General features: G+C 27.2%; 12 protein-coding genes across 17 annotated transcripts; 7 read left to right on the top strand and 5 right to left on the bottom strand.

Moving 5' to 3' along the window:
• The first annotated feature begins 827 nt into the window (after positions 1–827).
• Positions 828–39,473, top strand: LOC122507414 (protein singed). The gene is made up of 8 exons (XM_043620114.1): positions 828–1,296; positions 14,268–14,464; positions 18,154–18,397; positions 21,194–21,327; positions 21,876–22,165; positions 24,937–25,097; positions 31,327–31,797; positions 37,793–39,473. The coding sequence occupies exons 2-8, from the start codon at positions 14,408–14,410 to the stop codon at positions 37,996–37,998; spliced, it is 1,563 nt and encodes a 520-aa protein (XP_043476049.1). The 5' UTR covers positions 828–1,296; positions 14,268–14,407; the 3' UTR covers positions 37,999–39,473.
• On the bottom strand, positions 29,050–31,031 carry LOC122507415. The gene is made up of 2 exons (XM_043620115.1): positions 30,117–31,031; positions 29,050–30,010 (listed from the first exon to the last, which is right to left on the bottom strand). The coding sequence occupies exons 1-2, from the start codon at positions 30,541–30,543 to the stop codon at positions 29,802–29,804; spliced, it is 636 nt and encodes a 211-aa protein (XP_043476050.1). The 5' UTR covers positions 30,544–31,031; the 3' UTR covers positions 29,050–29,801.
• Positions 39,474–41,285: 1,812 nt separating the features above from the next.
• On the bottom strand, positions 41,286–67,864 carry LOC122507369 (midasin). The gene is made up of 8 exons (XM_043620031.1): positions 67,605–67,864; positions 66,944–67,179; positions 64,624–64,857; positions 63,482–64,554; positions 53,649–60,775; positions 44,120–50,643; positions 41,890–42,130; positions 41,286–41,605 (listed from the first exon to the last, which is right to left on the bottom strand). Exons 1-8 carry the CDS (start codon positions 67,695–67,697, stop codon positions 41,423–41,425), a joined length of 15,711 nt encoding a protein of 5,236 aa, XP_043475966.1. The 5' UTR covers positions 67,698–67,864; the 3' UTR covers positions 41,286–41,422.
• A 2,562-nt stretch (positions 67,865–70,426) lies between these two features.
• LOC122507410 (retinoblastoma-like protein 1) lies at positions 70,427–85,807 on the top strand. Of its 2 annotated transcripts, none has more exons than XM_043620105.1 (8): positions 70,427–70,759; positions 75,908–76,436; positions 76,552–76,848; positions 76,998–77,095; positions 77,392–77,778; positions 77,877–78,310; positions 80,161–81,052; positions 83,956–85,807. In XM_043620105.1, the coding sequence occupies exons 1-8, from the start codon at positions 70,622–70,624 to the stop codon at positions 84,139–84,141; spliced, it is 2,961 nt and encodes a 986-aa protein (XP_043476040.1). In that variant the 5' UTR covers positions 70,427–70,621; the 3' UTR covers positions 84,142–85,807. The 2 variants fall into 2 exon arrangements, with proteins under 2 accessions (XP_043476040.1, XP_043476039.1); XM_043620104.1 differs by having other exon boundaries at positions 70,428–70,759; positions 77,389–77,778.
• A 2,380-nt stretch (positions 85,808–88,187) lies between these two features.
• Positions 88,188–94,430, top strand: LOC122507437. The gene is made up of 3 exons (XM_043620140.1): positions 88,188–88,479; positions 90,874–91,480; positions 94,044–94,430. Exons 1-3 carry the CDS (start codon positions 88,328–88,330, stop codon positions 94,413–94,415), a joined length of 1,131 nt encoding a protein of 376 aa, XP_043476075.1. The 5' UTR covers positions 88,188–88,327; the 3' UTR covers positions 94,416–94,430.
• Positions 94,431–94,437: 7 nt separating this feature from the next.
• Positions 94,438–109,072, bottom strand: LOC122507436 ((Lyso)-N-acylphosphatidylethanolamine lipase). Of its 2 annotated transcripts, none has more exons than XM_043620138.1 (7): positions 108,882–109,072; positions 108,168–108,253; positions 102,586–102,792; positions 98,897–99,226; positions 98,663–98,780; positions 98,384–98,570; positions 94,438–95,804 (listed from the first exon to the last, which is right to left on the bottom strand). In XM_043620138.1, the coding sequence occupies exons 1-7, from the start codon at positions 108,911–108,913 to the stop codon at positions 95,571–95,573; spliced, it is 1,194 nt and encodes a 397-aa protein (XP_043476073.1). In that variant the 5' UTR covers positions 108,914–109,072; the 3' UTR covers positions 94,438–95,570. The 2 variants fall into 2 exon arrangements, with proteins under 2 accessions (XP_043476073.1, XP_043476074.1); XM_043620139.1 differs by lacking the exon at positions 108,882–109,072 and adding an exon at positions 108,668–108,705.
• A 368-nt stretch (positions 109,073–109,440) lies between these two features.
• On the top strand, positions 109,441–117,346 carry LOC122507457 (caseinolytic peptidase B protein homolog). The gene is made up of 10 exons (XM_043620175.1): positions 109,441–110,025; positions 110,094–110,146; positions 114,470–114,659; positions 115,033–115,283; positions 115,378–115,468; positions 115,620–115,827; positions 116,018–116,150; positions 116,267–116,479; positions 116,554–116,851; positions 117,079–117,346. The coding sequence occupies exons 1-10, from the start codon at positions 109,674–109,676 to the stop codon at positions 117,210–117,212; spliced, it is 1,923 nt and encodes a 640-aa protein (XP_043476110.1). The 5' UTR covers positions 109,441–109,673; the 3' UTR covers positions 117,213–117,346.
• A 7,234-nt stretch (positions 117,347–124,580) lies between these two features.
• On the top strand, positions 124,581–151,518 carry LOC122507443. Of its 3 annotated transcripts, none has more exons than XM_043620154.1 (15): positions 124,581–124,767; positions 127,932–128,060; positions 128,733–128,850; positions 129,023–129,156; positions 132,450–132,821; positions 132,939–133,745; positions 133,835–134,051; positions 135,431–135,538; positions 136,482–136,576; positions 141,557–141,623; positions 141,730–142,058; positions 142,261–142,393; positions 142,541–142,822; positions 143,039–143,158; positions 149,105–151,518. In XM_043620154.1, the coding sequence occupies exons 2-15, from the start codon at positions 127,981–127,983 to the stop codon at positions 149,285–149,287; spliced, it is 3,045 nt and encodes a 1,014-aa protein (XP_043476089.1). In that variant the 5' UTR covers positions 124,581–124,767; positions 127,932–127,980; the 3' UTR covers positions 149,288–151,518. The 3 variants fall into 3 exon arrangements, with proteins under 3 accessions (XP_043476089.1, XP_043476086.1, XP_043476087.1); XM_043620151.1 differs by having other exon boundaries at positions 128,730–128,850; positions 149,105–151,517; XM_043620152.1 differs by lacking the exon at positions 124,581–124,767 and adding an exon at positions 125,000–125,043 and having other exon boundaries at positions 128,730–128,850; positions 149,105–151,517.
• A 22,931-nt stretch (positions 151,519–174,449) lies between these two features.
• On the top strand, positions 174,450–183,582 carry LOC122507449. Its single transcript, XM_043620162.1, has 2 exons — positions 174,450–174,569; positions 182,683–183,582. The coding sequence occupies exon 2, from the start codon at positions 182,746–182,748 to the stop codon at positions 183,439–183,441; it is 696 nt and encodes a 231-aa protein (XP_043476097.1). The 5' UTR covers positions 174,450–174,569; positions 182,683–182,745; the 3' UTR covers positions 183,442–183,582.
• A 401-nt stretch (positions 183,583–183,983) lies between these two features.
• On the bottom strand, positions 183,984–189,535 carry LOC122507450. Of its 2 annotated transcripts, none has more exons than XM_043620163.1 (5): positions 189,467–189,535; positions 188,601–188,688; positions 187,007–187,240; positions 186,312–186,444; positions 183,984–184,286 (listed from the first exon to the last, which is right to left on the bottom strand). In XM_043620163.1, exons 3-5 carry the CDS (start codon positions 187,212–187,214, stop codon positions 184,115–184,117), a joined length of 513 nt encoding a protein of 170 aa, XP_043476098.1. In that variant the 5' UTR covers positions 187,215–187,240; positions 188,601–188,688; positions 189,467–189,535; the 3' UTR covers positions 183,984–184,114. The 2 variants fall into 2 exon arrangements, with proteins under 2 accessions (XP_043476098.1, XP_043476099.1); XM_043620164.1 differs by lacking the exon at positions 189,467–189,535 and adding an exon at positions 189,354–189,406.
• An 18,717-nt stretch (positions 189,536–208,252) lies between these two features.
• On the bottom strand, positions 208,253–210,602 carry LOC122507458. Its single transcript, XM_043620176.1, has 8 exons — positions 210,520–210,602; positions 210,344–210,433; positions 210,156–210,218; positions 209,728–209,793; positions 209,429–209,470; positions 209,095–209,166; positions 208,839–208,952; positions 208,253–208,572 (listed from the first exon to the last, which is right to left on the bottom strand). Exons 3-8 carry the CDS (start codon positions 210,213–210,215, stop codon positions 208,420–208,422), a joined length of 507 nt encoding a protein of 168 aa, XP_043476111.1. The 5' UTR covers positions 210,216–210,218; positions 210,344–210,433; positions 210,520–210,602; the 3' UTR covers positions 208,253–208,419.
• A 5,537-nt stretch (positions 210,603–216,139) lies between these two features.
• Positions 216,140–225,762, top strand: LOC122507403. The gene is made up of 4 exons (XM_043620087.1): positions 216,140–216,283; positions 219,127–219,320; positions 224,786–224,987; positions 225,446–225,762. Exons 2-4 carry the CDS (start codon positions 219,137–219,139, stop codon positions 225,579–225,581), a joined length of 522 nt encoding a protein of 173 aa, XP_043476022.1. The 5' UTR covers positions 216,140–216,283; positions 219,127–219,136; the 3' UTR covers positions 225,582–225,762.
• Positions 225,763–240,693: the final 14,931 nt, after the last annotated feature.

A 240,693-nucleotide genomic window follows, 5' to 3' on the forward strand; every position in this document is an offset into this window, starting at 1 on the left:
CCCCCGAGTAACAAGTTTCAATTAAATTTGAGAAATTTTGAAAAAAATGTCCGCCACATTGGATCCGCCATTTTGAATTTTGAAAATCTGACTTCAGATTCGTAATCAACGGCTTCGAAAACTCCCGAGTAATGAGTTTCTACAAAATCGACTCGCGGGTTTTCCTGGGGGCACGAAAGGGTTAAAATGTCCGACTTTTTACTAAAAAAATATTTATCATCATATAGGATAAAACTTTTTAATTTTCTATTTATGAATAAGAGCGAGTATTTTACGATTTATATGTAATAAAATAATTTTTAACATAGGATCGGTCATTTTGTAGTAATTTGCAAGCTTATAGAATTTTTATTCACAAGTTTTTCTTTTAAAATTTCACGAGATGGGGCGGTCATAAAAGAATCATTTCCATCACCTTCAACATTGCTTATAGAGCGTAGTTGAATAGATTTCAAAGGGGAAAACATAATAGATGTTCCTCCCCAATCTATAATATGAATCTACAGTCAAAAGTCAAGTATCTTGGCCACTTTTTTCGTATAGTAAATAACAGTTTATGCTTTTCGTCAAAAGTTTACTTCTCAACGAATATTTACTTCCTGAAATTTAATATTTACTTCCTGAAAAAATAAAGCTATTGGAGTATAGTAAAAATAATTAATTTGTTTCATAGAGAAATAACAATGAAACAATGAAATTGCTAAGTAAGAGAGGGCGATTGAATAGTGTGTTGATCGTGTATAAGCGATTCGAGTCGACGCAGATGTAGAAAACAGAGATCTAACCTAACCGCTGCTCCTGCAGTTCGATGCATTCGAACTCCTCCCACTACTCCTGCGTTACCCTCCACCATCTTTACACATCCCATATTCCCACTGACGGCCGCCGGCAATCTAATTCAACTGTGTGCCCACCAACGCAAATTCGTATAATCTCGATACACTCCCATTGGATATAAACTTAATCGCATTGTCTCTATGTTATTACTGAGGTTCACGGTCTAGTCCTGCTGGCGATCCAAGCAAACTAAACTGAACCGCGTTGTAGTAAAGGTGCTGAGGCTGTGACTAACTTGGAGTGCGACTACAGCTGGGCACCTCTCAGTGTAGAGTGAGAGCGGCTGCTGGCAAGTGAGCCAAGTTCCTAAATTTCAGTAGTTTCAGTTCATGTTACTTATTTCAGTTTAGTTGTTCGGTGAGACTGAGAATCGACTTGTGAGAGTTTTCTGTTTATTCGTTCCGGTACGCCTTTGTGCATTGTAAAGTGGTGGTCAGTGACAGGATCTACCATTTTTCGGTAAGTAACACGAAAATACACTTCAAAATATTATCCATAAATCTTTTTTCTCCCCTCAACAAACAGTTTTTCGTATTCTCTCTCGAATCGAACTGACATTTCCGGCCGGCAAATTTTTCCTAACAATATTTACACAACAATGTTCATTCATAATTTCATAATAATAAATTTTTTAGTTTAACAATAGTTAAATTGAAAATTTATTATTACAGAGCTTTTCGATTGTTTTCTCCCAATTCAAAAAGTAAGGAATACTATTTTTAAATTTTCTACAGTAAATTTAATATAAAGGGGTTTCTCCAGGGTTGCCTGGCGATATGTATCTATATAGCTGTGTGACAAAGACCAATCTATATATATGTAAAGAGTATACTATATAGATTGGAAATCAATGTCATTGACTCGATATAAATATTTATTCCAAAGTGCTATAAAGATTATAATTTGTAAATTTAAAACAATAACAAATCTTTTCTGAAATTCTATAATAAAACAAATATCTGCAGTTTTGTCTCCGGAAATGTAAAATATTATCTTTAAAAATATCTTTTTAAAAGCAAAGTGTTTCTTCTTTTACTCGGGGAAAAATTATATTTGAATCAAATAGGTACTCTATTTTTTTGCATAAAACTAAATTTTGGGTTATCCACTGTAAAGTTTGTTTAACCCGAATTATTTATTTGAGTTAAATAAATATTCACTCTCTGAGTGTGAATTGGTGAAAATTGAGCCACTAATTCATAATGGAAAGAATTTTTATTAATTTTTAGTCATTTTTCACTGAAACTTTAGGTAGTTAAAATATCAGAATTACTAAAAATATAGAAATATTTTATTATAAAAAATAGAAATATTTTACTAAAACAAATAGTAATATTTTCTGGCTTTGCTCTCATCTACTAAAACCCACTATTTTTTTTTAATTTGAACAAATTCAATTATTTTTAAAACTATAATAAAATTTTTCACAGGAATTCAATAATATAAAAAAATTTAATAAAATTCGTTGCAAAAATTAAATTATTTTTTATAAATAATAAAATTCTTCTTAGGAATTCAATTATTTTCAATATAATTTTAATAATTTTAATAACTTTCTCGAAAAAAATCAATTTTTTTTAAATTCTTTAAAAGAATTGAATTATTTTCATAAATAATAAAATTCTTCTCACGAATGTAATTATTTTCAATTCAATTTTAATAACTTTAATAACTTTCGAGTCTAACTTTATCGAAAAAATCAATTTTAATAAAATTCTTTAAAAGAATTCATTTATACCCACAAAAAAAATTTGAATACAATTTTTAGTTACAATAATTAATGAACACTATCTATTATTTTAAGAAGTTGAGAGAAATTCTTCGAATAAAATATAAGTACACGTTTAAAATTTTCATTTAAAATTATTAGAAAAAACTACATTATTTTCAAAAGATTTAAAGAAATTAGTCAACAAAATTTAAATGTTTTCAAAAATTTTAATAAAATGCTTCACAAGTATTTTATTATTTTTATTATTTTTATTAAAACGAAAATTCTTATCCGGAATTCTTTTATTTCGTAAAAATTTTAATAAAATTTTTTATTTACCTATATTTATTAACAAAAACGATTATTTTAAATAATTGAGTGAAATTTTTTTTAAAAAATTTAATTAATTTCAAAACATAAATAAAAACTAAATTTTCAATTAAAATTGTTTTAAAAATTAGTTTATTTTAAAATAGTTAAAGAATTTAGTCGAACAAGTTTAATTATTTTCATAAAAAATCTGATAAAGTTCTTCAAAAGAATTCAATTTTTTAACAATATTTTAAAAGACTTTAATAATAAAATTATTAATTACAAATTTTTAACAAAATCGATTATTTAAAAAGAAATTCAAAGAAATTGTTCAAAACAATTCAAATACTTTCAAAACTTTTTAAGACAATGTTTGGAAATTTAATGTTTTTTTAAAAAATGTTGATAAAATTCTTATTCTTATATAAATTTTAAGAAATAATCAAATATTGTATTAAATATTTATTTTTGTATTTAAATAAGTGAATAAGTTAAAATATTATTTATTTTTAAGAATTATTTTTAAATACTTAATTGCATTTGATAAAAATTTAGAATTTAAGTTATTACCAGGATAAGAAAATATTAGTGGATATTTTTTATTAAAAAATTCACTTATTAAATAGAAAGTTAATTATTATTGTTTATTATTTTCAAAAAACATTTTTCGCAAAAATTAAATTATTTTATAAAATTTTTAATAAAATTTATTCTTGATAAGAATTATTAAGTTATTTTCAAAAATTTCAATAATACAATTCTTTGGAAAAATTTGATTCTTTTTTTTTGCGAAAATTCCATTATTTTTAATACAATTTTAATTAAATTTTCTCGATAAAGAAATCAATTATTTAAAAAAAATGTTTATAAAATCTTTCAAATGACTAATTATTTTTAAATTTTTGCTGAAAAGTTTAGAAGCAAAATTATTTGTGAATTTTAATTTCATTTATCATATTTTAGAAAAACTTCTAACCAAAAACTGAAAATATTTTACTATTGTAAATCAGTCAGCGACACTACACCTATTTCAATAAATCAGTAAGAGCGTTGATTAAGAAATTTCAAGCTATAATTATAGAAGCCAATCAAAGATAGAAATTGCTTTCTTTTTCTTTTGAAAAAAGCGAAAAAAATAAATTTTTGACTTAATTATATTCATTTTTAATTGACATTTTCACATTTAACACTAATAATGAAAATATATGTGAAACTCTTAGTTTTTAATTAAGGAAATCGAGGTCATTAATAGTGACTTAGATAAATTTATCTTGACGCACTTTCAAGTTGGACATCCCACTCGAAACTCATTTGCCATTAAAATTTATTAGCAAATCAAAGTGAAAACATATCATGAAAATTCATTTAAGTTAATTATAGATTAATTTAAATTTTACAAAAATAATTATTTTTAGACGAATTCGGAGTAAAATTAAAAATTATATAACAATAACATTTTTCTAAATGTGAAATAAAACGAATAGCTTGAAATGGTTATAAGTTTGGTTCAATTTTTTTCAATCTAAATCTGAAGGTATAAGTTTCATCTTTTAATTAACGTTGATTAATTAATATCCTTATAGAAATTCTATCTCAATTTTAAAAAAGTAAAAGTTTTAAGTTTTAAACTAAAAAAAATTAATAAATGAAATTTTAAATGCAAAAAAATGTACTTAACATAAATATCTAATGATCTACTTAATTAAATTTAAAACTAATAAACAATTATATCTTTCCTTTCCTGATGTCTCAAATTATAGTTAAAATATGTATCAATTTTTTCAATAATTTTTTATCATATTAATCAATATTTATAATTTTGTAATTATTTAATTAAATACAATAAAAAAAATTGAAATTATAAAAAAAATGTTTCTATTAAAGAAAACTTGTCAGGTTATAATCGTTATATGCACTCGTTTATTTGGGGTGCGTGACTTTTTTGTATTCTCATGATTCATAAACACTTTGCCAGTTGCACATACCAGTCATCCAGGTTTAAACCTCCAGCAAACCAATATCAGACTAGAGTTTCACCGTTTACCGTCTCTTTAAATAATGAAGCAATTAATTCGCGATTTCTTAAAATTTCTAAAGTATACATATTCAACTCTGCTATTTTGTTTAATTGCAAAAAATAAAAAATTATTATAGCTGATTTCGGATTTTCAAAATATTTAGTTACATATAATTTTTTAATGAAAGCTACATAAAATAAATTATCATAGAAAAGAATTATTTTATTACATTCATAATTCAAATTTTTTTATTATTTTGAGAATAGGTACACGAAGAGAAAAGGGGACGTTTTTCTGCAGAAATCACGCTAAAATAATCCCACCTCTCTAGGACCGGACGTGACGTAGTTTATGAACGACCCCAAATAAATGTTAAATTTTGTAAAAGTATTTTACAATTTGGGGATAAAATGCGACAAAGCGAAATTTTGAAATAAAAAATACTAAACTTCAAAAAAACTTATAATGCGAAATCTAGTACAGTTATATCAAATATTAAGAATATTAATTAAATTTTAATGTAACTTTACTAAATTTCATATAATTTCTTTCAAAGTTTAGTATTTTTTATTTTTCAAACTTTCACAACTCGTATTTAAAATTATTTATATTTCTAACAATAAATTGAAGAAAATCAACTACAATTCTTTGAAACAATTCCATTATTTTCAATACAATTTTAATTAAATTCGTCGAAAAAATTTGAAAGAGAAAAAAATTTCAGATCCTATAAAATAGTAAAAAATAAAATGTTAAATTAATATTACTAATATTATTAATATAGATTGAATTTCAAAAAGTTTAAAATTAAAATTTTAGAAAAGTTGAATTGTAATAAATTTTAATTACAAATTCTGAATAAATTAGTTTTTTGAAAAATTTTTTTTATATTACTTATATTTTCAAATAATTTAATTGAAAAACTTTCAAATTATTCGAAATTTCATGAAATTGTCTTGTAAACAGATTTTAGAAATATATTAGTTATAATTTCTAGATAATAATTAAATTAAATTTTTTAAAATAATTTTCTCGTTCTGAAAATTCAATTTCTTGTATTTGAATCGTAAAAATCTTAAGTTTTCAAGTTGAATTATATTTTCCATTGCATAATTTTAAAATTATAAAATGCATTTTAGAAACCCAAAAATGTTATTAAAATGTTTAAAATACTCGTTTAATTGTGAAAAATTCTGAACAAAACTACAATTTTAAATTCCTGTAATTTTCTCTATATTTTTTCGTCCACTTTAAAATAAGTGTAATGCTCTCCGAAGTACCTTAAAAACAAAAAGTTGTAGGTTATGTTTGTAATTTTTGTTATGAAATTACGCAAAGGAGTTTAACTCTTAATCTAAAAAACTAATATTAGAATCTTCATTACAACTAAAATAATTAATAAAAATTAAATTCGGTTTAACAAAATTAAACAAAAACTTTTAATTGAGGTAAGAATAACACAAACATAACCTTAAAGTGATTTGCTTCTAAGTTACCTTTCTTCGGAGCGCATATCACAAATAATCTCGCAAATTTTAATTATTTGTAATTAAAAATGAATAATTTACTTGAAGGATTTTATATTTTTTTGACGTAAGTAGCTAAACATTTATCAAAACAATTGTATTTTTGGGTCTGAAATTTTTTTAAAAATGGTCTGGAAAAGTCATGAAATTTTAAAATCAATGTTTTTTTCTGATATCAAATAGAATTTTATATTTGTGTAGATGTTTATTTGCAATAAACAAATACACCAACAAAGAAATTCGTATAAGTTTTTTCTGTATGAAGGACCTGTATTATGTTCTTTTAACAAGGAGTCAGAGTCAGTCTTTGGAAAGCCTCGTTAGAGAAAATGTCTTCTTTAAATTAATGCATATCTTATACCCAGTGTAGATTAAAATAAATATTTTTTATTTATGTTTCTGTCTCTCTTTTTAATAACTTCCCTCATAAGCCATGTTTATCTAAAAACTATAAAATTATTTACTAGGAAATAAAATTTGTTTAAAGTAAGTTAACCACAAAAGAGAATAAATAATTTCGCAATATTTCATACAATTTAAAGAGATTACTCTAGCGCTTCTTTTATATTATATAGAAAACAGTAGTATTCATGAAATAAGTAATATGAAAAACATAAAAAAAAAGATAAAAACTTCCGGGATATAACATTACAAGTAAATTATATACAATCACGATTTCCGTCAAACTTTTGTTTCGCATCTCAAATTGATGTATTGACCAAATAAAAATCAACTATACGTGTACAAAAAAGATTATTTTACAATCAATTTTGCAAACAATATCACAACCTCTGTAAAAAGAAACTAAGCCACGCAAATTAAAAAGAATTAATTGTTATTGACAAAATCCCCCTTTCTGACTCGTTAAAATTATAGAAACTAAATAAATTCATGTCCCTGATGTTACCGTCGATGCTTAGTATCGATTTATCGAAAACTATTTTTGGACTTTTCAAAATGAAAATGTCACTAATTTTACTTTTTTCATTCACCTCGGAAGTGAAAATTATGATCAAGCACTTTTTTAACCTGAAACCTTTAAAAAATTCGTTTTATTCTATTCATTTTTGAAGGCCCCTGAAGGGCTTTTATAACGTTTTGCGTTAAAAAGCGTTAAAAGCCCTTCAGGGGCCTATAAATTCTAAAATACAAAAATGGGTGTGAAATGCAAAATTTAATTCTTTTGATGCTACATTGGGTATATAAAGTTTCTGAGAATAAATAAGTGGTAGATCGGTTATAGCACAGAAATATGTATTAGATATTTGGAGTTCATAGATTTATCTATAGCAAATGTTAAAGTAATTGCTGTGTGGGTAGTAAAGTAGTCGTCAGGGTCAGGGTCGATCTGAAGTCGGTCGGTAACCTCTAGTTCATTAACCTGCGCAAAGACATAACACCCCGCACAGAACCAGGAATCTCCGGAACATTTTATATATATATAAAAAGGTGAAACCGTGAACTTTGAAATGTGGCATTGAAAAACTCAGGAAACATGTTTTTCATTGCAGACTCATTTACTGCAACGAACAATTGAACTTGAAATAATTTCAGAATTATTAGAGATATCATATTCTCTAAATCTGAATTAGTGAAATTTCACTAATTGACAGGGTATATAGACGCTAATAATTGGAATCTGTGGTATACTTATCGCTTTTTCATATTTAGAGAGTATAGAAGTCCAAATCTGAATCTCATGGAACATGTATATGGGTGAAATTTCAAAGAATAAATACTAATTTTAAAATAAAATTTTTAATAAAATTTGGCCTAGAGGCATGCGTGTTTTGTAAACTTAAAGATTAGAAACGTTTAAATTTTTAAAAAACATATGCAATCACAAATATAAATATAAAATATTATAAGATATTTAACCCTTTAAATACCACATGTGCTGATTTTTAACTTCGATTTAAAGATCTTAATATTAAAAGAAAAAAATTATTAAAAATTCTACAAGGACGTATCCTTTCATGTAAAGTATCAAAAACGTGTTCCCGATAGTTTTAGTTTAAAAATATGCTTTGCGTTTTAAGATTTTTGGTATTTTTTAATTCAAAATGGCGTCTGAAAGTAAAAAATTTTTCAAAATTTAACACAGGATGGATAAAATTTTTAAAAGTTGTTGAATTCGTTTGAAACTAATAAAGCTGAAAAGACCAAGTATTAAAGCAAATTAAGATAAATTAACTTTTCACGGAGAAAAAAGGATAATTAAACTCACCCTCAGGAGTGTGAAACTTGACATAAATTTTACACTTCTCCAGGGTGAGTTTAATTATATTTTATCCTTCTTTCTCCGTGTTGGTAAATTTATATTAATCCAGCTTTCAGATTTATGAAATCAGATTAAAATAATATATATATAATATATTGAAAAGAATTAATCATAGCAACACTGAATTCGTGTTGCTATATAAAAATAGAAGACAAAAGGAAAAGAAACTTAATCCTAGGGTGATCGAACCCCAAACGCATGACTAACCTATGACCTAATCGAAGCACTTTAACTACAGAGACTGCTATTATTATCTGCAGAGTTGCGCATTACTGCTGTTTGTTAAATATTTATTTATTATAATACCCTTTTCTCTTTAGCAATTTATGAAAAATCTTTTCTTAAATATCTTATAAAGAAAAAAAATTCTGCTTTAACAAATATATATATTTTAGTTTTTTCAGTACCATTTTAATTACTTTTGCTTCCTCAAAAGGAAGTCTTGTTTTAATGAAAATTTTCAATAATAAGAGCTGTAGCAAAAGTTTTTTTTATTAATTGAGGGTCCCTATCAAAGAACCGGTTATAAGTTTTTGAGACTCAAAATCATTGCCCTCCCAGTAATAAGGGGTGAATTAAAGTGGATTGGCACTTTTATGCTTTTAAATTCCAAACCAATTCCGTTTTTGTCCGCAATCTTAATGAATTCCTTTTCTATTGTTAAATTGATAATTTCTATCCAATTCAATTCTCTGTAACCGCACGTGACCAGAATTTGAATCCCCTTTAATGCCCTTTAAAGAATTCAATGTTAATTAAAAGGCATTAACTCCACAACAAATGATTCCTTTAAACGGCATTAAAGTAAATTCAGACTCTGGTCACGTGGTTACAGAGAATTGAATTGGATAGAAATTATCAATTTAACAATAGAAAAGGAATTTCAAGAAATTTAAATTTTTAATCCTTTTTTTATTTATAGAAGTCGAGAATTTTGAGTCTCAAAAACTTATAACCGGTTCTTTGATAGGGACCCTCAATTTGAGGTGTCTTTAGGAGCAACTTATGAAATAGTTTTAACAAAATATTTTATAAATATTTCTGTAGGGGAAAGGGTCCTAACAACCAAAATTTTTCCCAATAGTTATTTTTACCAAAGTGAAGAAATTACCAAAAATTCGAAATTTGATTAAAGTATATTTATTGTGGAATCAATAAATTTAATGAATTTAGAAGTGTACGTATAGTAACCAATACTTTTAAGATATTGTATAGCGTTTCATTATATTCAACATATTCCATATATTTTTGAACTATTGTAAGCAATTTTGTTTTTCGATTTTGACGCATAAATGACTTGTGCTTTTTTTGATTTTCCCATTTTAAATCCAAACTTATTAACTTTAACTATTTTAAAAAAAACTATACAAAACGAGTGTACTAATATACTAGACAATTTTGACACAACCACAATCTCCAAGATAAGTGACAATGTTGTTTAATATGAAGTCGGCGAAAAATAAAAAAAAACATTGAAAAAAAGGTTTCTTGAGAAAAAAATAACTTGGAAAAAGTGTTCGGCGGGAAAAAATAGTTTGGAAAAAATATACATTGGTAAAATAATAGGTTGGGAATTTCAACTGGTGGGAAAAATGTCCACCACCGCATTTGTGTTATTATATGTTCAAAAGGAAACTACAAGATCTTAAATATTTTTAAAGTTACGATAAAAAACGCAAAAGTGACATGCCACGGTCCTGACATGAGTGTCACAGTTAGAACACGTAAATAAATAAATAATCGAATAAATATTTTCTTTTCAATGTTCGCACTTCAAAATAATGCCAGTAAAAGTCATTTAAAAATAAAATTGAGTAATAAAATCACGATTTTGTTAACATGTGTAGGTACAAAGTAATTAACAATTTAAAACATGAAAAAAGTGCTCGTGTACGTAGAATATCATTATAATAAAAATATTTTTATATGTATAACATCTAGTTAGATTTGGCCTACAAAGTACTCAAAAGATAACCTCAATATTTGATCACGTAACATTTTCAGAACAAAATTTAAAAAAAAACGTATGCCACGGACCTGACAATACCCTATTTTCTTAATTTTAACTATGATAAGGATTAGTTAATGAACTGAATATTAAGTATCTTTAAGAAGAGACTTGCATTAAGTGATTGTCAAAAAAAATAATTTTATTAGTTATTTATCTATGGCGTCATGCAAATATGCCATTTATTTGAAAATCACCCATAAACAAACTTAATTATTTTCTATAAGGAAGCAAAGTGTTTATGAAATGATCACAAAGATAAAGCCATCATTAATGATAAAAATTGGCAGCGGTTTTTGCTTAATTTAGTAAATTTTAATTTAAAAATTTAAAATAAAAACTTTAGTTTTAAAACCAGAACCTAAGAATTTAAAATGTGTGATAAAAATAAAACGGTAACATTCTGACAAGTTGTTTTTAACACTTTAATGCAAAGATGTGCTACTTTTAAGTATGTATTTCAATCTTGCAGAATTATCAGAAAACTTTTAAAAAGCGATCAAAAAATCTAGTGATGCAAAAGCCAAATGTCCAGGAAGTTGATAACGAAAAGTTCAAAATTAAAAATAATAAAGTTTGTGCTCTATTTTTTGCCGCAAAAATATTTTTGTCATAATGCTTACTCTTAGGGACAAACAATAAGAAAAATCTGTTATAAGGCACAAAACCGAAATTTTATAATAATATTGTCGATTGGGGTACAAAAGTTCCAAAACGGAAGTTCCAATTGAAAAGTTCCAAGAAAAAAGTTCCAAAATGAAAAGATCCAAAATTTATTTTTCCAAAGTACAAAAGTTCCAAAGTCCAAAATGTCCAAAATATAAATTTACCAAAGTGTGAAATTTCAAAAAAAAATTTCCAAAATAAAAAGTGTTGAATTGTTAAATAAGTGAAAAGTATTGGAGTTGTTTGAAAAAATAAGGCATCTCCAATATTTCACATTATTTTTTCTATCTGAATGCTTGTAATACAGAAATCCTTCGATATGTAAATAATTTTTTTCCGACTTGTATTAATTCTACCATAATTAAAATTTACAATTTAATATAATTTCACTGTTCACTATTTTATAGTTTAAATAAAATTTTAAATTAAAATAAAATTTTTAATTTTACTAATTTACAATTTAATATAATTTCACTGTTTACTATTTTTAAATTTGAAAAAGAAATTTAATTTCACAACATAATTTTGGAATGAGCACACGTTGAATGAAATTTTTGATTTGAAATTTAAAAAATAAAAAAAACAATGTTTGGAAAAAACGACTATTGGAAAAATAATACTTTGGTAAAAATGGCCTTTGGAAAAATAATACTTTGGAAAAAATATCATTTGGGAAAATAATAATTTGGATCCTTCGGAATTGGAACTTCTGTTTTGGAACTTTTGACTCCATACCATATTGTCTGAAGTGGAAGTAGATGAAATATTTTCATCTGGGTCCGAGGGACCCAGCTAGCGGGCATGTGAGGGTTAAATACAATTTCTGTCAAATAATATTTCGAAGAAATAAAAATTCAGCTATAAGAATGAATTCTTTCTAATTTTTTTCTTTTTAATAAAATTTCATTTAAATGGTTATTTTGTTTAATAAAAATTCTAGTAAATGAAAATATCGATAAATTAAAAGTAAAAGTTGATCTAATGCAAAAATTCTGTCAAGAGAAAGTTCGATTAATTATAAATTTTTTGTTTGTTATGAAAATTCGTTAAAATCAAAAGCATGTAGTAAATAAAAATCAGCATCAAAAGAGTTTTTATTTTAAGAAATTCAATTTTTTAAAACTTCTAGGCCCAGATTTTATTATTAGAAGAAAAGAATCGATTATTTCAAAAAAAATATTAAGAATTTTTTAAAAGTGCTACATTCTGCTCTACCTACAGAAATTAACACAATTTTCCTTTTTTTGAAACTGCAGTCTTTATTTTTGTTTGGTCAAGAAGTTTGTACTCAATTTTTTTAGTAAATGTTTGATTTTTCAATAATTAGTTTGTTTTGTCTCGTATCATAAAAAAAGAAGAAACTATAAAATTCAATTGTTTTAGTTTTTATTTTGTCGAAATGATCTACTTTGTGGATTATTTATTTACCGAGAATTGCATGACGATCAACATTACTTCATATGATATAATAAAAAAAAATAAACACTATATTATGATTTTTTAATTGAAAATTGCTTAGATCGATATATTTTGCTTATTTTGTTAAATGTTGTTAAATTTTGTTTAAAAAGAAATAAATGGAATAGGATTTTATTTTATTTCTGCTCTGTACGTAAAATACCCTCCTACGGTTTTAATATTTTTTAATTTTGAAGGAAATAAATTTATAATTTTGTTAAAATTAATTTTAATTATTTAAGTTTTACTTCGATATAAAGATTTCTGATTATTTTTGAAAATATTCGGGTTAACTATAAACTAGTTTTTTTGAAACTATAAAAATGAAGAGAATTTTAATCGTTTTTGAGATTGACTTGGGAAAAACAGAATTTAATTAATTAGTGTCTGTAAATAGAACATTAGCGTTTGCATAAATAGTATTCGCTTTACTTGGATAAGCAAGGAAGTTGTTGGAGTATCTTATCATCGAGGCATGAGTCTTGTTATGTAGGAAGTCGGACACAGTTGTGACACGAGCATCTTACAGTTAACGGTCACTGTTTCTCTCTCTATTTAAAATTCGTAGTTAAACAGATTTATAAATCTGGAAACCAATTACGAAATTCCAACGGTACTCTATATTCATACCTTCTCTGCTACAATCGAAAGTGTAAAGGATATTGAAGAGTAGCAAATTAAATTTTTTAAAATTAAATATTCTTTGTAGAATTTTTAATTTATTTTTTATGACTTTATAGAATAATGTTCCAGAGCCAAAACAATTGTTTATTTATCAGTTTAAACACTCTCTTAAAATTGTTTTAATGTTCTTTATCGTTTACACGATTAAAGATAAACAAATTTTTGTTTTTTGCATTCAACTCAGGAAATGAGACACTTCGAATAAGTAATAAACATGTTAACAATGTTTTGATAATTAACAAAGTTATTTAAATTAAATAAGCTTACTTTTATCGTGATGGATCAATTAAATTGACTTTAAATTAAAAATCTTTCTAAGATAGCATTTTTTAATATAAAAAAATTAAATTAAAATTAAAATTCACTCAAAATTTAAATAATTTTATGCAACTCAGGCGTATTATGGTCTCCTTATAACCCAGCAATTAATAAAGTGCGCATTATCGCCCTAGGTCAATAAAGTACATATTATTACTCTAGGACACTTTATTGACCGCTGTTCACAGGTCAATAAAGTACTCATTATTACTCTAGAATTTTTATGTTAATATTACTAAAAATATTTAAATCTATAATAAGACTTGTTTATCAGATTAAGTAATAAATTAGACCTGGAAAATTTAGAGAATTTTGAAAATGAAATTTTGCAGCCACCCTGCAATATAACAATAAAAATATTAGTAAAATTTTCAAGGTCTACTGCAATATTATTTAGTGCAGAATAGACGCAGGGGATTAAGTCATTAATCGAGTTTTTTCCTTCCAGGAATTCATTCAGAGTGTTTATAAAAAGAGAAGCACGAGTTACCATTTTCTCGGTAAATATCATTGAAAGACAGTGGTATCAGTAATATCCCGTTTCTGAACTTTTCTAAAGAGGCCGGATTTTGTCACGGTTTCGGAACAATGCAAACCAACGGTTCGGAAAATATGGAGAATGGTGCTGATAAAACAGGATGGACGGTATGTTTATAAATATCATTGAATTTCTTTCAAAATAATTGTCTTTTGCCAAAATATAATCTTGTTCATTGAAAACTTGATTTTTTAGAATTAAAAAATATTATGATTAAAAGTAAAGCAATAATTGCATCAAAATTTAATGCTTAAATAGTAAATAAATATTCTATCATGTTATTGTATTGAATACGTGAATTTTATTTTTCTTTAAGTCTCTGTGTGAGTATATAAATGTTTATGATATATGGATTTTAGATGGATTAAAAACAAGGTATTAGAAAACAAGATATGACAAAACAGTACAATGCAGGAAGTACACTATTTTATTGTACCTTTACTGATAATACAAGGACGAAGATGTTTAAAAGTGTATTTCTTTATTTTCATTCAATTCTCATAAAATTCATAAAATTTCACAATTATTTCTATTTAAAACCAAGATTACAATAATTTGCAGGCCTTTTTTTTGACTTTTCTTACAAATATTGCAACTTATTTCAGTTTTTATATTAGTGTGAAAAATAACTAGATAGGTAGGTCATTCAAAAATTATTTTTGAACCATTTTTCTAATTAAATTTTCGAAATAAACAATTAACATATTTTCGAAAAATTATAATAAAGAATAATACTTAAAATTAATTTTTCAGAAATATCTATATTAATAATCGCTGTATTCTGGTAATCTGTTCGCAGATTGAAGTTAGTTGTTGTTTGCTTATTGTTTCCTAATTTTCTAATGAATTCTAGAATTAATGTATTGAAAATCATTTAATTCGTGCAAAGAATTTTATCAAAAAATTTGAAAATAAGTGAATTTCATTAAAAGTTTTGAAACTAATTGAATTATTTTGAAGAATTTCTTTGAATTTTTTTTAAATAATGGAGTTTTTTAATAATTTTAATTGAAAATTTTAATAATATTTGAATTTTATGAATAATTTCTTTGAAGTTTCTAAAATAATCGTGTTTTTTAATAATTGTAATTAAACATTTGATTATTTTATTGATATTTATTAAAAATTTTTTAAAATAATTAAATTCTTCTCAAAATTATATTACAATATTTTTAAATTAATTGAATTCCTCCGAAGAATTTTATTATTTATAAAAATAATTGCAATTGAAATTTTTGAAAATAACTGAAATAATTCAATTCCTGCGGAGAATTTTTATGTTTATAAGAATAATTGAATTCTTTTGAAGAATGTTACTATTTATGAAAATAATTGAATTTTTGCGAAGAATTTTATTAGAACTTTTAAAAATAATAGCTAAGACGTGAATTTTTTCAATTTTTAATCTAAAATTATTAAAAAATTGAAGTTTATATTTGAAAATTAAAATTTTTAAAAATTTTTGTAATAAAAATAAATTTAATAATGCGTTTCGCATGCTAGCGCGCGTAAAGTTTTCTAGTATTTAAATAATTTTTGAAAGATAATAGTTTTTCAATTATACAATTGAAAACTTTCCAAACAATTGAAATTTGGTTAAATCTTTTAAAAATAATCAAATTTTTGACAAATAGGTATAAAAAAATACTTAGATTTTTGAAGAATTTGAATTATAAACATCAGGACCATGATATCTCAAAAATTTTAATAAGTCCAAAAAGTAAATTTTCATTAATTTTAATTTATATTTACTTTATATTGTTCGAAGATAATTGAATCTTAAAAAGTTATTATAAAACAATTCTAAGAATTAGTTTCTTAAAAATATTGTAATGTCAGTTTTCGAAAATAATTGAATTTCTTAAAAGAATTTTTGTATATAAACTAATTAATTTTTTGATGAATTTTAATTACGAATTATGAACATGATTGTTTTCACAAAAATGTTGAAATGTTTTATTTTTAAATTTACACTTGAGGATTTTTCATTAAAATTTTGGAGAAATCAATTATTTTCAAAAATTGTAATTAAAATTCTTTGAAAAGTTGATTTTCAAAAATTGTAATAAAATACTTGAAAAAAATAAATTATTTTCAATTAAATTTTGAAAAATTTCAATTATTAAAAATCTTTTTAATAACCTGGAAAAAACATGAAAAGTTGCAATTATTATAAAAAAAAATGAATTTTTCTATTTAAATAATTGAATTCTCGAAGTACTTTCGGAAAATTATTTAAAATGATTGATTTCAAAATGAAGTTTAGTTAAAAATTATAGAAAATAATATAATTAATTATGAAAAAGTTAAAGTTGTGATTTTTGCAAACTATTAAATTTCAAGAGGTTGTAAATTGAATTTTTTAAATTTTATTTCCCTTGCGGAAAACATTGTTTTTTCACGGGTAATAAAATTAAAAGAATTGTTCAAGTTTTGAATATTATTTTTGCTAATAAAGGGACATTGTTAGTTACAAAATCAGTGTCTACATCAAATAAAAAGAGAAAATTATAAAAAAAAAAATTGGTAAAACTTGCATTGTGAAGTCAATGATTCTTTGGCTTTCTTCCAAAATCCGTTTAAAGTCACACATTTGACACTGTAGATACTAAAATAGATGGATTTTTTTTTCTTTTTTTGAAAGTTATTTTACTTTTCGACCTTGAACATTCTTCTGGCACAGAGGCTCATTCTTTTAGTAAGCCTTACGAATCTCAATTAAAAAGTTGTCTTTTTCTTGATTTGATGAAAAAGCTGATTATCCCATAAAACTCACTTGACAGAATTATCAGTCTCACAAAATTTGTTGCTTTCGAATTAAAATTTAACACAAAAGATTCAGTTTGAATGTCAATTTATTCGAATTTTCATCATTTAGAATTAGTATTTACATGAATATTTATAATAGAAAAGTTATAATTTATCTGAATTATTATTTGATTGAATTATGATTTCCAAATTAACCGAAGAATCTAAAAATACTGAATTTTAATTGTTACGAATGTCTATTAAATAGAAGGAAGGAATTATAATATATTAGGAAAAAAAATTTATTTGCAGAAATTTGTTTAATATTTTCATAAAAATTAAAATTTTCTTGTCTATTATTTTATCAACAATTTCCAAAAGTCTGTCGATTTTTCCAATACTCATAATTATTATGAACTCTAAAAGCGGATTTAATTCTTCATTTGTAAAAATTTTTACACTTCTTTTAAAATTATGACCTTTTTTGCTACATTAGCAAATAGTGCTGTAATATAACTTTTATAACCTAACAATTCTTCTAAATACCACTTGCGAGCAATAAAAATTTCTACTTAATAATTTCTTATTTCTTCTTTTCCGCTAAATTTCTGTTTAATAGAAATTCGTAATTTCGTAGTAATTAAAATTACAATATTTTTTACTTCTTTTGTTATAAGCTTATCAATTATAATTCAAACAAACAATAAACCAGATAAAATATAATTCGTCTATGTAAATATTCATGCAAATACTAATTCAAAGTGATGAAAATTGGAGTAAATTATAATTTGAAATAAATCTTTCCTGTTAAATATGAATTCGAGGTAAAAAATTTCGAAAGACTGATATAATTCTATCAAATGATTTCTACAGGACCAGGCACCCCGATCTGATATTAAATAAATTTGAAACAACAGGAGAAAATAAAATAAAAATTTATTTGATAGGAAGTGCAATAAATATTCTGCAACTGAGCAAAATTTCGGTTTAATATTTAATGAACTAAGATGACTGAAAATGAAATTTGAATAATCGTATTGTTTTGCAGATTGGCTTAATTAATGGGAAATTTAAATACCTAACAGCCGAGACTTTTGGTTTTAAAATCAATGCCAATGGAGCGAGTTTAAAAAAGAAACAACTTTGGACTTTAGAAGGAAGTGAGCATCAGGTTTATCTTCGTTCTCATCTTGATCGCTATTTGGCTGTTGATCAGTTCGGTAATGTCACGTGCGAGACTGAAGATGCTTCGGATCCAGGATGTCCCTTTCAAATAATGCTCGCAACAGATGGTAAGCTATTTTTATTTTAATTCTAGTGTTTAAAAAACTAAGTCAATTTTATCTATACTTAATACAATTTTCTAGCAATAAATTTCTCCCTATATCTCTATTAATTAAAATGCAAGTACTGACTTGAGAATAAAAATTTATCTGTAGGACGGAAAAAAATGTATTCCTAAAATATAACTGAATTTGATCCATAAGCGGTGGATATGATAAAAAGTTACTGAAAACGGAGATCTATCAGGGTTGCAATCTGGGAAATCAGGAAATTCAGGGAAAAGTCAGAGAAAGTAGAATTGGTTATAGAAATTTGGGGAAAATCAGGGATTTTTATTAAAAGTATTGGAAAAAATTCAAATTTTAGAATTTATAAGAAAATTCTGAATTTTTGTGTCTTTTTGTTTTCCTCATAAACTATAAAATTACCACGAATTCTAATAAAAACCTTCAATTTTTTCTATTTCTGACAATAATTTATTTTATTTTAAATAACTTAATTCTATTGAAAAACTGCCATAAAGTTATTACTTATAAATTATTTAATGAAGTATTTTTTTGAAAAATTTTAATTTCAATTCTGTTGAAATTAGTATCAATTTAAAAAATTTTAACACAATTTTTTGAAAGAATTCAACTATTTTAATAAATATTAAAATTCTTTTCAGAAATTCAATTATTTTCAAACATTAAAAAAGAATCTTGTCAATATTTCAGTTATTATCTTTATAAATAGCAAAATTCTTCGCCAAAATTCAATTATATTCAGGAATTATTGTAAAATTCAATTATTTTCAGAAATAACTATTCATCAGACGAATTCAATTGTTTTCAAAATTAATAAAAATGTTCGCAGAAATTCATTTATTTTAAAAAAATCTAAAAAAAATTGTTAACATTTCAATTATCTTTATAAATGAATAGCAAAATTCTTCAACAAAATTCAGTTATTTTCAGGATTTTTAATATAGGTAATTCATTGCAAAATTCAATTATTTTCATAAATAGTACTTAGTATTCATCACAAGAATTCAATTATTTTCAAAAATTTTAATAAAATTCATGTCAAAATTTCAATTATTTTCAATATTTTACTGTTTTAATAAAATCTCCTAAAAGATTCAATTATTAAACAAAAATTTTGATAATATTCTACACGAACATTCAATTATTTTCCAAAAATAAAAATTTCACAGGAATTCAATTCCTGAAATAGAATTTGCATAATTTAAAAAAAAATCAAATGTTTTAAAATTTGGCATTTAATTCTTTACAGTAATTCAATTATTTTCAAAAATTTTAATAAAATTCATTGCAAAATTTCAATTATATTCAAAAATTTTTCTTAATTCAATAATTTGTAAATATCTATTATTTGAATTAAATTTCCTAAAAGAATTCAATTATTTAAAATTTAAAAACAATTTTCACAAAGTTCTACATGAATCCTGTTCAATTATTTTCTAAAATAAAGAACATTTCAATGGAATTCAATTATTAAAAATTAGAATTTACATACATTTTTTCGAAAAAAATCAATTGTTTGAAACTTTTTTATAAAATTCTTCGCAATTATTAAATTATTTTCGTAAATAATAAAACTCATTGCAGAATTTCAATTATTTTTAATACAATTTTAATCGAATTCCTCGAACAATGTAATTATTCTTAAATTTTTTTTTAAATTTGTCAAAAGAATTTAATTATTTAAAAATTTGTTAATAAAATTATGTATAATTGAATTCTCGTAGAATTTTGTTATAAAAATTGCTTTAAAAATTAATGTCAGTTTAAGTTTTAGATAATATGTAATTGAATTTTGGAGAAGTTACTAATAATTGCAATTTTTAGAAACAATTGAATCTTGTAAAGGTTTCAAATTGAAATCTTTGAAATTTTGTATTTTTCATACTTTTAATTGAAAATTCTATGAAATTAATTTTTTTCAAGAAACTTAATCGAAATTTCGTAAAATTGAATTGTAAACAGAATTTGAAAGTTCTCAACAGAACTTTATAAAAAATTATTAAAAATAATTGACTTAAAGAAGAATTTTATTTAAAAATTGTAGTAATAATATTCTTATAATTATTAGATATATATATGTTTTGTATCCACAAAAAAATTGCCAAATGAAAAAGTTGATTTTTACTACATATTTTTTAAGCATTTTTTTTTTAAATCATTGTTTTTAGGTTGAAAATACTAAAAAATACCATTGTTATTTATTTTTTTATGTAGAAATTCATTTGTTTATTCTTTTAATTAATTCAAATCAGAATTTTTGCTTATATTTTTAAAAATTATGATTTGCAATAAATTAGAAAAATAAACAAATTAATTTCTAAATAAAAAAATGAATAACAATGGTTTTTTTCGTAGCATTTTCAACCCAAAAACAATGTTTTCTTTCAAAAAAAAAAAATTATTAAAAAATAGTGAAAATCAATTTTGTCCATTTATGACCATTGAATTTCTCTAAAAAAAACGGCTATAAAAATAATTTTTATAGAAGATTTAAGTCATTTTCTTGAATTTTGTCCTGACTCAGTGAAAGGAACCTTACGTGCAAAAGAATTAATTTTTAGTTGTTGATATCATTTTATCTAGATTTTTTCAATCGATAAAATTATAGTTAAAAAATGTAGACGACATCCCCCCTTAATAATAATATAAAAAATAATTGAATATTCAAAGAGTTGTAATGGAAATTTTTAGAAATAATTAAATACGTTTTGTTTTTTTTGTTTCCAAGCAAAACATTTTTGAAAATAAGGAAACTTTTCAAATTTTTGTTTTCCTTAGGAAGTGGAAGATGGGCCTTGAAAAACGTTCAGCGAGGTTATTTCCTGGGTTCGAGCCAAGATGAACTCAAATGTACTGCGAAAGCTCCAGGTGAAGCTGAATATTGGCTCGTTCATCTCGCTGCCAGACCGCAGGTAAACATTATCCAATGATCCGTTACTTTATATGATTGCTCCATTTTATACTAGAATTAGGTATTCATCAATTCCAAGTAGTTTACTCATCACTAGGTTTTCACCTGCCTACACGAGTTGAGAAATTATAATTGTCAAGTCAATTAAAAACAATTTTATTTTCGTAAATTTAATTATCTCTGTGACAGTCAAAACGACTGTTTAACCCATCAAAAATCATTGGAATATAAAAAATTTGTATAAATTAATCTCACGCTTGAAACCATGGGTCTAGCAAATGAAAGTTAGTCATGTGTAATGAAAGATGAAATTAAAAGAAACTAACGAAACAGCTATTTGCCTTTCGAGACTATTAAAAATTTGGGTAAAGGAACCAGTGAAAGAATGCTTCAGGAAACACATACTTTCAGTATTAATTGTTTTTAAATACAGTTCCGAAATGGTATTTACAATTAAATTTTTGATAGTTTTTCTATATAGAATACGAAGACTTAACATTTTACCGAATTTTGCAAACGTAAAATAAAATTTGAATGATTGTTTTAAAGGTTAACTTGAGGTCAGCTGGACGAAAGCGCTTCGCTCACTTGAGCGCAATGCAAGACGAAATCCACGTAGATGCACCTGTACCATGGGGAGAAGACACTCTTTTCACTCTGGAATTCCGCCCAACGGCTTCAGCTGATGCCGATGGCGACCGTGCTAAATCCGTAGGCGGACATTACGCTCTTCACACTTGCAACAACAAATATCTTGCTCGAGACGGAAAGTTGCTTGATACATGTACTCGCGACTGTCTTTATGCAGCAGAGTTTCACGCTGGTCTTCTTGCTCTTAGGTAACTAAACCCTGTTTGGTCGGAACTCTGTAATGTGAACCCTCTTTTCTAAGGGCCTCTCATGTGGCTGTTATTTTACGTCAACTATTTTTTAACCTACATTTTCTGAAAATTAAATTTCTGAAATTAAAAGCTACTTTTTTTTTAATTTGCACTACTTACGGTTGGGGTACAGTTTTTCTAATTTTTTATTTTCTAAAAACTTTTTTTCTTATAAAGGTGAATTTCTATAAAAAAAACTTTTTTCTAATGAAAATAATTTTCTAATTTTCTTTCTTCTAATGAAGGTCATTTTCTAAAAATTTCTTTTTCTAATAAATGTAATTTTCAACATTTTTTTCTAACAATATTGAATTTTTGTAATGACGATCAATATGTACATGATTAAAAAATAAATTTAGGAAAATTTTTTAATTCTTTAAAAAAATACTTGAGATTTCGTTAAAAAATTATAATAAAAAATAGAAGTTATGCAAATTTTTAAAATAATCTAATTAAAAATCGTAATTAACAAATAGAAATTATAGATTTTTTTCCTAAAGATATTTTAAATTTTCTAAAAAAATGTTTTATAAATAAATTAATTTTGGAAATTTTGGCATAAAAATAAAAATGATCCAAATTATTATTTTTTTTTCAAAGAAGAACAGAATTTTGTTAACAAATTGTGATAAGAAATAGTAATTTAATAAAATTTTGTTTACTTTTTCAAAAAGAAACTTATAATTTTGTAAACAAAATTATGATTGTGAAACAGAAATTATGCAAAATAGTTTCTATTTCTTAATCTTAATTTTTTAACAATTTTCTAACTTTTATCAAAATTATGGAATTTTATAAATTTTAGGAAAATTAATATTAGAAATCATAACTTTTTAGAAAAACTGTTTTTAGAAATCAAAACTTGTTAGAAAAACTTTTTTTAGAAAACAGATTTCATTAAAAATTGTTTTTTCTTAGAAAAAAAGGATCAGAGAATAGTTTTTAGAAAAAGCGACCACCCACCCTACTTACTTTAAATTTCGCTAATTTAAAATAATTTCCATAAAATTGTAAGGAGCAATTTAAGAAATCTTAATAATTCTTAGAAACAATTTAAAAAATTGTAATAAATAAAATTCATGAAACGATTCAAATATTTACAAAAAATTTTCCAAAATTCAATTATTTTCAATATCTACTATTTTAATAAAATTCCCCAAATAGTTCAATTATATAAAAAATTTTTTATAGAATTCTTTGCAAAAATTCAATTATTTACATAAACAATAAAACACATCGCAGGATTTTAATTAAATTTTGAATGAATTCCTCGAAAGCTACAATTATTCTTAAAAATTTTATTGAAACTCTCAGAAAGAATTAAATTATTTTACAAAATTTTGAAAAAATTATCCGATTTAAATTATAAGAAATATTAACAAATATTGAATTATTCAATAAATTATTTATTTTTGTATTTAAATAATTGATTTTTTTGTAGAACTTTCTATTAAAAATAAATAAAAATCTTTGATAATTTTAATTGTTGTAAAACTATAATAATATTTTTATTTTTATAAATTATTAATTAATTATTTTTTTAAAATATGATTAAAGTTTTGAATAATTTTATTTAAAAATTTCAACAAAAAATTAAATATATAAAAAATAATTGAAATATTTCACAAAATTATTTTTATGGTAATTTCCTGTAAGGAATTCAATGATCAGAAAATATTTTGACTCTTTTTTAAATCCACTTTTTTAATCCATAGAAAAATTGCCAAATAAAGAAATTGATTTTCATTATTTTTGAAGAATTTAAAAAAAATATTAGTTTTTAGGCTGAAAATACTATGAAATACCATTTTTATTCAATTTTTTTATTTGAAAATTCATTTGTTTATTTTTCTGACTAAATTTCAGATCATAAGTTTTTAATATTTTTTATATTTAAAAATTATGATCTGAAACTGATTAGAAAAAAAATAAATGAATTTTCATTTAAAAAATTTGAATAATAATGGTATTTTTTTAAACATTTTTAGCCTAAAAATAAAGAATTTTTTTTTGTTCAAAAAAATGCTTAAAAAATTATGAAAATCAATTTTTTATTTTTCTGTCAATTTTTTTTATGAAATAAAAAACATATCTTCTACAAAATTACGCATGGATTTCAAAACCTACCAATTTTTTAAAAAAATAAAAATTCAAAAAAGATCAAAATATTTTCTAACTCTTTTTATTTTACGGCCACTGAATTCCTCGCAAAAAATTATCTTAAAAATAATTTAGGTAGTGGAATATTTAATTTATTTTCTTGATATTTTCCAATTATTTGTAAATTTTGACAAAATTTAATTGAAATAAATTTTATTTTTTAAAGAATTTTATTTGTTTACTTTTAAAAGTTATTGTTTAGCATAATCATATTTTTGAAGAATTTTTAATTATAATAAATTTAGAAAATAATTGAATTTTGCAAAAATTTAGAATTGAAGTTATTAGCAGGATAAAAAGAAAGTAAATATTTTTGACAAAAATTAGGAAAAAGTCATGGAAATAAAATAGGTACAAAATCAAATTTTTGTGATTTTTCTAAATTGTCTAAAACGAGTTTTTTTAGTCGTCAAATTTTTTCTTAAATTAATTATCGAGTGCGAAGCCTGGAAATTTAGAAATGAATAATTTAGGATGAGACAGATTGAGGAACACTAATGTCTGAAGATGATTTTGATTTTGATAATTGACAATTAAATGAATTATGTAATGCAACTTTTTATTTCTAGGGATATTCATGGAGCGTATTTGGCACCAATTGGAAGCAAGGCTGTCCTCAAAACGCGCTCAACCACTGTGACGCGCGATGAACTTTTCTCTCTCGAAGAATCTTTGCCCCAAGCTTCATTCGTTGCGGCTCTCAATCAGCGCTACGTTTCAGTCAAACAAGGTGAGTCACTGATGGAATTATTTTATAGAAACATCGCCTTACAAAGATTTCATTTTTATGCATGTACCTGTGTCTATAGCTTTAAGCGGAAACAATTGTACTCGTACAGTCGTGACTGAATACAACTTAACAGCCATTCTAATTCATGAGATTCATTCTTCTCCACTGTGCCGTGCATTTTAATTACTGACACGTTCCTTTATTTCTCAAGCAGTGCGCTTACTTCATTTCAACACAAACGGTGGAAACATCTTCCGGTTCAATTTTTGGAAATTATTCTCTTTCCTCTAGTCACTGTATTTATATTTTTTATTATACATGCTATATTTAAATTAAATTAAATAATTTTAATTCATTCATTAAAAATCATCTTATGATTCAATTCAATTTTTAATAACATTTTTTGAATGAATTCAATTGTTTTCTAAAATTTCAATAAACTCTTCGAAACAATTTCAATTATTTTTATGAGTAGCAAAATTCTCTGCAAGAATTAAATTATTATTTTTATAAATAACAAAATTCTTTAGAAAAGAACAAATTCAGAATTATTTATTATTTCAGGCTTCGCACTCATCTACTAAAACGTACTATTTACCACTTTTTTTACGTTATGCTACTATTTGAGTACTTTTTTTTAAAGATTTCAGGTACTAAAAGCTACTATTTCTGTTTTTTTTTGCAATTTTCACTACTTTAAATTCGCTAATACTAGAAATAAAAAAACTATTTTAAAAAATGATAACCAATTTTATAAAACGATTCAATTATTTTCAAAAAATATTCGAAATTCAATTATTTTCAATATCTAGAATTTTCATCAAATTTAGCAAAAGAATGCAATAATTTGAAAAAAATTGATAAAATTCATCCAAAATTCAATTATTTTCATAAATAATAAAATTGCCACAGAAATTCAATTAATATAGAATAGCATTTTCAAGAAAATTTCGAAAAAATCAATTATTAACAAAATTTTTATACAATCCTTCACAATAATTTAATTACTTTCATTAATAATATTTTTCATGGAAATTAAATTTTTTAACAAAATTTTTGATAAAATTCTAAGCATTTTAAAAAAAATTCGAAAAAATCAATTGTAAGATTATAAATAAATAGATAGGCCTTCGGGCATAATTGGGAAAAGCAATTATGAGACGAGCGTCTTTCGTTAAAACATTAAAAACAGTTTATTTAACTCGAGTCACATTTTACATATAAAAGACTAACAGACGGACGGACGGATGGATCAAGACCGAGTACAACGACGACGACTCTACGACTGATTACTTCCCGCTATTTTACAAAATCACCCCCCTTCGTTATCAATCTTTGCCCGCCAAATCCCAAATTATATACCGCTAAATCATTGCCAATATAATAAACGACAATACTCTATTTTACATTTCTTACACAATTATTTATCAAAATTTTAATACAATTCTTCACAATAATTTAATTACTTTCACTAATAAAAACATTTTTTATGGAAATTCAATTATATAAAAAAATTTTTTTTATGAAATTCTAAGCAAGAATTCAATTATTTTCATAAATTATTGAAGAATTTTTATTATTTTTAATACTATTTTAAATTAATTAATCGAAAAATTCAATTATTTTCATAAATAAACTTTTTTACACGAATTCAATTATTTAAAATAAAATTTTCATAATGTTTATTACATTTCGAAAAAATTAATTATTTAAAACAATGTTAATAAAATTTTTATAAAGAATTCAATTATTTTCAAAAATAACAAAATTTTTCACAGAAATTCAATTCTTTTTAAAGATTTTAATATAAAATTTTTCGCAATAATTAAATTATTTTCATAAATAATAAAATTCTTCAATTTTACACTGAAAAAAAAGTGCTGTTGAATCAAATATCTCCATGCTATTGAATTCCCCGTCATTGATTCAATGACACATTTATTAATCGAAAAGTATATTGCTTAAAATGAAAAAATGAAACTGTTTAAATTAAAAGTACGGTACTGTAGAATTAATGATATTGTGCAAATTGTTTCTATAGTTCATCTATATATAGCAACAGAATAATTTATTGCTTCTTTGACATTATTCATTTGAAGCATCTAATAGGTAAATTTGAAGAAAATGCGTGTAAATTTAAATCAAATGAAAAATTGTTTGCTCCAAAGAAGGGCGCTCTGAAAACGAAAGCATATGCTTTCGTTTCAATGAGTGGTGCTATTGCGGACTGCCTATAGCATATGCTATAAAAATAAGAACACTATGTTTTGAGACATTGACAGGTACTAAATTTATTGAAATACTTACCCACATATATTTATATGTTTATTAAACCTGTCGTTTTTGAGATTCCAATATAAAAAAGTATTATTTAAATTCTTTTAATTAATTAATGACTAGTTAAATATAAATTCCCTATATAAATTCCCTTATATACGCGAAAAATCTCGAGCACGGTATTTAACCACAAAGTAAGTGCCCAACGTTGAGAAGCGGATGTATTACATTGCAGCGCGGCGGTTCTCGTCTATCACGGAAGTTAAGCGTCGTTGGTCGCGGTTACTAAATGGATGGGTGACCGCTTGGGAATAGCCGTATTTTTCTGACTAAAAAAGATAAGTGTGTTTGAATGTGTATGTGTGTGTGTGTTTAGCCGTTGGGAAAAATGAAAATAATAATAAAGATGTATATGTTAGTGTGAAAAATTGAAAAAAAGATGTGTATAAAAAGTGTTGTGTTAAAGGTGTGAGAATTAATTATAGTATATAAAAAACATGTGAACAAAAATTCCCTTTTTTCAATTTATCGTTGGTATATATTTAACCACATAAAAGAATTGAATTAACAGTATGGTGTTATTCAATCGATAGCAACAACTAAAAAAATTAAGAGTACAAATTTTTGAATCATAAAAATGATGCTTTTAAATTTAAAAGTTATAGTCATTGACTCAAAAGCATATACTGTTAAATTAAAAAATTTTGTTTATTCATTCAAAAGGATTCACCTTCGAATTAACATAGTATGCTGTCAATTTGAGAAATATGCTTTTGTTTCAAAGAAAGTGATACTATCGAATCATTAGAATCGGTGCTTTCAAAACAACAGCATATACGTTAGGCAGCCCGTTATGACACTATTCAATGAATCAAACCCATATGTCATTGATTCAACAGCATTTTTTTCTCCGTGTAGAAGAATTCAATTATTTTTGAAAATTTTAATCAAATTTTATGCAACTATTCAATTATTTTCATAAATAAAAGAATTTATTGCAGGATTTCAATTATTTTTAATACAATTTTACAGGAATTGCTCAAAAATGTAATTATTCTTAAAAAAATCATTTTCAACTCCTCGAAAAAATTAATTAGTTAAAAAAATGTTTTTTTAATATTATTTTGAAGAATTCAATTATTATTATTGTCAAAATTTTAATAGAATTCTTTGTAAAATTTAATTATTTTCAAAAACTTTTAGCAATTTAATGATTTTCAATATCTACTATTTTCATAAACTTTCCAAACAGAATTCAATTATTTAAAAACGTTTTTGTAAAAATCTTTGTAAGATTTCAATTCTTTTGATGAATAATAAAAATTTATCAAGAATTCAATTATTTAAATTAGAATTTGTATAAAATTGGTCGAAAAAAATCAATTAAGTTTTTTTAAAATTCTTGTCAGGAATTAAATTATTTTTCTAAATATTTAAATTCTTGCATGAATAATAAAATTCGTAGCAGGAATTAAATTTATTAGCAGGATAAGAAAGAAGTAAATATTTTTGATGAAAATTAGGAAAAAGTCAGGAAAATAAAATGTATAATGGAATTTTCGTCAGTTTTGTAAAGTTTCTAAAACGAGTTTTTTTGGTCGTCAAGTTTAATTTTTCGATTGTTACGTTTTCATTACTTTTTTAAAATTAATTATTATTAATTAATTTATTAAGATTATTATAAAAAATAAATGTTTTTTATTCAAAAAGCATGTTGGAAATCTTTTTCAGCTAAAATGATTTAAAAAGATTGATGGAAATCGCTTAAAATTTGTTTCTCAGTTTTTGAGTATGGAACCGAAATTAAAAACTTAAAAATGGCGGATCCAATATCAAATTCATAATTATCGACCAAGAAAACCGCCTTATAAACAGTTTTAAGCGAATTTAATTACTTATTCAAAAAAGTGTCCGCCGTATTGGATCCGCCATTTTAAATTTTCAAAAACTGACTTCAAATTCGTAATCAGAGACCTTCAAAATTCACGAGTAACGAGTTCCAAACGAATCCGATGATTAATAAAATCTGTCATTGAGTTATTGAATAATTAAAATGTACTATCTATCGCTGTACGATTTGGTAATTTTCTTTGTCAAAACCTAGTATCTCTTGAACAAATGGACCAAATTGAATGATCCTTGGATCAAAATAAAGCCTAATAAATGAAGAATAGAGGAAAATTATAGAGAATCCTTGATCTCATTTTCTGGGCTTTAAAAACTTCAGCAAAGTTAGTAATTTTTTTGAAAGATGGTAAATTGAAGTATATAGACCGGTAATTCGTAATGAATATTCTTAAGGATTGTTCTTTATTTATTTAAGTAGTGAACGGAATTTTTTTTCGAAAATTGTATAAACTAATTCATTCAAAATTTGTTGAAACTTTGTTCAATTACCAAATTATGAAAAATGTAAATATCTTTAGTCTATAACAAATATTTTTTAACCTCCTCAATATTCTCTAAAGTCAACTTCCTCTCCTTGGCAACTTCCATACTTTGCTGGGTTACTTGTTCTACAGCTGGAATCAAATATCTCTCGTGTCGTTTAAATGTGTCTTCACTCATTGATGGAATATTCATCACTGATAAAAATTTGGCCGTTTGAGAATGTCCTTTTCCGACATGTAAAGCACCTGTAATGTCAAACAAATACTTTCAATAGTTATAGTTTTAGTGAATTTATTATTTTTTAATAATTACAATATTTATCAGCAAAGTATAAATGCTATCGCTACTTACCTAGAACAGCTGTAGTATTTATTTTAAATACCGGGTAACCTTTGTCATTTTTATATTTTTCATTTGTTGTAACCTCATTTAGGATTAAACACTTATGGCAACGAATCGACAGTACTGAACCCAAGCCCTCTTTTCTTTCGCTTTCAATAAATTGAAATGAAAGATACTCTCCACATTCAGAAAATTTGCATTGCATTTCTTTCGCTATGTGAGGAATATTTATAATTCTATTCCCGTCAGGAATTCCTTCCTTTACATTTGAGGGATTGTTTTCCATAGAGTTAACATTGTTAACATCTACAGCTTTTCTGCCTTTGTTTCTTTTTCCAATTGCAGACTTGGCATGAATTTGATCCAAATTCTTTTTCTTAATAAATCGACCTTTGTAGCGATATTTCACTTGATTTTTATTTACTGGAACTTCCATGGTAGTGCAGAAGCCAGAAATTCAATATTTCTTCTTCTTAAAGTCTTCTTCTTCTTCTTAAAAATTCAATATTTCATTGTAGAAAAGAAATTTTGAGGTTAACTGACAAACGTGTTTACATTCATATATATACACACATGCAAAGAGCAGTCCTACCAACCTTGCATGAAGTGTACGAAGAACTTGCGACGTTGCCACAATTTGAACAACTTTTTTTCAAAACTTTTAAATTAATAAAATTTATTATATTTAAATTAAAAAAAGCTTTTAAATTATTGATACAAGTTTTTAAACGTAGGATTATCCTATTAATAATGTAAATGATTTTGATTGTCATTTTATATGTCCATCTAAAAAAAAATACTAAAATTTCGATTTAAGTGTCGATCGGGTTTACTACGGTTTCTGGAGACGCTGAATCCGAATTTGAAGTCAGATTTTAAAAAATCCAAAATGGCGACTACGAAAATTAAAAAATTTACCAGATACGTTTGAAACTCGTTACTCGGGGGTTTTTGGGGTCACTGATTACGAATATAGTGTTTTAAATTCTAAAATGATTTTTTTTTGGTCGTCAAGTGTAATTTTTCGACAGCTACTTTTTTACTACTTTTTTTTAGTTTGGAAGCTACTTTCTGCTACTTTTTCAAAAATTAATTATCGAGTGCGAAGTCTGAGTTCTAAAAAATTCAAATTATTTATTTAAAAAAAGGTAATGAGCGTGTGTGAGAACGACCCGTATGAATTTAATCTTGAATGAAACCCCTCATTCTATTGTTTCAGGTGTTGACGTAACAGCAAATCAAGATGAAATTTCTGGCCACGAAACTTTCCAACTTGAGTTTGATCGAGTGACAAAAAGATGGTACATTCGTACGATGCAAGATCGTTACTGGAGTTTGGAGGCTGGCAGTGGTATCCAAGCGTCCGATCACAAGCGCTCCTCGAACGCTCTCTTCGACTTAGTCTGGCAGCCTGAGGACGGAACGGTTGCACTCCGGGCCAACAATGGCAAGTTCCTGGCGACGAAGCGCTCTGGACACTTGTACGCCAATGCTGATTCCCTGAATAATGGCGACTCGGACGTTTGCAATTACTACTTCTACCTCATGAACAGACCCGTTTTGGTTCTTCGATGCGAGCAAGGCTTCGTTGGACCCAAAAGTACTGCTAGTCCAAAGTTAGAGTGCAATAAAGCTAGTTATGAAACTATTCGAGTTGAGCGCTGCGAACGTGGAGTCGTCAGATTTAAAGGTAAGAAATTAATCAATTAATCATTTATTAAAAAAATCCATCTTTCATTTTGTTTGTTAACTTCCTCTCTAAATTTAAATTAATGCAAATGATTACTAATTGTAATTAGTAACTGACTTTTCGCTTTTGAATTAGTTAAATTTTACTACAGGGTTGACACAGGTCAGGGAAATCAGGGAATTCAGGGATAGTCAGGGAAATCAGCGAAAATTCAGGGATTTTTATTAAAAGTACTGGAGAAAATTTCATTTTGCTTCCTCATAAAGGAAGCTTTGTATTAGCAAAATTTTGGATTGTCATTTTTTGACATATTTATAAATTTTTTTTTATTATGCCTAATACTTTAGTACTTTATATATGCACAAGAACTCCCCGTATAAATGTTCTAAATAAATAAAAAAAAATTTTGACGTATTTTGAACTCCGAAGTCCAAAAAACGGATTTTAAAAATTTGTCCCGACGTGTGTGTGTGTGTGTACTAACATTACATTTGCCTCAATATCTCAGAACAAGAAAGAGCAAAAGGTCCAAATTTTTTCTTAAATTGTAGGTCTCCCCGGGGGACATAAAATGAGAGTATTTTCAGCCCGATTCATGAAGTTAAACTATTTTTTTTTCATTTGGTAAAAAAACGTTTTTTGGACATAACTTAAAAAAATGTTAGGACACTTATAAATGTTTTTCTTTAGTTTTGTAGAGTTTTTTCACACGCATCTTTTGAGCCCTAATTGAATATTTTTCGTTCATATTAACCGGAAATATTAAACTTTAAAAAATCAAAAATTTTAGAAAATAAGACTTTTTTGAAAATGTTGTTGAAAAATGTAGAAGTTTAGTTTTGTTTTGTATTTAGTTTTGTAGAGTTTTTTCAGACGCATCTTTTGAGCCCTAATTGAACATTTTTCGTCCATATTAACCGGAGATATTAAACTTTTAAAAATCTAAAATTTTGAAAAATAAGACTTTTATAAAAATTTTTTTAAATTATGTAAAAGTAACTTCAAAAAATTATTACCAACTTGAAGAGCATTAAAAAACGCTTCGATTGACCTATTTTTTAACCTGATTCGGGCAGAAATTATGAAATTATTGGTATTTGAAAAATCAAGAATTGTGGAAAATATCATTTTTTCAACATTCTTGTTTATTAATTTATGTGTAATTATTAAACTATTATTACCATCTTATAGAATATATAAAAACACATTTTTTGGACCAAGATTTAATGATTTTTAACCCTTTTATAAAAAGTTATTCTTATATTTCAATTATTATTATTTCTATGAGGAACCAAAGTGTTCATGAAATGAACACCAAAATTATAAAAATGTACAACTTGGCAGCGGTTTTTAGAATTTATATGAAAATTCTGAATTTTTGATGTCTTTTTTGTTTGTCTCAAAAACTATGAAATTACCAAAAAATCCAATACAAAACCTTCAAAAAATTTTCTATTTCTGACAAGAATGAACTTTTTAATATTATTTAATTATTTCAAAAGTTTTAACGAAATTATCTTGATAAATTACAAAATTTTTCACAGAAATTCAATTACTTTTAGGAATTTTAATAATATTCTTTGCAAAATTCAATTATTTTCATAAATAAATTGTTATTTATTTCATTACAATAATTAAATTATTTTCACTAGTAAATAAAATTCTTCGATGAAATTCAATTATTTTCAAAAATTTTAATAAAATTCTTTGCAAAATTTCAATTATTTTCAAACGTTTTTCGCAATTCAATGATTTTCAATATTTAAGGTAAAAGTACCAATTATGGGACGCTGTTTAAGCTAAACTAAATTTATATGATAAATTTCTTGGAATCGGGAGTGTTAATATGAATAATTAGGGTATAGATTGAAAGATTGATATGTTATGAATAATATTTAGACCCTAAAATGGTTATTTTTCATGAAATAAAAATAATATTAATTAAATTATGAAACTCTGCACTGCACTAATTATGGGACTATGATTTCTGTATGTACGGATGTCCCATAATGAATGTTCCTATTATGAGACATTTATTTAATTCAATAAGTAATTAGAATTCTATATTGACTTATCCTAATAATTTAAATATTAATTATAAAGAATAAAATACAATAAACAAATTCTGGTTTAAAAAATAATTATAAAACTAATTTTTCTGGTAGAAAATTAATGCGAAAAAACTGAAAATATTTGAGGTTATGTTTGCTGTATATTTCCTGTGTGTCTCATAATAGGGATAGCAAATAATAAGTGCACCTAATGTAGGACGGTAGTCTGACGAAAAACTTGGCTTACCTTAATTTAAAAGCTAAAATGCAAATAAACATTTCTTATTAAATTAAATGCTATACACAAATAATTATTCTTTTAACGTGTAAAATTTTTTGAAATAAGTAGAAATTTCTTATGACCAATTTTAATTGCATTTATTTTATTTTTTGTAATACTGTCTCATAATAGGGACAAAATTGTAAATTGTCCCATAATTGGGACCTTTACCTTATTATTTTCATAAAATTATCAAAAAATTTAATTACTGAAAAAAATTTTTATAGAATTCTACGAAATCACTGAACTATATTTATAAATAATATAAAATTTTATTTATGAATTCAATTATTTTCATCGCGGAATTTCAAATATTTTTAATAGAATTTTAAATAAATTCCTCGAAAAATGAAATAATTATTCTTGAAAATTTTAATCAGGGTTCCTACAGAATCTGGAAATCATGGAAATGGTATGGAATTTTTAAAAGGCTTCTGGAAATCAGGAAAATCATGGAAAAGAACTGGAATTTTTAAAAGTTTCTAAATTTTTCCTGTTTTCCATTTTTTTACTTGAATAGAAATTCAAATAATAAAAAAGCTAAATGGCATAAAAGAGAAGAAAAAATGTTGAATTTTAAGAAATTCGGTTTTTTGAATTTTTGATAACTTTCGATAATTTTAGATTTTTTATACCAAAGAGTCGAGACTATTAAATAAGTAAAGTATTTTCCAAGAGCCCAAAAATAATGAAGCTAAATACCATAAAAAAGAAAGAAAAATGTTGAATTTTAAGAAATTCAGATTTTTGAATTTTTTCGAATTTTTGATAAATTTAGATTTTTTACCAAAAGTCGAGACTATTAAATAAGTAAAGTGTTTGTGAAGAGCCCAAAAATAATGAAGGTCAATCTAATAAAAGAGAGGAAAAAATGTTGAATTTTAAAAAAAATCTGTTTTTCGAATTTTTGATAAATTTTGATAATTTTAGAATTTTTATCAAAGAGTGGAGTTTATTAAATAAGTAAAGTGTTTTTAAATTTAGATTTAAAATTCCACTGGAATTTCGTAAAAATTTGACCTGGAAATCATGGAAAAGGTATGGAATTTTAAATTCGGATTTCTGTAGGAATCCTGTTTATTAAAACTTGACGAAGGAATTCAATTTTAAGAAATATTAAATTTTTCAATGAAATATTAAAATAGGTTACAATACTTCAATTATTTTCATAAATAGCTTTCAATTCGTTGCAGAAAATCAATTGTTTTCAAAAAATTTTAAGCAATTCTGCAAAAGAATTCAATTATCTTGATAAACAACAAAATTCTTCCCATAAAATCAATTATTTTGAAGAATTTTAATAAAATTTTTTCCCAAATTCATCACAAGAATTCAATTCTTTCAGTCTTCGCACACACCTACTAAAACCTACTATTTACTACTTTTTTACGTTACGTTACTATTTGGGTACTTTTTTAGATTTTAGCCACTAAAAGCTACTATTTCTGTACTTTTTTGAAAATTTCCACTACTTTAAATTTGCTGATATTAGATATCAAAAACTGTTCTCAAACATTATAATCAAATTATTTAAAACGATTCAATTATTTTCAAAAAATATCCAAAATTCAATTATTTTCAATACCTATAGTATTTTCCTGAAATTTTACAAAAGAATTCAATTATTTTTAAAAAATTTATAAATTTCATCCAAAATTCAATTATTTTTATTAATAATAAAATTTCCACAGGAATCTAATTAATTTAGAATAGCATTATGAAAAAAATTAAGAGAAAATCAATTATTTAAAATTTTTATACAATTCTTCACAATAATTTAATTACTTTCACTAGTAATAAACAGTTTTCATGGAAATTCAATTTTATAAAAAAATTCTTTGTAAAAATTTTAAGCAAGAATTCAATTATTTTCAAAAAAAAAAACTCATCGAAAAATTTAAATTATTTTTAATACTATTTTAAATTAATTAATCGAAAAATTCAATTTTTTTACAATTATAAAGTTTTTCACAAGAATTCAATTATTTAAAACAACATTTTAATAATATTTATTATATTTCGAAAAAAGTTAATTATTTAAAACAATGTTTATAAAATTCTTATGAAAAATTCAATTATTTTCGAAAATAACAGCATTTTTCACAAAAATTCAATTTTTTTAATAATTTAATAAAAATTTTCGCAATAATTTAATTATTTCCATAAATAATAAAATTCTTCACAGAAATTCAATTTTTTTTAAAACATTTTAATAAAAATTTTCGCAATAATTCAATTATTTTGCATACAATTTTACAGGAATTGTTAAAAAAATGTAATTATTCTTAAAATTTTAATCACAATTCCTCGAAAATAGTACATTGTACAACTAGTGGCGAAAGTGTGATTTTTCGAGAGTGAAGTTTGCTGCTCTCGCTACGCTCGAGCCGCAAACTTCACTCTCGAAAAATAATTCTTTCACCACGAGTTGTGCACTACGTTTTCTCCAACGCCTTGCAAGGAAAGGTTTCTTCGTGAGTTTCGTATAATTTTAATTTAAAATGTTCTTATGTTTAATATAATAAAAGACGAATGTTTTGAGTGGGGAAGAAGTTAGATACAAAATAAATCTCGGTCAAAGAACAAGAAAAAAGAATAAATTCATGATTTACTTTCGCCACGCTAAAAATTACTTTCGCCACGCTGAATTTACTTTCGCCACGCTAAATTTTACTTTCGCCACGCTCTTCAGAGCAGTTGAGAAAAGTTCTACTTTCGCCACACTTTGCTACCAAGAAAAGTACTCCTTTCAGAGCAAGTGTTGGAGAAAATCAATTATTTAAAAAAATGTTTTTTTAAAAAGCTTTGGAAGAATTGAATTATTCACAAAAATATTAGAATTTTTCACAGGAATTCAATTATTTTCAAATATTTTAATAAAATTGTTCGAATGAAATAAATTACTTTAAATACAATTTTAATTAAATTTTTTTGAAATAATTCAATTATTTTTTTTAAATTTTAATAAAATTCTTTCTAAGAATTCAATTATTTACATAAATAGTTCTTCGAAAGAATTCAATTATTAAAGATAAATAACAAAATTATTCCCGAAAATTCAATTATTTTGAGGCATTTCAATAAAATTCTTTGCAAAATTCAATTGTTTTCATAAATAATAAAATGCTTTTTAGAAATTCAATTATTTTCAAAAAAATTTTTAAAATACCACACAGAAATTGAATTATTGTAACAGATTTTAATAGAATTCTTTGTAAAATTTAACTATTTTTAAAAACTTTTCTCAATTCAATGATTTTCAATATCTACTATTTTCAAAAATGTGCAAATAGAATTCAATTATTTAAAAAAAATTTTGTAAAAAATTTTCATAAGAATTCACTTCTTTTCATAAATAATAAAAAGTTCTGAGTAATTCAATTATTTAAATTAGAATTTGCATAAAATTAATGGAAAGAAATGAATTATTTAAAAATTTTTATAAAATTCTTGGCAAGAATTAAATTATTTCTATAAATATTAAAATCCTTTCATTTCAAGTTTCGTGCTACTACTATTGCCAAAAAAATTAGAAACCATTTTTTTCTTTATAATTTTCATTAATAAGTGAATTTTTTATAATTTTAATAAACAACAGATTTGCTAAAAAAATGTTATAAAATTGTTTTAGATTACAATTGTCATTGTTTATTTTGCATTGCAGGTCAGAACGGCAAGTACTGGCACGCGGACAGTGAAGGCGTGACGGTGGATTCTGATATGCCGTCCGAAGGATTTTATTTGGAGTTGCGAGAGCCATCGCGTATATGTATAAAGTGTACAGATGGACGGTACTTAACAGCTGGAAAGAATGGAGCTCTGCGTCTTGGAGAGTCAGATTACGCGTCAGCAACAAAATGGGAATTTTAACATGTATCGCATTACATATTGCCACACACCTATTACCTCTTTTTATAAGTAACATCGCGCCCAGTAAAGGATACGACGCTGAAAATAAGTTCTGATAATGGCATTGGCAAATTGACATTTTTTTACCAAATCAACTCGAAATTTTGCTATTCATATATCTCGTGTGCAAAAAGAAAACGCCGATGTTTCCTAGGTTCCTATAAAATGCCTGTACGATTTCGATGGAGCTCGACATAAGACTACAATTCATTCCAATTTTTGATGCATTTTTACTATTTATGTATAGTAAGAAAAGCGTCATGTTAGTTTTTCATTAATCGCAATTTTACTGACTGACATGTAGCTTCATTTTTACTGTATACGCGCATTTTTGTACCAAATAGATGTTACGTAAATGTAAGGATAAGATATACGTTTTTATAAACAACGATTAAATTTATTATTTATCAGTCACCGATCAAAGTAGACTTCGATCACCAAAATATTTAATATTGCATTTTGTGACTGACGAAATTTGATACAATTTTTATATGATATTAATAACATGGTTTTATATGAGTCTCACTTAATATAATACATGTGCATATTGGGGCATTTTATATAATAATGTCCTGATATTAAAATATATAGGTCAAATCTATATTTTACCAAAATTTTCTGTCAATTTTTCAAAATCAAATTTTCATTCTAAACATGTGTCTGAACTTCGTATTTGTTGAAGAGCACCTAGAGGTCCTTATTTAAATAAATTAGAAGCGCCTAGAAATATTGTGAACCTAGTGCTTCCTTAAAAAAATAGTATTCTTAAGTGAGTTACTTATGAAGAGTACCACGTTTGTAAATTTTATTCCTTAATTTATTAGTTGAAAAATTATTATTAGTTGCTTAAATTTTTTTTAGTATTTAATTTAATTTAAAAATTCCTAAGTGTCGAATTACATGAAATTTTCCATTCTCCCAAACTTGACACTGACACTTTCTATTTATTTTTAAGCAACTTAGTGCTTTGATGTTTTCACAAAATTTCAAAAAAAAATTTGACGCCTCTCAATGACTGAAAAAAACAAAAATTTAGGCACACGTTTAAGTCGAGATAAGAAAATTAACTTTTGCTCTATGATTGAGAAAAATTGAACATAAAATTTTTGCTGAAATGTTGCAATATATATTTGATCCCACTTGATTTATTTTTAATGTTATGTCTGAAAAAAAACTTGGACTTGATTGATTTTAATTGTTTATTTTAAAAATATTCATATATAGCACTTTAATGGCATAAAATTAAATATTTTTTTTATTTTTTATTAGTGACAATATTCTATTTATAGTGTAATATTAAATGCAAACAATTGTTTATAATTGTTTCTATACGATATATGTAAACTTAGCTTTATTCACTATGACACTTCACTAATTGAAGAAACATAATCATCGTTGGCTCGCTTTCAAATAAACAAATTTCTGTCAAAAAAAAATGATTAATGTGTTAAACATATTTCTTTCTCCTTTTTGATCATTTCAATATTAATTTTCATAATTTTTCGAAACATAATTCTTCAAAAATACGATTATATTTCAAAATAATGAAGTTTAAAAGTAATAAAATCAAATTCTGTTATTAAAAAAATTCATTTCAATGAAATTTGACGAAATTTCTAATTGTTTCAATTTCTAAAACTATTTTCGGGAATTCTATTATTTTCAAAACAGTTTTAATTAGAATTTTTCCGAAATCTAATTTTTATTAGAATTTCTACATTAAATTATTCAAAAATATTTAAAAATAATTCTTTAAAGTGGAGAAAATAGAATTCTGTGAAATATAAAATTTATTTTAATGGAATTTGAGAACATTTTGTATTTTTTCATTCTTTTAAAATTATTTTCGCGAATTCAATTATTTTCAAAACATTTTAATTACTTGTCTTTGCAAACCTCATTTTTTCAGAATTATACTCAATTTAATTTTTTTTTAATTTTAATTTTTTTTTTTTTTTTTTAATTAATTTTTGTTTAAAAAATATTTGAATACTTATTGTTATTTATTTGTCCACCAAAAATGAATTTATGCAAAGAATTTTATCAAAAAATTTGAGAATAATTGAATTCCTATTCGAAGAATTTTATTATTTACGAAAATAATAGAATTCTCGCGAAGAATTTTTTTCAAATTTTTAAAAATCGTAATTAAATTTGAAGAATTTCTTTAAAATAATGGAATTTCTTTAATAATTCTAATTAAAAATTTTTCAAGTAATTAATAATATAATATAGTTTTTCGAATAATTTTAATTGAAAATGTTGAAAATAATTGAATTAAATAAAGAATTTTTTTGATCTTCTTAAAATAATATTATATGTAAAATAAAAAAAAAATTAAATTCTTTCATGAAATTTTACTTAATTAAATTTTATTAAAAATAATTGAATTTTTGCAAAGAATTTCACAATTTATAAAAGTACATAATTAATTAAGTATAAATAATTGAATAGTTTCGACGGATTTATTAAAATTGTAGAAAATAATTGAATTCTTTTGAAAAATGTTATAATGAATTAATACGAAAATTGAATTTTTTTGTAACATTTTATTGAAAATCATTGCATTTTTTGCAAAGATTTTACTATTTAAAAAAATAATTGAATTCTTTCGTGAAATTGTATTAAAATTTTGTTGAAAATAATTGAATTGTTGCAAAAAATTTTACTGTTTATAAAAATAATTGGATTTTTCCGAAGAATGTTATTGTTTATGAAAATAATTGAATTCTTGCAATTATTGAATATAAAAAATAATTGAAATAATTTGAATTCATAAGTGAATATTTTATATTTTGATTATGAAATTATTGAAAAATTTTGATTCATGAAAATAAATTTTGTAGTTTGCATAATAATAATAATAATAATAATAAATCGAATATAAAATTCTTAAAATTCAAGATGGCGAATCCAATATGGCGGAAGAATTTTCAAAAAATCGATTTTTGACAATTCAAGATGATGAATGTTGAGTATGAATTTGAATGTCAGTTTTTAGAACTTGGAAATAACAAACCCAAACTACTGAATTTTTTTATCTTATAGTAGATAATTGAGTTAAATCTTAGCAAAGGGAAATTTAAAACCGTAATTCAGAAGAAGGATTGTTTATAGAATTCGATAGGTTAATAATTATTCATAGGTATTATGAGTTTCCCTTTATGGAAAATCTTTTAGCAATTAAAATTAATGGCATTCATAAAATGAAATTCTTCTTGATGTAAATAGTAACAAAAAATACTGAATTTTGTGACAAAATAGTTTTTATTATAGTTTTAACTATACTATAATGTACATGACTTTGTTTATTATACATCATCTATACAATTTCTTATTATACATGTATCAAAAAGTAATGATTAATAATTCTCGGTGTAATTCTTCAATTATCCATATTTCCAATTAATTCAAACCACTGCCTTAGAGCGTCACTTAAAATATCAGGCAGTGCATTTATGTCTCTCAGTATCATGTAGAATGGGAATGGAAAGTGTTCCATGTAGGATTGGATAACTAGCGGTTGTCCAGGTTTTGCAATCGGCATCCGAATATCAAGAATGGATTCCTTCAAACAAATAAACAATTTATAAAATATTTTTGTGAAAATGATTTTCTATATTAAAGTATGAGACCATTCATAAATTACGTAACACATTTAGGGTGGGGGGTTGTTCAACTATTTCTTATGATCAACAAAAAAAAATGGTGCTAATAAACACTGTTGTGTTTAAATTTCCAAAAATGGTCTTACATTAACTATGAATTGCCCCTATGTTCTCAAATATTTGTAAATATAAACTAGAAAAGATGAACAAAAAAGATAGAAATTATTAGTTAAAAAATAGTTACCTTGTTCTTTTGGTTATCAATAACAACGAATACTGTGAAAACGCCTGCTAATCTCGCCCTACGTACTGCATAAGCCATTCTATTCTTTCCTTCGGAAAAGATCCCTCTACCATCCGACAATATAACAAGTAACTTTGCGTTTTCGACTGAATCATTTTGCATATTAAACATATCAATACTGTAATCCACCAACTGAGGTACTTTCGTTTTTGTCTGCTCAAATCTCATTTTCTGCATCAATCTGAAACATTCATTAAAATGGAAATATTAGCTATACTTTGAATTTGGATTTAATTTCAAACTGAAGCATAGTTTATTTTATAATGTACATGTTATGTAGGTTGCTCCTCTATGAAGTCAAAAATACCTTAGAATTTCAATTCAAAATTTTCTACAATTTTTAACTAAAATTATTCTTTAAATCAATGGTATTTTTAATAATTTTTGAAAAATTTCTTTGAGAATTTTCAAATCTATTTGTTTACAATTCAATTTTACGAAATTTCATCGATTATTCGGAAATTCTTCAATTTTATAGTAGAAAATAAAAACTTCGAATAACTTTTAAAACAAAATTTAATAAATTCTACAAAATTGTTGGTTAAAAGTATGAAAAATTTATATTTTCAAAGATTTTAATTTGAAGCCTTTTCAAAGTTCAATTATTTCTAAAAATTCATAATATGCTTTTAATATTCAATTATTATGTAAAATTTTAACTGAAATTCATGTTTAAATCAATTTTTATTAGAAAATTCTACGAGAATTCAATTATTTAAATATAAGAAAAAATAATTTATTCAATAATAATTGAATGTTTCTTAAAATTGAATTCTTTTAAAGAATTAAATCAAAACTTCAAATAATAATTGTTTTTTTCGAAGAATTTAGATAAAATTTTTAAGAATACCTAGTGGAATTTTTGGGAAATATTGCATTCCCGCGAAGAATTATATAAAATTTCTTTTAAATAATAATTGATTTTTTAAAAAAAAATTGAATAAAATTATATTTAAAATAATTAAATTTATCTAAAGTATTTTATGACTTATGAAAATATTTGAATTATTGAGTAGAAATTTATAAAAAAAATTGTAAATATTTGCATTTTGGCTAACTTTATTCAAATTTTTAGAAATAATTAAATTTTGAAGAATAATTTTATTATTTATAAAAATAATTGAAATTTTGAGGAGAATTTTATTACTTTTGAAAAAATTGAATTTTCTCAACTAATTTTAATAAAAAAAAAACTCTAAGAATAATTATAGTTTTTGAGGAATTCGATTAAAATTGTATTAAAAATAATTGGAATTCTGCGATGAGTTTTATTATTTATGAAAATAATTGAATTCCTAAAGAGAATTTTATTATTTATGGAAATATTTAAATTATTGCGAAGAAATTTATAAAAAATTTGTAAATAATCGAAATCTCGTAAATTTTTTATTATTTTTGAAAATCATTCAATAGAGGGAAATTTTTGAAACTTACTAAAATTTTTGAAAATAATTTAATTTCGAAAATGAATTTTTATTATTTATAAAGATAATTGAGATTTTGACTCTTCTAAAATTCAATTTTTTTTTATCATTTTCAACTAAAATTCTTCTATAAATCCATTATTCTTAATAACTAATTAAATACCTATACATTAATAAATTTAACTAATTTCAGAAGAATTTAAGTTATTAAAATTTTTTATGGTATTCTTATAAAAATCAACCAATATTATTCGATTAAAACTTCTTACTCAGGGGATTCCGAGGTTGCTGACAACGAATCTGAAGTCAGATTTTCAAAATTTTTTAAAAATTCAAAATGGTGGATATTTTTTTCAAATCTGCTCAAATTTGCTCAAAATCTGTTATTTGGGGGTTTTCGGTGTCACCATTTTGAATTTTTTTTAAATCTGACATCAGATTCGTAATCAGCGACCCCGAAAACCCCCGAGTAACAAGTTTTATGTAAATTTGAGCAACTTTGAAAAAAATGTCCGCCATATTGAATCCGCCATTTTGAATTTTCAAAATCTGACTTCAGATTCGTAATCAGTGACCCCAAAAACCCCTGAGTAACAAGTTTCGACAAAATCCAATCTCTGGGTTTCTGTGGCAACCCTGTATTTGTTTTGCTGAAAGTCATGAGTGGATTTGTCCCCATAAGTGTAAGAAATCCAAGAGTCGAGTGTATGTTATGTAATCAAGATGTTAAATAAAAAAAACCTTACCTCGCTCCGCTTTCTTGTGTAAAAGTTTCCCCAAGAGGATGAAGAACATTCACATCCTCTCCAAAGCTGATTACACCCAATTGTCCAGCTTCCAAGTACGTCAGCGCTTTGCTTATCAACGAAAGTGACTCAAACGCTATTTCCTTCGAATCATTGTCCACCATACTACTTGAATCATCAATTGCCAAAACGATTTGATAGTTTCTCTTCGACGGTTTGGTTCGTCTCAACCAAATTTTATCCTTTCTAAACTGACTCGCTATGTAGGGGATAATTTTCCGCATGTTGATCCTCTTTCCAGTCTTGTAGTCGCCTTTCAACCGTGAAGCCTGCGTTGGTTCCAGAACCAATCTGAGTTTCTCGGCAAGTTCCCTAGCTGCAGTGTCGGTAATTAGGCTTACAGCATTCCAGGTATTTATCGCTTCTTCAGTAGTTGGCTCCGTTCGCCAGTGAGCCAAAACTTGTTTCACTTCATTCCTCCTGTGCTCATAGTCTTTCGTCGCATTTTCCATTGATAGATTTTCCAGGTTTGTGAAGAAGGCCGAGTCCTTTCCTCTCTCAACTTTTTCCGTTTCTACTAATTGGGAAATTGAATCTGAATCGATTTCCATTTGTTCGCATTCGTTTTTAGCCTTTGAAGACTTTCCTTTGTTTTTATCCTCGAGGGTTGAAAATTGTTCCGGGTGAATTTGATCAGTAGGTTCCTGTTGCATTGGTTCGTCTTCGCAAAGCATGTTCACATCCTGTTCTTCGGTTCCTTCTTCTTCTTCTTTTTCTTTTTCTTCCATTGTAATTTTAGAGGCTTGTTCTTTTACCTGATCTGTTGTCGCCGCATCGACCGCGCATTGATTAGAAGATTCTTTACTGTCCACATGACGGAATCTTGTTTCTTTATCAGCGGTTTCATCAATTGTTTCCTTTTCCGAAATTTCTTTTTCGTTTCCCTTCTCCTGAATATCGGTTTTTGGCTTCTTCACAATTGGTTCGTTTTCCTCTAATAGAGTTTTATTTTCGTCCTTTAATTCTTTGGGGGTCTTTCGTTTCTTCTGGGTATTTTCGGTATTTCTTTCGTCCGAAGCTCCACCCTCGTCAATAGCAGATTCCGTTTTCCCGAAACCTTGGTTCGATTTACCGGTTCCGTAATCGTTCTGCGAGTCTTGGACATTTTCCTTTTTCGAAGCATCTTTTTCCGTTGGTTCTTGGTTTGGGTTATTTTCATTGCCTTCGGTTCCGTCGATCTGCATTGCGTTGTCTCCTCTTTTGTCAGTGTCATCAACGTTCAGAACGGTCTGCTGCTCTTCCGGGCTATTTTCTTCGTCAGGAACTTCGTCGGCACCTTCTTCAGTGGGTCCAGTTTCACTTTCGATCGGAGCGGCTTCAATATTCTCACCTTCCTCGTCACCGGATTCTACTTCCTTTTCTTCATTACTCTCAGAATTTTCCTTCGTTTCTTCCTGTCCTTCTTCATTCGGTTCTTCGCTTGCTTCTTCGTTCGGATCTTCCTTTGCTTCTTCATCAGGAGGTAACGTCGGTTCCTTCATATTATCGATGTCGAACACATCCTCTTCCTTGTTTTCCTGATCCATCGCGTCGTCTTCATCCAAATTGATATCATCGGGCAAATCGAGCGCTTCCGGTTCTACTTCCGGTTGTTGGTTACCATGATAAGGATCTATTTGATCGTCATTAATGTCCGGTTCGTTCAGGTCTGAGATGTCCTCCTTTTCTTTGTATTCCCCAGACTCCTTCGGTAGTGTTTCTTCATTATTTTTAGCACCCATAGTTTCGTCGTCAAGTTCTTCTCCTTTACCTGCATTCTCATCGTCCTTTAAATTCTCCTTATTTTCTTCCGTTTCCTCATCGTCTCCCCACAGTTCTTTATCCTGTTGATTCTCCCCTTCGTTCGTCTCATCCATTTCCTTATCCAAATCCCCATCGTCTTCATCACTATTTTCATTGTCTTCTTCTCCCTTCTCCATATTTTGTAAATTACTCTCAAAATCTTCCGACATGTCGATACCGTTCTCCTCCTCCGGACACGATTTCTCATCCTTTTCCTCCTCTTGACCCTTCTGTTTCGCTTCCTCCAACTGATCTTCGCTTTCGATTCGATCCGAAACGTCTTGGTCTCCTTCTTCATTACTCAGACCCATACCACCTTTTCCCGTATTTTCCTGAGAATTTTCCTCCCCGTTTGGATCGACATCAAGTTCTAAATTCTTCGGTATGCAAAAACCGTTAATAGCCAAATCGAGAAACACGTTCAATTGCAAGTGAAGCATTTTGCATGTTAATCGAAAACTAGCGACCTGCTCCGTTAGATAGAACTCCGAGAATAGTAGATATTGCTCTAACAAAGGTAGAAATTTACGTAGTTTTTCAAACCCTCCAAAGTGAAAGTTGATCAATTTCTCCAATTTTTTAGAAACAGTTTCTATCTCTAGCTTCGTTAGTTTGTTCCGTAGGGACTTGATGAGCATTTCGGTGATTGTATTCTTTTCCAATTGATCTTCTACTTCAAAACAAATTTCTTCTTTTTCTTCTTCGTCAATTTGGAGTGTAGTCACAGCAGTACGAAGTAGGTCCGTTAACGTATTTTCAAACTCCAGTAAATCTTCGTCGTACTCATATGTTTCCTCTCCCACTTGATTAAATTCCACTAAATGGAACAAATAATCTTCGATTATTTCCTTAACGTACACAATGCTTGTAATTAACGAATGATTCAAGTTCACTTCACCACCGAACGATTTTTCAATCTCGGTTAATTTCGTCCTCAAACCCTCCAGAGTTTCGTTACCTTTCTTCAAATACTCATAGTGTTCAGTCGTTAAAATAGGAACAGAGGAACGGAACAAGGAATTAAACCCAAGGGTCATAGTCCTGACCCGAAGGGAACAATCCCCGAAAAATGAGTTAACACTCCCAAACAATGGATCCTGTTTGGTTGTATAAAGAACCGTAAGCGGGAGTTCTTCCATATCGTAGATTTCATTTTCTTCAATGTCAGTTTTAGTGGGACAGGCGTCGAAGCAGAGTTGTAACTGATCTAAACTTGATTGTAAAGTAATTAACAGTTTCTTGAACTTTTTAGCAATTGTAAATAGATTCTCCTGTTTCGGAAGATTTGATTGTAGGTTCACACTCTTCAGACTGTAGATTTGGGAACGAACTGCGACAAAGTGTTTCATCTCCTCCGTTAGGGTTCTTTTCTGCTCGTTCGCCATCAGGAGCATGTGGGCCGAGTAACCTTTGAAGCGCTCAACATTCAGAGGGTTTAGATCCTTGTGGGCATTCGACAACATTTGGGTTAAAGCAATGAATTCGGCTACCGATTTCTGGTAATAATTTTCACAGTCGCGCCATTGGTCGAGCATTAATTTGTCCGCTTGCGAATCAAAGTTTCTCAGAGCATTGAGATCGAGGGGCGGTATCATTAGATCGATCACAGTGTTCTGTTTATTCTTCCAAGCTAAAATACCGATTCGATACGAAACTCCCAAGTGCGCTATAGTTTTGAAATAATCCGATAGTGCTTTCTTCTTCTGCTGCAATACACTCTTAGCGTGAGATATTTGTTTCGGCTTCGGTAAAGTGTTGTCAATTTCAATTTTCTTGAGGTTAGCGCTACGCTCCATGTAGTCCTCGACCAGATTCTCGAGGTTTGTTCTAATTTCCTCGAACCTTGATGCGGCGATTTTAGTCTTTAGGCTAGTCACCAATTGGTCTGGTATTAACTTCTCTTTGTCTATTTCAACTTTTTCGAAAGATTCCGAAGGGAGGAGAAAAATATCCGGATCTACTTTCTTCAAATTCTCCTTATGGTTCAGGTTATTTGTTGGTTTGACTACCAGACAGGCGGTTACGTTCTCCTTCAAGCCTTTCTCGTACTCCTTGACGAACTTGTGTAGAGTCTTGTGGGACTTGGCGATTGTTTCCTTCACCGCCCAGTAACTGATGTCATTCCACCGAGTGATCTTGACGAAATCTTTCAACTTCTTCTCGATCGGATTTCGTAGACCGTTAATTTTTGTATTCACCTCGTCGATGAATTGTTTGTAGTAGTTGTAGATATTCCAGGTAATAGCCAACACTTCATCCCGTTCTGGACTCGAGTTAAAGTAGAAGGCATGACAGTGGAAGGTTAACAGCAACTGCAATCGGGCCTCGAATTCCACTAGAGAGGACTTCGAGATGAAACAATGCAGAACTTCCACTAACTTTTCGGGGGAAATCTGTTCCTCTTTAGGAACAGTAACCTCTTGAACCTCTTCGAAACAATCATCTTCCGGATGAATTTTGTTAACGTAACTTTCGAGTAAAGTATACAACCAAAAGCACCACTTTGCGCTCTGATCTCGAAGTCTCAAAAAAGTGACGTTCAGACAGTCCTTCCAGGAAGCGAGTTCGAGTTTCCTCCAGGAAACAATCTGTTGGGTGAGGTTAGCCATGTGTTCGAAGAGACTTACCCCTTTGTGGGCGTTCTCCTCCCACTCTTTCATTTTCACTAGCAACAATTCCAAACCTGTTAGAAATCTCGCAATCGAAGAAGTTACGGGAAATTCTAGTATTCTTCGAATTACCACGCGAATAGCCCTTAGGGTCGGGTGCTCAGGCCACTCTTGTAGCAAAAGGGAAATCTTATCCAAAATGTTTCTCAATATTCCCAAACAGGAACTGACTTCAGAAATGTTACTGTCTTTGTAAAAATCAAATGTCTCCTGATTCTTTCCCGACAGTTTCTTCCCCTGACAGATGGACAGCGTCGCGGATGTTAAATAATTCAAACTCGAATACAATCTTTCGGAGATTTTCGAATCTAGTGACACTGTTACATTGTCTAGTAACATTCCGACCGTATTGCAACGCAAAAGTAGCGGATTGACGTAATCCGGTGATTTCTGCGATACGGTTCCCCGCAAGGATTCTTTTAGCCAATCAGAAGATCCACAAGTACTCGATATCAAAATACTCGAATAAACCCGATTGACTTCTTTAATATCTTCAAGTGAAAGCAGAACCGAACGACGCTCTTTTATTTTCGTTCTAACTTCCCCATTTTCCGTTCCCTGACATTGAGCATCAATTCCAAAATCGTTAAAATCCGTCTCCTTGTAAGTAGGAAAGAGATTCTCGATCTCTCGCTTTATTTCCTCTTCCTCAACAGTTTGAGAAGCATGTGTTCGAGTACTCTTGTACATACTTTCTTCATCGAGCTCCTGCTGGAGAATTTCCTTCTGCTGTTGTTTCCAAATCAAAATAACCTGGTGCATTATTTCACTCAATTTGCTCCACAATTTTTTGGAAAGTTTGCCGTTTAGTAAAATATAATTATGTAGTTCGTGTAGACCGGACAAGGTTATTTTAAACTGCTCTCTAAAGGAAGAAAATTGATTATCAACTCGAAGGTTTTTATTTATAACCTCCCTGGTTGAGTCAAGTGTACAGAAGTCGACCAAATCTAACAAACTTGACTGTCGTCGGTTAATCGTAGGAAATACGATCATTTTTTCGATTAAACCTTCTAGGTCCTGATTCGAACTTTTGGAAATCATCCCTTGAATATGAGTCGTCATGATATTAATTCCATGTTTCATGTCCGATATAGCGGCAAATGCTGGTAAAATAAGATCTGGATAGGAGGAGAGAAAACGATTTTCGACTCGATCGATAAATTGCTCCAAAGACTCTTGCCAAGTTTCGGTTCTGAGAACCACATTCTCCGCTCGCTTGATATCCGGATTTTTGCCGGCGAAATCGTCGAATACCTTCGAAAGTTCTAGAAGATGATTTTGAACAACTGAAAAACTACCCAATGTGTTACGGAAATTTTCAAACTCTTTGACGAGTATCAAAAAGTCCGAATTGGCCGGTCGGTATGCTCTCTTCGTTCGTAAAACTTCCCGGTCGGCGATAATATTTTTTACCATCGGTTCTATTTCCTTGAAACGAGAATTATCAATTTCTTTCTTCCCAAAAATACGACCTTCTAGAATTTTAACATAAAACGTACATTTCAGATCCTTAATGTCCTCTTCAGCATATTGGAGTTTTCGTTCAACTTTGTAGAGTGGATCGACGTATCCCAACGATGTGAATAGAGATGTTTGCAAATAACCAAACTTAGCCCAAGCCTTACCTTGTCTAAATATTCTATCCCTTTGGGGTGCACTTCTTAATTCCCAGAGAATTTCTTCAAATTCCAGCAAAAGATTCTTTTCAATGTCACATAGCTTCCACTGGTCTTCGAGCTGCAAATTCTTGTTCAATTCCAAAAAGTACTTTCCTTGTGTCTTCAGTATTTCGTAATCATTTAATAGGCAATCGAATTTTTTAGAATTAAAAGACGCATTATTTCTCCAGAGTAAAATGTTGAGTTTCTTAAGTTGACTTATGCGTGATTCATGTGCACCGAGAGAGGGCATTGCAAGTACGGAGGTGTCATTTTTCGTCTGGGTTTTATTCAGTAATAATTCCAGAATTAAATTCAATAGCGCTGGAGTAGATCGAGTCTTCTGTTCCACCTGAAAAAGAAAGTAAGTTATTATTGATTCTGTCATTAAAACATTTACTATTTGAATTTAAAAAATTGAAACTTTAGTTGAATGATCATTTATAAGGGGTATTAATGTAAATAATTATTTTTCACTCGGTCGTATTAATAAATAAAATTACTATATGTTGTTTCACGTTTCAAATTTTCCAAAAACTGTTTTTTGCAAATATTTTGGAAAAATGTAATTATGCAAATTTTTTACTTTTTTTTAATAATTTGGAATTTTGTTATAATTTTCAAATTTTTTTCCTAAATAAATTTAAAAAACTTGCAGAAATGCAATTTCTCAAAAAAAAAAAAAACAAAAGTTTTATTTTTTATAGAAAAACAAAATTAAAAAAAATTGGTATAATTTTGATTCGTCAATTATATTTTTTTTAAAACAGAAAAAAATTTTGCATAATTTCTCTTCCTCAATGACAATTTTTTTACAAAATAGCAAGTTTTCATTAAAAATAAAGAAAAAAGTTTGCTGAATTTCTATTTTATATAATATTATTCTATAAGAAATACTAAAACTTATGTAACCTAAAAATATGACTAAAACATCAAAATTATTATCTAACATATTTTTCCTTCATCTTATTAAAACCAGTTAATCTTCTTAGTTTTGTTCTAAATTAAAAATTATAATTGTAATTGAAAAATCGATTTTGTAAAAAAAGTTTTTTATTTAAAAAAAATAATAGAAATTTTATTAAAAAATTATGATTATGAAATAAAAATTAGGTATGCAAATTTTTTCATTGTGCTTTCTTTATAAATTACATTTTCGTTAAAAATTATGATTAAAAAAAAGAAATTATGGAAATATTTTTCCGAAAGAAACTAAAAATTTTATAACTATAAATATAATTGACATATTAAATTTATAAAAATTTTCTCAACTATTTTATAAAAATATTTTTAAATTCTCAGTTTTTCTTTTAGTTAAAAATTAAGATTAACGAATTAAATATAAAAAATATTTCTCTTCAATTCTAAAAAAAGACTTAGAATTTAAAAAAAAATTGTATTTAAGGAAAAAAAAGATGTAAATGTTAAAAAATTGTAATTAAGAAATATGAATGGTGTAAATTATTTTCTAAAAAAAACTGAGAATTTTCTACGAAAATTGTGATTAAGAAATAGGAATTATGCAAATTGTTTCATTAAATTTTTTAAAAAGTTTCTTTAATCATTTTAATTGAAAATTTAGAAAGTAATTGAATTTCATAAACAATTTATTTCGTATGTTTCTAAAATAATCGATTTTCTTTATTAATAATAATTTTATTCAAATTTTTAGAAAATAATAAAAAAATTTCTCAGAGCATTTTATTACAATTTTCTAAAATAATTTAATTCATTCAAGGAATTTTATTAAAATATAGAAAATAATTAAATTCTGTTGAAGAATAGATTCTAGGTATTAAAGGTTTTGACAATAATTGAATTCTTTCAAAAATTTTCTTTAACTTATTAAATATAATCGATTTTGTTAATAAATGTAATTAATAATTTTACTATTAAAATTTTATTAAAATTATTGATACAAAATTAAACTCTTTTAAACAATTTTATTAGAGTTTTTGTAAATAATTCAATTTTTTTGAAGAATTTCATTAAGTTTTTGTGAAAATAATGTAGTTTTTTGAATAATTTTAATTGGAAATTTTTAAAATAATTAAATTAAACAATTTTTTTTTTCAAATTTAAAAAATAAACATGTTTGTTAATAGTTAAATTGTTTAGAAGGATTTAATAAAAGTTTAGAAAATAATTAAATTCTTTCGAAAAATGTTATTTATTAAAAATTAAAAAAAAAACTGAATCGTTCAGAAGGATTTTTTAAAATTTTAGAAAATAATTCATTTTTTCCGAAAAATATTATTATAAATTAAAAAAAATTGAAGTTTTTCATGAAATTTTACTATATTAAATAAAAATAATTGAATTCTTTCGAAGGATTTATGAAATTTTTAGAAAATAATTGGATTTCTTTGAAAAATTTTATAATGAATTAAGAAAAAAATTGAATTCTTTCGTGAAATTTCATTAAAAACTCAAAAAAAAACATTTGAACTGTTTCTGAGGATTTATTAAAATTTTAGAAAATAATTTAATTTGTTCGAAAAATATTATTAAAAATAAAAAAAAATTAAATTCTTTCATGAAATTTTATTAAAAATAATTTAATTCTTTCGAAGGATTTATTAAATTTTTAAAAAATAATTGAATTCATTTGAAAAATTTTATTCTAACGAATTAAGAAAAAATTTGAATTCTTTCGTGAAATTTTTTTGAAATAATTTAATTATTGCAAAGACTCTACTATTTATAAAAATAATTGAATTTTTTCGAAGAATTTATTAAAATTTTAGGAAATAATTGAATTTCTTTGAAAAATTTTCTAACGAATTAAGAAAAAAATTGAATTCTTTCGTGAAATTTTATTAAAAACTCAAAAAAATTGAACTGTTTCGAAAGATTTATTAAAATTTTAAAAAATAATTTAATTTGTTCGAAAAATATTATTAAAAATTTTTAAAAATTGAATTTTTTCATGAAATTTTAAATTATATTAAAAATAATTTAATTCTTTCGAAGGATTTATTAAATTTTTAAAAAATAATTGAATTCCTTTGAAAAATTTTATTTTAACGAATTAGGAAAAAATTTGAATTCTTTCGTGAAATTTTATTGAAAATAATTTAATTTTTGCAAAGACTTTACTATTTAAAAAAAAATAATTAAATTGTTTCGAAGGATTTATTAAAGTTTTAGAAAATAATAGAATTCTTTTGGAAAATTAATTAATTTTTTCCTTTGCACTTCCATTATAAATTATTTGTAACACTTCATAAGTTTGACTTAAGCAAAGTAAAAACTTTGCTTTTTTTCGGAAAAATCCGAGTTTTTAAAAATTAAAACGTTTTAATTTTAGTAAAACATGTTAATAGAATATGTTTAGAAGTAAAAATATTAAAATACCTGTGAGTATGGAGTAAAAGCAGTGTTATCTTCCGTCGGTTGACAGGAAAATCCCTTCCAGTTGGATAATTTCTTAAAATTATTAAGAGCGTAGTTTCCCCTCGCGAATCGTTTCAGTAAATAAGACAAAGTTGGAATCAGTCTGCAAACCGTCTCTGGTTCCTGATTGAAAAGCAAAGCAGCGTTCGTTACCGCCAAAACATTTACCGGTATGCTTAGAACTTCGCTCCATTTTTGCCAAAGTTGTGTGACAATTTCCACCGATTGGCAATTTTCTGCTCCACCAAAAGCTGCAGCACAAATTTCCTGCTGAATTCTATTCGCAAATCGAAGAAACATATGTTCATAAAGCGGCCAAAGTTGAATATTCCCTGAAAGTGCTGCTTCCTCCGTTGGATTTAGTGAGCACTCTAAAGTTGATTCACCAGAATTTTCCACTTTCAAATTATTCTTTACACAAAAATCTTTAATTCCCAGAAGGTGTTCTTCAGTTCCACTAAAACAATTTGTTTTGAAAAAAGTGTACCAGTCCTCAAGTAATTGACGCCGAATCTCAATTCCCTTAGGTGACAATAATATCAAGAGATTTGAAAACATTTTTGCTTCATTGTCCACAATCATCGTCCAGAAGTTGAGACACCGTGAGACGTACATCAAGTGGGAGAACGAATCAGCAATTTGTTTGTCAGAATACGGGAGTGGGAGACTCATGACAGCTTTGAATTTCTTGGCAATCTTCAATATCGGATTGTACATGACGAATAGATCCCGATTTGTTTCGTCTATCATTTGGAACAAACTGTTAATCTCAGACTTGCAACTTTCACTCAAAAGATGATTGGACAGAAGGGAAGAAAACATTTTTAGAAACTTTATCAACCACTTGTAGTGCACCTTCAACAGTAAACTGATCTTATCAATGTTAATGAGCTTCGTTCGCTTTTTGTCAATTTCAAGAACTAGGTTTCCTAGCTCGTAGTATCTTTTATACCAATGAAGATTTAGCCTTATTTTCAAGTAATCTTGAGGCGTCAGTGGCAGAGATTTCTCTCGAAGTGTGATATCAATGGTCTTTCGTACCTGATTCGTAAAAGGTGAGAAGTTGTCGATCAACGGTTCATCCTTGCAAAAAGTGTTCATGGTTCCGTTCGTCACTTCCGTAGAATATCTTCTTACAGTTTCTTTCTTTGCTGATTGTTTCAATAGTAATTCGTTGTCCATATTATTCCAATAAAGAAGTAACGCCAATCTGTTCGAATCTTGGTTATTTTTTTCCTTCGCCTCGTTTGTAAGACCTCGTGGTAGAGCCGCATCCCAAGGTAGGGCATAATTCGGAAAACTAAATTCAAACGATAGAACTTCTTTCACTAACTTTTGGCTATTTTGTAAAATTTCGTTTTGTGTCGCATTCTTCTTCAGAAGCCACCGAGCTCGGAGTTCGACATCATCTATTGAAGATTTCTCAAAAAACTCCAGTAACACATAAGGAAAGATCTCGTCAATGAACATTTCTTTCAGATTTTCAAAGTTCCCGAGGTTTAAAAATTCCGCTATATCGACCAGCGGAATCCTCAAAGAATTAATGGATGAAGTAATTAAGTTCTGGGTGAAGTAACTAAGTAAGGCCCCCTGTTGTTCTATCCTCGCTAATTTCGAATTCTCCAAACAGTCTTCAACCTTCCAGGTTATTGTCTCTAAGTTAGGCGTAAAGTTCGTCTCCATGTCAACAGAAGAAAAAAGTTTACACGACTCTTGAATGAAAAGTTCAAGACGACTTTTTGTTTGCTGTACGCTAATCGCTCTTGCTTTTATGTAAACATCTTGACAACTTGTTTCAAAAGCGGATGTTAGGGAAAAACCCCTCGTGATTTGTTGCTTTATCAAAAAAGCCGACTTGAGAAGATGTGTGATATTCAACGCCTCTGTACTTGAAATATCCTGCGAAATTTTGTCATGAATTTCAAACAGAACATCTTGATGTAATTTAACAGTGAGACCGGAACTGAATAGAAGTGAACGGACATCGAGATCTTGGTTTACCGTTTTTCCCTGATCTAGTAAAAATATTTCCACGCCCCGATTTCTCATTGCCCGCGAAATCTCTCCGTACTTTGGATCCATTGTCAGGAAGAGTCTAAAATTTTCATGTGGTTTGATAGTTGTTATAGTGCCATCAATTGTTGTGCCACGTTCGCCGATTGTTAGCACTCCGTTTGGTTCTAGTAGACCATTGAGTCTGTCTAGTAAAGCAGGACTGCAGAAGTTCACCTGATCGACGAGTAACCAATGACCTTCTTTTAGACACTTGACTAGTAAACTGTCCACCCACTCGAATTTCCCTCCGGCGTTGAGACACATCTCCTGTTGAACGATTCGGGAAAGATTGTTTAATTTTTGTAAGATTTCGTTTAGTTCCTCAAGGTGACGGTCTAGATCCTTCATCATAGAAACTAACCGGTACAAGTCGTCTAGCTTCTGTAGGAAGAGTTCAATTCCCGTTTTCGATGTTTCTTCCAGAATATTTCGGACGTTTTCCAAAGACTCATGGTAATGTTTTATAACTTCGATGTTACTCTCACAGATCGTTATTTTTAGGCAATCAATCAGTAAATTTTCAGTGCGTTCGAAAAGTTCCTCCAGGTGACGATTATAATCGGTCTGCTCGAACCCGCCTAAAATTTCGTTTGTGTCCATCGCGGAATTAACGACGACTGTTTTTAATTTCTGCCCCGCTAGCTGACTGATTACGCGGACAACGCTGCTTTTTCCGCTAGCTGGTCCCCCGACGATTATAGACATCCACTTCATGTTGATGCACTGCGCGAGGCTCCTTAGCGTTTTCATTTGATCTCGCAACAGTAACAAATCTTCTTCATAATGCGACGAATTACTTCGAGTTAGAACCATATCCCCAAAGTACAATTTGTCATGAGTGACATGCAAAATTGGCTGACTGGAAGAAAGAGGACAATCCGGAAAGATCTCTCCGTATATTTTCAGCACCGTCTCCTTGTCGATTTTAGTTCTCATCCTATCGGCGTAGATCAGCTCCACGCAGCATCCGGGATTATAAGACAAGTCCCTTTCACTACACTGAGTTTTCGCTGAAGAAATAGTCGCCTCACACCATCGGATAACGTCCCGCAGATTCATTTCCCAGGGGGATCCGCTAAGACCCCACAGAATACCAGCTTCTGACGATATTCTACTATTGAAATCAACCATCCTTCTCACTAACTCCTCCGACAATTCCGGAAATTGCGAATAGCATATAAACTTAAGATCCTCCTCTGTCAGTGTACTGACGAAAACCTGGGTGAATCGATTCAGGAACGATTTCGGCAGTCCTCGTCTAGCACCTCCTTGTTTCATCGGATTTTGACAAGCGAAGAATTTAGTTCCTGATGTGACGTTAAAAGTCTTCCCCAACTCGGGAATGAAGAGTTCGCCCCGATGATCGAAGCAAGCGTTCAAACTCTCCAAAACAGCCTGCGAGGCTAAATTCAGCTCATCCAATAGTATCCAATGTCCAGCTCGTAAAGCGCGCAAAAATGGTCCGTCCCTCCAGGAAAATTCCCCGCCCTTACCACCCTCAACGGGCAAATCCGTTCCGAACAAATCGCAAACGTCCGTCTGATCGCTCAAGTTGATTCTGAATAAAGAATGCCCCGAGGCTCTCGCGACCGCAGAGACTAAACTCGTCTTCCCAACTCCCGGACTTCCTTCCAGTAAAATAGGCTTCTTGATCTGCATAGCCCTCAGTAGTTTCAAAGTATTCAGCTTTGTGGTCGAAGAAGAAAACGTAAATCTCTCCGTATTTGGGGAAAAATCATGACCCTTCGGAATAAAGAAAGGCTCGATCCCAAAGAAATCCTCAGTCGCGATTTTCAAATCCCTAACCGCTGTAAGTTTTTCCACAGAAGGCGCTATTCCTAATGATGAATACAACTCTTGTTGTAAATACCCCAACGCGTTGTCTTTAAAAACATCTAATTGCTTCGAACCGCCAGATCCAAGTCCATCAATATAAGTCAGACAAGCTCCCTGTAAAATAGCATCCACCACCGACAATAAACCATCTCCCGTAGAAATATTAATAAAGTCCACCCAACTCAGAAGATCCCGAGTACTAACAATAAAACTCTTTAGAGTATCACCCTTTTTCATCCAATCGAGAAAATTTAAAATACACTCCGAGATGTTTCCTTTCGCCACATCTTCCCGAAGATTATGCTCTATTATTATCTTCAAATCCCCCCTTTCCGTACAGGGATCGCACCAAATTTCCGTAAATCGATTACGTAAGGCAGGAGAAAGCTCCTTCTTTCCATAATCACCGCCTGGATTCATAGTACCGACGAAGAGGAAGTTTTCCTTAGCGACGATAATACTGCCTGTTTTATGCGCATTTGTTAAATCGATTCCCTTCTCTGCTAAAACGAGCGTACGTTCAGGCTCCAGGAGGGAATTTAACCTTTCAAGTACACTGTCATCAGCCAGAGAGATCTCGTCTGCAAGGAACAAGTCTCCGTTCCTCATGGCATGAATCAAGGGACCATCGACCCACTCGAAGAGTTTTTGATTTTCTTCCCTGTCCTGACTTCTGACAGGACGTAAATTTCCCAGAAAATCGGAAGATTCGGTGTGCATGTGACAATTGACGACGTGTAACTGTTGCTTTTGGATCGCAGCGACTAGTTGGCAATTGGTAGTTTTTCCACAACCCGTCTCGCCGACGAGTAAAACCGGTTCGTGAAATTGGCTCGATTTTTTGAGTAAAACAGCCATGCGTCGGAGATGATAGGTCCAGACGATGTGTTTGAATTCGGAGATATCTTCTCGGAGGATCTCTTCTAAAATGTGTTTGGTAACGGGCGAAGTTGTCTTAGATAAAGTGAACAGATCTTGGGGTACGACGTCCCGTTTTAGGTGCTTTTTGATTACTTGACGAATTTCAGCTTCTTCTTCCGGAAGACGAACTTTGGATGCTAGTACCAAGTAGCCTTCGTCTGCTAAATGCTGACTCCAGTCATACAGACCTTTAACGTCCGGTGCTAGGCGGAATCTCTCGCCCCATCGAAATAGATCTCTAAGGGTTATGAAACCTTTCTTTCCCGCGAAGGCAGCGGTCGTCTTGCGTCTAATCTGCAGATCTTTCATCACGTTGATTATTTGCTTACAGTACGACTCTGGCATACTGCACCGTTTCTGCATTATTTCCTGCAACTCGATTGGTGGGATTTCGTCGAAGTGAAACTCAACGAATCTGTTCCTGAAAGCTCGGGAAAGAACTTTTCTTCCTCCGTACAATCCAGGTGGATTCTGCGTCGCGAAGAGCATAAACTCGTTATGAGCCTTGACAACCTGTTGCGTCTCCGAAATGAAGAGTTCTCGATTGTCGTCCAGAACACGATTGAGAGCTTCTAGAACATCACTTGGCGCTAAGTTCAGCTCGTCGAGAATTATCCAGTAACCTTTCCGCATAGCTTCGACTAAGATACCTTCCCGAAAAACTAGTTTTCCGGTCTCGTCGGCTACGTAACTGCCGACATATTCCTGCAGGTCAGTGTGTTCGTGGTTGTTGATCCTAACGCAGACGTGGCCCGATGCTTTCGACAAATAGGTGATTAAACTCGTCTTTCCGACAGACGTGTCTCCTTGCAGCAAAATCGGCATTTTTCCTATCGACACAGCTCGAGCAATGTCCTTCAAGTTACGCCTCACGGACGACGTCAGAATGTAATTTTCCGGTGTGTTCGGAACCTCGGTTCCTTTCGTAATCCAATAGCCTTCGAAATTAATAAACTCCAAGTCACTCTTAGGTCTTGAAATGGGACTGGAAAGAATTCTTTTCGCTGTCTTCTCCTCCAACATCGATTTTCGGATCAGATTTTCAACAATCGGATATGATTTATGATCCAACTGGGTCAGAAAACTAAGACAGAATGCTTCGTACAAAGATCTTAACTCATATTCACAGGGATTAGCAGCAGTGATACTTAGAGCTCGACACAGTGTTCGTAAACTATAATGAGGTTTATTCATAGTCCCGTCAAATAAAATCAAATGCGCCTCTTTTCTCAAACTGATGTAGAAATTAACAATAGTCTCATGTTTACATTGCAGGTTCATCTGCTTCAGGTACGAGTCAACCAATATCTGCAAATCAATCTTTGACGTTAGTTCATCAACGAAAAATTCTGTAAATCTATTTCGAAAACCAATCGGTAATTCCTTTTTCCCAACATCCGTGGCTGGGTTCATACACGCAAAGAGAGTGAAATCCGGATGTCGTTTTATTAAATCTTCGTCACCTCGTTCCAAAAGTGACAGAGAACCTGAAGAACCTTCCAATAAACCGGACAAATACTCCAAAGTTTCGGCATTAGCCAAATTTATCTCATCGAGAAGAACCCAGTGTCCCTTCTGAATTGCTTTCACAAGGCTTCCCTCCACGAAAGCAAAACCCAAAGCCATATTACTCTTCACTTGCGACGAAAGTTTCTCTATTTTCAAAAGAAGCTTCTCCCATTTAACAGCCTTGAAGGAATCTTTCAATCTAGTTATTGCGCTCCTAGCACTGACAGTCATTGATTTTAGAAGACTGTCCCACTTCTCTTGTTTGTAGCACAAAGCTATGGCTTCCAAGTATTTCTTATTCGGCTCAATGGCAAAGAACGAGCGGAAAAGTAACTCGAATTCCTCTCTTATGGGTCTTATGAGAAATTTGATATCTACCGGTTTGTATCCTCCTAACAAATCAGCACTCTCGCTGAGCTGATTCATATTAATAACGATGAGAGTGTTTCCAGTACTCTTGGCAAGATATTGAATTGAACTGGTTTTTCCGGTTCCTGTCTCGCCGACGAGGAGAACGGGTTCCTTTTGAGCTACGCAACAAGCTATACGTTCTAGCAAGCAGGCGGATGGACGCGTGAAGGAAAATGTCACTTTTCTTTTATCGACACTCGCGTAAGAAACTGTTTTGCATGGTAACTTTGCACGACCAACTATAAAGTCCTTTTCACACGTTATCGATGGTTTGTATGTTTGAAATATATTTTCTGCATTCACTTTATTGATACCTAACTTGAGTCCAATTGCTACTACTGAAGATTGTCTCCTTCCTGAAATATACATAAAAAACAAAACATTTTGATAATTAAAACAATAGATGAGAATATATCAATCAATCCAAGTCAGGTTAATAATAAAAAACACACATGACTTGTTTTTACGTTTCGACAGTCACAGCCGTCGAAATTTTAATAATTTTAACAGGACTCGAAGTAGGTCCGTAAATCCTGAAAAAGTCCGTAACTTTGCTTCAAGTCTGTAAAAGTCCGTTTTTTTTAAAAAAAGGTCCGTAAAGTCCGTAATTTCATTCAAAAAGGATGAAAAGTTCGTAAATTGTAGGTACGATATAATTTTGAGAATTTTAGAGAAATTACAAATGATTGCAGGAAGACAATTATTTTTAAAAGTAATAAAATTCTTTGCAAAAATTCAATTATGTTCAAAATTTTTTTTTAAATTCTCGTCAAAATTTCAATTATCTTTAGAAATATTAAAATCCTTCTCCGAAATTCAATTATTTTCGAAAAATCTAAAAAGAGGTCAACATCTCAATTATCTTTATAAATAAATAGCAAAATTCTTCGACAAAATTAAAATTATTTTCGAAAATTTTAATAAAATTCATTAAAAAATTTCAATTATTTTCATAATTAACCATATTTATCACACGAATTCAATTATTTTCTAACGTAATAAAATTCAATTATTTTCAAAAATTTTTTAAAAATCCATTGCAAAATTCCAATTATTTTCAAAAGTAATAAAATTTTTCGCAGAAATTCAATTATTTTCAAAAATTTTAATAAAATTAATTTAAAAATTTCAATTATTTTCATAATTAACAATATTTATCACACGAATTCAATTATTTTTAAAAAAAAATAATATTCAATTATTTTCAAAAATTTTAATAGAATCCATTGCAAAGTTTCAATTATTTTCAAAAGTAATAAAATTCTTTGCAGAAATTCAATTATTTTCAAAAATTTTAATAAAATTCTTCCCAAGAATTCAATTATTTTCATAATTAACAATATTTATCACACGAATTCAATTATTTTTTAAAGTAATAATATTCAATTATTTTCAATAGAATTTTAATCGAATTTCTCGAAATAATTCTTAAAAATTTTTATTAAAATTCGTGCAAAGAATTTAATTATTTAAAAATTTGTTGATAAAATTTTTAATAGTAATTGAATTCCAAGAAACATTCAATTATTCAATAAATTATTTATTTTTTTATTTAAATAATTGAATTCTGGTAGAATTTTCTCATAAACATTGATTTAAAAATAGATTTCAGTTAAAATCTTAGATTATAATAATTGAATTCTTTCGAAGAATTTCATTAAAATTTTAAAAATAATTGAATTTTATCGAGACATTTTTTTAAAATTGTCTTAAAAATAATTAAATTTCTACCAAAAAAAGTTTTATCAAAACTTTTTAAAATGTTTAAATTTCTGCTAAAATTCTGATATTTTTGAAAATAATTGAATTCTTGCAAAGAAGTTTATTAAGACTTTTGAAAATAATTGAATCTCTGCAAAGCTTTTATTATTTTACGAAAATATTTAAATTCTTGCGAAAATTTTATTAAAATTTCTGAAAGTAATTGAAGATCTGCTAAGAATTTTGTTATTTTTAATTTATGACAAGAATTTTATTAAAATTTTAAAAATAATTGAATTCCTGTTAATTTTTTTACAAGAATTTAATTATTTTTGAAAATTTTAATAAAATTCTTCGCAAGAATTCAATTATTTTCATAAATAATAAAATTCAATGCAGAATTTCAATTACTTTTAATTTGAATTTCTCGAAAAATGTAATTATTCTTAAAAATTTTATTAAAATTCGTTGATAGAATTCAATTATTTGAAAATTTGTTGATAACAATTCTTTATGGGAATTGAATTTTAAGAAACGTTCAATTATTCAATAAATTATTTATTTGCATTTTATTTGTATTTAAATAATTGAATTCTAGTAGAATTTTCTAATAAAAATTGATTTAAAAATTAAAATTTTAGATAATAATTGAATTTTAAAAAATAATTGAATTTTGTAATTAATTTTTTTGAAAAAGTTTAATTGAGTTTCTTTTAATATTATTTTTAGTTTCTTTTTTCTAATATTTATTTAATTAAAGAATTTACGAATAATTGAAATTTTGTAAAATTGAATATTGTAAAGAAATGAATTTGGAAATTGTCAAAGAACTTTTTCGAAAATTATTAAAAATTATCGATAGAAAGAAGAATTTTAGATAAAAATTCTTAAAAATAATATAATTGAATTGATAATGATTTTAATTATTATAAATTATTTTTATTAATAATTAATAATTATTATTAATTATTATAAAACATGAAGAAATCGATGACTCTGAGTCTTCGACTCGGTGACTTCGATGACTTCGAGTTGAAGACTCGGAGTCATCGATTTCTTCATGTTTTATAGTTATGAAAAATTTAATTTCTAGTTTTAAGTAAAATGTTCGCTTATTTGATTCGGCCTGATTCTACAATTTTTGTCAGTTGGTTCGTAAATGGTCCGTAATTTTTAATTTTTGGTCCGTAAAGTCCGTATTTTTAAATACTTTCACTGCTTCGAGCCCTGTTTTAATAATTATTTCAAAAATATAATTAGATTTAACCCTCTGCCTACGCAACTGACCGTTATAGACAAAAACATTCAAAAGCGCTAGAGTGGGGATATGTCAGCGATTAAGAAATTAAACATTTACTAACCTTCGTCAGGTGTCGAACAACAAAAAATATCAATTGCATCTTCAAAAAGATTTTGCTTCTCCTCTTCACTCGTAGGATATTTATAATAAACATCAGCCCTCGAACACCATTTTATTAAATCTCTTGTAGACGTCAGTCTTCTAGGTCTAGAAGAAATATTTATCAACTCTTGATCACTTTCCTCACTTGATTGAAAAATCAAGAAGACGTCTACCATTTTTGAAGCCACTGTCCTCAATTTTGGAAATAATGTTTCTATAATAGTTATAAGCTCATCCCTTAAAAGTGGTTCCATGTTAACGCAAGTCCAATGTCTCGAGAGCAAATTCGAAGCATTCGAAACAGGTTTACGAAGTCCGGCGGAAGTAGAGAACAGTCTTTGCGTGACGAACAATTGAAAGCCACTGTTAACTTGAATCAAATCTCGATGTCCGGGGACGGACAATGTTCCCGTTTCGAGTAAATTACTCAGAGTACTTGATACATCCATGGTAGCACTATCAATATCTTCCAGAAGGAGCCACTTTCCATCAGTCACCGCTTTCGTTAAAATACCAGGCAGCCAGATGAATTCGCCGGGAATCTCAGTGCAACGATAGTTACCAAGCATTATCTTGGAATCGATTTGATCGCCCAATTGAACTCGAATAAAATCCGATTGACTCCGTCCAGTCTCTTTAGCTATGTACTCAATTATACTGGTCTTTCCACAACCAACCGTTCCTTGAACACAAACACATTTTCCCGTTGCTACTGCTAAAGCTAAACTGCGTAAGTTCTCTTTCATAGAAGGAACAGTCACTAAAGAACACTTCAATTTTTCCATCTTATTGTTTAAGATAGGAAGCAAAACACCAGAAACAGAAATAACAGAAGGTATCTTCTCTAAAAGAAGATCAATTTCTTTAGATGCTTCTTCAGATAAAATATTTTCAGAATGGAAATTTGTATTTTCCTTATCCAAATTCATTGTAAATTCGTCTATTATGGTTGAATCGATTAGCGATGTGACACATTTTAATCGTAACGATTCAGACATGTCTAAAACAATAGCAATGCAATTCCAAGCCATCCTGAAAATTAAATTACATTGACATACCATTTCTTTTACTTTTAAGAATCTTTTAAGAACTTGAACTTACCATTTGACTTTATTATCAGAATGAGTTAAAAATGTGTAAAATTCTGACCAATTCCATTTTCTTTTAAAATGATGTGGTTTCGCTTTTAAAATATTGTAAGAGGATGAAACAATATCACAGTCTGTTATTGTATCAATTAACATAGGTTCGTCAACCTCATTCATTTCGACAGTTCCATTTTCTTCTATCGAGGAAAACGGAGCTGGGAGTTTTTCAAAATAATGAAGAGCAAATCTATAACAAAAAAGTACTATATTATTCACGGAAGATTCCCTTGTTAGCAATGAGCGTCCATTTGTTTAAGTTCTTGAAAAGTAAATTTAGTGAAGGCTCTGTTGCTTGCTACATTTCTGCTTTTTAAATAATAATTAAACTTACCTCTGAATCATCTAACATTTATTAATTCTTATGATAATGTAATAATATGTGGCGACTTTAATTATGATTTGAGTAAAAATACTTCTGATTCCAACTATATTAGAATTTTCCTTGAATCTTTTAAAAATTCTATTATTCAAAAAAATGTTAACAAAATTCTTTAGAAGATTTAGTTAATAAAATTGCAATTTTAATAAGATTTTCCAATACAATTCAATTATTTTTAATATAACTCTTCTTAAGAATCCAATTATTGTAAAAAATTGAAATACAAGTTCTTCACAAGAAATCAATTATTTTCGTAGGTAAATAATAAAAATTTTCTCGAGAATTCAAATATTTTAAAAAATTTTGATAAAATGCTTTATATAAATTTGAAAAATTATAATAAAATTTATCATAGAATAAAATTATTTTCGTGAAATATAACATTCTTTCTAAGAATACAACTATTGTCAAAAATGTTTCTAAAAATCTTCGAAACAATTCAATTATTTTCGTAAAAAATAAAATTCTTCGAAGCAAATCAATTATTTAAGAAATTTAAAAAAATTCTTCCCAAGAATTCAATTCTTTTTAAAAATAACAATTTTCAAAGGAATGCATATAAAATACATACATTATATGAAAAAAATTTTTTTAATTCGTCAGATTTCAATTATTTTCAATTTTTTAATGAAATTTCTCAATAAAATTTAATTATTTTCAAAAAGTTTTAAAAAATTCTGAGAAATTGAATTCTTTAAAAAAGTTTTTAATAAAATTTGTTGCAAGAATTCAACTATTTTCTCATATAAATTTATTATAAAACATGAAGAAATCGATCAATTATTTAAATTAGAATTTGCATAAAATTAGTCGAAAGAAATCAATTATTTAAAAAATTTTATAAAATTCTTCTCAGGAAATTAAATTATTTTTATAAATATTTAAATTCTTTCATGAATAATAAAAATCCTTGCAGAAATTCAATATATTAGCAGGATAAGAAAAAAGTAAATATTATTTATTATCATTTTGAATATATAATTTTAAAAATAATATTCATAAGAATTTAGTAAATCTGAAGAATTTTGCTATTTATGGAAATAATTAATTTTATGGAAATAATTTCTCGAGAAGATTTTTTTTCCAGTTTCTAGAAATAATTGAATTCTTTCGATGAATTTTAATAAAATTTTTAAGAATAATTACATTTTTCGAGGAATTCGATTATTTTGGAAAAATTTAAGTAAAATTCTTTAAAAGAAGTTAATTATTTTTAATAGAATGTAAAGAAATTTATATTATTTCAAAAATTTTCAATTATTTGTTTAGTTTATAAAAATTCAATTATCTTGAAACAACAGATTTGAAAAATTTCAAAAATCTTATTTTTCAGAATTTTCAAAAAAACTTTGCAAAAATTCAATTTTATTAAAAAAATTTGAGTGTGTATCTTTTTTCAAATTAACTTAAAAATTTTAATTATTAATCTTCGCACAAAGAATCATGAATACATTAGAATGTGACTCATTATAAAATTCAATTATTTATGAATTATTAAATTAAAATACTTTGAAAATTCAATTTGTTAAAAAGTTTTTAATGAAATTCTTTAATAAATTTTATTATTTTCAGTTGAATTTCACAAAATTTCTATTAATTCAATAATTTTTTAAAAATTTATTTACATACTATTTATTTGAATCAGTGACTGATTTTTTAATATCAAATTAATTATTTTTAACTGATTTAAATTTAGAGCACAGTATAAATTTCTATTAAAATTGAAATAAAAAGCGATTTTTTAAAAACAAATTAAAATAATAAAACTTTTTTTAATTTGGTGAAAAAATTCCGGATTTTGCATAAAATTCCTGGCTCATTCCCGGTCAAATTAAATTCCTGGCTGTTTCCCGGTTAGTAGACACTCTGAATTAATATTTAAATATATTTTTACCCCAATACGTCAGGATAGCTTCCAATGAGTTTGCCAAGAATAAAACAATTCCTTCGATGGTTCAACTTCAACGTTTCCAAAGTATGGATGTTCTGATCATAAATCGGTATCACCGAAGTCAATAAAATTAAGAGAATAGGACGAAAGTGTTCTGCAATTTTCGTTGTATATCGTGCATCTTTTAATAAATTGCAAACTGTCTCCAGAACTGTACATCTTTGAATAGAATCGAGTTCCTGAAAAGAAGATTAAAATCATTATAAAAATAAATGTTATTTAATCCAAAACACAAATGATAATAAACAAATAACTCCTACTACAGGCGTTGGACAAAAAAAATGTTTTGTGCTAATCTTTGAGCTATAAATTATAGACTAGTAATAAATGTATTTAAGACTTTTTTAATGAGTTTACATATTTTGACTCCATTGCCTAAAATAGAGGCCCAAAGATCATTGAAATATATTAACTATACTCTAGAAATCCGTAAATCTAAAATTTAAGGTTAAAATTTTAATCGCATACTTGAAAATTAAACCAGTGGATAATTAAATCATAATCATACATACAGTTGCATACATAAATTATGCAAGTTTCTTCCACACCATCATAAATATTTTTAATATAATACGAAAGTTAAATAAAAAATTCTGTTAATTACCTTCAACTGTAAAACTGCGGCAAATATATTTTCACAACAACTATTTTCACTGCAGAAACTTGATAAACAATTGATAAGTAAATTGTCCGACATGATTGTTTAAAGAACACTGAATACAAGTATACAAAATATTACAAAATTATCAAAAATCTCATTATCAGACACTTTTTTCACTGATTTTAAAAAAAACTATTCAACTAAATAAACTTCGTTCTTAACCTGTTCAGTCTAAACGTGCTTACAACTGTATGTTACACCACGTGTTCTTCTTTATTATTTTTTTTTTGGCAAAATCGAAAGTAATCGAGAATCTCAAATGCGAAGTCGAATATCGATAACCTCGACTTTAACTTAAGGTTCTTCTGCAATATATAACCACGCTAATACATAAAGGTGCTTTCATACTAAAGGCCAACGTAGAATGAATCGGAACGGGAACGGAGCATGAGAAAGAAGAGGACACAAATATACATCTGTCCTTTTCTAACTCATGCTTAGCGTCCGCGAACGCAAAACATGAGTTAGAAAAGGACAGAGACATGTTTGTGTCCTTTTCTATCTCATGCATCTTGTTCGCGATGAAAATTGTCCAGAATGGAAAATCTTTATTGGAGTAAAAGAGACAGGCTGTGTGTCTGTCTCTCTTACTCCAATGTAGATTTTCCATTCTGGTCAATTTTTACCAAAGGTGTAAATGCTCCATAAAACCCATAAAACTTCGTCAAAACCGGAAGGACGCAAGCATCATGGAATGTTTACACCTTCTGTAAAAATTGTCCAGAAAGGAAAATTTGCATTGGAGTAAGAGAGTCAGATACACAGTCTGTCTCTCTTACTTCAATGAAAAATTTTCCGTTCGGAAAATTTTTACCGAAGGTGTGCTCCCTGACTGTTAAGGCGCTTGCACACTTCCAAAATTTTGGGCGAGCAGCGAATTTTCATGGCCTTGAAACTCACATTACTAAATATGATTGGCTCTACAAAAAGCTGCGAGAAAATGTACTTTTGTCAGAGCCAATCATATTTAGTAATGTGCATTTCAAGGTCGTGAAAATTCGCTGCTCGTCTAAAAATTTGGAAGTGTGCAAGCGCCTTTACATACCTTTTTGACAGCAAAAAATGAGGTGTAATCTTCATAATTATTTTTAGACTTTTCATTAAAACTTTATTAAAATAATGTACATTGCATCAGATAGTATAGTCGTGCTCAGGAATGTCTTCTCTTAGAGAAGGCACTAATTTGACGCCTTTTGTCCACTTTCTATATTCTTTATAGTTCGTGCCAATAATTTCAACGGAATTCTGCTTTTCCATTGGCTGATTTTCTAGACAATGTCAAAAATATAGAAGGTAGGAAAACTTCGTGAAATTAGTGCCTTCCCTGGCGAAAGGCATTCCTGAGCACGACTGTTCATGGTTTTATAAACTTTTAGCAACTTTGAAACTTAAAAAATATTAATATTTGTGCAAACTGTAGTTGTTTCTTTTTACCCTATTCATATTCATTATGTGTTAGCCTTAACAAAATATGACCAAGGGAGGGGGGAGGAGTTAAAAATTTTCCAAATTTGAGTGAAATAATTTGTGAAGCATCCCTAACTGCCTATGTTGTTTTCTTCCGGTTTGTCTTCTTTCCGGTTGCCTTTTTGTAAACCGCGTCATTTCTATTAGAATTTTTAGTTTGTTACAAAAAGTGGTAAATAAATTTACCACAAACTAATATAATAAATATATTATGTAATATAATTATAATATATTAAATATAATAGCAGAAATGCCACCGTTTTGCAATAATGTATGAAAACCGGAAGGACGCATGTAAACAGTACCTGCACTTCCGGTATAGTCAAGCGAATTGACTGAAAGAAATTTTACCATCGAATTGCTAAATTTCATTGGTTTTAGCTAATTTTTTACTATTTTCAGTTAAATCTAAAGTGAGAATGGAGATTTTCTCAAAGCCAATCAAATTTAGCCACAAGACCGTAAAAAGTTAATTCAGTCGATTCGCTTGACAAAAACAGAGAAATAAATTTTTTTATTGGCTACTGCAAAATAGGAAATACGAAAATAAAACAAAATACAAAGAAATTACATAGTTCTCCCTTTTTCTATTTTATCTTTTGCGTTGGCGAAAGTGTTTCCGTATTCTGCAATAGCCTTAACATTAGAAGTCAAAAAGTGGAAGGTGTGAAAGCTCCTTAATTTCCACTAGGCGCAATCGCCACACCTTTATATTTTCAGATACCAATAAAGTCAAAGTTAATAATAAATAACTATTAACCTATCTTAAAAAAATTCCAACGTTTATAAAATATCCCACTTTCTTATATTTATTTAATATATTCATACAATACGAATTATTAAAATGAAACACAATATTCCTTGCAAGCAAAGGTTCGGCCTATCAAACAAGACATGTGACTGAATATGGAAAGGGAAAATAGCGCGCTAAAAATACTAACTTTTAATTACCAACATTTATTAATTCATTGAAAATAATAATTTTTTTTTAAAATCTATTTAACTCGACGAATATTTGTAATAATTACATACTCATTGAATTTTCTAAAGAAAAATTTTTTCTTCCTGAAACTAACCTAGAATAATTCCAATATCCAATTGGTGGTTGAAATTTAAAGTTTCTAATTAAAAATTTAATGTAAATTTTAATAATTGTTGACTTTTTCAAGAAGGGGGGAAATATTTTTACTATTAATTAAATTGAAATCAAGTTTTGTAAAGGAGAGAGATAAGTAAATGAACCGGAATTTTCTTTTCCCGCCAAAGTGAAATCTGAAATATCAACAAGTTAAGATGGCCGCCGCAGTCGCGGGTATTTAACGTAAACAGTGCGCCCAAGATTTTCGCGCCAAAGTGGAGTGTATGAGCATTCAGTGAGCAAGCTGCAGTCGCATGTATTGGCATGTATGGCGCGCCCTTGTCATAAAAAGAGTTCGTTTTTGTAGTCATTTTCTTATTAGTTTACAATAATTTGAGTGTTAATTTTTTAAAAGATGGGGCAGTCGGACGATATTGATGATTCTACGTACAGTAGACATCAGGAATTATGTCAAAAGCTGAATATGGATGCAACATCAGCATCGGAGGCTTGGAGGTCCTACGAAACCATAAGACAGAATTATTCACTCGAGGTATTTATTTTCAACTATTTTCCACCAAGTGCCTATCAATTTTCATGGAAATTTTCCCTTCGAGGAAGGCTGAATTATTTCAAAATTGTGCTCCGCCTTTCCGTGAATTACGATGAAAAAAATTGTTGAAAAATCAATCTTAAAAAGTAATCGAAAACAAATTGTTTTATCTGTTCTCAGCGTATATTGTCGCAAGTAGGGTAACTTGTTTTATAAATATCTTGATTATTTTTTATATTTTTCATTCCTTTGTTTATCGAGAGGGAAATTTTCCTTTTTCATTTCTTACTGTGTTGGGAAAAAAATTGTTTTCATTTTTAGTGTCAATATTTCATACAAAATTTGGGAAATTTTACCAACTTTATAATTTAGTTTTTTGGTTTTAAAAATGCATAAAATAGTGAAAAATAAATAGGAATTTATTCTTTGGCTTTTATTTTTACCTTGTAGGAATAGTTGATAAAAATTTACTTGACCGTATTTGCTGACAAAATGTTTAAATGTAAAAAATGTTTAAGAGGTGTAAAAATGTTCGTCTGGGTTGTTTATTGATAGGAGGCGATCTATTTGTGTATTTGATAATTTTTTAAAATGTTTTTATTGTTTTTCTTTTCCAAATAAAATATTTATTTTCCTTTTTACAAAATGCATTTACAAAGACAAACAGCATAATTTTTGTTTAAACTTCTTATTGAAGGAAAACGAATTTTTCTACATTTTCGCTTTTCCTTTTTGAGAAATCCGATTATTATCTATATTATTTAGTAATTAATTCATTTACCAACATTTTTTAAATTTAAAGTTTAAAACATTTTTAAAATTATTTTTAAAAAGCATTTAAAATGAAAAAATATTCTCTAAACAAAAGTTTTTTTTGGATGAGTTCCAACTTAGTCTATACAATTTTCTAAGTTTTTTTTTGTCATCGATAAGTTGAAAATTTTTCAATTAAATATCTGATATTGAAAAATTTTACTAATTTTAAAAAAATTTGGTATACAATTTTTCAGAAAGAAAATAAAATCTCAATTTTTAATTAAAATTATTCAAAATTTTAATTCGAAGTCTTTAAAAATTCGATTATTTATAAAAAAAATTTTAAACGCAACTCTTTCAAAATTCAAATATTTTTGGATTTTTAAGTAAAATTATTCGTTAAATAATTTATACGTTTGATTTTTTTTTCTTAAAATTTGAAGCTTGCTAAACACCAAAAATTCAGAATTTTCATATAAATTCTGGAAATTTTATACTTTTTCCGTACTTTTGAATGAAATTCCTAGACAATAATGAATTTTACAGTAAAAAACCTGAAGGGTTTAACACCGATGTTTTTATTTATATATCAAGAAAATAATTTAAATCTTCCATGAAATTATTTTTATAGTAATTTTCTGAAAGAAATGCAATGGCCATAAAATAAAATCGGTCAGAAAATATTTTAACCCTTTTTGAATTTTTATTTGGTAGATTTTGAAATGCGTAATTTTGTAGAAAATATGTTTTTTGAACCCACCAAAAAATTGCCAAACGAAAAACTTTATTTTTACAATTTTTGAAATAATTTTTTAAAAAAAAACATTGTTTTTTAGCTGAATTGATAAAAAATACCATATTATTCAACTTTTTTATTTGAAAATTCATTTGATTATTTTTCTAACTGTTTGTAGATCATAATTTTTTTATATGTTTTATAAATAAAAATTATGACCTGAAATTATAGTTAAATAAATAACTGAATTATTAAATAAAAAATAAATTAATAATATTATTTTTTAGTATTTTCAGCAAAAAAAGCAAAGTTTTATTTAAAAAAGATATGCTTCAATAAAAATTGTAAAAATTATTTTTTAAATTTTGCATAATTATTTTCTTGTTACAATGAAAATTTTTTTAATTTTTGACATTTCTTGGACCAAATTAAAATGTTTTGATTCTATTTTAGGAGTAACTTTAATTTTATACGAAATATTGCACATATTTTGAAAAATATTTTAAAGATAATAATTTTCTTTAATTTTAGTGAAATACAAATGCCTTTTGCTTTAAGTTGTTCCTAATAATTTTGAAATTTGTTAGAATCACATTTTTCCAAAGTATCCCGCAGGGAATACATTAGTTTTGGGCCCCAGTCGATTCTCTTATAAATTTTGAATTTGTATTAAGTCTGAAGAAAACTATTAAATTCAAAAACTGTTTGGAAAATCGACTTGGAGCCAAAACTAATGTATTTCCTGCGGTGTCCTTTTTGAACCTTTTAGCGCAGTTTTTTTTAATTTTGTGCGAAAATATAAAACATTTTCGACTCATGTACGCATAATAAATTTTGAAATTGATTTAAATGAGTAAATGACGTGAAAATTATTTTCAAAATTTTACTGAAATTTTCTGGAAAATGACCTAGAAAATCAGGAAAAAGCGTTAAATTTTGAGTTAGGATTTTCGTAGGAATCCTGCGAAGGTTTTAGTTTACATTACTTTAATGCATAAGTATATAAATAACAACAATATGAAATAAGATATAAATAAAAATTAGAGTACCAAATAAGTTGGAGTGTAAGTTATTTTATTGGGTACCTCCAGCTATTAATAAGTAACAAAATTTTGGATAATTGTTTCATTATGAAGAGAATAATAGGAAATTTTTAATTTTTCAACGTAAAAGGATTTAAACAATTTTATTATTATAAATCTTTGAAATATAAAAATTTAGGCTTAAAAGCGTTAAGAGTAAAGACTTTAAAATCTTATTTTTGTCACTTGAAAGCTCTGAATTCAAATTTTTAATTCTAGAAATTATCCCTCTTTTTTATAATAGAGAAACTTCTTGAAATTTTTTCATCGGGATCAAGAAAAAAATAAAAATTTTCTCTAAAAATAAGAGAAACCCAAAATTATATTTTTGTGATGACTCTGTTGTAGGCGACAAATGCATTTTTCACAAGTGAAAAACTCCTGGATTGTTTCTTTGAAAGCACAACCACCATTTTAAAACCATTAACACACAATGGATTAAAAATGACCTATCTTTCATATTAAAATCTAATAAAGACGTTACACCTGCAGGAAAACAATATTATTTACAAGATTCCATGCATTGTCTGCAAGTCCATTGAATCAACCAAACGCTTGAAATAAAGAAGAAAATTTCAATGGGACTATAATTGAATATTGCCAAATTAAACAATTAGAGAAAGCGAATGTTACTTTAGAATGAAACATGTTGCTCATAATTCTAAAATTGTTTACACTCCTAGAGTTGTAGGTGTCTAAGTTTCATTCAAATAGTATAATTTAGTTAGAAAATGAAAAAAATAACAAATTTAGTAGTAATTAAGATTCCGAAAATTTTCTGCAAAAAAAAATCGAAAAAATCAACAAATTTCACGATTTTTAAATTTTCTATAGAAAAAAACAACGATTTTAAAATTTTCAAAATCGTTCAAAAACTAATTTTTTGCCTATGATTTAGTTGGAGAATGAAAAAATTTCATGAATTTAATAAAAATTCAAGGTTTTGAAATTTTCTGTAGAAAAAAAAACAAAAAAATCGACGAATTTTTTTTAAATTTTCAAAATCGTTTAAAAACTGAATTTTTCATATAATTTTGTTTGAAAATGAAAAAATAACAAACTCAGTCAAAAATTAAGATTCCAAAAATTTTCTGCAAAAAGAAATTTGGAAAAATCGACGAATTTCCAGATTTTGAAATTTTCTATAGACAAAAAACGACGATTTTTAAATTTTGTAAAATTTTCAAAATCGTTCAAAAATTGATTTTTTGTGTATGATTTAGTTGGAAAATTAAGAAATTTCATGAATTTAGTCCAAATTCAAGGTTTTGAAATTTTTTGTAGAAAAAAAAAACAAAAAAAAATCAACGAATTTTAGAGAAATTTTAATTTTTAAGAAATTTTAAAAATCGTTCAAAAACTAAATTTAGTCTAAATTTAAGACTTCGAAAATTTTCTGCAGAAAAAAAATTCGAAAAATCTACGAATTTTACGATTTTGAAATTTCCTATAGAAAAAAAACGAAAAAACGAGGATTTTAAAATTTTTAAATTAAAAAACTTAAAAAAGATTTTAAATAAAAAAAAGTTGCAATTTTGAGAATTAATTAAATTTCTAATAGTTTTGAACTAAATTTTTTGAATGAAATTCCTGTGAAGAAATGAATAATTATTTATTTTAAAAATTATTATTTTATTATATTATACTATTATAATTATTATTCTAAATTACAAATAATTTTATTTAAAGTTCTGAAAAAATTGGTTTCTTAAAAATTTTATTTAAATTTTTTAAATACTTGAATTTTTAATAAAATTTTATTAAATAATAGTCAAATTTATGGAAATTTCTTAGAAGAATTATCAAATTAATGAAAATTTTGTGAAATAAAATAAAAAATAATTAAATTTGTTAAAGAAATAGAGACTTTCAAAAAACTAATTTCCAAAGAATTTAAATTTATTAAATGAAAAATAATTGAATTTCACAAAGAGTCGCAATCGAATGTATTCATGTTTATTACAAATATTTTTTAGTGTAAAAAGCACAATTAAAGGATCCAAATTGCTTCTAAAATAATTTAATTTTTTAAAGATTTTCAATTAATATTTTTATTAATTAGTTAATTTTAAGAAAATTTTAATTTAAAATTCTGTTTTTAAAATTCAAACTATCGAAAAATTTATTTAAAATTCTAAAAGATTAGTTTTTTAAAAATATTTCAACTCTTTTTTTGGTTTCAGAAACTAGTAATTGAAATTTTTTCTAAAGTTTTATTAAAAATAATTTACATTGGTTTTTTTAAAGTGTTTTATTAAAATTTTTAAAAATAATGGAGGAAAGAGTAAATAATAATATAAAAGCTAGGAAATACAAAATCAAATTTTTGTATCAACCATGTTTTTGGGATAAAAGTATTTTTTAAAAAAGGCTAATTGCATTATTTAAAGACTTGGTATTACAAGTTTGTTGTGACATTGAATCTGAATTTTATGTAAAAATTCCAAAATAAAAACTTTAGTTTTTTTGTCACTTTGAAGGAAATTAGCTTCATAATAATAAATTACTGTATGAGAAGAAAATACATATTTTCTAAATATGTATTTCTAAAATTGATATTTACTGTTCCTTTAGGGCGAAGCAATTCACTGGATAGGGTGTGCTTTATATGTTGCTTGTCGCAAAACTCCTACTTCATCTTCAGGAAGGTCTTCGTCAAATGTCGAGACTAACAGGGTGTCATTAACTCGACTTTTACGACTTTGCAATTTACCTTTATTGGAATTCTTCTCAAAAAGCAAACAATGGGCAGATATGGCGAACATGCCACAGGATTTTCGTTTTAGAATTGAGAAACTCGAGCGAAACTTTGCCGTCTCTTTCAACATCTTCAAAAAATACCAACCAATTTTTGCAGACATTTTTCAAAATCCCGCAGAAACTTTGCAGCCAACAAGATCGCGAAGGCAAAAGAATATTCCATGCACCCCAGGAAGAGTATTTGAATTTTGCTGGAGTCTTTTTGTATGCATAAAGGGTACAATTCCAGCTATTTCCGATGACTTAGTCAACTCGTACCATTTACTTTTGGTATGCTGCGATCTTATGTACAAAAATGCTATTTTAAATGATAGACGTGATTTATTGAATCCCAATTTTCCTGGTGAGTAAACAAGAATCTTTTTTTCTTAAAAAGAATCTTTTTTTTTAAAGAATCTGTTTTTTTTTAAAGACAATTTGGTTAGTTTCTTTTTCACTAATTGTTATTTTAATTACAGGCCTACCGTCGAATTTCAATGAGGAAAGTTATATTCCGAGTAAAACGGCGAACTGCATTCTTGAATTGCTGTCGAATCGTCACGACGCCATCACGGTTGAAGCAATGATCATCAAGGAACATATTTTTAAAAATCTTTTGAATAAATTATTCGATGATCAAGTCCTTCAAGGAGAACGATCCAATTTTTCCGAGATCTTAGAAACTACAAATTTCGATGCTAATTTCAAGGCAGTTAATAAATTGTACGAACATCACGTGCTTTCCGTTGGTGATTTTGACGAAAGAATATTTTTGGGTAAGTTAATTATTTAAATTTTAGTAATTTAATTATAGAAATTATAGAAATTCAGTAATTATCTATTTATTTATTAATTAGTTAGTTTAATTATCTAAAAATTTATCTTGTTAATTAACAAGTATGGCTAATAAAAATCTATATTCTAGGGGAAAGTGCAAATGTCAATATTGGTTCACCTAGAAGAATAATAAATGTCGGAGATTTGCAAGAGCAATTTCAAGCGAGACGAGAGTCGGAAGGAGGAGTATGTATATTGTTTAAAGTCTCCTCTAAAGTATTCTAATCAGAGCTGTTATGATATAAATCAAAGACATGTTTCCATTTTAATCATGATTAAAATCAACTTTTTACTTTAAAATAGGTTTTTTTATTAAAAAATTAATTTTTTATTATCATTACTAAAAAAATCAAGTTACAGGAAAAATTTTATTTTTAAAATCAGATTTAAAAAATTGTATTTAAAAAAAATTATGATCTTTAACAGCTGTGATTTAAATTATAGAAACACTAATTTAATGGACTGTTTTGTCTTCGCAGCAGGTTCAAAATTCTGCGCCACCAACTCCATTGACCGGTCGAAAATATTTAAGACCCAGAGATACTTCAAGTGTTGCGCCAGTTTCCAATGCCACGCAAAGTGTCAATCGTCTATTTCACCTTTTGAACAGACGGCAAGGATCACCAAGTGAAGCTTTGCTCGAAATTTTCAACAGTTGTTCACGTGACGTTAAAACTATCGTTGAAACCAAAGTTAAAGAGATTGGAGATTTATTTTGTGCCAAGTACACACAAAACACGAATGGAACGGACAATTCCTCTTTGGATTTTGGAAAGAAAAGAGTTAATCTAGCCCAACCGCTATTTTACAAAATCTTAGAAATGATTCTCAAGGATGAGAAAAGCAAGAAACCTAATGTTGACATTACTGTAAGTTTATTCAAATATTTCTCTTTTTATTGTTTCAACGAATTTTTCCTTTTCTAATTAAAGAAATTTAAATTTAAATTAAATATTATTTTTTTCAGAACTTAATAACGAATGAAGTGTTCGTTCAGTGCCTTTTCGCTTGTTGTTTGGAAATAGTTATTTACTCGTATAAAAATGAGGACAGAACATTTCCCTGGATATTGAGCGCCTTAAACATAGAGGCATATTATTTTTATAAAGTTATTGAAATTACCGTGAAGGTAGAGGAACAATTATCAAGAGACGTAGTTAAACATTTAAATTGTATTGAGGAGAAGATTTTGGAGTCTTTAGCTTGGAAGAAAAATAGTCCACTGTGGCTGGCTATTGAATCAACCGAAGGTGGCGTTCCCAGCTGTGAAGATGTTTCGTTGCCAGGTTTTGCGGATTCAATTGAACAAAATATACCCGGACATCCTGGTTTGCGAAGAATTGCTCTCGATCGTGGTACACACTACGATATACAAAGTCCCATTTCTTCAGCATCCGAAAGGTACGTTCCCTGCACTAAAGAATTAAATTTACTACTCTCTAATGACCAAAAAAACGCGAATATAATTATATAGAAATATAATAATAAATTCAATTTCTGCAACGAATTTTATTATTCATTTCAATAATTATAAAAATAATTTAATTCTTGGGAAGAATTTTATAAAAATTTAAAAATAATTCATTTCTTCCCACTAATTTTATGCAAATTCTAATTTAAATAATTGAATTCCTTAGAAATTATTATTATTACTCATGAAAAGAATTTAATTTTTACGAAGATTTTTACAAAATTTTTTTTAAATAATTGAATTCTGTTTGGAAATTATATGAAAATAGTAGATATTGAAAATCATTGAATTGCTAAAAGTTTTCAAAAAAATAATTAAATTTTACAAAGAATTCTATTAAAATTTTTTAGAATGACTAAATGTCTGTGTGGTATTTTATTAAATTTTTTAGAAATTAATTGAATTCCTAAAAAGCATTTTATTATTTATGAAAATAATTGAATTCTTGCGAATGATTTTATTAGAATTTTTTTAAATAATTGAATTTCCAATAAGAAATTTATTACTTTTTACCAGAAATATTTGAATTCTTGTTATGAATATTGTTATTTATGAAAACAATTGAATTTTGCAAAGAATTTTATTAAAATGCCTCAAAATACTTGAATTTTCAAGAATAGTTTTGTTATTTATCTACATAATTGAATTCTTCCGAAGAATTATTTATGAAAATTATTGAATTCTTGGAAATAATTTTATTAAAATCTAAAAGAATGATTAAATTATTTCAAACAAATTTAATTCAAATTGTATTTAAAATAATTTATTTCTTTTGAACAATTTTATTAAAATATTTGAAAATAATTGAATTCCTGAAAAAAATTCTAAGATTTCTGTAAAGAATTGAATTCTTCCAAAGAAAATAATTAAAAAACATTTTTTTAAATAATTGATTTTTTCGAGGAATAGAAATTAAATTTTTAAGAATAATTTCATTTTTTGAGCAATTCCTGTAAGATTGTAATAAAAATAATTTAAATTCTGCGATTTATGAAAATAATTTAATTTTCGGGAATAATTTTGTTATTTATCGACATAATTGAATTCTTTCGAAGAATTATTTTTGTAAATAATTGAATTATTGCAAAAATATTTATTAAAATGTTCTAAAAGAATTTAATTTCTATGAAAACTTTTGTTTTTTTTAATAATTAAATTCATTGTTTTAAATAATTAATTTTTTCGAAATATAATTATAAAAATATTATTTTAAATAATTGAATTCTTATATACTTTTTATTATTCATGAAAAGAATTGAATTCTTACGAAGATTTTTTGCAAAAAATTTTTAAATAATTGAATTCTGTTTGGAAACAATTAAATTTTGCAAAGAATTTTATTAAAATGTTTCAAAATAATTGAATTTTCTGGAATATTTTTGATATTTATCGACATAATTGAATTTTTGGGAAGAATTTTATTAAAATCTAAAAGAATAATAATTGAAATCCTGCGAAGAATTTTATTATTTACGAAAATAATCGAATAGTTATTAAGGATTTTTTTATAATTTTCAAAATTAATTGAATTCCTAAAAAGAATTTTATTTATGAAAATTATTGAATAATTGCGAAAAATTTTATAAAAATTTTTTTTTTTTTTAATTAAATTTTCATGAAAAATGTTATTATTAGTGAAAGTAATTGAATTATTGTGAATTTTATCAATTTTCATTTAAATAATTGAATTTCGAAAATTTTTTGAAAGTATTTGAAACGTAGATGAGTGCAAAGCCTGATAATGTACACAGAATATTTATTTTCTGAATTTTGTTCGCAGATTCCAGTCGCCAATCTCCTCAACGGGTGTACCAAAAAAACAATTATTTGGCGACAGCAAATCCAGTGGTCACAGTTTGCTTCGAGTCGGTGGACAGAGTGTGTTGACCTCGAAAGTTTTCTACGTTTTGCCAGAACAAACGTCGACGCCAAAATCGACAGCTTCGAATTCTAGTTCTCAAAGTAGAGAAGCAACAAGATCAAAACGAACAGGCTCTGTGGCATTATTTTTCAGAAAATTCTACAATTTAGCCGCAGTTCGTATGCACGATTTGTGCCACAATCTATCGATTGATGATGAGGATTTAAAGAAGAAAATCTGGACAATATTCGAGTATTCAATAAAAGAGGCGACTTGCTTAATGCGAGACAGACATCTCGATCAAATTCTCATGTGCGCCGTGTACGTGATTTGCAAATTGGCGAAAATCGAAAAGAATTCATTCACTGAAATAATGAGATGCTACCGTCTTCAGCCGCAGGCGGAATCACACATTTACAGATCGGTGTTGATTCAAAATGAAAATGAAAATGATGTCTCAGGAGACAGTGAAAATGGATTGAATGCACAGGTGAATAATGTCGCGCCTCCAACTCCATCGAATATGGCAGGAACTTCGCAAAACTTTGGTTCAGAGATTCGTGGGGACCTTATAAAGTTTTACAATACAGTCTATGTTCCGCCCGTTAAAGAATTTGCGAATAGATTAGGCATAGGAAGAGCCAATCCCACAAATCTGACACTCAGTCCTCTGCCCCGAGGCAAATCAACCAAAAAGTCTCCCATCAAGCGCATCACGGGCTGTGTCACTACAAGAATAATGGACTCGAAGGCTATTTCCGCTACTCCAGCGCCAACACTCAGTTACTGTCTTGGTCGCAGTCCAGCAAAGGCAAATTATTTCAATTATTATTCAACATATTACCATAAAAGTTCGTGAATTAGAAAAACAAGACAAGTGACATTTTTCCTATTTTTCACAAAAGAAGTTTTATTTTACAATTTTTGTATTTCTAAATTCTAAAAAAAATTTATAATTCTAAAAAATTATAAAAAGTATACATAATAATTACTAAGTTAAATATAAAATTTTATTTATTTAAGTTTGGCCGAGTTTAATTTTTAAATTATTCAAAAAATGGAAATTCTCTACCTTAAAAATCTTTAACGTTGATCAATTCCAGGTGAAACTATCAAGTAAAAATTTCAATTTCCTCGAGATTGATTAGAACTCCGGTAAATTGTTGTTCTGTTTAAAAGTAATGGAATCCTAAAATATGAACTTTTTCAAAAAATTAATTCTGTAAATTATGAGGATTGCAATTATGTCGGTTTAAGCAAAATTGTTAATTTCCAATCAGTATAATTTTGATAAAACTTAGTTTTTAATTTTTTATAGTGAATTTTAAAACATTTTGTATCTACTTTTCAATTTCAAAACTCTTTTTTCAAAAAAAAAATTTATTAACCCCTCTTTTTTAAAAAATATACCTTATTTTTCAATTTTCAGAAAAACTAGCTTTTTTTCTAATTTTTTCATCATTTTCATTGAAAAAGTGAGATTTTTCTCAATAAATTTAAAAAGTATAACAATTGGACAACAATAAGTTTTCAAAACATTAAATGAAGACCAACTTTTTAAACACTTTTTGTTTATTTGATTGAAAACGCATTGTTGTCCCATTTTTAAACATTTCATAATTTATTGGAAAAAATCGCTATTTTCCAATGAAAATGATAAAAATAACAAAAAAATGGACTTTCTGTAAAAATTCAAAAATAAGGATTTTTTTTTAAAAAAAGAGGGATTAAATAATATTTTTTAAGAAAAGAGTTTCAGAATTGAAAAGTGCAGAAAAAATGCTTTAAAATTCAATATATAAAAATTGAAATCGCTTAATGTTTGTAAAAGTTAAGTCAATTTGAATATGACAATGTCCTTTAAAAAATATTTTTTTTTATTGGATTAGTTCACGTGGAATTGCTCAGTATAATTATTATCTTAAATAAATTAAATAATATTAAGTGGTAGGCCTCGGATTTTATGACTTTTCGACTATTTTCAAAAAATGCGCCTTTTTTAACAATTTTCAAAAAATACAACTTTTTCGACATTCCTTTCAAATATTGCAACAAAATACCACTTTTTTAGTATAAAATTCAACTTATTTCGATTTTTATAATTTAAAAAATAACCGTAGGCAAATCTTTCAAAAATTATTTTTCTCATTAAATTTTCGAAATTTACAATTAAACAGATTTTTAATAATTGTAATTTTGTAAAATTTAATTGAAAATAAATGATTTTTTCAAGTATTTTATTACAATCTTTGAAGGATTTTTATTGTAAATTTTGAAAATAATTAAATTCTCAAAAATTTTAATGAAAAATCTTCAAGAGTAAATTTAAAAATGAAAATGATTAAAAATTAGGTTCTAAAAATTATTAAAACATTTTTAAAAAAGTACTTCTTAGAATTTTTTAAAATTCAATTAAGTATTTTCAATTACATATTTCTGAAAATTTAAATACACACAAAATAGTAATAACATTAGAATTTCTTAGAATTATTTTACACATTTTTAGGAGAAAACAATGATCTTGAAAACTTTTAATTAAATTTCATAAAAAAAATTAATTATGTTTTTTTAAATTATACAAAAATTCTTTTAAGAAATTCAAGTATTTTCGAAAAATTACATTACAATATTTAAAAAAAACTAATATTCTAAAAATTTTTTTATCATATTTTTTACATTTCAATTACCATCTTCGAACAAAGTAAATTAAAATTTAAAAAAATTTATTTTTTAGACTTATTAAAATTTCAGAGAAATCATGTCATATTTTATAATTAAAATTCTTCAAAATTTTAATTATTTTTTATATTTTTCAAAAATTTTACCAAAGTTCAATTATTTTCGAAGGATTTTACCAAATTTCAATCGTTTAAAAATTTTTCAATTGTATATTATTTTTATATATCTCACAAAAATTATTTACAAATATTTTTAAAAAGATTAATTCTCAGAATTTATCATTTTTTGAAAATATTGTACCTTAACAACTTAAAAAAATAAAATACGGACAGTTACGGTTATTATAAAAGATTAAATTTTTGTATTTAAATAATTGACTTCTCGAAGAACTTTCGGAAAATTCTTAAAAATATGTGATTTAGAGTAGTTAAAAATTGTAGAAAATAATTGAATTTTTGAAGGATTATAGTTGTAATTTTTATAAATTATTAAATTTCAGAAGGTTTTAAATTGAATTTTTTTAAATTTTATTTTCCGTGGAAAAACAAACAATAAGTATTTAAATATTTATTTAACAAAGTTATCAAGTTTTAAATAATTGAATTTAGAAATCAGTGAAAAGTCAGGGAAATACAAAATAAAATTTTTGTGACAACACTGAATTAAATAAACGACCTTTTTGACTTTTTTTCTATTTTTAATCGACTAAAGCAACTTTTTATTCGTTTTTAAAGTCGATCCGAGGCCTGAAGTGGTGAATTATTTTTGAGAAAAAGAAATGAGAAGAAAAGTACTTAAAGAAGTTTGTAATATTTAAAGTAATGTTTAATTTTTTTGTTTATAAAAAAGACTTTACTTTAAGTTTTCTAGTTACAGTGTAAAAATTATTCAGAGATCTTAATTTGTTTTTACTTCAAATTTTCTTTAAAGTAAAATGAAAACTTTTTTCGTTGTCATTTGTTAGTTAAATAAGTTATAAGTTTTGATTTATTTTAATAAAACAAGCATTTTATTATAATCTCTCTTTAATTTCAGGACTTGGAAGCTATCAACAAAATGGTAATATCGGTAGATGCCAAGAAATCAGTTGGAAAGCGTTTGCTGTCGAACGAAGGGGAAGTTGAAATGTCACAAGAATCGAATAAAAAGTATATGACAACTGCTTTCGTTGCACGAAAGCTAGAGAATATATTGGACGATCGTCGCATACAAAATCAATAGACTCATGGCAATATTAAAAAAAAACTTTAAAGTAACATGTAAAAAAAGGTAATGTTTACATAAAATTTAAACAAATCAAGATAAAGAAAAATTCACATCATGAATTATACAAATCAAACTTTTAAAAAAGCTCACGTTAGTAAATGTAAATGTTCTTTTTTACTTATTTCAATGCTTTATATTATAAATTAAAAAATGTAGGTTTAATTAATGTTTGCATGAAATACTCTTATTTTTTTTTCTTTTACAAAGTATTTTCACGCCCAAAAAAAATTGCGTTCTTTGATAAACAGTTATTGTAACTGTAAATTTCTTTTTAATTATGACCATTTATTTCTGTTTATTATTTTTTTTGTTTAATTCAAACTTGTGTTTAACATAATTATGTTAAAAGAAACAATAGTTATTTCTAAACGCAAAGTAATTTTTTCCGGAAATTTTATTTGAAATAATGTTTAAAAACAGATTTATATGTGCGAAAATAATTTTTCATTTTCTGCATTAAAAAAAAATTCCAATATGGCGAAAAATTTGAACGGCGGGGCCGTTCTCATATTTTCAACATTTTTAAAGGAATTTGAAAAAAAACTTGTCGTAGATTAATTGTATTGTACGTACTTTAATTTTGACTGGCTTCTTTAAAGATTTTTTTTTTAAAGTAATGTAATATGTATTATCAGCAAAGAGTATCAGAGAATATATATTATACAAGTATGTTTTAAGTAGAAGTGAGTAACCTTCGAAACATTGATAGCTCATTATTTTTCCAAGCAAGTATTTTCTTTAATTCTTATTAGTGTGAAATAATTGACTAACTGATTTGTTTTACTAATCCACTTATTCAAATTATCCTGACAGAACGACAATGAATTTTCTGAAACAATAGTTTTTTAAAGTAGACGAGGCAGTCATTGTAAAAATACAATAATTTGAGAAAATTGTAGATTTTTTTTTCCTTATAATGAAATTTTTGTAAAATGAAAATCGAGAGCGATAATGTTTGAACTGTGAGAAACTTGAAATGAAAACCTGAATGTTTTGATTAATCTAAATATCACAATCATAAAAATAATGTGAATAAAATTTAACGTTGGTTCTCAAAACATACAAATGCGATTCGGGTGATATAGAATTACTATAAATTTTCGATCTAGGGATAGGTTGAAGAATATAAAATAATTAATCGTTATATTAATTTATAGCTAATAAAGAGAAGCCGTCAAAGTGCAAGACCTCTGTAAGAACTCGTCTTTAAAGATTGAAAAAAAATTATGCGTTTACATGAGCAATAAAAGGGCTTGAAGTATTACACGTTTTGATAATGATTAATTGAAAAGTGTCAAAATTATAATTGCTCAAGTCCGTTGATCTCATAATTATTCTTTTTTTTATTGCTAAGTGATTTGTGCATAAATGAAAATAAGAAAGTTTGTTATTCGAGGTATTGCATAATTTGTAATCGACTGCTTCTTGTGTGTATTTTTTAGATTTATCGTTTCGAATATTCGTTTAATTTGCGAATACCTATTTGTTATATTATTGTGATTCTATACTTGGTGTAGCAGACGCCTCTAAAGTTTTATCAGGATATATTGAGTTATTTTTTTGTAAATAGTACATATTAACTCTAACTACATTAGAAAATAAAGATAACTCTAAAAGTTTATATTTACAATTTATTTTTTAATTACACTTTTATATCATTGATTTATAATAAAACAAAAAGTGCTAATCATTTATTTTATCTTCAAAGAAATATTTTTATAACCAGAAAAAGCCACAAAAAAATACTATTTTTTTGAAAATTTAATTTAATTTTAATTCATTCGACAAAATTTAATTTTGTTTTTCCCTGATTTCCAGATAAAATTTTGATTTTTTCTCTGATCCAAAAGAAAATGTTCACCAGTTTTATTTAAAGTAAATATTTAATCGTTATTATTTTTCCATAGGAATTAAAATTCTTCAAAAGATTCAAATTCAAACATTTTTCAAATTCAACAACTTATAAGAATATTCTTAAAAAACATAACCGAGTGATAAAATCATTATTTTATATTATAAGAGATAAGAATATTGTTACTGTAACTTCTTAAAAATTAATTTCATCATTTCAATTCAATTATTATTTTCTAATACCATTCTTTACTCAAATTCTTCATTAAATAATTCTTGAAGAAGTTTTTTGATAATTTTCAAATCCACTTGTTTACAATTAAATTTTACAAAATTTCGATTATTTAGAAATTCTTCAATTAAATATATTAAGTAGAAAATAAAGACTTCAAATAATTTCGAGAAAAATTCAATTAAACTTTTTCAACAAAATTAATTCCACAGAATTGTCAATTAAAAGTAAGAAAAATCCAAATTTTCAAATATTTTAATTTGAAACCTTTTCAAAATTCAATTATTTTTAAAAATTCATGTTACAATGCTTTTAATATTCAATTATCTAAAATTTTAACTAAAATTCATTTTTAAATCAATTTTTATGAAAAAATTCTACAAGAATTCAATTATTTAAATACAAAAAGAAATAATTTATTGAATAATTGAATATTTCTTAAAAGTGAATTCTCATTAAGAATTTTATCAACAAAATTTTAGATAATTCAATTCTGTCGACGAATTTTCATAAAATTTTCAAGAATACGAAATTTATAAAAAATTTGTAAATAGATAATTGAATTCCTGTGAAATTTTTATTATATATGAAAATAAGTAAACGTTTGCGTAGAATTTTTTTTAATCATTGAATTCTTTTGGGAAAATTTATTAAAATAAAAAATATTGAAAGTCATTAATTTGAAAAAAATTTTTGAAAATAATTGAAATTTTATAAAAAAATTTTTTAAATAATTGAATTCTTTTGAAGAATGTTAATAAAATTGTTAAGATTAATCGCATTTTTCAATTTTATAACTTATGAAAATAATTAAATTCTTGTATTTGATTAAAATATTTTTTAAATAATTTAATTTTTTTGGTAAATTTGATTGAAATCATAAAAATTATTGAATTTTGACAAATTTTTTAAATTATTTGAATTTCTATGAAGTATTTTATTAAAATTTTTTGGAAATAATTGATTTCTTGTGACGAATTTCATTCAAATTTTAGAAAATAATTGAATTCTTTTGAAGAATTTAAAAAAAAATTTTAAGAATATTTATATTTTTTGTGGAATTTATTGAAAATTTTATTTAAAAATAATTGAAGTCCTGCGATTAGTTTTATTAAAAATAATTGAATCCTTGTAAAAGATTTTATTATTTATGAAAATAATTGAATTATTGCAAAAAAATTCATTAAAAAATTGTAAATAATTGAATTACTGTGGAATTTTTATTATTTATAAAAATAATTAAATGTTTGAGCAGAATTTTATTTAAATAATTGAATTCTTTTGGAAAAATTTATTAAAACAGTAGATATTAAAAATTATTAAATTCAGGAAAATTCTTGAAAATAATTGAAATTTTATAAAAAAAATTTTTGAAAATAATTGAATTCTTTTGAAGAATTTTTAAAAAAATTTATTGAAAATATGAATGTATTTTTTTGAATCATTTTAATAAAATTTCTAAAAATAATTGCGTTCTTCATGAAATTTATTCAAAATTTCATTAAAAATAATTGAAGTCCTGTGTTGAGTTTAATTAGTTATTAAAACTCAAAAAAATTGTATTATTTATGAAAAGAATTGAATTATTGCAAAAAAAATTTATAAAAAAAAGGTAAATAATTGAATTTCTGTGAAATTGAGATTCCACTGTTTTTTTAAAGAAAGTTTTTTAATTTATTTAATTAAAAATGAAAGAAATGAAATTTACAATTGTCATTAAATACGTGCGCCTTCCGTTTAAATCGTAAACTTTTTATGTGATAGAAAAGGATGGACGATACTTTTTTCTTTTTTTAGTTGTTGATTTGACTCTGTTTTGAACTGTAGACCGCTATTGGGAAAGCACCTTTAAGCAAAGAGCATTTAAAGGAGCTTCTACAATAGATGAAAATGTTAATTCGTTTATTGTAGAACCTCATTTAGGTTACACTGCATTGTTGATGTTCTAACCTTTTCCACATGTCTTAAAAGTAAATAAAAAGACTTCAGTGATATTAATGATTACTTCCGAAATGATCAAATGAAACAATAATATTTTAATATAATTCTGTTCATTTTATGCTGGAAAAAATGCAGTCATCAATTGTTCGGTTGAACAATTTGATTTTAACTCCTAATCTAAGTTTGTGTTTTTGTACTACCGGTGTACAATATACTCGGACAAGAGCAGGCAGATTTATAAACAAAATGATGGCTGAGGGTACAAAAAAGTATGTTATTCTATTTATTTACTTAAGAATATACCTTTAAAGTAGTACTTCAATTTAATCAGTAAATTTTTTAGGCTATAAAAAAGATTAGGCTGAAGTGACGTTAAAACATTAACGAAAATAACATTTTTGAATTTACATTTATTTTGACAATAACAAAACTTATGAGCATAGAAAAACAATGAATATCAAATCAAATACATTATGTTTAAAATTCAACTTAACGAAATTTCGATTATTCGGAAATTCTTTAATTAAATGTTTATTAAAGAATAAAAACTTCAAATAATTTCAAAACAAATTTAATTAAACTTTTTCAATAAAATAAATTCTATAGAATTGTTGGTTAAAAGTATTAAAATTCAGATTTTCAAAGATTTTAATTTGAAACCTTTTCAAAATTCAATTATTTCTAAAAATTCACGATATAATGCTTTAAATATTCAATTATTATCTAAAATTGTAACTGAAATTCATTTTTAAATCAATTTTAATCAAGAAATTCTACAAGAATATTTATTTTAAGACTAGGTATTTATAAATACAAAAACAAATAATTTATTGACTAATTGAATATTTCTTAAAATTGAATTCTCATAAAGAATTTTATCAACAAACTTTTTAATAATTCAATTCTTTCGACAAATGTTCCTAAAATTTTTAAGAGTATAATTACATTTTTTTAGAAATTCGATGAAAATTGCATAAAAAATAATTGAAATTCGGGGATGAGTTTTATTATTAATGAAAATAATTGAATACTTGTAAAAAATTTTTTTATTTTATTTTTATAAAATATTTGTAAATAGATAATTAAATTCCTGTGAAATTTTTATTATTTATAAAAATAATTAAATGTTTGTGAAGAATTTTTTTTAAATAATTGAATTCTTTTGAAAAAATTTATTAAAATAATAAATATTGAAAATCATTGAAATTTTATATTTAGTAAATTTGATTGAAATAATAAATATTAAAAATTATTGAATTTCGATAAATTTTTGAAATTAATTGAATTTCTACGAAGAATTTCTTTAAAATTTTTTGGAAATAATTGAATCGTAATTCATTCAAATTTTTAAAATTAATTGAATTCTTTTGAAGAATTGTAACAAAATTTTTAAGAATTATTGCATTTTTCGTGAAATTTATTAAAAATTTTATTAAAAATAATTAAAGTCCTGCGATGACTTTTTTTAATTATAAAAGTAATTGAATTTTTGTACAAAATTTTATTATTTATGAAAACAACTGAATTTTTGCGAAAAAATTTATAAAAAAAAAATTGTAAATAATTGAATTCCTTTGAAATTTTTATTATTTATGAAAATAATTAAATGTTTGCGTAGGATTTTATTAAAACTTTCTTTTAAAATAATCCAATTCTTTTGGAACTATTTAGGATTATAATAGTAGATATTAACTATCATTGAATTAAGAAAATTTTTTGAATAATTGAATTCTTCTGATGAATTTAAATAACATTATTAGGAATAATTATATTTTTCGAGTAGATGTTGAAAATTATTGCATTTCGAAAAATTTTTGAAATTAATTGAATTAATGAATTTCTACAAAAATTGTTATTCAAATTTTTTGAAAATAATTGAATTGTTATGAAGAATTTACTTTGAATTCTCGAAAATAATTGAATTCTTTTGAAGAATTATAATAACATTTTTAAGAATAATTGCATTTTATTATTTATAAAAATAATGAAATGTTTGAGTAGAATTTTATTAAAATTTTCTTTTAAGTGATTGAATTCTTTTGGAACAATTTATTAAAATGCTAGATATTGAAAATCATTATTTCAATTATTTGTAACTTCTCCAAAATTAAATTTTTTTTAGTATTTGTAACTAATTTATAAAATTTTAAATTAAAACCTTTTGAAGTCGATCTATTTAGGAAAATTGTAAACGCAACTCTTTTAAAATTGAATTAATTTTGGAATATTTAAGTAAAATTTTCATTAAATAATTTCTAATTAATAATTTTGTGATAGTTCTTGAAGAATTAAGTTTTTTAAAAAGAAATTATTGTCAGAAATAGAAAAAATTATGTTTTTTTTATTAGAATTTGTGGTGATTTAATAGTTTATGAGGCAAACAAAAAAGACACTAAAATTCAGAATTTTCTTATGACTATATCAACGGCACGGACCATGAGAAAGTCCCAGTCAGCGATAGGAAAGGGAAATTTTACCCCTTCCCCCTTGTGATTGTCCAATCGCTTTATGGGTCTTTCTCACGGGAAGTGCGTCTGATATACTAAAACAGTTTAAATTTTTGCGTCACAACAAAAGTGCTATTTTAGTGATCCTGTAAATTGAAATTTATAGAAATTTTAAACGATTATCGAATTTTGATATAATATTTATTATTATTTTAGAAAAGTATCGAATGCCTCAACGCGGCTTCCTTCTTTAAAAGGCGAAATCGACATACCAAAGCATAGGACCCGTAGAACTGAAGTTCTCAACAAGCTTTTTATGAAACACATAACGGACCTAATGGCAACAGGAGAAGTAGCTCCGGAACTTGTTGGCCGAGGAATTGATGTTTCTCAAGTTAATATCACAACTGATCTCCAATACGTCAATGTGTATTGGCACAGTAGATTTGACCCATCATTTAACGAGGCAACTGAAAAAATACTCCATTCCTCTGAGGGACTGTTACAACACAAATTGTCTCAGCTTCGAGTAATATCAATTGTTCCTCCTATTAGGTTTATCAAGGATAGAAGATTATTTTTCCTCAATGAAATCGATAGGAGGTTATCTGAAATTAATTTTGATGAAGATTTTGAACCAACAGACACAGTAAGCCGGAAGTGTGAGTCGGTTATATTCACTGAACTTTCACCCGAAGCAAAAAGTGAAATTGCTCAATTTAATGTTGCTAATGAAAATGAAGAGATTGATGATTGTTCTGTCGATTTACCGGAAATGCGTCATGATGTTCTTGGCTTAAATTGCTCTTCTATTATGAACAAGGTATTTATATTCATCATTTCATTCTTCTCAATTCAATTAATTCAATGAACAAATAAATTTATATAAGAGAAATTAAAAGGATTTTTTTAATATTCAGGCCTTGGATATTGTGACTTTTTTGACTTTTTTCGACTACATTCAAAAAATGCGACTTTTTCGACTCATTTTCAAAAATTGCAACTTTTTCAACTTTTCTTCCAAATATTGCAATAAAATACCATATTTTTAGTATAAAATGCAACTTCTTTCGATTTTTATAGTAGTGTGAAAAATAACGAAACCAATCTTTGAAAAATTATTTTTCAATATTTTTAAATTTTATTTATTTTTTATTTTTTTTATTTTTCGAGATATACCTACAATTAAAAAGATAATGAATAATTGGAATTTTGTCAAATTTAATTGAAAATAGTTCATTTTTTCAAGTATTTTATTTCAATTTTTTTGGAAAATCAACTTTTGAAGAATTTTAATTCAAAAATTTTAAAGTAATTATTGAATTCCCAAAAAAATGGTAATGGAAAATCTTTAGAGATTTTTTAATTGTATATAATTAAAAAACAAATTCCTATCTTTTAAAAATTACATATTTTAATATAATTACAGAAAACTAATTTTCAATTTTGAATGAATTTAATTAGAAATTTCAAAGAATATAGATTTTTGATAACTTTTAATAATTTAAATTCTTCTTAATTTAGTTCAATTTTTTAATAAACATTTAATTAATTATTAAAAAATAATAAATTTATGGAAAAATTTTAGTTAAAAATATTTTAGAATATTGAATTTTAGAGAAGTTACAAATGATTGCAGACATTTCAATTATTTTCAAAATTAATAAAATTCTTTGCAGAAATTCAATTATTATGTTCAAAAATTTTTTTAAATTATCGTCAAAAGTCCAATTATCTTTATAGATAATAAAATTATTCTTCGAAATTAAATTATTTTAAATAATTTCCTCAATTTATTGATTTTCAATATCTACTATTTTAATACATTTTTCCTAAAGAATTCAATTATTTAAAAGAAAATTTAAATAAAATTCTTAATAAATTCCACGAAAAATGCAATTCTTAAAAATTATATTAAAATAATTCTTCAAAAGAATTCAATTATTTTCAAAAATTTGAAAGAAATTCATCGTAGCAATTCAATTAATTTGAAAAATTTATCGAAATTCAATCATTTTGAATATCTACAATTTCAATAAAATTTACCAAAAGAATTCAAGTATTTAAATAATATTTTAATCAAATTTGTCACAAAAATTCAATTATTTTTATAAGTTATAAAATTGTTCGAAAAATGCAATTAATTTAAAAAATTTTATTAAAATTCTTCGAAAGAATTCAATTATTTAAAATAAATTTTTATAAAATTTCAATTATTTTCATAAATTTTTCTCAATTCAATGATTTTTAATAACTATTATTTTAATAAATTTTTCCAAAAGAATTCAATTATTTAAAAAGCAATTCTACGCAAACATTTACTTATTTTCATAAATAATAAAAATTTCATATGAATTCAATGATCTATTTACAAATTTTTTATAGATTTCTTCGCAATAATTCAATTATTTTCAAAAATAACAAAATTTTTTACAAAGATTCAACAATTTTCATAAATAATAAAACTTATCGCAAAATTTCAATTATTTTTTATACAATTTTAATCGAATTCCTCGACAAATTTAATTATTCTTAAAAATTTTATTAAAATTCATGGAAAGAATTGAAATTATTTAAAAATTTATTGATAAAATTCCTTATGAGAATTTAATTTTAAGAAACATTGAATGATTCAATAAATTATTTGTTTTTGTATTTAAATAATTGAATTCTTGTAGAATTTTCTGATAAAAATTGATTTAAAAATTAATTTGACTCAAGATTTTGGTTAATAATTGATTATTAAAAGCATTATAGCGTAAATTTTTAGAAATAATTGATTTTTTGAAAAGCTTCCAAATTAAAATCTTTGAAAATCTGGATTTTTCATACTTTTAAGCAATAAATCTGTTGAATTAATTTTTTTCAAAAAGATGAACTAAATTTTTTTTTAAATTATTTGAAGTTTTTATTTTGTAATATATAGGTATATTTAATTGAAGAATTTTCGAATAATCGAAATTTCGTAAAATTGAATTGTAAACAAATGGATTTGAAAATTAATTTAAAAATCAAAGAACTTTTTCAAAAATTATTAAAAATAATTAACTTAGAGGTGACGTTTAGTTAAAAATTGTGGAAAAGAAATAATTGAATTTTGGAGGGGTTATAAAAGTTGTAATTTTCAGAAATTATTAAATTTTCCGTAGAAAAACAAATAAGACGTATTTAAATAATTATTTAACAAAATTATTGAAATTTTGCATAATTGAATTTAAAAATCATTGAAAGAGAACAATTAGAAAAATAGAAAATAAAATTTTTGTCACCGAATTAAATAATCGAATAAAGCGACTTTTTTTTACCGCTTTAAAGTTGATCCGAGACCTGAATAATTTTTTTGTTTCTCACTAAATAATTTTTTCTCACTGAATTTTTCTTTTTAGATTAAAATCTCTTTAGAAAAAGTTCAACCAAAACAAATTATGTCTACGCCTGTCAGTAAATTTCCCGAAAATTTGACCGCCGAACAATTCTTGTCAAATAATGAGAGACGAACATTATTTGACAGTTTTTTGAAACAACAAGAAATTAAAGCCAGATTGAAAAGAAAGTCTGCGAACTATGAAGGAGATTTTGAAAACAATTATATTTATGATGATAATGATGATATTGAGGATGATGATTATTTTAACAATGAAGATGATTATGATGATTACCAGGAAAATTATGATAATGATATCGATGATATTCATAACGAAAGCTATAACGAAACACCAGATAATGAAGACTATATTCTAGAGAATAAAGATAGATAATTGTAAATAAATACAAATAAGATTATTAACAAACAAAACATTTTATTTACATCCAATGTATGCAAACTTATATTCACTTCAAATAATGCAACAGAGTAATTAACAAAATTTAAATTTACAAAGATATGATATTTACCAACATATGAATTTTACTTAATAATAAATTTTTCACTGCTTTTTAAAAGAAAAGTTATGTTTATATAAATTAAATTAGAAATTTTTCATTGCTTTTTAAAAGGAAAATTATGTCTGTATAAATTAAATATATTAATCTTTATTAAAATATATACTAAAAAGTAGACGCCATCTAATAAATAAGTTTTTTTTTAAATTGTTGTTTCGGTATTCAAAGCAATAATTAAGTGTTCTATGTGTTCATATTAATTATTATCATCACGTGAAATTTTGATGCCCTAAAATTTAAAAACTGGGGTAAGTGACATTGTTCCTTTGGTCGCAGTTTCTTTTTTGTAAACATAAAAAAAATAGCAAATTACCGCAGTTTTTCTATTGTGGGACAGTTTAATTATAGCTACACAGAAAGAAAGATTACAATTACTCGTAAGTAATAGTTTGCTTTCTTTTACAAATACTAATTTTTAATTAAATTAGATCAAAGTGTTCTATAAGTTTCTCAATATAAGTAGGAAAACCTATCGCTTTCCTTTATAGGCACTCTAGGTACTCTACATTGATAAAAATATTCTATTAAATCAAAAACTTTGGCCAATTTAATTCTTGATTCAATAGAATATATTTGTCAGTGTGTGAATAGAAAAATAATGCAACTAATTGCACGTGTCTTTTAATCTTAATTAGTATTTACCCCATTTTATAAATTGCTATTTGAAAAAAGACTTGAACACAGTTCACAAAACTGTATAAGCCTTTATACAGCTTCGTTAAGATAAAAATAGAAATTGAAATATTAATTGTATTTAACGTTGATCGAAATTTGTCCTTTCTTTAATTATAAAAACGAGTCGACTCAAAAATGACTCATTATCTTAAAACTTGAGTGTAAAAAACTTTAGTGTAACTTTAGGCAATAGCAAGTGATGATTTGGGGTAAATAAAATTGATGAACTTAAAACGGTTCTATAGAGAAGCAGATTGGAGAATATTACGTACAAATAAATAATGTATAGTTAATTTTCAACTATTAGTCCTTGGTTGATATGCATCTGATTCTTTGCTGTCTATCCTATTGACATTTTGAATTTTTAATTTGCTAGATTGTTGATCATTATCATTTTTTAACTCTATTTTGATGTTCGAAGGTGAAATCGAATTTGGAATGCTATCACTAAGATCACATGCTTCTAATACATGTTTATTGAATATCTCACTCTTGTCGGCATAAACGTGATGCCCTGCTCCAGATATGACCTGTAATATAATTAAAAATTTGTTACAGTAATTTGCAAAATAAATTCTAATCGTAGATGCTATTAAATCCAAATTTTTCTAATTTTTGAAGTTCAGTCACAATCCTTGATATCAATGGCCCTAATTCTAATTCAAAGTTGCCACAGGTCAGGGAAAAGTTAGGAAAAGTAGAATTGTTCAGGGAAATAAGAGGAAAGTCAGGGATTTTTATTAAAAGTACCTGGAAAAAATAAAATTTTTAGAATTCATAAGAAAATTCTGAATTTTTGTGTCTTTTCTGTTTGTCTAATAAACTATGAAATTATCAAGAATTCTAAAGAAAAAAACATTCAATTTTTTCTATTTTTGACAATAATTTCTTTTTAAACTATTATATTCTTTTAACTATTACAAAATTATTACTTCAAATTATTTAATGAATAATTTTACTTAAATAATTCAAAATTGATTGAATTTTAAAAGAGTAGCGTTTACAATTTTCATAAATAGATCAACTTCAGAAGGTATCCATTTGAAATTTTATAAAATTTCAATTCTGAATTATTTTCAAAAATAATAAAATTCTTCACAGAAATTCAATTATGTTCCAGAATTTAAAAAAATTCTCATCAAGATGTCAATTTTATCTTTAAAAATAAAATTATTCTCCGAAATTTAATTATTTTCAAAATTTTTCCACAATTTAATGATTTTCAATATCTACTATATTTTAATAAATTGTCCCAAAAGAATTCAATTATTTAAAAGAAAATTTTAATAAAATTCTACGCAAACATTTAATTATTTTCATAAATAATAAAAATTTCAAAAGAATTCAAATATTTACCATTTTTTAAATAAATTTTTTCGCAATAATTCAATTATATTCATAAATAATAAAATTTTTTCCAAGAATACAATTACTTTTGAAAGTTTTAATACAATTCGTTGCAAAAATTCAATTATTTTTATAACTATTATAAAACTCATTGCAGGACTTCAATTATTTTTAGTAAAATTTTGAATAAATTCCACGAAAATGCAATTATCCAAGTTTTATAAAAATCTTCAAAAGAGTTCAATTATTTTCAAAAATCTGAATGAAATTCTTCGTAACAAATTTAATTATTTACAAAAAATTTTAAAGAAATTTTTCGTAGAAATTCAATTAATTTCAAAAATTTTTCGAAATTCAATAATTTTTAATATTTATTATTTAAATCAAATTTAACAAAAGAATTCAAGTATTTAAAAAATATTTTTTTCAAATTCGTCACAAAAATTCAATTATTTTCATAAGTTCTTTATAAAATTTTTCAAAAAATGCAATTAATATTAAAAATTTTATTTAAATTCTTCGACAAAATTCAATTACTTAAAAAAATTTTTTATATAAAATTTCAATTATTCTCAAAAATTTTCCTCAATTTAATGATTTTTAATATCTAAAATTTTAGTAAATTTTCCCATAAAAATTTAATTTTTTAAAAAAACATTTAATTATTTTCATAAATTATAAACATTTCACTGGAATTCAATTATCTATATACAAATTTTTTATAAATTTCTTTGCAATAATTCAATTATTTTCATAATTATAACAAAATTTTTCATGAGAATTTAATTTTTAAGAATAATTATTGAATAAATTATTCATTTTTGTATTTAAATATAATTGAATTCTCGAAGAATTTCCTAATAAAAATTGATTTAAAAATGATTTTTAGTTAAAATTTTAAATAATAATTGAATTTTGGAGAAGTTACTAATAATTGCAATTTTTAGAAATAATTGAATTTTTAAAAGGTTTCTAATTAAAATCTTTCAAAATCCGAATTTTCTATGCTTTTAACTAACAATTCTGTAGAACTAATTTTTTTGAAAAATTTTAATTTTAATTCTTTTGAAATTATTTGATATGTTTTTATTTTCTAAAATATATTTAATTGAAGAATTTTCGAATAATAGAAATTTTGTAAAATTGATTTGTAAATAAATGGATTTAAAAATACTCAAAGAACTTTTTCAAAAATTATTAAAAATAATTGATTTAAAGAAAAATTTTAGATAAAAATTCTAGAAAATAATAATTGAATTGAAATAATGAAAATAATTTTGAAGAGCATACAGTAACAACATTTTTTTATAATATAAAATAATGATTTTATCACTCGGTCATCTTTACTTATTATAAAACACGAAGAAATTGATAACTTTGAATCGAAGACTCGGAGTTATCAATTTCTTCATGTTTTATAATAAATATTCTTATAAGTTGTTTAATTTCAAAAAGGTTTGAATTTAAAATTTTTGATAATTTTAATTCCTATGGAAAAATATAAAGATTAAATATTTATTTAAAAATAGAAGTTATTGATGTTTTCGAATAATTTTACAATTAAAGAAATTCGAAAATAAATGTAATAGAACTTTTTTTTGAGTATCTAATTATTTTTAGAGTGAATCAGAATATTCTTTAAGGTCAAGGAAAAAGTCCAAATTTTGTCTGGAAATCAGGGAAAAACGAAATTAAATTTTTCTGGCAACCCTGAAATTGCAATTTCACTATTATTTTGATATAAATTCATGATAATAATTACCTGAACATTGACATAAGACTGTTCTCGACTTTGCTTAATTGTTTCTCCTGAGGAATTGTCAACCCAAGATCTGCTGCCATAAATAAGTGTCATTGGAATTTCAGCGTCTAATTTATCCATACGTTTAATAATTGGATTTTTCGCCCAACCGAATCCATGCATCATTGCATGAAAAGCACTTTCTCCACTAGATTTTAAATAAATTGAATATTAAAAAAACATAAAGTTTCTGAACTCAATTATCAATTATCAAGAAAAAAGAAATAAAAATTCCCTTACGTGGGACTTTGTGCATTGCATTGATGAATATACTGCGAAATGACACTTATATCCTCCTTCAAAAGTGGTGCGAATTTTTTAACTATATCCGGTCTAGTTGTTTCGATAAGCCACTGACCTGAAACATTGTATTCAAAATTATGATCTTAAAGGAAAAAATTTAGTTTTGTTTTTATAAAATACAAGTTCGCTTATTTAATATCAATTTACTATTTTAAAAAGATGTAAGTTTACCAAAAGGACCAGCTACTCGCACGGCCCAAAGAGGATTCAGAGGCTGCACAACATAAGCTATTGCTTTAATCCACAGTGGCACGTGTGCCCTATTTCCTAAATCTTCGGGCTTTTCTGGAAATCCCCAAGGATCGGCAAGAATCAGATGCTTCACTCTTTGAGGATACTGAAGAGCATAGGAAGCTGCGAGGAAGCCTCCCATTGAATGTCCTAGTAGTACAAATTCATCCAATTGCATTTCTCGTCTCCATTCTTCTACCGAACGAATCAACTGTTCCTCCACTTCATGGGCTTGATTGCTAAAAACTGGTCGACTACTTCTACCGAATCCTGTAATATTATATCTCTTTATCACCAAATACTGATAGTGAAACAAAAAAAAATTTAACTTTCCTTTAATATGGGACATTTTACATTTAGCCGCCAACCATATTTTACATTTTTAAATTTATATTCTCAGGGTGACCGCTTTTTGCCTAACAAATGACTTCGCACTCGATAATTAATTTTCACAAAGTGGCAAAAAGTAGCTTTCAAACTAAAAAAAAGTAGTAAAAAAGAAGCTATCGAAAAATTAAACTTGACGACCAAATAAACTCGTTTTAGACACTTCACAAAACTGAAAAAAATTACATTCTGTATTTTATTTTCATGATTTTTTCCTAATTTTCATCAAAAATATTTACTTCTTTCGTATCCTGCTAATAACTTGAATTCTTCCAACGAATTTTATTATTCATCAATGAATTTAAATATTTATAAAAATAATTTAATTCTTGCCAAGAATTTTATGAAATTTGTAAATAATTGATTTCTTTCGATTAATTGTATGTGAATTCTAATTTAAATAATTGAATTCCTGAGAATTTTTTATTATTCATGAAAAAAAATGAATTCTTACGAAGATTTTTACAAAATTTTTTTTAAATAATTCATTTCTGTTTGAAAATTTTATGAAAATAGTAGATATTGAAAATCATTGAATTCCGAAAAGTTTTTAAAAATAATTATATTTTACAAAGAATACTATTAAAATTTTTGACAATAATTGAATGCCTGTGTGGTATTTTATTAAATATTTTTGAAAATAATTGAATTCCTAAAAGCATTTTATTATTTATGAAAATAATTGAATTTATGCGAACGATTTTATTGGAATTTTTAAAAATAATTGAATTTTTAAAAAGAAATTTATTACTTTTAATAATAATTAAATCCTTATGATGAATATTGATTTTTATGAAAATAATTGAATTTTGCAAAGTATTTTATTAAAATGGCTCAAAATAATTGAATTTTCGGGAATAATTTTGTTATTTATCTTTAATAATTGAATTCTTCAGAAGAATTTTATTAAAATCTAAAAAAATAATTGAATTTTTTCAAAAAAGTTTAAATAAAATTGTATTTAAAATAATTGACTTCTTTTGAATAATTTTATGAAAATAATTGAAAATAATTGAATTCCTGTAAAAAATTCTAATACCTACTTTTGTAAAAATTGAATTCTTCTAAATAATTAAAAAAAAACATTTTTTTAAATAATTGATTTTTTCGAGGCATTGAAATTGAGGCCTTGGATCCAATAACTCGCCCGACGCTCGGAGGAACGCGCAACTGCCAGTCAGTGAGCAGTGAGCGCCTCTGGGCCACTCACTGCTACCCGACTGGTATTAGAGCGTGCCTTCGAGCGTCGGGCGAGTTATTGGATCCAAGGCCTCAATTAAATTTTTAAGAATAATTACATTTTTCGAGCTATTCCTGTAAAATTTTATTAATTAAATAATTGAAATCCTGTGATAAATTTTATTATTTAACAAAATAATTGAATAGTTGATAAGAATTTTGTTAAAATTTTCAAAAATAATTGAATTCCTGAGAAGAGTTTTATTATTAATGGAAATAACTGAATTCTTGTGAACGATTTTATTGGAATTTCTTAAAATAATTGAATTTTTAAAAAGAAATTTATTAATTTTAATAATAATTGAATTCTTGTGTTGAATAATGTTATTTGTGAAAATAATGCAATTTTGCAAAGAATTTTATTAAAATGCCTCAAAATAATTGAATTTCCTATAATAATTTTGTTATTTATCTTTAATAATTGAATTCTTTCGATGAATTATTTATGTAAATAATTGAATTCTTGGACAGAATTTTATTAAAATCTAAAAGAATAATTGAATTATTTAAACAAAATTTAATTAAAACTGTATTTAAAATAATTTAATTCTTTCGAATAATTTTATTAAAATATTTGAAAACAATTGAAATCCTGTGAAAAATTCTAATATTTTTGTAAATAATTGAATTCCTAAAAAGCATTTTATTACTTTTAAAAATAATTGAATTCTTGTAATGAATATTTTTATTTATGCTAATAATTGAATTTTTGAAAATAATTTTGTTGTTATTTTTTAAAATAATTGAATTATAAGAATTTTATAAACATTGTTTTAAATAATTAATTTTTTCTAAATATAATAAACATTAGGATGGAAATTTTATTTTAATTGAATTCTTGTGGAAAACTTTATTTGTGAAAATAATTTAATTTTTCGATTAATTAATTTAAAATAGTACTAAAAATAATTGAAATTCTTCTATGAGTTTTATTATTTATGAAAATAATTGAATTCTTTCTTAGAATTTTATCAAAAATTTGTTTAAAAAATTGAATTATTTTTTATATTTTTTAGAAAGTTCCTTAAAAAAATGGAAATCAAATATACTTATTCAGAATATTTTTAATTAAAATTGTTTTAAATTTCAGTTTTCTAAAACTTTAATTTAAAACTTTTTGAAGTTCATTCTATATTAATAATATTAGTATAATACTAAATCAACATTCTAAAATATATAAATAGTTACTTAAAAATTATTGAAGAAAAACGAATTTAAAATTTATGAAAAATAAGGGTTTTTAAAACATTATTTATTAATTTTTATATTACTTTTTGTAACTTTTGTAATTTTTTATAATTTTGAATATGAAATAATTTAATTTTTGCTCTGAATTTTATGAAATAATAAAATTCTTTGTATAGGAATTCAAATAAAATTGTATTGTAAATAATTAAATTCTTATACATTTTATTAAAATTAATTAAAAATAATTTAATTCTTTGAGAAGTTTCATTAAAATTGTATTAAAAATAATTGAATCCCGTGCGAAGAATTTTATTAATATGTATTTTAAATATTGTTTACAAAATAAAACGTTTTCTATTTTTTACACACAAAATAACCAGTGTTTTTATTAAAAAAAAACTACTTATTCATAAAAAATTTCAAAATTACTGGTCAAGAAAAAAATTTCCCTGTTTCCCGGTTTTCCCGGTCCAACGGTCACCCTGAATTATATTCAGTAGTCATGAACTCTTTTTCATGTAAAGAATTTTTTAATATGAAAAATTTTACAGTTTAAGAAAGCTATATTTTTTATTTTGTGAAATTAATCTTTTTGAAATTGAAAATTAAAGCCAATGACTAAAAAATTGTTGAAATTTCGCTGTTAAATAATACCTTCTGATTTATGATAAAAATGTAAAAGCGCCGTTATTTGTTTTCTGTTAAGCGTTTTGAAAACGATTCGTGTTGTCGGGCAGACCTGAAATGCCCCATATAATAGTAACGATTAATGATTTAAAAGCATCATTCAAAAGCAGTAGTTATAAAATGTTTACCTAATACATCAATGGCATAAACGGGCCTGTGAGTGGCAAAAGTGTCGAGATTGAGACACCAAAGTGCAACTCCTGCTCCTAAACCGTGTAATAATACTATTGGGGTTTTCGGTGACTCTTCATTTAGTGAAATCGTCCATATTTTATCTGCCGGTCCCACAACTGGACCAATATCGACGTACCAACCACGATATGCTGTTTTCAGACCTAAATTCAATCACAAAGTTCAGTTTAGATAATAAAGGGGATAATTTGTATTATTTCTTTAGAATTTAACTAACATATTTTTTATATTTAGAAATAAAAAGCTTTTAAGCAATTTTAATAGATTTTAGTAACACATTGCATATTTTGAAAACGAATAAAATCATAAATGCAGATTTTCGCACTCATCTACTAAAAACTGATATTTACTACTTTTTTTTACACTTTCTGGTACTATTTGGATCCTTTTTTCAGATTTCTGACACTAAAAACTACTTTTTTCTTTTTTTTTAAAGTTTAAATCCGCTAATAATTGAAATAAAAAAAGTATTCTCAAAAATTTTAGTAGAATTCATAGAAGCATTCTAAAAATTTTAAATAAAGTTCTTTAAAACAATTCAATTATTTTCATAAATTTTAAGAACATTTTTCTCGCAAAAATTCAATTATTTTTCCAAATTATAAAATTCTTCGCTGAAATTCAATTATTTTTATTATCTTCAATTTTAATAAAATTTCACCAAATTTCATTATTTAAAAAAAATGTTAATAAAATTATTTCCAAAAACTTCAATTATTTTCATAAATAATAAAATTTTTACAGATTTACAATTACATTTAAAATTCAATTTTCATAAAATTTAAAAAAAAAATTTTAATATATTCGTCAAAGAATGGAATTATTCTTAAAAGTTTTATTCAAATTCTTGGAAAAGATGCAATTATTTCTTTTTTCAAATTTTGATATTTTATTAATTATTTAAAAATTTGGTGATCAAATTCTTCATAAGATTTCAGTTTTAAGAAACTTTTAATTATTCAAAATATTATTTATTTTTGTATTTAAATAATTGAATTCTCATATAATTTTCTAATAAAAATTGATTAAAAAATGAATTTCATTTTAAGCTTTATAATTTATATTATGAATTTTGAAAAGGCTTTAAATATTGAAATTCAAATATTTGAATTTAATAATATTATTTTATTCAAATTCTTTGAAAGAATTCAATTTTTTTTTAAATTTGAGTAAAATATATACAATTATAAAAGTTCAATTTTAAGAAATAATCAATTATTCAATCCATTATTTATTTTTGTATTTAAATAATTGAATTCTCGTAGAACTTTTAAAACAAGAATTAATTAAAAAATTAATTTCAAATAAAATTGTAGATAACAATTAAATATTAAAAGCGTTAAAATATAAATTTTTCGAAATAATTAAATTTTAAAAGAATTTTAAATTGACTGGTCTTTGAAAATTTTAATTGTTGTAAAACTGTAATAATATTTAAATATTTATCATAAAAAATTAATGATTTATCAGTTTTCAAAAGAATTATAAAGTTTTGAATTATTTTATTTAAAAATCCCCAAAAAATAATTAAATTTGGTTATTATAATTATTTAAATTATTTAAAATATTAACTCCTGTAGAAAAATAAATGTTTAAATATAAATAGACAAAATTTTTTCAATTTTTGAATGATTTAATTTAGAAGTTTTGATAAAAATTTGGCTTTTGAAAAATTTTAGTTAACATTTTTTGAAGTTAGTTAAATTCTTGTAAATAATTTAAGAATATTAAATTAAATTTGCAATTTTGAAGATTTTGTAAAGTTTAATTGAAATAAATTTTATATTGTAAAGAATTTTATTTTCTCACTTTTAAAAATTATTTTTAAATATAATCGAATTTTTTGAAGAATTCTATTAAAAAATTTGTTAAATAGTTGAAGTTTAGAAATATTAATAATTAAAGTTTTTTAGCAGGATAAGAAAAGAAAGTAAATATTTTTAATAGAAATCAGGAAAAAAGCCAGGGAAATACTAAATCAAATTTTTGTGAATCGACTGAAACAAATTTTTTTTAGTCAAATTTAATTTTTCGATAACTACTTTTTTCTCAGTTTTAAAGCTACTTTTTGCTACTATTTTAAAAGTAATTATCGAGTGCGAAGCCTGTAAATGGTAGAGAAGTGCATAAATTATTATAAATTGAAAATTTGCAATCTTTTTCTATTATACTCAGAATTTATGCAAAAATTAATGTTCCTCATCTACAAAAAAAAAAAAGAATTCTAGGTATTAGAGAATGAAAAGACTTGTTAAGTAAAAATTCCGTTCCTTCTAATTTATAAAATACCTCGGATATATTTGAAACTTAGAATTTCTATACACTTTGAGATTTTGCTGTCTAAAGGTTACTTTCAAAAGTCTGATAATTTCTTTTAAAAAATTTCATTCAATTTGCAAAAAGACTGTGAAATCTTTTAGTCTATTGATGTTAGAAAGAAATATCAGAATTCTAGGAAAATGATTGAAATTCTGTATACAGTCATAAATGAGAAAGAAAAAATTATTACTTTTTAATTGTGATTTAATGAGTTTTTAATGATGTTGCAAATTAAACTCTTAACAATAAACTGGTAGATTAGGGCCATTGAGTATTGCATCTTTTACTTGTTCCATGCACTGAATATACTTTACCCTCTTGTATGGTGCCAAAATGGATAATAATATTCACGTCAAATGGTAATTTAATTATTTTTCAGAAAAGTATGCGAATACAAAAAAATAAGTACCGAAAAAACATTTTTGATTTTTTCGAAAATTTGGAGGGGGTAGAGAGGGGTCAATTTTATGTTTGTTAAACACCGTATACTTTTTTAATTTTTTCTGTACATACATGTAATGAGAAAAATTCTATCCAATATGTTTCTGAAAGTTTCTTTTTTTCTCTATTCAATGGTGAATTTTATTTTTTAATATTTTAAAATTTGACCCTAATTTTTGATAATTAATATTTAATTTGCTATTTTCACAAAAATCGGTCCATTTCATTTGAAATAATACTATATATATATACTCAGTACTTTTTCATATTTTTTTAAATAATCTACAATTTTATGAATTTTTTACACTTGCAAAAAGCAAAAATTTACCAAAGTTTCATATCAATTTTGAATTTCTTAAATGTATATATAGAAAAAAAATTTCTCTATAATTTCCATATTGGTAAATATTACAATAAAAAATAACTCTACAAAGTTTCATAATTTTTTAAATAAAAATTCTGGAGTTATTTAAATAGGAAAATAAAAGTGCCATTTTTCTGGAATTTAGTACTTCTGACATGAAACAAGTTTCTTAAATTAGATTATGTTATCTAAATTAATTTTTTACAGACTGAAAATTGTAATTTGTATTCAAATGATACTTTTAATTTATTTAAAATGTTACTTCAAAATTAAATTTTCTTACATCAGAATAAATTTAGAATTTAGAATTTTGTAAACAAAAATTGTAACTGACAAATCAGAATCATGCAGTTTGAAAAAATCGAAATTATATTTTCTTTTATTTATTTCTAAAAAAATTTGAAAATTATTTAACAAAATTAAATGTTAAATATTGTTAAAAAGAAGGTAAAAACATTGTCTGACAAATCGAGATTATATATTTTCTTTTATTTATTTCTAAAAAAAAAATTTGAAAATTATTTAACAAAATGTTAAATATTGTTAAAAAGAAGGTAAAAAAATTGCATAATGTTTTGTAATGCTATGTTTAAACTGACATAAATCTGATTTTATTCATAAAAATTAAAAAAAAATTTTTTTTTAATAACTTAATTCTTTAAGAACTATTATAAAATTATTAATTACAAATTCTTTGATGAACAATTTTACAAAATTTCAATTTTAAATGAATTTAATTAGAAATTTTAAAGAACTCAGATTTTTGAAAAATTTTAAATTCAAATTCTTCTGAAATTAGTTAAATTTTTTAATATATTTACTTAATTATTATATAAAATAATGCATTTATAGCAAAATTTTAGTTTAAAATACTAAAAATACGAACATTTAATTATTGTCATAAATAATAAAAATTTCACAGGAATTCAATTATTTACAAATTTTTTATAAATTTCTTCGCAATAAAATACTTTAGATAATTTCAATTATTTTAAATATAATTTTAATAAAATAATATAAGATAAAAAATTCAATTATTTTTAATGCAATTTAAAATTTCTTGAAAGAATTCAATTAATTTTTAAAAATTTTAATTAAAAAAAATTTAGAGAAATTCAATTATTCTCATTAATAATAAAATTCTTTGCGCTTCAATTATTTTAATAAATAATAAAATACTTTAGATAACTTAAATTATTTTTATACAATTTTTATTACTTAAAATACGATTTTCTTAACATTTTTTCCGAAAAAATGCAACTATTCTTAAAAATCTTATTAAAATTTCCGAAAAAAAACAATTATTTTAAGAAAATTTGATTTCATTCTTTATAAGAATTCAATTTTAAGAAACATTCAATTATTCAATAAATTATTTATTTGCATTTTATTTGCATTTAAATAATTGAATTCTCATAGAATTTCCTAATAAAAATTGATTTAAAAATTAATTTCAGTTAAAATTTTAGATAATAATTGAATATTGAAAAGGTTTTAAATTAAAATTTTTGAAAATCTGAATTTTCATATTTTTAACCAACAATTCTGTGGAATTATTTTTTTTGAAAAAGTTTATAATAATTGAATTTTTTTTAAAATTATATCAAGTTTTTATTTTCTACTATATAATTAAAGAATTTCTGAATAATCGATGATATTTCGAAAAAATTAAATTGTATAGAAAAGAAATGGATTTGAAAATTCTCAAAGAACTTTTTTGAAAATTATTAAAAATAATTGATTTAGAGAAGAATTTTTGTTAAAAATGGTAGGAAAAAAAATTGAATTGAAATTATGAAAATAATATGAAATAATGATTTTATCACTCGGTCATCTTTAATTCTTACAAATTAAGAATTAAATATTAATTTAGAAAAAAGTTATTTTTGTTTTCTAATAATTTTCCAATTAAAGAAATTAGTAAATAAATGTAATAGAAATTTTTTTTTGAGTATCTAATCATTTTTAGAGTGAATCAGAATATTCTTCAGGGTCAGGGAAAAATGAAAACTTTGTCTGGAAATCAGGGAAAAACAAAATTAAATTTTTGTAGCAACTCTATGATTCTATTGTATTCGAGCTTCAATAAGTGACTAAGAATGTGCACGCGCGCTTTGACACGTGTATCTAATAGTAAAAAAATATTTAGTTTGATATTGTTAAAAGCTTTTATATGACAATTTTAATTTATCTAAAGTATAATTATTAAATACGTGTTATCTATGTAGATATATATTTTTTTAATCAGCAGGCATATTAGGTAATGCAATTCACGGAAACTTGAACAAGGCTATTATACTGCATGGCAAAAAATATTATTGTCAGTAGATGATTACAACATAGTTGAGCGACAAATTGAACAATGCAACTGAAATGTATGACAAATAAACTTACAAGATAAAATTTTCTTCTCAACTGTTCTCAACATGGTTGCAGAAGAACCAGACCAACTAAATCCATTGAACCATCCCCAAAGCCAACTGCAATTATTTCAAAATAAATTGATTCAATACATTTGAAGAAGTTAATCTAATTAAAGACAATAAGTTCCTATTTTTCTCATTATTCATAAATATAAAAATATAATTTATTTTTGGAAACTTATTTAACTTCGATTTCACATAGTTATTTATATAATTTATTCAAGGAGCATTAAAATCAAATATTGTAAAAAACGATTCCTAAGTAGTTGACCCTGAGTTACATGCTAATTTTACGCGATTATTTTCTACTCACAACAAATTATATTTATATAATTATACATTGTAATAAGCAATATTTAACTTTATGTAATACATATTTCATAAAAATTATTCTTATAAATGAATTTTTGTTACAAGAGATTAGAGAATAAATATTAGTGGAATGTTTCATAACGTTTGATAATAATTTACCATAGACGTTTAGAAGATTCTCGGTGTATGATAAAAAAAATGTACTTGTATGATTCACTGGATTAATAAATTTCTCAGAATGCAATTATTAAAATTTTCACTACGTAATAGCTTGACAAGTGAACAATGATGTGAAATACTGATTATTTATAAATAGACAAATTATAGATATAAGATGTAAATGTAATGCTTATAAAGAATTGCAAAAATTTACCCATTTGATTTGGCAATTTCATTATCTGCCATGAGGTCTTTCAATAATAATTTCTTACAATTGATTACTAATTACAAATGTGAATAAAGAAACAATTTTTAAAAAGACGATACTCTTCTTTTACACATAACTTTTGCTTTTGGAGTTGAAAAATGTTTATCATCATGTTTATAAATGTAAACACTATTGAAAATTACACCAGATGGCATTATAATATAGAAGAGCATCTGAAATACGACAAGATTTCTTCTTTTAAGGCATTCTACAATGATTTTCTTTTCGTTCGTTAAATCGTACGTACGAAAATCATTTCGAAAATAAAGTTGTGAAAGCGCCTTAAAGCGGAAAGCCTCCTTTCCGCTTTAAGATGCTTTCACCACTTTATTTTTTTCTTTAAAAGGATAAAAAATATGAGTGAAGTTGTCGTCACGTTCTATACATTCTTTGTGGACAGACCCTAATAGGGCTTCCGTGAATATTACTAGATTTTTTTCCACTAGATACTTCTATGGATGCAGAGTGTTCCATCCCTGTTACATCTAATAAGTTTCTCATCTGTTCTCATCCCTGTGTTGTTTTTCACGTGTTATGTATTGTTATTGACAGATGATGAAATTGTTATTTAAATGCCCCCATTCAAATAATTCAAGAAATGATGCGTTTGTTTCTAGTGTGGAAATATATTTATTTGTTATTGGGATAAAAGTTTAAATCATTCAGTAAATATAGCAATTTTCTAACCTAATGAATTAATACTGTCTGTCACATTGTTTGTTTTGAAATAACCTAAAAATGTATCTTGAATGTTTGAAAACTTGCATTAATAGCAATAAAAAGAAAAGTTTAAAACTATTTTTAAATATTTTAAAGTCAGAAAGGTGTCTTGAGCCTAAAGTATTAAATAAAACATATACGCTTGTTCGTGAAAAAAATATTTTTCCTTTATATAAAACTGTTGACAGTATACCTTTTCTTTCAAAAAATTATTTTTCTCGACTGATATCGTCTTTGCGAATAAACGACTATAAATATAATAGAGAGGAATACTCGTATTCATATAACAGAAGTTCGAAAAAATTAGTGTACATTTTTAGCGGCCTCAGTGCAGCAATACTTTTAGGTGATGGTTCTAATGTTAACAAAGGTAAATATTTTCTAATTTTCTTGATATATTTAAAAACGTCATTTTAACTGTCTATTTTACTTTTGTAGAGAGACGATTCTTCAGAGCAGCACAGTATGGACACATTCAAGATCTTAAAAGGGTATTTAATAATACGAATGGTTATTAATATTTTCCTCATTTTAGAATCTATAAATCTTTTTATTTTATTATTTTTTTACTGAAAATTTTCCACTTCGATTTATTCACATTTCTTTACGTTCTTTACATTTCTTTAAGAATTTAAAAATCACATTTTTGATAAATGCCATTCCATGTGTGCGTATGAATTTTCATAAATATTTCGAGATCTCTAAGAGCTTGTGGGATGAATTTTGTGAAAATTTAACCAATCTAAATTTTTGTTGTTTATGGGTCGTCAATTTTTGCTGCCAATTTTGAGTATTTATAATTTTATAATAAATATTTTTTAAAATAAATAAGTTGCCCAGATGTCAGTAAAGACAGTGCCACAATTTTTAGTAAAAAAAGTGCAACTTATTTCGATATTTATAGTTCGAAAAATAACTACAAACAAATATTTCAAAAATTATTTTAGAATCATTTTTTAAGATAATTTAATTTTTCAAATATATTTATAATAAAAATCTTTTTGAATAATTGAAAATATTGAAAATAATTGAATTATCAAAAATATGAATGAAAAATCTTTCAATGTAAATTTAAAAATGAAAATTAACGAAAATTAACTTCTAATTTTTTAACATTCAACATTTTTAGTATTTTCAATTACATATTTCCGAAAATTCAAATACATGCAAAAAATAAATTTAATATAGGGGAGACTGGGGCGAAAAGTTAAACTGACAAAACCGTTAAAATTCATTATCTTTCGAACGGGAATAGTTAGAGCATTGCAATTTTAAGTATAGAAGGGTGTTATCACCCTAAATACATGTGCGGAGTTATGTGCAATTCTGTTAATTTTTGTGGTGTCTATATTGAATGTTTTTTTTCAACCTACTTTTGAAAATTTTTTCGAAAAAGAAAATATCAACTTTTAAGTATATTTTTTGCATTTATCCTCACCGCGATTTTTTTACTTCATTATTTAGGTCCCCTGAAGAGATACCTGAAGGTATTTGCTAAATATCTTTAGTCAGATTTTTTATATTTGTTTTTAAAGCCAAAAACGCACCCTGGGGCGAAAAGTTAAATAATGGGTGGGGCGAAAAGTTAAATGTATTTTTACATGTTATTAAAAAATTTTTTTTTATTTTTCGTTTTTTTGGGTTTATTTATTTAAAAATTATTTATTTAACATTGGGCAAGTACTCTGTCAAAAAACAAGACCGTTCACATGAAATAAACCAAAAAATTTTTTTTTTTTTGAAATTTCAATTTTTTAACTTTACAACTATTCTAAAGCTTTTGTCAAATAAACAAAGATCTTTTATTTACTAAATTACTTGTTTACGTATACTTTAACTTATCTACTACTTATCACCTATCAGAAAATAGTTTTAGTAGGCTAAAAATAGAATTTAACTTTTCGCCCCAGGGTGGGGCGAAAAGTTAAAAAAAACAAAATTTTCAAAAAAGGACAAAACATGTATTTTTTGCGAAAATATCAGGAACTTTTTTATTGAAAGTTGTAGGGGACAAATTGCCCTACAATATTGATATACAAATATTTGCATCTAAGCGGATTATATTGTCAAAAAAAAATCATTTATGCAAAATTTAACTTTTCGCCCCAGTCTCCCCTAATTTATATATTTTTATAATTCAATAAATTTTTGAATTTTTTTTAACATTTTGGAAAAAAATCATGTTTAAAATTTTTTATTAAAATGCATTAAAAATTGATTAGTTTTAAATTATACAAATTTTTTTTTAAGAAATTCAAATATTTTCGAAAAATTATATCAAAATATTTTTAAAAACTAATTCTTAGAATTGTTTTATGTATCATAATTTTTAAACATTCAATTATCTTCGAACAAAGTAGACAAAAATTTATAAAAATATACTTTTTTGACTTATTAAAATTTCAGAGAAATCATGGTTATATTTATAATGAAAATTCTTTGAAAATTTTATTATTTTTATTTATATTTTTCAAAAATTCAATTATTTTTAAAAGATTTTACTAAATTTCAATTGTCTGGACATTTTTCAATTGTATATAATTAAAAAACTGTTATTTAAAAAATGTTTTTTAAAAATATTTTTCAAAATTAATTGTAAGAATTTTTTTATTAAAATCTTTTGAAAATATTTATTATACCTTAATATTAAGAAAAAATCATGGATAGTTACAAATTATTAAAAAATTGAGTTTTTTGTATTTAAATAATTTAATTCTAGAAGAACTTTCTGAAAATTATTTAAAATAATTGATTTAGAGATGAAGTTTAGTTGAAAATTGTAGAAAATAAGTGAATCACATTTTTGGATTCTTATTATTTTGGAGATGATTCAATGGAGTGTTGTATTTATGTCTTTCTGCATTGGATTTCCCACATTTTATGAAATTATTTTACAACCTTGGTAGAATTTACTGAGCCTTCTGTCTCCTAATACGTAAAGCTGCTATGCCGGTGGCCCATTAAAATCGCCATATGAACCTGATTCTAAGGGATAAATGCAATTGTTGGATTTACTCCCGTTGTGTTTTTGTAATGAGATTTTTACATTAAAATTAGAAGATAATGAGGAGAGTCTAGTAAATTATTTATTATCAAACAACATCTGGATTATACAAATTTACAATTTGTAAAAAGAATTCAAGAATTAGGGCCTAAATTCATGTTACTACGTTCCTGTCTATTTTTTGATGTTTTGAGTTTGTTGAAGACATAGAAAAATGAAGATTCGTGTCTTATTTATTCTTTCGTTGTTCTTTCGTCGCCAACCTCCGAAACGAATAGTTTATTTTAATTCAGTTAAATTTCAATTTTATAATAATTCTCTTTTGATTTATAATTTTTTTATAATAATTCTCTTTTGATATTTATAATAATTCTCTTTTGGAATTCTGTGACAAATGAATATTTAAATTGTTTCTTTTTAATGTTAATTTTATAGGCTAATTCTATATCTTCTTCTTATATAACTTGTGGCCTTGCCGAGTGTCAAAACTAATAACATGAGAAGAACAAGAAATGTATTAAAATTAACTGTTGTTAGGTGAAATCCCGTGAGTAGAATATAATTATGTAGATGGATCTCTCCAGCCAGCAAGCGGTGGGAACCATATTTATACGTAAAACTGGTTCCAGTAAGTTGATGGGAGGATTGGACAATTGTCTAGACTGTAAATTAGATAAAATGGTGATTGAATGTAAAAAATTTTCCTAACTCTCTGACCACTTGCTCATTGGGCGAGAATACTAACTCGTCAATGCCTGCCGTGTTGGGGACTGAATTGGGAAATTTGTTGTGCCAGAATCTTAAAAAATCATGTCTTGCTGGTGCGAAACTTGGACAATCATTTAATAAGTGAGTAAGGGAACGACGTTCTTCGCCACAATCGCAGCGTGCCGCTCCAATTCAATTAATTCTCAAAAAATTTTCACTCGTTAGAGTGTGGCCTGTTCTTAGTCGAGTGACGATGTTTATCCAACTCCTCGGGTGGTTGAGATCCAGAAACCAGGGCCTGGCCGCTTTAGGGGATACTCTTGAGAAGTATCTGTGCTCCGTTAGGTCTCGCTCTGAGTAAGGCCAGAGATGAGAAAGCCAAGCTTTCCTGTCCAAAGCAAAGACACTCATTCTCAAGTCATCGCGAGGGAGTTAAAAATACATTCTATTGTTGTTATTTGAGATATTGATTTCGTAGCAAATTACAACAATGTATTTGTTACCCAGAATGCCATTATGTGATGGGATCCAGAGAAATTTAAAGTAAGGTGGGGTGCCAGGATCGGAATTTGTGTATAGTAATTCTAGAATTTTATATATGAAATATGGATTGTCTTAATGTAGTAGACAATTCTTGAGTCTTTAGACGGAGGACAACGAGTCTGTGACTATAAGTGTACGTGTTTTATCGTGTTCTATTGCGTATGTGATCGCTGAGTAGATGGCGTAGAGTTCAGTCGTTAAAACCGTAATGTGCGGTTGGAGAGGAGTACATTGGGTGTAGTTGGATATTTCGTCAAAGAAAGCCGCTGTAGCCATTCCATTCGCAGGGTTTGAGGAAGCATCTGTGTATATAGTTTAAAATAAAAACTATCATTTATGTCATAAATTAATATTTTAAGTCAAATCCATGAGTTTATGGTGGTTTGAAACAAAAGCGCCCCAACTAGAATTAGCTACATTCAAAATTCGTCCCACTTGACCTGAAAAACAGATTTGCGAATTTTCAACCGTATGGCACTGAATAACTTTTTTAGTTCAAAGTCCATGAACTGCATTGAATCTTTTTTCTCAGAAATGATTCATGTGAAATAAATTTCAGGCTTTATCCGATGGTGTTGATGTGAATTTGAGGCATCCCCTAGGATGGAATGCTTTACATGTAGCTGCTATAAATGGTCAAGCTGAAGTCATTAAATTCTTAATATCTAAAGGAGTTGATGTAAATTTAGGGGACGAATTTAGTAGTATTTATAAAACAGCTGTGGAGAAAGGATTGCATCCAACTGATGGTAAATTACTTCAATAATTTTTATAAGAATAATACCATAGGTTGTTTTTGGCGTTTACTAGGTTCTCACTTCACATTAAAACTGATTTAGCATCACTGTTGATAATGTGTATTAACACCGAGTAAACGTCAAAAATAAAAGTAAATGTTAAGCATCAAGCAACGTGTCTCTAAAATAAACAGAAGGTGCTTAAAATAAAAAAATGAAATATACAAAAGGTAAGTATTAAAATATTAAATTAAGTTCTATATTTAAGGTAAGTCCATTTAGATTCCGGTTATAGATACCATCAATTAAAGCTAATTTGTGTATTTGTACACAAATGTCTTCTATTTCAATACCTATATGAACATGTGCAAATTTTTTTATTTAGTTGCTGTGAAACGTGAAGAGGAGTTTTCTGATCATTTGAATAACAGAGCCAGTTTTAGAGGCTTTACAGCTTTGCACTATGCAACATTATCAAACTCTAAGGAAAGTGTTCAAGCCTTGTTGGATGCAGGAGCAAATCCTGCACTTGAAAATGAACAAGGTTATCGTGCTGTTGACTACGCGAGAGAAGGAGAGATTAAGGAATTGCTTGTAAAATATAATCTTAAATATGCTGAAGCAATGAAAGAAAGGGTAATTATGCGTTATTGCTACAGTTTAATGTTGTATTTATAAATTAAAGTTTTACTTAAAAAGGATCTTTTAATATTGTGATAACTTTACTTAGGAAGCGGAAGAAAGGCGCAGATTTCCTTTGGAGCAAAGACTAAAGCAGTACATTGTCGGTCAAGAGGGTGCAATTTCTATTGTAGCTTCCAGTAAGTTTTATTTTTTGCGATTTATTCGTTCTCAAAGAAAAAAAATGTTCATTTAAGAAGATTTCTCTTTTAAAATCGAGAGAATCAAAAATCTTTTATGTGTATGAAAGTTTCACCTTTTGTAGAAAGATTTATAAGATGTAAATTTCAGCTATACGAAGGAAGGAAAATGGTTGGATAGATGAAAATCATCCATTAGTCTTCTTATTTCTTGGTTCCTCAGGAATTGGAAAAACGGAATTGGCCAAACAATTGGCTGCCTATATTCATAAAAATAAACGCGAAAGCTTCATAAGACTTGATATGTCCGAGTATCAAGAAAAACATGAAGTTGCAAAACTTATTGGAGCTCCTCCTGGGTAAAAATAAAAATTGATTTTATATAATCATTTGATAGATAATAGATAATAATTTAGATAGATTATCATTATCATTTGATAGAATTAAAATCAACTAGAGTTGATTTTAATTAAATATCTATCAAATGATGAAGAAATAATATCAACAATAATTAATTTATACAAAATAATGATTGAAAAATTTTAACAGATATGTAGGTCATGATGATGGTGGTCAGTTAACTAAACAGTTGAAAAAATTTCCTAATGCTGTTGTATTGTTTGATGAAGTAGACAAAGCGCACCCAGACGTATTAACTGTCCTTTTACAACTTTTTGATGAGGTATTGTATTTTCTATAATATACTATAGTGTATTTTTGTAATTAATTATTAATTAAATTAATTATTTTTGTAATTATGGTCTTTTAATTTGAAATTATCTTTGGAATATTTATTAGGGTAGATTGACTGATGGAAAAGGTAAAACCATTGACTGTAAAAGCGCGATATTTATTATGACATCCAATTTAGCCAGTGAAGAAATAGCTGAACATGGTATGCAATTAAGGGAGGAAGCTGAACGTATAATTTCGCAACGACTAGAAAAAAAAGAAAATAAAGACGAAGAATTAGAACACATTGAAATCTCACGAAACTTTAAAGATGAAGTGGTAAGTTATATATATATATATATATATATATATTTTATTTTGACGATTTTACTGTAATTTATTTTGTTTTCTAGGTTCGACCGATTTTGAAGTCTCACTTTCGAAGGGATGAATTTTTAGGAAGAATCAATGAAATAGTTTATTTTTTACCATTTTCTCGAGCAGAGCTTATTCAATTAGTTTCACGAGAACTTGAATCTTGGTCGATACGTGCTAAAGAAAGACATGGAATAGAATTGAAATGGGACAGAGAAGTTTCGTCCGCCTTGGCTGATGGATATGATCCACATTATGGCGCTCGCTCTATTAAATACGAAGTTGAGAGAAGAGTCATAAATCAATTAGCTTCAGCTCATGAACGAGGTCTAGTGAGTAAGTACTTCTTTTTATTTATTATAATTAATTATTTGATAATAATTAAAAATATTCAATATTATTAATTTATATTTTTTTGAAGGGAAAGGACTCATGTAAACTGTTGAATCATATTTCTAGAGTTAAAAATAAAGAATTGAAATTATTTTGTTTTCATGAGTTTTTTCTTTCTATTCTGAGGTCATAGAAACTGTAAAACTAAAATATAATTTGTAAATTAACAGGTAAAGGATGTTCGGTGCTGCTAAAATCCAAATGGCAGGAGAATGGTATTAGTATTTATTTATCTGTCAAGTCTGCAGGTGGAAAGAAATTCAAAGATATTATAGTTACCGATAGTTTATTTACTCAAAAATAAAAAGAAATTTTATGTATTGCTCAAAGAGAATGATATTTTTCTAAGAATCAGCACATTGTAGATAAATGTTTTACTGTATTAAATCTGTTAAAATATTTACATAAATATAAAGTCCTTATGTCCTTATTTTTTAACATCTGTCCTGCCTTTTTTACTAATGTCCTACTTTCTCATGAATTTGAATATTTGCTGGTAATATTCGAATAGCAACACAGCTTTTATGGCTAATATATAAGAAGTATATTAGCAAAAAGTATATTAATATACAATAAGTATATTATTATATATAATGACTTAGTAAAAATAATTTCAAGTTCAGAAAAGTATTTGAAAACCCAGAAACTATGTTACACTGACTTAGATGAGACTTCTGTGATACTTTTTGATATTTAGTTAAATTTTTTGTATTTACAATTTTAAGTACCTATTATGGCAAATTATTCTTTAAGAATTATAAAGTATATTCAGAAATAAAATATTTCAAACTATTTAAAACTTGTCAATTGTGCAACAATTAAAATTTTTATTAACGACAAGAAGAAGAGAGGAAAAAAGTGTGGATCAGTCCCCTTAACATTTCATATAAAAAATTGTAATTTGTAGTATGATATAGTAATCAATATAATGAATATTGAAAGTTTCGTATTGCGATGTCTGCGTTAGTAGAATTGAAAAAAATAAAACACTTGGGAAAAAATTTTATTTTTCAATATTTTTGTTGTTATTTCTAGTCCCTCGTTTTCGTGTCACGGTCTAATCATCATTTTGTAAAACTGAATAATTTATATAAAAAATAAAATTGAAACATCACTTAACATTAGTAAAAAGCATTAGTTAACTCATCTAAGTGAATTACTAAGAAAGAAATTAATTTAAAAACTTATATGTTTCTTAATTTGAAAACAATTTTAATATTAGTAATATCCAAATTGAGCGCTACGCGGAGAATCATCCTTATTCATTATTATTCTTAATCGTAGAAATAAAATTTAAAGTGCTTTTTATTTTAATAAAAGAAATGAAAAGTTAAGTGGAATAAAAATAATTTATTTGATTACTTATCAAGAACCATTCTATTTTATAAACCTCCATCAAAAGAAGGAAGTTATTTTAATAAAAGGTCTAAATAATTTTATTGCAACTCCTCGTAGTTGTCATTCGATTTCTGTCGATCAAAAGCAGTGGTTGTGCAACCATGAAATTTAAAGACTTATTTTTTGTCAGCTTAATTTTGTGGAAAGAAATTCTGGTAGTGTCTTCGGCAAGTAATTACTATGATGGATTGATAAAGTATTTGAAAAGTGATTCAAGATTGCGTCAGATAGTGTACCTTCTTGACGATGAATTAGTCCATTCGGACCCATTGATGGATTCTCTCATGTCAGCAGTGAATTCGCATTTTCCATCGTTTACGGTCAAGTACAGTGATATAAATTCTACTCTTACTAAACAACGTTTACAGACACTATTGCGACCTAAAATTACTGGACTGTTCGTTTTGCAGTGGACAAAGAACACAACATTCGATAAATTCAAGGAATTTTTTACTGACGACAGAAATGATTTATTAAAGGGGCCATCAAAACCAAAATGTTTAATAGTGCCGTCTTATCCTATATTTCATATAAATATCAGCGGAATATTGTCATTTGTTAGAGATTACAATTTCATGGAATTTAGTGTTTTGATAAATATGAATGAACGGACTCTAAAAATTGAACAAAACCATAACAAATTAATTCTTATTATTGAAAAGACTTTAAGTTTCCCAGAATATTGGTATGCAGGATTATATATCCCAGAGTTTGATTCTGCAGAATTATCACCAAAAAGTCAGTGGTTTTCGAAGCATATTTTATCTACTAATAATTCATATGTGTACGAATACTTTATGGCTATAAATTTTTTACGAATTTTGACTCGACAAATTTATATTGAACTGGAAACACTACCTCTTGTACTACTGAATTCTGAAATGATTTTTTATGTATATAATCACATATGGTCAAAACTATCACATTTCGAATACGAAGCAAAAGATTTGTACCCTAATGAGAATATAAATTATGAATTTTATGTTCGGAATGGGGATGTGGGTTTGATTAATATACTACTTCAACCAATGTATCCTGTTAAAGCTGTTATTCCACAAATGTCAAAAAATTCAAAGGAAATAATTGTTTCAACAGAATTTTGGTACATGATCATTGTGACAGTTTGTACGATTTCTGTCATCCGATTAGTAGCATTTTTGATAAAATTCAACAACAGTACATGGCAAACTTTAAACATTAGCCAAATTATAATGGGAATGTCTGCGAATCGCGAACCTCGGAATTTAGCAGAAAGAACAGTTTTTGGATCATTGATTATTACATGCATTGTATTTACTGGTTATTTTTATTCGATAATCCTCGACATCAGTTTTCGACCATCGCCAGAAATTTCAACTCTCACAGATCTTCTCAATTCGAATTTAACACCACTTATGACTGCTGACGTACATTTTGCCTTATCATATTATGGAGAATCTGAACTCGCTAACAATGGAAAAATAGAAAATATTGGAAGACAATTAGCAAAAAAAGGACAAAAATTGAAACGTATATCTGAAAAAGTTAGAATATTTGAAGAAGATAGTATTATTGATGACGATATGACGTTTGAAGAATATAGTATAATTGAAGAAGATGGGACATATGATGAAAATAGTATATTAGAAGGAGATTGTTTGCTAAAGTATATTGATTACAAGAATATTTCCTGTCTTATAAATAATTCTCCACATCATGTTAAAAATTATTTGTCAAAAAACGGCAGAACAAATGTTAAAATATTGGAAGAAACTGTTTCGCATTCTTACCAACCATTTCTCACAGAGTCTTTTACACCATATCTTGACGATTTTATTAAAAGAATCTTAAACGTTTTAGAATTTGGATTATCGAGAGAGATTTACAGAACGAATGTCAATTTACCCCAAACAAATAATAAGTCGGAATTGCAAATGATTTCGAAGGAACAAATTTTTGTTGCCCTGTTTTATGTAGGAACAATTGGATACTCCCTGGCTACCATGGCTTTTATACTTGAAGTAATTACAGCAAAGATAAGAAGCAAATTTTTTCCTCAAACTAAAATTTCGATTTGTAAATTAACCCGATGCACTGGTGTTGTATGAAATTAAATATAGCATGACTTCGCCTTGTATTGACAAATTGTCTTAGGAGGAGTTAATGAAAGAGGGAAAACTATTCTAATCGTCCATCCTAATTGTATGGCAATGTAAGCGTTTGATTTTCTTCACTTCAAATCATATTATAGATTCGAATAGTAAATAGTTGGATAATTTCTGTACGTCGCACTTTTCTATATGCCACGTGGAGGAGATATTACAATAATTAAATCCCAATAAATTTTAGTTAAAAAATAAAATATAATTTATTTCGATGTTGATTTAATAGTTCGGATTTAAAGCCAGTCCGATATCACTGTTTTCAATTGTTAATAATCTTTTAATACTTCTATAATTGTGTATAAGGTAAAAGCACCAGTACCTGGACATAATACAAACGAAATATAAAAAGTTTGGCAAGTAAAACTATACTATTTTTTTAAAAATCGTTGCTAAATTTGCTTCTATCTTAAAAGTTTCCAAGTATTGGTGCTTTTACCTTAGGTAATCCTTATTATAAAATCGATTAAAAGGCAAGAAAAAGATACTCTTATGTTATGTTTCTTGGATAGAGAGAGTATGAAAAGTACCAGATTGATCAAAGATACAATTATAGTAATGTTTATTGAGTAGGGAGAGTATACGAAAAGCGTTCAGTTTTTTCTAAATTAAGCTTTAGATTTAACAAAGATACAATTGTAGTAAGAGAGTTTTGAATTATTTTTAACCATGTCTTATTTTAGCCAAATAAAAGCTAATACCTAAAGCTGCACTAAGTATGATTTTAGAAACATACATTAAAAGTTAGGGTAAGTCCAAAGTAAATGGCTAAATGAAATATTTTACAGAATTTGTAAAAAAGAATATCACTTATTATTATTATGGATTATTCTTCAACCTTTAGTTACTAATAATAAATGTAAACAACAAATAGTTGAAAAAAAAATGAAAATGTAAGTTCAATCTTTTTTTATTTTTTTCTTGCATGGGTCTAAAATAATTTGAAAACTTCAGATTTCTCATTGCTATATTGTTATTTTTTAACATAATTATTAATTTCATATTTTATTGAGTCAGTATAATAACTTTTATTTTATTTATGTCAAAATGCGACCAGAAAAAAGAGAAAAGTAATGTTAATGATTAAAAATTCCAAAAATTATAAGTACCTATTGGTCATCTCTCCCACATATATATTTATCGATTGGAGGACAGTTTTTCTAAAACGCATTTTCTATTTTTTTATTTTATGGTTTATTATTCTATTCAGAATAATTCAAAATTCTCGTTTTCAAGCAAATTTTCAGGAAATTTAATTATTCTCTATTCCACCCTTCTTACCGGGATGGTTTCTGCAAAAAAACATATGGGCTATTCTATATATGTAATTTATAGTGTTTCTCTTTCTTTATAGAAAAAAATTAAATACGTATTTTTTATTTTTGTTTCTCTATATTATAAGGTATAAATAAATTAAAAATAAAAAAAATCGGGCACAAAGTTAAAAAAAAAATTAATTTGTTTATAAAAACATTTTTTTTAAATAAAAAATTGAAACATTTTTTTTACATTTCTTCAAAGTCAAAAGAAAACTAAATTTTTTTATTGTCAACTTTTTTCTAAACTTAATATTTTTAGACTTATAAGCTACTGAAAATAGATTTACATTCACAAATCCAAAAAAATATGGAATAGCCCATATGTTTTTTTCGTGACTATAATTAATTTCTCGTATTTTTCAGTCTTTTCACAACAATTTTTAAAATAATCATTTTTGGAAAAAGAGTTGTAAATAAAAAAGTTAGTTGACTCAATTCTTAAAAATTGTGCTTTTAAAAAGAAGAACTTTTAATAAAATGTGTTAAGAAATGATTAAATCTTGGTTATTCAATCAATGTATTTTAAATTATTCTATAAGATGTTTATAATAATATAATAGTTTAATAGTTTTGGAAAAGTTTTTAAATAAAAAAATTCAAAAATGATATTTTCGATCATTTTTGCCTTTTAAAATACCTATAATTTCGTAATTTCTGATCAAATTAGGTTGCACCAAAAATAGGTCAATCAAGGCGTTTTTTAATGCTTTACAAATTGAGACTTTCAAAATTACTTGTACATTATTTTTTAACACAATTTTCAAAAGGCTTTTTTCAAAATTTTAGATTTTTGAAAGTTTAATCCACTAACGACCGACAGGACGAAAAATTTACCCTGACTTTGGAGCTATTGTTTTATATATGAAAAAAAATTGAAAAATAAAGCATAGCACATTTCTGTCTTAAAAATATTTTTTAACACAAAAAATAGAGATATGAATTATTTTCACTTCTGCTGTGCCTACGGAAGCTTTTGGGGTCGCTGATCACGATTCCAATAATAGTTTTTGAAAATTCAAAATGGTGGATCCAATATGGCGGATGATTTTAAAAAAAAATTTATCGGATTCACTTCAAATTTGTTACTTAGGGTTTTTTGAATTAAATTTGCAGGAATTCAATCGCAGTACTTTTTTTAATTATAATAGATGAAAGGATAAATTATTTTTCAAAAAAGGTTCTAAAACATTTTTGGTAGAACAAATTAACTTTAAAGTACTCTTACTTTTTGTGGACTCTTTTTATTTTTTTTTTTTTGTGGACTCTAAACTTTCTATATTATACTCTTACTTTAAAACAAAAAAATTAAATTAGTTCTCTCTGACTAGATTTTTAACTATTTTATAATAGGGGAGAGGGCCCTAAGGTGGTCACCCATCTTTTGAACGACTGTAGATTTCAAATGGAATTATATATAAAGGACAATAATACGGCGTTTGAAACTTTATCTTATCACCTAACTTCCTATCATAAAGTTTTTTTCATTTCATTAATAAAAAAAAAGTTATGGCACTTTTTAAAAAAAGTTGAAAATTCGACTTTTAAAAAAGTGGCCCCAAGGTGGTCACCATACAAAAATTCGCTAAAAAAGTTTTAAAAAAATGTAAAAAACGTACTATTAAGTTGTTTATTTAATATTAATTGTTTTTCAGGATCACAGAAACATATTACATAATATTTTTTTTGCACTTTGTCCTTTCGTCAAAAATGATACTTTTTGTGTATGTATTAGACAGGTAAAATTTTGAAAATAATTCTATTTCATTATTATTCATCATAAAACTTAAAAATTGATAAAATTCACATTCACAGTGATAAATCTTGATAAATCTGGCGTATAAACACATTTTCATAAAAAATCAAAAGTGACCACCTTGTGGCCAAAAGAGTGTCCACCTTAGGGCCAAGACACAATTTTTTAAACGTTAATGAAAAAATTTTTTAAAGCACAATATTAATTATATTCATTTGGAATATTATTGTACGATATATAAAGATAATTTTAACGATTTTTACTAATTTAAAATGGTTAATTTCGATGATTTTAACACCCTGAGAAAAAAATTTCTCGATCATTTAAAAACAGAAATTTTACGACGTTCACGTTACAAAGAGACTCATACGACTATTTACCTGAAAACTTTACTTAAACTTTTGTCTTCTCAAATAATAACAATAACAAAAAACATTTGAAGATACTAACTAATATACAAAAATTTTCTTAGGGTGACCACCTTAGGGCCCTGACCACCTTGGGGCCCTCTCCCCTACATATTCCTGTATTGTAACTTTAGCTTACTGAAGTTTTTTATCAATATGTAAATTTTCATTAGTTTAAAATTTGAAAAGTTTATAAAATTTGATTATAGGTTAGATATAATTTTATCGAAAAAGTTAAATTCAGTAATAAGAATTAAAAACTTTGATATTTATGATTATTGAGAATAAAATTTTAATTTCAGCGATTATCGAATTTAAAGTATTGTAAATTCTCGAAAAAAAATTAAGTAGGTTTATAGGGCACAAAACTTAAAAATGTATCGAAATAGTAGCAAAGCGCAAAAATGTAGTAAATATATAGTAACTTTTAGTATAGATGAGGGTGAGGTCTGATTTATGCAATACAGGAAGCTCGTTATAATAAAAAATGATATGAGGTCAAGATTCACTATCGTTTTTCGTTACACGTTTGGCGCCTTACCCTATATAAACATAATTAGAGTACATATTATAGATATACGGGGTGTTCGGAGCTTTTAGCGCCACCTGTCGGAGTCAGAACCACCCCCTAGTCCAGGCTCAGTTGTGTAAAGAGCGAGGGTCACTGAAGCTCTCGCGAGCATTTTCCTTGCGGGAATCGGAGTTTTAAAAACAATGACTTTAACCGTAAAGCTATTTTCGCTTTTAGTCTCGCGATTTAGTGAGAAGATAAGGGAAGAGTGTTTGAGATAACTTTCATTGACTGTCCACCTGGACTTATTACTTTAAGGAATTCTATCAGGTAGAGTTACATACCCCAACATATCTATATACATATATATAACATATTTTGTTTTTGTCATTATTGTCAGTATTTTAAGACAGTTCGATTAAAATGATGATTTTGCTAATAATTATTTCATCGCTTTGCGTTTAAAAGTATTTTGTTAGTCCATTAAAATGTAGAGAAATTGCGATGAACCTGGAAAGTCGACCAACTGATTAGGCTCGAGAAAGCACGGGTGGGATCGATAATTACGAAAAACGTGCTCAATGATTCTCTGTGCCAGCTGAACAGGTCAGATAATGCCGCATTGTCAGAATTGTTATAGACTTTTGTTTAAATATCGGATTGTTTTCTCATGCATCATATGCATTTACATCTTCAACTAAATATATTTTTTTATTTATTCACGCATTTAAATGAGATTTAAGTTGTATAATGTTCTTGAACTACTTTTTATGTTTTTATATATAAGCTGAATAAAGTAATTGACTAACAACATTGTTACTCTACTTTAGTCATCAATAATTGTCATTTCTATTTTCTTTATTTCTTCACACTTAATATTTAATGCAAAATTTTAAAAGTAGTATAATACTATTGTTTGACACAGATCATACTTATTAATATTAACAAAATCAATAATGTTGATACATTTGTAATTAGTAAACAGAATATTGAATAATTATAGCAATATAGTAAATTCAAATTAATAATTGTATATATGTAGGCATATTATTCGATTTTTTATCTGCATTTGTGTAGCATTTACTCAAAATATAAAAGTGATCCCATATAAATAAAATAAAACATCTATCTGTAGGATTGCTTAAATAAATCTTAAAAATTTTAACATAATTAATATTAATAATCATCAACGATTCAAAACATGACCAAAGAAAATTTCGGATATTCTAAATTTCTAAATTTTAGGATTAAACAAAATTTTAATAACAGAAGAAATCACTCTTTTCGGAAAAATTTAAAAAATTAAAAAAAAAATTTCTATATATAAGGCGTACCACGTCAAACGAATCAAAGCTCTGTTCAAAATTGTATGCAATATAAAAATCATGAAAATATTCGTACATATATTTTTAAAAAAGTGTTTCAAAATTAAAATTTTTTATTTTTGTATTTTCTGAAGTGGTTTAATACTTTGAAGCATACATTTTTCTAGTCAAGGAATTTAATAACCAAGTACTCTTTAGGGGGTTTTCAGGGTCTCTGATTAAGAATCTGAGGTCGGATTTTTCATATTTTCAAAATTCAAAATGGCGGATCCAATATGGCGGACTTATTTTTTAAAATTGATCAAATTCACTTGAAACTTGTTACTCGGAGGTTTTTTGGGTCGCTGATTACAAATATAAAGTCACATTTTTAAAATTCAAAATAGCGGCTCCAATATGGCGGACATTTTTTAAATAATTATTTGAAATCGCTTGAAACTTGTTATTTAGGGGTTTTTGGGGTCGTTGATTACGAATATGAAGTTAGATTTTCAAAATTTCAAGTGGAATTGAGCAATTTAAAAAAATAAGTCAGTTTTGCAAAATACAGAATGGCGGATCAATTTTTCAAAAATCGTAGATGCTTGAAAGTTGTTACTCAGAGATTTTTGGGATATAAATTTAATATTTAAAGTATTTTGCTTATAATATTTACTACTTAGGGGTTTCTTCGGTCGCTGATTACGAATATGAATTTTTTTATGCTCCACGACTGCTTTAAAGCGCGACGTACAAGCATTAATTTAAACCCTGTTTTGATTTTTTTCGTTTATATTAAAAATGGACAGACGGGGGTATAGCTTGGTCTCTAAATACTTCTGAACTCCACCTATGTATTTATATGAATTAATTTTTTAAAAAGGTAATTAAATACTTTTTAATAAGAAACGAAATAAACGAAGATGTTTAGACAAAGATTCCTCTTCAGGAAGTCAAATTAATAATAGTTTGACATAAAAGAAAATAAATTTTCGCATCAAAAAAATTCGTCAGAAAGTAAAATAAAAACGAAAATAACACCCACACATTAGAGCCGTACAGAATTAAAAACAAATTTAATTTGTAAAGAGACAAATGGTATAATTAGCCCAGGTGGTAATAACTCGTACGATTTTCGCTCGGAATTTCAATCAGAATTCATGCGGATTTTGCACGAAATGTGTATCGGATTTCGTATCCTGAAACGTTTTTTCGTTCGTAAATTAGAATGGATATTCGCATGATATTCGTACGAGAAATCAGTTGCGTATGCTGTCTAATGGAAATATTTAGAAAATCTCTCTGCATTTTTAAGTGCATTAATTGCATTCATATAACACAATAATTCCTGCAATATTTCAAAGTCAGCATATGCCTCGTCTACGAAATGTATAGGATGTCAAAGTTGACCATTTCCAATAACGAATTATAGTTATGTTGTTATAATCCAAACAACAAAAGTAAGATAACCCAATCAACAAATATAAGATTCTATAAGCCAGTCAACAAAAAAATGTAATAATCGAATTACTAAAGATGAGATGTAATAATCCAACCAACAAAGGCAATATGTAATCGACAACACAGTTAATAAAGATAAGAGGTAATAAATGATGTGTTAGAACTAAGATTATTTGAAGAGTGTCTTGTTTTCTATGTAGGACCAAAATAGTTATAATATAGTAACAGAAAAGGTTTAACAATTTTTTAATGTCAGTCCATCGTTAAATTTCGGTTCGGCGATCTCAAAAACCCCTAAACAACTACTTTCAAATAAATCAGATCAATTTTGATAAATCTCGTCCGCCATATTGGATCCACCATTTTGAACTTTTGAAATCTGACTTTAAATTCGTAATTAACTGCTAAAAATCTTAAAGGAACTATTATTATTAATCTTAATGTATGAAAACATAAAATTAATTTTGATCCAGGGGCGAGGATCTATGTTGGGAGCAATCGGGGCGATCGCCCCACAAGAGTTTTTCGTAAGTAATGTAGATATTCCATAAGGTGTTCAATATTAATTCTAGGAGGGAAGATAAGATTAATACAACCGCCCAACTAGAAATTATTTTCTGGATCCGCCCCTGTTTGTATTCTTTTCAATCAAGAACTAATGCGTTCCTTCATAATCCTTAGAATTTTAATTCTTTCAACTGACCCACATATTTTAATGTTTTGTTTCAGAATTAACAAATAATTTTATATTTCTCAACGGAATCAAAATTCGAAAATAATGGGCTGGGTTCTTACAAGTTTAGGAGCTGGTTTAGCTATTATTCTTATTGCCGGTGTAGCGCTTGTGCTCTGTAAAAAGTAAGTTTTTGATGTTTTGTAATAAAAATGTAACAGGGTTCATTTTTTATTTAAAAATTCCTAAAGACTCATATACCAAGCTCCTGAGATGATTAGGTTTTATAAAAATGAATGTAAAAGCAGTAAGTTTAAAGATAACTCAATAGTCGGTCATTACGTCTCTATTCCCTTGAAATTAATTTTTTGAAATTAGTTCGAATTTTTAAGAAACGTGCCCATCAGATTGTCTATAAGGTTTTTATAAAGGTGGACTACCATCTTGTTCTTATTTGTTTACTGCACATTTTTTTAAGGAATAAAACTTTTTTTACGGTTTGTTCTGTTTGGTCGAAGGTTTTGTATGATCGAAAAGAATTTTATATTTATAATTTTTAGAGAGCTATTTATAGAGTCCAACTTACAGCTATAAAAAAGGAAATATAAAATCATCTCATTAGAAAATTAGCTATATTTCTTTATTTACATATAAAAATGATTGTTGTGTATAATTATATGTAAGCTCTTTAGCATTTAAACGAGACCTTAAACTAGTTACCTTCATCTCATGTGTTTGGAGTGCTATATAGATAGTACGCAGTTTTGCATAAATTTTTATGAAGCTTACCTGTGAATACATTTAGATGAATAACTCAATATGTTCGTACTTAAAAACTTTTTTCTTAACTCCAGCAGGACACTTGACATAAATAGATACTTCATTAGTTGGCAATGTGGAATTAGAAGCATTTGGAGTATTTGTGAAGAATGGAGGCAAAGATTATCATGGTTGTGGGCTCCACGGGAAGAAAAGGTAATATTGCAATATTTATTATATTTAAGTACCTTAAAAAAATTAGCATATGTACGAAATGAAAATCTGTAACGGTTTAATGAAAATGCATTTACCATTACATATTTTCCTGTAAGCTTAGAGAAAAAAATCTATTAACTGTATATAAATAAAAATTATTGTGTTTTATAAGGTTGGCTTAGTAAAAGCGCAGCATCCCACTGCTCAAGCTGTGCCAGGTATATACCGCAAAAATGGAAGTACATCGCAATATTTATTGCACAGTGATAGTGACCTCACACTTGATGCTCAAGGATCGTTTACACGGTAATTTTTAAAATAAATGTTTGTTATAATTTTGGAAGCTAATAGGACGTACCTACACGGAGAAAAATTTTCTGTTAATGATTACAATAGTCGAACAGTACTGCTCGGATATGTGACCACTTTTCGTAATGCCTAAAGTAGCTTCGTTGTAACAATTCTGTAAGTCGAACGTACTTATTTAAAATAAATACGAACTAAATATGAGTTAGCACAAAGTCTATGTGACTGATTACAATAGTCTACGTTAAAAGGAAATCTTGGATTCTATCCACATTTGCAGCAATCTAAGGGAATCAGTGATACAATCTGTAGTAGTCTTTACAACAGGACTATTGTAAAATAAGGTGACCGCGGCTGCCATGCCTTCTTATTTTACTATAGTTCTTCGTAAAGACTACACTGAAAAAAATTCTTAGTAGATTTGACTACTTTTTAACTACTTTCCTTAGTTCAATAAGTCCCCAAAGATAATTTTGAACTTACATTAATTATCAGATATGTAGTTGAATGAAGTGATAATACAGTTGCATTAACTACTTTCGTTAGTTAAATAGGAACCAATGACAGTTTTGCAGTAGAATTAACTGCTGATATGTAGTTAAAGTTACTAAGATAACTCAGTAATAAAGTAACTACTGAAAATGGTAAAATAAAATTATTTATAATTTATTATAAATATTATCGAGTTGTATTTTTTTATATTTCCCCCTACCCACTTTTGTTTACCTATACCTTATTTATTTAATGTCTATATACCTAACGGAGAAAAATCTCTAAACGTCGGGAGTTGAACGCTCGACCCTAACATTCGTAAACCGATAACCCAACCACCTAACCACGCTCGCCCGCTTCGATGAGTTGCTTAATACTTAAAGGCATTCCTGACACAGTTCAACTGATAACTGTAGTTAATTTTACTACTTAAAGTAGTTGCATTTACAACTTTTCACAGTTGATAATCTTCTATAAAAATCTATAACATAAATTACATGGAAAATAATTCAACTCCTAGAAGAAGTAAAAACTACTACAAAATTAGTCTATCGAACTACTTTAAGTAGTAGAATCTACTACTTTCTGTAGTCATTTCTGTAACATACCTGCAGTTACAAAGTTAACTATAAAATTACATTAATTTAATTAATAATTTTTAACTACATAAAACAGTTAAAATAAGTATCAAAAGTAGCCAGACTAATTAAAAAAGTAGTTCGTTTTATTACTTTTTACTCTACTAAGGGGATGTAGTTGAAAATGTCTCATGTATTTTTTTTTTCAGTGTACTATTGCTATATTTCTGATTACAAATGACTGTTGTAAAGTTAAAAAAGAAAATTTTCGACTAAAATAAAATTTTTTTGTAATTCATGACTTCTAAATCATGTATTGCACATCAATTTCACTCTTCCAAGACTACCCACTTCAAGATTAATTATATTATTAAACTAGACAATTTCACTAAACCCTAAGTACATAAATCTAACTTAAATACTAAACGCATAACATAATAACGATCGCTATTTACACATATTTATACATGACTTAAACTTCCTTATATACTAACTGCTAAGAAAGTTCACCGCTTGCGAGAAAGACTTATACACTTTAAATGTAAAAAAATCACTTCGTTCTCAATAATTAATACAATTATTGTTCATTGTTAGTCTTTAATATTGTAAGGTCTATTTTTTATTACATTTCCATAGTGAAAATTTTTTTTTTCTAACACACGCACCGAAGGTACAAGATTTCTTGCCTGTATAAATTGTTATATAATTTACACAACTTACGCAAGTTACGTAAATAACAAAAGTAAGTTATATAAATAAATAAGTTAACTTACGTAAATTACGTAAAAATATAAGTTACGTAAATAACGTAAGTTGCAATTTCGTAAATGACTTAGGTTACGTAATGGACGAATTATTGTAAATTGCACTAATTAGGTAACTTACGTACTTTACGCAAGTCATTAATTACAAAAAAAAATTATTTTAGTTGAAAATTTTCTTTTTTTACTTTACAACAGTCATTTGTAATCAGAAATATAGCAATAGTAGTCTTAACGAAGAACTATAGTTAAATAAGAAGGCAAGGCAGCCGCGGTCACCTTATTTTACAATAGTCCTGTTGTAAAGGCTACTACAGTCTGTATCACTGATTTCCTTAGACCGCTACAAATGTGAACAGAATCCAAGATTTCCTTTTAACGTAGACTATTGTAATTACATATAACAAGCCTCTGCGTGAATGCCTACAGTACCCTTTCTGAACCTGTACATCTAAACTATTAATGATTCAAAAAAATAAATTTCAACACGATTAATACAGTGTTTGGATTCATTAAAGTAACTATAGTAATCGCTCCTACTAAATTCTTAATAAATTACATAGTTTTCGCAATCATTACAAAAAGTGGTCACATATCCGAGCTGTAATATAGACTATTGTAATCATTATTAAAGAAATTTTCTCCGTGTATTAGCAGTCAAACTTCTTTAATCAAACTTAGAAAGTTACAGTATTAATAAGACCAATATTTAAGAATTAAAAATTCTTTTAAAAATAATAAATACACGGAAAAAATTCCGGGACATTAGATGCGCCGAGGACAGTGTCAACAACAGTACATTTCATTTTGCACGTCTGAGGTGCCATTTCGAGATATCAGACGTACTTAATGCACGTCAGATACGCCAAACATCCTTCCTGTGAAATAAAATTAAAATTTACTGATATAAGAATACAATTTCCTTCCAACTGAAATAAAATTAAAATCCCATGAAGTCTTTTTTTTCTTTTTCTAAATTGAAGATTTTGACTATAAGAGTTAAAGATATCAATGATCAAATTAACATATTCTTTTTTAACAGATAAGGATGTGTCATCCACATACCTAAAATAGAACATGGGGACACAATTATACTTTTCTCTTAATTCTTTTAAACATTCAGTTTCCAGATTAACTATTGTTAATGTGTGACCGAGATAAAATAATTCAATTTTTTAAAGAATTATACAGTATTTTAGCAAGAAAATGAGAAAAACTATTTATGAAGAAAATAATAGGGTGGAGTGGGACATTTTCTTTATGTATTTTTGGCAGTCTATAAGCCTTAGCTAAAACAGTGTCGGTCAAGGTCAATTGATTCGGGTGATAATTTTTATCAAGGACTCCAAGTTTTTGACAGACGAAACGTCGCTTTACTGACGATACACATTGGACTTTTATTCAATTTTCCACCTTTCCATGATCATTTAGTTAATAATATCAAATAACTATTTTTTTGCAGTTTTGAAGCAGTCGATAGAGATCTTCATCCACCTTTGGGAACAGGAAATACGATACCTCCGCAACCATTGAGACCAGCTCCTCAATCAAGACCAATTTCTCGTCCCAGACCTTCCCCTCTTCATGCACCAAATGCAATAGATTGTTTCAGACTTCAGGATTCAAGTCATTGTCCATTAACTCCACCTCCATTTCTATCAAACATGCCTCCCTCACATCCTACAGAGCCTTCCGTTTTTCTCTTCCAAAGTCAAGACGTTAATGGTTACGAAGAACAAATGAGATCGAAATTTGAAAGTTACTCTCCTTTCAAACCTGATATGTATGCAGTTCAAAATCAGCCTGATATGAGGCCACCGAATTTTGATCGCAGGTAATTTTATTTTTTTTATAAAAGCGTATGAATAAAATACAAAATTTAACTTTATACAAGAAAATTCTACTTCTTCATCTAGGGCGGAAAATGGTTGATTTTCAACTACTGTTACAGGTATAACATTGGAGTTCATAAAGACCGGGAGAAGGACCTATCAACTATTGGAAATAGTACCTACAGACAATATAACCACGTTGATGAACCCACAAAGATTAGATACAGTGTTCAAGGTGCACCAATTACAGAGCACGAATTGAATTTGGAATATGATGATCATGATCATTTTTGTCGAGGACCACAACCGTATGGTAGTTACGATATAGTACAAAGAAATAATACAGTTCGGCAACATATTAAAAATAATTCTAGAGTGTTAAGCAGTGATTATGGGTTAGAAAATTGTCCTAATAATAAGACACAGCTAATAATGGAATCGATGTACAGGTCACAAAATGTTTCAAGGATGTTACAGAATGCTCAGGACCTATCCGATAATATGATTCCCAAAGTGAACAACTTGCAAAACATTGAAATGATTCCCTTTCGAAATAGTAAAAGTGCAGAAAAGAATTCGATGGAAAATTATAGTCTACATAGTAGTCCTTCGAAGCTACAAGGTTTACAACGAGTGTCTCAGTACATTCAAAGTCTACCTGATCGATCTACTTACGAAATATCACAAAATGATCTTTTTCATCATGATCACAATGAACTTTTCTTACATATTGACTCGATGCCTTCACCAAATGAGGTCGCAGATAGCGCTTCTAGTCCAGTGCCGCCGCCACCACCTGCTCCACCTGACCCATCAGATTCTGAATCAAGACTAAGAAAGAGAAGTCCAACCACTGGAGAAAGAATATTCAATGCTTTGAGATCGGTTACTTCGCAAAGTTACATTGACGCTTCTGAGTTCTACAAGTAAGTTAATTAATACCTGGTTCATATTTACAAATTCATGTACAAGATCCTGTTCCTGAAAGTGGACATAAACATTTTTTACATTTCAGGTCCGTTTTATCTACATCACAACAAGTGCAAAATTTTCCATTTACATTTGGAGGCCATGACCAAGCTGTAAATGATGAAACCCTTTGTTCTTTGGGAAACATGCAAAACGTGTTAATTGATAGACAAAGTGATACAAATAGTAGTGATAATTTAAAGCAAGGGTCTGACCTCTACAGTCTTGAACTTAATTTAACAGCTCAAAGAACCGCAGAAGAGGTAATCTTAAACAATAGAAAGTCTTTAATATATATTTACATATTATTCACTGTCACTCCTCTCACTATTGATTTTTACCTCCTGTCTTACAATAACCTCCATTTTTCTATCCTCTTCCTTCTTATCTATTATATTTTTTCCAATTCATCCACTCTTTCTCTCATAGCTTCTAACTCACTCGTCCACCTTTTCCTGCATCCTTTTCATTTCTTCATCTAATTCATCAATCTCTTTACCCCTCTCATCACCTGCTTCGCAAACAGTTACAACATTCTTTTTCACTCTCACGAAACGCTCTTCCATTGGATCATTTAACATTTCCACTAACTCCATCAAATCCATGCAATCTTCACACGTCATAATCTTTCCATTCTTTCCTATTCCTCTTTTAAGTATTCGGGTCTTTTTCTCACTCTCGCGAACACTACTTAAGTCAGACTCAGCCATTCCAGAAATCTAACTTATCACTCAATAAATGTAAAAATGAGTAGTAAGGGGAGTAAAAGTAAATATTTTGAACAGAAAGTGAATGAGTTGGAAAGAAGAGTGGAATGTATGGAAAAGGATAAAAGAAAAAGGAATATAGTGATAAGAGGTATGAATGCAGGATTAACTGTGGGAAAAAAGGAGGTGGGGAGACTGGCTGAAACGATAGGGATTGTGATAAATTGGACATTAATACTGACTTTTAAATATAGAGGTCTCTTGGTATTTTTTGGGTGGGTTTTATATGAAAATGAGATCAGTATGGCCTTGACCTATGTACAGATTACTTATTCTTGGTAGTAAATATTTTATATGTAAAACTGTATTACTATACTACAGGGGTGAAAGTTAATATTAGACAAATGAAAGCGATGAGTATGGATGCGAATGGGATTCCGAATATATGGTTAGTAGAACTGGAAAGTGAGGAGGAGAAAGAGGAAGTTATGAGGTTGAAAGGATGTGTTGAGAGAATAGATGAGGATAGAACGTGGAGAGAGAGAGAAGAATAAGATGGTTACTGGGAGAGAAGGCATGGATCGAAAGAAGGAATGGAAGTGAGGTGAGAATGGATAGGGAATGTGTGTGATTGGATGGGGTAAAATGGTGTGTGAAAGAATGTTATGGACAAGTGTTTGAGGTTGTAATGAATGATGGGGTGAATGGGAGAAAAATGAAGAAGGATAGTTTGATAGTAAGACTGTTGGGAATATGGTAGTGAAAGGTTAGGACAAAATCGTAAGAAGGAATGGTTAGAGAATCACAATTGAGGTTAAGGATTTAAGTAATTAAAAGGGTTGGGGCGTTAATGGGGAGTCCATACACACTCCCTCCACACATTGTGTAATGTTACACTGTTGTAATGTCAAATGATACATAATTTAATTTTGTAGGTTTACAACAGCTTACAAGATCCTTCGTCATCTCCACTGTTTCATAGAGACTTGAATCAAGAACAACATTCCTACCTAACAGATCCAAGTTTTACGAGAACATCAGAGGTTTATATATTATATAATAAAATTTTTACTAAAGGGTGTTTTAAATCGCAATTTAAATTTTGACCTAAAAATTATATTATTACTGACAATTAATATTATTAGATTTTATTTTAGAATATAATGAAAATTTTCTTATCTAAAATTGGTTCAGTTTTTTAGAGTTTCTTTTATTGTTGAAAACCAAACTGTAAAGTGTGCCAAGTTAACTTATGTGTTTATGATAAATTTGTTTTGATGAAAAGGACTTATAATCTTATTTTCAATTTGTAATTAACTTGAAAATTAATTGTAAATGTTTATTTTAAACACTTTTTTTCTATAAATTAGGTTTTTGGTATTAATAATTTCAAATCTCTATATTTTTGAAAATTTTTCATCTAGAGCGTTCTATGACCTCTTAATGTATCTGAAATATCAAAAATATGTTAATGTAGATAAGTCCAATAGTTCTAAAGTGGGACATTCTTATACAGATGTAGACATATTATTAATAAGTAATCCAAAACCCCCTTAAGAGTGTTATTCATGACCTCAGCTTAACATTTGATTGCCACTTTGGATCCAGAAGTTTGATTTTACAAAAATATCTGTTTCACAATCGGTTGGTGACCCCAACAAATCTCGAGTAAAAGTTTTTAAGAGATTTGGTAACCTTTGCAAATTTGTTTTCTTTAACAAATATCTTGAATGAAACATTTGATTTTTAAAATATCATCTCCCATCATTATATATGATTAAACGTTTTAACCTTTTGAAAGTGGTATTGTAACATTAGTAGAGTTAAATTAAAAAACTTTATAAATAATAATTGTGCTATTAAAATATTTCGATATAATAAAACATCCTTTAGTAAGAGTATAATTACAAATATGAACGTAGAAATGAATGTATTTATTTTAATATAAAATGTATATGTTTAAAACTATTCTCATTTAATTTTTAGGATATTTTTAATAGTTTTGAACAACGGAGAAAAAGCATGGAAAAGTTAAATGGTGTGCAGGAATTTATTGAACTACAAACAAATGAACTATCAAGGTAAAGACAGAAATTAAGATATATTTTTAAAACTTTGCAACAGTAATAATAATTCGTAGTCACTTTACACTAAAACTCTATAGTAATAATTATATTTAAAACTAAAATAGGGCCTTTCAGGTAAAAGGTACTAATAATTTAGTAATTTTTCCTATTTATTTTAAAATCCTTACTATGAAACGAGTATAGTAGTAGAGCAAATTAGGTAAAGTAAAAAATTCTTATAATGAATTTGTTGGATAGGGTAAGAAGTAAATAGCGTTACCTGGATAAAGACAAACTTATATTAGTTTCATTGGAAAAAGAAAATAGCAATAGCGTCACCTGAAAAGAGAACAACCTATATTATTTGTTAAGAATAGAGAAAGACAGTAAAGCGTTACTTCGACCAAGTTATTTTTGTCACTTCATTAAAACAAAGGGTGACTAATTTTACTCACGGAATATAAAGTTAAGTACGAAATATATCGCTTGATGGCACCATATGTTCAATTTTTACAAATTTAAACTAGATATTTGATTCAAAATACACAGTGCAACATTTCTGAGGTCATCAAATGTGTACTAAGTTTTGACATCAGTTTCTAAAAGTACTTATCAAAATTATCAAAAACCGATTTGGGTTTTGCTAGATTAGCTTGGATTCAAATTTTATCGAAACATGAATATTTCTATAACATGATTTTTAGCCATTTTTTAATTAAAGTAAACTTCTTCTCACAGCTGTATCTCTTAAACTGAATCGAATTTTATGTTCCGGTATTTAGCATAATTATATAGGTAAAGACGCTGAATCCGAATGTGGCAACGAAAACCTGCTATCACGTCAGAATTTTAAGAAAAGTGGGGGTAAAAATCCCAAAAATCACATTTAAAATTTTTCGAAAACTAAAATTGGAATTTCTTTTACAGAGTTATATTTTAATTGACCTATAGAAGATGCAAATAATAAGAGGTTTAAAAAGAGAGGGTCTAAATTTTGACTTGGTCAGTTTTTGAAAATTTCTGTATTTTCGAACAGAATTCTTACAAATTTTATATACGAATAAACGTTTCAAAACGCGATATGAATTTCAATCGAAATTTAATACAAATTCTGAACGAATACGAATAATTTTCATCTGAAATATTGCATCTATTCTTAGACGCCTCGAAAACGTGTATTGATCAATTTTTGATCCATTACGTCTTTTTTAAATTTAAACTATTTTTAAAAATATTGCTTTACACCTTTATTATATTGAATATTTATTTTCTATAATTCACATTGTAAAACTTTTAGAGTTGTTAAAAATTGTTCCCGTTACAATTGTTGGTGTTAGTATATTACTTCGTAGCTGAGTTTCTACTTTACCGCGCGGTTTTGTTAAGCTGGTTTGACGATATCACAACAGATATCGTGACGATACACATTATCACACCAAATCATGGGTCTATGAAATTCAAGATTCCTTTGTTCAGAGATGGGAAGTATATAATTTTATCCACTCTTAATTGATTTTAAGCAAAAATTTATTTATTATCTTAAATATTGAAATTTGCAATTTTATGATTAATATTGGCACTAAATGTTATTTCTTGCAATTTTATATTGTTCTAAAATATAACAAAAATAAATGTTGTTAATTTATTTGAGGGGATGGGTTAGTGATGTAGAATTTTTTTGGTTCATTTTTTGAAAGAAGTGTAAAAATTGAAATTCAATATTTCATGGATAATTCTAAATATTCGAACCTGGATAATTCTTTGTTTGAGATGTAATGTTCTTGAGATCATTGATTATCAATTATTAAATAAAATTTCTAAATTCTAAATGATTTAACCCTTTAACGACGAAATTTGCTGCTTCTCAACGTTCCCGGTTACTTTCCCGAATCAATTTTACCGAAATGCCATTAAACCGAATGCTTTTTAACCGAATGCTATTAATCCCGAAAAAATTTTATTAAATGTACCTATTACCGAAATTTTGAATTTTTAAATTTAAAGTTATGCCCAATTGTTTTTTTCTAATAATTTCTGCCGTTTTATAAACGTATAATTCTTAATTTTATTTCAAAAAATGCATATAGCAATTGAAAAATTTTCAATTCAGTAACGATATTTATTTCAGTAAAAAAGCATACGGTAAAAATATTTTCGGTATAATATAATTCGGTAACAAATTTTTCGGGAAAATTGATTCGGGGAAAGTTCCTTCGGTATAAAAGCATTCGATAAAAAAATTTTCGCGAAATTTGACATTCATAGTAAATTTGTTATTTGATAAAATTGATTCGGGTAAATGACCGGGAATCGTTTCTCAACATGAATTTCAAACTCTTACAATTTTGAATTTAAAATAACGCTTGACAGCCAAAAAAATTTCCTAATTTTACGTAAGATGACAAACTTTTTTAAAACTGCCCGAATCTGATTAAAATTTATTAGTAAAATTGAAAAATTTAATCCAACGGATGGTAGATAAAATAACAACAATTCATGTCATTGTTTCATTTATTAAATATAGACGATGCGATGCTTCGATGACATGGGCTTGTCATCCTCTTCAGGTTAACTGAGACTGATCATGAGTTTAATTTTTTAGTTATAGGAAAATAAATACGATTTAAATACAGAATATAATTTTTCTTATTAATAGTAGTTAATATTTATATGTAGCATTTTAAAAAACAGCGTTTTTTATAATCAGGTTCACGATCAAGAATGGAGATATTTAACCAATCAAACTCATGACCAAACTTAAACTGAGGTGCCCTCACTACAGATGTGTCAGATTTATTATTTTTGTGTTCTTCAATTCGTGTTTTTAATGTGCGGTTCGTTTCACCAATAGATCAAGCTTTTCAATTCTTACAATTAAACTTAAAAACTACATTAGTTTCAGAAAATTTATCTGCTTTGTCATTACCTAATTTTATAAGCGATTTAAAATTTTTAACAATCGGAATGGATAGAATATTTTAAGATTTTAAAATGTGAGACAAACCACTGAAGTCGGGATAATTTTTAATAATTTAAAGAAACAATAATCAATTATGTCTTTTTGTAAATGATAAAATTGTAATTTGTCACTTTATTTTTTCTTAAAGATGCATTTTTATTGTTTATGAAATCCATTGTTAATGAAAATGATTGTATATAAAAAGAATTTGAAAAATTGATGCGTACCTACATTTATGCTTACAAATAGAGGATGGGACAGGTCAATAACACATAGTGAAAGAGAGGGAGAGAGAGAGAACAGATCGATAATATCACAGTCACACAAAAAGAAGTATCCTGGTTGGTAGTTCAGATGTATGTATTTTCCTACGTATTTTGATGCGTTGAAGCAGGGATTGTTAGAAAAATTTGTTCCATCACGTCAATATTATTACATAAACTAAAAAAATGTCCATTGCACTTTCTGAGAAAATGTTTTTAAGGAAATTAATTTCTTCTTTTTATCTATGAATGTTTAAACAGTACGCCGAAACAGCATTATGAGACAATTTTTCCAGGATGTAATTGCATCAAATTTAATTGAATAATTTAATTTTCCGACTACCTTCTGCAACGAAGGCACGGGGTTTAACTCGACGACTAAAAGATAAATGACACATATTACACTTAATGGGAATACACCAGTTGTTGCCTTTTTCAAGAATTTTTTCCGATAAATGATCAATTTTAAAAAAATATTATTTATTATCTAAACTTACATGTTTAAAGCTTTCATTAAGAAGAAAAACATTTTGTTATCAAAAACTATTAGTTATGACGCCTTCCACTTGCTTTTTTGCCCATTATCCTTTATTGAAAAACTGTTAATATAAGTTCAAATTTTTTATCTGTACAATGCTCTAACTTCTTAAAGCATCGAAAAGTTCCACACAGCTATTATAAGTATTTAATTTTTCTTTCAGTATTTCCATTTCTTTTTTCAGAAATAATAAAATCTAACAATAAATCTCGTTTATTGAAATAATATCTTGCTCTTTTAACGCTTGTTGTAAATTCTTGTTCTCCACAGTCATCTGGTCCTGTTATTATCTTAATGGTTCTAATTATATCTTTTGCAGCAATTCCTTCTGAACCATGATTTTTATGTTCTATTATTTATTCTATCAGTTGAAGTTTGAACGTCGTTTCGCGTTTTATTATCACTGCATTAACTTTCATTATTGGATGCATTTTCAAGTTCGTTATCTTATTCTTCCGTAGGATTTAACTCTAATTTTCTTTCCAATGTTCCTATCTCATTTTTCTTGTTATATAATTTGCGCGAACTATCGCGTAAGTTCTACATTTAATCTTGAAAGTTTCTCAACTACAATTAAAATCTGTTTAATTTTTGTTGGCATTGACATTCCAGATGCATTACGGTTTCGTTATTCAGTTGTTATGTCTTAGAGTAAAACTAAACTTAACTAACATTTTTTGTATATTTAAATTGCCCGGCATCGGTGATTTAAACCTGATTTATTCACAAAGCGGAAGGCTCTGATATTAAGGGACAGTTTTCAAGAAAGAGTAACTGTTAAATTGAAGTTAAATTATTAAAGTTTATTTGAATCCTTTACAATTAGAATCAGAGAGAAAGAGTAGATCCAAATGTCTTCAGGGATACTGAAACAAAATTAGAACTTTGTGGAATCAATCGAGAATTTAAATAGGGAGATAATTTAAAGGTATTAGTAACTTACCTTTTAAAATTATTCTTAGAGTCGTAGACCCAACAAGCTTCAGTGTGAGGTCGAAGAAAATATGACGTCTATCGGAAACAGAATATGCAGTAGATCTTCTTCGAATTGTTTTTGGGCCGGCCAAAGTGAAAGGTCCGGAGTCCAATAGGGGAATAAATTATTTGCTTACAATGTGATTGTTAACATTTAAGAAGTGTATGTTTGAACTTGGAAAACATTAATATTTTCAATCTTTCTGTATCATTTTTTTAAAGAGTATTAATAGAACATAATCATATAATTTATTTTTCAGAAGAAAAAGTAGTCATGATCTTTATGCAGCTTTGGAAGAAGTGCAAATGAAACGTCGATTGTCTCAGGTATATTACATTTTAATCTTAAAACATATTTACCTAACGCAAAGCATTTCAGAAAAAGTTAAATAAATAATTGTTTTATAAATTCGATTAAATTAATTTTTGACAGAGTCTAGACGAATCATATTTGGGGTATAATGTAGGCGAGTTTATGGAATTGGGACTTGGCATTCGACGTAGTTCCTTACCTGAACCAGAACCTCCTCCTGATCCAGCCACTCTGCAACGAGCAGTTAGTTTCGAAAGTGTATGTTCTGATACGAGTGTAACTTTAGGAGATTTAAATGAAGCCCCAGTTGTTGGACACGTTTGTGTTGGATTGGAACATGAAAGATGGAGTGGTCGTGGTGAAGGAGAAGGTGATCTGATTGTAAGTGTTTTAGAAGCGAGAGACTTAGTCACAGCTGAAGCACAACCTGCGCAGGATACGTTTGCTCGGTAAGAAAATAATTGAGAGTAAATTAAGAAACAGTCATGGAAATTAAATTTGCTTTGGTTTAAATATTCACACAAAACTAAAATTAGTTTCGTTACTTGTATTGGAATACAAGTAACAAAACTAATTTTAGTTTTTTATCGGTGACAGTCCTGTTTTACTTGTATCTCGAAAAGTACTGATCGAATGAAAATAATTTTTTAGGGTATGTTTATTACCGAATAGACAAACACATTGTCAAACAAGACTCTACCGAAGTTCTTCATCACCTAGTTACCAAGAGAAGTTTATATTTTCTTTAGAAGGTGGGCCTGTGAGAAGAACCCTTCTGATAGAGGTATGTGAAACTACTTCCTCTGTTAATTGAAAAACTTGTTGACTTTAAATGCAATATTCTGTTATGGAAAATTTTGTACATATGCTGTAGAAATTCTGAGTAATTTGATCTCTTCACAACTCGTTGTAAAGTGTTTCTTATTTTCAGATTTTTACATTAGAAATGAGACTTGCAGGTGAAGCATACCTTTTAGGAGAAGCAACTTTAAGATTAGATCCGTGTCCTAGACCACCAGCTACTACGTGGTTGCCTCTTATAAGTCCTGCATTACCTGTCCCTCAATTAGGAGAACTTATGTTCTCATTAAGCTACCTTCCAACTGCTGAACGATTAACACTTGTCGTTGTGAAAGCCAGAAATCTTCGAGGTACAAGGAGTTTTGACGTGAAAAAATCTGGTGATGTAATACCCGGTGACTTTTTTGTAAAGGTAAGAAATAATTATTGTAATACTAAAATAATAAATATATTTAAAAAACAAATCATTCATATAATAAACCATTGAAGAAAATGATCATTCTGAGTTAAGATTGGAATTACTTATCTTTCTCTGTTGCTCTTGCTTTTATAAATTTGTTATTATTCATATAAAAATAGAGTGATAGAATCATATTAAAAAATATATTCAAAAAATAAATTTTTATAGGTATATTTATTGCAAGAAGGAAAAAAAGTACACAAAAAAAGAACATCAATCAAAAAAGGAGAGAAAAGCCCTATTTTCAATGAGGCTATTATTTTCAGCGTTCCAGCACATGCTTTACAGGTAAGTGTATACATCATGTCCATAGAAATCAACAAATTACTGTGCTTAATTCTTCATAAGTCGAACTGATACTCTTATAATAATTCACAAACGTAAAACACAAATTAATTGCTAATAATATACAGATAACAAAATGTTTGCAAAATTGCAATCATTGTGCATTCCTTATATGAAGCACATGAAGCTAACTTTACGTGCGTGACCATCATATGTTAAGCATTATAATGGGTGTTTTATTTATTTTTGTTAATTGTTAATATTTGAGAATTTATTAATTTTACTAACCAACATGAAATTATTTTATTCAAGAATTTAATTTTATCTAATTTAAAATCAATAAATTACGCAAAACACACGTTATTTTTGTAGAAAGAATTTATTGGCCGAAAGCCAGAGATATTTTATGGAAAAATATTCAAACCGATTAAATAATTAAAATTACGCTAGCTCAATCTTTTCAAGGAGAGCGCGGGGTAAGAGAAATCAACATTTAGTTTAAATTTTGTCTTTAATAATAATCAAGAGAATTACAGGTCCTTGAGGGACCTGTGCAAAGTATACAATTCATCGTAAAACAAAGCCAAATGAAACCCATTTTATTTTGATCAATAATCGTTAGGAGACAACACATTCAAATATTATGAGACTCACCGGAGATACGCCGACGTCCCCGCGTCGTTCCCCGACTCATCTCGGCAGAAGAAGCACAATTACTTTTGTTTTTAAAGAATTAAACTTTATCAAATTGTTATAACCTGTCACTTTAAGTAACGCCAAATTGAGAATGATTAAATGGCCGACGGGGACGCCGAAGCAGACGCGCATCTCGGCTTCGTGGTGAGTCTCACGCGCACTCGTTACAAAGATTTTCCGATGGTATCAATGCGCGATGGTCAAATAAGTAGTTAATTTACCGACCGCCAAAAGAGTTCACAGATTAAAGTTTCTTTATTCTCCGCAAAGAGCGCTGACGACGTCTGGTCCGCAAGATGGCTGCGGCGAGTGTTTTGATAGTTGATGTCCTCGTCGATGGATATTCGTATTCCTGTCACTTAGTATGACCGGTATTAATTTCCAGTAATAAATACAAGGAAGCACATCCCTTGTTGGACAAATACGCAGTAATATCTCGGCAGTGATTCCCCTATTGAAAATCCCCATATGGGAAACCACATGGGAAACCACATGGGATCCTATGTCAAAAACCATGTAAAACCCTACTTCCATGAAGGAAACCACGTGGTTTACCATGTGGTTTCCCATGTCAAACCATATGGGAAATTGAGACAGGATTTTAGTTAGGAATAGACATGGGGAATTTGAACAGTTCATCTATGCATAAAACCATATCAAATCCCACATGTTTTTCCCAGTCAAATCCTAAACCGAATCCCATGTGAAAAACAGTATCATTTATTTATAATTATTTTCCCAAGTCAATCCCCAAGTGAAAAACAGTATCATTTATTTATAATGATTTTCCCATGTCAAATCCTAAACCAAATCCCATGTGAAAAACATTATCTGCCTTATTGAATATCCCTACATGGGAATCCACTTGGAATTTTACAAGGGATTTCACATAGGATTTTATATGGGAATTGACATAGGATTTCATGCAAGATTTCACCTAGGATTTAATGAGATTCCTAAGTAAAATCCCATGTAAATCCCCACGTAGGAAACCACATGGAATCCTACGTGGTATTCCACATGGTTTCCTTAGTAATGTTAAAGATTACTGTCGCTCCTATACTTTCACCGCTAGGTGGCGAAAGTGACTTCTCTCGCTGTTGAGACGATTCTGGAAGTATATAAAAGCTGAGAACCTGTAGCAGAGAGGACGTGTTTCAAATGATCGTTTTTTTACTTTTTTGATGACTTGTAACACTAATACGATTTATTATTTAATTTTTTATTAAATAATTTTTAATCCTTTGAAAATTTCTTCATTGGATCTTTAATAAAATACTATGTGATATCTCATTAAATCCTAGGTGAAATCTTGCATGAAATCCTATGTCAATTCCCATATAAAATCCTATGTGAAATCCCTTGTAAAATTCCAAGTGGATTCCCATGTAGGGATATTCAATAAGGCGGATAATGTTTTTCACATGGGATTTGGTTTAGGATTTGACATGGGAAAATCATTATAAATAAATGATACTGTTCTTCACTTGGGGATTGACTTGGGAAAATAATTATAAATAAATGATACTGTTTTTCACATGGGATTCGGTTTAGGATTTGACTGGGAAAAACATGTGGGATTTGATATGGTTTTATGCATAGATGAACTGTTCAAATTTCCCATGTCTATTCCTAACTAAAATCCTGTCTCAATTTCCCATATGGTTTGACATGGGAAACCACATGGTAAACCACGTGGTTTCCTTCATGGAAGTAGGGTTTTACATGGTTTTTGACATAGGATCCCATGTGGTTTCCCATGTGGTTTCCCATATGGGGATTTTCAATAGGGTCGGAAGTTAGGAAATCAGGAACTCGCGGTGTTAATTTTTACATGAAATGATAAATCGAAGTATCAGTTTTTCTTATAATTAATTAGTAGCTTTGACCAGCGATCTGACGGTTCGCAAAAATTACAACCCAGTGAGAAATTTCTCACCGGTCCAATATCGGTCCAATATTGGGAGCCAAGAGACCGATCATCGGTCCAATAAAGGCTCCCAATATTGGACCAATATGGGCTGATGCTTGGGATGTAACGGCATCGCCAATCATCGGTTGTCAATATTGGTCCAATATTGGCCGAATATTGGCAACCAAGAGAAAAAAATTTTTTTAAATAAATTTTGTTTAATTAAATAATAATAATAAAAAATTAATGTTTATAATTTTTGTTTAATATATTTATTTGTTTAATTATTTATTTTTAATAATTCATGTAAATAATAAATAACTTATTATTTATAAATTATAATTATTTAAAAATGCAGCAGCTATTAGAAAATAGCATTCTGCAAAAAAATTCTATCATTGAAAAATCAATGATAGGCGAGAGAAATCCGCGTCTTTAAATAGATTCGCAGATGATAGACAAGAGATATCCGCGTCATTAAACGGATTCGCAGATATACTCTGGTCTCGCGACGAATCTCTCGATACTTATATATACTGGAGTCGCCGTGTCAGTTGCGAGAACGGTTACAGCGTCCCTCTTTCGGCGGAGATAAGAATTGTCACGTAAACTGCGGGTATAATAAGGCGGTCGGTAAAGCGATTTAGCAGTTTACGTGACAATTCTTATCTCTGCCGCAAGAGGGACGCTGTAACCGTTCTCGCAACTGACACGGCGACTCCAGTGTATATAAGTATCGAGAGATTCGTCGCGAGACCAGAGTATATCTGCGAATCCGTTTAATGACGCGGATATCTCTTGTCTATCATCTGCGAATCTATTTAAAGACGCGGATTTCTCTCGCCTATCATTGATTTTTCAATGATAGAATTTTTTTGCAGAATGCTATTTTCTAATAGCTGCTGCATTTTTAAATAATTATAATTTATAAATAATAAATTATTTATTATTTACATGAATTATTAAAAATAAATAATTAAACAAATAAATATATTAAACAAAAATTATAAACATTAATTTTTTATTATTATCATTTAATTAAAAAAAATTTATTTAAAAAAATTTTTTTCTCTTGGTTGCCAATATTCGGCCAATATTGGACCAATATTGACAACCGATGATTGGCGATGCCGTTACATCCCAAGCATCAGCCCATATTGGTCCAATATTGGGAGTCAATCGGCGCCCAGCACGGCAACCAATATTGGACCGATATTGGACCGATTAAAGTCTATTGGCAATTTCTCACTGGGAAGATTCAATAAAATAATTTAATAAAAGAAAATTTACAAAAGTGGATAAATAAAAGAAGTATTTCTCGATAGGAAAAAATAATCGGTGATTCCCGTTTTGGCGTGATTAATATAGAAATTTACAGTTTATTATTGACAAAAAAAGTTAATTTGTACGCGGCCAACAAAATGCCGCGTTACAGCATATGGGCATTCTTTCTCAACTTTACCACCAAGCTGCCTATCTTCAGTTTGATCGAAAATCATTGAAATACCACTTAAAATTTTCAGAAGAATGTCAACTTTTGAATGGTGAGTGGCAAAATTCTCCATTTTAAACGGTTCACTCTGAATCTGTCAATAAACGGAAAAAAGTCAAAAAAATAATTTGTTATTTAACTATAATGTTTGTTTAATTGGCCATAATATTTTTTTATAATCACTTTAGAGTCCCCTCTTCATGTCTACATTGTCATATGAGGCTAAATTAAATTTGAGATTATAATATGGCCGTCAAAAGTGACTTAAATTAACTAATTGCGATGTTTTTTCTGTGCATCATTATTTCCAATAGCAAATAAACTTTCAAGGGTTTCTGGTCTTACCCATTACGTATATAACGCTATATGTTCAAAATTCAAAATGGCGGATGCAATATGGCGGACATGGATTTTGAAAAATAATTGTATTTGGTTGAAATTTATTAATCGGGGGTTTTCGAGATCGCTGATTACGATCCTGAAGTTTGTTTTCAAAAATTCAAAATGGCGGATCCAATATGGCGGAGGATAAATTGAAAATTCATTAGATTCGTCTAAAAATTGTTACTCGAGGGTTTTTGGGGACGATTATTACGAATCCGATGTCAGTTTTCAAAAATTCAAAATGGTGGATCTAATACGGCGGACATAAATTTTTAAAAACGGTTTGAATTGCTTGGAATTTAATTTACGGGGATTTTTCAAGTGGCTGATTACGAATATAGTGCTAGTTTTTTAAAATTCGAAACAACAGATACAATACGACTGATATTTTTTATTATTCAGCTTTTATTATTCACTGCTTCATACCAGTCAACAAAAAACTGGTTATTAAAAGATTTTCGTAAGCCAGTACTTCTTCAGTTCTTTCATATAAAGATTTGAAAAAGTAGTTGGTAAAATCCCAGTTTAAATTAAAATCCAAGCACAAAGTTAGAAAAAAAATTTCATTAGCTTGTCAAAATCAAAATTTTTAGTTAAATCTGCTGAATAATAAAAAATATCAGTCGTATTGGATCCGCCATTTTGAATTTTTGAAAACTGACATCGGATTCGTAATAAGCGACCCCAAAAACCCTCGAGTAACAATTTTTAGACGAATCTAATGAATTTTCAATTTATCCTCCGCCATATTGGATCCGCCATTTTGAATTTTTGAAAACAAACTTCAGGATCGTAATCAGCGATCTCGAAAACCCCCGATTAATAAATTTCAACCAAATACAATTATTTTTCAAAATCCATGTCCGCCATATTGCATCCGCCATTTTGAATTTTGAACATATAGCGTTATATACGTAATGGGTAAGACCAGAAACCCTTGAAAGTTTATTTGCTATTGGAAATAATGATGCACAGAAAAAACATCGCAATTAGTTAATTTAAGTCACTTTTGACGGCCATATTATAACCTCAAATTTAATTTAGCCTCATATGACAATGTAGACATGAAGAGGGGACTCTAAAGTGATTATAAAAAAATATTATGGCCAATTAAACAAACATTATAGTTAAATAACAAATTATTTTTTTGACTTTTTTCCGTTTATTGACAGATTCAGAGTGAACCGTTTAAAATGGACAATTTTGCCACTCACCATTCAAAAGTTGACATTCTTCTGAAAATTTTAAGTGGTATTTCAATGATTTTCGTTCAAACTGAAGATGGGCAGCATGGTGGTAAAGTTAAGAAAGAATGCCCCATATGCATGCGTCTTTAGTGCGCAAGGTTAATTCATGAAAAGGTTTTTTAAGAACTTAGAGAATGAGACTTAATACTTGTTAATTCTTTTTTTTAAAGAATTAAAAAAAATAAGTCAATTAATCAAATGCATTAAAAATTGTTTAGGCAGTTCAGTTAAGGCTGACCGTAGCAGAAGTAACAGGAGACCAAAGCACAAATGGCACGTTTTCTGTGGGTCATGTTATCGTAGGGTCAACAACAGCAGGAAGAGCATTGGCACACTGGCGGCAAATGTTAGCAGCTTTAAGACGTCCAGTTGCCATGTGGCATCCTCTCAGAAAATATTAATAAATTTATTACAATAGTGAAAAACTAGTTGCAACATTTTTGAGAATTTGTCATATTGTTATCAAGAACAGAATATTATTTTTTAAAACTTTCAGTTTTAGAAATTATTTTATTAGTCAGAAGTAGATAAAATTATTTTACTTAAAGCTAATTTAAAAAAATAACGTATTAGAGTTAAAAGTTGATATGTGAATTTTATTTATTATATTAGATAATTATAATATAGTTACATTATTTTGAAAAGAATTGATCTAATTGAAAGACTGGTACAATATTAACATCGTTTTTCTCTAATATACATATATATATATATACGTGTTTTTCACATATTTAATTTTTCACAAATAACGATATACATTTGCATATAACACGATTACTTAAAAAAATTTCTATTGCAAGCCACAAGTTTCGATGTTTACAATCATAGACTGAAAATTCATTAATTTGAATTGCACACAAAAAATTATGAATTAGTGGCGTAAAGAATGGTTAATTAAAGGTGAAAAGTATAATTACAAATACTTATTGAAAGGAATCAAAAAGTACATATTTTAAAAATACAAGTTGATTGAAATTTAGAAAGGCTTAAGAAATCTAAATTCTTACAATTTAATAATAAAGTCCGATTGGCTTGCATATGGCTAGTATATAATCAAAGTGCAAAATTCCAATTTTGTGTTGAATCGTTTTTTTTTAATTTCTATACATTATTATTTATTTACAATGTAAGTAATACAATCATTAGCTATTTTTAATGAATGTAATGTAAATAACTGATAACATGAATAATGTTAAATTTTTTGATCCCCTGATGTCACTGATTCTGCCTTATATTCCTGATATACTGTAACTTACAACTAATTCATGTAGGCAACTCTTATCATATTTCTTACCACTAAATGATTTAAAATACTTTACTACTATCGCATTAAGATAGGATTAAAAAGTTTTAACAGGATAATGTCATATATAAAATTCAATGCAATAATTGTAAAAGTGTCTAGTTTAAAAATGATAAAAATCTCTAGGTAAAAGAGTTTATGGACATATAATTATTCAGATATTTGTAAATAAACAAGAGATGCTACTTGATTTTTAGATTTTTTGCTTTTCTTTGATTAAATTTAAATAACTTTGACCAAAGTAAAGTAAAAATTCTTTACACTAAATATTTCTTCATAGACTAAATATTTTAGAAATCTTTCATATTGTTAAAGTCAGAAGTTCTGTTAACTTCAGAATTGACAAGGAAAACCTATCGATAATGCACATTGACATTATCAACACTTTAAATAATTTTTCAGGAAGTAAGTTATTTATATCTTTTGTTTTTACCTGATATATTTATTAAGTTAAATATGTATTTCTGTTTTTTTTTAAAAAGCTAACTTTTTTATTCAAAAGGCACTTACAAATTTTTGTGCAACAAATTTTATAATAAAGGTGTACATATTACTTAACCTTTTTTATCTTTATTCATTTTATAAAGCACTGTCCAGGATGCGTTTTTTATTAAAGACGTAAATATGAACGCAATCATAAGATTGAGTTAGAGAAGGAAGTACATATATATATTTGACCGCGTCTGAGAAAAAGGACCTTATGACCAAAAAATTTTTTTAACCCGGGACTAATTGCATTTCATTTTAAGGACCTTAAAGTGTAAAAAATGGCTAAGTCTAAAAATCGATTTTTTTTGTCATAAAGTTCCTTTTCTCAGACGTGGTCACATATATGTGCTTCTTTAACTCATTCTTGAAATAAAATATTTTCTGAACAGTTCTTTAACAAATATTGCTTCTATGACTTTCTAGTTCAAAGATGTTTATTTATTTAATTTTTTATGATTCTTCTGAAAGCAATAACCAATATTTTAAAAAAGTACACCTGTATTAACCCCATGATAGAGTATCTATGAATATTTTTCAGAATTGACATATATTTTTGATTTTTAGTTTAAAAATACTATTAAGAGCAATTCGAAGTCGTAGTGCAATTAAAACTTTTTTCGTGAAAATATGAAAATATTTTCGTATTTTAAAGTATGAAAATCGCAACGACTTTGATATGCCCTTAATAATAGTAGCAATATAATATATTATATTTATACTTTTTACAGTAAATTATGATTGTTGACTATTCTTTACGTAAAAGAAATAAAAACCAACGTTTATATATTGTAATCCTGATGAGCCATGTTCTATGTCAAAAATGCATTCGCGTAATGTAAATTTGTTGAATAAATATATTTTTCAAAAAATATTTAAATTGTTCTTAATGCAACTTTAAGACACAATTCGCACATCTATTTATGACATTTTTTTTATTATAAATATAAGGAACAACAAAATCAACAAAGGTTAGTACTTTTTCCTGACTTATCTTAAGATTTTAGAAATGAAAAATATACTAAAATAGTCAATTTTATGAAGCTCTTTCCCCAGCTAAAAAAGTTCTATAGAATTTCATTAGAATCATTCTAAAAAATTTATACACGAATTTTACTAAATTTGAGTGATTTTTAATTAAAAAGAATTTAAATTCGTGAAATAATATTTTTCAACTTTATATTATTGTGTAATTAAATTTTACATTTGATTTCTATGACAAATTTCAGGCAAAAATTGTTTATATCATTTAAATATAATTAAATTAAATTTTTTCATAACTATAAAACATGAAGATATCGATCACTCCGAGTCTTCGACTCGGAGTGATTGATTTCTTCATGTTTTATAATAATTAAAGATGTCAAATTGATAAAATCATTATTTTATATTATAAGAATATTGTTCTTCTTCAAAATTATTTTCATCATTTCAATTCAATTATTATTTTTAAGAATTTTTCACTAAAATTTTTTTTTTAAATCAATTAATTTTCGAAAAAGTTTTTCGACAATTTTCAATTTTACAAATTTCAATTATTCGTAAATGCTTCAATTAAATATATATTAAAAAATAAAAACTTCAAATATAAATAAAATCAATTAAACTTTTAAAAAAAATTAATTTTAAAATTCAATTAGGTATTTAAATACACGGAGAAAAAAATGCTGTTGAATCAATGACATATGGGTTTGATTCATTGAATAGTGTCATAACGGGCTGCCTAACGTATATGCTGTTGTTTTGAAAGCACCGATTCTAATGATTCGATAGTATCACTTTCTTTGAAAGAAAAGCATATTTCTCAAATTGACAGTATACTATGTTAATTCGAAGGTGAATCCTTTTGAATCAATAAACAAAATTTTTTAATTTAACAGTATATGCTTTTGAGTCAATGACTATAACTTTTAAATTTAAAAGCATCATTTTTATGATTCAAGAATTTGTACTCTTAATTCTTTTAGTTGTTGCTATCGATTGAATAACACCATACTGTTAATTCAATTCTTTTATGTGGTTAAATATATACCAACGATAAATTGAAAAAAGGGAATTTTTGTTCACATGTTTTTTATATACTATAATTAATTCTCACACCTTTAACACAACACTTTTTATACACATCTTTTTTTCAATTTTTCACACTAACATATACATTTTTATTATTTTTTTCATTTTTTCCAACGGCTAAACACACACACATACACATTCAAACACACTTATCTTTTTTAGTCAGAAAAATACGGCTATTCCCAAGCAGTCACCCATCCATTTAGTAACCGCGACCAACGACGCTTAACTTCCGTGATAGACGAGAACCGCCGCGCTGCAATGTAATACATCCGCTTCTCAACGTTGGGCACTTACTTTGTGGTTAAATACCGTGCTCGAGATTTTTCGCGTATATAAGGAAATTTATATAGGGAATTTATATTTAACAAGTCATTAATTAATTAAAAGAATTTAAATAATACTTTTTTATATTGGAATCTCAAAAACGACAGATTTAATAAACATATAAATATATGTGGGTTAGTATTTCAATAAATTTAGTACCTGTCAATGTCTCAAATACATAGTGTTCTTATTTTTATAGCATATGCTATAGGCAGTCCGCAATAGCACCACTCATTGAAACGAAAGCATATGCTTTCGTTTTCAGAGCGCGCTTCTTTGGAGCAAACAATTTTTCATTTGATTTAAATTTACACGCATTTTCTTCAAATTTATCTATTAGATGCTTTAAATGAATAATGTCAAAGAAGCAATAAATTATTCTGTTTCTATATATAGATGAACTATAGAAACAATTTGCACAATATCATTAATTCTACAGTACCGTACTTTTAATTTAAACAGTTTCATTTTTTCGTTTTAAGCAATATACTTTTCGATTAAAAAATGTGTCATTAAATCAATGACGGGAAATTCAATAGCATGGAGCTATTTGATTCAACAGCACTTTTTTTTCAGTGTACAAAAATAAATAATTTATTGAATAATTGAATGTTTCTTAACCCTTTCGTGCCCCCGGGAAACACAGCCAGTGGATTTTATTAAAACTTATTACTCGGAGGGTTTTTGGGGTCCCTGGTTACGAATCTTAAGTCAGATTTGAAAAATTCAAAATGGCGGATCCAACATGGCTGACATTTTTTCAAAATTTCTCAAATTTGCATAAAATTTGTTACTTGGGGCTTTTCAGGGCAGTTGGTTACGAATCTAAAGTCTGATTTTGGAAATTTAAAATGGCAATCCTGAAAAATCCCGAGTAAAAAGTTTCAAGCGAATATGAGCAATTTTGAAAATTTTTTTAATCTGACTTTAGATTCGTAATCAGTGACCCCGAAAACCCTTAAGTAAGAAGATTAAAGCAAAATTAAGCAAATTTTTCTATTTTTTAACAATATTCTATCTTTTGTTTATAATAATTAATAATATTAGGTACTATGTAATTTTGAATTTAAGAGTTTTATTAAATTTTGTAAGTGTTACATATATGTACCGGAGGCGCAAAAAGGTCAAAATTAAAAAAATTTTTTTAAAATTTTTTGTATTTAAATACAAAAATAAATAATTTATTGAACAATTGAATGTTTCTTAAAATTCAATTTTCATAAAAAATTTTATCATCATAGGTATTTTTTAATAAATTGAATTCTTTCGACGATTTTTAATAAAATTTTTAAGAATAATTACATTTTGCAAGAAATTCGATTAAAATTGTATTAAAAAATAATTGAAATTCTGCGTTGAGTTATATTATTTCTGAAAATAATGGAATTCCTAAGAAGAATTTTACTATTTTTAAATATACTTAAATTTCTGCGAATTTTTTTATTACTCTTGAAAACTATTGAATTTTGCAAAGAAATTTATAAAAAATTTGTAAATAATTGAAAATTTTTATTATTTTATGAAAATAATTAAATGTTTGCGTAGAATTTTATTAAAATTTTTTTAAATAATTAAATTCTTTTGAAAAATTTTTATAAAACAATAGATGTATTGAAAATCATTATAAATTGAGAAAAATTTTTTAAAATAATTAAAATTTTTATAAGAATTTTATTAAAATTTTTGAATGTACATGAATTTTGGAGAAGAATTTTATTATTTATAAAGATAATTGAAATTTTGACGAGAATTTAAAAAAGATTTTGAACATATAATTGAATTTCTGCGTAGAATTTTATTACTTTTGAAAATAATTGAATTTGTGCAATCATTTGTAATTTCTCTAAAATTCTATAAATTATATTGTATACAATTTACGAAATTCTCGTTCTTTTTTAATCAATAATTACGGACTTTACGGACCTTTTTTTTTTAAAAAAAACTGAATTTTACGTATTTGAAGCAAATTTACGGACCTATAGTTAGAGTTATCTAGTAACCATACACTAATATAATGTTAAAAAAATTATTTCACGTAATTTATATTATTTCCAATTAAAAATCACTAAAATTTAGTAGAATTTATATAGAAATTCTATAGAATCGTTCTAGTAAAATTCTATAAAATATTCATTATAATTTATATAGAATGATTCTATATGATTCATATAGAATGATTTCACTTTCGTATTAATCATAAGTTAAAATGAGGGGAGAAATTTTATTACCTTAATATTCCCTTTAGATGTATAAAATGCTACCAGTTTTGAGATGCATCTATAAAGTAACCGTGTCACACACAAGAGTGGATAATCTCAAACCGTAATTACAATTCTACGATATGTCCCACTGACAATGAGTATGTTCCTATACTGACATTCGTATTCATGAACAAGAAGATAGGTGCTTGTACATATTCAACTAAATATTGACTTGGATCTCATTGGGTGTCCGCTGTTTCGAAATTCTAGTTTCTGGATAAACGTACGTACTGTCGTAATGCGCTGATAATTCAAACGTGCAAGTATTAGTCTTCACCTATTAGTTACTGGCATAGTCGGATCAGAATACGTACATAACATCAAAGGCATAGTTGTACCCTAGAGACGTGCTATGACGTATCTAAAGCCCCAGGTCATGGTCGATAGTTTTGGATATCTGTCTAGAGGAGCCAATAATATATTTCATCTAATGAAAATTAAGGAATATGGTAATTTTCTACATCATAATAAAATTTTTATTATGACTCACTGTCAAACTTAGTGACATGTAAAGAAAACTACTTTATATCAATCTTTAATTTATTGTACCCTCTACAAAGCAATGAAGATAAAGTTTTAAAAGCAAACTTATAACTGACATTGGTTATATTTTCTTGGCACTAAGGGGTATACATATAAAACTTCTAATTTAAAAATATATATCAAATGTTTTCTCCTTTGGAAGTACAAATATAAGTTCGAGGCGTGGTTTCATTACCGCTTGAATGAAATGCAGTGCAATAAAAGATATCAATTCGAGCAATGGTGAAATTTCATAAAGAAAATGCAGCAGCACTGCTTTCCATTTCCAAATACACGGAAATGTGACTACCAAGAGTGTCACATATATTTTGCTTTATGTTTCATTTATACGCTTTTGTGTTACACATAAATATGAAAGAAAACTGCGGTATTTGGAAAAGAATTTCATCTAAGTAGAAATAGGTGCTTAACCATATACCGATGTACGTACAATTACGTTAAAATTTGAAGTGAGTAAATGCCGAGTACAAGGAATACTGTACTAAAACTGCCTTATAAAAAGTTTTAAACTTTAATGTGAATTTAAAAATGTTTTATATTAAAATCAGGGTTGCCACGCAACCTGAAAACCTGGAACACTTGGAAATGTCTGGGAATTATATATAAATCTTGAAAAAACCTGGAAAAGTCAGGGAATTTTGATCGAAATCCTGGAAAATTGTTGTTTTTTAAAGTTATTGTGCTTATTTTTGAAATCTAATTTTACTTAAATATTTCAAAATTAATTAAATTTTAAAAGTTGCGTTTACAATTTTCATGAGTAAATCGACTTCAAAAGATTTTAATTTGAAATTTTAGAAAATTTGATTTTTTAATGAACTTAATTAGAAATCTTAAAGAACTTCGATTTTTGAAAAATTTTAATAATTCAAATTCTTCTGAAATTGGTTAAATTTCTTGACATATAAATATTTAATTAATTATTTATTAAAAATAATGGATTCATAGAAGAATGCTAGTTAAAAACAATAAAAGAAATTGAATTTTGAAGCAATTACAAATAATTGCAGAAGTTCAATATTATTTTCAAAAAATTTAATAAAATTCTTGACAAAATTTAAATTATTTTCAAAATCTTTTCTCAATTCAATGATTTTTAGTAGGTATCTATACTACTTTAATAAAATTGACCAAAAGAATTAAATTATTTTTAAACAAATTTTAATAAAATTCTATACAAATGTTTAATTATTATTTTCATAAATAATAAAAAATTCACAGACATTCAATTGTTTACAAATTATTTTCATATTATTATTCAATTATCTTCAAAAATACTAAAACTCATCGCAGATTTTCAATTATTTTTATTAGAATTTTAATAGAATTTCTCGAAAAATGTAATTCTTTTGAATAATTTTATTGAAATTAATTAAAGAAATTCAATTATTTTAAAAGCTTTGCTATAATTCATTTATTAGAATTTAATAATGATTGTCAATACATTTTTAATTTAATTTTTTGAAAGATTTAAGTTATTTTCACAAATTTCTTGTAACAATTCAATTTTTTCAAAATTTCAATAAAAATCTTCGTAAAATTTTAATAATATTCAAAAAATTGCCTCAATTCAATGATGTTTAATTACTTTAAGAAAATTTCCCAAAAGAATTTAATTATTTAAACAAAATTTTAATAAAATTCTATTCAAACGTTTAATTATTTTCATAAATACTAAAAGTTTCACAGGCATTAAATTATTTTTAAAAACTTAATTATAAAATTCTTTGGAGAAATTAAATTATTTTTAATACATTTTTAATCAAATTTCTCGAAAAATACAAATTAAAAATTTTATTAAAATTTGTCAAGAGAATTATTAACTATTTAAAAATTTGTTGATAAAATTCTTTATGAAAATTAAATTTTGAGAAACAATCAATTATTTAATAAAATATTTATTTTTTTTATTTAAATAATTCCATTCTCGTAGACTTTTTTTAATGAATTTTGATTTAAAAATGAATTTCAGTTAAAATTTTAGATTATTATTGAATATTAAAAGTATTATAGCGTGAATTTTTAGAAATAATTGAATTTTGAGAAGGTTTTAAATAAAAATCTTTGAAAATTCGAATTTTTCAAATTTTTGAATTTCATATTTTTAATTAATAATTTTGTAGAATAAATTTTTGTCAAAAAGTTTAATTGAATTTGTTTTGAAATATTTGAAGTTCTTATTTTCTAATATATATTTAATTGATGAATTTCCGAATAATCGAAATTTCGTAAAATTGAATTTTATTGTAAACAAAAGGATTTGAAAATTCTTAAAGCACTTTTTCAAAAATTATTTTTAAAAAATTGAATTGAAGATGAATTTTAGTTAGAAATTTTAGAAATGAATAATTGAATTGAAATGATGAAAATCATTTTTGAAAAAGTTAAAGTAACAATATTCTTATAATATAAAATAATGATTTTAGTAAGTTTTAATTATTGTAAAACATGAAGAAAGCGATCACTCCGAATCGAAGACTCGGAGTGATCGATATCTTTATGTTTTATAACAAATATTCTTGTATGTTATTGAATTTCAAATTTTTGAAAATCTTAATTTTTATGAAAAAGAATAATGATTAAATATTTATTTAAAAATGAAGTTATTGATGTTTTTAAATAATTTAACTTTTGAAGAAATTTGTAAATAAATTATTTTTAAAAAAACATGACATTGTCATATTGTACGTTTTTGGGGTCACTGAACCAAAATCCATGGTCGAAACTTAAAAATTCAAAATGGCGACCAAAAAAAATTTTAAAGTCAACGAATTCCTTAACTTTAAAATTTTTATAATTGCTATTTTGAAGCCGCCATTTTGAATTTTCGATAACGGATTTGAACATACAGGGCACGACATTTTTGTGGCTCTATAGAGGTCAGTGACAGTGAAGGGGTTAAAAGCAAAAAATACCTAATAATGAATACATTGAAACCCTAAACATTCATTTTTTTCCTTTCAGAAAATATTGGTCTGAATGTAAAAATATTTTTACCGCGAATTACTATCTGTTAGTGGTACAAACTCCTAATGTTTTGAGGAAACATTGAATAGATTTTCACCACGATTACTTCATATAGAATCAATGACATACGGAATTTAATTTAATATAATTAATACAAGACGAGGAAATTAAAATTGAGCTTGAATAGGAAAATTGATAGAACGCAATCGTTCTTGTGGAAACCACTCAAATTAATATCAAGTCACAGCATATTCTTCAACTTGACGGCTACCAATCGTCAGGATCGTCGCGACTGGCATCCAATCAGACCGGGCACCCTATTTGTCGTAACAGGAGCAGAGAACTACCACGATTCTATTTCTATGTTGTATTTTGTTGACAGTACAATGGCCTTTCCTTATGGCTGGTTGATGCTTGAGTGACAGAACCCCTGGACCAGCAACACTTGCAAACGTGACTGCACTCCACCCTTCACGCTTAACGCGAAATGCAATCGAAACAAACACCAGTGTGTCGCGTTACGCTTCGAAATCGTGTTATATGTCGGCGAATGACAGCACATTCAGAAGAACAAGTGCCATTGTTAAATCGTTTTAGATTCTATTTGAAATCAGATGATTCAGAGGAGGGAGATTTAACATGAACGGTACATCACGAAAAAATACTCTACCTTCTATTTCCTGTCTTTTAATTTCTTACAAAGCATTAGTTGAACCGTAAGAGAAATTCTCCTGCCCTACGAATCAAATCAAAAAAAGTTCTGTCCATTTAAAATCTATTTGACAGCCAACACACAATGACTTATCTTTTCACTTGGAGGGTAATCGTTTAATCAATTTTTCCTTTTTAACACCATTTTCCTTTATATAGGATAAATAGCTATGTTTAGTAATAAAGTTAAATGAAACTTTTATAAAATCCTTATTTAGAAACGAGTAGATATGCAAATTAGGTAAAGAAAGAAATTCTTATGAATTTTCATTGGAAAGAGAAATAAATTCATGGTTAAATTTGAAGAGAGATAGTCTTATGTATAAAAACATTTTTAATTCACTGGTAAATTCACTTACTGAATGTAAGTGAATATAAAGTTAAATAAGTGAAAATGTTCCTTATAGTGCACAGATTATTTCTATCAAAGAATTTTACTATTCAATTTAATTAATTTCTTGAAAGTTAAATGTAGTAATTCTTGACAATCTTCATGAGCAAAGCAAGACTTTTTGTCCTTTACCTTCAGGAAGATTAATTCCAAAAAATATGTTTTATTTAGGTTTATATTCAACGAATTACAGGCACACTTTTTTGGTTTGAAAAATGTTTAAACAATTTACCCAAATTGTTGCGATGCAACTTCTTGACATAGAGTTAAAGATCATAATTTAAAAACATAAAAAAACTGTGCTTTGTTGGTAATAAAATTGCATAAAATTTCAGCTAAAAAAACGATTATGGCCAAAGTGTATCCAATGGTCAGCACGTAGAAGAGAACCAATAGCAATTTTTCTTTTTCAATTATTTCTGGAGTTAAGTTTAAATAATTTTGCATTATTTTTAAGTTAATTTGCTTGATCTCCTGCAAGTTTGTCTAAAGTTTCATTACATATTCATTTTTGTAAAAAATGTTATAAACCAAACTTTGATGCTATAAAGTAACTTTTTACAATTTTTTGTTATTACTCCTTGAAAAATAGTTGAAAAAATATAGGCATTGTTTCAGGTGCAGAAGGTTGTATATTTTTTACTATTGATTACTGAAAAATCAATTAATATTGATTTCATAATTACTTCAGCTACATAATTTTTTTATTTTAATGCGAACCAAACATACTCCTTTATAAACACAAAAACTAAAGAATTTTTTTTTGAGAATTTGTGTTTTCAAATTTATTATAATTCTCGAAAAAAATTATGTTCTATTAAAATATAGCTTTTATCAATATTTACTTAAATTAATATTTTCTCATGTTATTTAAGGTAGGGGAGACTGGGGTAAACCCGCTCACTTTTTTTCAGATCGGTAAAAATCTAGGAAATTATTCTCTAAATCCAAGTTAATTTATATCATTTGAAAGCTTATGATTTCTACTAAAAAATAAAAAAGAGTTTTTGATTTACCTTTTTTAGTTTTACTTAGAGAAACTTTTTAATACACATGTACCAAATTTCGAAATCACAATTTTGCAGGGTAAACCCGCTCACTTTATCTTTTCAAGACGGAACAGTTTTATTTTTTAAATATTAAAGTTCGTCTTATTTCCGTCTTAAGTATGATTTATTATTGACAAACTATGAGTTCTATAAACAATTCTAAACAACAAATTGGTTTAATAAATCATGAATGTAGGTTTCATGAATTACAACCATGGATTTAAATAATGTTATATTTTATTAAGAGAAAGTGAAATGTAGTTACAATACGTAAAATTATTTTATTCTAAATTTTAAATTTAAAACTAAGTGAGCGGCTTTACCCCGAGTGTATTCCTCACATTTCAGAATAAATATAAGTTGAATGTTAAGTACTATTCACAGTACCAATATCTCCATCTTAAGTTGAGTTCATAGCGTCAAATCGCTAGTGAGCGGGTTTACCCGAGTCTCCCCTATATTTTAACCATACAACTATTACTGCAGAATTTAATTAAATGAACAAAAAATACCCTTTGTGGAATAACCAGAATTCCGGTTTTGAACTAGAATGTCGTGTTAAATATGCCCTAACCAGAACTTTTTCAGTGTTCTAATCAATAAATAATAGTGAATTATAGTTCGGAACAGCGTATCTCATAATAGGACCCTTTACCTTATTAAAATCACAAAATCCTTATTAATAATAGTGCTTTACTATTATTATCTATAAACATATTTTTATCAAATAAACAGATAAAAAATTTCATAAAAAATAATCATAGAAATAATAATAAAAGGAATTTAAAAATATGGGAACTTAAAAGTCAATAAATTTTTAAGATAATTGAAGAATAGGATTTTGTTTAATTAAGTTATATATAGACTTTATTTGATAAATAATCGATTATTATACACATATATTTATTGATGTCATAAAATTCAATCCTACAAACGTGTAACATTAATGCATAATAATTATAATTTATAACAAATTCTATTATTTATAGAACGAAAAAAATCTTTACATAAAGAAGCTTCAGATTTCACTATATTAGTGAAGTTTTTAGAATAAAGTTTTATTTAAAATCAAAACCAAGTTAACGATTTGTCAAAGAAAATCAAAGTGAATATAACTCTAAGATTTACTATGGTAAAAGTGAGTCTAAGTTCTTAGTCCAAGTCAAAGGCATAGACTAAGACTCAGACTAAGGCTTTGACTAAGACATTGACTATGACTTTTACTAAGACTAAGATTAGCTTTGACTTTCTTTGACAAATCGTTAGCTTGGTTTTAATTGGAAGTCAAATTTCATTCATTGTAAAAAATAACACCAAAATGGATTATTTTAATCTTTTTTGGTGTTAATTTAATCTGTAACGCTTTTTAATACCTCCCAATTTACTTATGTAAATGTGTTTCTTGCTAAAACAGATGGCCATCAAACATTTCATCAACTTTTTACTTTGACAACTCTGAAAAACCAAATCTTCGTTTATGATAACATTTTAACAATGTTACCATAATTCTTTTAACTTCCTGCAAATTAAGTTGATTACAATTTCTGCTACAAAGACGATTACAGCCAAAGTGTACCCTATCTTCAGCACATAGAAGAGAATCACTAGCAACTTTTTCTTTTCAATTATTTCTGGCATTGAAATATCATACTTTTTTGGATGGTAATTGCCGAAAACCAATTTTTGTAGCAAACCATGATCAAAGGCTTTCAAAATTATTTCATTAAAACGATCTAAATATGGAGAACCTTCCCTTGCAATCCACGACGATGGAAAAGACACGATAGACTCCTGCAGTACTTTGAATTGAAAATCTTGAATTTTATTCTTGAATGTTGTTACTGCATTTTCAGCATCATACAGTATACAGGAAACGTTTCTGTTCTTGATCAAGTAATGTAGACAATCAGAATTTATTCCATTACCAAGTATGATAACCGATTTGAGTGCTAGTTTTCGAACATGAACCAGAGGACTGTTTAACATTGACTCATATATGAAAGGACGGGTCATTGTCGTCAATGACGAATTTACCAGTTCTTCGAGCGTTGAAATTTGAGGTGCTTCTCGGAAATTGATGTCCAAAATCACTGAGAACAAGTAACCGGAGTAGACCATGGAGCTCAACATGTAGGCACCAAAAACTATTCTCTCTGCTAATTTTCTTGGTTCGTTGACAACAGACATTCCTATTATGATCTGACTGATGTTGAACAAATTCCAAGTGCTTCTATCAAATCGTAGCAACAAAGCTGCAATTCTAATGGCAGCGATGGCAACAGTTGTTGTAACTATCATGTAAATGAATTCCTCCGAAACATCAAAAATTGAAGTTTTACTTTCTACATTTACAATGATTGCCTTTACTGTTTCGAATTTCAAGATACGTATTAAATTGCTTTTAATAGTATTATTTCCGAATTGTAATACTAAACTACTCATCGACATTTCTGCTCCTATCTGACTAAGCATAGACATTTGTATGAAACTTTGATTGGAGATTTGAATTGTAATTCTGCAACCCATTGATGTCATAATATAGTCTCTGAATCTGTTCATTTCAATCAAGAATCTCTTTGAAATTCTTACTTTAGGCATTATAAATCTCATTCGTTGTTCGTGGAGGTTTAATAGTTTATTTGGAAACCATTTTGTTTTCGGCTTAACCCTCTGATTTGCATATTTGTTTGCAAAAGGATTGATGCGGTGAATAGTGATGAAATTCTCCGTTTGCCATGTTCGATTTTCAGCCTTATTTTGCAGTATTGAAATATCCAGGAAGTCTTGGCGCCACAGTGATTTTAGCAAAGTTTCGAACGTATAAGCCTTTTTTGGATTCAACAGGTTAATTAGACACTTTGGATATGAATGCCCATAAGACAAATATCGTAGTTTGTTTAATGCAACCTTTAATTGTGTAAAACTTTCATTTCCAGATTCATTGAGAATGAAAATAAACAGTGTCGTTCTTCTAGGAATTTGCAGATGTAATGAAAAGTATTTTTCCAGATTAGCTACTGCTTCATGTGAACTTATTTCCAATGATGGAAAGTGTTTTGAAACATCACGAATGAGTTGTGAGTTAGCATTGGATTCTGCATTTGCAAGAAATTGATCATCAATTATAAACATTACCTGGTGGAGTTTGGATTTTTCTTTCAGGTATCTTATTAATCCAAAAGTGTAATTGCTCTTTCCTGACGCACCAAGAAAAATTTCACTAAAGAGTACAAGACCAAACGTCATTCTTAAGAACTTCATAATTTTTATATTCTTTCTTGAAAAATTGACCGTTCCGTTTGTGAGAGGAATCAACTATTCCTGTAGTCTTACAAAAAAGGTGTTGTAAGTTTGCTATTTTCTTGTTGTTTGACATTGTTGAAGGGTAAACTAGTCTATTTAAGTTTGCACATACTTGTACAGGGCCTACAATACTCACAATTATTAGTCATTTGATGCTAAAAGATAATAAAAATTGTTTTTTTTTAAAATTATTTTTACAGTATTTCCCATAATGTATGAAAATTCACAATTGTTTATCATTCACAATCAGACAAGTTTATTATATTTCATCATAATCGTTTTCTACGATCGTGTATTATTGAAAGTTTTAAAAAATAGACAAGCATCTTTTACCTTATCCAAAAGCAATCTGCGTTTTTTTACAATTAAAGTTGACATTTTTCTTTTATTTCTTAAGTGTACATAGTATCGTTCTGAAAGTAAAATAATAAAAGTAGGAAAATTTTTAAGTTCGCAATTATATCTATAGAAATTGTGTCATCACTAGGACAACGCTAAAAACAACAAAACAAAAATTATTTCTTAAAATATTTTAAAATTCTTTTATCCTTTAATGCAAATCCAAATGTTTCGTTTATGAGAAAAATCATCACTCTTCCTCTATTTTTAGACATTTGTTTTTAAAAGTTGACAGTAGTAATTTCATGTGCAAAACATGCGATTTTTTGACATATTTACTTTAAGAAAAGTCAATTTCGTAAAATATTCTTGCACATCAATTTTAGACAACCTTTTTTCTAAAAAATTTTTAAATTATTTGCGCAAAATTGTTTATTATTGCTGAAAATAAAATTGCGTAAAATATGTACTAAAAGAGGGATTTAAGCCGATGTGTATTCAATTGTCAGTAATTACGGTCAAAAGTTGCTTTAAATTACTTTAATCTTGATGGCGGTAGTAGTATGAAGCATTTTTAGTCAGACACATTAATGACATCTAAAACCGTTTGTCTGACTAAAAATAATGATTTCTTCTATTTGATTTTCCTTTTTTTACTTTTTATCTCGTTAGTAGTATAAACAATTTTAGACGTCTCACTAACTAACTATAATTTTATTAAAAGCAGTAAAAATCGTTTTTAGTAAGACCTATGTAAATTTTAAAAATCAGAGAACTGATTGAAAGTGATATTTACTACTTGATTTTTTCTCGCTTATTATCATCTCGTTAGTGTCAAAAATTAATTTTTTTCAAACTTAACTTTTAATTATTTTAGGACAGACAGTAGTAATAAACAATATTTTTATTCAAACCTATATTAAAATTATAGAAATTGTTAGTCTGACCAAAAATAATGTTTACTAATTTTTGCCTTGCTTTTATTACTTATTATTTCGTTAGTAGTAGAAATTATTTTCCGTCAAAAGTCATTAATTAAAAATAATTTAAAAATTTATTTAAACTATTTTTAAATAATAAGTGTGCTTTATTTTTAAGTTAATATGATCGATCTACTACAAGTTTGTCAAAAGTATTGTTATTTATTCGTTTCTTTAAAAAATGTTATAAACGCGAAATTTAAAACTTTAAAGTAACTTTTTGTAATTTTTTGTTATTACTTATTGAAAAATAGTTGCAAAAAATATAGGCATTGTATTAGGTGCAGAAGGTTGTATATTTTTTACTATCGATTACTAAAAAATCAATTAATATTGATTTCAAAATTACCTATTAAAAGACCAAAAATCATTTGTCTGACTAAACATGTTTTTAGTTACACAATTTGCTCTTGTTTTTCATTTTTTCGTTAGTAGTAAAAATTACTTTTGGACAAACGTATTTTTAAATTACTTTCAATCTTGACAGCAGTAGTAAAAAATATTTTTAGTTAGACCAATTTGTTAAGAGTGTGTAAAATCATTCACTAAAAATTAAAATTGAAATATTTTCAAATCTTAGAATTTTGTAGAAAATTATGTTTCCTTCTAAAACATAATTTCTGAACTTGGGAGCGAGTCTACACTTTTATGACATTGCCTGCTAAGGTCCTAGGTAACCACATCTGGACTTATAAGCAAGTTAAGGAACCTTTTTAGGAAACATTGATCTTAACATTTTTTGAAATGTACATACTCTTTTCCTTTCCCCCCTTTTTTTTTGCAACCTTTTGGCGTCTCTTGAGAAAAGGACGCTTTCCATTGAATCAGTCTTTTTCCGCCTTTCTTATCGAAAAGTCGTTTTCTAAGATTTTGTACGGAAAATCGGTAGCGTCCCTTTCCGTAACAACTTTATCTTTCATTTCTAAGAGCAATTAAAGTGCAGCTACATTTTCTCAATATCTAATTTAAGAGTTACTATTAACGAGCTTTTTTCACTTTTGATATAAAACAATGCCTTTCACTCTGGATAGTTAAACCGCGTTCGTAAGACCAGAATTATTTTCACCCTTGCAGGCAACTCTGAGTGCAACCGCCGCTTGCAAGGCTCTCTTACGAACCTTCCAGAGTGGAGTTCTCAATTTTCACAATATTCTTTCTAAAACATTTGCTTACTTATTTGATCATTTTTCTATAATAATTATTCTCACTTGTCGCTAAACATTTTTCAACACAAAATTGTTCCTATCAACGAAAATCAGTGAATAATTAAATAAACTATTAATTTTCTTGTGAAATGTGTGAGTTTTAATTTCCTGATTTATTAAACGTACAATTGTTCTAAACACAATTAAAATTACAATCATTGTTACTCTAACTAAAAATGTTTTTCATCACCTGATTTGCTTTCCTTACTTAATATTTCCTAAAATTTCTTTTTCTTAGTACTGATAATAAATTTTCTTATGTCTTTCTAGATCACTTTAATTTTTAGCTTAGAAGTAGAACTGAAATACTCTTCAGTGTAAGAAAATATTTTTGATTAAAAATATTTTTTTACATTAATTTTTTGTTAAATCTGAATAAAAGCAACCTTTACAACTTGATTTGTTTTCGTAACTTTTAATTTCTTTAGTAGTAAGAATAAATTTTTGTCAGACGTCTGTCTGAATTATTTTATTTTTGTTAATAGTGGTAAAAAACATTTTTAGTCTGATATATTGAAGTCACGAATACCTTATTAATAAAGGTCTTTTTCTATTAATGTTTATAAATATATATTTATCGAATAAATAGATCAAATATTCTATAAAAAATAAACATGGAAATAAGTAAAAAAAATGGGAAACTAGAAAAACAGTTTTGTAAGATAATTAATTGAAGAAAAACTGGATTTTGTTTAATTAAGTTATAGACTTTATTTGATAAACAATTATTAAAACACATAAATTATTGATGTAATATAATTCAATCCTACAATCGTGTAATAGTGATTAATATAATTTATAATAAATTTTATTATTTACAATAAGGGAAAAATCTATACATGGAAAAGCTATATAGATTATACACTATATTAGGGAAGCTTTTAGTTGTATTATTAATATTATTTTCGTCATTCCAGAGAAACTTATGTCCGTTCCAGACAAATGTTTTTTCCGTAAAGCTTTTTGCAAAATATGAAAAATTTATATTTATTAATACATTTATTTTATTACGGACAATACTTTTGTTTATTTATTTAATTATTTTACTTGAATTACGCATGTTTTTGAGATAGGAACATCAACAATCTTTTGTTTTATTATTAATTATCAAAGAATAAAAACGTTATACATTCAATTAGAATTCCTTCTTTTATCCCTTAATGGCAAATCAAATGTTTTGTGTGGAAGAGGAATCTACACTCTATCACTACACGGAACTGGGCGAACATATGTTTTTTTTGCCCTTTACCTTCAGGAAGATTAATTCCGAAAAATATGTTTTATTTAGGTTTATATTCAACGAATTACAGACACAATTGAAAAAATTGGTTTGAAAAAAGTTTAAACAATTTACCCAAATTGTTTTGTTCATCAGAAATTTCTAAAAATCTCAATTTAAGACTGTTAGCTGTATACAATTGTTGCTTGATATGGAGTTAACATCTTAATTTGAAAACATAAAAAAAAACTGTGCTTTGTTGCTAATAAAATTGCTTAAAATTTCTGCTAAAAGAACGATTATGGCCAAAGTGTATCCAATGATCAGCACGTAGAAGAGAACCAATAGCAATTTTTCTTTTTCAATTATTTCTGGAGTTGTTAGAACTGATTTTTCTAGATGCTTATAGCCAGAAAAAAGTAGTTTTTGCAGTAAGCCGTGATCAAAGGTTTTCAAAATTATTTCGTTAAAACGATCCTTGAAAGGTGAATAAGTCCTTGTAATCCAAGTTTTTGGGAAAAACGCGATGGACTCCTGTAGTATTTCAAATCTGAATTCTCCTGCTTTACGATTAAACAGTTTTACAATAGTTTCAGCGTCAAGCAATATACAAGTAACGTTTCTGTTCTCAAGTAAGTATTGCAAACAATCGAAGTACGATACATTACCAGGTGTGATAACCGATTTGTATGCTAGTTGTCGAACATGAACGAGAGGGCTGTTTAACATTGTCTCATTAATGAAGGGGTTGATCATTGGCGTCAATGACGAATTTACCAATTCTTCGAGAGTTGCAATTTGAGGAGCTTCTCGGAAAGAGATGTCCAAAATCACTGAGAACAAGTAACCAGAGTAGACCATGCAGCTCAACATGAAGGCAGCAAAAACTATTCTCTCTGCTAATTTTCTTGGTTCGTTGACTACAGACATTCCCATTATGATTTGACTGATGCTGAACGTGTTCCAAATGCTTCTATCAAATCGTAACAATAAAGTTACAATTCTTATTGACACAACAGCAACAACTGTTGCAACTATCATGTAAATGAATTCGTCAGAGACTTTAATACTTCCAGTTTTTCTTCTTACATTTGGAATTACTGCCTTTGCTGTACTATACAACAAAATACGCACCGGTAGACTATTAATACTTACTGCTTCTAATATAAATCTGTCTATAGTCATTTCAACTTTTACTTTTTCTAGATCAGATGATTTTATTATTCCACCGGCGTATACTAATTTAGTTCTACAACGCATTAATTGCATAATGCAGGAGCTGAATTTTTTCAATTCAATTAATTTTTTATAGAAAATGATACCATTGTGGGTAGGTAACATTGATTTTATACTCTGCCCGTGAAGGTTCAATAGTTTGTTTGGAAACCATTTTGTTTGCGGCTTTATTGTCTGTTTTGTATATTTCTTTGCAAAAAGATTGATTCTGTGAATTGTCATCGCATTCGTCGTTTGCCATGTTTGATTTTGAACTAAACTTTCAACTACAGAAATGTCTAGCATGTCTCCGTGCCAGAATGAGTTTAGCATGGTTTCATAAGAATAAGCCTTTCTTACATTACATAAGTGGATTAAGCACTTGGGCAATGAATGTCCATAGGAAAGCTTGTATAGTTTGACAAAAATAGCATTTAAATCAGATGCGGTATCCTTTCCAAATCTATTGAGAATAAAAATAAACAGCGTCGTTCTTCTTGGAAATTGTAGATGTAGTGAAAAGTATTTTTCCAAACCATCTTTTGCTTCACGTAAACTTATGCTCAATGATGGAAAGCGTTTAGAAACATCACCAATAAGTTGTGCATTAGCATTGGATTCTGTATATGCAAGAAATTTATCATCAATTATAAACATTACCTGGTGGAGTTTTGATTTTCCTTTCAGGAATCTTATTAATCCAGAAGTGTAATTGCTCTTTCCTGACGCACCAAGAAAAATTTCACTAAAGAGTACAAGACCAAATGTCAATTTTAAGAACTTCATCGTTTTTTTATTCTTTAACAAAAAATTAACCGTATCGTTTGTGAGAGGAATCAACTATTCTTGTAGTCTTACAAAAAAGATGTTGCAGGTTTGACAATTGCTTGTAGTTTGACATTGTTGAAGGGTAAACTCGTCTATTTAAGTTTGCACATACTTGTACAGGGCCTACAATACTCACAATTATTAGTCATTTGATGCTTAAAGATAATAAAAATTTCTTTTTTAAAAATTATTTTTACAATATTTTCCATAATGTTTGAAAATTTACAATTGTTTATCATTTACAATCGGACAGGTTTGTTATATTTCAACATAATCGTTTTCTATGATCCTGTATTATTGTAAGTTTTAAAAAATAGACAAACATCTTTTTCCTTATCCAAAAGCAATCTTTATTTTTTACAATTAAAGTTGACATTTTTCTTTCATTTCTTAAGTGTACCGAAATTATGTCATCACCATGGTAACCCTAAAAAATACAAAACAAAAATTATTTCTTAAAATATCTTAAAATTCGTTTATCCTTTAATACAAAGCAAAAATGTGTAAATGATTTGCCCAAAATTTTTTAACTTTGCTGGAAATAAAATTGCGTAAGACATGTAATAAAAGAGGGATTTTAGCCAAAGTGTATATTCAGTTGTCAGTAATTACGGTCGAAAGTTGTTTTTAAATTATTTTAACCTTAATGGTGGTAACGGTTAAAGTAGTAAAACTATCGGTTTTAAATGTCATACGCATCGGTATGGAATCAAAAGTTTCAAAACAAAAGTTCCAATTCCGCGAAGGACTCAAATTATTATTTTCCCAAATGACATTTTTTCCAAATTAATTTTTGTAAAAAAAGTTTATACCCTAAATTTAACGCTTTAAAGTAACTTTTTACAATTTTTTATTATTACCTTTTGAAAAATAGTTGCAAAAAATATAGACATTATATTAGGTGCAGAAGGTTGTATATTTTTCATTATCGATTACTGAAAAATCAATTAATATTGATTTAAAAATTATTTCAGCAACACAATTTTCTTATTATTGCGTACAAAACATACTCTTATAAAGACAAAAAGTAATAAAATTTTTTTAAGAATTTGCGTTTTAAAAAACATTAAAATCTCGATAAAATTATGTTTTATTAAAATAAATCTTTTATCAACACTCCTTTAAAATTGAATTAATTTAAAAATATTTTTAAGTAAAATTAAATTTCAAGAATAAGCACCATAACTTTAGAAAACAATAATTTTCCAGGGTTTTTGATAAAAATTCCTTGACTTTTTCAGGTTTTGTAGTGGAACATGAAAAAATTTTCATTCAGGAAAATATAAAAGTTTCCTCTCTAAGCGAATGGAATATAAATTTTTGTCAAAAATGTTTGTTAATTATGCAAAATATTAGTTTCTAGAACTAAGACAGAGAGCAAGGGTTTAATCTTGTTTTACAGGCATGAAAAGAAAACTCACCCAGACGGACTGACTGGCACCGCAGCAGCAGTTACAGTGCACGAACCGCGAGAAATAAAATCTTTTGGCGACTTTGAATCGCGATATTATTCAAAGTGCTTCTCGCGATTTCAGAGAGACTCATGTACTTCCTTGCTCTCTTTTTTCTATGTTAAAGTTTTCTGTCATTCACTTTCAAGGAAAAAGGAATTTGTCCCTCTCAATTTTTCGACTGCATTTTTCAACAATTTTACCAATACTCAAATACGTGTGCATGACCGCTTATTATGTACGTCTTATTTCACCGATATCATTTGAAATTCAGCAGAAATACTTTGAATTTTAATGAATAGTTTTCAAATTATGAATAGTTTTCCTGGAAATATTATGATTCGTGAAAAGTGAAAATTCACAAATTTTTATGTCACTTTAGGTTCACATTATTTGAGTATTTTTAGAATGTAAAATTGAACTTTGATGTCATTATATGTTACGTTTTCTTCAATTTGAAGAAGTATCAAAGTTTAACCTTTGCACATTGTTTGATTTAGTTTATTACACATGGAGAAACTTTGGTCGTAAAACGAAGTATTATGATAACTTTATTTATGGATGTTGTTAAGATTCTAAGTAAATTTTGCATTCTACTTTTGACTTTTATTTTATTTTATTTTAAATTATAAAAATTAGTATTTTAAGTCAAACTTTTAAAAATTTAACGAATTAACTTTAATCTTGTTACTTTGGGGGTTTTCAGGGACACTGATAACGAATATGTTATATGAGCTGCTGATTAAAATTTTGATCCCAAATGTTTCTTACGGTTTACGAAGTGTTAATTGAATGGTGTTACTATATTTTAATTGAATCGGCGATCCTGAAAAATCTCAAGTAACGAGTAACATTGATCAATCATTAATGTAAGTTGGACTATAAAATAATTTCTGTAAAGATAGGATAATATCTCTAAACAGTTAATACGGATAATTCTGTGAACCATAAAGTAGAGTATTAATGATGAGAGTCAGAAGATAGGGTGAGGAACAGTTTGTTTTAAGTTTAGTATTCCCTCACACAGAATAAATTCCTTCGAAGGAACAAGGAACCCTTTAGACTTTCAAGCGTCACAACAAGCACGATGTCTTCATTACTTTAATGGAGTGCGAGAGCAAGCTGGGATACGAGAAAGGAGATGACAAAGCAATTTCAGAAAGCAGTAGGTTTGATGTATCGCTTTGATAATCCCGATTATGAAATTGGGAGAATCGTAATCTCAAATGCAAAAGGCCACTAGAAGCGCAAAATATACCGCGAGAATAAAGGCCAACGTAGAAGTAAAAGGCTACGTATAGCCATTCTTCAGATATATATAGAAGTATACATTTCCTCGTACCGAATGAAAAGCAATGGAAAGAAAGAAAGTAATATCGCCTTCGAAATCATCGAAGCACCCCTCTCACTAGCAAGAGCAAAAAGAGCTTTTCAGAAATTCGTTCAAAGCAATTCAAGTTAGAACTTAACTTTTGCGGACAAGAGGTTCTGTTTTATTCGCTTTGTATCACGTCTTCTCATTTCGTCTTACCACTGGCATGACTTTTAAGAAACTAAATCCACTAATGAGCTTTTGCACTAATTTTTTTTATTTAAAATATTATTTTCTTTAACACTACATTTAATGTCTAAATATAATTAATTTTCAGGCAATGTCATACTAAATTTTACTGTATTTTATCTTTTTTGCATATTTATACTTTAAAATTCTTTTTCCAACTATTAGAATTAAAATGAAAAACACAGTGCTCCTCACAAAAGACTTGCTCTTTAGTAGAGATAAATGCATTTATCATTGATATTATCGTAGTGTACGGTATTTGGTGTAAGTAAAGAGTCTTCTGTGCATCGAAGTAAGCATCGCGAGGGTAAACTGTAAAGTGAATCTCATTAGTCGCGCTCTGCTGCATGTTGGCTAGGGCGTCGCTTTGATGTCAAACGATATATCCCCAGGCGTTCGAAGCACACTCCATTATTGTTATAATGCATAAGGACGTTTCTAATTATAAAAAAGAAACCGGAAGTTGTTGACTCCGATTTTTTGCAACCTCTTGTTCTTCATATAAATGCTAACGAAATTTAAACTCTGCTGTGAAAATCTATTGTATTTCATTTTTATTTCTTCGTTGTATTGTTTGATCAAAGCTGCCACGGTTCTAAAGAAGCCTGAAAAATCTGGAATTGAATCGTGAATTTCGAAAAGGGTTCAACTTGGTTTTTTGAAATTTTACAGGAGACATCAAAAACTGTTTATTTCAAACAGCATTGATTAAAAGAGTCCAGCTTTTTTTCGTAGTAACTAGATGCTATTTTATATAAGGAAATGATAAAAAGAATTTTTCTTAATAACAGTAGTGAGTTTGAGAAAATTAATATTATAGTCGTAAGCAAAGTATCACGCTTTAATAATGCTACACTAATCAGTGGCGGATCCAGAATTTACTCCAGGGGGGGGGTCATTTATAGATTCGGCGAGCAACGACCATAATTAGCTGACCTTTTTTTTATGTAAATTTTTCGCCCCAGGGGGGGGGGGGGTCATGACCCCCATGACCCCCCCTGGATCCGCCACTGTACACTAAACTATATAGAAAAAGTATCACACAAGGGGGGAGGGGGTCTAAAATACCTAAAATATTCATCACGTAATATGTGATAAATATGACCCCAAAGTTAAATTAATTAAAATTCAAAATAAAAATTGCTACTCCAATGGTATTAAGAAGAGTTTAAAATTACTTTAATTTTTATTAAATTTTTCTAAAGTTAAATTAAAATTAAAATTTAAAATCATATTCGAAAATGCGCGACTGTAGTTTCATATCTGAAGAATATGTGAGTTTTTAAGGTACTAATATTTAATTTGGAAATGTGAGTTCGCCCTTCTATTTATTTATCTTATCAATGCTCATTTACTGTTTCGATATATGTTTTCGATATTTATTCGCGTCCTTTCCTCGTAATTTCTTTTTAAAGAAAGGATTAAGAAACGAAAAAAAGGAGAAGGAGATTGAGAAATTAAATTATAATTAGTAAGTTACTTTCTTTAACTAATAATCAAACAGTTTTAAAGAAACCTGTCATGTATGTAAGATCGATTTAAAATATTTTAAATATAAATTACCTTAATAGTACCAGGTATGCACTTTGTAAACAAAATGTTCCTAACCTCACTAATTTAGATACCAAAACTTTCTGTTGTTGTGAAGAACTAAAAATACAACAAAAATCATATATATTATACGTTTATAACGTTCATAACGTTTATATAATAATAAACAAACATTTATATGCCGAAAAATGGGTAAAAATTAAAAAAAACGTACGGTGACAGTTTTTCGATATTACTGTTTGCGAACCAGTTTTTGATTAAAGTGACATTTTATTATGTTGGCATTTAAATTTATTAAATAATAATTGTAACTTTCATCCATTTTACAACAAATAGCTCATTTTTATATTTAAAATTTTGTGTACAATTATGATTGTTGAAGTTTGTTCAAAATTTATTTTGGACTTAGGGGAGTTTATTGGTGCTTTTTACTATAATGTTAAGTAATGTTTCGATTTTATCTTTTATGTAAATATAATTTTAAAAACAAGAATTGACAACAAAAATATTTAAAAATAAATTTTTATCCTAATGAATTAAGCGCGATACTTAAATTTCTAAACACTTAAAATTATTTTGTAAAGTACTTTCTTAACCCTCCGTCACACACATGGGAAATAATTGGTGGATTCCACGTCAGTTCAACACACTTATTTTCATGACTTGTTGGGATTTGGCTGTACTTTTGTAAATTTATTACCTTTATAGCGATAAACAACTCCACCAAATATTTTTTCAAAATTTTGAAAATTACCAAAAATATGGCATTTTCAAAATTTTTGTCTTTTTTTTTAAAGTGCTATAACTTTGGTTCTAATTAACCGATTTTGGATTTTAAAAAAAGGATTTCTTTGGTTTTAAGTATATTTTAAGTTAAAATTAATATAAAAAAAAAATCAAAAAAATTTTTTTTTTTTTGAAATTTTGAAAAATTAAAAATCCGTTTTTGAAAAAACATCATCTTCGATTTTTTTCAAAATTTTACTAAATGTTAGGGTAAATGTGCTTTACATGTCCTGTAAGTTTCATTCTGGGATCTCAAAGGGATTCGGAGTAAAAAATTAAAACGTAACCACAAATTACGAACATATGGGGTAAAATTCCTCAGCTGCCTAGGTAAAAAGAATGAATTTTCTCTAAACTTTGCTAAAATGTTACTATTATTAGTAGAAGTGCAAATATTAATTTTTTTCAATTTGATAAAATATTTTTTGAGTTATGGAGTTTCAAAATTTTGATTTTTTTGAAAATATATTTTTTTTCGATTTAATATATTGATAAGTAAAATTAAGCAAATTTAAAGTATGAATAGTGATTTTTAAAGGGCTTTTCACGGGCTATAAGCTGGTGACTATTTTTCTATGAGCCATGTAAAAATCAGAGTGGGACCATGAGAATTTTTGAGGAAAATAATAATTTATCATTATTTTACATAGAAAATGATGATTTATAATTAATTTCTTCAAAAAGTTCCATGGTCTCATTCTGATTTCTACATGGCTCATATGAAAAAGGTAAGCTTTCAATTGGGATAGGTTACGAAAAAATAAAAAAACACTGATTTTGAGATACAGTCTTTAATTGCAGGGACCACCATAAATGAGCGTCTTAAGCGGGAAATCGTATTAAACGGGATCGTATTAACCGGGTTCTCCTGTATATTGAAATTAAGAATTTGACCTTGAATTGCACTTCTACTAATAATAGTAACATTTTAGCAAAGTTTAGAGAAAATTCATTGTTTTACCTGGGCAGTTGAGGAATTTTGCCTCATATGTTCGTAATTTGTGGTTACGTTTTATTTTTTTACTCCGAATCCCTTTGAGATCCCAAAATTAAACTTACAGGACATGTAAAGCACATTTGCCCTAACATTTAGTAAAATTTTGAAAAAATCAAAGATAATGTTTTTTCAAAAACGGATTTTTAATTTTTCAAAATTAAAAAAAAAAATTTTTTGAATTTTTTTCTATATTAATTTTAACTTAAAATATACTTAAACTCAAAGAAATCCTTTTTTTAAAATCTAAAATCGGTTAATTAGAACCAAAGTTATAGCACTTTAAAAAAAAAGACAAAAATTTTGAAAATGCCGTATTTTCGGTAATTTTCAAAATTCTGAAAAAATATTTGGTGGAGTTGTTTATCACTATAAAAGTAATGAATTTACAAAATTACAGCCAAATCCCAACAAGTCATGAAAATAAGTGTGTTGAACTGACGTGGAATCCACCAATTACAACATTACACACGTTTAGAGGGAATCCCTCACCACATTGTAAAATAAGCGACATTACAACATAAACGAAGGAATCAACAAAAATTCAATTTTAACACAAGCTTACAAATATGTAGTAAATTATTCTAAATTATAAAATTAATAAAATTCATTTTCGGTCTCAAAAATAAAAATTAATTCAGGGTGGCCGCAAGTCAGGGAAAAACTGGAAATCAGGGAAAAGTCAGGGAATTTTGTTAGTCAGGGAAAAATCAGGGAAAAGTCAGGGGATTTTTAAAAATTCTTTAAAAGTCAGGGAATTTTGATCGAAAGAAAACAACAAATTAAAAAACTTTGATACTTAAATGTCAATTCAGTTTTTTATTTAGACGTTTTTGTAATATAGCTCATTAGGGGAAAGGTGTACGAGATGATCCCCCTAAGGGAAAAAACCTATTATTCAAAGAAAAATCAACATATTCGAGTTTTTTTGTACGCATTACTAGATAATTAATCTATCTAACTATTCTGATTTGAAATATTTGCAGCTAATTAATATTTTACTATTAAATTTAATTCTTCTAAAACCTTACAAAAGGATCATCTTGGACACCGGGGTGTCCAAGATGATCCCCTTTGTATGGGCAAGATGATCCGTAGGGTTATCTTACCCCAATTTTTGAAAAAGGAGTAAAAATTGAAGGAATAACAGTGTATCAATGTTAAATATACTTTATTTAGACCATAAACGCTTTTGACCACTCACCACGATTCGTTTTCCTATTTTATAATTACGAGGCATTGTCAAAAACGAGAAAATTAATAAAATAGATGTAGATGTCAACTTTTTGTTTTAGATAAGTTAGTTTTCATAATAAAAACATATAAGAAGCGAGAAAAATTGAATTTTTTATTAATACTAGAAAATTCACTTTGAGGTGAGGCGAAATACATGGGAATCAGGGGGGATCATCTTGTACACCCATTGAGGGATCATCTTGCCCCAAATGCCACTATTTTGTAATTTGTTCGTAACTTAACCTACGAGCTCTGTTATTCCATAATACCAATCAAAACACTTAGTTGAAGATATACTGAAGCCGTGAGTGCAAGAAACATGGAATTTCAGCTATTACAACAAAAGTTATCTAAGCCCAAAGTTAAGCTGTCCTTAGATCAAAAGTATGAAATTTTTATTTTTTCCAATAGAATTTTTTTAATGACGCGTGTTGTCATGACAGTTTGACTGATTCATAGGTATGTCATTGGCAACGTATTACCGTATTTGCCTAAAAGGTGGCGCTAATAGGCTCGCCAAAATTCAAAAGGATCATCTTGCCCCAGGGGATCATCTCGTACACCTTTCCCCTATAATGGTGCCGTCACATTTTTTATAAGTTTGGACCTTTTTACGGACATTTTAATGTAGAATATTATATAATTCAAAAATTTGTTAGTCAGGGAAAATCAAAAATTAGTCAGGGAAAAATCAGGGAAAAGTCAGGGAATTTTGAAAATAAAATTTTGCGGCCACCCTGAATTAATTACACGAATGCACATCTTCGAAGGAATTCCACTTGACATGTAAAAATAATGTTACATTAACAAATAAGCAAAAAAATCATTAAACAATTCATTTTAATTATAATAGAAGATGGAGATATTATTGTTGATCAGAGTCAATATATTGTCATAGATGTTTATTAATTGTCAATGAACTGATCAGTATAAAACTTTGATATAATTATCGAGCTTTCGCCTCTACGAAGTGAGGCCTTTTCAAGAATATAACACATTTTAATTATATTTATAATATAATTTTGTCATTAACCAACAGAGGAACAAAAAATGTTTTGAAAACTTGATTTTTTTACTTAACCCCTTCAGTAGTGTGTAGCTAAAATATAACAAAATGGTCCCAAAATGTGTAAGACCTTCTTGTGAATAAATTTTCATGACACTAGGTACTAAGGGGTTTTTGGGGTCGCTGATTACGATTCCGGTGTTAGTTTTCAAAAATTCAAAATGGCGGATCCAATATGGCGGACATGATTTTGAAAAAATTCATTGGATACGCTTAAAATTCGTTATTCGGGGGTTTTTGGGGTCGCTGATTACGAATCTGTTATTAGTTTTTCAAAGTTTAAATGGTAAGAATTTTTAAAATAATTTAACCACTTTTGAAATTTTTTAAAATTTTTGGCGGCCATTTTGTATAATAAATTATTTATTTTGAAAATCTTACTTCAGAATCGTGATCAGCGACCCAAAAAACCCCCGAGTAAGAATTTTTAAAAGAATTTATCCACTTTTATTTATTTATTTATTTATTCAAGAAGTTGACGGGTAAAACCCTTTCGTACAGAGTACTAAAATAACTAAAGACTGTACTTAAATTAATAACTAAAAGCTAACTGGCCGCATTATTATTCACATCCGTAGTTATGATACACCGAAAAAAATCTCGATGGTATTATTAACTATTACCCTACACTGAAAAAAATTAGGCTGACAAATTCAACTACCTTTGGGTAGTTAAGTGAAAAGTAGTAAAAACAACTACTTTTTTAGTTAGTCTAACCCGGTTTGCGTAGTTAATTTAACTATTTTTATGTAGTTGATAAATAGTAGTTGATTCTACTAATATATGTAGTTAAATTTTAACATCAGGTAAGTTGTAGAATTGACTACAGTGCGGTAGTAAGAACAACTAAGATAATAGTTTACTCAACATTTCATAAGTAGTAAATTTAACAATTTTATAGTAATAAATAGAAAGTAGTAAAAGGGACTACTTTTGTAAGTAACGTAACACTTTCTTAACTAGTAAATTTTACTACTTTAATATAGTTAACACCAAATTGTTGAATTAAAGAATTTATACGGTTGAATTTGAAACAACACGTGACTTGCACAACTGACTATCGTAAAGTAGTAGAGGGAACTAATTTTTTTATTAGTCAAACCTTTTTCGTGTAATAGACTTTACAACTTTTATGTAGTTATAGTAGTTGATTTGACTACAACATTAGAGTAATAAAAATAAATGAATAATATTGTTGAAGCCTATCGAACCACTCTAAGTAGCAAAATCTACTACACAATGCAGTAGTTTTGGTGAGAAAATAATAGATAATTTTAACTTTTTGAACTTAAGTTTTACTACATTGAGTAGTAGATTGTACTACTTAAAGTAATTAGAAAGGATTGAACAGCATTTTTAAATAAAGCAAAGTTCAGAAATAAGAATTTAAAGAAGATAAAAAGAACTAGTAAAAGTAGTAAATACTACTACATTACATTGTAAAATGAACTACAGTTGTCGGTTGATCTATGTCAAGAATGTCATCAGGTTTCATGCAGACCATCGTAGCGTGCGAGCGTGGTTAGGTGGTTAGGTTATCGGTTTGCGAATGTTAGGGTCGTGCGTTCAATCCCCGGCGTTTGAGGATTTTTCTCCATTATGTACATAAGTGTTGAAAATTATAAAGTATATGTGACCAATAGGAATGCTAGAGGAGATGAAAAAATGAATTTCAGTAATAATAATAATTAATAAATAATAATAAATAATTCTACTACTTTTAAGTAGTTGCTGACAAAAACAAAAAGATGTTAAATTTTACTTTATAAAACAGATCATTAACTACTTTTAATAGTTAATTCTACAACAGAAATGTCGTTAAAGCCTATCGAATTACTTTAGGTAGTAAAACCTACTCCTTAAAGTAGTAGATTTAAAAACAAAATAATAGTTAATTCTACAACAAAAATGTCGTTAAAGCCTATCGAATTACTTTAAGTAGTAAAATCTACTACCAAAATCTTAGTTGTTATAATTACTTTAAAGTTAGTCAAATAAACTACTAAATCACATTCAACCAACTACATTCTTAGTTGTCTTAACTGCTTTTATGATAGTTAGTACAACTATTTGAATTCAGTTGAGGACCTATTGAATTACGTAGAGTAGTTAAAAAGTAGTCAAATCTACTAGTTTTTTTCAGTGTATAGTTAATCTTAATCTAGTAAAAGTAATAAGGATTCCTAATCATTATGGTTGGGATCGCTAGGTTGATTCAACAAATTCAAGCCTGGCAAAAACAACCCTGCAAATCCTAGTCAAATTGACTAGGATTTTAGTAATTTTGCCTATTTCCATAATGCGCACGCGTCTGCTTCTGTTCTGACAGTGTTTACCTCTATATCTTTCGCGTCATTTATCGTGATTTCGTAAAACGATTTTTTATCATTACTCGCGTCTATTTTTTGTACATAAAATGGAGTTCTTACATACATCAAAATTGCTGGTTTCTCGGAACCTCTGGAAATATAGATGGTCCATGTTTTAGAAAGTAAACTATTTAATTATATTAGTCAATTCTTTCAGACTTTTTTGGTTAGGTTTCAATATAAATCGTCGAAATTTTTACGCACGTGGTGACAACATTTTTACTATTTTAATCGCGCAGTGTGTTTGAAAATTTACCTTTGCAATAATTTGTGTATTTAAATTTATTTCCATTTAAGGGCATTTGAACCATGATGACGTCACAGATTTAAAACTAATGCTTTGCACAAACTGTGACGTCATCAAGGTTCAAATCCCCTTAAATGGCATAAATAATTAAAAATAAATAGTTTTTGACAAGTGTATAAAATTGTGTACTTGAAATGTGTAAAACATCATCTGATTAAGTATTGTATTTTGACTCGAAAATCTAGTGTCTATTAAAAAATTAAAATACCAAGTCGTGTTTAGTGTAGTGGTTATCGTTCCGGGTTTTAAAGTGCGTATTCGTTAGGTTCAGGTGTTCGCGTCCCCCCTGCGGCAAATATTTATTTCATAAGTTTAAATTAATTCCAAGGAATATAAATACAAAGTCAAATATAAATATGTTCAAATACAAAAATTAATTTTTTTCTTTACCCCTTTTTTCTTTTAATTACTTTTTCTCTTTTATTTGATAAGAATTTGATTAGCAATTTCAAATAATTATGATACACAGTGTAAATCTAATATTATTCTCCTAGTCAATTTGACTATTTTTTCCTGATTACATCGATTAATTTTCTTGGTCACTTTAACTATGCTTGAATCTTATTACTTTGACCAGGATTCTATAGTTGGCTCCTCTCGTAACTAGGAAACCTAGTCAATTCCTGGTATACGGGTCCTAGGCATTTTTTTCGGTGTACGCAAATTTCTTACAAACGCACTTTTGAAATTTTTCAAAATTTTTGGCGGACATTTTGGATGAAAAATTATGTATTTTGAAAATATGACTTCAAAATAGTGTAGAGGGTAGAGGGAATCCCTCCCTAGGTGTGTAACGGAGGGTTAAAAAAATTTTTTTTACACTTTTTTAAAAAATATTTTAGATGGCGGCGGCCTTAATGCGCTGGGGGTCCATAGGCAGTTGCCTAGTTTACCTCTGTATAAATCCGGCCCTGATTAAAAGTAAAAAACAGTTAAAAAAGGTTTCCAATTTTTGAAGAAGCTTTAATAGCTTTTAGAACTTGTTGTTGTAGATTTGAAAATTTTGCAATAAACTTATTTAAACATCTCCTTTGATTTCAGCACAATGTGAATTTAGTTGTTCGATTCTATTCTTTAGTCACTATATCTTTCTTTGACCCATTTGATGCGTATCCTGATTATTGTAACGACATGTTTTGTAAAGAGCACCCTTACAATTTTGACTATTCAAGTGTTTATAGAGTAGAATTTTTTTTTCTTTTTACCATTTTTATTTATTTTGCTTCAAAGGCAAAAGTATTTCATAGTCACTCACCGAATTTATTTCATTTCTAGACATCCAGTATTGATAATTACCTCCGCTCACCTGGACTAGTATAGGATAGGTAAATTCTTGAGATGGAACCTGCTCCCGGACAATTTCACCACCCTGATGGTTTCATCGCGAAATACCTACGGTCGATGTCAGCAAGATCTTCGTTCCCTTTTCCAATCGCACCCACTCAGATCCACGACATATCATCTGCTTCGTATATAAAGTACTTCAGATCAATATGGACGTCTCTGACAACAGCGATTTATCCCGCTGTCGACGGGATCACACAAGATGACTTCGTTCTAATGTGTCGCCACTTACTAGTCGCTAGACTAAATCATGTCAACGCTGAGTATTATGATGGCCGGAGTCTTGCGCCAGGCTGCAGTGTGCTTCCACTCAGCCTAAGTAACGTCCTTAACGGAATTGGCGTCGTCACCACTCATGAAGGTGGCGTCGTCAATGTTCCACGATACGGTGGAGAGCCAGCTGACAATGAGCTAACATCCACAACGGCAGCCATAGAATCTGGCTTCGCAAACCTAATTCTGGCCTGCAAGGTTAGAGACAGCATGTCAGAAGAAGTCGCTACTGGTAACAACAATGACGTTATCGTTCGAGCCAGCTTTAAAGAATGGACGCCTAAAGATGCATTGTATGCATCGATCGTTCAGAATGGAGCAACCGGAGTTTCTTCTGTAGATAAATCCAACGTGTGGCATTCCAACTACATATCAAACGTATTAGGGATGCGCCACTCCTTCAACCTAGGAGTATAATCATTATTATTTATTTGTTTAGTTATAAGTTATCCATGTAACTATTTACCTCTATTCCAAAAAATGTAAAGTTTTCTAATAAAGGGGGTGTTCCCTAGAACGCAGGTTCATAAGAACTTCTAGGCACCCGTCCAAAACAAATTTTTTGAATTAACTTGATATTTAAATTTGATAGTGTTTTTTGGTCAAAAAATGAGTCATTTTAAATGCTTTCCTTCTATAAAAAAAAAATTCTTGAAAACAGCTGTTTTTTTGCGTTTATGCGCAATGGCCTTACCCCTTGTTGCGGTAAGCATGCCAATGAGTTATGAGAACAGTTTGCTATTTGCAACAGGCTTAAATAGCAAACATTTTGCAATCTTACAGCTTAATTGAGTATATTTATTTGTCATTATTTATAAAAATTATAATAAATCAATGCAACAATTTATAAAAAATAACAACTGACTTAAAATACTTATTTCTATTTCAATGATATTGACAATATTTGAAAGAAATGTATATGCAAAGAATTTTAGTTGTTGGAAAATCAAAATACATACTTGGAACACTTAAAAATCTTTTTTTAATCTATGAAACGTAAAATATGAAAAACTTTTCAATTTCAGTTTCAAAATATGAAATCACAGCCTTTATTAGTAAAATATTATAAAAATACGTTTAGAAGCACCACTTAATGTATCCTAATTTTTTTCATCATGTTTAATACACTGAGTCCAGGAAGTGGGCATGTAGGGTAGAAATTATGACATCCTTGACCTTCTAACCCTGCTATTAATTGACCCATGTGAGCAGCAAAGTGATATCTTGACGGAACTTCAGCCATGGTGTTTAAACTGGTATCTCTAAACAGAAAGATTTTAAATTTGTATCAAAGTAAAATTTTATCAATGTTTGTTTTATCCCAATGATTTGATTCAAATAGTTCCAAACTTATTGTTTGTGCTAAACAAAATTCATTTTCATTCAAACCCGAAAAGTTAAAAAAATGTATTTCAAAATCTCTCTTAAACCTGAATAGACGTATATTTCCTCTTTAATCAGAAAATGCTCCAAATATAATATAAGAGAACTCATAGAAGGTTATAGTTTCGACTCGTAAATTCTTGGGAAACTCTTAAAACCCAAAACGCAGTTATACTAAATTGAAGATATAAGGTTTTATGCACTTATGCGTTATGGTTTGATTGACCAGAATGTTTGGCAATTTCCGAGTTTCAACAAAAGTGCATCGCCCAAAGTCAAAAGGAAGTGTGTTCCGTTATGCGCAATATATCCTGCCGAAGGAGTCCTTTTTTGTTGAAAGGGGATTCTTTACGATCTTGATACACTTCGTAGTTCGACGAACGTCTCGTATAGAAATAACGAATAAATGCCAGAGGCTTTTTAGCTTCTCCATCTTGATCGGTTTAACTCAACACGATCTGACCAATAAAATCACCCTGCCGCGCTACATGACGGTATTCGCGTTACGTGCGTTTACGTTCGCATAAAAGTAAATATAAAGCACGAAACTTTCCAGGACATTAAGTACATCGCGAAGAATGAGAATGGCTAAGATGACGATCTCATTTACTGTTGCTAAAACAAGTTGTCTTACTCGCGTTCGTTTTCCTATTGATGCATTATTTGAAAGTTAGCAGTTAACCAATAAAAAAGTATATATCTTATTTTAAGCTCAATTTTTACTGAAACATCTTTCCTTAGTTTAATCGAACAATTTAACTAAGCTAAACAATAAGCTTTGTATTACAGTCAGTTTTTAAAAATTCAAAATGGCGGACGACATTTTAAAAAATTGCATGAATTTGCTTCAATATTGTTACTTAGGGGTTTTTGGGGTCACTGATTACGAATCCGATGTGAGTTTTTAAAAATTCAAAATGGCGGATCCAATATGGCTGAAAAGATTTTAAAGAATTGCTTCAATTTGCTACGAAATTGCTATTTGGAGTTTTTCGGGGCGCTGATTACGAATTTGATGTCAGATTTTTTAAATTTTCAAAATTCAAAATGGCGAATCCAATATGGCTGTCGTTTTCTAACTGGTAAAGATTAATTAATTCATATTAAATCCGCTATTTTGAATTTTCAAAAAAGGACATAAAAATTCGTGATTTGCGACCCAAAAAACTCTCGAATAAATTTTAATAAATTTAAGCAATTTTTGAAAATCTTTTCCGACGTTTTGATTTTTAAAAACTCACATCGGATTCTTAATCAGCGACCCCGAAAATAAATCAAAGCAATTTTTGAATATCTCGTCCTCCATATTGGATCCGCCATTTTGAATTAAAAAAATTTTTTAAATCTTAAAAATTGAAAAATGAAAATTTTTTAAAATTAATTTTGAAGCAAATTCAAGCAATTTTTGAAAATCTCGTCCGCTATATTTAATTTTTAAAAAAGAAACAACGGATTCGTAATCGGCGACCCTAAAAACCACTGAGTAAGAATTTCGAAGCAATTTTAATGTTTAAAAATATTTTGATAATTTGTTTAAATATTCAGCCATATTAAATCCGCCATTTTGAATTTTTAACTCTGACTCCAAATTCGTAATCAGCGACCCTAAGAACATATAAAAACAGTGTGTTGTAGTGTCTATTCGGAATAGAAAGAAATTTACCGCAAATTAATTGGTTGACTTTTATAAGAATTACATAAAATTTTCACAGTGGGACATAATATATGTCCCGGAGGAGGCACGAGAGGGTTAATTCGAGTGCCTATCTTTAATAATTTATCTGAAACAATCATAATTCGAAAATCGATTTTTTGCTTCTTAAGTGCTTTTCTTCGCGACGAGTCACATATTTTTTGAATCCTAGTAAAATTAAAAAATTTTAATTAAAGTAAGTTGTCATTACCTGATTAAGTTCAATAATGTCGTTTCCATCTCAGTCAGTTGCTCCTGATGTACATGTGACTTTAACTCGCAAATAAGTTTAGGCAAACATGCGGTTTTAATTGTTGTCATCAACTTGGAACGACGAGAAATAACTGCATAATAATTTTACAAAAATTATAATTACCACACTTTTCATTAAAAATAATCTTTTAAAAGTAAAATTAACGTAATTGTGTACCTTGGTCTATAAAAAGAATCTTTTTTTTTAAAAGTCGATTTTGATTTTTTTACGGTTTTCATACAGAAAACTGTTTGTAATAAAACAAACCCTTGACTTCTAGATTTTTAGTTTATTATAATTTTACATTTAAAAAAAATTTGAATTACTTGTAGAAAATTTGCACTGCGAGATTATTCTTCTAATTAATTTCAGATCATAATTTTTATACAATATAAAAAATAAAATAATGATAAAATTATGGTCTGAAATTAGTTAGAAAAATAAAGAAGTAAGTTTTCAAATAAAACATTAAATAATAATTGTATTTTTTAGCATTTTCAGCCTAAAAACAAAGCTTTTTTTCAAAATAAAAATTGAATTCTTTATAAAAAATTACTTTGAAAAAAATGTTGTGGAATATTGAAATTATTTTCATGCTATAATTAAAAGCATCGGTGGACCCTACCCTTAATGTAAAATTTTAATTATATTACCGTTTCTTTTATCGAAATTGATTTTGAGTTCATCTTTGAATAACTTTTCAGAAGAAGATTCTGTTTTTGGCTGTCCATTTATTAGCTTGAAAGTAGAATTCCGTTCTGCATTATTTCCGAAAATTGTAGATATTAATGAGCTGTAATCGCTGACGAAAACCAGAAACATCCCCAAGAAAATTACAAGACGGACTGTCCCTGTATCCATGATTTCAGCATTGTCATAAAAAGATACTGTGAACAAACAATGTATTATATATAAGTCATCTAGTAAGTATTTTATTTATGTCACATTAACAAGGAAAGATCGCTGAATACGAAACTGTGGTTATTTTTAAAAAAAAATTCAAAATGGTGGATCCAATGTGGCGGACATGAAAATTAAAAATCATCTGAATGTGCTTGAAACTAGATACTCAGGAATTTTTGACGTCTTTGGATACGAAAATGAAAATAGATTTTGATGATTCAAAACGAATTTCAACCGAATTCAATTGATTTTTTTATGTCCGCCATATTGGATCCACCATTTTGAATTTTTAAAAACTGACCCTGGATTAGTATTCAGCGACCCCAAAAACCCCTGAGTAATTACTATTTTTAAGCGAATTCAGTCGATTTTAAATTATCAGGTCCGCCATATTCGATCCACCAATTTGAATTTTTAAAAAATAATCACAGATTCGTATTTAGCGACACTAAAAACTCCCAAGTTTATAATTATATGAGGAGGTACCATGTTTCAGAAAATTATCGTTATTTGGGATGTAACCTTACCGCAAGCCTGCAGCAATACGTGCTTGAAATTATTAAGGCATTTTGCTATTTTCTTACTCACTTAATTTAAAAACTCAGTTTATTTGGGTCATTGTCAGTATTCTGCAAAACAGGAAGGGGGGTACTGAGTAAAAGTTTACTTAGAGGAGAGGGGGTCAAAACCGGGTAGGCAGGTTAAACTTGGTACTCTTGTTTTTCCAGATTAATTACTCCTACCTTTGTGTTAATCTTCAGAAACATTTTTTAAATAAAAGTAAATATCAGAATTATTTGTCACATTAATGTGTTAAAGAAAGAATTTAAAGGTCGAATTAAATTAATTTGCTCGTTTCAGTCTTTGTAAAAGAAAAATAACGGACTATTCCTTACGTTAATCTAGTTTTAAAAAAGGGCGTGCACAGTGATTGTGTAAGCTTTACTACTGAAAATTGAAAACATTTTTTTCTTATGTATCATTTACAAGATATCTTACTTGAGTAATGTCAAAAATTTATAAATTTTTTGTTTGCACAAGAAATTATTATTAAAAATTATTTGAAAGAAATTTTTTAATTAGGTACTGAACTTCTTACCAAAACCAAATCTAACTCATAATCTTTAGGAAAATGTTGTATATATTAAAACAAATAAAAATAGTTATTAACAAAAAGATTTACTTTTAGAGTAAAACATTAATTGTAACTTTATAAACCGATAACAATTCCTTTTATACTAAGTTATAAATAAATTTAATTTTAGCACTATACTCAAATAGCGTCACTTTTATAAAAATTTGCAAAGATTGATAAATATTTAAAGAAAAATGTCCATAATGTACCTCTGTTTCAAGTGTATCAACTCTCTTTAATAAATTCGAGAATGCAGAAACTCTGATCCTTGATCCAATGTCTAGATATTTTATGTAACTGTAAAAGAGTTAAAAATGTTATAATAACTAATTGTTATAGATAGATTTAAATTGTTAAATAGTGAATGATTAATAAACTAATAAAAGTTGAGAATATTAATATTTGAATTATTTTCATTTCTATTACTTACTTTTTAGTTTTATTTACACTTTCTACTCTCTAAATCTTAATAAGTTGATTAAAAAATACGTCAAAAGTCTCCTACGTACGAAGATAATTATGTCACGTGCTTGGAATTATAAATTTTATAAATTTTATATATTTTATTTTCATATATTTCAACTTGAAAAAATTGATATTTACTTAAAAATAAATGAATATTCACTTACAATTAAGGAAATATACAATTATTATTTATATGGAAAGGAGTTCAACTTAAGTTAAGTTAATTTTTAATTAATCAGATTTAGAGAGTATGAAATTATAAATTTTCTTCCAAATAAAAAATTATTCAAAAATTACAAAGAAATTCACAAGGTAAACAGAGGTAAAGTAGAATTTAAAATTTAATAAATTAAAATTTTTTACGTAATTAAATTTGTTAAATCAGTAGAAAATGTTAATTTCCCACATATACAAATATTTCAAATTTTATTTTTACGATATGATTTATTTAAATATACTATTCACTATATTCATAAACGTAGCACCATTGTATTTACCGTCCTTATCAATAAACTTAAGCTTTAATAAAGTTATGAATATAAAATGTTTTGTCTAAAGAAAATATGACTTTTTTGCTAATTAATATAATAAAAATTTGGCAATTCTATACCGAAAGTAAAAGTGTTCCAGACGTAGTGCCTTAGAGTCAGGCAATGACTGCGGATGATTGGAAAGCGCGAGTTGGCTAACAGTACAATACTCTTAAAACTTGTCAGTGAAAGTAAGTTTATCTTGTAAGCCTATATTGCGTTGTTGATCACGTATATGAGTATGGAAAGTGAACGTGATTTCCGAGGACTTTATTTCATTCAATGTGTTAAGGCCACAATCTTTTTTAATTGATCCTTTTCGATTATTATTTAATAATAATATTTTTATTAAAAATAGTTGATAAATTGATATAGCTCTGATTAAAATTGTTATAAATAACGAAAATCAAAATTTAATTTCTGCATTATTTTTAATATTGCGTATCGTAATTTTTATGGATTTTTATATGGTGTATTTGTGGTATTCTATACATTAGCAAAAACATTTTTTTAGATTTAATTAATTTTTAATTATTTACATTTATATAATATTTAAATTGTCTAAAAATAATTTCTACAAATGTGAATATGAACTTATAAAGAATTGTTTATAAATAATTATTGAAATAAATATGAATATTGCAACTGCATGTAGAAATATGCGTAATTCCTAGCACATTAAAATAAATAAAGAGTATTAATATATAGATTTTAAAAAATAGTACAACTGCTGTAAATTACTCGACTATGTTGGCTAATATAGTAAGTAAGTTAGAATACCAGCAGTAGGTAGAAAAATATAATCGCATTCATTTTTCATACCTGCAGATAAATAATGCACACTTTCAAACACACTTTCATACTGGGTCATTCCAGGTGAAATTTTCATTAAAAACTTTTTTTGTCTGAAACAATTTTTTTCCGAATTGTATATATGAAAATATAATACACGTATTCTTTATTTTGTTATTTGGTAAAAATCGTGGGAGTTGTGACCATTATTATTGTACACCATTATATTATAGCCTTGAGCATGTAAATCTTAACCAATTTTTATCTGTTTTCTAAGCACTTGCTATTACATTTCTAATAGTCCCTTCGAGGTCGATTTTATATAAAAAAAATTAATTTTGTTTTATTTATTTATAAACATTTGAAAAAACATTTTTTCACGAAAATAGAACTCCTTTAAAATACAATATTTACATTTAACACTTAATATATATAATCAATAAAGGAATATTATACACCACAGACAATAGAAATTTTTTTTTTTATATTTGTTATAAACAATTTAGAGTCTGAAAAGTTAAAAAATTGCTATATTTTATAGTTTTAAAGTTTCATTTATGAAACAAAAGAATATTTTATACCTTTAATTAAGATATTAAAAAATGTTATTTACGTTAATTAATTAAACATTTTTAATAAACAAATAAATAATAGAATTGTTTTTTAGAAAAAATTCTTTATTTTCTTATGCGGTTTACTAATAAATCCTTTCAACATATTCCTTTTTAAAGTAAAAATAATGAAATAACATCTTTAAATTATTTAAATAATATTAATTAACAAATACCTCATTGTTAATTTTTACAAGAAAGTAATCCCTTTTTACACAAAATTATTTTAACATAGGGTAGAGTGGGGTAAAAAAGCCATGGTGTAAAAAAGCCATTTGAGTTTTATTTAAAAACTATTAAGCCGATTTATCAGCTGTTTAGAATATAAATACTATTAGGTAATACGCAACTTTTGAATCTAATTTGAATGTTGTTCCTAGATTAATATTGTTTTTATTGTAATTTTAATTTTTTGTTGCTTTTTTGAAAACATTTTGGTGAACTTTTCAAACATATTACAATCTGATTAAGTGAACGAATAGTAAAAGTAAATGTTTGTACATAAGGAGAAAAGTATACCGAAAAAGTATACAATGTTAATTTTTAGAAATTGAACTGAATTAACAATTTATTTTTGCTTTTTTTAATAACTGGTCTTGGGTGTAAAAAAGCCAGGGCAAAAAATCCATTGAATATTTTGTGAAATTCACTTGTTTTCTATTTAAACTAACCTTCTTATTTTACAAAATTTCTCGTGTTTATTTAATAAAATAAATTAAACACGACGAAAAAGTAGTTCAAAGTGCATTTAAAAAATAAACAATGAATAAACGGTTGCAACGAAATATGTTATCTGTGGTAAAACTTAAAGAGAACTTCTAAAAAAGGTACGAAAAATTGGCAGTGCAAATCGAAAACAGGTAAACTTAATATAATTTTCAATTTTGCTTGCTAAAAACTCTTTAATATTTATTAAAATATTTTTCAAATAAGACTATTTGTCATATAAATAAAGGAAAACTATAAAAATACCTAAATTGATAACATGTTTTGCTAAAATCAAAGGGTGGCTTTTTCACCCCACCAGGTGGTGCAAAAAAGCCACTTGCAGTGCTTTCGTAAAACTCTTATAACTTAGTCCTTTCATGAGATAAAAAATATTTCCGGCAAGAATTTTCAAGCTTAATAACTAAACTTTCAATAACAATTGGAAATTTGAGAAAAAAATTTTAAATACAGATTTTACAGCATCAAAAGTAAAAATGTGGCTTTTTTACCCCACTCTACCCTACTAATCTACTTGCATTTAAAAGTATCTAGAAAAAATGTAACTAATGATTAATCGATTTATTTAAACAATCTTAATTAACAAAATCTAAAAATAAAATGTGAATATCAATGTTTAAACTTTTTTAAGAAAATATTTTTGTCTTTTATGATTGTAATAAAATAAAATCCTCTTATAATTGAATATAGTACCTATATTTATTTTGTACAAACTTATTATGTATTAATTGTTTAAAAAATTTTATGTGACTTATTGCGTATTTTGAATTTGTTTATTAAAGTGACCTGATTATGATGATATGATGCTTAACCCTTAAAGAGCCGGATTTATACAGAGGCAAACTAGGAAACTGCCTATGGGCCCCCACCATCTAAAATATTTTTTACAAAAAGTATAAAAAAAAATTTTTTTAAAAAGTATTTTACAAAATAATTTTAAGTGTTTAGAAATTTAAGTAGTGCGCTCAATTCATATATAAAATATACTTTACTTAAAATTTTAATCTTGGTAAATTTTTGAAAAACCCTTCCCTTACATGGGGCCCCCACCAGGATTGTCTAGGGTAAGTAAATTCGGCCCTGCTCTTTGAAGCATACATTTTTCTAGTCAAGGAATTTAATAACCAAGTACACTTTAGGGGGTTTTTAGGGTCGCTGATTAAGAATCTAAAGTCGGATTTTTCATATTTTCAAAATTCAAAATGTCGAATCCAATATGGCCGACTTATTTTTTAAAATTGGTCAAATTCACTTGAAACTTGTTACTCGGAAGTTTTTGGGGTCGCTGATTACGAATATGAAGTCAGATTTTTAAAATTCGCAATGGCGGATCCAATATGGCGGAATTTTTTTTTTAAATATTGATAGAAATCACTTGAAACGTGCTATTCACAGGTTTTTGAGGTCGCTGATTACGAATATTAAGTCAGATTTCAAAAATTCAAAATGGCGATAAATTAAAAAAAATTCGACCGCCATATTGGATTGGCCATTTTGAATTTTGAAAATCTAATTCCAGATTTGTATTTAGCGACCCCAAAACTCCCCGAGTAACAAGATCGAAGTGAATCTGTTCGATTTTTAAAAATATGTCCGCCATATTGGATCCGCCATTTAAAATTTTTAAAATCTGACTTCATATTCGTAATCAGCGACCCCAAAAACATCTGAGTTACAAGTTTCAAGTGAATTTGAGCAATTTTAAAAAATAAGTCCGCCATTTTGAATTTTTAAAAACTGACCTTAGATTCATAATCAGCGATCCCAAAAACTTTTTAGACATGATCCTCAAAGTATCTTATATTGTTGGTTAGACACAAATTACATTTATTGTAAAAAACCGATTTTTTTAAGTTTATTTATAACATTTACTTTATCACCAAAAAAAGTTTTTTTTTCTTTGTTATACTAAGGAATGTTCTCTAATACATGTAGTATGTTTTTTGTCATTGAAACAAATGAAATAGTGCTTGAATAATGCAAAAAAGTGGAGAAAAAAAGGTAACACTCAGTAATGTCACTATGCCGTAAAGAGTTAAAGTAGTAATAACTTTAAAAAATTAAGAGTATGTTTTATTTATTCTATAATATACTTATGAAATTTTTAAAGACAATAATTTATCCAAAAATTATTTGCCTGTAAAAATAAAATTTTTTTCTATTTTCATGATTTTTTATTTAATAAAAAATGTTATTTCATAAATTTTTTTTAAAAATCCATGAAAAAGTACTCAAAAAATATATCAACGGTACTAAAAAGTATTTATAGAGTGTGATATAAAGACCAGATATTGTGCAATAAACGAGAACCGAAAATTTTAGGGCGATCCGTCATTCAGGACGATTGACTGCGTACACATGTATGAATTTAATATGTAAAAATTACACAGGGAAATGCAAAAGCATTGACTTCTGAATGGTTTTTATAAACCATGTAAAACCGCTTAAAATCTCTATATGAGCGAGAAATCCAAAAATGTTTTATCACTTTTGATTCTATATGTAAGCTTTGTCAAACAATACTATATCAACTAACGAGGTGATAAAATTGTAAAAACAATGTAAAGCGGTAACATAAATGTTTTCTATTAAATGAATGTTATATATGTAGGAATCTATAAAAATAAAAAAAAATGTTGAACGCATTTTAGTTTCGAGTAGATAATACTCTGGACTGGAAGCGCTTTTATCTTTACACTCACAGAATAGTGGCTTCTATCGCCTTTTCATCTGGACTGTTGTTATTATTTTTCACTCGAATTGCTAATACCAGGGGTTGGGTAAATAAATACCTCCTATGCAGAACAGACGAGCGTTCGCGTTTTCGTTTATAAGGCATGTATCGGCTTCCTAGTAAAGCTGCTTTACTCGCATAAATGTGTCTGAAGAGGACAAAGTAAAATATTTTTAAATTAAATATATTAATCAATAATAAAACATCACTTCTTGTTTCTTTTTATGTCTTTTAGTATTATTATTATTGTAATCAGTTATTATAATTCCTTAACAGTGTTGTCAAAATAAAGTTTTCATTATTGTTCTGAAACGGTAATAAATATTTGAGAAAATGCAGATAATCTTCAGGGTTGCCACGCAATCTGGAAACATGGAAAACCTGGAAATGTCAGGGACTTTTCTAAACCTTGAAAAAACCTGGAAAAATCAGAGAATTTTGATCTGAATCCTGGAAAATTATTGTTTTTTTTAAGTTATTATGCTTATTCTTGAAAATATAATTTTACTTAAATATTTCAAAATTAATTGAATTTTAAAAGAGTTGCGATTACAATTTTCATAAATAGATAAACTTCAAAAGGTTTTAATTTGGAATTTTTGAAAATTTCAATTTTGAATCAATGAATTAAATAATAAAAATTTGACAGGAATTCTATTATTTACAAATTTTTTACAAAGGAGGATGTTAAAAAAGGGTCGATTTTTGCCCCGAACCGAGAAGTAAATTTCAAGTGAATCCTTATACATTTTGAGCCCAGGAATCGAGTAGTAACCTTCATTTCCCCCATACTCTCGGGAAAGTGGTGAAAATGAGGAAAACCATGAAAAGTCCGAAAAATAAGAATTAAGTTGGAATAAGAGCAAAAGGGATTAAAACATATCATAAAATATTTTTAAATATTTTCTGGTCTACAAATAACTGCCACATGCTTGGTTACTTTCGGAAAAGTCGGAAAATTTATGAAAATCCCTTGAAAAATGTAACAAATTCTTTTTAAGTGGTCAGAATCTGTTTAGGGTAGAGTAAAGTTAATTTAAACTAATTACAAAACAATTTTATATCTACAATGATATCTAGACTTTTCTCTGATGTCCGAAGAATGTGTGAAAATCTCGGAAAACTCAGGAAAAGTCAAAATAATAAAAATAATCTATTTACGTTGTTTCAGAACTGACAGAAGTAATTCAAATTCATTTCTAAATTATTTTTTGGACTAGGAATAACTGTTGTGAGTTTTAACATTGACGAAAAAGTCGGAAAATATATGGGAAAATTATGAAAATTATAACAAATTGAGCTTTGGCAGTCAGAATCAACTTAGAGTTGAATAAAGTTTTCTTCATTCAGTTTTTTCTTCAAATTTTTTTCTACATTATTTTTTGGACTAGAAATAACTGTTGTTGGTTTTTTTACTGACGGGAAAGTCCGAAAATCTAGAAGATAAATCGAAACAAAAAAAATTGTAACCAAAAATTGAGCTTTGGTAGTCAAAAACAGTTTAGGGTTGAACAAAGTTAACTAAATTTAGTTCTAAAATGATTTTAGATCTACCATCATATCTAGATTTTTCTTTAATATCGGAAAATGTGTGAAAATCGCGGATTATGTATTAATGTTATTTCAGAAATGACAAATTTTATTCAAATTCATTTCCAAATTATTTTTTTGTCCCGGAACTGTTGTAGGTTTCAATTCAATACATAATTTTGACTTTTCCTGAGTTTTCCGAGATTTTCACACATTCTTCGAACATCAAAGAAAAGTCTAGATATTATTGTAGATATAAAATTGTTTTGTAATTAGTTTAAATTAACTTTACTCTACCCTAAACAGATTCTGACCACTTAAAAAGTATTTGTTACATTTTTCAAGGGATTTTCATAAATTTTCCGACTTTTCCGACAGTAACCAAGCATGTGTCAGTTATTTGTAGACCAGAAAATATTTAAAAATATTTTATGATATGTTTTTATCCCTTTTGCTCTTACTCCAACTTAATTCTTATTTTTCGGAGTTTTCATGGTTTTTCCTCATTTTCACCACTTTCCCGAGGGTATGGGGGGAAATGAAGGTTACTACTCGATTCCTGGGCTCAAAATGTATAAGAGGATTCACTTGAAATTTACTTCTCGGTTCGGGGCAAAAATCGACCCTTTTTTAACATCCTCCTTTCTTCGCAATAATTCAACTATTTTCATGAAGAATAACATTTTTTACCAGGAATTCAATTATTTTCATAAATAATAAAATTCTATGTAGGTTTTCAATTATTTTTATAAATAATAAAACTCAACGCAGAATTTCCATTATTTTTTATACTATTTTAATGAAATTTCTCTAAAAATGTAATTATTCTTAAAAATTTTATTAAAATTCATCAAAGAAATTCAATTATTTCAAAAAGCCTTCCTATAATTTATTTTTTAGAATTTAAGTATTATAATTGTCAATACATTTTTATAATTAAATTTCTTAAAAGAATTAAATTATTTTTAAAAATATTAATAAAATTCTTTTCAAAATAATTTTAATAAAATACTTTGTAGAAATTTAATTACTTTCAATAATTTATGAAAATTCAATTACAAAAAATATCTACTATTTCGATAAAATTTCACAAAAGAATTGAATTATAATTTAAAAAGAAATATATTATTAAAATTCGTCTCAACAATTCAATTATTTTCAAAAAGTAATAAAATTCTTGGCAGGAATTTAATTATGGTCAAAAGTTTGAAAAAATTCTCTTCAAAATTTGAATTATCTTTATTAATAATAAAATTCTTGGCAAAATTTCAATTATTTTGAAATCTTTTCTTAATTCAATCAAATTTTTTACAGAGATTCAATTATTTTTAATACAAGTTTAATCTAATTTCTCGAAAATTGAAATTATTCTTAAAAATATTCGTAAAATTCGTCAAAAGAATTTTAATTATTTTAAAATTTGTTGATAAAATTCTTCATATAAGAGTTCGATTTTAAGAAGCATTCAATTATTCAATAAATTATTTATTTTTGTATTTAAGTAATTCAATTCTCGTAGAATTTTTTAATAAAAATTGATTTAAATATGAATTTCAGTTAAAGTTTTTGATAATAATTGAACATTAAACTCTCTAAATTTTAATTAGTAAAAATAGTTTCTAATTTAAATTAGTGACTGACTTTTTACTTTTGAATTAGTAAATTTTACTATTAAATAGTAATTTTAAACTAATTTGTCAGTAAAATTTACTAATTCAAAAGCAAAAAGTCAGTCACTAATTCCAATTAGTAAACATTTTTACTAATTAAAATTTAAAGAAAAAGTATTATAGCGTAAATTTTTTAAAATAATTGAATTTTGAAAAGGTTTCAAATTATAATCTTTGAAAGTTTGAATTTTTCATACTTTTAACTAAAAATTGTGTGGATTTAATTTTTTTTGAAAAAGTTTAATGGAACTTTTTTTGAAATTATTTCAAGTTTTTATTTTCTAATATATATTTATTGTGAAGAATTTTCGAATAATCAAAATTTCGTAAAATTGAATTATAATAAATGGATTTGAAAATTCTCATAGAACGATTTAAAAAATTATTAAAAATAATTAATTTAACGAAGAAGTTTAGTTAAAAATTTTAGAAAATAATTTAATTGAAATGAGAATAATTTTTATGGAGTTACAGTAACAATATTCTTATAATATATAATAATGATTTTATTAGTCGGTTATCTTTAATTATTGTAAAATATGAAAATATCGATTGCTCCGAGTCGAAGACTCGGAGTCATCGATATCTTCATGTTTTATAATAATTTTTTTAAAATTGTTTAATTTCAAAAAATTTTGAATTTGAAATTTTTGAAAATATTTATTCTCATGGAAAAATAATATTGATTAAATGTTTTTATTTAAGAAAGAAGCAATAGAAAATATTTCTGAGTAATAATTTTTAAACTGAATGAAAATATTTTTTATGTCAAGGAGATAAGTAAAAATTTTGTTTTGAGTTCAAGGTAAAGTCAGGGAAAAAGAAAATTAAATTTTTGTTGTCAACAAATCTAGTTTTAAAAAAATGGAAAAATTTTGTTTTTTAACCTGGAAAACCTGCCCTCACAGCATCGGGATATTCAGGATATTCCAGAGACGTCCTGGGGATATCGATTTATTTTCGGAAGTTTGGATATCCCTGGAATATCCTCTGGATATCCATGGACGTCCCTAGGATATCCCAGAGATATCCAAACTTCCGAAAACAAATCGATATCCCCAGGACGTCTCTGGGATATCTTGAATATCCCGGTGCTGTGAGGGTGAATTTGAAATGAGCAAAAGGGTGGCAACCCTGTAATCTTAAAATATATTTTCTTGTTTGAAATATATCAAGTTTAAAATTTTTAATTATTTGAATAGTTAATTGAAAAAAGGTTCCCTGCGCTGTCAAAGGCATAAAGAATAAAAAGAAGAAAAAAGGGTTGGAATAGAAAATTAATGTTTCAATGATAACTGTAAGATACTGGAGAAAATTAGAAGACACCGTACAATGAACCGTAAATGCAGAATTTTTATGCGGCATCCTATCGTCATGTCAGAAACAATAACTTGGGGTAATCATCGACCCTTCTGCATTATGCGGAAGTGCATACGAGGAATATGGGTCTCTTGTCTTCGCGGTCTCTGTCATTATACAGCGCAAGCATTATATGTCCTCTCCCTAGCCAAAGGATAACGCCGTCGTTTTAATTACGCTGGATAAAAGTGCGTGCGAGCTTTTGCAACACGCATGCATTTGCGTACCTTTTTCTCGCTTTTATTAACCATCCTTTCGTTTTCACAAGCTTCTTTTGTATTTATTCTTCTCAACATCTCTTTTTTTTTCACAAGAAAAGGGTTCATATATCTGTTTCTGGGTTAGAAGGTCTTAATTTTAAGAGTATTCCTGCTTTTACTGCAATAAAGATTGTGTAATATAATTTTTTAATGCAGAAAATACTCCAGACGCGTCTTTTCATATTAAAATTGAGAATACAGTTAGAGTGGATGCTCATAAAAAATAAATATAATGAAGAGTGAAGATGGCACATAAAAATACAAAGACAGGGGTTTAACCAATTAAAAGGTAGCTTCCGATTCGTCAATAGAGGCTTTACATACTTACGATCATCAAATAGCAGATGAAACAGAAATACTAGAAAATGTTTGACATTGTAATTTTTGAAAAAATACCATTTTAAAAATTTATTTTTCAAAACATTAATATTACATAGACACAAAAAAATTGGTCTGTTTATTGAACAAGACCTATATGTCTTATATATATTTTTGCCCGCTGAAAACGAATATGAAGTCAGAATTGGTCCATCACCCTCTGTTTTTTTAAAATCGAGAAAACTACTCTTAAATGTAAAAATTCAAAGTTTAAAGTAAAAAAAATTAATTAACAGATTGTGTTGCAAAACAGAACAATGCACTTCTCTTACAACTTAGAAACAATGTCAGAATTGCTCCATCACCCCCTGTTTTTTAAAATCGAAAAATCAACCCTTAAATATACAAATTTAAAGTTTAAAGTAATAAAAAATGTAATAATAGGTTGTTTTTTAAAACAGAACAATAAATTTATGTATACTTCTCTTGCAACAGCTTAGAAACAATGTCAGCATTAAAGCATCACCCTCTGTTTTTTTAAATCGAAAAAGCTACCCTTAATTGTAAAAATTCAAAGTTTTCAGTGAAAAATAAAAGAGCAGATTTTTTTTCAAAACTGAACAATAAATTTATGTACTTCTCTTACAACAATTTAAAAACACCCCAATTTGTTTTTTAAATTAAAGAAAACTACCCTTAAGAGAATAAAGTCAAACTTGACAGGGAAAAAATAAAAAAAGATTAATTTTTTAAATGGAAGCTTACATTCTGTATTTTTATTTTAACAACTCAAAAAAGCATCAGAATTGCTTTATAACGCTCCATTTTTTTTTATATAAAAAACTACCAATTGCTGACAAAAATATAACTCTTCTTAAAATCGATTAATTTTAATAATTTTCGAAAAAGTTCTTTGACAATTTTTAAATCTATTTTTTTACAATATTCAATTTTACGAAATTTCAATTATTCGTAAATTCTTCAATTAAATGTAATTATATTAGAAAATAAAAACTTCAAATAATATAAAAAAATCCGCAATTAAACTTTCTCAAAAAAAAAAATTAATCCACAGAGTTGTTAGTTAACAGTATGAAAAATTTAAATTTTCAAAGATTTTAATCTAAAACCTTTTCAAAATTTAATTATTTCTAAAAATGTTTCTTAAAATTGAATTCTCATAAAGAATTGTATCAATAAATTTTTAAATAATTGAATTCTTTTGACGAATTTTAATAAAAATTTTTCGAGGAATTTGATTAAAATTGTATTAAAAATAATTGAAATTCTGCAATGAGTTTTGTTATTTATCAAAATAATTGAATTTCTAATAAGAATTTTATTTATTTACCAAAATAATTGAATCCCTGTAAAAATTTTATTATTTATGAAAATAATTAAATTATTGCAAAGAAATTTAAGGTGTTCCTGAAGTTGGGATCGATGCTCAGCATCAAAAACTTTTTTTTCTTATTTTTAGTTATAAAATTTTTAATAATTTCACTTCTTTCATTCACCTAGGAAGTAAAAAACTTTTTAAGAATACTTTTTTAATCTTAAACCTGGGAAAAAATTGAGTGATTTTTTTCGGTTTCGTGCAAAAAATATTTTTTGTCCTACCTGCACGGAAAGTATGTCATTTCGGGCACTTAAGGCGGGCGCAAAGTAACACATTACGCCCGGGAGTGGGGGAAGCGGGCGGAAAAGTATTTTGCGCCCGCTTGTATGACGTCAGCGGGCGGTAAAGTATTTTCCGCCCGCTTCGCCTACCTCCGAGCGGGCGGAAAATACTTTACCGCCCGCTTGTTAATTATTCGATTTTCTTCATTAAAATGCGACATTTTCGACTTTCTTTTTGTGTTGACTATAAAACTGCAAACATTTTCAACTTGTTTTATTTTGTCTATAAAAATTTGCAATTTTTTTTTATTTTCTCTAAAAAAATAATGAGACATTTGGTTTTGTTCCCATTTCGTTTATCAAAATTGTCAATTTTAAAAGTTCTTGTTTCAGTTTTGTTTAATTATTAATTACTACGTTCTAAATAAATACTATGTTTCCAGAATACATTGTTTTTTATTTCTATTTTAAAACTTCTATCATTATAGACTTCATTCGATATATTGTTTATATAGAGCTTAATTTTTAACTAATATGAGCGTTTAATCGTGCGTGCCCTCTATGCCATACTTTCCATGCAGTTAGGATAAAAAATTATGTTCGCATCATGGGCGCAAAGGTGATTACGACTTTGGCGAAATTTCGGGACCTCGGGGACACTTTCGCTCCCTCGGCTTCGCCTCGGGCGCGAAATTGTGTCCCCTCGCTCCCTTCATTTCGCCATCGTCGCAATCACCTATTTTGCGCCCTTGTTACGAAAATAACTATTTCGATGCTGAGCATCGATGGCAACTTCAGGGACCTGAAATTTATAAAAAAAATTTGTAAATACCTAATGAAATTCCTGTGAAATTTTCATTATTTTTGTAAAATAATTAAAGGTTTTTGTAAAATTTTATAAATTTCTTTTTTAAATAACTGAATTCTTTTGGAAAATTTTATTAAAATAGTAGATACCTATTAAAAATCATTAAATTGGCGAAAATTTTTGAAAATAATTGAAATTTTGCCAAGAATTTTATTAAAATTTTTGAATTTTTGAGAAGAATTTTACTACTATTGAAAATAATTGAAATTTTGGAGGAGAATTTAATTATTTCTAAAGATAATTGAAATTTTGACGAGAATTTTTAAAAATTTTTGTACATTATTCAATTTTTGCGAATATTTGTATTACTTTTGAAAATAATTGAATTCCGACAATTATTTGTAATTTCTCTAAAATTATAGAAATTATATCGTACAATTTATGTATGCTTTACGGACTTTATGGACCTTTTTCAATCAAATTACGGACTTTGCGGACCTTTTTTCAAAAAACGGACTCTTACAGACTTCAAGCAAAGTTACGAACTTTTACGGGATTTACGGACCTAGTTCGAGCCCTCCTATAAGAGTACTTTTTTAAATTTTAACAAAAAACTAATGTTGACGTTTTAATTCTGACGCTGATTTTGAGTTTATTAAACAAAAATACAGAAACATATGCTTCTTTAAAAAAAATAATTTTTTTTCATTTTTTTCCTGTTAAGGGTAGTTTTTTTAATTTTAGCAAAAACATGGGGTGATGTTTTTATTCTGACATTGTTTTTGAGTTGTTGAAAGAAAAGTATATAAATTTATTGTTCTGTTTTGAAAAACAATCTATTATTTTCATTTTTTAACTTTAAAGTTTAGATTTGCACATTTAAGTAAAATTAATTTTAATTGAATTTTTCTAATTAAAAAAACAAAGGGTGATGGAGCAATTCATGTTATTTCATGTTATTTTATTTTTTTACTTTAAACTTTGAATTTTATTGTAAAAAAAATTTTCAATTTAATTTTTAATTTTTTTTTATTTTAATTTTTTTTTATTAATTGTACATTATAGGGCAGTTTTTTCAATTAAAAAGAGGGTGATGTTTTAATTTTGACATTGTTTCTACGTTGTTGTAACAGAAGTACATAAATTTATTGTTCTGTTTTGAATAACAATCTGTTATTTCATTTTTTTTACTTTTAACTATATGAGTTTGTACATTTAAGTTAAGGGTAGTTTTTTTTATTTAAAAAAGAGGGTGATGGAGAAATTCTGACAATGTTTCTGAGTTATCTGTTGTGAGAGAATTTATTTATTGTTTTGTAACACATTCTGTTATTTAATTTTTTTTTACTTTAAACTTTGAATTTGTACATTTAAGGGTAGTTTTTTTGATTTAAAAAAAAACAGAGAATGATGGAGCAATTCTGACTTCATATTCGTTTTCAGCGGGCAAAAATACTATAATATATTTAGGTCTGGTTTAATAAACAGACCACTTTTATTTTTTTGTCTATCTGTATTATGCTTAACCTAGATGATCGTAAGTTCTAAATCTTTACCCACTTTTCCAGTAATAGATAGAAATAAACATATCTTCACAAATATTATTTTTCTCCGATCACGAAGGATTTTGTAAAATTACTGTATTTTATTTTTTTGAAAAGTGTAACTGAACATGGGAAGTCATTCCTGTTTTAAGTTTTAACGACTCTTTTTCTTTCTGAATATAATTTCCATTTTTACAGACGCATAAAAAATAAATATAGGGAAATTAAGGTCGCAGGTAATAAAAGTTTTTACCGAGAAGGCTGATGAAAGAGAGATAAGCAGCAAACGAATAGACAGAGTCCATACGTTGCTTTGTCAAAATGGTGTGGTGGTTACGTGAATATGAACGATAAAAATGCTACTGCTAGTTCTAAGTTCATATAATTCCTTTGGTAATGGACAAATAATTATGTTATGGACAATTTACTTGTTACATCGTGTGCAATTAATGTGTAAATTGTAATGGATATTGAGCTGAAACGAATTAAAATAAAATTTCACTTTTTACCATGGATTTCAATGTAATCGTTACCATTTACAACTAATAGCCATCACGTAATTATTGTGTACGGCTAATGTTCAGTCGCACATACTTAAACCTTTGTAACTTTTCAAATGAATAAAAAAATCGTTCAACGTTTTTCGATTTTAAGCTATAACTTATATTAAAAAAAATAAATTAATTTTGAAAAAGTAATTAAAACATTAAAGGATACATTTGTTCCTTTAAAGTTTTAATCACTGGAGCAGAATAACATTTCAGATACCTAACTGATGGGGGATAAAGAAAATAATACATTCTCTAAATAAGCTGACTATTGAATTGTATAAAACTTATTTTAAGTCTACCTAACAAAACTCGAAAAAGAAAATAATAAAATTGGTGGTGCATTGTTAGATTATAGTATAGGGAATCTAAATTTAGATTGACAGAATCTACATTTAGTGTTTGGGATGCAAAAGAATATAGTATATAGAGATGTTTATTTGGCAACAAATTTGACCATTCTACTCTTTGGTGTATGAATCCGTGTGCACGAATTCTCAAATGATCGCGTACCTACTATCATTGTGTCCACTTTCCCATCTATACTAAACTGCGGTGCACTCATAAACCGTTTAATTCCGTTTCGTGATAAACTTTATTGCCTTGGATCCATAGGCGACGATCCCAACGGACAAACATAATTAATAGTTATTATTTATTCGACTGGAGTTTATCACGTTAGAGATGAGAAATACATAGACAGAAAAGATTTAATTACACAAAACGTGTTGTTGACAGTCACGTATATTTTTGTTTTACATTTCGCATTTGGTTGAAGATTTTTATTCATTTTAGTAGGGGTACTCTTTCCATATTTGAAGAAATTTTAAATTTAAAAAAAATATTTTAAAAAATGTTAATTCTTTGCGGTATGGTGACACTCCATAGATAGGGTGGTCCGAAAAACTATGACTCCCCCTAATTTCAAGTCGTTCTGTAAACGCAAATTTAGAATTAAGTTTGTGGTATATTTCGTAAGAGAAAAACTTTTTTGAAGAAGACTTGTATAACAACTAGGTTTTACTTTTCTCACTTCTTGTAATTTCTTGTTTTGACATTTGACGCAAATTTGCTGTTAGTTTGCCGTGTGATCTTCAGATTATTGAGAAATTCCTGCAAAATGTTGTGCTATCTGGAATATATCTATATATGTGTATGTTATTGCAGTTGAGAAGATAGATACTGTCCACTGTTAATCTGTTTAAAGTTTATGGTTGTCCATAAAACAGGAGACCATTATATCTATCATTAATGAAAGACCAGGGTCATATCTCATAATAAACGGATTAAGTTAGGATCAAACGAATCGTTACCCAAAAAATATTTATAAAAAATGAATTTATCTATACTTTAATAAAGCATTTGTTTGATTTTTACTAATAGGAGTAGTAGGTGAAACAATGTTCCACAAATGATCTGTTTTTGTAGACATTAAGTTTCATAAAGTCATCAGTAATTTTTATCGATAAACCTAAATTAAATGATGTTTTAATCAAACTTTCAAAAACTTGTTTACAAATAAAACAACTTTTAAATTTTACAAATCGAACATCGTATATTCAAAAACGTTATCAATATTTTAAATTAAATTACTTTATACAGCAAACAATTTGATATTGAAACGGCAATCGTTCTTCTTCCGGTGAGTCTCGGAATTAATTAACTTTACCGCTGACAAATATTGACAGGTAAATTTTTGATCGAATGTCGTTAATTGTGTATCAGGAAACCACGAAACAGTGTACCGGTTGGAAATCGCAATAATATTCCTAATTGAAGCACTTAATGCCCGATGGCGTCGATATTCCAATAATTCACCCCCTTCTTGTCGCGAAGTCTAATAGTGTGAGGTGTAAGGGTACAATTCACATGGGATGCGGTCCTTCGGTTCTGCAGCAATGCATCACTCTGTCCGCAACGCAGAAACTCATCTACCAACATTGCCTACAGTTGCATACGTGTACCACACTTACAAAGAAAATGCCACATCGTACTCTAGAACACAAGCGTGGTCAATAAATATGCACACGATCAAAACAGAGTAGGGTGGATGAAAAACAAGTACCAAATAGTGTGCCTTTTCATATCAAGTTATTAATAAAACACTAACTGTGAAAATTAAAATAAAATTTCATCAATGTTTACTGTTGATGGTCTTTATATTCAATGGATTCAAAATTATATCTTATCTTTCATTAGAAGGAATTATTGATTCAATTTCCAACAAAATGAAAATATATCAGTGAGCAACTATTTAAGATTTTTATCCCACAGCTTCTTTTATAAAAAAGAATGAAATAATCGTTTGCACATTGTTTAATTATTATATAACCTATTCGGAACGTTACTTTAATTGATGCATAGCTGTCAAATACTTCTTGTCCAATTGTAACTTTGACGGGGATAAATGCTACTTTTAAATTGGTGGAATGTATTGAATCTAGTACATTGCTCTTTGATTAATGGCATGACTGTTGCAGTTCGAGTTGTTTCAATGCAATTTGACTTACCTTGGTACCCAGCTGGTGTTTGTACGAAGTGACAAAGCCGTGGTAAGAGTGACATTGTGACAAGTACCGGGCGACAACTAATTAATCATCTCGGAACGATGGGTAGAACAATGAATGCAGAAGCATGCGTTGGATTCCGCCGTTAAAATTCTAATCAAACATGTGAATGTAATAGAATGTGAATTCTGTTCTAAAACGTCAAATATCCACTAATCCTGGTTAACCTCGTTGCAATTGGACTAAATTTCGTAATTATTGAAATAAAATGCTAACAAAAATATAAAGAATAGAATTGTTTGTGATGCTAATGATGATAAAAGTGTAATTTTATAATTCCAAATCAGGATCTGCTATCATTTTAAATCCAACAGATATCTGTTGGATTTAGAAGTTAGAAATCCAGGTAGAAAAGTTAACGTTAGCTAATGATATTAACGTTAGACTAACTTTAGGCTAACATTAATCTAACAATATTTTTTGGTCACTAACGTTAGATTGACGTTAACCAAACATTAGTCTAACGTTAGCCTAACGTTAGTTAACATTAGTATCATTAGCTAACGATAACTTTTCCATCTGGGATTTTTGATGATAAAACATTACTAAATACTAGTATGCTCTACATTTTTGTCATCATTTTAATTTAACTTTTAGTCTCTTTCCAGAAACCGTGAGCATTGATTAAACTTTACACAATGAAATCGACAGCTACTTGAAATATAAATAGATGAATATCACTTATTTACAGGTTCTTATAATCACTTATTGGAGTCTTTATGAAAATACTACTTTCAGATGGTTTCCGCAAGAAGGGATTTATCCTCATTACTCTGGAGCTTGGTGGCGAATGAGTTATTAATGAAACTCAATTCCGGGGGTATTATACTCAAAGCTATGCGAATACCATCCTAATTATTATAAGAGGGTTCTCGATAGAATTGCTTATAGAATTCCCAGAAAGAGCTCTATAGGAATCGCTGAAGGATGATACGATTAAACTGGACACACTGTCAATTCAGAGAATACGGACATAGTTATCTTCACTAGAAAATGCAAAGTCTGTCAAAAAACTTTATAAAAGATTAAATTTAATATATCTGTGTATTAACCCTCTGCCTACTTACATGATCGTTATTGACAAAAACGAACAATTCGATCGCATGATGGGAACTAAGAATTGCATTTAAAAGCTTTAAAGTGGGGATGAGATGACGTAGGAAGAGGGTTAAGCACAAAAGATAAAATTCATTACCGTGATTAATATTTAGTTAATTTTTTCAAGAAAAAAAATTTGTTGAATTTTATACAATTCTACAGTTAAAGATTAGCAGAGCATTTATAATCAAATATTTCTATCGCTAAGTAGTTTTTGCAAGCATTTCTCTTTATTTTCTTTGGTTATTAATATCACTCGTCAACAGAGAGCAAGTTTGACCTCGGAATAATTTCGTACATAATTCAACCCTTTCGGTAATAACTCATTCAACTTGAAAATCATTCTGGCGAATAAGTTGGACTATGCTAATGTTTTAGAGATGCAAATTAAGGGCGTGAAGTACAGACGAGAATAAACGACTACACTTTGTGCAAGTGAAAGCGTATGAAATTGAAGACTTTTTAATAAAAGCATATCCTTCAACTGTAACCGTAATCCAAATAGTGATGAAGTCTCCCAAGTGCACAGCATTAAATGTGCAATAAATTTAAGATTTTTTGTTTGGAAAATGTATTTTATTTTTTCATGTAATACGCAAAGATTTCTTCTAAGAACTAAGATTCATTGTATTAAACCAAATGTACAAACTTTTACATCTCAGGAATATTATTTTAGACGTCTACAGAGTTATAAAAGACTATTTTAGTTATGGTCATTACAAAAATCATTTTGAAATAGTCTAACATTCCTATACACGGTACGGTACAATAAATTTTATGCTTTTTAGAGAAACTGGTGTTAATGAATTTATAATTTATGACATCATATATGTTTTAATCAAAACAGGTTAAAATTGAATAGGTTGACTGGTTAATGTAGTGGATACTTGTGGTTTTGAGATAGGTGTAGGTCTCCGTCCTGGTGGACGTCTGGCAAATGTTCCATACTTCCTTGGCGGTGGTTCAATGGGTAAAGGTGGATCAAATGAAGGTTCGAGTACCTTTATATAATATTAATAAATTAATGATTTTTTAACGTTCAGTTATACTACAATATTAATTTTTAGATTTAATAATTAAATTTTATTTTGATCGAATTATAATTAGGGGTAAGTGTTTATGGTTGAGTTAAATTATTAATTTGTCCCGCATCACCTATTATAGTTTATTATTCGGAACATTATAAAATAATTAGACTATAAATGTAAAAGTTACAGGCATTAAAAAAGTGGTCAAGTCGTGAATGTAATAATAATTAAATATATACTTTTATAAATTCCCAGTCGTTTTGTTTCGAAGATTCAATATTTTCCGGACATGTATCTTCTTCAGACGTCAAAACACTGGTTGAGGTGTTCAAACTTTTTTTCCATAATTTCCACTGGAATTAGTTTTTAATTAATTTTATTATATAAGGGTAAGTTAATAATATTAGTAAATATAAGGTATCCGAAGTTGATGTTTTTCTTACAAATATTTTACATTTAAAAATAGTGTTTTTAATAAGAGAAAATTTTAATTACTTTGTTTACAATCTTCTCCAAGTTTGACATTTTGCTTACAGTCAAGATCAACTCATCATTCACTTTTTTCATCTATGAATAGAATAAGAATGTTAGTATCTTTTGGGATAACATCATTATAAAAAAAGATCATCTAAAGTATAAATTTACTTATTATACCGTTTTATGTTTTTTTAATTAATTAATAAGCAATAATTTTTAGTTATCGAGTCTCCTATCTCTTATTTAACTTTTCGATTCATTTGATGAAATATGAAAGTTGCATTAATAATATTATGATTAAAACATCCGAATAAAGTCTATACTCTTTATTTTATAAATATTTTTAACTTACTTCTACATCCAGTTGTTGTTTTATTGTACTCTGCGCCTCTTTCTATAAATATGTACATATTTAATTTAATATTACTTCGTTTATCTCGTAATTTCTAGCACAAGTTCTAGATTTTTTAATATACGAAATATGTTCAAAAACAAAAATTGATTCTAACGTAACTAATCATTAACGTAAAACTTGTTTTAAAGTATTAATTTTCATAAAAAAGAATAAAAAAAATTTTACTTACTTTATTTAATATAACTAAAATTATAATGAAAATTATCAGAAATTGTAAAAAGTGATTTGAAACTAACTACTTTAACCACCACGTCTTCAAACTCGGAACGTTTATTCTTTAAAGCTGCCACGTTGTCCAATTTCTGAAACAATAAATCAGTATGGTGGAAACATCAGGTTCAGTAATAAAAATTTAATGCGACAGAGTGAAAAATATCCACTCATGTGTATACACCTTCACTACGCAAAAAAAAAACAGTAACTAAACTTTATTGCTCTCAAAATTCTTATAATACTAACAAATAATTTCATTCCTGATAAAACTCATTATTTCATACGAAAAAATAAAATTAAGAAAAACTGTATTAAGTGATTTTCATAATTATTTTTAGACTTTTCATTAAAACTTTATTAAATTAAATGAAATTTATTTAAATATTCGAATTGAATTAAATAAATGTCGACTTTTTAATTTTTCAAAAAATGTTATGTCTACAAAACTTACCGATCGATTTTTTTCTACAATCATCTGCATTTCTTGATTGGTCTTTTCTACACGCTTCATAATCTAAATAATAATAGACATTACAATTTACTTATACTAAAAGTGTATCAAATTTCTCACAAAATCGGTATATAATAAACAAATTTATTTATATGTCAAAAAATTAATTAACTTCTTTGGTTATTTACCTTGTTTGCGTACCAAAGAACAGCATAGAATATAATATATGCGATCAAACAGACACAGCTACTATCCAAAACGTATGTACGTATAAATGACTACCGTAGAGATATTTAATGATTAAAAAATATAATGGAAAATTTTTGTAAATTATTTAATGTTAATTGTTAGTTGTAAAACTTACTTGTCGGTTATAAATATTAAAATGTTGAAAAATCGGAAATGATTTTGAAATTTGATAGAGGTCAGAATGTTTGTGGTTAACCATTTTTCTACAAAAGATTTATTCTTCAAAATTAATATAGTTTGCCAGAATTTTACAGAAATGTTACTAATATTAATTGTCACTGCTCCATTTATATAAATTATTCCCCAACTATTATTCAGCAGGAATCAAATCAAATAAAACTTGTTGTCAATGAGTAAAACATAATATGAATATTGCAGTGAACATATGAATGTCAACATTAATGAAAGTTAGTTATAATTGACATTTAAAGGTAATTCCATAGTTTTATTTTTAAAAGTGCAATACCGAATTATGGAACAAACGAACAGTTAACATTTGATAATAGACGATTCATCATTATAATGTTTTCGAGTGTACCAAATCCAAATGTAACAGTTGTCAAAGATTTCTCTGTTGTTAGATATTCTAATAACTTATCCTAAAATTATTTTTTGTATAAATGACGGTTATCACAATAACAGTTTAAAAAATGACTAACAACACATATTTTAACTTAAATTAAGAAGCATTTTTTGTTTTCAAAACTTTTACACTTGCCAACATAAAAATGATAGATCAAAGAAACTGCTCGTTAATTCAGGTTGGCATTAGGTTTAAGCATTTTAATTCGCTGAACTTGCGTAATTAAAGCTGCAAGCGTTTTGTCTCGCAGTAAACTTATTTAACGACTCCATGTAAAAATACCCTACCCCGCGTCTTTATGATCGCTACCCCATATTCAATCCCTTGAGTTTGGAAAAGAGCAATAATTTTATACTTTTATGTAAACTGTATCTGCCCATGAAACTCGGAAAGTATGGTATTTTAATGGAGATTGGTAAATACCATTAACATCCATATGATTCAGTCATTTTTAACATGCAGTAATTTGATTCGCTGCCTTACTCATAAATACTTTTATACATATACTTAGAAAAATATGCAATTCATCCGTGAAAATTGTCTCTCTGAATGGCAAATATTACTTGCTTTGAGAATAAATTTCAAACAAAAGAAAAAATAGAAGTTCATTGCATGGGTTGCACTAGAAGAGATCGGGAGAGATTAATACTCTTTGTTGTCTTACTTTGTCATTTTTACATTATTTAAATGTTTATTCTACAGAAAGGTATCTGTAATATCTTAGTTCCCACCACTGCCACCATCAGCTTGTTTAAATTTCCAAGGAAATTGGTTCTTGAAAAATTTTTTAATCTATCAAAAAATTTGAGGTTTGACCACAATTTTAACAAAATGACCCATGGTGATATTGTAGGAAATTTGCTTTAATAAGTGAGAGGATATACAAAAATATTTTATTCCGACAAACTTTTGAATATACTCTAAATACATTCATTCCTTAGGATTTAATTTAAATTAAACGTATAATTGGGTGGGTCTGCAGAGCTTATTTTGCTCTATGCCAAAACGTTGACCCTTCTCTATCAAAGTTTCACCATTTCAACGAAAATACTGCATAGAGTGAGCGTCAACGATTCTGTTTCAAAATGTCTCCGGCTCGTAAAGCCTGATAGAAACCCTCCCACACGCTAGGGAATTCTAATTATTCGCAGTCTGTTAACCCTGCATTAAATTAACAAGTGCACTTTCATTGGAAATAGGAATTACATTTAAAATATTTTTTATCTTCAAAACAGAAGAAATATGAAGAACAAGATATACTGGAATACTATACTTTACTTCTTTAAACTTAATCAGAATATTACAATAATGAAACTAAAATTATCTATTTTAAAGGTTCTAAGCTTATTTATACTTCTTCTCCTTCAACAACAGACACAATGATTGAATGTAGAAAAACGCAAAGCATTTTATTATTATTTATTTTATTGTTTTATTTTAACTAAGTTAAACAATTTAAATTTGTAAAATTAAATGTGAAATTATAGCAGGCTTCACAGTGCCCCTAAAAAGTATTTTAGGGGAAATAGGGGACTGAAAATTAAAAAATAGGGGACTTTTAGGGGACCATAAAAATTGGTTAAATAAAGATGAAAATATAATTTATTTATACAGAGTTGCCACAAAAATTTAACTTCATTTTTCCCTAATTTCCAAACATAACTTTGACTTTTTCCCTGACCCTAAAGAATATTCTGATTCACTCTAAAAATTATTAGATACTCAAAAAAATGTTCTACTAAATTTATTTACAAAAATTTCTTTAAAAGTAAAGTTATTAGAAAACATCAATAGTTTTATTTAAAATAAATATTTAATCATTTCTTTTTCATTGGAATTAAGATGTTCAAAAATTTCAAATTGAGCAACTCATAAGAATATTATTATAAAACATAAAGATGACCGACTGCCAAAATCATTATTTCATTAATATAATTCAATTAACATTTTCTAAAATTTTTAATTTGTATTTAAATACAAAAATAAATAATATTGAATGTTTCTTAAAATTTAATTTTTACGAAGAATTGTATTAACAACTTTTGAAAATATTTAATTTCTTTTAAGGAATTTAATTAAAATTTTAATGAAATTTATTATATTAAAGAATTTTATAACAATTTTCGAAAATAATTGAAAACTTTTTGAAGAATTTTATTAAATTTTTCAAAAATAATTGAATTCCTGAGAAGAACTAAAATAATAATTTTTGAAAACAATTGAATTCATGAGAAGAATTTTATTAATATTTTTGAAAATAATTGACTTCTTGAGAAGAATTTTTAAAAAAATTTTGACAATAATTTAATTCTTGAGAAGAATTTTCCTGTCTATTTATAAAAATAATTTAATTCTTGACGAGAATTTAAAAAAATTTTTGAAAATATAAATTAATTTCTGCAAAGTATTTAATTACTTTTCAAAAGAATTGAATTCTTCTGATGAATTTTGGTATTTAACAAAATAATTGAATTTTGGAAAAGAATTTTATTAAAATTCCTTAGAATAATTTATTTTATGGGAAGAATTATGAAAATAATTGAATTTTCACATAGAATTTTATTAAAATTTTTAAAAATAATTGAATTTCTAAGAGGAATTATAATAAAATTTTTAAAACTAATTGAATTTCTGAAATTTTAGAATTTGTAAAAATAATTGAATTCTTAAGAATATTTTGATAAAAACTTTTTAAATAATTGAATTCCTTTAAAACTTGTAATATTTATGAAAATAATTGAATTTTTAAAACGAATTTTATTAAAACTTTTCAAGATAATTGAATTTCTCCAAAAATTTAATTATTTATGAAAGTAATTGAATTCTTACATCAAATTTTATCAAAATTTTTAAAGATAATTGAATTTCTGAGAAGAATTTTATTAAATTCTTTTAAAATAAATGAATTTCTGAGAAGATTTTTAAAAAAATTTTGAAAATAATTTAATTTCTGCAAAGTATTTAATTACTTTTCAAAAGAATTGAATTCTTGTGATGAATTTTTGATATTTATCAAAATAATTGAATTTCGGAAAAGAATTTTATCAAAATTCCTTAGAATAATTGATTTTATGGGAAGAATTTATGCAATTTTGTTGTTTATCAAGCTAATTAGAATTCTTCTGCAAAATTACTTGAAAAATTAATTATTAATTAATTCGTAAATGAAATTTTATTATTTATGAAAATAATTGAATTTTTTCGTAGAATTGTATCAACAAATTTTTTCTATAATTAAATCTGTTGATAAATTTGATGAAAATAGTAAATATTGAAAATTATTGAATTGCAAAAAACTTTTGAAAGTAATTTTGAACTTTTGCAAAGATTTTTATAAATTTTTTCTGAAATAATTGAATTTTTGGCGAAAAATTTTGCTATTTGTAAAGATAATTGAATTGTTGACGAGATATTCGTGAAAATTTTATAAGAATAATTGAATTTCTTTGAAGAATTTCATTACTTTTGAAAATAATTGAATTCTTCTTCCTAAAAATTATTGAATTTCTGTGAAGAACTTTGTTATTTATCAAGATAATTGCATTAAAACTTTTGTAATAATTAAATAATATTAAAAAATTCATTCTTGTCAGAAATAGAAAACATTTTTGAAGGTTTTGTATTAGAATTAGTGGCAGTTTCATAGTTTACGAAGCTAAATTTGGTGTGAATTCACTATTAAAAGATAAAAGAAAGAAATAGGGGGAATTTAGGGGAAATTTTCAAAATAGGGTACGTTTAGGGGCCAAAATTAAAAAAAGGGGACTTTTAGGGAAATAGGGGACAGACTGTGAAGCCTGTTATAGTAAATCTGTGAACAGATGGAGATTTCAAATTTTATGCACATTATATGCTGGCTAATCGAATTTAATTATTTATTTATTTAAATCATTACAAGATTGTTGCAATAATTAATATATAACTAATAAATTTTATATTCTAAAGAGGACGGCTGTACCGTTGAAACATAAAAGATGCTATTTCTAATTTGTTCATTATTTAACTCGGAGTGATCGTTACATGATACTCTATAATTAATTAAATTGAAAAAATTAAATTAACTAAATTAAAATTTATCTAATAATAATGTGTTTAGTCTTTCTGACGTAGAGTTTATTGGTATAGAATTAATATCACCTGCTTTAATATATTGTGAGAATTTTCTCAGGTGAAATTTGTTGTGTAAAATCTGTTTGTCAAGATATTAATTGCACAGTATCACTACAACTCCACCTACAGAATGATCGAATGAATTATTAAATTTTTATGTACATCAATAGGTTTGAATGCCTCATAATGAATTTACCATTAATCCCTAACTATATTTTTAAAATATATCGAGTCTCTAGTACTTCTTACGTAATAATAATTATTACTTATACAGATGGTTTTTAAGAAAAATTGGTTAAGACTCTCGACTGGTGTGTATTATGTTTGGAGTTCGATTCCCACTTTCAGAATTTTTCTATAAAATATGACACTAAGTGTAGTTTATAATATTTCTTAATATATAGCTTATTGTAATTTTAACATGAAACGGAAATTTTAATATTATTGTAATATTATTATGAGGTTCCCAAATAGCACGTTATCAGGGTCACTGATTAAGAATCTGAAGTCTGATTTTTCATATTTTCAAAATTCAAAATGGCGGATCCAATATGGTGGAAATTTTTTAAAATAATGTTCGAAATCGCTTGAATCTAGCTACCGAGATTCATATAAATTAAAATAATAAATTTTGAAGAGGTTGTCGTCTAAAATGCATCAGATATTTTATATATAGAAAAAAGGTGACACTCAGGAGTGTCACTATGCCGTAAAGGGTTATTAAATTAAATTTATTGCAAACATTAACTATTTGGAAAAAGAATTAAAAAAATTTTAATTATTTTTAAATTTTTAATGCTACAGTGTAAATGTTTAAATACCTGACGAGACATTGAAATGAAAGTACTCTGTTAAAAAAGTTTCTAAAATAATTTGCATACATTCTGAAGATGACGAAAGATATTAATAGTGTAAGTGACGTTTTTGTAGTAAGAAAGTGATGATCTTGCCCTATTACATATTATATCGTTGTGCTTGAATAACACTGACCTTATGTATGTATAAAAGACATACCTAAGAAGCGAACAGACGAAAGGGGAACGTAACTTTCTCTTTAAACTGTCTCCATACTACCTCATTCAGAAACATTCAATATTAGGTTTTGATCAAAGCAAGAGTCACTTTTACCGTTAGTTATTGTTTTCTGATAAATTGGTGTTGTGGATTTATTATGCATTTGTGATTCGTGAGTTACTTTTTATTATAATTTTTAAAATCCTACCTCTTCCATTTCTACATACTATTTTATTGTCAAAAATAGTAAACTTGTTGTTTTAATATTGAAGGCATACATTTTCCAAAACAATTAATTTTGTTTAATTAATGATTGATTTAATTAATAATTGAAAATTCATTTTCTCATTTTATTACCATTATTTTATTTTATTTTATAAAAATACCTCAATTTAGACAAACACTTATGAGATTTAATTATACAAAAATTTTATTATTAAAAAATGAGCGTGTAATAAAAAGTTAACTTTGCTTGTTTTTTAAAATTATTAAAATTATAAAAAGCAGACAAGAACAAGAATTTTTTTAACAACACCTCGTAAGTAGTTATTTACGCTTTTGCATCTTTGGAAATATTTAACACAAAACTTAAGCGAAAATTACCCTGCAATGTATTTATTTAAAAAAATACAATTTTTTAAAATACTAACTTTTTAATTTACAAACATTTGTAAATACGTGAAAATATGTCATAGTCTCGATTTATTTCCTGTCTAATGGGTCAATTGTTATTAAAGAAATTTTAAATTATAAAAATTAAAAAAAAATTTTTAAATTTTTTAAAAAAATTTTATTTTTTAAAATTAGTGTTATGGTTTTACTATTATTATTGAAATCATTCTTTTTGGAACTATAACTTCATCCATATTCGCAAAAAATTAATTGTTGCTAACTTTATTTAATTGTTTACACTGTAGATAAATATAAAAACGTGTTCTTTTATTTTATATTGAATACGAAATTTTAAATTTACTCGCACTTTGCAATTTATCCGGTGAGAAATAAAACTGCTATACCATCAGATACTCAGCAGAAGGTAATAAATAACGCATCGACTAAAAAAAATGTTCTGCTTGTAAATGTGCCATTTTTTATGTTGCGACAGAAATCAGAACAAACTGAAAGGTCTAATTAAGGTGAAACTTCGACAGCAATGATCTAACGAATTCAATATAGTTGTTCAAAAATTTTTTAACGCAATTGGTATGAGCAATGGAAACGAAACAAATTACACATAGTATTAACAAACTCTTATGTTTCTTAACAAAAATAGAAAGTCAGAGTTTTATTCCATCTCACTTTTTTATGCGTTTTGTTTAAATTTGATAAAGCTTTTTTATTAATCGCGACCCGATAATGAAATTTATATTTAGTTGAGTCTCATAAGTTAAGAAAAGTAATAAAATTATAGTTTATTAAATAAAATTAATCACTATACTTAATCACTAACTTTATATACCAACTGATGCAAATTTATAAAAAACTATTATTCAAAAAATTTTTAAGCAAATCATTATTGTTATTTACTATTTTTTTACAGAATGTATTTAGCAAAATGTAGGTAGTTTTTTCAGAACATGGCTATTTACCGAACAAATAATTATTTGTTTAAATAAATAAAAAATTCATTATAACTTTATCAAAATATATTATTTTTTATAGTCACAAACAATAAAATTTTAGTAAAAAAATTTGATGGATCGAATTTTTTTTGTAATATACAAAATGTAAAATATTTCAATTTTCACTTCTAAAAGATTTTTAACCCCCGAGTATACTCGGGGTGTACCTTTCATTTATTTATTTAAAAAAATTAAATTCGAGAGTCATATAAATAAGAATATTAGTGTAAGTTGAAGCTATATACTTGTATTTAATATCAAAATAAATATGAAATAGGCAAAATTAATTTTATTTCCAATTACTCCAAAAATATTTTCACTTTCATTAAAGAAATTTTCACTTTTAATTTCAAGGGAAATATTCTCACTTTCAATCAAAATATTGTAACTTTCACTTTCTGTGAAAAATTTTCTCTTACAATTTCACTATTTCACTAAAACTTCACAATTTTGTTGGTGAAATTGAAAGTGAAAATTTTTTGTGTGAAATTAAGTATAGAAATTTTTTGCATGAAAGTAACGTTAACGCACCTTTGATTTTGTTCTTCAAAATTCAAAATGGCGGATTCAATATGGCGCGCAAATTCTAGGAAATTTTCAGGGACACTGATTAGGAATCGAATGTCAGTTTTTCGAAATTAAAAATGTCAGATCCAAGATAGTGAAAAAAATTTCAAAAATCACATAAAATGAGCTTGACACTCATTAGTTAGAGGTTTTCAGGGTTGCTGATTATGAATTCAATGTCAGTTTTTTAAAATTAACAAATTTAAAATGAATGGTTAAATTTTTATCAAATTTTATAAATACTTGTAACTTGTTTTATAATCGAAATTAGTAGATTTAAAATTAACTTTTTCCACCATATTGGATCCACCATTTTGAATTTTGAAAAACTGACTTCGGATTTGTAATCTTCGACCCTAAAAACCCTTGAGTAATGATTTTCAGGTAAATTTCATTCCATTTTTGAAAATTCGTCAGACATATTGGATCCCCCATTTTGAATTTTAAAAAAACTGAGATCGGATTCAATTCATAATTAACGACCTCGAAAACTCAAGAGTAACTGCTAAGGTTTTAGAAATTAATAAATTTTTTTGTCAGGTATTGTTAATTAATTTTTCACGATCTGGGTTTCCTTGTAAAATTATTTACAAATTGTTGTAAAATTTGCAATTTGTGATTTTTTTATTGTCCACTTTCAGATGACTTTGATAGTACATTAGTAAACAATTATACTAACTTTTCGTAAATTATTACTATTTTGTTTAGTAAGTATATTTCTTTTCGCTAAAGTTGTAGTAAAAAAATGACTAAAAATTAGTAAAAATTTTATTTGAAGTGAATTATATAAAGATATAAAGATTATTTTCATACTTATCGTTTTCAGGAATTATAAAATGCATCTAAAAATACCAGTGCTTTTGATTTGTTATGTGCTGTCACTAATGTGTGTGTCAGGAGCACCCAGTCCAGAAGAACCTCTGTTCGAACTTCCAGTACAACTTGTGGGATTTCCAGTCATCATCGCAGCTGTCAGAGTTTCGAATTTTGTCAAGAAACTCGCCTACTCTCTCAGTCCAGGTATATTAAAATTTCAAGGCATATAAAAATAACAGGATCCCTGTAAAATAAAGTCTCTACATTTTTGTAAAATAGTTTTAAGTAAGCACATAGAAAACCCATTTCACCCTTTCTAAAACAAATTAGAATTATAAAAAGAAAATTTTTAACTTTTTCAAAGAAAAACTTTTCACATTTCATCTCAGTAATTTTTAAATATTTTCTCCCTACAAATTATATTAAATGAAATATTTATTATATTTTTTATTTAATAGGTACTTAAAAAGAATTTTTTCTTCTCTATAAAAGTCAGGGTTATAGTTTCCATGAAAAAAAATCTTTTGAAGTAATTTTAACAAATGAAATAATTTTTCTGCTTACAATGTATTTATTTTGTAAACCTTGTGGTAGAGGGACGCCTGATTATTCCCCAAATGTCATTTTTACAAATTGTCATTTTTGCGAATAGTCATTTTTGCGAAAAGTCATTTTTACGAATTGTTATTTTTGCGAATTGTCATTTTTGCGAATCGCCATTTTTGCGAATTGTCATTTTTGAGAAATGTCTTTTTGGCGAATTGTCACTTTTGCGAATCGCCATTTTTACGAATTGTCATTTTTGCAAATAGTCATTTTTGCGAAAAGTCATTTTTACGAATTGTCATTTTTGCGAATCGCCATTTTTACGAATTGTCAATTTTCCGAAAAGACATTTTTGCGTAAATTCCTATAGTGAATCTATATATGCATACAGGTTTACTATAGGAATTTTCGCAAAAATGACAATTCGCAAAAATTACTTTTCGGAAAATTGACAATTCGTAAAAATGGCGATTCGCAAAAATGACAATTCGCAAAAATGACAATTCGTAAAAATGACTTTTCGCAAAAATGACTATTTGCAAAAATGACAATTCGTAAAAATGGCGATTCGCAAAAATGACAATTCGCAAAAATGACAATTCGTAAAAATGACTTTTCGCAAAAATGACTATTTGCAAAAATGACAATTCGTAAAAATGGCGATTCGCAAAAGTGACAATTCGCAAAAATGACATTTCTCAAAAATGACGATTCGCAAAAATAACAATTCGTAAAAATGACTTTTCGGAAAATTGACAATTCGTAAAAATGTCGATTCGCAAAAATGACTTTTCGGAAAATTGACAATTCGTAAAAATGGCGATTTGCAAAAATGACAATTCGCAAAAATAGCTTTTCGCAAAAATGACAATTCGCAAAAGTGACATTTCGCAAAATTGGCTTTTCGCAAAAATGACTTCGCAAAAGTGCAGCTCGGTAAAATGATATTTCGGAAAAATGACATTTGGGGAATAATCATGCGTCCCGATTGAGGAATATATTATTTACAATTTTTTAGTTACAATAACAATTCTGGATAGATTTTCACATTTTTTTTATTTATTCACTTTCATCGTTAAAATGTTACACTATTTCATGTTACATTTTTTTATGAAATCAAACTATTATTATCATCTTTGTAGAGTGCGCAAAACATTAATTGCAAAATGCAAGAAACTAAATAAGAATTAAATATTTTTTATAGCAACGCCTGACGTAATATTAAGTTTCACTATACTTAGATTTTTGCAGTTATATTTAGGGTAGTTAAATCATTGAAAGACACCAGTAAAAGAAAAAAATTGTTTAAATTAATATTTTTTAATTTCTTATTCTTTCAAAATATGGTTTATGATAAAACAATATATTCAATATGCAAGTTATTTCTGAAAATAATTATTTAATTTCTTCGTGGGTTATGAACATGACAAATAAACGATGCATAAACAGAAAATAGGTTACTAGTTATTATACACTTAATAGTATATTTCGTAACGAGTGCGAGCAGTTGTCAAATTTTAAAGGAGCACTTTTTTTGGAACAAACTGTAGGCGAAGCGAAGCTTCGCCTACAGTTTGTTCCAAAAAAAGTGCTCATTCAAAAATTGGCAACTGCTAGCACTAGTTACGAACGATATTTTTCATAACAAGGTGCAAAAAAGTGCCTTTTTTTGCACCGCGTTATGAAAATAATATTATTGTCTTTGTTATTCTATATAGTGTCTTTCTCTCAAGCAATTCTAAATTTGAAGTAGTAACAATTTTCGACCACCATTATTGTATAAAAAGTAATCTTACTGTAGTATTGCCACGTGAGTTTAAATACCTTGTAATACAATGTGCATTTAAAGTCTATCAAACATATTGTTGTGCATATTTTATTACCTATGTTCAGTATATATTTGAAAGTAGGTATATAACTCCTCTTTCTAACAAAGATTTAATAATATGTAATTTAGCGTTAAATTTTCGCAGCAAGCTTTCTGGAAATTTGAAAGTTTACCTATTAAAGTTTTAGAATGCTTGCATTACAAACATTCAAGAAAATTACCATGCAAGCTTGTAGCAGTGGGGCACATTATTTCTTGCTGAATTTTTTTTGGAAGTTTTTGGAAAGTATAGAAATAAGTTATCTTGATATTACAAACAACGTAATTTCTTTAATTTCCTAATCTGAACCTCGTGTACAAGTTAAATACTTTCTTTCTGAAAATTCTTATAATTAATTCAAATAGAAAACTTATTATTGAAATAGAGTATCCGCAGCCTAATACATACGATATTATAAAAAACAGTTTCTCCTGTTTAATCTCTTCTGGTGGTGAAATTTTTCCAGGTAGAACGGTTTTTACAGAATAGACTTCATCAAACAACCCAACCTCGGTGGCTCTTTGAATTATTTTATTGTAAAAATCGGTGAAAGGCGGATTTCCACTCGTTGTCCATTCCAACAAACTATAATCAATAATTTCTGGCAATATTTTAACATTTAAGTTTTTACCTTTTGCCAAAAAATGTGCATTAATTTTATTCTCAGCATCAGCAAGAAAGCAGCTTATATTTTTATATTTATCCAAATATTCTAAACAATTTTTCCCCTTAAACGGAATACAACAATCGAAATATTGACATTTCTCTGACAGTTTTTTAAGGAAAGGATTTGTAGAAAATAGAGATATTACTGCATAAGTATCTATGTCCATAAACGGTATTAAAGACGAATTAGCTAATTCTTCCCAAGTCGAAATTTCAGGCTCCGGCTGTAGATTAATTTCCATAATTACTGAATAGATGTAACCTGTGTAAACAATGCATGTAATCAATAAGGAACCAAATACAATTCTTTCTACCCAGTTATTTGGTTCTCGATTTGCGGGCATTCCAATTATAATTTGACTGATGTTTAAAGGTTGCCATGTTGTTCTATTAAAATTCAAAAAGAAAGCCGTGAGTAGAATTATGACAATTGTACAAATTGTGATCATTATCATATGAAAAAATTCTGATGAAAAAATCATATATTTTGTGCTTTTTTCCGTTCTTGGAATTACAGCTTTAATGGCACCAATTTTTTGGATTCGTAGAATATCATTAGAATGAATATGAAATGTGGAACTTTCTATACTGGTTCTCATTACTGGAGAGATATAATCATAATCTCTAAGTGTAAGTGTAGAATTCATTGCTCGAGCAAAAATTTCTGTAGTTCTTTTCCTCATCCACTGGTTTTGCTCAGGATTAACATCATAATTATAAGATCCGAAATAGAAGTCCAATTTTTGTCCCTTAAGATCGTTAACTTTATCCGGAAACCATTTAATTTTAGAAGTTATCTCCAGGGCAGTGAAGGTTTCTATAAATGGATTTATATGACTCAAAAAAGGCGTAACTTGGTGTTTTGTATTATAAGTCATAATTGTGACGTCCAAATATTCCCATCTCCAAAAAGAACGCAAGGTATGGTTAAGATACTCATGAGTTGAATTAAAAGAGTTCATTATTAAACATCTCGGTAGTGCCAAATTTGCTTCAGAATTTATCTCTTTAAGGTGATTTGTAATTGAAGTCATTGTGTTATTATTGGTTGCTTGGAAGACAAATAAAGTAGAACTTCTATAATGCATCCGACCATGAAAGTTTTCTTTATATATCCTACAAAAGATAAAATTTTTATTTACTTAGAAAAATGGTAAACCTTTATTTAATCTTGTGATCAAAAATTCATAAAATTTTCACTACATTTAAAATAAAAAATTTACAATTTTATTATATAAAGTAATTGTATTTTGCACTCAAAAACTTTTTTTAATAGACTTAACAAGATAATTTTTTAACATATCTAGTTTACCTTTTATGCCAAGTGGAAATTTCGTTATAGTTGCTGCTTAAAGATGGAAAATGTTGATTGACTTCTTTCATTAACGAATTCAGCATTGGATCTGTATTTTCGAATAGATCTTCAAGAATAAACACAACCCGATACAGTTTAGATTCGTTCTTCAGATAATTTATAAATCCATCAAAGTAATCTGTTCTTATGGGTTTCTGTAGACTAACTGTTGAACGTTCTGCAAGAATTTCCTTCCACAAAATAAAAATAACCAAATATATACCAATAAAATTCATATTGACAACCACTGACTACGACTTCCAAAAACTGACTGCTGAGTATTTATCGAAAATTCTAGGGCTTTCAAATGTAATTTAATTTACTAGGCGACTGAATTGTCGTTTTTTGTCAATAACAATCACTTAAGTAAATACAGGGTTAAGAAACGTTTTCTATTTTTGTATTGGAGCTGAAATATACTTGAAGGGGTAACACCACTCTAGAGGCAGAAAGAAATACTTATGTTTGATGATTTATTTTAAGAAAATGAACTGTTTAAGGGTAAATGTGTCAATTACTGCAAATGCCTCAACTCTTGTCACTTTGAATAGAAATGATGATTTATAATATTTATTATCAGTGACACCAAACACCTCAGAGTAACAATTTTAGTTTATTTTTATTTAATTACATTTGTCAGTACACATACGGTGTACACTGTAAAAAGAAAGGTACTAATTTAGTACGAATTTTGGTACTAAATCGTAATTTGGTTCTATTTTAATACCGAAATCAGCTCTAATTTAGAACCTTTTTTTATAGTGTACGGAACCCTAAAAATACCATATCTACTTTTAAAGTTTATATTATATAGATCATGAAATTTCTTTGTTTTCTGTTCCAGGACTTGAGCTTCCATTTTGTTATAAAATTTAAAATAAAATTTTTTGTTCTACACTTCAATATATGTATTTAAAAAACTCTCCACAAAGAAATCCTATTTCTTTTTTTCATTTTCCCAAAAGAAACCATCAAAAATTGTTCTCTATTTTTGCCTCTATAGAGTGGTGCTACCCCTTAAATTCATCTCAGCTGTGTTTTATAAGTCGAACCTTCGGAGCATTTAAAAAATTTATTAAAATCGATTTAGATTTGAGTTGTCAGTAGATTTTTGTCAAGTATAATTTAGAATATGTATTGGAAATTAAATTTTTTTTTCAATACCTTGAATAGTAACAGTATCTCGTAAAATTAATAAATGTTTTTCACTATCAAGGCAATAACATATTTTACAGAAACCTACAGAAGTCGTTCGAAACGTGATTTACTGCCATTCATCAATCAAGACCAATATGACATTGACGAAATTGAGAAAAGAATTGAAGAAGAATTTGGAACATCTGTTTGCATATACAGTAATATTTGTGAAAAATATGCAAAGCTTGCCCTCGAAAATGATCATAAAAAACACAATCTAGATTGGAATTTTATTCTTAGGTAGGTATTATTCTCTTAATATTTAAATTTCAATCTGTTTTAACTTTTATTAAGAAAATATACTCTCGGTGGGAAAATATGTTAATGTGTTGGTCAAATTCCATATTTTCTCGAATCTAGAACATTTATGTTCTCCTGACAAGATTACTATGCCAAGAAAATTATTTTTTTGATTTAAACAATAATTAACTCGTCTCTATGCAATCTTAATAGTTACTTCAACTAAGTAAAATTTTCTTGATTCAATTCAAGTTTTTTCAGTGATAAACCTTTTTAACAAACTATTACCCCCTCGTTTAAACGTAAACTACAGATTCAGATTTTTTGAGGAGTTAGTTTAAGGATCTAATTAAAAACCTAAAAACTAATTACATTTATACTTTTTACATACTATTTACAAGAACTTGAATATTTTTTTATATTTTATAAGATTATCAAATGGACTTTTTGCTTTTCAGACGCTTAAAAACATCATCAAAAAGAGAGAGAGACAATTATCTTTTGAGTGTATTCCTTGGCGATATTATTGGCAGTCCAAAGTTTTGTCATCAACTGGCAAAACAAAAAAAGATATGTGTTGAAAAAATTTTATAGTACTAATAGTTGCACTTAGCAATTAATCTTTGTAAAAAAAGTATATACATAGAAAAAAGCCAAATATAAAGTTTAAATTACGTTTAAACTATAATCTTATATGAAATGACACTTGTATGTATTATAATTAATCATCACAGCAATTCTTATTATTAAAATATAAATAATATTATAAACGTCAGTTTTTAAGAAAACATTTTAAAAACAATTTAATATTATGTAATTCCTTTTACTAATAAAATTCGAAAAAAACATTTAACGTTTTTACGACCTGGGTCTCCTGGATAAATTGTTTATAAATAGCTGTAAAGTGTGCAATTTTTAATATTTTGACTGTCATCTTTCAGATAACTTCTATAGTACTATTACCTTGAATCTAGCATACTTTTTAGAACTTAAACACAAAGTTTTTTTTAAATTACGCCTTGCTTTAAAACTCAATAACGTTTGATACAGATTTTTAATTCGAGAAGCTATTATTAAATAACTTCAACTATACACTTTTTGGTGCTTTTTGCAGTCGAAGGGTTTCGCCCCTCGAACCATCATGTGACATCCTTTTTTGAGTATTTGATAGTACATTGCTTTTTAACTTTTTGACGCCTGTGGCTACATACAAAATATTTTTTATACACAATTTTTTTTGCCTTTGAAATAAAAATTATTGTAAGTGACATATATGGCTGCATCATTCTGTATACTCGACTGATATTTGTATCACTCGTTTTGGCTCAAACGTTCTGGGCTACAACTCGTATTGCTAACATGATTCTCGTAAATAAAAAGGGGTATAGCTGATAAGGCTAATGTGGAATCCCAACATTTCGGATTTCACATTCCGAATTCCAATTTTCATATTGAAATGTCGAATCTGGAATATAAAAAGTGGAATCAGGAATGTGGAATGTGAAAAGTGGAATTCGGAATGTGGAATATGAAAAGTGGAATGTGGAATCCTGAATATAGCTAACGAAATTAAAATTGATTATTAACAGATTATTAATTAATTTATAAAAATTGAACAAGTGGAAATAATATTGGAATTGAATTTAAGTATAATAAAAGCTCTCGTACAATATATTTAAAAATAAACTTAAATTTTTTTATATAAAATATCACAGTTAATTCCACCCATGTTTACGATTTTATTCGCCAATACTCTGAACATTCACAGCAAATCTTCTTTTCGTTCAAAGATCTCCCTACTACCTTTCTACCACTACGATTGAAATGTAATCGATTCTCCGTGAACTCAGGCGTAAGTCACCCACCAGTCAGTGTGACAAGAAAGTCTCTTTGGCAAAGACGCCAACGGAGCGAGAAATTACTCATCGTTCCGATTGAGGTTAATTAATTAGATAATTAAGCTCTCACAGCAAAGCAACTGCGCTCACTGTGCCCTCGGAGTAGATGAATTTCTCTTACTTTGGCTTATATTATTTAGATATTCCTCTTTCAATTGTGGCAGTGAAGTTCATTAAAAAATCCTCCTTGTTGCCGGATAGAACCCTTTCTCCTGTCTCATTAATTTTCTCTTTCACAGAGGTTGTCGATGCACCTCTGCGACGCAAAGAGGATACCTCTTAACGGAAGACTTAACCAAGATCTCATTATATTCACACGATTTTCGTAGAAACCCAAAAGTTTTGCAGACGATCACATGTTCCAGTACTTTCATTATTACCAAGCTTTCACAGCAAACTTGGCAAAATGTATTTTTAAACAGCAAAGTGTCTCACCTGTAGGAAGCTTTTCGTAAGAGGTTATCTCATGTTTGTTAGACAAGACTTCTGCAAACTGAATAGGAAAGCTTACCGCAAAATTGCATTGAATCATTAGTTAAACCTCACTTTAAATGATTTATATATAACCTATAATGCTCTTATTACTTTTAAATAATTATTTCAAGATTTTTAAACAATTTACCGAATTTTACCAATTTGGTAAAATTATATTCGGAGAAAAATACATTCGGATGAAATCTTTGTACCTATGTTTAGGCTTAATTTGTGTTTAACGTTGTATAGGAGTAAAAACAAAATACAGCTAATAGAGTGAATCTTTCAACTGATATGAAGCAGAATCAAAGAGTGTTATTGTAAATGGTTCTCTGTTTATTTTGTACAGATGTGTCAGTTTAGTTTACACTTCAATGCTGCCCATGCGACTTAGGCAGATTTTACCTTGGCCTACGGCTCCTTTACTGATTCGTATTTAGATAGTCAAACCTTCCCAGTGACGACATGAGAAATTGCAAGTGGCAGGCTAGCCTTATTGAATAATTAAAGATATTAACATACCGAATCTATAATACAAATAAAACGCACAAATACTTTTAACATTTTTTTAATTAAAGATGATCTTTTAAGGGCTACTCAAGCTTTTGGAGGCTATTGAAACACTAATTTGTTATCTATTTAATTTTAAAATATGAACCACACATTTTTAATGAATAAAAAATGTAGTGACATTATAATGTTTGGTTTAAAATAGCAAACAGTGGCTTTGGTGTTTTTTGAAATTGCATTGGGAAGTTGAGTAAAGAATACAAGGGTGGAAGGCTTCTTCACATCTAGATATAAAAAAGTGAATTTTACGTCTGAATTTAAGGAATTCGCCGAGGTCATAAACTATAAAGATTCTAGACATAACTCGAACCAGTATCACATTTTATTTAATTGCCCCACGGCACCCTGAGCGAGAGTTTTCGTGTGCATAATATTATTTATTACCGAAGAAGCTGTTAAGATTTAATGTCGAAAAGGCTCTCGGCTTGGAAAATGAAACTCAATAAAATGTTTGTTATCCAATCGAGCCAGAGCTTTCTCAAAGCTACTGAATTTGTAGAAAGCACAAGCGATCTCGTAGCTGAGACATTATCTCTTGGATAAGGCAGCAGGCAGGTTTATGGTCCCCTGAAATTCTATCTTAGTTATGTGCTTTTCTCCTTAAAGATGAGAGAGGACATATTTTCTGAGCATAGCTTTAAGCATTTGTCGTTAATCGTCTCTGTCTTGCCTTCTGACCGACGATATTGAAAAAAGTCAACTGATAACGAATGTAAATAAGATTTTTTGGTAGCATTTAATTATTTACACTTTAAAAATATTAACTTACTCTGGGAAATTTCACAGACAAGAATAAAGTAACTCGGCCTCCCAGTGATTACGATTATGAAATCAAAATTCTTACGTTATTTCTAAATTTCAATTAATAATTGTACAATTTGAGAACCAAATGCTTATACCCACTGTAATTGTTTATTTTTTAATTTTAAATTATAAAAAAATTGTTATCATTTCAGCGCCATGACAGTGGTCTGTCAGCGTAAATGAAAGTGTTGCCCCAATACTCAGCGAGTTGTTTTTTCCCATGGAGATGTCAATCTCCATGGGATCAACCATCAAATCAACTGCTCTGTGTTACGAAATAATATTTTTTAAAGCGTATCTTACCCTATGCCGTACCCTTTGTTATACCCGTTCGTAAAAAATATATTAATACATCCAAAAACAGTTAAAATTCTACTCAAACATTAAAAAAAACAAAAAAAACTCAAACATTCACTGTTTTTTAGAATAACAAGAAAAATAACTGATTTTTAAGAAGTGCGAAATATTTGTATTTTATAATTACTTTTTATCCTTGAATTGTTGAGTACAACAGTTTTTGAAAATGACACCAAAAATGTGTTACAATTCTTTTAATATCAAAGGCCACAATTATAAATGTAAAGTAATAATATAAATTATATAATATTATATAATTTATATAATAATCCGATGAACCATTAAACTGAACGTGTTAAATTTCAACACTTCTCGTCTCTGATCATAAATGCATAAAAGAATTGGTAAGGAGGGTTCATGGATCAATGAGGTCAGATAGTGGGTTGATGAAAGTATAGACAGGGGAGATGGTTGGTAAAAAGGAGGTGCAAGAGGGTATAATAGCTGTCAAATGGTATGATCTATTTTTTTGATGAGATATACTAATGTCAGATTGAGAAAATTGAAACGATTACATTAAATTTATAATTTATTTATTATTAAAATAATTATTAAATTATTTTAATTAAATTTATTAAATTTTTAAAATAGGGTAACTCCGGGGGAGATGGGCATAGTTTTTTTAAAGTACTGTAAAATAAAAATAAATTTCAAATACTGCACTTAATCTAATCTTCAATCAATGTCGTTTGATTGTAATTTTCGCCTCAACCTACAAATAGATCTCCAGCTCTGGTGTCGATTACATCAATAATTATTTTGTTCTCAGACATTTTATAATTTGTTTTTCTTTAATATTTCTTAAGCATCGAAAATTGACATAAAAAATTAAATAAAAATCATTAATGGACATCTCACTCAATCCACTTGATACAAGGAATTTTCATTGCGAATATCGCAGAACACATGATTTATGAGTTAAAGGATACATCAAGAGGATTAGCAGTTAAAACAATTTCTTTCGTGAATGATCGGACTTGCAATGCTTTTGAAGACAGAGTTAGTGATGTTGTTTTAGCTTCAGAAAATATTTTTAATTTCTCAGCGAGAATTACATATTCAACCAGAAACAAAGTTTGGCAAATGCGGTCAAAAAGAATGCAGAAAAAATGAAAAAAATATTGGATGAGGCCGAATTAATGACAGATGTTGTTAATTAAAAGTAAAGTGCCAAACAACACGGTTATGTTTCCCCTATTGATAGAGCATTTTCAAGAGAACCAAGATCTATTGTTCCAAGTTTTTGATGCAAATTAAAAATTTAATTATTTATAAATAAAGTGTTATATTTATTAAAGGATAATTTGACTAAAACTTATCAATGTTATACAGACAGCATATTTTATTTTAATGGTAATATAGTTTTGATTGATTTACTATACTTAAATATTTCTGTTTTTTTAGATTTCAGAAGATGATTCCATAATAAAAAGTAAAATAGGACCAACACATATTTATAGTATTTCTAGTTGTTGAAGGCGCAAATTTATATGATGAAAGAAGTCAATGTTACGTATACATCGAAAATCAAAATTTGATTAAAACAAAGGATATTTTAGAAGGAATCTTCATAGTGTTTATCTCTCATTATTGCTTTGGACATTCGTATCCTATTGATTGAATTTTTAATTTCACATTATTGAATTTTCAATTCCATGTTAATTAATTTTCAGTTTCATGATATTGAATTTTCAATTCCATGTTTTTGAGTTTTGATTTCCATGTTATTGAATTCCCAATTACAGTTGTTATTGAATATTCAGTAATATATATTGATATTCACTTACATGTTATTGAAAATTCATATACATATTTCTAACAGTGATTTAATATTATTCATAAAAATTTGGAGAATAAATCATAATAAGTGATATTTTTTTACAAATACCCTCTACATACTCATTTGACCGTTATCGAACAAAAAACGACAAATCGTACGCCTGGTGGGGACTATTGAAATCGCATTCAAAAGCGATGAAGTGTAGATAAATCAGCGTATAGGCAGAGAGTTAATATTGGTTTGAATACAATTTCTCGGTATTCAGTATATTTGTGAACTACTTGATCTGTCTTTAATTTCCACTTTATATGAGTTCAAACGTTTTTTTCATGTTCTTTTTTAGTGTAAAAATGTTTTCAAAAAAATGACTCAAAAATAATATTTTTGAAAAGTATTCTAGTTTCGATTGCTTATTTAAAGATGAATTAAATAAACTATTTTGTTTCTAACTTGGCAAGTAGAAAGTTATTATAATCTTTTTTGTTTAAGTCAAGAAAGGAGTAGTTAATTTTTGATAGTATTCTAATTTTAACAAATAATTGTTTCTATAAATAGTTCAAAATTTTATTTGGTTGTTTATATTTTTCATGCATATAATATACAAGATATAAAAGTATTTTTAATGTATTGAGTTTACGATTACATTTTTATGTCCTAAATTTTGAACACACTTTTACTTCCGAAAGTTTACGAAGCGTGATTTTATTACTCAATTTCACTTGTAATTACCTTCTATTCGAATTATTTGGAAGCAAAAATAATAAAAGGAATTTAATTATTTATTTATCTTATTATTCCTCAGAATAGTGACATACTTTTTAGAACCAATTTAATAGTCAAGCATATCACACTCTTTCTTCTTCCTTTTGAAATAGTACTTATCATTGAGAGCGCTTTAAAAATAAAAAAGAATTTAAATCTCATATCAGTCCATTCAATTAGAATTAGAGATTTAAAAGTGATCTATCACTAAATTTTTCGTCATGCTTGGAGACATTGGTGATAGACAGGCTAATTCGATGAAAATGGAAATTTGCGTCATCCACGTATTCACGGATATCATCTCAGAACCCTCTTTTATGCTGTCAAATCTTTAGTTTACCGGTCAAAAACATCAATATTAGATACGGAGGAATTGACAATAGAGGATATGAAATTTTTCGCTCATCTATACTATTGTCGCGCTGATTTTATAAAAGCAGCCTCTAGACCTGCTGACCGCTTTAAATCGTCCATAAATAACGCATTAGGGTCTCAGGGACCTGAGCAACGAGCACATCTGATTGTACTATTGATGACACGTGTTCAGGATCAATCGCTTAGGACGCGTGCCACTATTTTCATATCATCGTCAAAGGGGAATTTTCGATTTCTTTTTTTTAACAGATTTTCCACTTAGGTTCGCAAGCAAAGCCGATAAGCTTGAAAGTTAAACCAAACACTGGCGTCTTGTCACAATTTTCAGAAGCTGAGTATAGCACATCGCCGTGAACGAAAGATAATTTCATAGGATTATGGTATGGATAGTGGTAGTTTATAAGTTTAATATTTTCATGGAGATTGTTAACTCTGGGATAAGATTGAAATTTGCATAAAGTTTAGTATTACAGTTGAGAACTTATGCGAACGTGTATCAAGTAACATAAAGTGGTGCAGAAATAGAATGTAGTTAAAAATTTTGTCCCACCGTGATTTGTGTACCTCATGAAGAATCCTTTTGCTGCATCTGAGTTAGTCAAATGGTCAAACTGTCAATGGAGATTAACTAAATAGTAAAGCACATCAGTACATGTTTACATCATAAATACTTATTTGCTTCCTACTACTGGATGTTCTAGTAGCCATACATTTTTTAAGAATTCTTGTAAAAAAGCTGAGGGATGGTTGTAACAGTTTTCAGAAATTACAAGTTTCAAGTGAATCTGATAAAAAATAGAAATTTCTGAAGTTTTTCTAACAGGAAAACAAAATATTGAGATTGACTTTATCCACTTTATTAAATCAATTTGCTTCTATTATAATACATGATTAAACACAAGAGTTCTAATATATATCATCTGCTCCTTCTATGTATAAAATATTAATAGAATACATTAGTTTGTAATATATATGTGGAGGAAAGAATCCACTGAATCGTGACAATTAGTAATTATATTGGTTTATGTATGTGTGGATATTAGAAGACTTTGGTTAAGAATTATATATATGTATGTATCAGAAGCCTAATTGTCTTCTGCTGTCAGTTGCACCCTACTTGGCCCTGTCCATGCCACACGCCCCTTCAGGCAATGCTGTAGCTTTCCACGCCACCTCCATTCCCTTTAACCTTCTAGAACCCACACCCTAAATTATTCGCGTGGAGGATAAAATAATTACATACCATGCTTTCACCTTTTTCGATAGATCCATACGAAATGCCTGAGGATCTCATACTTTTATTTGAACAGTGTCACCGGTACATTAACTATAGTGACCTTTCACTTACGTGCAAATCGACCACAACCTTCTGTTCATTTATCTTTTCACCCTTTCTTTACATTACTTCGGACCGGAATAATGCGAAAAAGCTGCAGCAGTCATTACCAACAAAATTATACTTTTCTCGTATGATGAGAACGTAACAATTATGAACAGTGGAAATAGATATAACTTTATGTTAAATATTATTTTTTTGAACATCATATGAAAATATATTTCTGGGTATTAAATATAGATTTATTTACATTACTCGGTTTGGGTTGAGTTTGATTAACCGTATCAAATGTATTTCTCAATACTTTACAATTGTATTTAAATACTCCAGAGTGAGTGGATTTGTTGATTGTGAGAGTGGATGCTGAGAACCACGACTCCTGGAAATTATACTCGATCTCACTGTTCGACACATCAACATAGTGAGTTAAAGAAAATAAATCCGCGTGTCGTAAAATGCGAATAAAGGGAGAAAACACCAGAGAACTATATTTGAAGGTAATTAAACATTATGAACATTAAAAATTAATACTTCCTCATGTGATGTTAGTTTAAGAACCTCATTAATAAAACATTTCATTTTACAGGAAATTCATCGACAACTACTATTCGCCTAGTGGAGGTTCATATCATTCATGGAAGTCCTATTGAAAAATTCACAAGTAATTGCATACATAATGGAGAAATCAAGAGCAATTAGATTAAGCAGGAGTTTTGGCCTGTCACTGTATGGTGGTGTGTGGAGATTAAAAGATTTCCCAAAAGAAGTAGTTAACAATACTTTTATTGACTTTGCAACTAAAAAAGGAGTTATAAATTTAGAGAGGTCTAATCTTTTTATTGTCCCGAGTGGCGACGCCGACCGGAAGGAAAACTAAAAAGAGTCTTGCATTGACGTCAGCTGCACCAAAAAAATAATAAATTACATTTTATTATATAGAAAAGTTTGTATCCTAACAGAGGAGAATGAATATAAGTCTCGATGATATTTTACTACATAATAATTACAATGAGGTAAGATAATAAAAAAGACAGAAACAATTTAAAAATTAAAAACAAATTTAATTGAATGTATTGCCGTAAATTACTATTTTCAAAGAATAATTCTTTATAAAACCTACATGTTTATAGATCCTATTTCAAAAAAGGTCGATCTACTGCTATATGTCAAAGGAAAATAAAATTTTGTTTAGATAACATTAATTATGCAGAAAAAAGAAAAAATCACAAAGATCTGGCTAAATTTGTATTTGCCTGCAATATTGATCCGCAGATGCCATATCTTCAGATTATTTAAAAAAATTTGTTAACAGTTTTCGACCTTCTTATGTACCGCGTAATCCTGAAAGTGTATTTTCCGATTTATTAGACGAAACTTACAAAATCTTAACGAAAAGTACTGAAGAATATAAAAACATGAATCGAATTTTATTTTTTAGTAAGATCAAACATTCAAAAGGAGTAAAAATTTTAACTGTGATCAGGAATATGGAGGCCCAAACTTTTTTAAAAATCATTTCAATTTTCGGAAAACACGAATTTGGAAGCGGTTTATTAGAGCTGTGAAAAACAAAAACAGTCTTTAATGTGGATGTATACGCGGTGATATTAAAAGAACTGTTCGTTGCAAAAGATGATCAATTTGATTTTTGAATTTTACCATGCAATATTGAGATTATTAATACTATTTCTTAATAATTCATTGTTAATTTTGAAATTTACGAAAATGTTTTAAGCATTTTAAATTAATGTAAGAACAATTACATTAAATTCACATTACAGTACACACAAATAGATGCAAGCTAATACTAATATAAGGACGAACAAACACTTAGGATTGAAGACTCAGAACCACTGAAACAACCATTAAGTCTAGGTACAGACAGTTTGATCCAAACCCCTAAGTGCACAGTTCAACTCCTAAAAGTCCATAAGAAATTAAACACATACACAAACAAATATTCACACAGTAAATTCGTTATAATATTGTTTTGATAACACTAGCCACGAAAACAGTTGTATAATTTAAGATTCTCTAATAAAAGTGAACAATTATCCAAATTCGCGTCCATTATCAAATTAATTACTCCTTGAGAATTTATTTTAAACTTTTTTGTTGATAGTTGAGTCAACCAAGTCTTTTGCCCAAGAGACAAAGTTCCAACGTTTGGAAAAGAATACAAGAAAGCGATCTGACTTTAATCACAAAATTTTGAAAAATTAGACTATTTCTGACAAAAAGCGTCTCTTCAGTGAAATATATCACTTTAATTGCGCGACAACTATGAATTTCGTTAATGTAATATATATAACTGTTTAAATAATTTGGTTTCAATTACAGAATCGGAACTTGCTACTTCAACTTTTGTTGAGGCTGAAAATGACAATTTAAATGAAATGACCTATGTACACCAATTTTTATCTATGTATAGGTAAGAAAACTGTGGGCGCCAGGGGGTAGGTACATGCCTTTTTTTTGCGAAAATCGGATACAATTTGATGTTTTTCGCGAAAATATATTAATTAATTTAATATTTTAATTTATTCTTGTTTTATTTAAAACCTATTTTTACAATAAACTCTTCATTTACCGGTACATTGACCGTTCAGAAACATGTACTGTTACTCAAACCAGCAGGTTCAGTTCACGCTCACTAACCTTGTATTAACCTCTCAAACCTTACAAAAGAAACCCTTAATACCCTACCTTCACCCTAAAATTGGAAAAAATAGACAAAACCGAACGTCAAGCTGATTCTGTGTCCGAAATGTTCATTTGGTCTTTGCGAAGATCAGAAAATTCAATGTCAGCTTGTCTTATGCATCGGCGTTAAATTCAAATAAATTAACCAAAAATATTCTTATTTTATTTCAATAATCATTTCATTTTTATAATTTTTAAATTAAAATTCATCACTTCTTTCAGACTTCAGTTTAATATATCTACATTCATTTTTTATCATCTTTTAGAATTTAAAAAATAAAATATTCAATATACTTCAACTATCTACGAGAGAATATTAAAATTTTAAAAATTAATAACTTTTATCCTTCAAATATAGTCATTCAATAAATAGAATTGCAGTGAAAATGGCGAACAGAGATAAAGTTGGCGGCTTTAGGATCCGAGTTCACATTGCAGGAATAATAGGAAGCTGCACAAAAGAGCGCGTGTCGAGGTCCATTGTGGTTCGCTCTTTATTGACTCTCCTTTCGGGCGTGAAATATGAACGATGACAATATATAGATTGTATGAAATACATATGTATTCCGTTATACACTTAAGCCACTTGGATAATGTGAGTGTTATTAGTGCATAAGGATTTGAAAGATTCGCGCGTGAATCGGTACCACATGTATGAGACAGGTCGATTGGAAAAAGGGTAGGCAGGCTATTAATCGCTCCGCTAACAAAGAATGGTTCATTACTAATTGTTCTCGACCAAAGACCAAACACCATTGCTTCAGTTGGATACAATACAATTTTTTATATGCAAAAAAAAATTCACTTCATTATTAACACTTTATTGGAATAACTCTAATTTGAAATATTTTGAAATATTTTTTTTAAATTGTCTGAATTAAATAATATCCTTTAGATAATAATCATTTTTACTTTTCCTGTTTCCATAAAAAAGGGTGATCCTTATTTTGGAAATTTTTGAATTTTGTTGCTCCCAAGGGTTTATAGGATTCCGTAAAATTAAAAAAAATTTATTAGTGCTACAGAACTTTTGAATCCAGAGGCAAGACAACAAATTGTCTAAAGTATTTTACGTACTCTTTGAATATATTTTTGTAATACTTATAACATTATATTTAATACTTGTATATGTGTAAATTTACAAACCTCTTATTGTCTATATTTAATTTAAATTTTATATCATTTTTGGGAAGGAATTTTTTAAAACGAAAAATTGAATGCAGGTGGGTGAGCTCGATAGAATTTCATTTGAAAATTGAAACAGCATCTGTCAAACTGCTGGTTTTTCATTCCCATCCTTGATCTACGGTAAAAAAATCATCAGGCTCCAATAGGGCTGAGAATGTATGCAAATAGAAATGTAATCTGGTGTCAGCGGCGCGACCAATAATGTCAATCAAACGCACTGGTGGTCGAAAGCCAACAATAGGGAATTGGTGAGTTAGTATATGGCCCAAAGCGAATATGCAGTATGTAAATGTTGTTATATCAATGAGGATCTGCATATGGATGCACGCCAAATACATGGACAAAAGTGACACGCGTGCTTTGGCGACATGTGCAGCTAGCCTACGTGTTTTCGAATGCATCGCCATTAAAAGTCAGGGAGAATTACCTCACTCTCATGAGCTTTCTCGAAAAATCTGCATATCTACACAGCTATACGAAATTTTGTCCTTTGCCTTTAATCTCTAAAGCTTTGTGGGCAAATGAAATTTTAATCAAAACGCTCACAGAAAAAAAAACTCTTAACGTTTTATTGTACTGTAAAATTGTTCGCGTAGTGGTATATTGTGTAAGTGTATCACGCTTACTAAAAACAGACTTTTATTATTATTGTCTCTTGTATTAGTATTATATTATAATTAATTTTATAACTCAGTATTGTAACGTCCTGTACGATGACGTCATATTTAAAATATTCGTAATTTCTAACATATTTTTAAGAAAATATCTAAACTAAAAGAAAATAGTTTGTAACGTTCATTTTAAATAATCACGTTATAAAAACCGAATTTAGTTTTCGCCGAAACTTATTCAGTTAATTCTTGATTAATTATTATAAATTAAATGCGGTAGCCAGAATCGAACTCAACATCTTACTTTATTATTATCTTGTTGAATTGTATAGAATCAATATAATACAGAAATGTTGAGTTGTATATAAATCATATTGTTTATCTCAAGAGAATTCCACACGTTTTGGTTGATTAGAAAACACAATGTTATTTATTGTTATTTAATTATCAACCGACCGAAAATGTGTCAACAATTAATATTAATCGGCACAAATCTACTGTCAACTAGCAACCACCTGTCATAGATGTTGGGCCTGTTATCATGCTGCTGGGGCGAACCCAAGGTGCGCATGACATATATACGGGACCGAAGCAGGATGTCAATTAACCTAATTTCGACAGTTCGTGCCTGGCTGCCGATTGATAAATACGGTTTCACCGCGGTCAATTATCACCACCATCGAAATAATCAAAGATGGATTTCCGTGCTCGGTTGGACCGAATCAAAGGTTAGTGTCCAGTGTCCATCTTCCTCGTTATCTTGGGAATATCACCTGGGCACGGTGTGACCGAGAAATACTATCGAGACGGAAGACCTCATGGCAAGCCGATAGGACGCCGCCATTTTCGGTCGACCGACACAAATTACCGGCGTGTGGAAGTTCTCAGTTCTCTCCACAGAATTCAAAGTTTAAAATAAAAAGAAGAGTGATTTAAAAGAAAATAATATGCTTGTGTGTTCTTATAATTTTCTTTATTCATTTGTTTTATTTGTGTGTTAAATTCATCTTGTCTCTCTCCTCTGTGTGCGGTACTCGCGCCCTATTATTTCAATATAAAACCTACCTGGCGCCGGGGAAGTTCCCTAAAACGGGTCATCGATGGTGTATTATATTAAGTTCGAAGTGTGGAATTTATAATTCGGTAACCGGAAAACCGGTATTTACCATTTTTGTAACGATTGGCGGGTAAGATCCGCAAGTAAACGTAAAGATCGTTACAAGTTATAAGCCGAAAAATCAACACTTTAAAATTTTTAGTTTTAATCTTAGAGTATACTATCTTTGTCTCCACACACAAATAGAGATTTCTTGAAACTATGTCCTTTTAGTCTATACCGCCAAAACGAAGATAAAATTCCATTTAGATGAACCTTATTTTATACAACAGTCCCTTTTACACAATTTTTATCGATATATGTTTTCATGTGAATAATATTGCATTCTTTTAAAAATATATTCTGTTTAAATTTAAATAATGTTAATAAGATTCAAAATGTCAAATTAATTAATTATTAACAAAATAATTGTTTTTAACAAATTAAAAATATTTCTAACTATATAAAATTGACATAAATTAATTAATTTTGATGTTCTGAATATTATAAACAAATAGTTAACAATAAACAATTAACAACAATTACAATTAATTGTTGAACAACTAAACAATTAAAAACCGAAATTATTAAATAACAATTTTGATTATTTGTTTTATCAATTAATAGAATGTTTAAACAAATTATTAACAATTAATATTTAAACATTGTGTTACGATCCTAATTATTATATCCCTAGTGTTTTCCCAATTTTATTTTAAAATTAATTAAAATAGGGACAGGGTTTGGTAAAAACAAGAAAATATTTTAGTTGAACAGATATATATATATATTTTGAAATAAGAGAATTGATGAAAAATAAGAGATGAACACGTGTTTTCTAATATGAGTCTATAAGTGGTTTGTACCTTGAACAATGGGTGATCCTGGTCGTTTGAGGTGTAATGGCACTAGTCAAATAATGGGCGACTAAGTGGTTGTAGTATTGTGTGACCTTAGACAGGAACTATAACAGCAAATTTGACTTCCAGATTAACTTTCCAAAATGCACTTTTGAAATATACGTAGAGTAAAGGACCACCACTAAGACTGGGCTAATAGAGCACTATGTCGTGAAGAACCACTTGTTATAGATAAAATTTTTAGACTGACTTGTGCAGAGCACCACTTCTCAATTTGAGACTTATAATATTGACGACTACATTTTCTTGACTGCTTTTTAGACTGAAGATCGTTTGATGGTCTGGTCCTTCTTATACCCAAATTTCTCTGTGTATTTTTAGAAACTGTACATTTTGCCATGTATTTGAAGAATCGTTTCACTTTGCTATGCATTTGAAGAATCGTTTCATTTTTCCATGCATCTGAGAAACCCTTTGTTATTCGAACACTTGTGGTGACTCACTATTAGATCGCACGTGTACATTCCCTATTACTCATGTTATTTTATAATTTTGTTATGAATTGTTTATAATTTGTTACAATTTGTTATTTATAATTATAATTGTTTAACTTTGTTATTAGTTAATTATAATTGTTTAAATTTGCTATTATTTATTATTATTTCTTGAAGTTTGTTGTTAAAATTGTTATATTTAACTATTTATTACATTTTGATATTATTGGCTAATATGTATTTTTACAATTTATTATTGATTATTATTGTTTATTATTAATATTTATAGTTATTATTTATAATAATATGTAAATAACAATTTTTGTTATTAACTTTTATTATAATTATTATTATTAATTATTATTATTATTAATTATTAAGATTATTATTAATTATTA

This window comes from Leptopilina heterotoma, unplaced genomic scaffold (genome assembly GCF_015476425.1).
Source record: "Leptopilina heterotoma isolate Lh14 unplaced genomic scaffold, ASM1547642v1 Lhet_47, whole genome shotgun sequence".
NCBI lineage: Eukaryota > Metazoa > Arthropoda > Insecta > Hymenoptera > Figitidae > Leptopilina > Leptopilina heterotoma.

What these genes read in the sequence shown, in the direction of transcription:
- LOC122507436 (XM_043620138.1), bottom strand. Translation starts at nt 108,913, where the DNA reads ATGGCAGATAATGAAATTGCCAAATCAAATGG. An exon ending in TGCAATGCACAAAGTCCCAC is followed by an intron (nt 98,571 to 98,662) that starts GTAAGGGAATTT and finishes TTTAAAATCTAG; the next exon opens with TGGAGAAAGTGCTTTTCATG. An exon ending in AGTCTTATGTCAATGTTCAG is followed by an intron (nt 95,805 to 98,383) that starts GTAATTATTATC and finishes ATTATATTACAG; the next exon opens with GTCATATCTGGAGCAGGGCA.
- LOC122507458 (XM_043620176.1), bottom strand. Translation starts at nt 210,215, where the DNA reads ATGAAGCGTGTAGAAAAGACCAATCAAGAAATGCAGATGATTGTAGAA. An exon ending in AAGACGTGGTGGTTAAAGTA is followed by an intron (nt 209,471 to 209,727) that starts GTTAGTTTCAAA and finishes ACATATTTATAG; the next exon opens with AAAGAGGCGCAGAGTACAAT. An exon ending in AACAACAACTGGATGTAGAA is followed by an intron (nt 209,167 to 209,428) that starts GTAAGTTAAAAA and finishes TTCTATTCATAG; the next exon opens with ATGAAAAAAGTGAATGATGA.
- LOC122507414 (XM_043620114.1), top strand. Translation starts at nt 14,408, where the DNA reads ATGCAAACCAACGGTTCGGAAAATATGGAGAATGGTGCTGATAAAACA. An exon ending in CTGATAAAACAGGATGGACG is followed by an intron (nt 14,465 to 18,153) that starts GTATGTTTATAA and finishes ATTGTTTTGCAG; the next exon opens with ATTGGCTTAATTAATGGGAA. An exon ending in GCTGGTCTTCTTGCTCTTAG is followed by an intron (nt 22,166 to 24,936) that starts GTAACTAAACCC and finishes TTTTATTTCTAG; the next exon opens with GGATATTCATGGAGCGTATT.
- LOC122507410 (XM_043620104.1), top strand. Translation starts at nt 70,622, where the DNA reads ATGGGGCAGTCGGACGATATTGATGATTCTACGTACAGTAGACATCAG. An exon ending in ATTTCTTCAGCATCCGAAAG is followed by an intron (nt 78,311 to 80,160) that starts GTACGTTCCCTG and finishes TTTTGTTCGCAG; the next exon opens with ATTCCAGTCGCCAATCTCCT. An exon ending in TTGGTCGCAGTCCAGCAAAG is followed by an intron (nt 81,053 to 83,955) that starts GCAAATTATTTC and finishes CTTTAATTTCAG; the next exon opens with GACTTGGAAGCTATCAACAA.
- LOC122507443 (XM_043620151.1), top strand. Translation starts at nt 127,981, where the DNA reads ATGGGCTGGGTTCTTACAAGTTTAGGAGCTGGTTTAGCTATTATTCTT. An exon ending in CTCAAAGAACCGCAGAAGAG is followed by an intron (nt 134,052 to 135,430) that starts GTAATCTTAAAC and finishes TTAATTTTGTAG; the next exon opens with GTTTACAACAGCTTACAAGA. An exon ending in GCGCAGGATACGTTTGCTCG is followed by an intron (nt 142,059 to 142,260) that starts GTAAGAAAATAA and finishes ATAATTTTTTAG; the next exon opens with GGTATGTTTATTACCGAATA.
- LOC122507450 (XM_043620163.1), bottom strand. Translation starts at nt 187,214, where the DNA reads ATGGATACAGGGACAGTCCGTCTTGTAATTTTCTTGGGGATGTTTCTG. An exon ending in CAATTTCGATAAAAGAAACG is followed by an intron (nt 186,445 to 187,006) that starts GTAATATAATTA and finishes ATTATTATGCAG; the next exon opens with TTATTTCTCGTCGTTCCAAG. An exon ending in ACATTATTGAACTTAATCAG is followed by an intron (nt 184,287 to 186,311) that starts GTAATGACAACT and finishes CTTTCTGTTTAG; the next exon opens with AGATACCAGTTTAAACACCA.
- LOC122507369 (XM_043620031.1), bottom strand. Translation starts at nt 67,697, where the DNA reads ATGTCGGACAATTTACTTATCAATTGTTTATCAAGTTTCTGCAGTGAA. An exon ending in CCGCAGTTTTACAGTTGAAG is followed by an intron (nt 67,180 to 67,604) that starts GTAATTAACAGA and finishes TCTTCTTTTCAG; the next exon opens with GAACTCGATTCTATTCAAAG. An exon ending in ACACAAGAAAGCGGAGCGAG is followed by an intron (nt 42,131 to 44,119) that starts GTAAGGTTTTTT and finishes TGAATGTTTCAG; the next exon opens with ATTGATGCAGAAAATGAGAT.
- LOC122507457 (XM_043620175.1), top strand. Translation starts at nt 109,674, where the DNA reads ATGTATCTTGAATGTTTGAAAACTTGCATTAATAGCAATAAAAAGAAA. An exon ending in TTTTACAACTTTTTGATGAG is followed by an intron (nt 116,151 to 116,266) that starts GTATTGTATTTT and finishes AATATTTATTAG; the next exon opens with GGTAGATTGACTGATGGAAA. An exon ending in GAAACTTTAAAGATGAAGTG is followed by an intron (nt 116,480 to 116,553) that starts GTAAGTTATATA and finishes TTTGTTTTCTAG; the next exon opens with GTTCGACCGATTTTGAAGTC.
- LOC122507403 (XM_043620087.1), top strand. Translation starts at nt 219,137, where the DNA reads ATGCATCTAAAAATACCAGTGCTTTTGATTTGTTATGTGCTGTCACTA. An exon ending in CGCCTACTCTCTCAGTCCAG is followed by an intron (nt 219,321 to 224,785) that starts GTATATTAAAAT and finishes CATATTTTACAG; the next exon opens with AAACCTACAGAAGTCGTTCG. An exon ending in GATTGGAATTTTATTCTTAG is followed by an intron (nt 224,988 to 225,445) that starts GTAGGTATTATT and finishes TTTGCTTTTCAG; the next exon opens with ACGCTTAAAAACATCATCAA.
- LOC122507437 (XM_043620140.1), top strand. Translation starts at nt 88,328, where the DNA reads ATGCTGGAAAAAATGCAGTCATCAATTGTTCGGTTGAACAATTTGATT. An exon ending in ATGGCTGAGGGTACAAAAAA is followed by an intron (nt 88,480 to 90,873) that starts GTATGTTATTCT and finishes TTATTATTTTAG; the next exon opens with AAAAGTATCGAATGCCTCAA. An exon ending in GCTCTTCTATTATGAACAAG is followed by an intron (nt 91,481 to 94,043) that starts GTATTTATATTC and finishes TTTTCTTTTTAG; the next exon opens with ATTAAAATCTCTTTAGAAAA.
- LOC122507449 (XM_043620162.1), top strand. Translation starts at nt 182,746, where the DNA reads ATGGAACCTGCTCCCGGACAATTTCACCACCCTGATGGTTTCATCGCG.
- LOC122507415 (XM_043620115.1), bottom strand. Translation starts at nt 30,543, where the DNA reads ATGGAAGTTCCAGTAAATAAAAATCAAGTGAAATATCGCTACAAAGGT. An exon ending in AAATACTACAGCTGTTCTAG is followed by an intron (nt 30,011 to 30,116) that starts GTAAGTAGCGAT and finishes TTGACATTACAG; the next exon opens with GTGCTTTACATGTCGGAAAA.